Here is a 227,500-nt window from a genome sequence, read left to right as displayed (position 1 = left end):
TGGCTTTCCTCTCCAGTTGTCCAGGGGCCCGTGGGGTTGGTGCTCAGCCCTAAGACAGAAGGTGGGACAAATGTTTGCAGCACACGCATCCTCTGTATTTCCATGCTGAGTTTGATCTTCTTCTTCTTCTCCTCCTCCTCCTCCTCCTCCTCCTCCTCCTCCTTCTTCTTGGTGTGCTGCCCTAAGACACAAGGTGGGACAAATGCTTGCAGCACATGCATCCTGTGTATTTCGATGCTGAGTTTGAATTTCTCCTCCTCCTCCTCCTCCTCCTCTTTCTTTTCCTTCTCCTCCTCCTTCTTCCTCTTCCTATTTTTCTCCACCTTTTTTTTTTTTTTTAAATTGAGACAGGGTCTCTCTACCTAGCTCTGGTTGTACTAGAACTCACTATGTAGAATTCCACCTCGCAGAATTCTGATTTATAGAGATCCACCTGTCTCTGCCTCCCAAGTGCTGGGATTAAAGCTCTGTGCCTCCTAACCCAGCCCATAGCTGTCTTATTTTTTCTGTGTTTCTGCTTCTCTTCTATAACAGATAAAGCTAGTCTTTTCTTATGCTAAAGAAAAGGCTATAAAAATTTAATTTCTCTACAAAAACCTTTTGATGGTATTCTCTATAGTAGATCATTATGTGAAGTGAAATTAGCCAGACTTGATTTTCAGGTACTGAATCAGGTTTAAATGAATGTTTATGTGCGTGTGTAGGCCATGGACGTAGAGAGGGACTAGAAGGCAAAAAAGAGCTACAGGGGATGTAGAATAAGAGACAGTAAAGGAATGTTTGCCCCATGAAAGCGGGGATGGGGGGTGGGGAGGTGCTGGGAGGAAGGAGACTGGGAGGGGTGGGATGGAGGAGGCAGTGGGGGCCAAATAAGAACAGAGTACAATTATACATGGATGAAAATGTGGTAACAAATCACTTTTATTTGTATACAAACCAAAGAGTAATTTAAAAAATAATTTCAGGGCTGAAGACAGTAGCGCACTTGCTTAACTAATTCCTGGGTCCCATCATCAGCAATGAAATAAAAATGGGCATGGTGGCCCATGATGGCCCAGGCCAGCATTTGGGACAGAGAGGCAAGAGGAACAGATGTTCAAGGTCATCCTCAGCTACACAGTGAGTTCAAGACAAGCCTGGGCTACATGGACACGCCTAAAAACATTAATTTAGGAAATCAATGGTTTTTAAAAGAAGAAACGTTGTCGGGTGGAGGAGACTGCTGAGTCAGTGAACGTCTGCTGCATAAACATGAGGAGCTGAGTTCAGGTCCCTGGAACCCACACGAAAGCCCAGTGCAGTGTGTCACCTCGGCATAGACTGGGCATAGAGACGGGAGGATCCCTGGAGTTCACCGGCCAGCAGGTATAGCTGAATTAATCTCCAGATTCAGTGAGAGAGCCTGTTTCAAGAAAAGAAGATGGAGAGTGCTGGAAGGTGCCTGATGTTGACCTCTGCCTTTTGCACATACACACGAACACGTGTGTACTTGCACCCACACTCACATGTACACACACCCGCACAAACGTGTACATACACTACACATACACCGCCCCCTCCCACACTATATTTTGGTAGAAAGGAAAACCAGCGAATTTAGATGAGCTCTTGGGTTCTCTGCTACAGCTATGACCTTTGTTGTTTAGCTTCTGTGTATTGCAGTTCTCTCATCCATCCAGCACTGAAAATTATATCGGCTGCATGTAGTCCCTATCCCATAGCCATGTCCAATCCTGTAGTTTCTTAGTCTCAGAGATCCATATATTTTATTTCTCGTGTGTATGCCTTCTCGGCCCTTTTAAGTGTATTTTTTTTTTCTAGAAATTTCCTGTTTAGATTTAGAATGCGCTCTAAAGTGTTGCTGGCTATACAGAGGACAGATTCAGCCGTGACAGAGCATGTGTGGGGTGATTAATGCCTGACTGGAGTCATAGTCCTGCACGCAGGCCACGGTGCGTTGCCGCTCTCACTGATATGCCTTGAATTCTGGCTTTTTAGAATGGCAGACGAAATTACTTAGTCAGCGAGTGGAGGAACCCTTCCTGCTGGCACTGCCTCTGCCTCCCTTCCCCCACTCCTTACGTTTCCAGCTGCCTGTCACTGCTGACCTTAATAATAACCTCATATCCTCAACAGTTTGGCAACACATAAGAATGAATGTTTCCAGAAAAACATCGGTGCATTCTCAGTCCCCTGCCCTGCTCCCGGTCCAAGATACAATGTAAGAATAGTGCAGAATTATTGAGCTGTTGAGAGACAGCGCTCTAGAATAAGGGTAAGATCTATTGTAATCCTGGAGTTCTGCAGGACGAGAAAGGAAGGCCTTGGTGTCCAGCAAAGCCATAAGCACGCACAGGGAAAAAGTTGTAATTTGTAGCCAAGCGTGGGTAACGCTGGAGAACACAGGGATGCCTGCTGGAGCTAAAGTGCTGTTTAGAAGCCAGCTCGTTTGCTACAAATACTATGCACTGCATCCTGCCGGGATCAGTATAAACTTGGGTTACACATCCCAGGAGACCCACACATGAAAGCTTTTCGGTGTCCGGGGATTAATCAAGATCTCACCATCAGGCGAGCGGTGCTCGGTGTGTTGTGCGTGTTTTCTGGGTGATTTGCCTGCTTGGCTTGCTCGGGGCCTGCCTGTTTTCCCTCATTCTCTGCTGGGTCTTTAGACAGTGCCGTCTCTGACAGCAAGCTGGATAAATCATCAACTGCATGCTGATGAGCTGGCTCTGCCTCTGTTTAAGTCAGGGCAGCCATGGAGTCTGGGAATGGCGGGGTAGCGGATGCGTCACCTCATGCCTCCCCCCCCCCCTTGCTTTTATCTGGGACTTTCCCATTCGCAAACTCTCTTCCGCTGTGTTCTCAATTGAGGACAATTACTCTCCATCTTTTCTTCCAGCAAAATAACTGTTCTATTGTCCCGACATTTTTTTCTTTACTGATTTGAGTCCGTTCATTTTTCATAAGGAAGAAAGCAAAACTAAAAACAAACAAACAAACAAAAAACCAACAACGAAAAAAGTGTAGAAAGTCCACTTATTCTCATTCTCAGACAAGAAGCAATGTCCACAAATTCAGTTTTCATATAAGCTAATAATAAGGGAAAAACCCTTATTTTCCAAATGTGTTTGGAGAAACACATTCCCCAAGCTTCAGGATAATGTGCATTGCAGATCTCCAGAAGGACACTGCATGACCCCTTTGCCAAGTTTCAGATGGTGACTCCTTGGTTCCAAAAAGCTTTCAGGGCTGTGCTTTGATTCAGCCTCGGAAATGTTTCATTTTCTATTTCCCTGAAACTGAAGTGATAATTAAGCTTTATGGTCAACTTGGTAGATAGTTATAATGTCAGAGAACCGCAAACTTCACATCTTCTAAAACATGGCTTATTTATTTTTATCTTATGTGCACTGGTCTTTTGCCTGCATGCATGTCTGGGGGGTGTCGGATCCCCTGGAGCTGGAGTTACAGACAGTTGTGAGCTGCCACGTGAGTGCTGGGAATTGAATCAAGGTCCACTGGAAAAGCAGTCAGTGACCTTAACCCCTGAACCATCTCTCCAGCCTCTTCACATCTTTTTGTTTTGTTTATTTGTTTGAGACAGGCTTTCTCCATGTAACAACCCTGTCTGTCCTGGAACTCAGAGATCCCACTCACCTCGGCCTCCCGAGTGCTGGCTTTGAAGGTGTGCTCTACCACAGCCTGCTTCCCTGCACATCTTTTTAATAGTCAATATTGTGCAAAAGGTTGGCTGGATTTATTACAATTTGAACGTGCTATGAGCTGTGGAATTTTTTTAAACTGGAAACCGTCTTTCTTCAAATTTATCCTCACATTTGCTTTAAGAAAAAGTGCAAAGTAGATGTGTTACAGGAGGCTAGCGCCCTCCATCTTATTTCTTTACTATTTTATGTGTAATAGGAAGAAGTAGCTGAGCCATGGATACAAATACAGAATTTTACCTGCCAATATGAGTCTTGTGATTTGTCAATATTTCAGAACATTGCTCTTGGGGCCGAGCATGTCACATTAGTATACAATGAAGCGTCCTTTCTCTCCTCAAATATGTTCTGTATCATGACTGTGCCCCAGTCAAGGGCCCAGTCATCAACTTTAAACCCGCAAGGTCACCTGGTCATCTTGTGATTACAGCAGCAGCTTCGCTGCTGGTAATTGTCCTACAGCTGTGGCAGGTCAATGGAAAAATGTTCTTTAAACGCCATAAGCATCTGATTGTGCAATACCGGAATGAGACTCATTGATTATTCGCACTGCTGGCTGGCCAAAGCTGGGGAAGTAATTAGGGCTTTTTGTGTGGATTATCCACTGAGAAAAGGTCAAATAACTACAAACAGTGCCAGGAGAGAGGAGCCACCAAGGACCAGAGCATCCGTGATCAGTTAAGAAATGCTAAGGCAAGTCTTAATAATGACGCGCTGATGCCAGGCTCTGCAGAATGTGATCGTCTGTCAGAGAAATCCAATGAAGCATGAGTGATGGCTACTTTTTCCCTAGGAAGCTGGCTTCAGGTCCCTGATGCCCATCAAACAGGTTTGTCAGGGAAGCCAGGCTGAGAAGAATTTAAAAAGCAGGGCTTGCCACCTCCTCTTTCTTTAAGTCCAGAATAAAGGACTCGTGGCTAGCAACCATTTCCCCCCCATCTCCCCATCTCCAACACAGAGTATTGTTTTTCATGTTTGTGATGAGATATCTCATCAAGTGGGGATTTGAAGCTGTTCATTTGCGGACTCGGATTAAGAGTGTGGAAAAAGAATTGCCCTGAGCCACAACAGTTCTGTTCACAGAAACACAGTGTTGTGCATGGGCTTCAGTTTACTCAGGTATTTTTCATATTTTCCAAGTTTAGGATATTTCTTTTAAACCCGCCTCCAGTCCCACAGCTCAGTGATGCCTGAAATTCTGAAGGGAAGTCTTTTTTTTTTTTTGCATCCTCTTAACTGATGGGCTTTTATGAAACAAGCTTTTCTTTGGAAAGGCGGCAATTTGACCATTTTCATCCAAGTAGGAAACACTGAAAAGTTAGAGTTTGAGATGGTTTTAGGTAAACTCTATCTGGAAAGTAAAAGAACTGGTTGGAGGTACCCGAAGCAAACATTCCTGGGGTACTTCCTAACTTTGTCTGAGATAGAAGGTTGGGGAATACAGGCAGTAACAAGAACACCGACTTCATGTGTTCAGATCCGGGTCATGACCGTGGGACACTTGGCAAATCACTTGATTTTTCTCAGCCTTAGTAGAGGGTGAACAGTCTGAGAATGTCTTATCAGAAGTCATTGAAGAGGTTGGTAAGTAATGACCTAATGCAGAAAAACAGAGGCTCTGAAGACCACCTTGTCTTCATAGATTGTACCTTCCAAGGCCACTGGAGAGATGGCGCAGTGCCAAAATGCTTGTGCAAGCATAAGGACCTCATCCCAACGACCAGTGTAAAGAAGGCAGGTGTGGTAGTGCTTACCTGGGGAGGCAGAGGCAGACGACCCGCCGGGGCTTCCTGGCCAGCAAATCTAGCTACATTAGTGAGTTATGAGTTCAATGTTTGCACATGTATACATACGGGGGGGGGGGAGAGGGAGAGGGAGAGAGAGAGAGGAGAAAATAAAAAGAAACAGGTTGTAACCAATGACTTTCAGAGTATCTTAGGGACACACTGGCAGATTCAAAGTTGGGTCCTCTGGTCTCCATTATCTGTCATTACTATACATTTTTCCTTCTAGGGCTGAGCTCCAGAATCCATGAAGCTGTAGTCATAGTTGAATGGATCTTAAGGAACACCCATACAGAAGGACCTTCACACTTACTGGTGGAATTTTTGGCATTGTAACAAACCAAAAGAGGTATTTTAGAACAGGCACCCAAATTAATTGCCCAGCAGAGCATTGGCCTTTTTCAGCCTTTGGGACTGGAAGCTTCCAGGAAAGGCAGTGAGGACTGTGACGAAAGCAAAAGAAAATGAAATGTGCTCAGCAAACAAACACGTGGCACCAGGTAAGGCTCAACCACATGGACAAGTGTCCAAATCCTAGGCAAGCAAAACTTGACTTTGAATATTGCTGGACTTCTGTTTTGACAGCATTAGTTTTATGTTCTGCAGGCAGAGCTGTCGCTGTTCTTCAGGAATACTCCCCTCCCCCCCACCCCCCGAGTCCTCAGTCATTTAAATAGGAGGCTATCTTGTCCCCCACCCCCTTCAGACCCAGGATGCACTGTGGGAAGCAAAGCCGGAATACCCAGGAACTCTGAAAATTCCATTCTCCCAGACACCTTCTACATTGTTCCAGCACAAACCTTCATCACTCAGCTCCGGGAGGAGAAAATGGAAACAGTGAGAAGGCAAGGATTCATAATTGCCCTGACCCTTATTTTTAAGACTTGGAGTGTAAAGACGCATTAAATTATTTTTATTTTTTGTGTTCATTTATAGAGGAAAGAAAAGCTTTTGAATTTCTTATTTGCATTACTATGGTTTGTGGGGAAAGCGATGTCCTAGACAATCCAGCGGTTTGTCCCTGACACTATTGTGCCACAGCAGCTGGAGCTTTGGAGAGTGTTTTCCTGCAGCCGCCATACCTGTGTGGTCTCTGGGCTGATGGAGGAGGTGAGTGTCTGGGAGCAGCAGGGCCAGAGTGATTGAGAGGAGGAGGGAGACATTGAGAGAGCAACAGAAGATGCCTCATCTGGTCTTCCAGCCTCCAAACATTGTTTTTAAAACAGAATAATAATCTCGTTCAGATATAATTTACACACCACAAAATCCATGTTGTTAAGGTACACAATTAGAGTTTTAGTCTATCCACAGGATTATACAATTATTTTCACTTTAGAGTTTTGAAACATTTTTTTTTATATCACCAAAATAAACCTGAACCCATTACCAGTAAATCCTCATTTTTCTTACCCTGCCCCCATCCTCAAGCCCTGGCAACTAGTAATTTACATTCTGAATCTGTATATGTGCCTGCTGTCAGCATTTTACATAACTGAGATCACACAACACAAGCTGGTGTGTGTGTGTGTGTGTGTGTGTGTGTGTGTATGAGAGAGAGAGAGAGAGAGAGAGAGAGAGAGAGAGAGAGAGAGAGAGAGAGAGAGAGAGAGAGAGAATTTTTTTGGCTTGGCATAATGTTTCCCTATGCTGTAGTAAGTGTCTGTACTTCACTCTTATGATGTCAAATAATATTCTATTTATCTATATTCAAGTAAATCTTCCATTTGGTATAGCTAGCCCAATCAAAGCAGGAAGGTATGCAGCTTCCTATTGTTTATGTTCTAGTGTGGGATCATCCCAGCTTAGAACAGAAGTTTAGTCTATGGGCATTAGAGATTGGCAAAACCCAGGCAGTGAAACAGGCCGAGGGCATGAATAGAATCCGTCCTCCAAGAAGCAATTCCAGAAAGCTACACCAGAGGTCTGATTGGGCACTCGGGATGTGAGGCAGAGGACAAGGATGAAGGACCAGAGGGCTTTATGCAGGTTTTCCAGCCTTACTTTGCTATAGGCAGCAAGACGGTTCCTAATGGGGCGAAGTAGGGGCCATTGGTGCCTGGGACAGAGCAAGTCCTTGTGGGGAGGAGAAGGACACTTCTCTAAGATGAGGATTCGCTCCCTCAGAGTCCCAGCAGTGACTCTTATGAGGGTCACAGGCTGCTGAGTGGGAGCATTTTGAGTCTTCTGGAAGAGGATTGGGTTTGCTGTTAAATCTCCTCTACCAGCTTCTCCCCTGGCATCACTCAGGATGATGTGCATCTCTGCACATCTCTCCAGTGAACCTGGAAAGAACCTTTATTATTTCAAACAGCAAAGTCTCCTCTAGATGAGAAGATGCTGTGGAACTGGAGTTCAAGGAGGGGCCTAGTAGAGAGAAATTTGGGACAAGCATAAATTTGGAGATTTGAAGGGATTACGTGTGTGTGTGTGTGTGTGTGTGTGTGTGTGTGTTCATGCGTGTTCATGTGGAGGTCAGAGGTCAACCTCAGGCACTGTTACTCCGGATCCATGTCTCTTGTTCTCTGAGGCAGGATCTGTCATGGGGACGTGGGGCTCCCCAAGCAGGTAGGCCTCCCTGTCTGACCCCTGGTGTTAGGATTTCAAGCTCTTCCGACCATGCCCAGCTTTTCAGATGGATTCTGGGGATCACACTCACGTTCTCATGTTTGTACAGCAAGCAGTTTGTTGACTTAGCCATCTCCCCAGCACCCAGCCTCACCCCATCGTTTGCATTCTTTCCGTGTTCTGGAAATAAACAATCTAGAAGCCGACTTTAGTCACACGACTAGTAAGTGGGGAGTCCTAAATTCAAAGTCTGTGCTCTGAAGAGACGGGCTTAGAGACCTAGTCTCTCCAAATCGAAGGAGTAAATGAGAGAGGAGCACAGATCCAAACACCCAGCCAGGGACGTTGATCCTCTAGGGAGCGTGCAGATGTTTATCCGGCTCTCTGCAGACACCGCCCTCCAGTTTAATGCTAACAGGAGAGGTTGCACAGGGGGAGAATTTTGTGGGGCACAAGCAGGTTCTTGAGTCTCTCTCCAATAGGAGCTCCGAGGACAAAGCTCTCAGGAAAACGATGACACAGGAGATCGTTCACGGCCGACTTCTTTGTCTGAGGCCCTGGAACTCACCCTAGAAACAGCGCCTCGGCCTCCGCCTCCGCAGAGGAGTCAACACCTGGGAACCTCCCCTTGCGTTGAAAGTTCTGCCTCTTACAGGTGGTAGAAATGAAGCGTGCTTGTTTGAACATCCATTTTTACCCCCGTTTTGCTTTCTGTATATTTTTGTAGAGACCGAAAGGCTTTTATTCTGAGCAGTTAGTGACCTTGACAAAAGCTGGCGTTCCTCGGCAGAAGTTTTGAAGTCGGAGCGGTCAGATGGGCACACCTGATTAATATTTTCTTCACACCCAATTCTCGGCTGTTTATTTTGACTTGCATAACTTGCTTGCATTAGCTTGTACCGACTCTTGCTGCCAGCAAAGCATTCGGTAGTAATTTTTTTATGTTTTTTTTTTTTTTTTTTTTTTATATGGCAGCCTTCATACAAAAGTAATTCATGGTATGGAATGAGCCAAGTTAACACACTAAAAACTAAAAAGGACCCTTGTTTACTCAAGACTGAACTGCAGGAAGACTCCAAGGCAGTGTCCTTCCAGTGCCAAGCAGTGAACCATCTAAAGGCTATTTTTGACGTCTGAGCTCCAACAATGAGGATGTCTATAGACAACTGCCCAGAGAATGTGGAGGAATTCCTTTTCCCTTTCGCTTTGGAACAGAATCTGAAAGCACAGGAGGTCCCACTGGCTGAAGCGTGGCTTTTTTTTTTTTCCACAGGGTAATTGACTTGGGAGTGGAAGAATAACCTGTTTGTTGGGGTAAATTCTAGGCTTTTAAAATCTTGTTGAAATGCCATTCTTCTCCCGTCAAGGTCAAATACTGTGGCAGGTTCTTGGTACCTGGGGCCACCGGGATGGGGCAGGGTGGGAGCAGGACTAGGCGACATACTTGAGGGTCTGAGGGTGTGGATCTACGCCTTTCTGTGCAGTCGTAAATTAGCCCCTTGTTCCAAGATTCATTTCCTTTAGAGAGGAAGTACATGTGAATGTCCCACCTATATTTAAAGGACTTTTGTTCCATATGCAAAACACAGAGCAAACTTAGAATAAAAATTTCCATTTGTACGCTTATACATCAAGTATGCAAAGGCTGGATTCAATAGCTAACAGAACAAACAATAAGCACCCTGTCAAAGGGTGCTCACTGGCGCTTGGCTCTTGAAATAACCGAGTTTCACTGCCAAGAGGCTGCACTGGCCTGTGTGTGCCACGCTAGTTCTGAGTTACTTAGTCACGAGGACCTACGGCAGAAGCTTGTAATCGGAAATAAGCTTTAATTTAGGAACGTTTCCTTCCAATGATCCCCTATAATAAATTAGCCTACAGCACAACCAATCTTATAAAAAAGGTACCATAGATGAGAGGAGGCCCGTATATTCATTTGCAGGAAACTGGTCCTCGAAGAGTGAACTCTACTCATGTTGTAATCAGCCACTTGGGGATTGGTGGCTGGGGTGGTGACATCTGAGGGGATGCTTCAGACTATATCGGTACAAGAACAAAGACCCACTGAACCAGCGGCCTTCTGATGCTGGGTTAAGACCTCCTCAGTCTGTGAAAACAGTTATTGGATTGGGGTGATGGTTATACATCTCCCGTCCCCCGCATATGGAAGACGGATCACATAAGTCTCCCATCCCCCACATACAGAGGAAGGATCACATCAAAAATGTGAATGAAAAGTGGCAAACACAAAAACCCTTTCATGCAACATGTCTTCCCCGTCTCGTGTCTAATAGTTTCTTTGTGAGAATTCAAATGAAAGAAAAGAATGTGTTTCTCCCCCAGACTTACAGGTGGTAACTACTGGACCATTTTTAAATACTTGTAATTAGGATTTGGCAATAACGTTTTAGAAGTTGTTTAACAAAAGTGACCAACCCTCCCTTAGCAAAATGTAGTTTAGACATTGGAAAGGTCATCCCTTACCTACTGCTGGAAAAAGCACAAGATGTGTGGGTAGAGCATCCATTCTCTCTTCTAGAGGCGAGCTTGGCTGTCTTATCCAATAAAGCCACCGTCCAAATCCCACTACCCATCCCTACCAGTCAGTTCCCATGTTCTGCTCCCTCGTGCTCAAGATGCCAAACACGCTGGACTGCTTTCCACCTTGACTTGTCTCGGGGTAAAATTCCACAACACCTCATGACTGCCATTCTGACTATCATTATTATCAGAGACAGAGCCTCACTGGGACGTCCAGCTTGTCCGGCCTCAGGCTTTGGAGTGCTGGAATTACAGGCACGCAACTTCACACTGGCTCCCAGCATCGAAGGCTTTCTTTTTCTGAGAGAGCGGTTCAGGGTGGCCTGGAATTTGCAGTAACTCCTCTGCTTTGGCTTCCCCGGTTTTCTGATTAGAGTGTGACTCTACTCTGTGCAGACCCAGCTGCACGCTGCTCTTCAGGTCACTATCTACTGTGATGACTGGTCGTCTAGATGTTGAGGTGATGAGCTTTGCAGACCTCCTTCCTGCTTCTGTCCTATATATAACATCTTTTGAGCACGTATAAGAAACTACTTATCAAAACACTAGACAGTGGTTATGACTGCCATCTCTACCCTAGCCCTGGAGAAACTGAGATATACATTTGTATGTGACTTCCCCAAGGACGCACAAACTGAGAAGTAGCTAGGTTACAAGCCAAAAGATTCCACACAGAGCCCGCGCACTATGCTTTCACCCTACTACTTTCTCAGTAGTAACATTTATAGAGTTCTCGTGATGGGCCAGTATTATGGTAAGTAATTGGACACAGTATCTTATTGCTAAAACTGCCCTATAGAGCCGGGTGGTGGTGGTGGTGGTGGTGGCGGCGGCGGCGGCGGCGGCGGCGGCGGCCTTTAATCCCAGCACTCGGGAGGCAGAGCCAGGCAGATCTCTATGAGTTTGAGGCAAGCCTGGGCTACCAAGTGAGTTCCAGGACAGGCTCCAAAGCTACACAGAGAAACCCTGTCTCAACCCCCCCCCTCCGCCAAAAACAACAACAACAACAACAAAAAACTGCCCTATAGTGTTAATGCCTGTACTTTTAAAAAAGAATCAATTTTCCTTTTCTGTAAAATGAGCCTATGATGACAATAAGCTTGTACTGACTTAGTACCTCACCATGCCTGTAATAGGACATGTGAGGATGCTCTAACGGCTTACATCTCATTCCCATTTGGAAGTAAGCTGCTGAGAATTCGTGGTACTCACTTTTGTGTCTCCAGCGAGGAGTGTGGAGTCTGGCACCAAGGAGACATCCATAAATGAGTTGAGGAATGAATACTTAAGTCGTTCAGATGGTAGAGACAACAGTGTGACAGTGTCACGAAAACTTGTTTTGCAAATGCAAACCTGGTTAATGGCAGCCACCACTGGAGTCTGCTTTCTAGTGAGGAAGACGCTCCCTTTCCTGGGGATGATGAATATTTTCACGGTGGTCTTCTGCACCCTTGTCTTTGCCTGTGCTACTCAGCCAGAGGCACACTGTTTCTGATTATTTCCAGGGGAGGAGAAGGTCACTTTCTTTTGAAGATCTATGTCTCATTTAAAGGTTTTATCTAATCTACTTTTGGATTAAGTTTTCCAGTTGTAGATGCCAAGAGTGGCCAGTCTTTCTCTAAAGTGAGAATGATGAATAAAGCATGCGGATGCCTTGCAAGCGAGTCCGAATAAAGTGCTGTCAGTGACGACTTGAGATACTACTATATGATAACTTATAACTATTTTATGTGTATGGGTGTTTTGCCTGCACATATGTCTGTACATCACTTTCATTCTTGGTTCCTGCAGAGGCCAGAAAAAGGCATCAAATCCCCTGGGACTAGAGCTGCTATGTGGGTGTTGGGAATAAATCCCTGGTCCTTTAGAAAAGCAGCCAGTGCTCTTAACCACCGAGCAATCTCTCCAGCCCAGCTCAGGGTACTACTTCAAGTTTTGTGTGGAAGACTGGGAGACCAATAACTCTACAGGACATTAATCTTTTCGGAAGCGGCATCCTGTATTTTAATTATTGACAGGTACAATTGGGTTCTGTTTTTGAGAATCGGATGGACACAGTCTTACCCTCTTTCAGGAAAACATCCTCTCAGCTACACTAGCTGAGTTTTGTCTGCTAAGGCATTCCACCAACACGGACACTCTTAGATTTTCGTAAACTTTCTGGAAACCATGTGTCCACTTAGGCCTGAACTTGAAACAGTCGGAGAAAGAAATAAAAATTCACCAGGGTGTGCATCAAAGTCCTGGGGGTCTCACCCTCATAAAACCCCGGAGCAGAGTGACATGGCAAGTTCCAGGCGTTCCATCAATGCCCTTCAAATAAATGGATGAAAATCTGAAGTTGTGAAATAGATCGATGAAGATGTGATCACTGACGCTCCCCGAAGGCTTGTCTGCGCATGTGCCTATGATGCTGACATTAAGTATGGATTTTTTCCTTACTAGTATCAAGGAATAAGAATGGGTGGTTTTTCTTTTGAAGTTATTTAGCCATTCCCCTCTGCAGGATTGCACACACCACCTCGACAACTTGTCGCCTGCCCGTCACGTGTGTGTGGTGGAAGAGAGGGCTTCTCGTTCTTAGATGTTCGTAAGTGCCAACATCTCACTTTAAAATAAAATAAAATAAAAACCTGCCGGACCACCCCCGTACAGATTTAAAGTGTGCTGTAATGTGTTATGACTTAGCATATGTAGCTTTCCTCCAACATCTGTATCCCGATTTGCAGTCTAATAAACCTCCCTGCTGCAGATGGCATGTGCATGGGTTGTTCTGAGGTGCAATGCATCACCACAGCATTTCCAAACACAAAGCAATAATGTATTCAATTAGGGGAGGAAATAAAACATTGGGCTGTTTCTTATAATAAATCTTTTACTAAGTTCCCACATCATATGTTTGCTGAGGAAATAATACATGTCATTCAGACTAAGGGTTATTGTAGACTGCTGAGGGAAACATGAAATTCTGGAGGCTTCAGCAGTCCTGGGAACCCCTGAAACATGGAGAGTGTACAAATTAGAAAAGGATGTAATATGTGACTAATGATACCTCTTGGGATACCTTTGCAACCCATATTTACTGTTATGATCGCCAGGTTCATTTAAGCTCCAGGAGTTGAAAAGCAATACCCTTGTAAGTGAGAAACACCTCTGTGTTCATTAGATGTGGCTGTAATTTAAGCTCTGAAGGCTTTTCTCCTCGCTGTCATTCTTCATACTCCTGGAAATGTGGTACTTGAACTTCTAATAAAAGTGGTCCATATCATGACCATGTAATCTACAGTTCCTGGAAAGCACACTTACACCTCCACATCTGTCGCTGGCTCTGGGACTGAACAGAAACCTAATTCACCCCAGATGTTGCCCCAAAGAAAATTCTGGAGCAATGCTGCCAGTCTTAGGATTTTTTAAGCACCATGGCCCAGACAAGGGTATGGGTACTCAGTCCAGAGTTCCCAACTAATGTTGGGACTTTTTTTTTTATCTATTATGCTAAGAAAAAGAAAATTACTGGATTCTGTAAAGTAAACTCCGAAGCCCCCCTCCATTTATGAGGAAAACGGTGGGTATTGTGACATTATTTAGACACATGGTTCCAGGTCTTTCTGTCGTCAACATCTCAAAGAGAAATGTTGGTCTGCTGTCTTCGGAAAGCAGCATTCCCTTGTACTATAGGAAAGCTTACACAGCAGTTTCTTTTAGAAAATGATGTGTACATGCATGGCTTGGATTACTGGTCACCAGAATAGCCTTTAATAGAACAACACAATTAGGCAGCCTGTTTATTTCTGATAATACTGGTTTTTGTTTGGGTGCTTGCTTTTGTGTTTTGTTTCTGTTTTTTGGGTAGGGTCTCATGCAGCTGTGGCTGGTCTTGAACTTTCTATGTAGCTAAGGAAGATCTCAAACTCCTGATACTCCTACCTTTGCCTTCCAAGTGCTGGGGTCGCAGGTGTGATCCGCCTGGCTCAGCTGCTGATGACACTTTTGATACTGCAATCACACTCTTTGTTTCTCAGCTTTAGGTTTCAAAGGCCAATTCCTTGTTCTTCAGGGATGGACTCTTGCTATAGAATCAGTGTCCCTATCCCATGTAAATGCTTGATTTCAGGCTCTGGGAATGGAGAAAGTTCAACCATAGAACAGGACTGTCTACAGTATGCAGAAATCAAGAAGGCTAAGTTTCATGCTGACCTATTTGTAGGTCCTTCCCCCCACCTTTTTGCCATTTAGGCTCATGCATCTCTTGGGGACTTGCTAGTCATCTTCTTGCCCTGTGAGGTCCATCGGGTGTGTGAGGTGGCTCGTCTACACAGTGGAGGTCTGTCTGATGTTGCAGAACTAGAACAAGACGGGGCCTCTGCAGGCACATTGTCCTTAGGAATGGTGGTGGTCTCCCCAAAGGGAGACCATTTCCTATTATGTCAGGTCATGCACAAAAACCAGTATGTCTAGGCTCAGTTGGTATAACTGCTCATAAAAATCGCCACTTAATAAGAATATCTCCAATATTTATTAAGGGAACAGTGTGAAAATAGTCATATGAAAGATAGCTTTGACCTTTGCAAAACTACTGTTAAAGACATTGTTCACTGAATATTAAATAATTGATCAGAAACGCATCCATCCAACAGCCCTTTGAAAGGTGTCTCCTGACAGCCCAATGTGGCTCTCTGTTAAATGCTGGGATTTAACCATTTGTGGAATTCTCGCTCCTGGTTTGGCTACAAAGGAAATAACTAGGTTCCCTGCTTTGCAATTCTGTCAATCCCCTACCCCCAGTTTCCTGATCTGTATTCCTACCCCATCCTTCTGTGCTGGTCTGTGGAATGGTTGGTGACATATGAATTTCTGAGTTTGGATGCAAAGCTCAGTGTGCCCATGTACTCACGTGCATTTTCTGGGGAAGGAGTGGGCCTGAATACACTCTTCCTTCTGGAACTGTAAGATGAAACAGACCCTTCCCTCCACAACTGCTCTTGACCGGTGTTGGATCACAACAGAATCCTAACTACAACAATAGCCAATAGCAAAAAAAAAAAAAAAAAAAAAAAAAAAAAAAAAAAAAAGGACAACAAAAACCCAATGCAAACCAAACCAAAACAACGAAATTTCTCTGTTTAGTCTAGGGACAGCTTTGATGTAACATAGGTGCCTGGCATGCGTGTGTAAAGCAGCCCTGGGCTGGACCTATGCCCCGGAGAAAAAACATCACAAAGATAAATGCATCGACACATTGTGCTGTTAAGTACTCAGTCCATTATTAGAACTGACTTTGGGGCGGATGAGGTGGCTCAGTGGGTAAAGGCACTCGAGCCCAAGACTGACACCTAGAGCTTGGATCTCGGGACCTGTGTGGTGGAGGGAGATTGTCTGCTCCTATAAGTTGTCATATGAACTCTAATCCACACATCATGCACCCTCCATAAACAAATCTAATACCGTTTTAAAGTGATTCTATAGAGTGCTCCCCTCCCGCCCCCTGAACAGTGGTTCTCAACCCGTGGGTCGTAACCCCATTGGGAGTCAGATGACCTTTTCACAGGGGTCACATATCAGATATCCTGCATATCAGATATTGACATTACGATTCATAACAGTCGCAATGCAATAATGTTATGGTTGGGGTCACCACACCATGAGGACCTGTATTAAAGGTTGAGAAGCACTGCCCTAGAACTAAGGGCCTGATAGCAGTGACAGCGGAGGGCACACTTCTGTGTGAAAATAGAATCTGATGGCTTTCCCCTTCTTAGGTTTCTCTTAAGAAGGAACAATTTTGGCAAATCTGTCTGAGAGTACCCGATACAGCGTACTCTCTGAACACTGTAGGGAGAAGACAGCCGTGGACAATTCCTGGACCTCATGACACTGATACATATTGACCTCGGGGTTGAAGAGCTCCACTTTGGTGTACATATTAATGTGGGATTCTAAAGACAACCCCACAGGACTTGCTTCGCTAATTTGGGAACTAGATAAGTCCAATAAAATGAAAATGTATGCAGAGAAGCAGCCTTGATGAGAAAGGGTCTCTGGAGACTAAATACTAACACCAAGCTACAGGAGCAGCAGGTATAGTACGCCCAGGACACTGTATCTTCCATCTGATTTTTCCAAAATACCTTTTATGACCACGTCGTGAACTACATGAGACACCAAGCCCACTCTCTGGGGAGTAGAAAGACAGAGTTGACAGATGTAGTTATTTGCCAGGAACAACCATGTGAATTTATAAATATTTTACAAGTACAGCTTTCAGAAGAATGACTTTTACTGCCATATTAATGCAACCTTGCAAATTTATAGCTTGGGCATTTGTGGGTTATGAATGTCCACTATTCCAGGCTAATGCCAAGAACATGTTTTATGTTTTAAAATTCTTTTTCCTCCTCTGATCACAGACATCTTGGCTGTTCAGATTTGTGTAATAATTCAGCAGCACATGAGGTACAAGACTACATCAGTTTCCACTTGCAATGGCTAGACTCATAAATATACTCATTACAACATATTGCATGTGACAGAATCACCCACAAAGCATAAACATATTTCCAGGCAATAGGGGATTAGTAGTAGCTGAGGCACCACTGACATTCTTTGTTACTGGCCAGACCCATAATATGTGGCCAAAAATTACAATCGCATGCCACAATACAAAGAAAACTGAAGTGATGTGTTTAAGAAAAGGATATCTCAGTGTATACAGATCAGCATAGTTATGAGCAACGTCATACACATCCAAGGCTGTGCTACTGAGAGTATTTTTCAGCTCTCCTTTAAAAACTTATTACACCTATTTATTTTATGTGCATGTGTGCTCCTGCACATGTGGGCCCATGGGTGGAGGCTAGAGGACAATTTTCTGGCGTTGGCGCTCTTCTTCCACCATGCAGGTCCTGGGGGTGACACTCAGGTCATCAGCTTGGTGGGAAGCGTCCTTACTGGCTGACGCGCCTTGCCGGCCTCCCCGAAAGACTTGAGTTACTATATTCATCTTTCAGCAGAAGCTCCTGGAGGGAGAAACACACTGCGACTCCTTCCTTGTGTATTTGAGAGCTGCCTTTCGCACTGGTGGTGCCCAAGCTGTCTTTCTAGTGTCGCACAGTTTGGAAGAAACAGCAGGTTCCTGGGGCTTGATGAAACAGTGCCTCAGAGATCTGAGTGGCCGGCCTTCCTTCACACGCCAGAGGGCTCCTCTCTTTCAGCATGTTATGACCTGGGCAGAATCATCGACTGCAGGTCAAAGTCAGAGCCGCTGTTCATCTTTTTCTCTCTTCTAGGTAGTTCTGTTATCAACACATCATTTAACTTCTCTAGTTTTTATCTTTATTTCCTCTTTTGAAAAATGTACAAGTTGTACTGTGCAGTGCAAATTCCTTTCCCATTAGGATGATTTTTTTCCTAGTGTGTGTGTATGCCAACATATTTAGGTATAGATAACATTATATTTTATAATATTTGTTTTGTTTATTAGTAAGCATGGTTTTCTTTCCCTAAAAAAAAATCAGGGGGTGTGGTAGTTAGTGATGATTGTTAATTTGATAGTTCTGGAGTCACCTAGGAGACCAGCCTGCAGACACACTGTGAAGGATTGTCTTGACTAGGTTAATAGACGTGGAAAGATCCATCTTAACTGTGGGGGGATCATTCCCTGGGTGGGGATTCTGGGGGCTGTTTAAAGTGGGGGAAGCGGGGCCAGAACATGACTAAGCCGGGAGAAGCCTGACAACCTGAGTTCTTGGAGCTCATGTGAAAGGCTGGATGCAGTGGTGGGCATCTGTAAGCCTCGGGCTTCTCCAAAAGATGGGAGGCAGAGACAAAAGGATTGCCCAGAAGCTCAGAGGCCAGATGGCCTGGAATATATAACGTAGAAGGAAATGGCAATAAAGAACCTATTTCAAGCAGGTGGAAAGCAGGAACCAACTCCCTCCCTCCCTCCCTCTCTCTCCTCTCTTTCTCTCTCTCCTTTTTTTTCTCTCTCTCAAGGGTGTTGTCTCTTTTCCTCTCTCCATCTCACACAAGGTACACACACAAATGCACACACACACACACACACACACACACACACACACACACACGCACGCACACACGCACACACAAATAAGATTTTAAGAAGTGAGACAGTGAGCTGAGCATTAGCATTCCTTACATCGTGCGCTTCTTTTAAAGATTCATTATTTTTACTTACGTGTGTCTTTATGTGAGCGTATGCAACATGTGTGCAGGTGCCCACGGAAGCCAGAAGAGGGCGTTGGACCCCTGGGGCTGGAGTTATAGCCAGTTGTGAGCTGCCACAGTGGGGCAGGGATCAAACTGGTCCTCTAGAAGAACAGTCAGTGCTCCCAACGGCTGAGCCATCTCTCCAGACTCACTCTGTGCTTCTTGGCTGTGGATGCAGTGTGAACAGCAGCCTCAAGCTTCAGGGCTGTGGTCCCCCCGCCCCCCACCAGGAGCCAAAGGATACCCTTCCTGCCTTGGGTGCTGTTGTCAGAGTGTCTTATTACGGCAACAGGAAAGGAACTAAGCTGGGGCAACTCCTGCACCGCGTTACTCTGTGATACCCACCATTTCTCTCTTGGTGTTTGAAAGAATTCATGGGGCGTCTAACCTTATGTCATGGAGGCTTGTCTGTTCACACACCAAACTTGTTTTAGTGCAGCCAGGAAGGCTCTTCGGGATTACTGAAGCTAAACAGATAAATAAATAATCCTTGTTTATTCCAAGGCTTAATCCTACTGAGGCTCCCAAGCTGATTAATCACCCACCAGGCACCGAACAACCCATACTGACTGATCTTACACATTTTTAATGAAATGGACTACACGCTGAAAAATGGCACACGTGACACACACACACACACACACACACACACACACACACACACACACACACGCACGCGCACACACACACATCCCACATAGTAATTATGTGAGAGAATACTCTGTTAATAGCTCTAAAGACAGCCTTATTCCTAAGAATAAGATTCTGCCAAGAGTAAATCCTTCTGCATTCATTCGCTGCTAACCTGGAGGGCCGAAGTAGTCAAATGTTAGAGTTAGCCAGGAAAACCTCAGTTTTAAAGCTTATTGAATCAACTTCCTTTTTCTTATTATCTTAAACTGTAACAATTAAAAAAAGTCCCAACTAGCGTAATAGCCAGCCACAGTGCGGATGCTCTGAACATCTCTTGCTAGTTTACTTTCTTCCCTTCTTCTTTATGCTGAAATTTCTTTATCACCCTGTTAGTATAAAAGTAGAAATGGAAAATAACTAGCTGTTCGTATTCTAATGCAGCCACTAAAATGACATCCTCATTTGCGGGCTCCATTTGCTTAATTTCGTGTCTTCCAACTATTAAGCCAAGGGTCACTCATTCTTCAAATTAATGGCTGATAAAAATTTAAAATAAGAAAAAAGCACAAGGAAAATAGTTTGTATCCAATGTATGGCCAACTTGTGGACTTTCCTATGGGAAAGCACAGATTTGGTGAATGGAGGAAGTAGGAAGTGTGATTTTATGAGCAGTCTATGACTGTAGTAATAGTATGAAGATAATAGTAATGGAATCTCCTGCTTCAGGACACAGCTGGTTCTCTGGGGAGCTTTAAAGGAATTCTTTCATTCCTCACGCTTCTCTGAGTGAGTGGCTGGATTCACATTGAGATTTTACATTTCTGAAACTGTTGACTACTTTGAACAGGATGGTGTCCTTGGGTCACTCTTTTTTCTAGTGGGCAAGAATTTATTTGGGAGCATTTTGAAAAAGAGGTTCCCAGAATCATCAGGTTCTCCATCCAGTTGTGTACCATTCGATCCCAATATTCATGGTCTGGCAAGGACCAAGAGCAATGAATGAAGGACATGGTGTAATCCCGGCACTCAGGAAGTTGAAGCAGGAGGATTATCAGTACAAGGTCAGCCTGGGCCACTCAGTGAAAACTAGCAATTCAGGGTCCTGCACGGGTCCTGGCTATTTGCTTTCTCTGCTCATGCAGTGGCTTGTTCCCAGGCATGCTGTCCTCTGGAGGACAGGAGGACAGGCCTCTGACCACTGGCTCCAGGAAGATGCTGACTCCAATATGGCCTCTTGCTCTGTTTGACAGGCCCACTCACTGAGTATTTCTTCATCTTAGGGAGATGTGGCAAGGCAGGGGCTGCACCACGAAAGGTTGGGTGTCTTGGGAGAAGGGATAATTGACGTGATCAGGAGCAAGCTGCTCCATGTCTGGGAGACTCAGTTTCATCTTTCCAAGGTTCCAGACGCCCTTCCCCAGTCCTTCTCCTTGCCTAAATCACATTGCTTTTTATTTTCATTAAAAACAAAAATGAAAATCACAAGTGTCTGATAATATATTACAACAACCACCACACACAATGATGCAGGAATTTAATCTTCAATTTAAAGACTATCGAAAGTCTATCATTGTTCTTAGTCTTTGGGACACAACAATGAGAGCAAGACATCAAAAGTTCTTGCTTCCAGGACATTTTCCTCATTACTTTATGTATGCTAAAGTAATAGAATCTAGAGCAGGAGCCTGTGATTTGGAACTGGTTCAGGTGTGGATGATGCCCCTTAAATACAGCTTATCAGGCATAACTTCCCTGAACTCTCTGCCCTCGTACCCCAGGCTCCACATAGCATAGTGAGGTAAGGATACAATGACTGCAACACACTGTCATTCAGAGAAAGGAGACATGAAGCAGCTAGTGGCTGACAATCCTAAGGCCTTGTCCAGTATGATTGCCCGGCTTCCTCTACTCTCCAAGTGTGGCACATCTCTTAATGAGGTAGACCTGTCTAATGCAGGCTGACGGTCCTCTGAAGTTCTTCTAAGTGGAAAGGGGCTTTATTATTCTCTCTCCTCCACCCTCTGCAATACCTCCTGTTCAATCAAAAATAGCTTCTATGTAACTAAGTAGTTTAAAAATCCTGTGTTTGTGTGTGTCCATATATGTTTGAATGTGGTATATATGCATATGTGTTCATTTATAGGTATCCTTGGAGGCCAGAGGAGTGTTGAGTCTCATCCTGTATCATTCTTCACCTTATTCCTTCAAGGCAGGGTCTATATTTGAACCTGAAACTTGTATTTTCCAGCGAGGCTGGTAGCCAGTAATACTCCAAGAATCCTCCTGTCTCCATGCTTCCTATTATCAAGCCCAGAGAGGACTCCTTTCTCTGCGCTCTACATGCTGGCATTTTAAGTGCAGACCCCCAGCTTATGACGTAGTTGCTGGGATACCCACTGACTCATCTCACGAGTTGTAACTTGGGAGTGCTCAGCACTCATACTTGAATGAAAGAATTTGCCATTGCTGTAGGTCTGAGGCATTGGGGTCCATGTTAATAGCACACATTCACCCAGAGCATCATCTGCTCCCCACAAGGTAGCTTTTTTTTTTTTAAAGCTTACTTACAGCATGTAGAAAATTCAGGGCCCAAAGAAATCTTCTGATTTTGAACTCCTTTTGTTTTATGATAGTCTCATGTAGCCCAGGCTGGCCTTGAGCTCACTTAATATGTGGTGGAGGATGACCTTCTTTTTGTTTGTTTCATAGGTTTGTTTGTTACATAGGTCTCACAATGTAGCACTTGCTAGCCCAGAACTCAATTTAGACAAGACTGGCATCTGATAGCAATCCATCTGCCTTTTCCTCCTGAGTGTTAGGATTAAAAGTGTATGCTACCATGCCTCGTTTATCCTTGACCTTCTAATCCTCCTGTCTCAACCTTCCCGGGGCCAAGATTAGAGCCAAGCAACTGTCTGCTGGGTTTCTGCAGTGCTGGACTCCCAACCCTGAGTGTCGTGTGTGCTAAGTGCATGCTCAACCAGTCGAGCCAGGCTGGTCCTTTCTTCTTGCTCAGCCCCAGCCAGCAGGGATTTATCGGTAGAACTCTCAGAATAAAATGAATGGTAGGTGTTCCCTAAAACTGCTTTGCCCGCCTTTGTTGTGAAGACCACCTCACCCACTCCTTCTGAGAAGGCTCTCTCACTGTTGGGCCGGTGTCAGCTGCTGGGAAACATAGAGGGGTCTTTCTTCCAACCAACCCCATGATGTGGGTCTGCATTGTGAAGTCAGCTCCTTTTGAGACTGGCTTAATGGCCCAAGAGGCCAGAAAAAGGTTAAGTTTGCTTTCCCAGGTCTCAAAAGTCCTGGCTCCTTTTGAACGGTCTATGAATTCTGCAGGAAAATTACACGTTTGCCTTTAGCTCAATCCATTCTCTCTGTTGCTCCCTTCTTTATCTTCTACAAAGACAAAAACAAAAGCACCAACTTTTTCAAGATGTTGCTTGGAAATGCCCTTAGCTGATTTTATAAATTTATACTAAGTTTCCGTCTTTCAAATCATCACAGCCAACAGTCTGGGCACCGTTTCTCCATTTTTCTAGCTACTAAGGCAGTTTGTTACCAACTTCGAATGGTAACTTCTTAGTCTCCTTTCCAGTCTCTGTTTGTCATTTGTCTCCAAGCTGATGCTGTTAGTAGAATACCCTTTGTCTTAGTTACTTTTCTATTGCTGTGACAAGACACCATGATCAAGGCAACTGATAAAAGAAAGCATTTCATTGGGAACTTGCTTTCAGCTTTTGAGGGTGAATCCATGACCGTCACAGCAGGAGGATTAGTGGCAGGCAAGCCTGGCACTGGAGCAGTAGCTGAGAGCTTACATCTGATTCCTAGTAGAAAGCAGAGAGGGAGAGTGGGGGGGGGGAGGTAGGTAGGTAAGGAGGGAGGCAGGGAGAGAGAGAGAGAGAGAGAGAGAGAGAGAGAGAGAGAGAGAGAGAGAGAGAAGGATGGAGGGAAGGAGAGAGACAGGCAGAGAGAGAGAGGAAGGGAGGGAGGGAGGGAGGCAGAGAGAGAGAAAAGAAGAGGAGGAGGAGGAGGAGGGAGAGAAGGGAAGGAAGGAGACAGGCAGAGAGAGGGAGGGAGAGGGAATGGTCTGGTCTGGTCTGGTCTTTTTGAAACCTTGAAGCTCACCTCCAGTGACACACCTCCTTCAACTAAGTCACACCTCCTAATCCTTACTAAACGGTCCACCAAGCGGAACCAGACATTCAAGTATATGAGTTTATGGGGCTATTCTCACTCAAACCTTCACATTCCTGATCATGCCTTCTGTGTCAGGTAGTGCTTCCTGAATAACACACTGCCCCAAACCGTGCGGATTATGAAAATATTTCTTCTCGTGGGTTTTGGAGAACCTGTGACTTTTTTTTTTCTCCTAAAAATATGCTTGACTAAAGCTAGATTATCTAGGATGACTCCGCCCACATGCAGTGAGTGTTTTCTGGTTGATGGAACAATCGCTGTGTGTCTGCCCTCACCCTCAGCCAAGCCCAGGTCCATTCACATGTTACAAAGTCACAGTGTGCAGAGGGTGCTTCAGGACTCTGCGGGCCGCCCTCTGCAATCTACTGCCAACCTTTCCCCCTCACGTCCATTTATTGCATCCTCTTGACTGTACCACTGAGGGGAGCTGGCTTCATTAGCCATGTGATCGCTTCCCTCACCAGTTCTGACTGGATTTCTCATGATGCTACCTGATCAAGACTTTGAAGATTTACTAATACCGGGCATTTGGCCCAGGAGTTATTCAGGGTTTCATTAAACTTACTTTGTTAGCTCTTATGGGTAAGTTTAATTCTTCCTAGCTTGTATTTGAGAATTGTATACAAAAAAATGATTAGCAACTAATCCCATGCTGAGTTGAAGCTGTCATATTTTGGGGGAGAACCCCTTTGGGAAGCACCCTTTTAACACCCTTTGTTTACCATTAGGGCACTGACATTTTCCACAAGACTTACCTTGCTCATAAGGTGAATATTTAATATAATTATAAATTAAAAAATAGATGAACATAGAGAGCTAGCTCTTGGTGCTTCTACTGAGGACCTGAGTTTAGTTCTCAGGCCCCATATCAGGTGACTCACAACTACCTGTAACTCTAGATCCAGGGGGATGCCTTTAGTCTCTGTGGGTACCTCCACTCAACACATATATACATATACACATAATTAAAAATAATAAAGTAAAAATTTGTAAAGAAAAGATTTGAATATGGTAGTGGTAAGTCACACAAAAATTAAAAAAAAAAAATCTATTTTCTCTACATTGGGATTGGTGCATCCCAAAAAGGAGAGAGACTGGTTTGGAGAGTGGGAAATGGCATTATAGCTTAAGGAAATTAACTCTTGAAGCTTCTGCGTTCTTATATCCATCAAAGGAATCATTTATTTCTCTCATAAATCCGTAATGATGGCACAGTTGCACATAATGGTTTGTAATTTCCTTTGGTCAGCAAAGAGGAAAATGACAGAAGCAAACCTCTGCAGGAGCCCAGTAATGTCCCCCCAATATGTCTCCACAGCCCCCGAGATGACAAACCTAAATGATCCTGTTGCTGAAAGCCACGGCGCTATTGAGCAGATGAGCTTCTAGTCACAAATGGCATACAAATAATGAGGTGATTTCTTCTGTCCCGAAAAACTGAAATGCCAGCCACAGTTCCTTCCCTGCAGTGAGCGAGCCTGGTCTGTAATAGAACCATCACGAGACAGCTCTGTAGCAGGATCATCACCATCTCCTATTCTAATCACATTTAAAAACTTCCACTTAAGAGCTAAACTCTTAAATTCATATCTTACTACTTCAAGATGATTTCTTTTCCTCTTAAACTGCAGAGTTTCTGTTCAAATAAATAATCCTCCTTAAAAGGTTTTGTTTTAGCTCTGAAGTAGATGCCCTTGAGTGTGAATGCCTTTGAGTATTTTTGTTACATACTGACTTTATTTCATTTTTCTTCTTTATTAGGAGTTTTCTAAAGAAAAAGTGGTGCCCCTAAACCTTGGTATTAAAGACAATGGAGTTTTTATCAAAAGAAACAGCTTTCTGTTTTAAATTAAGATATATCCTTCTATTCATGTTACTAAGAATACATAAAACAAAAACAGAGAACAACTGAACTACTTATAGGGATTCCTTTGTGAAGTAGTCACCACAATGAATGTAAGGTAAGCACACTGTCACCCAAGGGCAGTTGCTTGCTTTCTACGAAGTTGAATGCGGTAAGAGGGTTGTTTTTGACTATGTATGACATCAGCACCGTTACTGAAGCATCTGAGGCCCCTGGTCTAGAACTTTTCCCCTGGTCTAGAACTTTTCCCCTGGTCTAGAACTTTTCATTGCTCCACTTTCCCTGCTTCACTCCCATCTGCCACCAGATTGTTTCAGGCACTGCCATCAAGATGATTTTCCTTAGTGCTCACGCCCAAGTTCAGAAACAGTAACCCTTTGCTTTCTCTCCCACAGAACGAATCTCAGGTTCAAGGCCATGAGCAGGAATCACATTTGTTCTCTACCTTCATCTTCATCTAATCATCTACGGAGCGAGGTTAACCCTGGCTCAGCTCCCCGTCCCGTTGTGTCTGGAGTCAGCTGAAGCCTTTCCCTGAAGAAGCCGAGTGGTTCACATGCCATCAGGACATGTGAACAGAAAAATGTGTATGTGGACAGAAAAATCAAGGCTTTTAACTTTTTTATTATTATTTTATGTGTATGGGTAATTTGTCTGCATGCTTGTCTATGTACCACATGTATGTCTGGTGCCCTCAGAGTCCAGAAGAGGGAATTCCAGAGTCCCTGGAACTAGAGTTACAGACAGTTGTGAGCCACCATATGGGTGCTGGAAATTGAACCAGGTCCTCTAGAAGAGCATCCATTCCTAACTGATGAATTGTCTCTCTAGCTCAGATGCCAAGGCTTTTTGTTGTTGTTGTTTTGTTTGGTTGTTTTGAGACAAGGTCTCTTATGTAGCTCTGGCTGTCCTGGAACTCACTATGTAGACCAGGCTGACCTTGAAGTCACAGAGATCTGCCTGCTTCTGCCTCATGAGTTCTGGGATTAAAGGCGTGCACCACCTTGCTGGCAGATCCCAAGGTTTTAATGGGTCTGCAGCATCTGTATCATTTTAATGTGGAAAGTCTATGTGATAATTAATATTTATTGTCTTCCTGACAGGACCCCAAATCACCTAGGAGTCAAGGCTCTGGGCATGCCCGTGGGGAATTAGTTTATTAATTTATTAATTGTGATATTTAATCACAATTAAGGGTCCAGCCACCTTAATTGTGATAAGCACCATCCCATGATCCGAGAATGGAAGGAAAAGGGAGCTTAACACTGCATTCATCTGAGACAATATGGTCAGCAGCCCGAAGCTCCTGCGGCCGTGACTTCCAGGCCATGGTGGGCTGTCCTCTGCAACTGGGAGCCCAAATAAGCCCTTCCTTCTTTAAGTGGCTTTTGTCAGAATGCTTTGTCACAGTAACAAAACATGTAGCTAATACGGCCAGACACTGGTCCAGACCCTCTGTGATTTAATCAACAAATATTTATTATGAACCCTTTATTTATGCAGCATGTTGCACAAAACCTTAGGGTGTGGTCTTCAAAACAGTATTGTTGGGTTTTACCACAGCCGGTTTCAGACAAGGAGGTTGAACTAAGAGACAAGAAGACATCTGCCTTGTGCTTTGTGAATGGTCAGAAAGGAGCCAGAACTTAACAACAATTGTCTGAATTCACGGCTTGGGTTCCATCACCTTTATTACCTCCCCATCATAAATTTGTTATAGTTCTGTTTGGGTCCATTCCAGAATCTTTCTGTGGTTTCCTTAGGTGATTGCTATGCCAGGATAATTTTGGAAGGCAACAGCCCAATACAAACTTTTTCAAATTACCCCATCCTTTTTGAAAGCTAAGTTATTCTGTGAGTTTTAAAAGGCGCTTGCAATGTAATCCCCATCAAAATTCCACAACAATTCTTCACAGACCTTGAAAGAACAACTATCAGTTTCAGATGGAAACACAAAAACCCAGGATAGCTAAAAGAATCCTGCGTAATAAAAGAATTGCTGGAGGTGTGACCATCCCCGATTTCTAGATATACTACAAAGCTTTAGTAATAAAAATAGCGTGTTATTGGCACAAAACCAGACACAGACACGCTGATCGATGGAATCAAATTGAAGACCAACCCAGACAAAAATCTACCAGACAGAACTTGCATCTGTGGTGGAGAGTATTACAGGAACCCTGAGTTTGGAGACCCCGAATCAATTGAAAGGGCTAGAGCACATGTTTGCTCCAGGAGACACCATTTCTATGTTCCTGGGCTAGTGTTAGCCTTCCCCTTGATCTAGAGCCAGATACTACCTGTATCTCCCATGGTTGTTTGTGACACATGCATCCTTCAAAAGACAGTCTGGAACAAAGATGGTCCGTGTTCTTCCTGGCAAGATGTGCCATAATGAGTGATCCATGGAGAGTTGTGTCCCAACACCCCATTTCTGTAATCTCAAAAACCGTAGAGCATGTTTTCAACTTGATACACTGAATAAAAATAAAGGAGCAGTTATAGGGTAGGCAGTGGTGGAACACACGTTTAATTCCAGCACTTTGGAGGCAGAGGCAAGTGAATATCTCTGAGTTCAAGGAGGCCAGCCTGGTCTACAGAATGAATTCCAGGACAGCCAGGGCAGTTACATAGAGAAACCCTGTCTTGAAAAACAAACAAACAAGCAAGCAAAACAAAACAAAACAAAAAACGGTAGTTATGCCCCTGGCTGTGAGGTCCTGTCCTGTGCTTTGGTTTCCAACACAATTCTTCAGCTCAAGCTTTAGATTACAAATGACCCCTTATCAGAGTGGGAACCCTGCTAGCATGAGTCTCATTTTAGCTTTCCCTACTTTATTACTGAGAGGCTGGTGCTGGAGGATGTCTTTCTGTGAATATATGTTGTTCCCATTGGCTAATAAACAAGCTGCTTTGGCCTATGGCAAGGCAGCTTAGAGGCAGGCAGGAAGTCCAAGGAGAGAGACAGGAAAGAGAAAGGGAGAGTCTGGAGAGATGCTAGCCTGCTGCCCAAGGAACAGCATGCCAGCAGATTGGTAAGCCTCCGAACACATGGCAAAATATAGATGAATAGAAATGGGTTAATTTAAGATATAAGAGCTAGCTAGCAAGAGGCCTGCTCTAGGCCATACAGTTTGTAAGTAATATAAGCCTCTGTGTGTTTACTTGGGTCTGAGCAGCTGTGGGACCAGGTGGGACACAGAAAAACTTCTGACTACAGGCTGGCGATGGTAGGAGAATAACATTTTGAGCTTGAGGTCTGATCCTGCCATTGACTACATTAGCCCTCAGTTTTCCTGTCTGCTAAATACTAAAAAATATAAAACAATGGAGAAATGCGACCAAGGTTCAGAGAGAAAACACCAAATTAAAATTCTATCTTGAGTATAGGTGATTTTGGATGTTATTGCTCCCCTCAATCATATGGGAGAGCTATGGTCTATTAAAATGAAGATGTGGGCAGGTGAGATGACTCATCTGCTACCCATTCTGAGGATCTGAGTTCAATTCCTGGGACCCACATGGCAGAGGGAGAGAACTAACTTCCACAAAATGTCCTTCAATGCATGTGTGCGTGTACACACACACACACACACACACACACACACACGCGCGCACACACACACACACAACACACACACACAATAAATAAATGTAATAATTTTTTTAAAAGCAAGTAGGGGCTGGGATGTGATGCAGAGGTAAAGGCTTTCTTAGCATGTGTACAGTCTCGGATTCCACCCCAACATATCACCAGAAAAAAAAAACAAAACAGTAAAATAAGAAAGAGGAAGTCATAACAGATAGACTAATAAAGATAAAGGGCCTAATGTGAGAGAGGCAAGAATCTCCCTGGATAATTATCCTTCATGAGTCAGGGATAGATGCTGGGGGAACTGTGGCTTTGGGGGCTGATTTTTGCCATATTTTATTTCTTAAACTACATACGTGTATTATAGTTAAAATAAAAATGAACTTTAAGACATAATGCATTAACTAGTTCATTGCCAGCAGACTGTTAGTAGAGACTGGAGGGAGCCCTGTGGAATAAGGAGCCCTGTGGAATAAGGCATCATATACACAGAGTGGGGGGTGGTACTATTAGGAGACTGCAATTTATATTTGCAGTTCTTGCACAAATTTTTTTTTCTAGTACCAGCCCTGGCTACATCTTTGATCACACACCACAGCCTGTGTTTGAGTGTTAATCACCTTGAGAAGCTGTACTAATTCAACTGGAGCATATATGGGAAGTCACATCTCAAACACCATCATCTCAGCACGAGATGAAGTTCATACGTCTTTGCTGAGTGCCTGATTCAGTGTCGAGGGGGGCTTTGACTCTCCAGAGGCATATTGCATTGTTTATGAAATACATGTGGAGGAGGAGAATGAGAAGGGCAGAGCAAGAACATTGCCTTTTCTCCTTACGTTTCTGTAGACCTGGAGAATTTAAATTACAATTCTCCCGGGTAAAGATGATGATTCCACACTCTCAAGCGCAGTTAGCAATTGTTATTGCTCAATAAATATTATGGTAGTAATTCTTGGAGGGCTGGGAAGCTTGCAGTTTAGACAAAGCTGTCACCAGTTGTGAGAAGCAGAGCTTAAAGTGCTGTCATATTTCTAGTTGAGTTTCAAGTGTTGAGCCTCGGTTAGCCTGCTCATCATGTGGTATTTCCCCAGCATCGCTTTTCAGGACTGAGCAGGGCCTCTGAGATCCGGGATGGCCACGGTTTGTTCTCTGTGGGTTCTATGTCGTCCGTAGTCTGTACCCATGAGTTGGGAAAGTGGCCGTTCGGAACGGAAACTATAATTAGGGTTAGCGGGCCTCTACAGCCTCTTCTATTTATCTGTTAGAGAATCTGAACAAGCAGCTATTATATACAAAACACAGCACTAGAGAGTGTGGGTGACAGCCCTTCAAAAGCGTACCCCTATGTCTCAGAGCTTAGATGGAGGCAGATTTGGACACTACTAGTGTCGGGCAGAATGTTTTCAAAGAGTATAATCTCCGCTGCCAGAAGACCTGAACTTTGGTTCCCCACTTCTTAGCTGCATACTTATAAACCCATGACTCTGTTCGTGGAGGGCTTTATACTAAGATGGAGTTATTATAATGACAATTGAATTAGTGCTTGCTCAGCAAAGTGTCTCACTCACAATAAAAGCTCTTTTTTTTTTTTTCCATTTTTCTCTTTCCTCCTTCTGTTGCTGGAGGGCTTCTCTCCAGGTTCCCCAAGCCCCGCAGTCCCACAATCCACTTATAAAATAATCACTCAGACGCTTATATCACTTATAAACTGTATGGCCGTGGCAGGCTTCTTGCTAACTGCTCTTTTATCTTAAATTAACCCATTTCTATAAATCTATACCTTGCCACGTGGCTGGTGGTTTACCAGAGTCTCTACATGCTGCTTGTCCTGGCGGTGGCTGCAGTCTCTCCCCCAGCCTTCCGCTTCCCAGAATTCTCCTCTCTCCTTGTCCCACCTACCTCCTGCCTGGTCATTGGCCATCAGTGTTTTATTTACATCCTTCATTTCCTTTTTTAAAATTTCATTTCTTAAATTAGAAAAAAGAGACTTATCAAAGCTCATTGGTGACGGTGCATGCTTTGAACCCTATCATTTGGGAGGCAGAAGCAGGTGGATCTCTGTGAGTTGGAAGCCAGACTGGTCTACAGAGCAAGCTTCATGACAGCCAGGGCTACACAGAGAAATCCTGTCTCAAAACAAAACAAAAAAACCAACCAAACAAATGACATCAATTTGTGTGTGTGTGTGTGTGTGTGTGTGTGTGTGTGTGTGTTTTGCTGGCATGTATGTAAGTGCACTGTATGCATGCAGTGCCTGGGGAGGCCAGAAGAGGGAGTCGGATCCTCTATAGGGTATGTATGGTTTGAGTCAGCATGGTGCTGGGAACTGAACCTGAATCCTCCACATGAGCAGTCAGTACTCTTAACTGCTGAGCCATCTCCCCAGCCCATCATTTCTTTTGAGACTATGTTTCACTATGTCGACCAGGATAGCATCAGTCTTGAGCTCTTCCTGACTCAGCCTCCTGGGTTTCTGGGATTACAGGGATGCACACAGCTTTAGAATCTACATAATATATTCTAATAAATTCATTATTACTAGAAGGGGTAGTGGGAAGAATCTCTCTAGATGGGATTGCCTGAGGTTAACTCTGGAAGCAGCAACTTCGCTGAGCACCAGACTGGATTTTCATGTCATTGGAACAGGACAGGCTGGCATCTCAGTGTCGAGGCTGGCATCTCAGTGTCAAGGCTGACATCTCAGTGTCGAGGCTGGCATCTCAGTGTTGAGACAGAAACAGTGCACAGGAAGGTGGCATGGATATTTTCACTTCTTTAGCAATCAGACATGTTTGCTGGAAGGATGAATCCAAATTAGAAAATACCTCACATGCCACAGGAATTCAAATTGTATGCTGTCAGCAGAGAGTTAGCGAGTCTTCACCAGCTGCTGGGAGGAGCGGAGCAGAATTCCTGTGAGCTGCTCCTGGGACACTGGAAATGTGATGTCACCAAGGGACAGAGTAGGGGTGAGGATGTTTGGTTGGGTGGGTTGTGGCTGTGCCTTTGACGAATACAGAACCCAAGAAGGTCAGATTTACAAGGAAAATAATGATTGGTGTTTTTTTTTGTAATTGGTGGCTATCTTAGTTCTCAAGATTATTAAAATTTTTCTTCCAAGAAATTTCTTAAATATTAAAATATTTCTTAAATAAATGGCCCTAAGAAAGCTAAAATTTTGAGTCATTCACATCATGAGTAATATGACTTTCAAATGGCTTCCTATGAGCAATGCCAGGAAGTCACATAATATGTAATGAATTATGTCATGTGCTTTTGGCATAAGGATACATTAGGCATATTAACATTCTAGGCACTCTCTCCAATCCCCCTGCATCCCTTCACACCTTAACAGCACCGGAGCATAGAGAGTGATGATTACTAATAATTTAGCAGGAAGAATAGATCTTCACATTTGTATTGATTTATCTTTGCACCCGCTTAAATGACCTCCAATAAATATTTAAAAGCTATGTATTCGCTTACCAATAAGGCATGCATCAAGAGTCATTACAGAGTATTCTCCCAATGCTAAATTTGGTTGAAATGTGAGCAAATTGAATTTCAAACAAGATGTCCCTTTTGAGTGGCAATGCTTTTATTTTCCTTACTGACAGATTCATACTGAGATGAATCCCTGAATTCAGTGGTTATTGTACATGCCTCAGCCAAATAAGCAAGGAGAATACTAATTCACTTTACAAATGTTGAAAATCCATTATTATAGTCCTGGTTAAGATGATTTCTGTTAGTAACATTAGATGCAGTCTTGAACTCTGAAGATCACAGAAACATGAGTTGGTCAGGAATTGAAAGTAATGGCGCTGAGTGAGAGGCAGCTGCCTACATATTGAAACTATCATCTCCAATTAAGTGAGTATAGATAACAAACGGATATACTGCAAACCATTCTACTCTTCTCCTACCACTTGACATCTATAAGGCCAATGAGAAAAAGTCATAGGCTTATACCAGGAAGCTGTCAAGTACCTTTCATTATGGAGTTTCCCTAGTGGACTCTCTAGAGTTATTTCAAACTCAGTCCTCCCTGTCTCCCTCCCTCCCTCCTTCCCTCCCTCCCTCCCTCCCTTCTTCCTCTCTTCCCCTGTGTGTCCGGCATTAGTTTTTGGGAGCAGAATGTGTTTGTCTCTTGTTCTTCTCCTTCCGGCTGGCTGGAATACAGACATTGTAGGAAAGCCATTTGGGAACACTAGAAGGGAGGCAGGATAAAAAGACTGGAGCTTGGGTACAGCAGAAGAAACCTGCCTTATCACCCCCGTGGGGTTTGTTTCTAGACTGCAATATCAGAGGGAAATCGTAATCTTATTTGACAGTATGCTGGATCTTATGCAGTTAAACCTATATATGGACCAATATAGGTTAAAACAATTCATGAGCTAGCAAAGTTGATTAAAATGAGTTTTGAGAAAGGAAAAAAATCACCTTGAATTCCACCAAGCTAATAACTATCTTCAAATTTGTTTATTATCTTCTGTGCCTCACCCACATGCATCTTTTACATAACCATAATAAATTTGTATACCATCAAACACTCTCTTCTAGATTTAACTGTATATATATATATACTGTATATGACTTTTTTATATATACAGTATATATAGTACACATATAATGTTCTTTTAAGATTTAATCTAATTCTTAATTTCCTTTTTCTGGGTTTATCTGATACACATATAAACAAATGTGAATGTAGATTCCTACTTTTCCTCCCTTTACACTTTTTAAGAAGCACCTGTTTCGTTGTTACCTAAGCTGAATTCAAATTCTTGGACTCAAGCAATCCTGCCTCAGCTTCCCCAAATACAGGGAATACCGGAAGGTACTACCAACTTTACCTCAAGAATCATCTTTTGAATAAATGGCTTTCAGTACTTTTTCAACATATAAAAATTAATAGATGATTGTTTTTGGTGAAATGGGGTGATTACTTTTTGTGTGTCGTATGTGTGTGAAGGTGTTTATGCATATTCATGTGTGAGCACACGTCTACATGCATGTGCTTTGTGTATATGGAGTCAAGAGACTGATGTCTTCCTCTGTCACTCTCTACTTTTTTATTTCTACGTTTTTAGTGTGTATGTATCTCTGTGTGTGTGTAGATAAAAGAATTAATATTTTGTACTGATTGACACACAGCTCGTGTCACCAATGCTTTTCTGGATTTATCTGTAATCAAGTATGTTATGTTCAGTTTGGTTTTGAGCTCATTGGAAGGAAGACTTCTTAGTGGGGATTCTTCACTTTTCAAGTTGGGGGTTGTGGAGTAGGGAGAGATCATCTAGGAATACTGAATACTCTAAAGGACCCATCCACACTGTGTGCTTGTGAGTTTCATAGTAAATGGACAGAAAGCAAAGAGAGCAAGCTTTTGTACTTAGAGACTAGTCTCAAGATCAGCCATTTCCGCTGAAGTTGCATAGTGTAGCCATTGGGAAGGTTAAAATACAAATACTTACACCAAAGTCAATATTCCAAAGCCAGTTATGGTGGTCATGACAATAATCCCAACACTCAAAAGGCTGAGGCAGGAGGATTGCTGTAAGTTTCATGTCAGCCTGGATTATATGGTGTGTTCCAGGCTAACCTGATCTATAGTGTGAGATCTATTTCAATCCTGCCTCCCCAAAACAACTATTGCAAATAAACCAACAAAATGAGAGACTAGAAATCATTTGTTTAGCTTTTGAATTTTTACAAATATTCCCCTAGGGGGTCCTAGCAAGCAGCCAGGATTGAAACCATCTTCTGGGAATGATAGTCATCTAGTACATTTATTTATCTATTTGTTTATTTACTTATTTTAGTGCTGAGGATTGAACCAGAGTTCTACATGTGCTCAGCAAAGCACTCTACCACTGAGCTTCCTTTACAGTAGTGAGTGGGAATTCACTAAAGATGGACCTTTCTTAAATGTCTCAGATCAGGAAGAACACAGCAGAGGAGTTACATGGAATTAACTTGTAGTTCCCAATGAGAAAATACTGGTCATCAAACATCTATTAAACATGTAAGTTGACCTAAATCTAAAAATGTCCTATATTCTAATAAAATAAAGGCAGGAATGGACAGAACATATGTTGTTATGGTAACAACAGATAGAAGGAGCTGCAAACACCTGTGCTGTTTTCTGCTCCATTCATTAGTAATTAACAACCCACTTGCTCATCTTGACATATTTAGGCTTCTCAACTATCAGATCTTCCTATCTTTTCTCTTCTGACTTTATTGCTGTAATCTTAGATTGACACACCACAATCTTCCACTTGTATTATTGTTTAGATATGAAGCATCCCCCACCAAGGTCACGTGTTAAAGGCTGGTCACCTCAATGCCATATTCAGAATGAATGGATCTGGGAGTCTTAAGTTCATCACTGGGTTGATTCATCAATGAATTTACACTGAATATGCTATTGGGCGGTTATGTTTGGTTGGAAGAAGTAGGTCACAAGGGTCATGTCTTTGAAGGGTGTACTATAGATGTTTCCTGTCCTGACCACTGGGTCCCAAACAACCGACTCAGAGACTGAGTATGAATTATAAATGCTAGGCCAATAACTCAGGCTTATTACTAACTAGCTCTTACATTTTAAGTTAACCCATATTCCATATTTACACTTTGCCATGTGGCGGTATGTTTATTAGCATGGCACATTCATCTCCTGTTGCCTCTGCATCTGGCCAGCGACTCCTGACTCTGCCCTTCTCCTTCCCATCATCCTTAGTTTGGTCGCCTTGCCTATACTTCCTGCTTGGCTACTGGTCAATCAGCATTTTATTAAACCAGTTTGAGTGACAAATCTTTACAGTGTACAAGAGGATTATTCTACAGCATGCATCTTTTCTCTGACCCCTTCTAGTCTTTCTTTCCAGCTGCCAAGAGTGATAGAAGTAGACAGCTTTCTCCTCCACACTTGTCCATCATGATGTGCTGCCTACTCAGGCCCAGAAATGATAGGATCAGCCTCCATATACTGAAATCTCTGCTTTCCTCTTGTTTTCTGGTGTTAGGAATTGAACCCAGAGTGTAGTAGAATATTATTATTATTATTTATATATATATGTATATATATATATTTATTTTAATATACCATTCAGTTCTACATATCAGTCATGGGTTCCCCTATTCTCCCCTCTCCCACCCCCTCCCCTTACCCCCAGCCCACCCTCCATTCCCACCTCCTCCAGGACAAGTCCTCCCCCGAGGACTGCGATCAACCTGGTAGACTCAGTCCAGGGAGGTCCGGTCCCTTCCTCCCAGACTGAGCCAAGTGTCCCTGCATAAGTTCCAGGTTTCAAACAGCCAACTCATGCAATGAGCACAGGACTTGGTCCCACTGCCTAGTTGCCTCCCAAACTGATCAAGCCAATCAACTGTCTCACCTATTCAGAGGGCCTGATCCAGCTGGGGGCCCCTCAGCCTTTGGTTCATAGTTCATGTGTTTCCATTCATTTGGCTAATTTTTTTCAATAATTGAGTAAAACTGAAATTTATTATATGCCACAGTTGTCCTAGGGACCACCATGCTATATATATAGCCTCTATGGTTCTATGGGTTGTGGTCTGATTGTTCTTTATTTTATATCTAGAATCCACCTATGAGTGAGTACATACCATAACTGTCTTTCTGGGTTTGGGTTACCTCACTCAGGATGATTTTTTTCTAGTTCCATCCATTTGCCTGCAAATTTCATGCTTTCATTGTTTTTCTCTGCTGAGTAGTACTCCATTGTGTATATGTACCACATTTTTTCATCCATTCTTCCGTTGATGGGCATCTATGTTCATAGCAGCACTATTTGTAGAATATTATTTTAAGGTGTGTTACTTTTGCTTATGTTGCATTTGTTTAACTCTGTGAAGCTGTGTTACTGCGCCTGTGTAAACCACCTGATGGTCTAATAAAGAAGGGCCAATAGCAAGGCAGGAGAAAGGATAGATGGGGCTGGCAGGCAGAGAGTATATATAGAAGAAGAACACTGGGAGGAGAAGAGCTAGGAGCCAGAGAAGGGGGAGGTCTCCAGGGGCCAGCCACCCAACTACACAGCAAGCCTCAGAGTAAGAGTAAGATTTACAGAAGTAAGAGAATGGGAAAAGCCTAGAGGCAAAAGGTTGTAGACAGGATAAGTTAAATTATGGAAAGCTGGCTAGAAACTAAGCCAAGCTAAGGCCAGGCATTCATAATTAAGAATAAGCCTCCGTGTGTGATTTATTTGGGAGCTTGGTGGCAGCCCCCCCCCCAAAAAAAAAGGCCAAAAATCAACCAACAACACCAGGGCTCCACACCTGCTTTTCTAGGCAAGCTTTTTATCCCTGCCTGCTTCTGTTGGCCGTGTCAGATGTTTTTCCACAGTGATGAAAGACGATGGACACAAGCTGTATCTGTGTGCCACCTCCTAATAGACTCAGTGTCTCGGCTCTGTCGTCTTTCCCCCACAAAACTTCAGGATAAATGTCTCTTAGTAAAAATAGTATCTTATTAATCGTATAATCTCACTGCTTAAAAATCACAAATTCCCGAGCCTGGCCTGCTACTCTCTCTAGGACCTGCACCAAGTCAGCCTTCTTGTTTCATCCCACTTTGCCCCTCATTCCCTCTGTGCTTTGGGGAAACTGAATTTGTCTTTGTATCATACATACACTCTGACCGCCTGCTTATTAACACTCTGCTTAAGCTCATCAGCTGAAAGAAATGTTCTCAACTTGAAGCTCCACAGGATTTTAACTGAATTTCTCTGTGACCCCTGTTCAGCTCTATATAGTAATGTGTAACTGGCCTTATCTCATGCTGTGACAGCTTTGCATCACTCTACTTAATGTCTGTTAAGTGACCAGTTGGAAGTTTCATAAGATGAACTGGTAGCAAAATGGCTTATGTTAACCTGGCAACTTGGTGATGTTTGTTCTAACTACTGGCATGTGCCAGACATACGAACTTAATTAAAAATCCAACAGCACTTTCATCTTTCAGAGAGTAAATGGATTATCACTCCTAGAGCATAAACAACTTACCCAAGTTCCTTTCTAAGTTCCAGTAACTGCTCTGTCAGATGTCAATGCCACACAGAACATGGCTAAAACTGAAGCTGAGATGAGTGCCAGGCCACCAGACTTCCCCTCCTCCAGGCTGTCTAGAGAAGGTCAGGTTAGCATCCACTCATTATACCTTCGTCTACTCCGTCTCTATTCTCAGTTCTACCAGTCAAGCCACTTTCTCATTCAAATGCACAAAACCAAGGGCTGAAATGGAAAGCTCAGTCCTTGCCTGGCCTTTTACATATTCACAGGACACAGAAACCCCACCCATCCCATCTCAAATTTCACTTTCAAAGAATTTTTCAGACTGTTATCTGGATATTCTCCAAATAACAAGATTTACTTTAAGCCTTTAAGACACTGACCTAACATTTTCCCTTTCATCCACTGACAACCTTGCAGAAAACTATGAACATCAGTTGAATAAATACTTTTCTGGTCTTGGAGGTTTAGGCCTAGAGAATTAGATGTAATGAGAATTTGACAGCCTCATTCTATAGCTGTTATAAGAACAGGGTTGTAATTTAGTTCGAGAGGAGAATAACCATTTTTCTTGCTCAGAGGTGCCCCTGGACTATAAATCCCCACCCTAAGGCAGCCTTGAAAAGGCCAAGTGTGAACAGAAGAGGCAGCAGCAGCAGGGAAGGAGCCTCTTAACGTGAGAAAGATGGGCAGGATTTGATAGCCTCGGGGATGTGGAGAGACGCTCTGTACTTTTATGGGGAGCAGGGGGTGACTTTAAGCCTTACATAGGCTTCATCTCCTTTCTGGATCTCTGCAGAGTGCCTGACATGGTTGAGGTCATGACTGAGTCTTCCAGAATCAGAACTCTCTCTAGCAGAGGATCGTTTTTGTCTCTTAAGTAATAACATACAAAACTGCCGCAAAATGGCTCCTTGTGTACCACAGGGGTTTTGGGGAGACTGAGGAAGAAGCGTCTCTCAGAATCTCTGAGGGAAGCACACTGTCCCCAGACTGCCACTCCTTCTGTTACTGGATTTTTTTTTTATTAGTCCCCATAACTGTTAGCTAATGAGTTCCACTTGAGAACGGATACCACAATAGTCATGAATATAACTTCTGTTCCAAGTCAGAGGACCAATTAGGTAACCAGAATAGTGGCTGATATTTATGCTCACCAATTTCACAGTATGCCAATCTTTCCTAACATTTTTCTGTAGGCTTCACTCTGGGAAAAAACAAAAACAAAAACAAAAACAAAAACTAACTACCCTTAGTGTCCACTTCAACAGCAAATACACTAACAGTTGCATAAGTTGACTTAAAATATAGGTCAGTGGTTAGATTACAATCCCACACAGTAGTAGGCTCAAATCCAATTCTAGCACACACAGAGTTACTACTGAGCACTTAGAGTTTATTTCTTGTTTCCAGGCTTATAAAACTGGAAGATTAAGATTCTGAAGGCTTCAAACCAAATTAGAATAATAACCAACAAATATGCAAAGTCTCTGGGCAGATTACTAACAAGTTATTCGGCATATTTATTTGTAACTATGTTTATGACTATTGGAATTCAAATTAGTACACCATTTTTAGAAGGCATTTTGGAAAGACTTATTAAAATTCATAGCAATATTAAGGAAATGGCACTTTTTACTTTATGTCAATTTTTTTTGTGTGTAAGAATGTTTTATGTTCACGTTTTAAATCAAATAAAAATAAAGATGTCTGTGTCTTTTTGTGTGCATGTGTGTACATGTATACTTAGGGTTGGAAATAGACACTGCGTAGCTTCTCTTCTCTCTTTTCACCTTATATTGAGACAGAGCCCTCACCGAACCATGAGCTTGCCGATCAGGTAGCGGGGCTGGCCAGGGAGCCCCGGAATCCTCCTGGCTCTGCGACACATCATCGTGTCTGGCCTTCACATAGATACCGATGAACTAAAGCCCGGCTTGTGCTTTACCCACGGAGCCGTCACCCCACCCTGTGATGCCGTTCTAAGAGCAGGAATGCGCTAAAGGATAACTTCAGATCCAGTGCTTACACAGTTAAACGTTTGTTTGTTTGTTTGTTTATTGTGTGCAGGCATATACTCACCCATGTCATGGTGTGTGTGTGTGGAAATGAGAGGAGAGCTTATGGGAAGGTTCTCTCCTTCCACCATGTGGTATGTGTTAGGATCCTGCCCTCACTCCTGCACATGCGCAGCTCGGGGTCTTGAATCTTATGTCATTTGGGGCGCTGGAGACTACGGAGCGTGGCGTGGTCATGCAATCTGTGCCTTAACACCCAGATGCAGACCCCACCCTCTCTCTCTGCTCCTTGCTCTGCTCTGCTTCCCTCTTCCCCCACCCTACCATCTCTCTCTCTCACCAGGCCTGGTCCCCTCTCCCCCGACCCCTCTTTTCTTCCTAATAAAGCTCTGAATACTGATACTGGGTTCTGTTGTGACTGTGACCTTTCCACGCCACAACCAGCACCACCAGCAGCGCCGATTATCATCCTTTCAGTATCTAGGGAGGGAACTCAGGTTGTCAGGCTAGCTACTAGCCATCTCAACAGCCATGGTTCGGGTTTAATTATTATTCTGGAATGGCAACATCGGGCTGGGAGTGCAGCTCAGTGGTGAGTACTTGTCTAGCATGTATGAAGCCCTGGGTTGGATGTCTCACACTATAGTAGGGACATATTGAAGGCTTTAGTGTACTAACACCTTCAACAGAGACACATATATTCTGTATTCTTCATACACGACAGTTTACATCAAAAGGCTCTAGGCCAGTTTAGAAGCACTTTCAAGAAAACCTTAAATGACTGTGTGAAGTTGCACTCTGCCTTGTAGTGCAGAAGGAGGGACAAGAAGAGCCAGAGAAAAGCCTGCTTCGAAGTCTGCATCCCAAAGGTGCCCAGTAACCTCCCTAGAGCTTCCACCACAGTCAGAGCCAGGGTGTCGGGAGGGAACAAGAAAATGAAAAGCAACTGAAAAGTGGTCCAGTGTCTAAAATATGGCACTAATAAAGTGTTTTAACTCTCTGCGTCAATTTTGTCCTCTGAAAATACTTTACATCACAAGACTCTTCTGTGAGTTTCCTGTAAGCCTAATCCACCCTTCACTAGTAGACATGGGTTTAGTTTTTTTATATAAAAACTTTGGGGCCAGCAGGTGGTTTAAGAGGAAAAGGTGCTTGCCACTAAGCTAGTCAGTTCCCAGAACCCACTAGGTGGAAGGAAAGAACCAACTCCCCTTAAGTTGTCCTTTGACCTCCACAAGCACGCCATGGCATGTACACCCCAATAAATAAACGAATATTCAAAAATTTATAATTTCTATTTAAACATTTTTTTTTTAAACAAAGATCGTCTTGGGGGTTGGGTCAATGGCTCAGTGGTTTAGAGCACTTGTTGCACTTACAGAGGACCTGGTTCAAAACCCACCACTTGGTGGTTCACAGGCATCTGTAAGTCCAGTTCCACGGGATCTAGCGCCAGGCATACACATGATGCACACATACACATGTAAGACGAATGCTCATTGATATAATAAATTAAATAACCTTTTTCCCAGACAGGGTTTCTGTGTAGCCCTGGCTGTCCTGGAACTCACTCTGTCAACCAGGCTGGCCTTGAACTCACAGAGATCCTCTTGCCTCTGCCTCCTTAGTGCTGGTATTAAAGATGTGCACCACCACTGTCTGGTTAATTTAAAAAAAATTTTAATTGAGAAATATTCATTAATAAAATAAATAAATCTAACAAACAAACAAATAGTATTTCACCCAATTATTTTGTACAATAAAGTCAAATACAAAGAGATTCTATTAAGACTGTGATGGCTTAGAGACCCACAGCTGGACAACATGCAGAATTTAAAAAGAGGCTTTGGAGTGCTCAGCCCTGAATGGACGTCTTTATCACACTCAGGGCTCAGGGAAGTGGGGCAGAAAGACTGTAAGAGCCACACATGGTGGATGACTGAAGGAAATAGCATTTCCTAGACACATCAGGACCAATGCACTGATGAACTCATAGACTGGCAGCATGCAGAAGTTAAAGCCGGACCAAACACCACCATGGGTGGGGGGAACTGGGTGCAAAGTCCCACCCTGGGCCAAGAAACTATTTGAAAATTGATAGCTTCTGGTAGATGGGCAAATCAGTGCTCTTCAGTGGAGTGACACTGTTATCAACCATCGCTCCTGGGCAGGCCCCATGCTCAGGAGTAGTTGACTAACACAAACCAAACTCCAACTATATTTTTTAGTTTCCTTTTTCTTTTGTTTTTCAGAGAGAGAAAGAGCATGAAGTTGAAAGGAGATCCGGGAGAAGATGGACAACAGGAAAATTATGATAAAATATACTGTATGAAATTCTCAAAAAAAATAAATAAAAATTTAAAAAACAAAAAAGGAGAGTGTGATAGCTCATTTCAAGCTTGGTTAAAATCAGATGAATTCACTTAAACAAGAGAGAGATTTATTTGATTTTTAACTATGTACATGTGCCCATAGAGGCCAGAAGCATCAAATCCTCTTGGATCTGGGGTTCTAGCCAGTTCTGAGCTGCCTGATGTGGGTGCTTTCTTCACAAGCCCAACTGTAGTGTTTTCTGAACCTGGAGCACTAACAATTGGTTTAAGCTCCAAATAAAGGAAAAATTAACTTATATCTATTTTTCTAGTATGCCAAGAGACTCAGAAATGGATTCTGCAAGAGCAGAATACCCAGTTAATGACTGAGCCATCTCTCCAGACCGTAGTTGAATATGCTTTCTTTGGGAAGTGAGTTGACATATTTTGTCTTAGCTAACAGAGTGGGTTCCACACCTAAAGCCTTCTGAGAGAGCGCAGTGGCAGTGGCAGGACTCAGGGATGCGGCATCAACAGCCTTCTGGCATTGAGGAAGCAGGGAGTCTGGCTGGCTCGCTTGCCTTGCTCCCCTAAAGCAGGCCGTGAAAGAGTTCTCTGACGGTCCGCTAACGTCCGTCTTGAGCTGGAGAGGTGGCTTAGTGGTAAGAGCACTGGCTGCTTTCCCAGAGGACTAGGCTCAATTCCCAGCACCCACATGGTGGCTCACAATTGTTCCAGGGAATCCAGCGCCCTCTTTTGGTCTCTATGGGCACTATGCACTCATGTGGTGCATAGACATACAGGTAGGCAAAATACCCACACACATCTAGTGAATAATTTTTTTTAAAGGTTGGTTTTGAGATGCTCATGCCAGGGATATCTTTTCTGTGTCTGGAGGGAACATATGAAGATGTAGAGAAAAATGTGAACAAATGGGTCTTGCTGAGTCCCCGGCCCCAAATTTATGAGTGTATTATAAAACCTTTGGTTTACCAGTCACACTTCTGCATGGCAGCCTAGAAAAACACAAAGATTTCCAAATTTCTGAAGACGTCTTATGTGACATAAAATTGACATTAAATAAATGTGTGTTTTAGTCTTGTTAGCCTTACAGAAAGAAGCCTTATCCTTCAGGCCTGCCACTGGGAAGGCAAATCCTGCTTTTTCTTTCCTACAGTTAGTATCGGGTTTCTTGAGTCCTGCAAATCCATTTCTGAGTCTCTTGGCATACTAGAAAAATAGATATAAGTTAATTTTCCCTTTATTTGGAGCTTAAACCAATTGTTAGTGCTCCAGGTTCAGAAAACACTACAGTTGGGCTTGTGAAGAAAGTTTTTTTTTTTTTTTTTTTTTTTCTTTTTTTTTAAATCAAATCCACACACAGAAACAAAGGAACAGACTCTGGAAAACACAAACCATTCTGTCAGAAGGGATGAGAGAAAGAGCTAGCAGGTGGCCAGTGGTGGCAGAGGCCGTCCATCAGGTTTCCTGTTTATACACGTTCTCTAGGATGTTGAGGCTGAGTGCTGGCATCAGCTCTGTTTAGAGTCTGCCGTTGCTCAGCGAGAAGAAAGGCACTCTGAGGCTGTGGCAGACAGCTAGCCAGCCTCTGATATCTACTCCTCCCCCTCCACTGGGATAGCACTTGGAGCTGTACGTGGGACCACCCTAAAAAAGCACTTTGCAGGATCTTTTGAGTTAGCATTGCCATATATCCCAGCTCTAACTTTTGAAATGTAAGTAGAACTGTTCTGTGGAAGCTTGGGAACTTTCCATAAGGTTCCAATTTTTGGAGAACGCTTGTGGTCTCTCTTCCTGGGCATTCTTCCATCTTCCTACTCAGAATATGGATCACCTTGGACAGTGAAACTGAAAGCTGGCATTATGAAAGAACCAAAGAGCTGGAGACTGCACAGGAATGTCCATACCAGTCCTGACTGCATACTTAAGACTCTAAAACATGAGTAAGAAGCTGGCTATGGTGGGACACTTCTGTGATTCCACCCCCAGAAAGCTGAGGCAGGAGGATTGAAAGTTCAAGACTATCCTAGGTACTTGATGAAACCCTGCTTTGGTCCACCCATCTTTAAAAACATTATCCTGTTTACATCACCGTATTTGGGGCTTTTGTCATTTACAGGCACAGCTAACTCTAACGACTATAGTAACTTGAAGATTAACTGATTCCAGGGCTTGCTGTTAAGAGTCTGTCCCCAGACAACATACTGCTCTTGTAGAGAAGCCCAGCACACATGCTGGGCAGCTTACAATCACCTGTAATCCAGCTCTAGGGGATCTGACTCTCCTCTAGCACCTACACTCACATGCACAGAAACATTGCTCCTTTTTACATGAGTTCGTGTGTGCGCGCACACACACACACACACACAGCAAAATAAACAAAAATGGACATAAATAGTAAGGCAGGCGAGATGTCTCATCAGGAGAGTGCTTGCCATGCAACCCTGACAACCTGCATTCAATCCCAGAACTTATGGCAAGAGGAGAGAACCTAAAAGTTGTCTCTGACATCTACAAGTGTCTCATGCTTGCACACACACACACACCTGAATTCACAACATATCACATACACTAATACATAAAAATAAAATTAAGGAAATACTGCAGTGAAAATGCAAAGTGAGGCCTCAGTTCCTATCCCAGTTGACATTTCTGTCATTCTTTAATGAAAAGATCAATATGTAAATTATAGCTGATGCAAATCAGTGCCTGATGTGTTCCCAAGAGCGTGTGAAAAGCTGTTTTGCTGTGCATGATATCAAAACAGCACACTTGCCTACTTGATGACAATGAGCACTCGACAAAGCTAGTGGGAGCGGAAAGTATTACTGCTACCAGCTAGCTAATGTTATTAAACATTAAAGCAAGCAAATCTTTATTCACTCTCTACATATTCAGTAGATGATCTCAGTATTCTTAGCAAAACTCAGAACTTCCAATGGCAAGCCCTTCTACTTTCTGGTATCAAATTTCCAGACCCATCCTGTCTATTCTCGTTTGGCTTCCTTTTCTGTGTTCCAAACCTGTGTCTCTCCCACCCCAGGGCAACTTCTCTATGTGCGCTTTGGATCTAGTACTTGTGTTTCAGGGAATCTGCAAGGTCGACTAGCCTGTCTCTTGTCTTCTCTACAGGATTATTCCTATTTGTTCCTAAACTACCTTATTTTTCCTGAAGGGTCCTGGCTACTAATCTCCTCTCCCTCTTCAGTCAGTGCGCCTCAGTACTTGCCTGAGTGATTCTCTTTTTGGTACTTTTACAGCTGACCACATGAGCAAGGCTACAGGCTCCATAATTAATCAGGCTGAAGCCAAGTTCATTCTCCTCCATGTCAGTTTCCTCATAGAAGACCTCAACGTATCAAAACACACCATAGCACTTTTGTAAAGTAAAAATCCTTATAATCAGGGTTTGTGGGTGCACACTTAGACATTAGCATATTTTTCAGAATTTTGTCTTCTGTATTTGTAGTTTTGAAATCATATATATATATATATATATATATATATATATATATAAAACTTAATGATGGCATTGTTGAACAGTTACACTAAAAAAATGTCATTCCTAACAGCCTTTGTTGAAACAACTTGTGTTTATATAAAGAGTTGACCAAGATTTCTTATGTTAGAAGTTAGTGTTTGGTTAGATAGAATCTATTGCGCTGGAAGTTAATAATACTATTTTAATAAAAGAGGAGGACATTGTAGAGAAACATTAAATGCTTCATATTGCAATTTATTTATCTATCTACCTATCTGTCTATTTATTTATTTATGTGTGCCATATTAGGGATTGACCTGGGGCCTTGAATGCCAGGCCATCGTTGTACCGCTTACATTCCAAGCTCTGCATATTGACTGTTGCATGATTATGGGCTTCAGCAAAAAGAAATTGAATTTATTTATCCCACATAAGAAAAGACTTGAAAGTAATGGGAGAAAAAGGTTATGCTTCTCACTCAAGCTCATCAGATGTATTTTAGGAGTAGACTTTCAATTACATGTCTTCAAATAACAATTTAACCCAGGCAGTGAGAAAGGCTGCTTCATCTGAATTTTGTGATGATTTCTTGGTTTGCTTTTGCTTAAAGCGATTACATAATGGCACTAAGTTCACAAAACAATGGAAAAATGTAGTACTGAAAACTTCCAGTGGTGAGTCTCTACAGATGGAGCTTCCAGGATAGAAATAATGCAGGGGCCTATACATGTGTGATGAGGCACAGGGGTCACTGGGATTAACCTAACAGCTTTCATTTACCTGATGCACAACCAACTCTGGTGCCTTCTTTTAGGGGCACGAGTGAGAGACCGTACTGTATTCAGAGGTTCTTACTACTGAAAGTCAACCACGGAAAAGAACATGCAATGAAAATCCAAAGCTCTCTGGCAGAGATGGACAATGAGCTCCACCAACAGCTGAGCCTTTTCACAGACGAAGCTTGGGTTGCTAGTAAGCATTTCACAGTACCACAGCATACTTCTTAGAGGCCTCCCAAATGGGCATTGCACAATTCAGTTTACATTTTTTTTCTTTTTTGGTTTGGGATATTTCTGAATTTCATCTAGAAAATTTTATTCTAAGTGCAAATAAGAAAAAAAATGGAGTTACTTTGGCAATTGCTTTAGAACTTTAGAAATTATCAGGGAAATTAATCAAGATTAGGGTGAAACAGTGTCTTAATAATTTTGATGTTGTCAAATAATATTCATTAGTGAAGCCAAAAGTTTATTGATGGTGGTGATAAAATATTAGTTTAATGCTTGAAATTTTTCAATGATTTACACACATGAGTAAGTAAACAAGAGTCAAAAGCATTAGTACATTGTCTATAGTCTTATTAGTTAAGATGGTGCGCGTGCGCGCGCGCACACACACACACACACACACACACACACACACACACACACACCACTAGCTAACTCCTTGCTAATTATAGGGTTATTGCAGTCTGGCCCTTTGCACATGCTAGGCAAGCACTCCACCATTGAGCTGCATCCCCAGTTCCCACTCTCTTTACTTTTTGAGGAAGGTTTTTGCTAGTAACAGAGACTGGCCTTATAGTTTTGATCTCTTGGCTCAGCCTCCTGAGTGGCCGGGATTATAGGCCTGGGCTAAAGTGTCATTTAGTCAGTATTGTGATTATATATGCTGGTTTATCAATGATTTAGATATGCTGTTCAGCGTATAGACTTTTGCAAATGTGTATATTAGTTTTCTATTGCTGCTATAACAAACTGCCACAAGCCAGGCTGTGGTGGTGCATGGCTTTAATCCCAGCCCCTGTGAGACAGAGACAGGTAGATCTACACTAAGAAACCCTGTCTTGAAAAAACAACCCCCCCAAAAAAAACCCCAATTACCAGGAGCCTAGTAGCTTTAAAAAACAAACAAACATACAGATTTCTTTTCTGGAAACAAAAATCTACAGTGACTTTCATTGTTGAGCTAGGCCAAAGCTGAGCATCAGTGACTGGATTCTGTCTAAAAGTTCCAGTGGAAAATTCTTTCCTTTGCCAGTTCTAGCTTCCAGGACCATCTGGAGTCCTTGGTTTGGTGTTCCTCCCTCCTATCTCAAAGCCATCCTTATAGCATCTTCAAGTTTCTGGGTCTCAGTTGTCCCATGTCTGACTCTGACCTTCTCCCACACTCCTGGTCCTGGGAGTCGAGCATGCTAGGGAAGTACTCCGTACTAAGCCATAGCACTTAGCCTCTGCTTGCCTCTGTTTCCTTAGTGGTCCACCAGAATAATCTTCCTAGCTCTTGTCTGCATTTTCATTTCGGCACTAGCCTGTAATCTGAGCCATCAGGAGGCTGAAGCAGGAGGATCACAAGTTCAAGACTTACTTGGGCTACAGAGTGAGTTCAAGGCCAGCTGGGGCAACTTAATGTGACTGTCTCAAAATAAAAGCTAAAAAGAGGGCTATGGATATATAGCTTGTCTAGCATGTATGAGGCCCTGGGTTCAATCCCCAGTGACCCCTGGAGACCACAAAGACAATTTAGTAGAAAAAAAAGGGTAAAACTTGAAATTTTTATAATTAGCTATTGGCTTTAGATTATACTAGTGTTTCTCAGGTTACCTTTGATGGACATTTTCTTTTCTTTTTGGTTAAACAGCTAAACTATCCTGACTGCTACATTTATAAAACACAGTATCAGATACCAAGGCAGCATCAAATGACTGCCAATATTTCTAAATACACTTGCTTTCACACTCACCTTCCCATGGAATGGTAACAGTCTGTGGACCCATCCCCGGCTACAGCCTCCACCTTGAGTAACACTGACACTACCTTCCACCACAAGCCAAAGATGTGAGAATTTGAAGACTCTTACCTATAAACTGTGTGTAAAAGTTCGTGTATTTTACACTAGTTCTTTCTTCTTAAAGTTACGAAACGATATAAAGATGTTAGTTATTTCATGCCTGCCTTCTATTTGCGATTCTGTTTGTTTGTTTTTAATGGAGGGAGGGTACTGGGGCTTGAACCCAGGGCCTCCTAAATGTTAGGCAAGCACTCTCACCGAGCTACCCCTTCGTTGTGACGTGTCAAGTTTTAGACTGACATACCCAAATGACGGAAACTTTCGGTGACTGAAACTAAATCATGAAAAAACAATTACTAAAAAAAGCAAGCACACGCACACACGCACGCACGCACGCACCTTCACACATACATACTCCAAAACAGCAGAAGACATTTTCTGTTATCTGCTACAGGGAATTATTTCAAATATTAGCTAAGATTTATTCTTTCATGAAAAGTTGCATGCTTTTCTACTTTTTGAAATAAAAAATTTCCTTGAAAATGTTCCATATGTCTATGAATTATTTTCCCCAGTGAGCACACAGTTATAGTTCATTAGTTTATAGTTTATTATAAAAATGAGGACTATCTTTATCTAATGTGTAGCAGTCAAGGACAGTGAGAGAATACATGTTATTTGTGAATGACGCAGAAAGTCCCCTTCTGTGTTCCAGCCAGTTAAAAGTTAAAAATAATGCATTTACCAACACTGCCTAAAAATATAAGACTAGTTTTTTTTAAATATCTCTGCAAAAATTAAGATATCTGTTTAAAAGGTAAAATTAAATGCTCGTATATGTAAAATGAGCTGGCAGAAGAGAAATCAGGCTTGGGAGTTCCTGTTCTTGTTGATGCCATCTGAGTGAGGGAGTCTGGAGCTAGGGCCGAGGCAGAGAACTCACACAGGAAGGTCCTTGGTTTTCAGTACACACTGTGGCCTTTAGACTGCCGCACAAATGGACCAAGGCCAGTGAAGCATGCCAGCGAGGACTGCGCAGCTCCAGATTTCCTTCTTGATAACACTGACGTGCCTGGCACAGTCCTCATGTTGTGGATGCTGGCTAGGTGTCACCAGTACTGACTCTGTTACTGAAACCCAGACAGCTGGAACATTGAAGCAGCCACCCAACAGGGAGAAGATAGAGGGGAAGAACGGAGATTCAAGTTACTAATGGAAGAGTGCCTTGCAAGCACGTTGATGGCAATGAAACTTGTATTCTGAAAGGGGATGATGGCAAAGATGTGATGGAAGGGATACAGGGGAGCGGGGTGGAGTTAAAAAATTAAATGGACATGGCCAGGTATGGTGGTGCATGCCTAAAATACCAGTATTGGCAAATCCAAGATAGGCCTGGATTATATGAGACCTTATCCTAAAAATAAACAAAGTTAGAGGGGTGTGAGAGGAAAATATGAAAGCGTTTCTGCGTGCAGTAACATCTGATGCAAATTATGGGCAAATACATAACGGGGTGCCTAAAGGCTGAGATAAACATGCCTCCATGTGTTTCTGTTTTCTCTGTAGTGAAACAGAGAACTTAGTTGAGACTTTTAAATAATATTTGAGTTTATTCTTATTGACCTTAGAGCAGTAATTTGTAAGGCCCTACTGTTTAATATTGACAACTTTGAAAGTCACTGAAAAAAATTAAATGGCAATTTAATGTTAACAGCTGCTTATGGTTATCAAATCCATCAAGACCCTTCATGAATATATTAACACAAACCCACTAAATTACTGTTGCTGTAGACAGCTTGGTATTTAAAAAATGCCTGGTAAGAATAAGGACACTGTAATAAGAGGAAGGGCCCTGGTCATGGCTCACGTTTTCTATTGACGTAGGGCAAGAAACTCCAGACCTGTTTCACTCACTTCATATTGCAGAATCTCTGCTGACTTAGCTATGAAGAGATCTCTGGAAATGTACTAGAAAATCCTGCTTGACCTAAATTCATGTTTTTACTTATCACAATAAAGAAACAAAAAATAAAATGCCCATAATAAAAAGAGCTCATCTGAGTAAAGGTTAGAGAAAATTCAGCAAATAATTCATACTGATCTGTATGCCTGAAGCCTGATTGTGAGCTTAATTAACAAGGTGGCTGTGTTCCTTGGCGTCTTTTCACCAAATGTTGACAGGAGCTTGTGGGGATCCGAACTACTAAAGAGAAAGCAGTGCTCGCTGTACAACACATGTCCACAGACACCTCGATGGCTTCACACTGGGAGGCTTGGAGCCATTCTTTGGAAGAATCATATATTTAAACTACAAAATAGTGTCTCAGTTATCTTTCGTCCAAAGTTCCTTTTTTAAAAAAAATTGGTGATATTGGGGACTGAACCTAGGACCTCACATTTACTGGGCAAGCACTCTATCACTGAGCTATATCCCCAACCTTCTTTTTTTTTGCTTCTTATTTTAGACAGCCAGAGCTGGTGTAAAACTCTGTAGCCCATGCTAGACAGTGTTACTAAGTGTCCAGTTTGGTGTTAAACTTTGTAGCCAACTAGGCCATGCATTTGCCATTCTTCTGTCCTGGTCTCTTTAAGTAGGTGGGATAATAGGCTGGGGGCTACCATGCCTGGCTTGTAGCACACTCATTGCAAGTATCATAAGACATGGCTTCACAGACCAGGGTTTCTCATCTTAACCCTTAGTCTCAACGGGTAGAATTTCAGGGAGTGATGATCAAGGCCACCTTGAGGATAGGAGGGCTGGGGGAAATTTAAGTTACACAAGCAGCCTTGAATCTTATCCTTTATTGAAGGATAACTTCCTAACTCTGCAATGAATCTGAATAAAATATAATTTTCAAGGTCACCCAGCATGCCTCTCAAGGTAAAAGCAGAGATTTGGATGAAAAGAATTAAAAGGGAGGGAAAAAAATGTCTTCTGTGTTTTATATACTTGCTCGTGGTTCAAACTAACCTCATGAGCCAGAGCAGGAGCAAGCAGTCTGTGTGGAGAGGACTGCTCATTAAAGTTTAGATCATAATGAGGAAGTATTTCCTCTGCATGTCCTTAGTGAGCTGCAGGGACTAAGACTGATGAGTGACAGAAAACAACACAGCTCTGGGTTCCTCTCTTCACAGCAGTTCCAGGGAGAAGAGAACCCCAGTGTGTAAGACTGGAGTGAACTGGTCACTTTGCTTATCCACTGATAAAATGTTTTAAAAAGCAACTTAAACTGATTTATTTTGGACCAGTTCGAGAGGGTTACAGTTTATCACCGTGGGGGAGTGTGGCGGCTGTAGCTGATTGACACACATGGGCAGCTGGTTCCATTGTGTTGGTTGGGAAGTGGAGAGCCTGGGTAAGGATTCAGGCAGGGCTATACCCTTCTAGCTCCTCCACTATGGTCCTGTATCTGCCAGTTAGATCCCATGTCCAAAAGGCTCCACACTTTACAAAACAGCACCACAGGTTGAAGGACCAAATGTTCAAACACGGGAATCTGTGGGGATCTATTTCACATTCAAATCATAACAGGGAATGAGACAGTCATCTTCCAGGAAGACTAGATGTAATCAAGACTAAACATGTTCCTTTACTGAATGTAGGCTTAATTAGGATTTGGTCTCAGAGCCAGTTAGAAGCAGGATAAAAGGTCAGAAGTAGATTGTCATCCAAACTGACCTCACAGCTAGGCTAGTAGAATGGCTCAGCTTTAGTGTTCAGCGTGCATGAGGCTTTGTGTTAATAGTTGGTGAGGTGTGTGAGGGCTGAGAGTCTGGAAAGAGAGAGGAGGGTTATGACTGGGTAAGAGCCAACCCTGGCAGGTCAAGAACTGGGGACAGGGCTCTCTCATCTTATTCCTAACTGACAGAATCCTAAAGACATAGAATGGAACTCAAATCCAATCAATGTAAAACTGTTTATTCTCCTTATATTAAAATGATTACTCTAGACAGAAGAGGATCTGGGTACACATATACGCAAATGAGAGGGGCAGCAAATTGAATGGATGTGTTTGTTGTCTTGCTGTTGTAATAAACTATACTGAAAAGAGTAATAATTATGGTGTGGGCTGGGACTGCAGCTCAGTGATAGAACATGTGCCTAGCAAGCACTGGCTGTGACTTCGATCTGGCACAGACAACCCAAGAGAAAGAAAGCATTAACAAAAAAGCTCAGTCATGAGCTACTTCTACCAGAACTTTCTGGTTCTCGAGTTCAATGTCACATCTTTTAAGGGGGATAAATTCATATGAATTCCAATGGGAATATAATTTTTTCTTGTTTATTGCTACACAATGATAAACTCACATTATATTTAGAAACTTCAAATGGAAACAAAGATAATCTAGGGAACAAAACAAATCTTTGTTTCTAAACACCCTTCAGAAGCCATTACTAGGTGACTTGAAAGACAGGTTTAAGAGTTTTTCATGGGTTAAACTTAGAACTAAACACCAGCTCAGTTGCTTCTTTTGTCTAAGAGTCTCAGCTTACATGAGCACAAGTCTGTCTTGGTTGCTCCAGCTCTTGGTTCTTGCTCTGGAAAAGCCAGTGGCTATATCAAAAGGGCATTCATCGCCCCCAAAGAGAAAGCCATGCTGTCAAGAACTAAGGCCTTTTTCCAGTGGCCGACGAGGAACCAAAGGTGCCAGCCGGCAGTCCAAGGATGAGCTATCATCAGTCAGATCCTCTCAGCTAAGGTCAAATCTGTGAATGACTGCCACTGAGCCTCATGAGAGATGCTGAGGCAGGATCATGTCAATCTGCTTGTGAATTCCTGGCCATCATAGCTGTGTAACAAAGTTGCTAACTTTTATTATGCAGAAATAAATAACAGACTCTATGTCTCAGGATAATCTTTCTTCTACATGAAAGCTAAACAAAAATAAAGATGAGAGACAAAGAAAACGGTGTCTTGGCCATTGTCAGCTTCTCTTGCGGGCACATCTAAATTCTTTGAGATAAAGGACTGTGGGCAGGTCATGGGTCAGCATTCCACATTTATTTTGAAAGTCATAGAGAAGGGGGTTAGTTTTAGTTCTAGGGATGTATACTATTTTCTTTGAACTGGAGTATCTACTTCTGAGAAAACAAATCAAGAGAGTTTGTAAGAGGCTAGGGTTTTTCTGTGGAACAGGATAGGGGCCTCAGCCTCTTTTGGGTTGAGATTTAAAGTTTCATTTATTATTATTATCCTAATACAACTAAAGTATGAAAAGTATTATTTGATTTCTCTACTAGTTCTTGTTATGAAAACATTTGAAGACAAGAGAAATAAGGATCCATTTCTTTCACCTTCTCTTTATTTCTCTTTCCATCTTACAACCAATGCAGTAACTTTAGCAAGAAACACTAAAAATAACGGCATACACAAAGCATCGCCTAAGTGCATCCATCATAGACACAGACAAAACCTGTGTCTGAAAATGGTTTTCTAAATAGGAAAAGTGTGTTTCATACAAAAAGTCCATTTTCTGTTATTGCCTTTTTGATTTGGACTACTAGATGCTATATATTTTAGGGTAATTTTAACAGTTTCTTGTCTCTTGCTAACAAGAATGACTTGTCATAATGAGCAGTGCAGACACTGTCCATTTGATCTACTCTAGAGAGCTGTCTACTTGAAACAGAGCAAACTGCCTCAATTCCTTTGTGGAATGAGCTGAGTACAAATAAATAAGACAGAAAACTAAAAAAATGTGGTCAGTCTCATCTGAAGGCAACAAAGGGCAGGGACATCCAGAGGCTCTTAATAAAACAGTGACAGGACAGAGAATCACATGTGGAGAGTAAAGAGGGGATACTTTTTCCTAACATAAACTGTCCACAGGATAGTTTCTTATTTAGTAAAGTGGATGATTTTGTAATTTAATAACAGTTCTTACTTCTTTCAAGTCGGAAGATCAAAATTCACTTTTAACTTCACAAAAAAGAATTTTAATTGTCAGTACTTTTTTAAAATAATTTATCACATTGCTCATCTGGGTAGGAATTTTGCATTCCATTTTGGTTAAATAGACACTTTGAAGGTGTCTTTTTTGTTATTATTTTGTATGTTTTACTTCAATGGTTAAGTTTTTGTCTTTGCTGTTTTGTAAGACATGGACACCTAAATATCCTAATTTTTCCTTTTAAAATTAGTGTTTAGTACTGCTTCTTTGAGAATTACATAAATGTCATAGCACATTTGAGTATTAATTTTTACGAGTAGTATCTGAAAAAATACAGATATTTATTCATTTGGTGCTGGGAATTGTACATGCTAAACACATGCTCTCAGCTATCCCCCAACACTGGTATTTTTTGATGAAATATTAATAGAGCTATTATTCTATGTTAGGCTTAGGAGTCCAGCTGGGGATGACATTTACTAAGAATTTTACTCTGTAGGAATTAGGAAATAGTAGTAAAATGGTTCTTAAAATCGAATCTCAGCACACCTTATATTTATTTATTGGAGACTGTTTTCCATTTAATCAGAATGTCTGGGGTAGAACTTAAGAATCCACACTTTAGTTGTTTCTTTCTGTGATTCTAAGGCAGATTGAAGTATAACGAACATTGGTCTAAAGAAAGCTGGAGGGGGAAAAAAAAAGCTGGGCACAGCACATGCTGTGCTATCCCAGCACTCATGAGGTAGAAGCAGGCAGATCTCTAGGAGTTCAAGGCCAGCCTGCCTGGTCTACCTAGTGTGTTCCTAGGACAGCTAGAACTACATAGTGAGATCCTGTCTTGAAAACAAAACAAAGCAAAATTTAAAGAAGAAGCTGGAGGGTACAAGAATAAGCAATTTACATTTTGATTGTAGCTTTGACACAATGTTCAGAGTACAACATTAGTACCTAGGAAAAATAAATGATAGTCACTGTCTCTACCAAGAGAAACAAGAGCAGTTAAGGTGATATTCACGTGTCATTTTGAAAACGATGTGCCAAAGGAAAGATGGGAGGTCAACTTGGGGCATTTCAGTAGCACTGTTCCAAGCATATATTTACCGAAGTGGACACTCCCAATGTTTTGCCTTGTCAGATCCTATCTGAAGAACTCCTATTAGCAGCCTCTTCTGTATTCTAGAGTGACTCTGGTAGTTTCATTTTCTTTGATGACAAATATGCCTATACAATAGGTTGTAAGTAATTGTAAAGATTAATGGCACTTGAATGTTATCATTTTAAACACACACACACACACACACACACACACACACACACACTTTAAAGACTCTAATGGAGCCAGAACTTGTCTTTTTGGGGTTTTAGAGTAAACCTGTATGATTTAAGGGCAGAAGGCTTAGTCTTTGCTGACTAAATGAAAAATAATAGATTTTATAAATTCTTCTAATCACTACTAGCAATAAAAAAATACTTATAGGTGGACAGCGGTTCCGATGGATTAGTACTAGTATCAACTTAGCTTTCTGGTGTCTGCCCCAAAAGGATAATGTCTAGAACTTCTTCCCTCAGAGCAAGAGAAATCATTCTCTCCAAGAATAGGTAGAAGAGTAATGTCAGGGCCAATCAGAACGCTCCGCCGTTTTAGAAGTGGGACGCTCAGGAAGGACTGGCGGAAAATGGGACTTGGTTACCTTCATTCAGACAAAGAAGGCCATGCTAGTGGCGGGGTGTGCGTGGAAACTTCCTGGTGGGTTACCAGACGAGGGGTTTAAACCTTGGTGTGAACGACAACTAATCAGATGGCCCCTTAACAGGGAAGCGTGAAGGCACTGCGGGGACGTTATTTTCCGGAATCCTGCAGAAAGAGTGAGGTGTGGCTGCGGTACCAGTACCAAAAATGGCGCGGACGCGCGTCAAGGCCCGGTCAGGTGACACGGCTCCAATCCGCTCCCTTCCCTCTGTGGCCCCGCCTCCAGCTCCCCACCCTGTGTGGGCGTGGCCTGCCCGGAGGTGATGTGGGCGTGGCCTGCCCGGAGGCGCTTTCTTTGGACATTGAGAAAGCATGGGCTACGCAAGCGCAGTCGGGTTCCAAGGCCCTTCTCCCCGCCCCCTCGCCCATGGTCCCGCCCCGTTCTCCCGGCCGGGGCAGGGCCAGGCGTCCAGCGACTGCTGGCTGGAGAGCCAGTGACTTCCTTGTTGTGAGTCCTCGGCCTCGTAGCTGTGCCCCGGCTCGCAGCCCCGCGGTGCTCTCCCGGACAGCGAGCGCGAGTCCAGGTCCCAGCCACAACCATGCCCAACCCCAGCAGCACCTCCTCTCACGGTCCGATCCCTGAGGAAATTAGGAACCTGTTGGCAGGTAAAGAGCGGGAAGGGGGCGGTGACACTGGGGGCGGGGGCGCGGGACGGCGAGCCGGCAGGGACAGAAGCGCTCAGCCTTCACCTTCTGCTGGCCGTGGGGGCGGGCCGAGTGAGGGGGATCAGGGGCCCGGGTGTCGGGACGAGAAGAGAGTGGGCGTGTATGCTGAAATGTGCTGATCCTCCCGGGAGAGACGGAGAGTTGAGAGTTTCCTAAAGACCTGAATGTGAGGGCGGAAGCTGGCCAGCAAATGTTGATGGATGCATGTGTGAGAAGTGCGAAGGTAGATGTCCAAGCACTAGTTCCTGGGTGGTCAGGCCAGTAGGGGTGCAGCTGTTAGCAAAGAGACTGTAGGGCCGCAGGTGTTGGGAGGTAGGAAGTGGCAAGGTGCTGTTTCCAATCCCCCCCCCCGCCCCCCGCCCATTTTCTTGAACAGTCAGGTCAAACATGTTTACATTTTTGAAGGGTGCCTGGTTTTCAAATGGCCACTGCCTTCAGCCTCAGTAACTATTAAAGGGCAAAAGGGAAGGATGTGTTAAAAGTCCTACTTCCTGTGTCATGTGATGAAAGAAGTTCATCATTGCACCCTCATCTTCCCCCTTATGGTTTTACGTTCCCATTTATAGGAACTTTGAGAAGTTGAAATGTGGTTCCTCAGTACTGTTACGAATCTGCTGTTAGGTCAGTAACGCATAGAGGTGTGTATTTCCACTTACGGATCAAGGGAAGCTCTATGGTTCTGCACAAAGTAGAAAACACATCTTTTTAGAGTAGCACAAGACTTGCCCATCCTGGTGGTCTTGGATACCATCATGTATTTTGTCTTGTAGATGTCAGAATTAGTTTGGTTGTCTTTAAAATATTTCTTTCAGTGCTGATTATGGATAATTGAATTAGAAAGTTTCTCCTAGATGCTTACTTATGTTGTAAGTTGTGTATTTTAATTGCTAAAAAACAAGGTCATCGAAAATGTAACAGTTGGAACAATAATTTACTGTTGCAATAGTGTGAAAACAAGCATCATAATACCTTGTTAAACTGTTGGATTGTGTGCATCATGAATAGATCAAAAAATGCAAATATGTGTATGGATGCAGACTTGTGTTTGTATGAACATGATGCAGGGTGATGACAAACTATGTCACTCTGAGAAATGCTTCTTGTCATTAATGAGTGTCACTAAGAGAAATGATGAAAGACCTGTAAATGATGATAGAAGGAAGCATTTATTTCATTATATGAGCACTTATAAGAGAATCAGTTTTGTTTCACTATAGTTAACTTTTTTTTTTGGGGGGGGGGTGTCCAATGCTGGAATTGCATGTCTAGAAAAGTATCTTAATAACTAGATCAAAGAAATGTTTTATTCCAGAAATGCCACTGTTTTCAGGTTATTCTAGGTCCATATGTTTTAATTTAAAAAAAAAAAAAATCTCTGTTTGGTTTTAAAGCTCCCTTAGTAGGCAAGTTATCATGTGGATCCACAGCTATACTTCTGACATAGTATGTATGATATGGGCTATGAGACCCATCATTCTCTGACCCTCATAGATTACAAGTATTTTCTGTGACTCTCTCTTGTATCATGTAAATCAAAGCTCAGAATTACACATTTATCTCCTAATGCTAACTTTCTGTATATGTCTGCCATCTTTTAAGTCAGAGGTTGTATTAGCACAGTTTTTGAAATCAGCTTTTTCTAAAATACACGAGGGATTAAAACAGTAAATATTTGCAGATTACAAGTTTGCATTACATTTTATTTTTAGAAGACATTTTAAACTCATGGATATGGTATATAGTAAAGGGATTAAACAAGTGAAATAGCCTTCTTCATAGCTTAAAACAACTTTTAAGTATTCAAAGATGGTTGTTAAGATTTTATGTTTAACATCTTTATACTAGATGTTCTCAATAATTATTTCACCCTTGAATCTTACTGAGATGCACGTGATGATTCCATCACTCAAATGTTTTGGGTGATAGTACATGATTAAATATAGAATTGTAAAATTAGAGTGAAGTGTTTTAATTGATTTGGATTTTAGAAACATTGTTCCCTTACTTAGTGCGTTCCTTTTTAAATATAAGAAGAGGCACTGATCCTGGTACTTGTAAGTAGTTAAGGCTCTTAAAATTCATGGCACAGTGTGAGTTAGATAGGGAACCAACCTTTACAAGAATTTAAAATCCTCTGCTATCAGAAGAAAGAAACATGACATTTAATTTTATGTTTCATCTGCTCATGAGCTAAGTCATCATATGTCACACGTTAAGTGTTTGCTTGATGGAGAGACAGGTGCTCAAATGTGTTTTTTGTAATCACGGTTTCTCTCTGTCATTGTTTTGCTTTTTGATAGTAGCTTTAGACTACCATTTCAATATTTGCCCCCTCCTCATTCCTTTCCTCTTTAAAAAGACTGTATGGAAATGCAAAACTAAAGTTACTATTCTTAACTCACAGTTAGTAATATCCTTGAAAAAAATGACAGCATAGTTTGAACAGTTATAGTTTCTATAGCATCAATATACCAAAAAATGAAGACTTTTATTTTTTGAAAATAAGAAATGTTAAATTATTCTTTTTAGAATAGTTTATATAACATTTTGTTGAATCAACCTTTGACCCCTTCCCTAACAATGGAAGAACAGGTTTATCTTGGATAATTAGAACCAAAGGATAGCCCTAAGTCTTGGCCATTTAATCTTACCCCATACCCAAATATTTTGACTGGGACTAATAGCAAGCATGGTCTTGATTTATGTGAGTTCTCCTGTGGCAGGCGAGAAGGTGAGCAGCTCTGGGGTGCTGCCCGCTGCTCTCGTTTGTGTGATTGCCCTTTAGATATGGGTGTGTCAGTAGTTTGCAATCAGATATCTGGGCTCCTTCTCTGTGCATATCATGACAACAATTTCAACAGGAAAGCTAGAAGAGTACGTTACCTTCTTCTTAATAAAGATTAGAAAATAAAACCAGTATTAGAAGAAAATAGCTATCAGCGCTCTGAAAAATTGAAATCAAATCGAACAAGCCATAACACAGTGACTATATGGTTTCAGCAAAGTGACCTTGAGATTTTGTTCAGATGGCAGTTTTGATTAGAAATATTGCCTTTCCCCCCTATTGGGGATTTCCAGAACAATTTTTTTTTTTTTTTTAAAACCTTCACACAGTGTAATCAATAATCCCTTTAGGGGCATTTGATTAAGAATGCAATTCATTCGAAACCAAGGTAGGATGTTTTCAATGTCAAGTACAGTATGGTTTGCTCCTCACCTTTTCAATTCCTATTTATAATTTGGTCAGCCTTTTGGTTTTATTTTCCATATGAGATTTATGGTGTATCTAGCGTTCCTTCTGGAGCGTTGGCTGAGTATGCAAAGGGAAGAGTGCCACCTACTGAGTCACCAATAGGCACCTACTTCTTAGTACCTGGATTAGCCCACAGAGCAAGAATGAGTCTGCCCCATTTTGGCAGCGGCAACCTATGAGTATAAAGTTGCTAAGAGAACATTTGATCAGAAAGTCAAATCGTCCTATGGTGTCTTTAAGATAAGTTTCTTCTACAAATAGGAATATGACTTTGCAAATCAAGGGACCAGAAGTTTATAGAGATTTTGTCTGGGTCAAATAGTATCTGTAAAGAAATATGTAGCATTAGGAAATTTATTTATCTATTTATCTTAAGAGTAAAATGCCGTCTCTTTTCTTGCTGGGGCCTATTTTGGCATGGCTTTCCATTGAAAGCATTTTTGCCTTGGATTACTAAGTAAGTCTCTTGATGTTATGCACATTTAAATAGTCAATCTAATCTTAATCCACATTAGTTTCTTTCAAACTTCTAAATGTACTAAAAAAATGAGCAGGCTGTAAGCATTCCAAGTATGTTTGTCTCTGCTGGTATCTGCCTTGAGGTACTTGTAGAAAGAAGGTAAGGATGTCAGAGGAAGGGAAGCCTCTGGTGGTTTGAAACACAGTTCAGTTGTCTCTCATAAATTGAACATTAAGTGTCGTATATGGGTGATAAAAGTGGCATAGGCTAGGTTTTATATACCCATTATTCATTTAGTTTGTCTTTTTCAATTAAAGCCAAGTCTGTCTTTTTCATTCCACTGAGTTTACATTTCTTTTTCAATCACATTCTGAACACATTACAATAGATGCTACCCACCAGTGGGCGGATATAGTGTAAATCTCAGACTAATGTGTTACTCACTGTGACTTCTTTGAAAATGTGTGGTGAAAAGATTTTGATTAGATAAATCTAAAGTGGTTGAAAGATGGCCAGGCTTATCTTTCAACAGCTCAGCTTTTTATCAAAATAAACCATTTAGCTTGTAAAGCCAGTTTTGAAAATTTCGTAGCTGATTGGATTATGAAACTCAGATACGCTTCAGCCGTTGCACTCGGTGATCTGTGTTCTTTCTTCATGTCTCTTTCCATGTTTAAGAAGCCCACAGTTCAGCTGTAACATGGGAAAGTGCAAGATAGTCCAGGGGAAGCCATTGACCAGAACAATCAATACCTTTTCAATTAGCCATTTTTCCAACTTTGGGTATTTGGTTCCATTGATCTGCCTGTGCCCAGTTTAATTGATTTTTTATGTTTTCTTCATTTCTTCATAACAGTTCATTTCCTGGTTTAACAGAAGAGAAAGTGTGCTTCTGTTCTGATGATAGCTGAAAGGGTAGGCTTTACGTTACCACATTAAGTTGGGGGACAAACAGCTCAAGGGACACAAAGTAAAATCTGGTTCACGCCATCAGGTAGGAAAACATAGGGAATTAAGTAGTAAAGCCATTTGGGGTGCCAGGGTTGGTTTTTACAGTTATTTCATTGATCTGGGACTTAGCAAATGGCGGTGGATTCATCCCAGTTCTTGCTTTTTCCCATCGGCAGATTCAGGCCATCCCAGAGGATGTGTGTATAGCTGGACAGAAGAGGTTACTAACCTTAGTGGCCTGTTCTCCACCTCCAGGCTGCAGGTCTTATTCTAGGCTGTTCTGTGGCGGGTGGGGGGTGAGAGCAGGTGCTGAGTCCTCACTGCCTCTTGGAGGAGTTTATCGTTGGAAGAATTTTGTTCTTGTACCTTTTTACTATTTGATCTCCATGGACATTGGTAGAAAGCATAGTGTGTGTGTGTGTGTGTGTGTGTGTGTGATACTCCCTCACTCTAGAGGAAGGAAGACAGGGTGGCAATTTTTCTAGGGGTTCATACGTACAAAGAAAAGGAAAAGAATGGAAGTACCATTCAGTGGGTGGGGTGTTAAGTGCTTGCCTCTAGGGGTCAGATATCTGCTGAGTGGCCTCTGAGTTAACGGCTTAAGGACTGTTGAGCCAGAACACGTCATCTTTTAATTTTGTTTTTAGACCTTAACATTTATGTACAAAGCAGTTGTAAATCTGATTTTTCAGCTGCCTTGCCCCAGATCTTTACAGCTGTTCCCACTGGAAGGCTTACTTACTCTTGACAAAGTTAAGGTGTAACAGGAGCAAGCCTTACCACCAAGTTTACTTTCGCTAGGATAACCTTTTCCCGTTGCTAACTTGCGGTTGGAGGCCCATGCAAGTGGGGGTGATTCTGCTCTTAGATGCAGGCTGTGCTGCCCTGCAGCCCTGGAGGCTGCGGGACGCTAAGAAGAGACAGGGACCATAGGATCTGTTGCGTTGGTGGCATCCTTTTCCCCAGGCTTTATTAAGCTACAGTAGCCAGTAGCTTCCCCCATCCTGCTTTTCCGTGGCTGACGCCGGTGGGTAAAATAAAGCCTCACCCTCAGAGAAAAAGGGAGTCTCAGTCCCGGGGCCCAGTGGCCAGTCTGCACAGGCTGACCTTTTCTTGTAGTCAAATTACCACGTTTCCCCGAATTACAGGCAGAAAGGAGTCAGCGAAATCTGCATATGAACAGAAGGACACGACCCCTGAAGGAAGGTAAAAGGGGCCACAGCGGCTTGCCAGCTCACCGCGGCAGGCTACTTTACCATTTGCAGGGCTATTTAGAGCACAATAAAAAGCTTCAAGTCTCTTTTCCAACCAGCCAGAGGAGCGCTTGATTTACCCAAGAGTTTTATTGCTGGCTTTTGAAATATTACTCTGGCTTTGAGGTACAAAGCCACAGATCCAGCCCCATTTGTCTGGCGTGGCTGCCCCAAGCTTAGCACTCTGCGCCCAGCTCTCCGCTCCCAGCTACATGGATAAGAACCCCGAGGTTTAAGGCTGGCTGGGTTTGGAGTGGTTTCTGGGGGCAAGGCTGGGGCACCCCAGGACAACCTGGTCCCTGCTCCGACGCTGGCAAAGGCGCCGGGGAGCCAAGTCGGCGGCGGCGAGCTGCGCAGCCCGGCTGCTGTCGCTGCCAGGACAGGCTAGCGTATTCCATCCGTTAGATCTGACACAGTGTGTATTTTAAGAAGCACCCTAGACTTCAAAAGCTTAAACACTAACCCAATCTGTGGGTATCCAACAAACCAGATTATGGCAGCCTTTCCCAGCTAAAGTTCTTGTTAAACACCACCAGCAGCAAAGTAATTTCTTCTCTGCATCTCTTTGGAGAATTATCAAAAAAGCCAGTGTTTGGAAAATCCTTCTCATTGCTTTTAAGCCTTTTTCTAGGAAAAAGCTTGGGAATAAATATATTAAAAAGACTATTCTAAGAGTATAGATGTTTTTCATACTCAGTCTTCCTTTTGAGAAATATGGATTTTCCCCTATACTCTTTGAACAAATGTGTTCTCAAAATAGAGGCATGGATTCTTCGAACATATTGGGAGGATTTTAGCAAAGAGCACATAGAGCATGCAGCCTTTTTGGTGTTTTCTGTGTTTTTAGAAAACTGAAAAGACCCTTTAAAGAAATAACTTGGGCAGTAATTCCTTCTGTTATTGCTTCCAGAGATAGAAAATAGATCCTGTTTGTTTAAACTGGGATTGCATAATGAAAATGTAAAATAGGCAATTAAATACGCATGGAAGAGGGAATTAAAGGCAAACATTGAGTGAAAATAACATTAAGCAGACTGTTCACCAGTCTACGTGCCCCTGAGTCTTGCAAGTGTAGGGCGAGCTTGGGAAAGCTAGCAGCAGTAGCCTGCTACTCCTTGGTCTACCTTTTGAAAACAGTTACTCCGTGGATACTAGGGAAGCCAGTGTCTTCTCTTCCAGCTAACGTATGCTTGTCTAAAGGAGGCTTTCTCCTGTGGGCAGAAACTGCTGCTTCAAGTTTGACTGTTTTGAACCTACTTGAGACCTTGTCCCACGTACACTGACCTCTGACGATGCCTCTTTTCTCCTTAATTTAGGGGCCACAGAAGGAAAGAGGAGCCAGGACATTTTGCTTTCATTTCATTTTGATACTTACTTTTAACATATATGTTGTTACTGGGCTTCAAACTAGAAGTTATTTAAGAGATTGTTTCGTGTTTTAATTTTATTTTTGCCCTTGTAATTATTGGTTTAGCAAAAAAAAAATGCACTTATTATGAATCTGTAGCAGCTTAATCTATATTCCTAATTGGAGCAAAAATACTTTTTGTAATCAAGAATTTAAAATTGATTGCATTCTATTCTATGTATTAGGTTTTAAATGGTTCATCACAAATTCAGTTGAGAGTATTGCACTTTCCATTACTTATGTGTAATATTATGTTTTGAATTTTTTTACCAATGTAAATTAAGAGACAAAGTAGTTAGATAAAAAGAAAGTAAAACACATCTTTCTAGTACAAAATGTGGGTGATTTGTAGACAGGTTTAAAACTTTAATATAATTCTCTATGATATTTTAAAGTGAGCCATGAAATTCTGAAAATAAAATATGTGTAAGCTATCCAGAATTTCATGAACAATAGGAACGGACGTCTAGGAATCAAACAACAAGGACTTTTTGAAATTTTATAGGAGAGAGAATTAGCCAACAAAATATTTTGAGTTTTAAAATTTTAGAAGAGACTATGAGAAATGTTATAGGATGCCATAGAAATCTACTTCTGAGACACTATGTTTTTAAATAATAGAAGAACTAATTTTTCACTTCTTTATTTAAATCGTGTTCCAGTGGCTAGAAGCAGGGTGGGAAGCAAGGGCTCACAGAACCACATAACTGGTTGTCTTTTGACTGTCAGGGAGTCAGCACATGGGGGGCAGGTAGCAAGGAGGAGGGTCTGATGTGGGAATCTTGGCTAGAAAGGAAGGGATTTCTTTTTTCCTTTAAGCATTAGATAGTATGTGTTCCTGAAAGTGGACTATACTGGGAAAAAGCAAACTCTTCTCAAAGATGTCAGCTCATTTTTAGAAAATACGGCAAATGAGTTGTTCTTATAGCAACTTAAAAATAACTATAAAACAATCGCAGCACATGTATATAAGCTTTCCACTTGTCTTATAGAAGAGACTTTGTTTTATGGGGCACCGTAGTTTATTAGAACTTGTGTGCTTCGTCCTAGTTTAATGATGCCAAACATCCAAATAGCATTTGCTGTGCTAAGCATCAGTAGAATATACAGATTTTATTAGCTAAGTGGTGAGCAGATTTGTTCAACTTAGTTTTTGGAACATACTTCAACTGTTATGCTTTGGATATAAATAACTACCACAGACTGCACAGATATTAACACTTAAGTGTAGAAATAATCATTGACATATTTGTCTTCACAAAAAAATGGCTCTTTTCTATAATTCGTATCCTGTTTTTATATTTCATGATTTAGATGTTGAAACATTTGTAGCAGACACACTGAAAGGGGAAAATTTATCCAAGAAAGCAAAGGAAAAGAGAGACTCTCTCATTAAGAAGATAAAAGATGTAAAGTCTATGTAAGTCACTTGCCTTTTTATTACTTATTTCTTACTCAGAAATAACTCTAATTAATGTTTATTATGGAGTTAAATTTTATGTGCTGATTTATTAATGTTAAGTATTTTTAAGGACAGAATATATCTCCACTGTAATAGTTTTAAACACAGATGTAATATTCTTTTTGTTTATAGTTATATATTTTTTTCTAAGTGTCTTAGAAAAATGCTGTGTTTATTTTGAGCATCTGAGGACATATTTGAGGATTTTACTACCCATCAGACCTTGAAAAAGAAAATCTTTTAAATTGTTACTGCATTAAATAAACAAATGTAATATATTATAGATATTAAAGATATATGTTCTACAATTAGATCTTTTTTTAAAATTATCTCTATTTAATACTTAAATCTTTAAAAATGCATGTATTATAAATTCCTAAGCCTCTTGGAATTGCCATTTCAGGACAGAAATAGTTTTTTATCTAGATGTATATTTATAATATAGATTTTGGATTTGAATTTGAATTATTGCCACTAATTAGACCTTGCTTTGATTTTCAACCACATTTAAATGTTTTATTTTCTTTATTTTGCAGCTATCTTCAGGAATTTCAAGACAAAGGTAAATTTCAAATCTGAAATGACTTTCTTTTGTGGAGATTTTCAATAGGGTAATCTAACATTCTGAAATTTTATAGTTGGAATCAAAAATTTAATGTCCATACTATGTGTGGACCTTCAAGATGAGGATGCTAGCTCCCCCTGCTGAGAGGAATATTAAGAAGCAGATCTAGACTGCTCCGCATTTCATAGTCTTAGGTGTTTGTTAGAGCAATCTAAGTACAGGCATGTACCTGCAGTTGTACACGGAGGAGTCAGGCATGTACCTGCAGTTGCACACGGAGGAGTCAGGCATGTACCCGCAGTTGCACACAGAGAAGTCAGGCATGTACCTGCAGTTGCACACGGAGGAGTCAGGCATGTACCCGCAGTTGCTGCACAGAGTCAGGTGTGTCCCTGCTGTTGCACAGAGTCAGGCGTGAACCTGAAGTTGCTGCACACAGAGTCAGGCGTGAACCTGCAGTTGCTGCACAGAGTCAGGTGTGTCCCTGCTGTTGCACAGAGTCAGGTGTGTCCCTGCAGTTGCACAGAGTCAGGTGTGTCCCTGCTGTTGCACAGAGTCAGGTGTGTCCCTGCTGTTGCACAGAGTCAGGTGTGTCCCTGCTGTTGCACAGAGTCAGGTGTGTCCCTGCTGTTGCACAGAGTCAGGCGTGAACCTGAAGTTGCTGCACAGAGTCAGGTGTGTCCCTGCAGTTGCACAGTCAGGTGTGTCCCTGCTGTTGCACAGAGTCAGGTGTGTCCCTGCTGTTGCACAGAGTCAGGTGTGTCCCTGCTGTTGCACAGAGTCAGGTGTGTCCCTGCTGTTGCACAGAGTCAGGTGTGTCCCTGCTGTTGCACAGAGTCAGGTGTGTCCCTGCAGTTGCACAGAGTCAGGTGTGTCCCTGCTGTTGCACAGAGTCAGGTGTGTCCCTGCAGTTGCACAGAGTCAGGTGTGTCCCTGCAGTTGCACAGAGTCAGGTGTGTCCCTGCTGTTGCACAGAGTCAGGTGTGTCCCTGCTGTTGCACAGTCAGGTGTGTCCCTGCAGTTGCACAGAGTCAGGTGTGTCCCTGCTGTTGCACAGAGTCAGGTGTGTCCCTGCAGTTGCACAGTCAGGTGTGTCCCTGCTGTTGCACAGAGTCAGGTGTGTCCCTGCTGTTGCACAGTCAGGTGTGTCCCTGCTGTTGCACAGAGTCAGGTGTGTCCCTGCTGTTGCACAGAGTCAGGTGTGTCCCTGCAGTTGCACAGAGTCAGGTGTGTCCCTGCTGTTGCACAGTCAGGTGTGTCCCTGCTGTTGCACAGTCAGGTGTGTCCCTGCTGTTGCACAGTCAGGTGTGTCCCTGCAGTTGCACAGAGTCAGGTGTGTCCCTGCTGTTGCACAGTCAGGTGTGTCCCTGCTGCTGCACAGAGTCCTTAGATGAAGCAGAGGTCACCTGTTGCTGTCTTACACCACAGAGGTGGTTTTATGGGGATGTAGGTGGACCTCAGCTGGGTGATCATGACTCATGCTTGTGTGGCACAGGAGTTGGGACATGCTAGGATTTACACAGGCTAGAAGGCTTTCCACCACTGAGCTATGTCCCTAGCCCTTAGGTCATGTTTTCAAAGAATGAGTAAAAATAGTTACAAATTTTATTTGATAGCATGAATAATATGTTTTCAAATGCTGATTTTTATTCTTAGTTCGGGTCTTTTGATTTGAATACATGTGTACTTTAGAAGTTTCTAGAGATGGGAATTTGGTTTCATTGTTTTTGAAATATATGGGAGTGTAGGTAAGGTGGCAGCTGAGAGGCTGTTGGCTGAAAGGCACTGGGAATCTCAGGTACTCCATATTTCCAGTTCTTTGAGAGGACCTGAGTACTGTCCTTATTCCCGGGGTGCTAGCTCACAGGTCATGACCTTCATCTTGTGGATGGTAGGATAAAGGTTACACTGTGAGGTCGGTTCATCGGTGGAACTAGTTTCTGAGTGTGGGTGAGAAGACAGTGTGGCACCTTCTTACTGGGTCTCAATCATAACTCCTATTTGAGATGACAGTAAGTAAGAGGACAGCCCCAGCCCCAGGACACCAAGCTCTTAGACCATACATCCAGTCAGTTACCAAGAAGTCACTATTTCTACGACATTGGCTTGTCGGGATCTGTGTAGCCAAGTGGACCAGAAGAGGATTTGCCGTACTGAGATGATAATAAACATGATAAAAGCTAAGAGCAGGAAAATGTCTCCTCCTCTTTTCTAGTACTTACAGTTCTGTGCTACAAGGAATCTTAAACCGTGGGCTTAATCCTGTTGCATTTACTTAGGTGGCTACAAAAATGAGTTTATTCGTTTTGATTATGATTTTTTAATATAATGCATTATTTGTGAGGAAATAACAGATACCAGATCTTAACTCTTCTTAAAAAGTGTGTTTTGCTGCACTGATTATTTATTGAGCTCTCATTGTGGCTTAATTATTTGTACATTAAAACATTTTCAGCTAAGAAGGCATGATAATGGGAAGCCATTGTATAACTGCGTGTCGTTCAGTAATAGTGTCGGGGCTTTCCCTTTGGGATTCTGTTTTAGAACTTGTTCAGGTGTGTGGATATTAAAATTACATTACTGAGACACATTCTTTGTCTCCAAAGAGAATGGAAGTTTATATAGTATTGGATAGAAATTGAAAAATGAGCTTAGAAGAAGAGTTCAAATAATGTGGAATTCAGAGATTTCCCCTAATCATTTCCTCTAAATAAGTCATTTGCAGCTCAGCCCTGCTGTATTGAGTTAACTAATCACCAAGACTGCCTGCACAAAGTAAGCCCGTGGATAAAGTAGATGTATACCTTGGAGAAATATGAGAAGCTGAGTAATTTTATGCCATCACACCCTTACAATATATTCAGCTTTGTTCTAAAAGGACTATTTTGTAGCTTATTAGGACTAGGAAAGGACTGAGAGAGACTTACTGGTTGCAAAGTGGTTACCCAGCAAGCATCTTCTTTGAAAGATCTCTGTGTTGAAGGAATTCAGTTCTAGGTTGTTTTGACGCTGCTGTCCTGCTTCCAGTCTCCCCTGGGCAGCTGGGCATTTTCCTGTTTTCACCCTCTCCCCCACCTTCCCCATCACTGCCTTGTTGCTGTGGGATCACCGTGAAGTGAGCGGAAATTCACCTCTGTACTCCTGCTTCTCATCCTTTGTTAGGTCAGTGCTAGGTTAATTTTAATATCATTATTGTGAGAAAGAGGTTCAGGTAGAGAGTTCTTAAACAAAATGAATAAATGGAGATTTACTCATTTATAACTGTAGTTATTAATTTCTGTAATGTTCACAGGTGTCCGTTTCCTCCTTATGGACCCTTTTCATTCCTTCCCCTACACCGTAGACAATCTCCCATCTTGGGATTTACCCAAGCAAAGTTTGCAGATTGAAGTGTTCAGTCTTTAAAATGAGTTAAATTGATATGATAGTTGCAATCTTAAACTGTATAGATCTTAGAAGAATTCCTTTGGCATTTCTGTGTTTTGTGGGAATAGCTTAGTTTGCTACAGTGGCTTTTCAGTGTTGAGGCTTACTGCTAAACTTTCCATGATTTATATTTATTTCCAAAGGAAGATATTGTTTTAAAACATCCCTTCCCATTTATTTGATTTTTTAAGGTTCTTATATAATTGAGCATAGATTCCCCATTGAATAGATCTGTCAAGTTGTTAACTTTAGAATAATTATCAGTTGTTTATCTAAATGCCTTAATTTTTATTAAGAACTATTTGGTCTAGGCAGAGCATAGTTTGCTTGGTAGAGTCCCCGTTATTCAGTAGAAACACTGCCAATTCATCTAAAATAAAAAAGTCCCTGTAACTGTGGAACTCTTGAGCAAGACAGATAACTGATGCAAGTTTCTTAGTTAAAATATGTCCTGATACTACTATCAAGCGTTCTGAACCCTAACCCTGTAGGTTCAAGGTCTCTACACATTGGAATTCTGCTGTATGATTAAAATTTTTTGTTGAGACAGGGTCTCTCATTTTCGCCCAGGCCAACCTCTAGCTCAGGATTACAGACGTACACCACCATACTCTTAACACATAATTATTTTTTAATTGTTCTCCATCACAGGCCTCTTAAAGTGACTTAAATTAGTTATTTTTGCAGTTTACATATTACTATTTTTGTAAAGAATGTTAGTTATTGAGCATTAGCTAGAATTTTTTAATACATATTAGGTCTATGACAAATAGTTACACTCTAGTTAAATCTTTGCCTTGTATTAGTCTCAGTAATGATTTAGGCATTACTTCCTTTATAGATTTATTGAAATAAGATAATGCATCCCATAGCAGATGTTCAGAAAGTACTGCCCAGTGTGTATTCTCCAGTGTGACTTTGTCAAGAGGATTGAAGTTAATCTCCGTTCTGAAGCTCAGTTTTGAAAGAAAATTTTACAAGTCTTTAAGTCATTAAAAGAAGTAGATTTTAAATGAGACACCATTCCAAGAGAATGTTTTTCAACCCTGCAATCACTAGTGTCTGGCTTTTTTCTTTCCCTGTGCTGGGCAGCTCAGGCGTGTACTCACCCCAGAGCCTCAGTGCTGGCCAGCCTCTAGTTCTGAAATGTGACTGTTTCAGATGCTGCAGCTCTGATGCTCTCGCTTCTTCCTTGAGAATTCCTTTTCCCTCTAATTGTGAAACAGTGTAATAGATTGTGCCCTTAAGACTCTATCGGTATTGTTAAATATGCACAGATTTATTTAGAAAGCAATTTTCTTCCACCTTCTCATTCGTATTATCTAAGCTTATTACTTGACCACTTTTTAAAAATAGCAAGACTGTTAGGTAAGAGGGATACATTTTAGTGTGTCCTGGTGGAGTCTTCAGAATAATGGAAGAGCCAGTCTTTGGGTTTAATTTCCTTTCCTTTAACCTCCTCAACTTAGTATATTTGCAATCGAAAGTTAACTCCATAATGAAATCGGAGCAAATTAAACTAAAGGAGTTCCATCCCGCCACCCCCTCCCTCCTCATGGTTGTACAAGTGTGTTAAAGCATGTTTGAGATAATGGAGCCTGTAATGGTAGAAGCCTATTTCCAAGGTAGTCCCGGAAAAATGATGGCCTTATTTCGAATCCCTGCCTCAGTTTGGTGTGAGTTATGTTTATTATTTGTTGGCTGTAAGTTGGCCATCTAAGAATGAGAGGAAAATCTTACTGTGTCATTTGGTGGCTTAAAAACTGAACTTGCCTTAAGAAATTACTAAGCAAATGCATAATTCTGTATGTTTAGCTGTGTATTATTACTTGAGAAATCAGATTGGTCCAATGAACTGATAGAGAATTAGAAATTAGTTTATTTTCACTTGGAGTTATCTCTCCAAATTTTGTCCTTGATGTTCTTTGTGAGGGAATGGTTATTCTAGAAGCTGTATTTTAGTTATAATTTTCTTTAACAGCTGTACATATTTATGTAGTACAAGTGATATTTCAATATGTATGTGAGACAGGCTCTAAATTTTAGGTATATTTGGCTAATTATCGAGTTATATTTAAAATAGGATTGTATTTGACAAAATAGGCGATAAATTGGGCAGAATGCCTTCAGTGATGGTAGAGATCGTGACTGTGCAGTCAGTCGCTGTTGGCTGCATCTGTAGGCATTTAAGAAAATGGTAATTGATTATAAGCCATGTGAAAAGGGATGGCTAGCAGTATTATAAATTTCAAAGTAGTTATCAGGGACCTATGCTGCTGTGGTACAATTAAGCCTTGAAGTTGCCACTAAAACGCAGGGAAGGGATGCCTTGGATCATTGTCTTTTAGATGGTTAACTTTGTATCGTTAATTAAACTTTTGAAAGTTGTGGGATAAATCAAATGCTTTTCTAGGGAAACAAGAAACAGTATTAATGAGCAACAACCCCATAATTATCCTTGTGAGTACATAACAGGGACACATTCATGTCTTTTCTTTGCGCAATAACTTTTACAAAGAAGTATTTTTAAACTGATCATTAATTTTATGACCACAGAAATGAGATGCAAAATTTATGCTGTTGTCATTGGCACAGGCTCAAGGCACCACGGACATTATGTGTGATTGTAATGGAATGGCTGCCAGCTAATGACTCTGCAGACATTACATTCGAGCACGCTTTTCTTTTAGATGTCTGATTAGTCGGTAATGCTTTCAATTATGTCTGTAAATTGTATTGGATACGTTTACCTGATGCCCATTGTTGATTGGAGTTCAGTATTTTATTACATAAATACACACTGAACATTTTCCTTTTAATTTATAGAAACCTTTGCAGGTATAGCTATAGATACTTAGCCCTGGGGAAGGAAGATGCCGTGTGTTACTCAACAGCGACCCCTGTGCTCAGTTACAGAGCCTCCCAAGAAAATGGCTTTCCCCCTTCCCCGGAGGGGGAAATGGCTGGAAAACAAAATCAGAGGGTAAAGAGATGGCTCCTCGGTGCAGTAAAGCCGTGCTGAGGGTCATACTCTCCCAGCTCCATGCAGCTTTAAAAAAGGAATGCTCCCCACAGAGGTGCTGTAGAGATTCCTGTACATTTGGAGCAGGTCCTGGGCAGAGAGAGGTGGTGGTAAGAGGAGGTGTGGGCCAGGGAAGTAAGCAGTCCCATAGCAGCAGTTAATTTAGCTTGTCTCTGATAAATACAAATATCCCACTGACTTAGAAAAACCAACTCCTTCAGTCAATCTCAGGTCTTACAATAAGTAAACTGAAGACAGTTTCATTTTCATATATAATCCAAAAAGTATTTAAAAAAACAAAACAAAACAAAACCAGAGAGGTCTTTCAACATCTTGGTGACAGATTTTTATAGAATAAATTTTCTTACATCAAATGTTATTGATGTTTTGGTTATTATAATCTTTGTTATATATAGCATTTATATACAATATAAGTTGGTATACGAACCCATGAGTGTATGGTCACATACGTATACATTAAAATAGATAATAGACATATCAAAAGTTAAACTATTGATCTCTAAAACTTTAAAAAAGTTTTCATTTATCTGGTTATTTCCATATAGAATGTGAGGATTAAGCCTGAGTGTCTTGAGTTCGTCTCAGTGGATTGCTTAGCTTTATTGTTACCTGTAGTTATAACATCTGATATCCTGAATGCTAAGTTCTGGTAATGTGTATGAAGTAACCTGACACCTTAAACATTCAGCAAGGAATTATTTATTTATTTATTTATTTATTTATTTATTTATTTATTTATTTATTTATTTATTTTTGTGTGTAATGTGAAGTGTCCTTAGAAAATTAATATACCAATTCTTACTTATTAAAAATAGGGCATAACAATGAAAAGTAACTGAGAATTCTGTGGTCTTTACTATAGATCTCATGTATTATCACAACTTCTTCAAAATATTTTAGTAGCATTTTCTGAGGCTCCTTTTTATGTTTGTAATAAGTACTCTCTTCATAAAAGAGATATTTTAATGTTCTGGAAAGTACTTTGAACATCCTGAGAAAGATGAGCTCTGAAGAGTTAGTAACATCGACATGCATATTTTGGAATTTTAGCTGGGGAAGAGATATTACCAGATTCAGTGTATCACTGAAAGAATTGAGATGAGATAGCCATCTTAATTCTGTTCTTCAGGAGGGATGTCACCATCTCTACAAAGTTTTTGAGGATAAGGATGATGGTTGCTCATGAAATAACAAAATCATAAGGAAATAGAAATTAACAATTAGTTCTTAAATTATGTAGACAATGTTGTCTGGAAAGAAGCAATCTCTATTTAAAATGTGCAGGAAAATAGGAGGCAACCATCAAATGTATGGCAGAGGACACACATCCCATTGGATGGATAGAGGACACACACACATCCCATTGGATGGATAGAGGACACACACACATCCCATTGGATGGATAGAGGACACACATACATCCCATTAGATGGATAGAGGATACACACACATCCCATTGGATGGATAGAGGACACACACACATCCCATTGGATGGATAGAGGATACACACACATCCCATTGGATGGATAGAGGACACACACACATCCCATTGGATGGATAGAGGACACACACACATCCCATTAGATGGATAGAGGACACACACACATCCCATTGGATGGATAGAGGACACACACACATCCCATTGGATGGATAGAGGACACACACACATCCCATTGGATGGATAGAGGACACACACACATCCCATTGGATGGATACAGAACGCACACATCCCCATCAGATGGATGTCAGAGGATGCACATAAAGACGCACACATCCTCTTGGCAAAATTTCCTTCAACTGATAACAGATAATTTCAGTGGTTAACAAATAGCACACTGTTAAAGATATGTTTTGCTGTGTTGTTGAATTCATAAGAAAAATGATTATGTATACCTGGGCTTAGCAAATAGCTTTTTTTAAGTATTCAGATACTTTTTAACCAAGTACATGGGAAACCCCCTCACCCACAAGCTTTTATCATAGGAATTAAATATTTAAAGCAAGCAGATAAACGGACTCCTACAAACCACCTAGGATTTGGAAATCAAATAGGAAACAGGCGACCACAAGAGAACAGTGGCTGGTAGGCCACTGTGTGACAGTGAATCGAGAGGGATTGTATGAGTCTTAAGGCATTTTCCCCTCAATGAATTCCTGCTCTTGAAAATGTAACTGTTTTTAATCTATTATAATCCTGTGGTGACTTTTAATGAAAACAGTGTTCATGTGGCTTTACATAGTCAATTTCTCATTACAATTTTTCGAAGTATTGAGGAGGTAAAGGGGATTACTTGAATTATTTTCTCTGTTATGCTTTCCGCTTTTCAGTTTCTGCTAGATTACTTTGTCTTGTTTAATCTTTGTTTGTTTGTTTTTTTGAATGTGTAGAAACCTTCTTGATCTTGGGATTGGGTCTTTTTGGGTCTCAAGCATTTGTCTGCTGACCTTTAAACATAATTGCTAAGTCATCTCTATTATGATGCATATAAATAAAGTCAGACCTGGTTTACATAGTTCAAAAATGGTTTGTTTTTTTTTTTCCCGTTTCAGTGACTAAATGTAATGGTCAAACTGACTTGCATTATTTTCAATGGGCAAATCGTCAAAGGCATTTCTCTGATTCATTCACAGGTGATGCTGAGGAGGGAGATGAATATGACGATCCTTTTGCTGGGCCTCCAGACACCATTTCCTTAGCCTCAGAACGCTATGAGAAAGATGACGACGGCCCCTCTGATGGTATGTGATGCTCCACACCTCTGGGCACTGTCCTACGAAACTGCTGCATGCAGAGGGAGTGGGCTTAGCAGAAAGTTCAGGCCTGGGGACCCTCACCTCTAACAGAACCTTTTCAGGACGGAAGAGCTCTCTCTAGTGGTCCTCGGGAGGCTGCTTAAGTGTGTGGTCGCTTCCTTCTTTTTTAGAGGAAATTCTCGGAACTAGAATTTTCGGGCAAGTACTGGTATTGTTACAGGAAGTTCTTAGCAACAGTTTGTTGGTTAATTTAATATTATCAGATTCTTACTTCATATTTAATTGTGCCCCTTAATGATTTTTGTATTATTTATTGTATAAACAATGAAAAAGATATTTGGTGTACTTTTTCTTAAAACTTCATACAAAATGAGTTCATAAAATATTAAATCAATTATTTCTACATTGCCTTCTCATATTGAGACAGGTTTTTTTTCTTATCAAATGCCTTTTTACTACACATTTTCAGTTTTCTGATTACTGCTTAAAGTTGCCCCGTATTACACATTAATAGTACAGTGTATTCTTTTAATTGAATTAGTAATAGAGTTGATTGTTTATATCTTAGTAATTTTTTTTTTAAATCTATAGACTGTTTCAGAGTTATGAATCTTATTTTTAGCATACAGCAAGTGTCTCCTTTTTGATAGCCAGACAAGTGAATCTGCACTCTGGAAACCTCGTAAGAGTGATCTATAGTTATAAATTAAGAATGCGTACCAGTGCATTAGCTATGCATATTAATTTGTGCCACTCATAGTTTCGCATAGACATAGAAATGAAGGATGTCTTTTGCCACATATGATGATCAAACTGTGCAGTTCCGTCTCTAAGTACAATTGCTGAATGAAAATGTGCTTCCTGCATCAGAACACTCCACATTCTGTGTTATCCAGATCATTCCCTTTGGAAACATAAATTGCTTTTATGAGGTATAAAATTATGTCTATTGCAGAACAGGGATAAGTCAAGTGCATGCATAAGTGATAAACATTCTAACCACTGACTCAGAACAAAACAATCTTTTTTTTTTATATCCAGAACTTTGTCCAATGTGTAGCAGTGATAATCGTATCCATTTTCTGTTAACTTTTACAGTGAATTTCTGCTTTAAAAGGAAGGAGTATTTTTTGTCTTCTGTCTTTTACAAAAATGCACGTTTCTTGTCACCCACGCTTACTGTCCATAACCAAACATCACCCTTTCTATCCTCATCTTTAGCATTTTATAATTGATGAAATAATATTTTCAGGCAAAGTAACAAATTATTATTTAAGTTGTACTGTTTTAAGACTCATTACAATTATTTGTTTTGCTTCTCTGTAAAATATATGTATGTGTGTGTGTGCATGTATATATGTGTCTGTACACATACAGAGACAGAACATTTATATTCAAAAGAATAAACATACATTGACTGTATTCATCAAGTACATTTATCAAGTTTTCAAAATGAGCACAAATATTTTAATGTATAGAGACCATTATGTTGAATATAAAAAACCCTGCAACTTAAAAAGATAATTCAACAGTTAAATGTTATATGATCCAGAAATAACCTAATGAATTTTAGAAAAATGAATTGTTATTAAATCATAGAAACTTTTATGATTATTGTATTTTTTCTTAAGAATAAATGATTTGGGGGGCTGGTAAGATGGCTCGCAGGCCTGAAAACCTGAGTTCTATCCCCAGGACTCACATGGTTGAAAGAGAAAACCAATTCCCACAGGTTCATCTCTGACCTCCTCATGAGTACTGTGGTACATGCGTGCACCACTCCCATCAATAAATAAATGTAAAACAAATTAAATTTTTTTTATGTGTTTTCAAAATCAAAATATAAAAGAAATAAGTTGTTATGAAAAACTTGTTAAAAGATATTTAATGGCATGTTTTTGTGTAGCACCAGTTTTTTTTTGTTAAATATCTGTGCTTATTCCTTAGTGCTTAAGCAGTTCTTAAGCAGATTAGACATTCTACTTGTACTATGATTCATTTTGATATATTAGTAGTAGGATTGTAGCAGCTTTGTATTTTCTTGGAACATGGTAGGTTAGTTTTCAGACAGTTACTGGACATTTACTCCAACATATCATCGCATTAGTTTGCTTTTCGCAGCTTAGATTTTTGTCTGTGTTCTCTTTGATTTGTGGCGTATAATTTCCTTCCCTATGATCAGTCTAATTACAGAAGTGCATTTAACAGTAACTGTCACTAGTCCAGCCTTTGTCAAGTCAGGTTGTTAGTCTGTCCTTTTGACTTTTACCTTATGGCAGGCACTAACAGTATCTGAATGTTGATGGATTAGAAACTCTAAGCATGATAATGTATTTTTCATAGAGTTAATATAATTTTCAAGGTATTGCAAAGGTCAAACCTGCACATCTCTGTGAATTCTAAGTCTGCCTTTCCCTTTAATATTTCTTCTTCTCTGTTCCTCTGGTTCAAAAGTTCACCCAGTTCCCAAATGGCCACCTAATTTTCCAGTTATTCCCTCAAGCCATATGTGTTTTGGTTTCTTTATGGTTTATTAGGTACTGTAGGAAAGTAGCATAAGTTATATCTTCTAATGAAATTCAAGCACACTTCAGTGATGCTTCGACTTGATTGCTGGTAGCAATTAAATCACAGCCACGGAGAATAACGCACAGTCTCACCAAGTCCAGACACCCTGTCGACACCGAATGGGGGAAACAGAAACAAAAACATCTTCAAGCCCCGCCAGACATGCCGTTTCCAGCCTGCCTGCTCTTATTTTGTTGTTGTTGTTTGGTTGGATTTTTTTTTAATTGGCCAGCTGCCTGATGGATAGCAAAATCATAACTTGCTGCGTGCTAACAGGCAGAGTTCACATGTGGGTTATTGAGAGCTGATAAAGGGCTAGATGGAGTTTTGATTTTCGCATTGGACCTTGGTACACCAGATTAATGGAATTTCAATGAGAGAGCAGAGAAGGCACAGCTCTGTCAGAGAAACAGATGGAGATTCTATAGTCACGTCTGCTCATTAATACTAGCTGCGTGAAAGGTGCTCTCTCCTCTATACAAACGAGTTGATATAATTGATTTTTGAGTGGTACATTGAAAAAAAAAACACCTTATTGATGACTAGACTTGTAACATAAATAGTGACAGATTTTTATATAGTTTGTAACACAAAAATGTACTTTGTGATTTTTTTCTTCTCTCTCTTTGGAAACACTTTTTATTTTTATTTTTTTTAAAAGAGAAATATATCTTGAGACCAGCAGCTAAAAAGGAGGAAATGCCATGCTGAAAAAGAATAGCAGGCTATGTTTTATTTCTAAATAATTGCAGGGCTGCTGTCAGAGCTGCATTTTGATATGGTAACATTCAAAAGAAAGCAGTTTCTTTTTATTAGCTTTGTGTCTTTCTTTTTCTGGAAGATCAAGGACACAAGTGTAGATAACTCTTACAAGTTTTATGCTAATCCTATGGCTGGAGATACACTGGGGTGCTAATATATCCATTCAGTGATCAGATACAATTGGAGACAATTAGACGGAAAGCTCAAAGATCCTCTTTATTGCACACACAGTGCAGTGTTTGGGCGCTGAAGTAGTACATGCACGGTAGTTGTTGGTCACTGTACAATGACTTGAGTTTCCATTTGCTACATCGAGGTCGTTTCTCATTTATTTTCGTTGTTTGTGAAGGACGCCTCTAACCTACGGCATCACAGCACATCTCTGAGGTGAGGTGAAAGAATTCACTAGGCTGGAAGACATATATTGGCTCTGCTTGTCAATGCTAGGTCGAAGGATCCCCATGGACATTTGTTACAAGTCCGAGTCAGGGCTAGACCATAATCACTTCATGGATAAGAGTCTGGAACCGCTGGGGTGAGAAGTAGGGGAGCTAAAGTGGAGCGGAAGTAGAGAAGAGGCATTGTGTGGCTCTTCCTAGTTAGACTTCCCAGGCAGATAGGTTATGGAGAACTCTGGGCATTGGCAGAGACACACACTCACATACACTGATATTTGTCTAGGAAGGGGTCCGTTCTATAAAGCTTGGCGATTAAGAAAAAGGCTAAGCTACTTTGATCATAATTTATGATAGCAAATAACATTTTTCTTCTTTTTTCATATATCTCCCCTTAAGAAACTCTAGTATATAAAAATTTGGATTTATAAAAATTTATACTACTTGTTCCAAAAGACTACTTAAAGAATGATGGTCTGGGCCAGCAAGATGGCTCAGTGGTTAAGGTGCTTGCTGCCAAGCCTGGTTTTCTGAGTTTGATCCTCAGGACCCACATGGTGGAAGGAGACAGTTCATTGCTGTAAGTTGTTCTCTGACCTCCTCACAGGTGCTGTGGCACATGCTAGTGTACACACACACACACACACACACACACACACACACACACACCACAAGTAATTAAAAAATTTTAAAGGATGCTGTAGCCAGAAATTTTCTTCAGTCCTGCCTGGCCCCATGGTCCTGCAGCCACTTATAAAATAATCACTCAGAGGCTTAATATTATTTACAGACTGTATGGCCTACGGCAGGCTTCTTACTTGCTAGCTCTGATAACTTAACCCATTTCTATTTATCTATAAGTTGCCACGTGGCTGTGGCTTACCAGTACTTTCACTTCTAGCTTTTCCTGGCGGCTGGCGTCTCTTCCACCTCCTCCTCTCTCTTTCCTGTCTTTCTCCTTGGATTTCCTGCCTACCTCTAAGCTGTCTTGCCATAGGCCAAAGCAGCTTATTTATTAACCAATGGGAACAACATATATTCACAGTGTACAGAAAGACATCCCATAACAAGATGTGTATAAATAATGAACTTCCACATCTATCTCACATGGGCTTAGATGTAAACCCATCTACATGCACACCATAAACTGTATGATGCTTTTGAGGAAGACTTTTTTTTCCCACGTAAAATGTTCTTGTAAAAGTCAAGCAATAGTTGCTTTACTTTATTCAGGGTGTCACTAGACTATGGAAGTGTTTATAACCAGAAAAAAAAAATTCAAGATAGCTATTTAGGTGCTTTTTTTTTTTTTTTTTTTAAACATAGTACATGTGCTTTTGATATCTAAAATTGTATTTTTCATTATTCTAAGAATTTATTGATCAATTGGGGATTGAACACAGGACTTTGAGTGTGGGACTAGCATTGTTTGTCTTCTAAGAGTTTAACTTTCAACTTGAACCTATCCTGGGTAGGTAATGCATATTAATATTTTATATGTTTAAATTTTTTGTTCTTTCAATATTCTAAATTACTAGCTTGTATTGTTAGCAATATAGGAACAATGATTATTTTAGTTATTTCTCTTATATGTATAGAACAAGTTTAAGTATTGGTAGAAGGGAAGAGACTATAGTTTGGATACATATTTTTACAGGACATAGTTAAATAGAGGACATAATTTTATTTAAAACATATTTAGTTGTGCCTCTTTAGGGGTGGGGTGTGTGCCATGCATAGTGTGGAGGCCAGAGGACAACTTGTGGGAATTGGCTTTCTCCCTCTGCTATGTGGGTCCCAGGGATTGAACTCTGGTCATCAGCATTGGAAGCAAGTATCCCTACCCACTGAGCCTTCCCTGCCCCAGAGGACATCTTTTTAACCCTAAAGATATAGATTGTGTAACTGGGGTTGAGAGCACACAGATGGGTAATATTTTTTGTTATAGAGTATGAGTGGATAAAAACAAATGGCAGTAAGAACCAGTTTTTTTCCAGCTTGGGGAGATGGCCAGTGGCTAAGCACTTGCCACACAAGCATGTGGACAGGAGTTTGGATCCCCACAATTCTTCTGAATGCCAGATGGGTGTGGTAGCCTGCCTGTACTTCCCACTTTGGAAGGAAGGAAGGCAGAGACGGGATCCTCAGAGCAAGCTCCTGACAAGACTAATCTCTAAGCACTGAGCTTTGGATTGCTTTAGAGATTCTGAATAAGGTAGAAGAGTGAAGAAAGGTGATTCCTGACATTACATTGAGGATGCGTACACGTATACACACACACACACACACACACACACACACACACACACACACACACACACACGATGGAAAAAGGAAAAAGTTTTTGTGCTATTTAATGGGAACACATTATCAAACTAAAACAAAGTGGGTGAATGATTATACCAAAATAAATTAAGTAAGAAAGATTGCAAAGTTAGAGAGCTCAGCATTACCAAAAAATCCATTTTTAATTCAACAAATAAGCAGTTATTTGCACTATACATGAAGAAAGGAACAATATATTTGGATAAGACAACGAAGGGGTCAAAGATGAAGAAAATGAAGTTCTTATTTAAAAAATATAATTGAGATGGGAAGAGATGATAATCACCTAAAATAATGCCATTGACAATCCAGATTAAGGAAGAATCCAAAGATAGTAAATACTATCTGTTAACAATTTTCCATTGATTTGATCTATACCAAGGCAAGTAATTGCTTCCATTGATTTCACCTTCTAATTTGTTGACTGGATTAGTCATACATTTCAGTGTAATGGCAGATAAACCCAAGTATAAACTTTATACAACCTGAGCTGTATACAGAGGCCTTCTATTTCCGTGAAGTGCTTGGGGTCTTGAAGTTTGCTGGTGACAGTGGGGAGAGACACTGACAAGAACATTTGTAGTGAAAGTTGGGAAACAGGTCTCGTACTCAGGATGATTCCATGGTCAGGCACACGCCACTTGGCTGATGGGGACTTTCTTTTCTGGTTGTATAGTGAAGTGCTTAGAGTCAGAGCTTGCCTTAGGAGTCTCTGGAGCACCAGATGCTTGTCTCCACATTGCAGAATTAGTAACTGGTGGTAGCAGTGGGATGATTTGCCTGCGGAAAATGGGCTATATGGGTGGTGAAGTGAGAGGAAGCAGTGGTGGAGATCTTAAGGTAGGCTATGGCTTACTGGAAGAGCTGAATGGCCAGTTAAAGACTTTGCCTTTGATTTGGTGGTCATCAAGATAACCCAGAAATAATCTGTTGATATGATGAGTGCAAATGCCAGCGATACTGTCTTGGCAATATCAAATACATGTTGAATTAAGTCAAAAAACTATCTAACAGCAAACTCACTTTGCTACATTATTTATTTTTAATATTAACAGCATCTTTATGGGATGGATATTACTATTACTATCTAGCAGTCAATGGAACAGGGAAAGGGAAGTTATGTGATTTGCCCAAAGCCTTGTGCTGAGTGGCAGACTAGAATTCGAATTCATGTCTGTATGACACAAAAGTCATGTATGTCTGCACAGTCATCCCACTTTCTTCTTCCCTGGCTTGGCTGCTGCTGCTCTTGTTTTAGGGGTAATGGTGGAGAGGCAGAGGAGAGGCGTGCACATTTGCTGAAGGAGAAGGGATTTTCCTGTCTGTACCTACTCAGTGTGTCTCCAGCAGCGTTCCTGTAGTAGCAGTATCACCTAGGAGTTTGGAAGAAATGCTCTCCCCACCCAGTCTACTGATTCTGGAGCAGCTCTTGAACTGTATCCCCGGTGTTTGTCTTAGTTAGGGTGTCTATTGCTGTAGAGAGAAACCATGACCATGGCAGCTCTTACAAAGGAGAGCATTTAATTGAGGCTGGCTTACAGTTCAGAAGTGTAGTCCATTATCACCATGGCAGGAAGCTTGGCAGTGTGCAGGCAGACATGGTGCTGGAGAGGTAGCTGAGAGTTCTACATCTGTATCTACAGGCAGCAGGAAGTGAAAGAGGCACTGGGCCTGGCTTGAGCATCTGAAACCTCAAAGCCCACCCCCAGTGACACACTTCCTCCCACAAGGCCACACCTTCTCCAACAAGGCCACGCCTCCTGAAATTGCCATCCCTATGAGCCTGTGGGGGCCATTTTCATTCAGACCACCAGGGTTGTACAGGTATTTATTATTCTGATCGTCATCATTGAAAAGAAGTGCAGTTGCACTTGGAGAGGCTTCATGTATGTGTGTGACCGGCATCTTTGTGGTAAAAACAGTTCTCTGTGCACCCACCTACCTCTGTTCCCAGCATTTTTCTGGTCACTTGAACCCTTAGAGAAAGCTGTGCTTCTTTAGCTGCATAAAGCAACTTCCCCAAGGCTGCTGGTTACTGCCTTTTCCCTCATTTTGAGATAATGTCTCACTATGTAGCTCAGGCTGGCCTTGAACTCATGATCCTCCTGCCTCTGTTTCCCAATTTGTGGGATTGCTGGGAAGTGCCACTGTGCCTGATGTAGTTGTACCATTTTTGAACCGCTGTTCCAGAGCCTCTTTTCTCTCTAGTGAACTTCTCTGCTAGAATGTGTGCTAGGTTCTGATCTGAAGCCCTAGGCATGTTTGCATGTTAACCGTACATGTTAACATGCTAAGGGAGGCCAGGTGCCACGCACCAGTCTCAGGTATCAGCAGAAGGGCAGTGGTGAAGAGGTTGTGACCAAACACTCTCAGGTGGCAGAGGCTTGGCTTTTTCACTGAGCACATGGTATTTGGGCCATTCTTTGCATTTGGAGAAGTTGTTAGGGCTTTCTACCTTCACTTGTGCCTGCTTTTCCAAACTGAGCCAAAAAGAGTCTTAAAAAGACTCTTTAGAGTCTTAAAAAGACAGAGCAAAGACCAGTTTGGTTTTAGAGGAAGCCTTATCCTGGCATAGGATCCCAAGGAAACTTCCTTTCTCTGAAAAGCTAACCTAGAGGTTGTGTGCTCAGGGCTGGGGGCATTTTCAAGATAGAAAAAGGACTGCATGATTTAAAGCAGATTGAGAAATAGGTCAGGTCTGTCTACCAGACTCTTTCATTGACATTTTTTCTTTAATCTGCTCAAACTGTCAAGAGACCTTCCCTTCTTTTTAACCTGACAAAAAACTGGGGAGTGTGGGGCATGGGGAGATAGATGATAGATAGATAGATAGATAGATAGATAGATAGATAGATAGATAGATAGATAGATAGATGAAAGTTAGATAGATAGATAGATAGATTCTGGTCTAGGTATCTTGACCTGGACTTCAGCACATGGTGGCAGACTTCTCTTTTGGTTTTTGGGTACCATGCTCCTCACAAAATTAAGTAAAAAACAAAGAGAAGGGTGTACCATACAAATCAGAGCTTTCCCTGCCTTAACCCTCCCTAAATTTATACCCCAGGGGTAGGGTTTTTCATGGAGCCTTCTATAGGCTGCCCTAATAGCTTCTTACATTTACAGTTCTGTTTGACTCCCACTATGAGGAATGATTCTTTAGGACTTTATCTTCTGCCTCCCATTTTTTTTTTGTTATTTTATTCATGATCCTTTTTTTTTGAGACCAATCTGTGTAGACCACACTAGCCATAAAATCATAGACATCCTTCTGCCTCTGCCTCTGAAGTGCTGATAAGTTAGATGGATGTTTTTAAGATTAGTCCACGTGAGTCTATCTAATGGGTAATAGGGATTTATTAAGATATAAATTGAGGAAATATACTCACGAATACAGACCCGAGTAAAGAGCTGAAGTTGTCTCTGTTCTGTCTGGGGGCAAAGGCACCTGACCCTCTGATCACAAGGAACACGTGACCCGTCTCCCTTCCCTTTTAAGAGGTCATGTGCAAAGGCAGGAAGCACCATCTCTTCATGCCATCACTTCCCTCGAAGTCTGAAAAGGTTTTGTTCTCAGCCCTGCTATGATGTAGCCCAGTAGAGTAGTAAGGCATCCTGGGTAGGAGTCTTGCATGTCTAATGCTGTGTTATTGCGTCACTCTAGATGACCTGATTGGGGTAGCAAGAGAATGAACTAAAACTAGACAGACAGATAGAGAAAGCTGGAAGTGAATGGTCTGGGCTCTATGGTGGAGAAACCAAAGTATCCTGGAAGCTCAGTGTGTTGATTATATAGTGTTGAACAGGGAGGGAGGCTTATTGTGTTTTGCTGAATGATAAGGTGGGGTTATTACATACGGATAAACAAGGAAGAAGAGTTTATGATTACAGCTGGATCGAGGAAATGTTGAGCTAATCTCAGTGGGAGCAGTCTCTGTAGGGGAACAGTCTTTCAGGCCATAACTGTCTGGGGAGAAGAACACTATGGTGGACATTTTCAGCACCCACATGGACCAGAGAAAGGCTTTACCATACCTCTGAACCCTCCTCCCCCCCCCCCCCGGGGGGGGGATGGGAAAGCTTTGCCAATTTCTCATGGGTCTAAGGCTATAACGTCCTTGACATGGCCATGGCCATGTGAAAACACACATTCACTCAGGACTTCACACACTCAGGGCCTTTTCCACTTTTCACAGTCTATTGCTTTAAAAGGTTTTCCTCTGAATGGAGAGAGTCTGACTGGGGTTGGGAGTAAAATGCTGAGTAAGCTGGCTTGGTAGCTTGTCCCTAAGGCACCATGGTCAGGCCCAGAGGTGGAACAATGCTTTTATAATTGCCACATTAAGTATGACATTCCTAGGGGAAGTACAGGTCTGTCATTCATTCCCAGTTTCAGGGCTTGGGCCCTGTCTCTTCTTTTCCAGTGTTTGGATGAGGCAGTCTGCAGCTGCCTGTCACCCTTGCTGTCTGGCGTCAGAGCTCTTACGGGGCATTCTCTTTAGGGACTTGAACTTCTGACAGAGAAGAGTTCAGGATTTCTTTCAGTGCCGCAGCAGCTTTGTTGCCAGCTACTTATGATGATGGACCCAAGAGTTCTCCCTGCACCGGTTGTAATTCTTCAGTGACTGGCCCATCTCATTGTCCTGGAAGTGTGTGGTCCTTCAGGACAGTGCAGGTCCACTTCCCTTCACACGCTCCTGCATTTGCTGACCTCTGTTGTCTCTTCATGTCATTCTTGTCTGTTTTCTAGTTGTTAGCAATTATTCATTAAAAAATGAACTCATGACTCCCTTTCTTCGTTATTGATGCTATTCTGGCTTTCTTCTTTAAAAACAAGCAGATAAGGGATTGAGTGTGTAGCTCAGTGGCAGTGTGCTTGCCTTACGTGAATAGGTCCTGTGTTCCATTTCCAGTACGGAACAAATAAATAGAAAAAGAATTTCAGGGGGACTTCAGAAGGCAAGGAGCCAGGGCTGGTAGAGAGTGCGACTGCTAGGAAGGTCTGTACTGTCATGTTTAGTGGTATGAGGGAGCTGCTCCACCCTACTCTTTATAAACGATGCATTAAAATAGTTTGTTGGGGAAGACATAAGCTCCCTGGTCACCAGTTGGAGGTCCACATAAGTTTGTCAATGTAGCCTTAGCTGTAGTCACTTCGAATGAACACAAGCTTTCCAGAAGTACTTAGATTCTGTAAGCACTAGTCAAGAACCATCCCTTCTAAAATAACTGCAGTCTGTCTTATTGTGGATATGATGGTAATGCAGTAGTTATTCTACCATTCAGAAAAGGAAGAGTATTGCAGATTGGCATTAGTAGGTACTTTATAGAAGCACCAGAGTGGTAGAATTTAGTAAGGCTGGGTAGGATTGTAACAAGTGGAAGAAGACTTATTTTCAGGGGGATGTGGGACAAGAAGAATCATGCTCAAAATGAGCAAGTTGAAGAACCAGTTGAAAGATGGACATGACGGAGAATGCTTGGAGAAGAATGGGCAATGAGGATTGAGCAGAGAGGCATGCGGAATGCATTGGCTCTGACTTCATGTCTTTCAGTTTTGAAACAGAGCCTCACTATTAGCCCTGTGTGGCCTGGAACTCTCTATGTGGACTAGGCTGACTTCAAACTCAAAGAGATCTACTTGCTTCTGCCTCTTGCATTCCTGGAGTAATGATGTGTGCCACCAAGTATGGTTGGCTTCAAGTATTGATCCAGCCACTAACTTACTTTGGAGAAGGTGCTGCTATTGTGTATTAGTTTGTACTTACAAAAAACGTATTCTGGGGCTGGAGAGATGGCTCAATGGTTAAGAGCACTGACTACTCTTCCAGAGGTCCTGAGTTCAATTGCCAGCACCCACATGGCAGCTCACAACTGTCTCTAATTCTTAATTCCAGGGAACCCAACACCTATGGCAAAACACCAATGAACATAAAATAAAAAAAAGTATCCTGTTATTCCAAGTCATGTAAAGAGTTGTTTCTTTAAGCCAAATAATATTTACATTTTTACCAAGAGAATGTGATTAAACAAAAATGGTGTTGTAGACAGATATAACTAGTTATAACTGCTTTATTGAAGTGTATTCAATGTAGCCATAGGATTTGGCCATTTGAAGTTTATAACCCAGCATTTTTTCATTTAGTTACAGAGTTGTAGAAATGTTTTTCCGGTAATGTTGGAACATCTTCACCACACAGAAGGAAACCCTGTGGCATGAGTGGACACTGCCCATTTTCTCCCAGCCCTGTCCCCTCCCTCTCCCTCCTGGACCTAGTCAGTCATGACCATGCTTTCTTGTTTCTGCGCAGTTTTCTAATGTGAATAATTCATAGGAGTGCATTTGTGTAACACGTGGCTTCCTTTTCTTATCGTAATGTTTTCAAGGTTCATCTCTATTGTAGCGTGGGTCAGTTATTCACTCCCTTTTTTGGCCCTGAAATACATCACTGTGTGTGTACACCCCTGTTGTTCATTCATCAGTTAGTGGATGTCTAAGTTGCTCTCTCTCTTCTGCTATTGTGAATAGCATTTCTGTGAATAGCTGAATGACATTTTGTGTGAATGTGTGCTTGCACTTCTGAGGATATACATAAAGTGACTCATACATGAAGATTTATGTTTTTTTTTTTTAAATTTCCAGACTTTTCCCAAATGACTGTCACTTTATGTGTCTCCCAGCAGTGTATGAGGCTCTGCTTTCTCTACGACTGTTCTGCCATTGTTAATATCTTTTTTTTGTTTGCTTGTGTTTTGAGACAGCTCTGGCTACATAGCCCTGGCTGTCCTACTCACTTGTAGACTAGGCTGACCTTGAACTCATAGCAGTCAGCCTCCCCCTGCCTCCAGAGCTCTGGGATTAAAGGCATGGGACACCACACCTGGCCCATGTGATTGTAGTGATCTCAGTAGAAGTAAAGTACTATTTTGTTATAGTTTTAGTTTGCTTTCTTTTCTGGTGACTGCTGGTATGGATCAGGCTTTCCTGTGTTTGTTGGCCATTTGTGTGTCTTTGGTGAATGCCTATCATATTATTTTTCCATTTTCAAAATTGGGTTGTTCTTTTATTGTCAAGTTCTGGGTTGTTTATATATTATAAATACCAGCCCTCTATACATATACGATCTGGAAATATTTTCTCCAAATCTTGGGCTAACAGTTCACTTTCTTGTTGATATACTTGGGACACAACAGATTTTTAATTATTTTTTTCAAGACAGAGTTTCTCTGTGTAGCTCTAGCTGTCTTGGATCTTGCTCTGTAGACCAGTCTGGCCTCGAACTCACAGAGAAAAGCCTGCCTCTTCCTCCCGAGTGATGGGATTAAAGGGATGCACCACCACTGCTTGGTGAATTTTTTAATTTTATATGAGGTTTAATTTATCTGTTTTTCCTTATTATTTGTGATTTTAGTGTCATATCTAAGAAATCTAATAGAAGGTTTTTAACATTTTTTAAAAATGAAGCCGGGCGGTGGTGGCGCACGCCTTTAATCCCAGCACTCGGGAGGCAGAGCCAGGCGGATCTCTGTGAGTTCGAGGCCAGCCTGGGCTACCAAGTGAGTCCCAGGAAAGGCGCAAAGCTACACAGAGAAACCCTGTCTCGAAAAACCAAAAAAAAAAAAAAAAAAAAAAAAAAAAAAATAAAAAAATGATTTTCTTTCCTTTCCTTTTTTTTTTTTCCCCTTTCAGACAGGGTTTCTCTGAGTAGCTTTGTGCCTTTTCTGGATCTCGCTCTGTAGACCAGGCTGGCCTCGAACTCACAGAGATCCACCTGCTCTGCCTCCCGAGTGCTGGGATTAAAGGCGTGCACCACTTCCGCCTGCCTGAAATGATTTTCTTAACTAGTTTAGTTAACTTATCAGACACTGAGTTCTGTTGTAAGAGACTGTGGGACTATGAACTATTGATAGGAACATACTGTAGTCTGCCTCTCATGTAATTGTGGCCCTGTGCATGTTTAGAAGTTGTGCAGCTGGCAAGAGGTAATTTGCTCGCTATCTCTTCGGTTCAGCAAACTCAAATTTTGTAGCCTTTAACACCACTTAAAAACAATTCATGCTTTCCCATGTGGTTTATCTCACTGCTCTCATTTCTAGCATTGTCATGCTTTTGACATGCCAAAGCAACTGTTTGGTACATTACAAATATAAACCCAAAGTTCCTCTACTTTAGTTTTGCAGAGAACATGTAGTCCATGTTTCATTACGGAAGCATGCTGGGATCATAATTTTGAAAATGTTGTTGCTGCCTTTAGCTTCAAAAAGAAAAGTGAGTTTGACTTTTTGCATTGATCTCCTCACCCTTGTCAGGATGTGGAGGTGTCTCCTCCAATCACCAGTTATCAAGCTGAACAATCTTGTCAGGTAAGGGACACAGAAGTGTCATGGAAGTGTCAGGGCATCCCTGTTCAGTGTGTGGTCTGCAGACTGGACCTGCTCTGTGAGCTGCAGGTGCTAGTCCTGATAGAACAATCCAGAGTGAGCGGTAGGAGCATTAACAGCAGCTTGACATTCCTGCTTCTTCCAAGTGCATAGTCACCCTCTCCCCTAGCAATTGATATTTGATTGTTTTACAAAAGTATTAGTTTGTGGTTTTAGGGAAGGAGGTGGGGAAATGAGGTTCAGAGAGAATTATCACAAGAATACTGAAATATTACCTTATTATTTCTTCTTTTTTGAGTCCTGTATCTTTTCTGTGTCTTCTTTCAGAATCATAATTATGTTTCAATTTAAATATGAAGTTTGTTTTCACTGTGGAGAAACTTTAGGAATTCTAATTTCACAATTATTGTCAAATATATATTCAGGTTCCAAAATTATAATTAGATATTTAATTATATTTTCATATGAAAGCCAAGAGATGGGGAGTCTCAAAGCTTTTCATTTGCAGCATCTAGAGAAAAAGATAATGTAATTTGAATGTCATCTAGTTCTTCTTCCTGCCTAAACAGAAGCATAAAGCATCATACTTAACGATGGTCCGAGAAGTAATTTCATCTCGGTGGCTGCTTCTGCTTCAGTTTGTGTGTGCAGAAGCACCGCCACTTTTAATACCACTTGTGAGTTGTTCTCTCTTGAACCTGTTCATCACTTTCTTTAACACTAACAGAGGTTAATAAAAATAATATTTTAATATCAAGAAGTAGTAAAATGTTTTCCCATGGGGAAAAGAAATACAAATACATTTCTTTCCTTGAATAGGACTTGTTTTGGTATTGGTACCCTGGGACCTATTTCCTGGAATATATGTATGCTGCAAGCATCTAATATGCTTAGAATAGGATTCCTTTTCTGTAAGAAAATATGCCTTAGAAGAGATAAGGTATTGATTTTTTAAGATATAGGTAGAAAGAAAAGGTAACAGTGTTGTTATGTTTTAGGCAGAATGTTATATGGAATAAAAGTTTAATTCAGTAGATTTTACTGTTAGGGTAGGATGAGAAGAATAAAATGATTAATAAGATACCCCACTGACTTTAAAGACCTTATAGATTAGTAGAGTATAGGGAAACAAATACTAACTGTAATTCAAGGTAGTTGGTCTAGTTACTTCCACAGAAAACAGAAGTAAGAAGATAAAAATTAGGATTGGACTGAGACAGACTCGACAGTGGAGATGGCGTCTGAGCCAGGTTTGGAGAATGAGGTTTCTGATGGATGGACCATAGCGATAATACATAGCCCGGTGAGGGATAAGTTGGTAGGACTGTTTGAACTCAGATCAGTTTAGGCAAAAAGCAGACATGATTATTTTATCCACAAGAGAAGGATACACTTGGCATTTTGTTTCATGCCTACGTAGATCCAAGTAAGAACTCAATTCTGTTGAGCATTCTGTTTCACATCCTGATTTTCTAGCCCTAACTTCCTATAAGAGTCTGTTTCCGTAAGGTGTTGTAGCAAAAATCATCTCGAATAGTCACCAACAGCTTCTTAGATATGTTCTTCTAGCCTACCAGTCCCAAGCAAAGAGGAATCTCTCAGCTGCTCTTTTTGAAGTCTGTGCCTTGGCATCTGTGTTTATTTTGAGTCAGCGTCTATGGTGTATGTGTATGTGTGATATGCACTAACAGGCCGGGACTCGGTCAGTGTCCCAGTCCAGCCCAGCTGGAACTGCATGAGGACTGGAGGAGTTGCCATTGTCTGAAGGAAAACTGAGACACTCTTAAGGGAAGAAGCACAAATTCAGAGCAGGCAGAACCAAAAAGCTGCTCCAAGGAAGCGATCTGAAAGTAGAGCTGAACAGAGAGGTTGTAAAAGCTGTGCAGGGAGAAGAGAACCCACAGTCCAGGTAGACAGTACACAGCTCTTGCATGCTTCGTCAACAGTGGGTATGTCAAGCTCTTTAGAGAATCCTGTTTCTAAAGCAATGACTTAATGTTACATGCGAAAATTCAGAATGATTTATACAGGGAGTAGCTGGAGGCAGACGAAAACACAGTAAGGCTAACTGTTTAGACTGTCTGATTTTGCTTCTGTTTGGGCACATATGTATGTATATCTGCATGTACTGCCCTGCTGCAGATTCAGTCAGGGCCTCAAAAGCATGCGACACGTGCTCGCCTGGCTCCTCTCTGGTCCTAGCTATTTATGAAACCTTCAGACCTTCCCTGAAGGCCAGCTTTCTGCTTAGTGATACTTGTTTGCTTTTCTCATTTGGTATCACAGCATTAGCCTGTAATACCAGCGCTAGGAGGCTGAAGCAGGAAGGTTGCCCAAAGTTCAAGGCCAGCCAAGGCTGTACGCGCTAGGCCCCATCTAAACGAAACAAAACAGGAAACAAACTGAACTGCTGTTTGGCTGTTTTTCTCCTTCTAGCAGTACATGGTGGGAAGCATCACTCTTAGCTTTTGGCACTGACACAAAATGCGGAATTGTAGTGATTAGAGAGAAATTAAAATTAGAATTGTAGACTATTTGAATTTAATTTATTATGATAGGATTGCTTTGTTGTTGTTGTTTCTTTAATGTGTGTGAGCGTTTCACCTGCTTTGTTCACCACATGAGTGCCTTGGCCTCTGTAGTGTAGAGGAAGACATCAGGTCTGGACCGGGAGCTTTGGATGGTTGGGAACGGTGTGGGTGCTGGGAACTGAACCCGCTTCTCTGCAAGAGCAGCGAGTGAGCACTCTTGACTGCTGAGACAGCTGTCCAGCCTCTAGGACTGCCTTTGATTTTATTTTTTCCAGTTTATGTTGTTTTCTAAAATCAGCTGCGGCATCCAAAGATACATACATTACACCAAGGTCAAAGTGAGTTAGATGAGGGGCAGGGAGGGGCAGGAGAACTTGGGAGATGAGGGTCAGTTTCTGCACCCCACAGGACTCCAGCTCTGCCAGGAGGGCGGCTGCTTGCCTGGCCTAGAGGTTTCTATGAGTCAGTGCAAAGATAGAAAACTGATCTAGCATTATTTCTAGTGTTCTGAAATAAAAATAAATCAATAATTCAAAAGAGACACAGCACTTAGTAGGTCCAGGATTGAGTGAAATTTCTTGTAAGGAGGCTTAAAAAATGATGCCATGTGTAGTCATGAAAGTTTTGTAGTAGATAAAATTCTCAGGTCAGGAACACTTGGAGTTCGGTCTTCAAAGGTCTATTGGCTCAAATATGAAGTGGAACAGTGTAGGACAGGTTGTTTTATGAGAGACAGAATATCAGGCACTTGACTTCTATAGGCCGTGGGACAATCTGGTCAGTTGCTGTTTATATATAGATGATTTTTAAAAAATGGAGCACAGCTATGGCATTTTTTAACATGTTATTTACGGTTGTCTTCATGTTACAACAGCAGCAGTAAGAATAGTTGTGCTTCTAGTAATAGTTTGGTAAATGATGGACCACATATACGATGGTGCTGTAGGGGATATTGCCTAGGACATGCTAGCTGTTTTAGTTTATGTAAGTGTTCCCTCTCACGTTTACAGAACAATGGAATGGCATAGTGACATTTCCCTGAGAATCCCTACTGTTAAGCCAGGCACAATGACAGTCGTAACCAACACCATATGTCCCACAATGCTTAGAGCATTTCTTGTCTGATCCTCTGCTGAAAAGATTTGTAAATTCTTGGCCTAGAAATACAGCTCTTTGATGGCTTGGTTTAGAGTTAAGACAGTATAAAGAGTGTGTGGAACAGAGGTCTCAAACTGGTTAAGCCATGTTACAATTTCAGTTTAAAGGCATAGCATATTTGGCCAAATCTTGATTTTGTGTTTTGGAAATTGTGTCGGTCCATTAAAAATTCTGCTTAGAAAGAAGAGCAAACTGGTGGCTGTGGGTTGGTATTGTTTTCTTTTTGGATGTGTCTTCAGCATTTGTCCTCAGTGCTCCGTTACCTCCCAACCCTCGTGTTGTGTTCTGGTCCTGAGTTGGGAGAACAGTTGTGTTGCCCATACTTCATCTTTGTTCATTCATACTGCTTTTCATAGCACCAGATAGCAGAGAAATTTGGGGTGTGCTTTCTGAGCACTGACTGGAATGTAGTTCTGGGTTGCTACTTAGAGGCAGATCATACATCTTATTTTAGGCAGAAGAGTTGGAGGAAGGGCTTTTAGGCTCCTGAGAGGCTGAGGGGGTTAACAAGGCTTGTGCCAGCATGGAGGACTAGCATACTTTCTGTGAGAGTAACTCGGGGGTTTGGCCTGGAGGCAGTCTCAGTTTTCCTCAGAAAATAATCCTAGTTCTTTCTCATTAGAGACAAATAGGTGGTTGCAGACCAAATGAAATCTATCTTATGCTTCTCAGTTTGGATCATCTGTTGTTCTGTTTAACAGAAGTCATAATTGGTTCTGAGGAATGAATCAAAAGAAATAATATTGGCCTGGGAATATAGCACAGTGGTAGAGTGCTTTTCTAACATTGTGAGCACCTAAGTTCAATGTCTAGCACTTTCAACAAATCAAGAAAAAGGGAGATGGGGGCTTGGTGCACTTTTCAGAGGCAAAGGCCTGAGAAAGACCCAGCTGAAGGTCGTTGTTCAATGTGATGGGTAGAGATGGGGCACTGAGAGCCTTGAGAGCCTAGAGAGGTATGGGTATGGAGAAAGACCGGTGATAGACTTTGTGCTGCTTGGGCTTTTTTGTTTCTTTGCTTGTTTTTTTGGTCAACTTTGACACTGACTAGAATCATCTTGGGAGAGAGAATGTCTCTTGGGGAAATGCCTCCATCGTATTATCTCTGAGAAGTTCTGTAGGGCATTTTCTTGATTAGTGATTGATATGGAAAAGCCCAGCCAAGTGGGGGTGGTGCTACCCCTGGGCAGGTCCTAAGTGGTTATAAAAAAAAAAAAAAGCAAGTTGAGCGAGCAAGCCATGGGGAGCCAGCCAGTGAGCCATGCTCCTCTGTGGTCTCTGCTTCATTTCCTGACTTCCCTTGATGATGGACTCCAACTTGCAAGTTGAAATAAACCCTTTCCTTACTGGTTGATTTTGGTCATGGCATTTTCTCACAGCAATAGAAGGCAAGCCAGGACATACTTCATGACTATGTGGGTGATCCTTAGATTCTTCTCTTGAGGAAATGATACCATCTGAAAAGAAAACAAAACAAAAAACCCAAAACAAATAAACGGGGAGGTAGAAAGAAAGATCTGGTCTGTTAAACTTGAAGGAATACTGGGAAAGTCAGTCCAAGTTCTTTGAGAGCAAGACTGAGATGTGGGATAGAGATATGGCAGGTCACTGGTTGATTTGCCTAAACATGTTGGCTGTCATGAGAAAGGTAAGACTTGCCAGAGACTCTAGAAGGAGATGGACTAAGATGTTGGAATAGAGGCATCTGCCCTGATTTTCCTCACAGGTGAACCAGGAGAACTGTGGCTTTTGTTTCTAAGCTTATGATCCCAATTTACAGAATTTTAGAAGTCATTCATCACCTTCAATTAATGTGATTATATAGTCATGGGGATACATTTTATTGTGGTAGCTTTGGCATTTATCTGAATGTTGGTCTGATCACAGGATTCTCTTTTTTCTTTGTTTTTATTGTCTGATTATTTTTCTCCTTTTAATTCAGGTATCATGTTACATTACATCACTGTGTTTTGTGCTGCAGCTTATATAACATTAAGCCATGTTTAAAGCAGACCAGATATATTCCTAGAATTTGCATGCTGTATTTTCAAGGGCTTTAAAGAGGCTAACCCTTGTATTTCATTAGTTCAAGTATAAATTATACTATAATATCTGTGTGAACAGATTATTATAATATAAACAGCTTGGCTTAGTCCTGGCTTGACACTGTGACTTTGGAAAAGTTATTTTCTCTCTATGTCTTATTTTCTTAATTTATGAAAATAATGGGCCGGGTGGCGGTGGCACACACCTTTAATCCCAGCACTCGGGAGGTAGAGGCAGGTGGATCTCTGTGAGTTCAAAGCCAGCCTGGGCCACAGAGTGAGTTCCAGAACAGGCTCCAAAGCCTCACAGAGAAACCCTGTCTCAAAAAACAAAAAAAAAAAAAAAAGGAATTATAGTATCTTGTAAGAGTGTAGTAAACATAAGTGCATGGTACATAGGACCTGTCCGGACCTGTCCTGTCCTGTACAGAATAGTTCTTGGCTATTATAATGTTGCAAGGTGACTAAGATAGTGAATGTTTGACTTGATTTGTGTACATTTTTTCCCTCTGGAATTTTTAATCCATGCTTGAACATAGACAGTTTAAGTTATGTTGGGCAATATTACATTTAATTATGATACATTATAATAGCTGAAAGGGGAGTTGATGATCTGCAATTGTTTTTATGACTTAGTATTCAACAGGCAGGTCTGCGTGACAGTTGACATGCTCCAGCCGTGACTCTTACTTGGATGAAATGCCTTTAGCTTTCTGTCTCTGTTGGACAGTAGGAGACGATAGGGCAGTGGCATATGAGTCTGATAAAAAAAAGCCTTAAACCATAGACTGCGCTTGTTTGTTATAAAGATGCTAAACATGTTAAAACGAGGCTGAGCTTGACATGCAGAAATGTCTTTTGATTGACTATTTGTAGACCAGAAAACTACAGTACACAATTACTGTAGAGTAACATGACAAATTTTTTTACGTTCTGTTACATTTATTTTAAGAGAACTTATTAGTGGATTCTGTTTTATAGATGGAAGATTTATTTTGTGACCATAACTCCTTATTTTAAAAATAAGTTTCTTTAATATCTGAGTTTTTAAGAAGAAAGAAATCTGTATCGTGACTATTTTATAATGAAAGAAAACTAAAGTCTTAATGTTGTGCCTTGAGTTGTATCTATTGGAATTATAATACTGTTATCTGTAGTTTCTCTCTGTATGATAACAGCCTGTAGAAGAGAAGCTTATTTTGTGTGTGAGTTGTGGTTGAACGTTACGTACGGTAGCTCCTCTACCATCTAACTATTCTGCAGGATATACTGTGCTTCATTTTGTTTCTCCTTGACCTTTAGTAAGGTGTACTGCTTCTCCTGTTTATATCACTTTCAACCTTCTCTTTTTTCTCCTGTAGCTGTAGGCTTTTATTAATCTTCATGCATATACAAAACTACATACCTATATGAATACAGTTACTTCTCGAATTGGCTGTATTCCCCTGAGACTGTAAAACATTACTAGTTAGTCCAGAAGCATGAAGGCTGAACAACTATTTGTCCCAAAGATACAGTGGAGGGGGACCTAAGAAGTTGATGCCTGCTTAAAATGTTGTGTGTTTCTGACAAACTACTTGAAGCGAATATGCACAGTTTGGTTAGGTGAGGAAGAGTGAGTGAGGTATTGCTTAGGTAAAGCATATACTCTGAGATTAAATTTCCATCACTGTGGTTATTCGTGCTTGTGTTAGGGATTCAGATAGCACATTGGGCCGGGCGGTGGTGGCGCACGCCTTTAATCCCAGCACTCGGGAGGCAGAGGCAGGCGGATCTCTGTGAGTTCGAGGCCAGCCTGGTCTCCAAAGCGAGTTCCAGGAAAGGCGCAAGCTACACAGAGAAACCCAGTCTCGAAAAACAAAAAAAAAAAAAAAAAAAAAAAAAAAAACACAGATAGCACATTGGTCAACATGTTGTGATGTGTTTCCTGTTCTACAACTTGTTAGGTCTTGGGAACACTGGGCGAATTAGCATATGCCTCTGATTCACGTATACTGTTCTAGAAGCTTTCTATATAAATTCACTTCTTGCTCTTAAAGACTAATTAACCAGAAAACTTTCCTGCCTTATCAAATTTACTTATTAATGAAATCTATTTTGATCTGTCGCTGATTGGTACTTGAGACAAAATTCAAAGGCTGTCTGTCAGGGTAATTGTTAATATATTAGATACATCAATGCATATTTACATTGTAAATTATATATTCTTGAAATTAAAAAAAAATCGAGTGAGTTTTCTGCCTTTAACTCTTTATAGTCTGTCTCAGTTTCTGAGTGATTCAAGGAGGAGTAGTGCCAAACAGCTGTGTGTGCATATGTGCGCTCACAAGTGATGGAAGACCTAAGAAGGTGGTGGTCCTCAGGCTTCAGTAGTCATCACTGAATGCCCGGTGTCCTACACTTCAAAGACGTGACTAAAACAGAGAAGACATTTCTCAGCATCATGCAGCATAACAATATGTCTTATTTTTACTGTAAAATGTGACTTGGAACATGTCTTGAGATACTGGTGTTTCTCCAGCAGTTCATAGATAGTACAGAATGGGAATTGCATTGTGAACAAAAACATAAAGTAATCTCTAAAAATAAAGCCTGCAAATCAGTTGTTTAATCTTGAGACCATCATATGGAGCCATTACCTAGGCAGAATTATCTCAGAAAATATACAGAATTTAACAAGTGCCATCATCAAATATAAAACAAAAGGGAAGGTAGAAAAAAAAAAAGATATATCCCCCTCATCAACAGCTATACAAAAATGCTTTAGTGTTTATTGCATATGGATTTTCTAGGGTTGGGTCAAGTTTTTAGTCATTGCTCCAGCAGTGATGAAAACGGAAATTATGTTCTACTTTTAATTTTTGATATCTTATCCTTCCCAGGTAGTGCTGGGCTGTTTAAGCCCTGAACAACTCACTGGCATGGTATTTAGAATCTGTCATTAGGGTTTCATAGGAAGGAGGTAGTGAGGTGCTAGTAATTGATTTATCCCCATCATACTGAACCTCCCGCTCTTCTTCCACTTTGTCCTCCCTTGGGCAATACTCACAGGGTCGAGCTGCCAATCTGTAGACTTAATTTTTTCCAGCAGTACCATCTGGCTCCTTGGCACCAGAAGTTATATTGGCTCTTTGTGGTTGCTATAAACAATATGAATATGTCATATTGTTAGACAGCTTATAGGCGGTTTATTGCTATTTGAGCCTGATTTTCTTTCAACTAATTATTGATTATTATTTAGAGAATCTTCTTTGGTATTTATGAGAGCACAGCAAGGCTTTCTTATGAAAAGAATGGAACACACTGAGACAGATTCTGTGTGTCGGCTGGGATTTTTTTTGCCTGTGTTGATTCTGTGGAGTTCTTCAGTAGCTCTTCCTTTCAAGAGAGATTAATTTCAAGTTAATGATAGAGGTTTTCTCTTTCAGTCAAAGCCTGTGCATTGGTTTTTAAAATTATTTGAGTGTGTGTTTAAAATCACATTTTCATTGCCATCATGACCCAAACATGAATATTTAGAAATCTCTGTCAGTGTGCAGATAGCTTTCTAACATCTGCATAACTGTCTTTCTTTCTTCATCTGTCATTTTTAAAATGAATATTTGGTTATATTTTTATTTTGTTTTATAGATGAGTGATTTTGCTTTCATGTCTAATAACATGCATAAACAAATCAAAAGAATGATTATGAAAAGTTCATCTGAGTTTCACTAATTGAAAAGATCTGTCCAGGCATGTGTTCGTACAAACTTAATCCATTTTTCATATTACATAATAAACCAGACATATTTGTTTTTAAAGTAAATATTGTAAAATTAATTTCTTAAACACTTAAGGATTTTTTGTATAAAGCAACTCATTTTGACAGGGATTTACTTGTTCACATTTACATTAATTCATCATGGAATAAGATACACATATTTTTAAGAAAGTTTTTCTAATTGTTCATACTTATGAAAATATTTCTCCTGAGTTTGAGTTTTTAATTTGTAATTTATGTTGCTTCATAATAATGAAAGGACACTGATATTAGAAATGTGTACTTTGGATCTTTTTAGTTGCTGGCATAAGGATACTTGAAACTCATATACTGATTTAGGGGGGATTATTTTCATATCACCATATTAGCAAGCAGTAATTACAAAGTTGACTTTGCAGAACAATTTCAGAATGTTAGGCAAAATGCACAGCAAAATTGATGTAATTTGGTTGTGATGTGATGTTAAAGTCCAGTTGTTAATAATTCTTTTGGTTCCAAGTATGTGAAGAAAAGGAGCAGTGGATATCATTCTCAAAGAAGAGCTAACTCAGATGTCACTGAAGTGATTCATGTGCTGCCTGGAATGGTTAACATGCATTTTATTCTACTGTCTAGCAGAAGGAGGTGGGCTATAGAAAAATGAATTCTTCACTGAATAATTCAGAACAATTATATCAAATTTTAATAACAAGCTAAGAAGGCATACATATGATTCATGTTCTCAGAATCACCCACATTAGAGAGTAATTGTGCTTTCTTTAAACAAAAATGCACTCATAAGTGTTTTTAATTGGTAAATCATGATCAGTTTTGTATTTATAGAGTAGCATCATTTTATCAGTTTTTAGATATAATTTACCATGAAGTTTAGATACCACAACTCATCTGTTGTCACAAATGCCAGCTCATTAGAATTTGCCTCTAATACCAAAAAAATGCCTTGAATTGTTTGTTGGCTTTATCTCAAATTCAGATATGTAAAGGGGACAGTAGAGCATTTTTCTTTGAAATCACAGAGAGTTCAGTGACCTTTCAGTGGCAAATTATGTAGAAAGAAAATATTTATATTCATTTAAAATAACCTCGGTGAAGAAATAGTCTCATTACCCTGTTTGATCAATTTCTTGTAGCCTGCGCTGTAGCACGCTGCTCTTGCCATTGGTTGATGGAGTACACTGAGTAGTGGCTAATGGTGATGGCGCTCATCAGGAAGGGTTCAGCCAGCGGTCAGCAACAAATAATTCAAGGCTGTTTCTAAGTTTGTGGCTGGTGGAATTCGCTTCTTGCCCCAAGCCAGCGGCATTGCTGAGCTGGGCTATTTGATTAGAAGAGAGGCATATTTGCTTCTTAGCAACTGCACATTCGCACAGCCCATAGTCCTCTGCGGCCTCTCAAGGTTTCCCTTTTGTGATGGCAGAATAATACTTTATTGTTGATTGACGGACAAAAGAGGTCCTGATGCAAGGCAAGCTTACAAACATTTTTTTTTTTTGTAGTTTTTATTGGCATTCGAAATTGTAGCTTCATATTCTGATTTTTTTTTAAAGAAAATATAGACCAAATGTACGCCTAGTGTAAATAAGCATTGAAATCCCAGTGTATTAGAATTTTAATATGCATATCAGGAAGGTTTGCAATGCATAAATATGATTGAGTACTGTTACATTTTTGCCTACCATGTCAGTGATAGAAAATAAATTTTGATGAGTGTGTGTGTGTGTGTGTGTTCTAGACGTGTATACTTTCAAACTAGGATTAATACTAGTTAAAACTTAACTAGTACTGCTGAGAGAAGACTGGATGTTAGTAGTTTATATATGGCCTTTTCACATTTAAAAACTATTTTTTATATGAAATTACGTTAGATTTTGAATTCTGAATAGATTGTGGGTACAAGATTTAGAACATAGTTCTCACAGGAATGAATCTCTGGAACAAAATATGTATCCCCAGTAGTGGACAAAATGTTTATAACTCAGCAGCTAAACAAGTGAGAAGAGAGAAATATGGGAAACACAGTCTGGGGGTTTGTTTGTATTCCTGGGAAACCAGGATGAAAAGAAAATTAGTGTTTTTTTTTTTTTTTTTTTAATCTGGTTTTATGGCCTTTTTATCATTCAGATTATATGGCTTGGTTTTAAGATTTTTAAGGAACTGATATGACCAGAGGTGATGTTAATTGTATCTTGCATTTTTTGATGCTTTTTTTGATTGTTTGTTTGTTTTCAAAAGGAAAACATTCATTTATAATAACTTAAGGGAATAGTGCAAAAACTAGTTGAGTCAATGTATCAATTTAAAGTCATTATTTTGTATAAATAGTTTGTATAGTTCATGGTAATATGAAAATTGTACATATAAAATGAGTAAAAAGTTGTCTTAAATATTGTGTGCTGTTGTATTTAGAACACAGAGTACTTTAAAATGTATTTTTTGTCTCTGAAGATTTGGGACAGATATGAAGACTTTCCATAATCTAAAAGGATCAAGAAAAAAGTGCACTGGTGTGAGTCTTCCTGTTCTCAAATCTTGAAATGTGTTCTGGGACTTAGGGGAAGTTAAAGCAAGTGCAGACATTAATGTAGACATAAAGTGTATATGGGCAAATACTCTCATTCCCAATAAAGGGACCTTAGGGCATATCAGTATGCATAATAGGACCATCACTGTGTTTGCTCACTAATAAATAGCTGCTTTAGTGACAAGCTAGAGTCCAGAACAGGGAAGAGGAATGAGGTGGAGTGATGCAGTACAGCAAGGCGGTAATATGCCCGGCGTATCAAGCAGCTGTCCTGTGCAGTTGCAGCTAACATATGTGAAGTGTCCTTTAAAAACAAATGGGTGCACTAGGAGAACGGGAAAACACTTGGAAGGATGGTTTTAACTCATCAGAAAATTAACATGCCTGCATCTAAACTGCCCAAGTTAGGATGTGCATTTGATGCTATAGAAATTAGAATTCGAGTTTTTGCTAACGTTTTATTTATAAGGTAAATTATGAGAATTTGGTGTAATAAGGAAAATGATCTTTAAATGACTAAACTTGTGCAGATAGCTCAAAAATGGCACTTAAAACCCTAATCTGCATTGAAGTTATGTGCATTTGTCTGTTTTTATTACATGGCGTTTGTTGTAATGTAATGTAAAGGAAATGTCCTTCCCTCCTTTGTAGACAGCCTCGAAGTTTCTTGTTTGGGGGTGGAGCCCACAGTAGTTTTCTTAGTGGACTCTATAGCAGTTGTCACCTCAGGTTGAGGGTCTGTTTCATTGTTGAGGTGCCTCACTCTGTCTGTCATGCTAAACTTACAGTGATGTTTTTGATGTAATTCCTTATGTGTGAGTCCATTTTGCCATTCAGATGAGCCAAACAGAGGTTTCTAGTGCTTTCCTTCTAGGTAAGGAAGACACAGGATCAGGCAAGGAGTAAAGCTGTGGGATTGGGGTGGGGCCAGATTTTGCCATCTGTTTACCAGAAATTTCAGTGTTTAGGGTTTAAGGTCAAATTAGTGATAAATCAGAATTGCTGTTTTCTTACTGCAGAAGCTGTGGCCCAGCAATACTAGATGATTGGCTCAAAGCCACACAGTGGTGGTGATGGGGGGAGAGGAATGGTTGGGTCTGCTTTTTCTCTGCAGTCGGGTTTTTCTCCTATAGAGCACTCACGACTGCTTTACCTCCTTGAGGCTCCCAGGAACGTTTTCTTCAGAAGCTGACAGCAAGGACAGAAAGCCTCTGTGCCAGCTTTGTGACTAGCTCAACTCCTTGGCTTCCTATTTTTTTTTTCTTAGAGACTTTTAACTGACAATTAAAATTTTATGTGTGTGTCATGGGATATGTGATGTTTTGACCTATGCGTACATTTTGGAATGGCCAAATCAAGCTATTTAATGTATGTATTGCCTCGTTGATTTGTGTTGTAAGAATACTTAAGGTTTATTCTCTTGGCAGTTTCAAGCAGATGTTGTAGAACCTTGTTGCCCAAACGTGCAATAGTTGTTCTCTTGAACTTACGCCTCCCGGCTAGCTGAAACTCTGTGTCATTTGGCCAACTTTCCCCGGTCCTCCTGTCTCTCAGATTCTGGCAAGCCACCATTTCACTCTCGTTCTGTGAGTGGGACTTCTGACACTCCATGTCAGCGGGACAGTGCCGTTCAGTGGCTAAGTATTTAACCTAATGCTCTCTAGGTTGCTATGAGGATTTTTTTTGTTTTTAAGGCCAATTATTAGCCCTTGTTTTTGTTCCTCTGCTAATGGACACTGAAGTTGATCCCACATCTTGGCTGTTTTGAATAGTCTTGCAGTGAACATGGGTAGAGATGTCGGCAGGACATTTGGATTTCATAGCCGAGGCATATACACCTGATAGACCATTATGCCTAATGGATAGGCTGTTAGGGGTTCTTGGGTCTTATAGCAGTTTATATGTTTTTGCGGAAAACTCTTTGCTGTTCTCCTTACATTCCCCTCAGCACTGTGCAGGAAACCCTTCTCCTCATCTTCGCCAGCATTAGTTCTTTCATCTTTTTTACCATAGCCATTCCATGAAGTGTGAGAAATCCCTCCTGTGATTTAACTCGGATTCCTCTGATGATGGGGAATGTTGAACACTTTTTTTTCATGTACTTACTGTCTAGATGTGTGTCTTCTTTTGGAATATATCAATTTAGATCCTTTGCCAATTTTTTAAAAATGCCCTTATTGGCTCTTTTTTTTTTTTTTTTTAAACTTTATTTTATGTGCATTGCTGTGAAGATGTCAGATCCCCTGGAAGTTGTGAACTGCCATGTGGGTGCTGGGAACTAAACCGTCCTCTGGAAGAACAGCCAGTGCTCTTAACTGCTGGACCATCTCTCCAGTCCCCTTTGCTAATTTTTAGAAGAATTATTTGTATTATATTGAGCGATGTTCCTTAAATCTTCTGTGTGTCAGCTCCTATCTCTGCGACATTTGCAGGCATACTCTCCTCCATCTCTTCTTTTCCCTGTTCCCTTTGCTGTTGGAAACCTTTTAGTTTGATGAGACCTCCTTTATTTATTCTGGCTTTTGTTTCCTAGGATTTTGGGCTCCTACCCAAGTCGTCTGCCTACACAGTGCCGTGAAGATTTTCCCTTCTGTTTTCTTCTAGTACTTTTATAGTTTTGGTTCTTGTGTCTTTAGCCTATTTTTCGTTGATTTTTGTGTATGATGTGAGATGTGGGTCTTCTCTTCATCCCTTTGCATATTGATATTCCATAGCCACAGCATAATTTATAGAAAAGATTATCCTTTCCCCATTGTTTGTTCTTAGCAACTTTGTAAAAATGATAGCAAATGTGTAGACTTATTTCTGGAGTCTTTATTCTGTTAGTTTGTGTGCCTGTTTTTGGGCTAGTGCCATGCTGTGTTTCACTGTTCCACCGCCTCCTACCTCCTGTCTTCCCTGACTACCTTTCCTTCCCTGCTCTTCCTTTTCTTCTTCTGAGAGAAGACCTTATTATATAACCCAGGCTGGCCTTGGATTTTAATCCTGGCGCAGCCCCTGAGTGCTAAGATGACTCTTTTTATTTTTTTGCATCATTATACCCAGCTTATTCATTGTTTGTATGTATGTATGTATGTATGTATGTATGTATGTATGTATGTGTCTATATATATACACACACAATACACACATATGTGTATATACTTACATATATAAATACATACAGTGTACACACATATATATATATTTTGGTAGCTCTTGTGAATAGTATTATTTGATTCTTCTTGGGAGGTGGATAGGAGATTTCATTGTGTATAGAAATGCTGTGACTTCTCTGTGTTGAGTTTGTATATTGCAGCTTTCCTGAGTTAATCTGTTTGTTTTAATAAGGCTTTTTTTGTGGGAAGGGGGAAAGTATATTATAGTCCTTAGGGTTTTCTATAATGAGACCTTGTCATTTAGAAAAATACAGTTTAAGCCCCCCCCCCCACTTGTATTCCTTCTCTTCTGTTGTCTAGTTACACCAGCTAGAACCTTCCACCAGTAGGTCAAGTACATGTGATGGGCACGACTTCTAGGGACATTAAACTTTTCACCATTGCGACGTTAGCTCTGGCTTTGTTCAGTTAAGTCCTTTACTGTGTGAGGGTGCATTTCTCCTGTGTGTCATTTGTTGAATTACTCGGCACCTTTAAGTTCATGTTCTCACTAGAATAATATAATGATAATATATCCACACTGTGGATTGAAGTCCACATGAGCTAATCTGTGCAAATTTTATTTGTGAATCTGAAAGTAGTTTACAATAATAAATTGTCCCCCAATTTAGTAAATGGTCGATCTGGATAATTTGAAGGGGTTGAAGTCCTGTTTCTCGATTTCTAGCCATAGGAAGGAAATTGGAAAGTAATTTGTTTTGCTACTTTCTCGTCTATCTTATTGGTGAACACTTAGTCATAGAATACGTAAGTGGCTTTTCTAGTCGAGTATCCAATTGATGTTACCACTGTTTCTACCTGCAGCTACCACTTTTGGACTGTAATTGACTAGGCACTGTGCTAGACAGTCTGTCTAATCCAGAGCATTGTGATACGGGACGTATTACATCGTTTGCTGGTAAACTCAGATTTAGACTAGTCACACAGCTAGGAAGTGAGAAGCCAGATTCACACTCCTCACTCTAGTGTCTGTGCTCCTAGGCCAGTGTAATCTGATCCTGGATCCTAAGCATTGGCCTTCTGATTCCAGTTTGTGAAATACAGTCTCCTCACAACATACCTATATTTTCTTTAAAGGACTTAACCTTAGCAGATGTGAAGTTTAAATTATATAAGTATCTTACTCATCTGCTTAAAAACTGATTTTTTTGTAATATGAGAGACTCCTGAGGTGACTGGAATCTTATGTTGGTTTCTATGGTGGTTTGAATGAAAATGACTCCATAGACTCAAATATGGGTTTGCTTGGTTCCAGTTGGTGGAACTGTTAGGGAAGGATTAGGAGGTGTGGCCTTGTGGAGTTGCTGTGTCACTGGTGGGCTTTAAGCTTTCAGAAGCACAGGCCATTCTCACTTAGCTCTCTCTCTCTCTCTGCTTTGCGGTTGTTCTCTCAGTGTGTATGTAATCTCTTAGCTACTGCTCCAGCACCATGCCGGTCTGCTGCCATGCTTCCCAGCATAATGTCATGGACTGTAGCCCTCTGGAACTGTGAGCCCCAGCTAAATGCTTTCTTTTATAAATTGCCTTGGTTATGGTGTTCTGTCATGACGATAGAAAATTAACTAAAATGTTTTCCTGATGGGATCTTTTTGTGCAGATAGATATGAAAATGTGTTTATTCAAGTAGAGATTAGTAAAGCTAGACATCATTGTAATACTGCAGTCTCGTAGTTATTATTTTCCTTAAAGAGGGGAACTATACCACCTATACTACCTACTATTCCAAAACTAGTAGTGTGGATTTAAAGTAGATAATTGTCCTTTTTCTTATACAAGATTTCTTATTATAATTTCACCTGGATTAACAGAGAAATTTTAATTTCTTTCCAAAAGTACAAGACATTTGTAATTCAGGCAACTTGATGTTGTTCATTTGTTGAGTATAAAATAAAACAAGAATGAGTAGGACAGTAAGTACTTATATAATATTAATAATAATAAATGTGGACTGCTCTTTATTTGAGCCCTCAAAAGCAGTGCAGTGTAATCTTAGGTCAGTGAGTCTTCAAGGCCTATTCATTGGGGTGGCCTTATTTGTGAGATCACTTTTAGAAGAATGTTCTTTCGTCAGTTTAGTAGTTAATTCTTTTTCTGATGTTCACCTTCCATTGAATGAAGTGAACTATATAACTCGTATATAAAATGATACTTTTATAAATCGACATCTAAATTTTTTATGCTATAATTTTTAAGTAATGAAGGGAGAGAGGGAGAGGCATTCAGAAGCAACAGGTCACTGTGTCTGAGAAGTGGAAACAGCAAGGCCTGACAAGGAAGACGTTGTCACTGATCCTAATGCAGTTTAAATTGGCTTGATACATTATTAACTGAAGTCCATGCTTAATTCGGATTTCCGTGGTTCTCCCCTAATGTTCCTTTTCTATTACAGGATTTCATCCAGAATCCACACATTCGTCATTTTGTCACAGGCTTTGGATTTTCTTTGTTCTTTGTGACCCTATCAGTTGTGAGGAGTAGTACTTAGGTTGTACTGTGTCCCTCAGTTGGGATTTGTCTGTTGTTTTTCTCATGATTAAGTTAGGATCATGAGTTTAGGGTAGGTAGTGTCTTAAAGTGAAGTATCACTTCCATGGTGTACATATCTAATGCACACATGAGTATAACATCACTTTTGTGTTAACCTGGATCCCATGTCTGAGGTAGTGCTGTTAAGTTTATCCACTGTGAAGTTAGTATTTCCCTCCCTGCAGTTTTTAGCTTTTACTTTGATTAAATTTGTGTTTATAGGAAAGTTGCGATAGTACATTCCTTTTATGCAGATTCACTAGGTGTTCATCTCTTTGTCAACACACATTCTCTCTCTCCCTCCCTCCCTCCCTCCCTTTCCCTTTTGGTCTGAGCTATTAGGAGCAAGTTAGAGTCAGAATGGCCCGTTGAAAACAGACTGGTTGTCCTTTCATGGTGGGACTTTTATAGAAGTGGCATTGTCTTCTTTTCCGTGTATCATAGAAGGAGGCACAGGATGTTTTCTTGTCCAGTATTACTGATGTTAACTTCGACCATGTGGCTAAGCTGATGATTTTCAGGTTTCTCTCCTGTGAAGTTACTACTGTTCCCTTTCCTTTTTAATTAAGGGTAAGTTATGTATATAACCCATTTCTGATCGAGTTTTTATATATTAGTTTCAGTATCCATTCATTTTTAATGACATATTTCTTAGTTGATATCCCATATAAGAAAAACATTTCCCTTTTGCTTATGTATATTAATGTAGACTTAAAATATTATAATTTTATTCACTGTGTTATAGTATTCAGCCATAGTTTAATGTCACCATTTTGATACTGTAATTGTTCTAGAGAGGACTTCTGGGTTCTCATAATGTATCCCCACCATTTTTTGAGTTCTTCATGTAAGATGTTCTGGGCTCACCTTGTACTTTCCTTGTTCTGGTCTGTGTTCAGCCCTTTCTTTTAGAAGCACAGATTCCTTTCAGTAGAGGAATCTACCGAAATATTGCTTCTGAATGATGCTGAGAGACGAAGATCTCAGTGCTTAATGTGTTCATGCTGCTGGTGTAACTTGCTCTTGAATGTCCAGAGTGGGAAATCAGTGACTATTTATGTCCACATCTTTAGAAATGGTGCGATGTAACTGCTGAGGCTAGGTCATTAGAAGCTTTGCAGCTTTGCTCTGGGTCTTTCTGAATGCTCACAAGTGGGATGTTTTCTCCTGGACACCAATTGGTTGCTATACATGGGAAAATTAAACCACACGAAGAAGCCATGTTCATGGACCCTGCCTGGCATTCCCAGATGAGCCCTGTCCTATACTTAACATCAACTGCTAGCCATGGTAGGAAGCCATCTTGGATGTCTTAGCCTAGTTAAGTCAACAATGACAGCAGCTTGGCCGGCGGCATGGGATGGAGAGGTAATAACCACCCAGCTAGTGATCCTCAGCCTTTGTTTGACTGATCGGTAGATTTTATTATTCAGATCCGGGACAACTGCAATGGCCAAGATGTTTCATTACTTAAAGTTCCCCAAAGGAGAAGCTACAACACACCACCCGGAGCTGTGTGGGGAGACCCTAGGGTTGATCAAGAGGCAGAAGGAGTAAGGGGGAAAACCTGGATAAAAGGCTTTTTTGAGGGGGAAAGCAAGGCAAAGCAGAGGGAGCAGACATAGAATTGGCTACCTTGATGCATTTTGACAGACTCCTGGATACAGTGGCAATTGCTAGCGGGCTGATAGCTGGTCCTGGGGTAATTAGTGCAGGTGGCTTGTGGTCCAGGGCGTGAGACCTGGATACAGGAGGTGGCTGGGCTCTGGAGCAGTGGCTTCCTGTGAAAAGCACTATGCAGCAGAATCCTTTCTAAGTCTGTGCATTGAGTGGCCGTGGGAGGATCACTGTCTTGATGATCAGCAAGCCCTTCCTCCCCCAGATGTTAAAATACCAGAAAATAAAGACATAAAGAGACATGACTAACACAATGAGAATAATGAAATGGCTTCACATGTACCCCACACACTACTCTCAGCCCTGCCTAAGTTTTGGATTGGTAACTAAGTAACCCAAGACATCCGTTTATATAGCCCACCTACCTCTCTACCTGCCTGCCTGTTTAGCCCTCCACTTACTTACTAACTTAGAACTAACTATTAATCCATTCTGGTAAACCTGGTTCCAGTCTAGTACCACAGATTACAGACTAGCTTTCTTCCTCTCAGGGTTTGGGAGACCTGGCCTCCACTGTTCTCAGCATATTTACTATATATAATTCAAATTCAGATTAAGTAGTTTTAGTAGTAGAACTTATGCCACTATGAAACAGATTTATACCCAGTATTGAATGTTCATTTACTTTTTAAAGATAAATCCACATACAGCAAAAGTCCCGAAGTCTAAGTATGTAGTTCAGTGAGTTTTAAAAATGTATGGACCCTGGCTGCCTACACCGCTGTCAAATGGAGAATTTCCTCACACTTATCCCAGTGCCCAGCTTACTCACATGGCTTCTGATTGGTGCTAAATGTTGTCAGGAGGTCACAATTTCTCTTCATAGGACCCTTTTTACTGGGTACCCGACAGTCCCTAAGAGATGGTTACTGGCTGCTTCTGCCATGAGTGGTGATCCAAGAAAGAGCCATGTGGAATTTATATCCTTTTAGCACGTAGTCTCAGATGCCATATAACACCATGTCAGCCTTATTCAGGAAGTCACTAAGTTGACCCACATACAAGGAGAAAGCTATCAGATTCTATCTTTTAAAGGAAAGAATGTCAAGGAGTTGAGGAATGTATTTTAAAGGTGTCAACAACTGAGATGCTTACAGAAGTTAAAATACGTCTGTAGTAACAGGATAACAGAAATAACTTCTGCTGAAAGTATCTTATATTTCTGTATATATGATCTCATAGTTGATATGCTGCCTTATAATTTGATTTTTAAAAATAACCCGAGATAAAATTATGATCTGTTTACTGATGTTTGTGCATATCTGACCTGATAATCTAGTCACTATTATTTCTAACTTAATGTTTTATAGGAATATATTTTCATGATATTAAATGTTTTTCTCCCAATAATGGTTGTTAATTTTCTAGTATTTTATTATTTTTTTAAATTACATTTATTTTAATACAGAAAGATGCTATATTTTCTGATATTTTAATTCATTAGTTGTATTTTTATAAATTAACTTTTAAACATTGTATTTATTTTATTTTATGTGTATGAGTATTTTGCTTGGATGTATATCTTTGCACTCCACATGCATGCCTGGTGCCAGGGTCAGAAGAGGGTATCGAATCCCTTAGAACTGGAGTTATGGACAGTTGTGAGCTGCTCTGTGGGTGCTGGGAATTGAACCTGGATCCTCTGCAAGAAGAAGTGCCATCTCTCCATCCCCACCTTTTAAATATAGCTCACTTAAACATTGGCATATTCTTTATTAAACATCCACTTTGTGTCAAGGATTCTAAAATATTACCAAATAATTTATAAATAGTTCTTCCTTGTTTAAAAGTTATACTACAATTCAAAAAGTAAATTGTATAGGAGCTGAGAAGATGTCTTGTTGATAAAGTGCCCACTACACAGGCATGAAGACTTTTGATCAGATAGATATCCAGAACCCACAGAAAATGGCATGATAGTATGCTCCTGTCACCCTGGGGCTGGTGTGTATGTGGAGTGTGGGGACAGGAGGACCCCAGAGTTCCTTTCGCTAGGCAGCCTGGACAGATCATAGAGCTTCAGAGACCTGGTTTCAAAAAAAAAAAACCTCAATGTGCAGAGCAGTTGAAGAAAACTGTGTGTGGCCTCCATGTTCGGGTATACTGGCACTCAGACATGCACACACAACACAACCTAATGCACAACACATACACACAAAACTAGAATTGTTGTACTTAGGAAGTAACAGAAGGAATCTAGTATACTGATGATTCATCATTAAGACGCCCAGTTTTCCCATTCCTGCAGGCTTCTCTTGTGCTTTTCTCCTTCTGGTCCTGCTTGTTAGAGCCATTTGCCCAGGAATCCTGTGTTCTGCTAATGGAAAAGAAGCAAAGAACATGTTGGTGTCTCTACTTGCATTTAACAAAGAGCCCTTCATTAGCAGCCTCAGTTAACCACTGATGATGCTTCGGTATGAGCACTAGGGAGGCGGAAAGATTTTAAGTTAGGCAAGATCCTGGGTTTCACACTCGGGACCCTGCCCGCTGATTTTCTGTCCTTTTACAAGAATGATTCTTGGCCTTGTCCAGCTCCAAACGTAGGGGCTTAAATAGCATGTATTGTTTATACTTTGTCTCTGGTGTTTCACTAACAGGGCTCAAAATTGTACCTTGATAACAGATACTGATTAAACTGAATTCATTTCTTCTAAAGCTATGAAGATGAAATACTAAGAAGCAAACTCAAAATCCACTTACAGATTTATCCATCTTTTGATCCAAGATAAAAATATGTAATACTTGTATAATTTAATTTTATTAAAAAGCTTGAAGCTTGAAGGTGATATGATTTAGTATTAGTATATTAATTCATTAAAAAGAAAAATTATTTGCAGGAAATGTCTGGATCTCTCACATTTTTCATCTTGGTTGCATGTAACTCCTGCTTTGTACCTGTCACAACTGATAAGGAACTTGTTTTGAGGTCCAGAGATGGAGGGACTGGTTGTATAAACTGAAGAACGTACTAGGTAGCAAGAATATTACTGATTTTCTGTGCTTCTTCTTATGAAGACCATCAGGACTTTTTCTGTTTATGTGCTAAAACTCTTTCATTGTTACACAAACATGTTCTCTTATGGTAAACTTTATTTTGTCTCATCTTTTATCCACTTTTTTCTATGTCTAGGATTTCTGAAAAATTATTGGTGAAATAGATTAACTTTATTGTTTTGATAGACAAAATTCAAATTTTATCTATATCCAATGTTAAAAGTATGAGACCATGAATATTATCATTTCTAAAATGAGCAAACAAAAAGCCCCACCCCAAACAGTCACCTTTTAAAAATTTGACTTCTACTGGGGTTGGTGGCTTAATCAGTCATAGAGCCAGGTGGCTTTCAAGGTTTTCATGTCATCATTTCCAAGTAGGAGGATTGGAGGAAGCACCTTCGTCTAATACATGCAGTTCTTCATAAACACTTAACCAGTCTCTTATTTTGTTCTTGGTTTTCTTTTTTCCTGTGTGTGTGTGTGTGTGTGTGTGTGTGTGTGTGTCTCTGTCCGTCCTCCTTTACCATCCTCTCCTTGTAGTAATGGAGATGTACTTACTGGGATGTACTTTCCAGCATCCTCCCTTGAAGTAAGATCTGTTCATTGACTTGGTCTTACTATTTTTCTGCCAGGAGGGAAACTGGCAATCCTCAATGATCCTCTTGTCTCCAACTGCTGAGTTCTGGGGTCATGTGGACCCGGGATTGAACTCCAGCCTCCTGGTTTTCTAAGACAAATACACTTCCTGACAGCCATGGTAATCATTGGGTGTTGGGTTTTTTTTTAGTTTTTCAAGGCAGGGTTTTTCTTCATAGCCTTGGCTGTCCTGGAACTCACTCTGTGGACCAGGCTGGCCTCAAACTCATAGAGATCCACCTGCCTCTGCCCCCCGAGTGCTGGGATTAAAGGTGTGCACCATCACCGCCTGGCTAATTAATTGTTTTTAAAGCTTCCATTGTTGCTTTACAGACTCTGTCAATATTAACAAGTGTAAAACTGGACTCATTTAATAGTTGCTTTGTATTTCATGCATTTTGTTGTTAAATTCTTTCATAAAATATACTTGGATCATTTTCTTTTCCCTCCCTCAGATTCTCCTAGATCCTTTCTACCACCTGACTCACCCAACTTCATGTTCTTTTTCTCTCAAAAACAGAAGTAGAAACAAACAAAAACACAGTAAGACCAACCTCCCTCCCCCCCAAAACCCCAAACAAACAAACAAACAAACAAAAAACCAAAAAACCAAAATGAAACAAAAGTGCACAAAACACCATGGAACCTGTTCTGTGCTGGCCAGCTCCTCTTAGACATGAGGCCTACCTAGAGTGCCTCCAGTGGTACTCCATTGGAGAAAGCTGATTTTTTCTTTTCCAGCAAGTATCAGTTGCAAGTAGCTTCTTGGTTAGGGGTGGGACTTTGTGTCTACTTCTCCTTCTCCATGCTGGGATTTTGTCTGGGTTGAACCTGGGCAGTTCTAGTGTGTACTGTCACAGTCTCTGAGTTCATGTGTTCATCAGTCCTGCTGTGTATGGAAGACATTGTTTCCTTGGAGTTGTCCATCACCTCTGGTCTTTCTCCTCTCTCTTCTGCATTGATCCCTGGGCCTTGAGTGGAGGATTTTGATAAAGATCACCCCTTTAGGACTGAGTACTGTAAAGCCTCCCACTGTCTGCACACTGTCCAGCTGTGGTCTCTGTGTTAATTGTTATCTACTCCAAGAAGCTTCTCTGATGAGAGTTGGGTGATGCATTGATTTATGGGTATAGCAGTATGTCAATAGCAATCATTTTATTGCTATGTTCTTCTAAAAGAATAATAGCAGTAATTTTCCCCTAGGCGCATGACCTATCTCAACTCAGTTCTTGGCTACTTGAGCAGTGCCAGGTATGGGCTCCATCTTATGGAGTGGGCCTTAAGTCCGGTAAAGTGGTTGGTTACTCCCATAACATGTGTGCCACTATTTCACCAGATATCTTGCAGGGAGGCCACTGTTATTGGTCACAGGGTTTGCAGCTGGATGATACTGATGATTACTTTTCTTTTCTAGTAGCATGCAGAATACCTTCCAGCACCATGAATGCTAGTCAGTAGAGGTGAAGCTTCTAGTTGGGCACCAGTTTAATATTCCATGTTCAGCGACCCAAGTAAGTGCTGTCTTCAGCAATAGGACTTTACCCTCAGGTTGTAGAGAGTCAGTAGATGGCCTTGGCATAGACTGGGATGTTTGGGGCAGGAAGTATCCATGAAACCCCTTTGATCAACAAGATGTAGCCCATTCCTGTCACTGGAGGTTTTACTTTATGGCATAAGATATCTGGTTGGAGCATTGTGTCCCCCATTATATGATGATGCCATTTAAATTCCTTTCACATATAGATATTTTAGGAAGCCTTTATAGTAGTAGGTTTCCATGTGGCTTTTCTAAAGGCCTTCAGTGTTAGTTATCCTTGCTCACATTTCTTATTCTCTCTTCCCCTCCTCATCCCCTCTAATCCTCCTATTCTAGTATCCTCTTTATCTCTTTCTAACACTGTATTCTATTTTCCCTTCCTTGGAAGATCCCCTCCCCACTCCAGTCCCTTATGAGCTACCGAACCTCTGTGGTTATTCAGATTGAAACATCGAATTGGCTTCAGAGCTTATTTCAGAGAAGAAGAAACTAAAGTACTGATGGGTTAAGTGATCCATCCAAGATTGTATAGCCTGCTAATGGCAGGAATCCTCCTCTGACTTAGATTATGTGCCTCCTAGATAGGGTTGGTATTCCTGTTTTCTGATGTTACTGTTCTAACTTTCTTCAGTCCACACAAAGTAATGGCCAGTCTCTATGTGTATACTTTTACTAGAAAAAAAATTTTTTGAACTTGGAAGTATGAAAAGGAAATCATTTGAGAGAATTTGATGTGTTTAGTTTATTAATTGGTTTGCATCTTCACTCTTTCTGTACAGCTGTGGTGGCACAGTGCTCTCTCTCCCTGGTGGACATTTAGTGGTGGGTTTCTTAGGAAAGGAGAGCCCACTGTACGTAGGTGGTGAATTAAAAGGCTTTTAATTTTGCATTGTAGGTCACAGGGTTAAGGCAAGAGCCCTCTGGAGGTCTCCCAAAACTTTCTTACCTAGAGAATTAGCAGTTTAATTTCTGGTCAAGCTCGTTCAGTTAAAGGTAGTTGCAAATGTACCTGTTTACTTCCTCATGCAAGCAGCTCACAGTGATACAAGCAAGCCTCCTAGACCCAGGGAAGGTTAGTTTGGAAACAGCAGGTAGGAAAGAAGCTTAGCTTTTCAGAAATAAGATCCTAATTTCTCACAGGGTCTGTGTCCCTGCTAGTCTGGCATCGCCTAATTGCCATTGGGAAAGGATTGCTTTCTTAAAAGGGGAAAATGGGGGAAATGTGCTTTTTCAGGAAATTATTTTTGGAATGTATTGATTAATATCTAACCTTAAGAATTTTATGTATGCATTTCACCGTTACAATTTTGAAATATGGAAAGTCCTTGCAAACATTCTTAGATCGCCTTCTGTCTGTCTGCCTTGTAAAAGATGCTTTTAGTTAAATGGACCATCCTCCTTAAATGATGTCATTAGCTCAGATTGAAAAGACATTGCCTGCAGGGAAATCATTTAATTGAACCAAAGTGCCTTATTTCTGTAGATCTTGGAGCAGTTCACTCACTTTTTTCTTCAGATTGGATAATTTATATTAGATAACTTTTTCAGCTTTACAAATGATAAAATGTTAAGAAAAGTAATCTCTTGTAAAAGTATTTTGGTGTTTTGTAGCTTGCCATTTCTGAGTTAGACTCACTGGTTCTTAAACTGTATGGTCAAGTCTTATTTTTTCAGTTCAGTATTTTAGTTTATTGGAGTAAGTTGTAATGCATTTGAGTTATTTGAGTCACTGGCTACAAAATAAATGTTTGTGACTTAATATAGAAATAAGCCAGTTACTTTTGCTCTTGGGATATTTTCCTACTACCTTTTTTGCTTTTAGATCACAATTATGTGTGTGTGTGTGTGTGTGTGTGTGTGTCCAAAGTTTGGTATGCTCTGATAGGTGTACGTAGGTGGTGATAACTGTACAGTCACAAGATACAGAACATCGCTAGCACTTTGGAAAGTTTTGTCCTGCTCCTTTGTAGTCAGGTACCTGCTGTTGTTCCCATCTCTTGGCAATTAGTAATGTTTTATGCTTTGTAGTTCTGCCTTTTCTAGAAGACTATATAAACAGAATGTAGTATGTAGCCAGAAAGACCTGGATACTTACACATAGCATGACACTTTTACAATTTATATAAATTATTTCATATACTGATAGTTTCTTCCTTTTTATTGTTGAGAAATATTCCAGCATGTGGAGGTACTACAACTTGGTATTTCATTTACTCATGATGGATATTTTTGTTCCTTGTAATTTTGACCAATATAAATAAAGCTACTATAAATATTTCCATGCAGTTTTGTATTCATGAGTGTATGCGTGTGCGTGTGCGTGTGCGTGTGCGTGTGTGTGTGTGTGTGTGTGTGTGTGTGTGTGTGTGTGTGTTGCACTGCTGGGAATTGAACTTAAGGCCTCATATACTCTAAGTAAGCATTTTACCACTGAACTGCATTCCCAGCCCCACATACACATTTTTGAGGCTTATGTTTATATTTTCCCTGGGAATGGAATCTGCATGAGAAAGTAATAAACTATTCCCACAGTGGCTGCTCACTTTGTGTTTTCTCCAGCTGCTTTGCATGCTCACCAGCATTTGGTATTGTCCATATCTTCACTTTATTCCTTTTGGTAGGTGTATTAACCTTAATTCTACTACCTATTTATTTAATCTTTAAAACTTAAGCTTTAAAAATAAGAACAAGCAAACTATAGCATCTACCTGATTATAAGGTGAGGCTGTTTTGTGTACACTAGATTGTTTATTTCATGGTTCTAAACTGATTATAATTATACAACTTTAAAAGATTGTATTGAATCTAGTGCATTCTACTCAGTCTTGGTATTATAAATAATGAAGCCATTATAAAATAATTGGTCGTGTTCCTAAATATGCTACCCGATAATGTTGGTTGAAGCAGTAAACAACTTTTCACTGCTCATAGTGAAGAAATAATGTCATTGCCTTCTTTGGCAACTGTGTATATGCTAACATTTAGAAGAATTAAGATAACTTGTAATTATCTTAATGTGATATATATTCTTGCTATTTGCATTTCTTTAAGGAAGATATTTGACTATTACAGTTTTGATAATTCTCTAGTGTGAGGTTTTCCATTGTCTTAGCACAATAGAAAGTGTTGATGTATTTGGGGCTTTATTTATAGAGTATGGTAGTCAGTAATAATTTTAAAGCCCTACCGATGTGTAGTTTTTTTTTCTGCTTAGATTAGCACAGTTTTAAAAATGGGAAAAGTTATTTTACATAAAAATTGAGGCTGAGCTATGCTGTCCAGAGATTTCTTTAAAATCTCAGAATCCTTAGTTAACTGTTTTATTCTGGATATGTTAAAAAAAACAACCCTTAAATATGTAAATATATTAATTTTAAAAGTGGATATGAAATATAAAAATTTCTTCTTAAAACAACCACTATGAACCATCTTACTGAGGTAGAAAGTGCTACCAAGTGGAACATATATTAAACTACATCAGAAATTGATTAGAACCGAAAACCTTTTCACACTCTTTCTTCTAAAACTAGTTTGCACTTAAATAACCACCTTATAGTTCCATGGCTCAGACTGTGAAATTCAGATGTAAGGATTCTAAACTTTCACCGTAATAAGTTGCGATGATTCCAAGGGGATATAGGTCTTCTATCATTTCTATCATTCATTCGATTTAAACCTCACCAAAATCAGTCGCAACAACATCCAATTTTCTGCAAGTCTCTAGCTCACTGCTGTGTCAGCAAACTTTTATGGAGAAGAGGCTGAAGGAGTAGACGGGTCTAGCACAGGTAATAGGCAACTTTCGTCTGTCCAGGTGAGAAGGTTCCTTGCTTCTGGACCTAAGTAATTAGGAGGGTAAGAATCCTCCGATAATTCAGCCAATAAAGGTGTTTAATGATAGAACGAACAGTTAGAGGTGATGATTAATTAGCCTGGGCACTTTGGTCTGGCCAGTGTGCATGCAGCAGTACATACTGGCCATCAGCTGGTAGGCATGCAGTCTTGTAAAGGGCTTTCTGCACTGACACTGGCCATATATCATTGCAGCTGTGCCCTTTGATTACTGGGAGGGCTTGCAGAGTGATTAATAGCCAGGATCAATGTTTCTGCCCAGCACATGACATTTGGTCACAGAGCAACCATATACTTATTCCCCTTTGGCACAACGCTTAGGAGGAATGAAGGATGAGACCTGCCAATTTATAGCTGAAGAGCTTCCAGTTTATAAAATGAGTCAACTTTGACTGTACAAAATTATTCCCCATTGAAATAATTAGTGCAGCATTAAACACAATTAGAACTAAAACTACAGGAGCATGCTCGCTGAATTCAAGCCAGTTGACAGATGGTTAAGGCCTGATATTTGGCCGCCTGTGATGACCAAGAGTTATTATTTTGCTGAGAAAATAAAAAAGGTTGGAAGTAAACAGTGACTACTTAGAAAAAGTAATATGATACAAAATACATACTTTGTCCATTACAATGTCCAGTGTCAAAACTCCATATCTGTAACACAAGAGAAATTAGTGTATATTCTTATGAGTATACTATGTAGCCATTAAAGCAGGCACTATTAACACAATGCTGATTCTATGAGGGCCAGTTTAATGTGACAAGGTCTTGTTTAATGACAAGTATTGGGCCTCAACTTAGTTTTTGCAACACTTACAAAACTTTCTAGAATAAAAGTTTTATGGACAGCAGATATCAAGACCTTAACTACCTAATAAAAATGTTTGGTCAAAATATTTTAGACCTACAACCTTTACTTTGAAATTTCTATATATGTAAATTATTTCCCTAAGCATAGATCATTGTAATGGAAAGAGTTAGTTTTTAAACTTTCAAATTAAAAGCCTATATATTCTAATAGTGTAGTGTATATATCTGTGTATGTGTGTGTGTGTGTGTGTGTATACTAATAGCAGTATATTACCACAGTATTATATATACCAATTAGATAATATATGAAATATTATATATAAATATTATATTATACAAACACTATGCTATATGCTATATAAATATCAAACAATACATAACACATAAATATTATATAATGTGTAATTATTTATAATTATTGTTATTGTGCTGCTCGTAATTAATAATTGGTAACACTGTTTAACTGACTCAGCTCATATTGACTATGATGTGCTAGCCGTCTCTCTGTGGCATTAGTTAACAGAGTATTTTACTGTTTTTCCACTGACACTAGATAGGCTTCTTGGTGCTGAGTCATCCCCCATTCTCTTCTTAAGTACTCAAAAGAGGCTGTATAGAAAAACTGCCATGTCTGTTGAGTGTGCTATAGCTCTTCAAAACTGTTTTCAGTCCGTGTGCCTGTGTGTGTGTGTGTGTGTGTGTGTGTGTGTGTGTGTGTGTATTATATGTTGTATTAAGCATGGACTTTGAAGGACATGAGAATTTAAGATTTAGAAGAAACCATAATAAATTTATGTGAATAGAGTTCCGTTTTCCAACTTATTCATGTTTAAAATTAGATCTACATTTCTGTTGTAGTTTACAATAAGTCAGTTTTTTTTTCTGTAATTTTTCTACTGAATTATTAAAAAGAGGTACAGACTAATGTGCTGTTTGGTGTTTATCTACCCTTTGTTGAGTTAGCAGTAGGTCACTTTACATCTTAGTAGTTTGGGTTAATCACTTATTTTTGGCATGTTTCCATTTCTTAATCTGTGTTGTAAGAAAATATGCTAATATTACTGGATTTATATATTGCCCCTTTTCTTAAGGATTCTGTGTGCTAAATTGTCCTGCCGACCCCTTTCCTTTCCTAGTAGACACTGGTAAGATGAGGCATGGAAAGGCTCGGTGCTTTGTTTTCTTAGGAGTCTGGCCTGCTGATGTTCTGACCATGTGACTGTAACAGACACGGGCACACTCGGCTTATTCAGAGTCTGAGACATCTTTAAAGCATTTTACAGAATGCAGATCTTCAGACTGGTTTCTTTTGTTCCTAGCAACCATGGTGAGATTTTTCATTCCCATATTTCTAATACCTCTTCTTTACCAAGAGCATACGTGGTGAGCTGGCGTGTTTGAAAAGAGGTTAGCCGTCATTTGGGGGTTGTGAATGAGAACAAGATTGTGAGGTCCAACAGCGAAGGAACTTGGTTTCATCCTTGCCCATGCAGACGAGATAGCTGGACATTGTGTGCCTGAAAACTAAAACTGAGCCTAATCGATTACTTCCAGGCTGTGCATTCTTCCACTTACTTCATTTCCTGTCCCAAGTGAATATATAAATGTTCAAATGATTAAAATTTAATTAGTGATGAGGAAGGGATGCTGTGTGTTGAGTTAATCACTTATTAGATAATTGCTCTCAAAAATAGAATATTGAAGAGAGCTTTTCCTTAAAAAAGTCCTGGACAACTCAATAGTTGGACAAAGTCAAAGAACTATCTTCAGAGATATTTTAGAATAGTCACTTCATGGAGGAAGTATTTGTTTAGCTACAGATATACTGAAATACCAGCAGCCATGGCCTTGCTGAAAGGAGGGCACATTATTGAACATTTAAGAACCTTTTGGCCTGATACTGAGTGTTTCTCCCTGGCCACCCCCCCACTCCCCCCACCCCGCTCCCCACATCTTGACATGACTCATTCTTTAGTCCTTAGTTCAGTCCCTTGACCTTCACAGACCACCCACCCTTTCCAAGGTCATTTTCTGCTGTCCTTCTTCAACTTTAGCCTCTCTTACATTCTCTATTATTGCAAAGTGTTTTGTATGGCTTTTACATTTATTTCTCTTTTCTAGAATGGGGTTTCTGTTAGTTCTCTTTGTCTTAGTCAACACTGGTCCCTTGTTCTAGAATGGTGGGCCTTTGATGAGTTTTAGTTGAACGGAGGATTTCACTCTTCTACATTACATACATTTTTGTCTTGGTATAAAAGTTTTCTCCCCACCCCTGTGACTTGTTTTCTGCCATGATTCAGTGTGTATACAGTATGGCTGGTATGGCCCTTAGGCCCAGGTGGAGGGGCCCTTGTATTGGTCAGGTTTAGTATGGCTGGTATGGCCCTTAGGCCTAGGTGGAGGGGCCCTTGTATTGGTCAGGTTTACAGAGCCTTGACTGGACGTCTCCATTTGTGCTCTTCTTCACAGGATCTAGTCTGTGGAGCTGAGGCTAATGCCTCACCTTACTTCACTGTACCTTACTTTACCTGACTTTCATGCCAGACCGTGTTCTCAGGACTGAGTATCTTATGGTAACTATAAAGTTTCTCCCACAGCCATGTGGAACTCCTCCATGGCTTTGTTTGCTGGGATGAGCCATGTAACTGACCTATATATTCATAAGTAGAGACTGTAGGTTGCATATAGGTGGTTGGCTGAGGATATGGACAGGGTTCCTTGGGGTCTGGGTTAGAGGCCCTGGTAGGGAGAAAAGAGATGTTGATAGCTTAGGTGTCTAAGATCCTGAAGTTGAGTTTAGTATTCTGCATTATTATGATGGTGTGTATTGCCAAACTCTAGAGGCTAAATCATGTTTTAGTTAGTAATCTTGTTAGCTTGATGACTAACTTCATAATATTTAGATACTTATTATGTGGGTCTCCATTTGTTCCAGGGCACGGATGCCTTGGGGAGCTTCATGTCAACATTGTGTTTGAGACCTAGATTCCTTAAAACTCAAAAAGACTAGTTCTTGTTCTGGAACTTGGCCATATTGGAAGGGATTAGCAGATTGTTATTGAAAGTGACTGTCAGCACACCTCATGTGCAAGAAAAAAACAAAAACAAAACAAAACAAAACAATGCTAATTCAATTCTGTCCCAATATTTTACTGTGAAAAATTTCAAACATACTGTAAAGAAATGGGAGAATTTTACTATGAGTATTTACATATGCAGCACTTAGATTTTTATCATTAAAATTTTCCTGTCCTTGCTTTATCACAGACTAGATTCTACTTCAATTCATTTTATTTATTTATTTTTGCTTGTCAAAATAAATTGCTGATACTAGTATATTTGTCTTAAATATATAAGTGTGAGAATTCACTTTTAATAAGGATAAACCTATGTTTAAATTACTAATGTTTTAAAAGCAAACAAATTTCCCTACAATTACTGTCTTCACTGTTCTCCGGTGAGTTTACATATTCACCCTGTGCCAGTACATGGTGATCATATCCAATTTTGCTCAGGTAAATAGGGCACTGTGACTATGAAGATGAGTTTGAATGATTCATTTCCTTCAGAAACAGATTCCAACTTGGAACTACAAGCCACACACATGGAGAGTTGGAACTCCAGGTGATAAGCAGCAGCCTCTGCTCAATGCTCCCTCTTAGCAGCAACTCCACTTTGCAGCGTTTGCTGATTTCCATTGGTACACGTTCCTAAGAATTTTGCAATAGCCTTCTGCTGTTCTGCTGGTGAATATCCCCCACTCACCCAGCTCCTCTCCTGCCCATGCTCCTGGCCTGGAACATTTAATAATTCTTTCTTAGATGGAAAGTTTTAGACTCCTGAGAGTTTCCTATCTCTTTTCTTTCCACCCTTGGCTGTGTCCCAATCTACAGTGAAAGAAAACCTTTTCCTCTACTAACTTAATTGATAGAAATCAACAGGAGAAATATAAGAGATCATGAAATAGCAAGTAATTCCACGATAGCCAGGAGGAACTTAAAGGGTTGGTGGTATTTAAGGCTTCAAAGGATGAACGGTTCTGACCAGTCTTATTTATGCATTTACGTTTAGACTGTTTTACTGGAGTGGGCTTGGGGCTGGAATCCTGGCAGCTGACTCTGTCTTTGGTCAGATAACAGTAATTCAGATAAAATTTCTTTCTGTCCCTGCTTCTGGATTTCTGGTTCTTTTAGCAACCCACGTGGTATCTCTGTGGAGTTGGGCAGAGATGCTCACGGTTGGTTGGTGGTCTAGCTCCTAGAGGCCCCAGCACCCCACTGGAAATGTTACAATGGAGTTGAGTCTGTAGAAGAAAGAGACCTCCTGACAGAGATGGTGCTTAAGCTGATGTTTGAAGGATCAGTCTGAACTGAGTAACAGTGGATTATTTAAATATGATGGGTTGTTGCACCTGTGTTCAGGTCTTCGTAGTTCTATACTTTGCTAAGAAGTCCAGAGCTGATCAGAGAAGAAGTGGTAGGGAACTAGGTAGGGTAGTAAAATACTTATCTCCACCCATCAGCCCAGTACTGGTATGGATTGAAAGAAGACTAGAAGAAGGCAGGAGAGAAAACATACGTGATAGTTAACCATCACATGTCTGTCTCAGGCAAGTGACTTGGGTAGCGTGAGAAAGAGGAGTGCTTTAGGGACAATATAAAAATATGAATTTAGAACTGCAGGGGCGACATGCAGATGGCAATGTTGGCGGTTAGGTATGGGCCAGCAACTAAAGAGAATGATTTGGGTAATAATACACATTTTAAGAAAGTAGAAAGAGTTTTATACATTCTGGTGTGCTTTTTGTGCATCTGATTTAGTTTGTTTGGGTTGCTATAACAAAACACGGCAGGCTGTATAATTTATAAACCGGGGAAATGCATTACTCACAGTTCGGAAGCTATTAAGTCCAGGACCAAGGTCCTAGCAGCTATGGTGTTTGTGAGAACACATTCCTCATAGATGGAGCAGTTCAGTAGCAAAAAGACAACAAAGGATATGAATAGTCATTTGTCGAAAGAAAATATGCAAATAAGTAGGGTCCATGTAACTTTGTTCAGAATCACTTGCCATTTGGACATGCCAGTCAGAATCACAGTAAGATACCAGATAGAACCCAGTAAGATCTTTTAAAAAAATACATTTTAATTAAAATATATCACTTTCCCCTTTTCTTTTTCTCCTTCTAGTCCCTCCCATGTCTCCTCCCTCCCATCCTTTCCCTCAAATTGATAGAAAGAGGCAAACTTTTTTTATCATTTACAAAATAATATTTTTATTAATTCTTTGAGAATTTCAATATATCTTGATTATATTCATCCCCCTAAGCTCACCCAGATCCACCCCCACCCACCTAGTGGCCAAACTTCATGTTTTTTCTTCCTCTCTTTCCCTTCCTCCATCCCCCATCTTTTTTTTAGGGGTTGAGTGTGGTCAAAACTCATAGTATGAAATTTTCTTTCTTTCCCTTTATTGAAAATAAATAAATATCATATAGCCCAATTATGGTTTTCCCTCCCTCTGCTCCTTCCCAGTTCCTCCTCATTTCCCATCCTTTCTGAATCCACTCCCTTTCTGTCTCTCATTAGAAAACAGACAGGCTTCCAAGGGATAATATATAATGTGATGTAATAATATAATATGATATATGATAAAACAAAAACTAACACACCAGCGTTGGACAAGACAAACAGAAGGAAAAGAGGCCAAGAGAAGGCACAAGGGTCAGAGACCCACTCATTCTCACTCTCAGGAATCCCATCAAAACACTAAACTGGAAGCCATAATATGTACGCAGAGGACCTGGCTGCAGACTCATGCAGACCCTGGGCATGCTGCCTCAGTCTCTGAGTTCATATGTGCATTGGTCCATGTTGATTTAGAGGGCCTTATTTTCTTGGTGTCCTCCATTCCGTCTGGCTCTTACACTCTTTCTGCTTCCTCTTCTGTGGGGTTCCCTGAGCCCTTCCCCTCTCTTTCTTTTTCTTTAGAATTTTTAATTGAAAGTAAATTTTCATGCAATATTTTCTGATCACACTTTCCACTCACTCATCTCCTCCCAGATCCTCTCCACCATCCAGTTCCATTCTTTCTTTCTCAATCATTCTGTAGAAAACAAACAGGCAAATAAACAAGCAAGAATAAACCCAAACAAACAACTACAAAAAAGAAAAGCATGAGAAACACATATGTACCTGCACATGCGCGTACACACACACACACACACACACACACACACACACACACACACACACAAACCATAAAATTGGACATCATATAAGCAAAAGACCTGCAAGGTAAAAAATGCCCAGATAGAGGATTATGAGACAAAAAAAAAATCCTCTAAAATATCACTGAGTTTGTTTTGAGTTGACCATCTACTGCTGAGATGGGGCCTGCCCTTTAGTATGGTTTGTATACCAAGTGAGACTCCATTGGAGAAGACGTAAGTCTTCCTTTATGAGCAGTTGACAACCAGAGATAGCTTTTTGGTTGGGAATGGAAGTTCATGTCAACTTCTCCTCTCAGTGCTGAGGCCCCATGTGCTTGGATCTGTGTGGGCCCTGTGCATGCTGCCACATTCTTTTTGAGTTCATATGTGTGTCAGCCTGTTGTGTCTGGAGGCACTGTTCCCTTGGTATCTTCCAGACTCGCTGGCTCTCACACTCTTTCTGACTCCTCTTCTGCATAGCTCCCTGAACCCTGAGGGGAGGACTGAATGTTTCAAGGTCTCTCACTCTTTGTACATTGTCCAGTTGTGGGTCTCTGTATTTGTTCCCATCTGCTGCAGGAGGAAGCATCTCTGATGATGGCTGAGCAAGGCACTGATCTATGGGTGTAGCAGAATGGAGTTAGGAGTCATTTTATTGCTATGTTCTTTTAGCAGAACAATAGTATTTCGTTCTCCCTTAGGTCCATGGCCTATTTAGTCTGAGGTTCTTGGTCACCTGAGCAGTGTTAGGCATAGGTTCCATCTCATGGAGTGGACCTTAAATCCAACCAGATAGTGGTTGGTTACACCCACAACTTTTGTGCCGTGATTGTACCAGCATTTTATGCAGGCAGGTCACTAGTGTAGACCGAAGTGTTTGTAGCTGGGTTGGTGTTTACCTTTCTCTTCTGGTGGCACACAGTGTACCTTCCAGTCCCATGGACAATAGTTAGGAGAGGTGAAGGGTCTAGGTAGGCAGCAGCAGAGCTTCTCTGTGTTCAGTGAGATGTGTGGGTGTTGTTAATAAGGCCTTACTTACCATCACTTCGTAGAGAGCAACCGATAGCCTCGGCAGTCACTTGTTTGGGAATTCCCATAGGGCCCCTTTGGCCAACAACTCAATTATATGTAACCCGTTTCTGGTGCTAGAGGTTCCACTTGGTGGCAGGCTGTGTCTTGGTGGGGCTTTGTCTCTCCTGTTATTTGGGGAGTCCATTTAGATTTCCTTCAAGTATGTATATATTTTAGGAAGCCTTTGCTGTAGTAGGTTTCCATAGGATCCCTCAAATGTTCCTTAGTGTTAGCTGTCCCTTCCTTCTCCTCTCTCATCGCCCTCTGCATTATCTTCTCATCTGAGTTTCTCTCCCTTAACCTCTCTTAAATCAATAGAAAAGGACTATCTTTTTAAAAATCTCCTCTCGAGAATTTATCAGATAGTATTTATTTATTATAACTTGAAGTGACTTACTTCTGAGTTTGTTTCAGTAAAGCAGCTTTATGGGTAATTGAGATTTGTCACCATCTTAATTCCCAGGTGATTCTTCAGTGACAAGACAGTTCTTCCGCATGCACATCAATGATATTTCAGTGTCTTCTGAGAGCGTCTGTAGGAGTCAGTGATGTAATCAGATTCCTGCAGCATGCTGGGGTGGGTGAGGTATTGAGACTTTGCCAGCCCTAGAGTTGGAGTCCAGAGTGGAGAGTAGACAGACATTAATCACATAACATGGGAACAAATAATACCGGTGTAATTTGCAAGTCTAAATAAGCAGGAACCATAAAGGTAATGCAGATGATGCTGAGAGGGGGTGTGGCCTGGTGGTCAGGGAGGCTTGCCCAAGGAGGACAGTTGGAGTGAGCAAACAGTGTGAGTAAGAGATGGGACTCATGGTCTAGAGCAGTGTAGAGGCACTAACGAAGGGCGGGGGTCTTAGGCAGCTAAACCGAAGACCTTTGAGGATGTGTTAGCAGAGGGAGACAAGTTACCCCAAATTGATGTTTAATTTTTAGCTTCATGTCACCAGCTTTGTTCAGGAGTTATCACAGGTTCAGTGCTGAAAGGAAATATAAATGCCAGCTTTACAAAACCTGTCGGTAATGCTTAGCTTTCTTTTAAGAGTTTCCCATCAACAAGTTTCCTTTGGAACTAAAATTTATTGCCAAGTGGTCTATTGTCTCTCTAGTAGTGGATAGATATGCAGATATCTTTATTAGGGACACCCAGGCTGACTTTCATGCTTCTACCTCCTTTTGGCAGATACATGAAAGTTTGGCTAATAAAAAATGGAAACTCTTGCAGTGTAAGCAAATAAAAAAAAATATTTTTCAGAAAAACTTCATTTTTTTTTTTAAATAGGGGGGCAAAACCTACAAGCATTTTGATTGTTTTTTCCAGATAGGGTTTCACTGTGTAGTGCTGGCTGTCCTGGAACTCATTCTGTAGGCCAGGCTGGCCTTGAACTCACAGAGATCCGCCTGCCTCTGCCTCACAGGTGCTGGAATTAAAGGCATGCACCACCATCCTCCAGCTCCACAAGCATTGTTTTTAACAGTGAGTTTTACATGTACTGTGCTTTGTTCAAAGGCTAAATATGCACTGCTTTATACAGCCTGAGATAATTACATTTGTATTGATTGTATTCTGCTGAGGGATAGGCTGCTGTCTTGGTCTTTTATTGTCAGTCTCTTGGCAAGGGTTTAGTGAGCCTTAGTCAACTGTCTTTTGTTGTCCTAATGACAAATGGGCAGTAACTCTAATTATCCTGTAAAATAAGCAATGGTAAATAAAACTGATATAATAATAGAAATTTTAATGTTACAGTAGTCTCTGTGAGCACATTCTTAGTACTCCAGCCTCAGATACCAGCAGGGTTTGTGCTGTGTCTTAGCCAGGACTTGATGCAATTGCATTAGACCAGGGCGAGCTAGGGGAAAATGGAGTGCATGCTATTTCTCAGGTAAAAATAAATTTTGACCATATGAACATTTACAAATTAGGAAAGTTGTTAGATTTATTTTGACTTTACTGATGGTAAAATTATAAATTTTCTTCATATTTGTGTCTAGATCAGCAAACTGATTGGTTACCTGTTTTTGTCAGCCTGTAAGCAAAAAGCAGTTTCCACATAAAATAATTATAAAAGAATAATCTTTCACAGCGTGTGAGCATAATATGACATTACATTTTCTCTGGCCATGAATAAGGTTTTATTGGGGTGCTGTCAAGCCTATTCATTTAGGTAGTGTCTGTGCGGCTTTCAAGTGAGAGGTAAGATTGAACAGTGTGACAGAGTCTGTCTGGCCAATGAAAACCAGGGCTGCTTACACTGCAGCCCCATCTAGCTAGCTCTTCTGCAAGAATGGGAAGTATTTAGGTCATTCAGATACCAGCAGTGACTTTAAGAGAGGAACAGCACAAGCATGGCTTGAACTGAGCAGAAGAAAACATCTGGCAGAGTAAGAACACTGACGTTTGCTCCATCCACTCATTTGCTTCCCAGGATTCCATCAGCACTGATTCAGGCTGTTTTACAGGAACCAGTACAGAGAGGTTCAATGACTTGCCTCAAGTTAGGACTGAAAACAAGCTGGTTGAGTTGATTTTCACAAGTCACACTGTATGTAGCTTCCATTGAATGTATTCTGTTCTTGAGTAAGAGGCAAGGATATGGGTGAAAATCCCTGATTTGAAAATCTGAAGTTGAAAATGACATGCCACTACAAATGGAAAATTTCACACCATGAAACTTGCACAAAATTATTAAACTATTACATAAAATTACCTTTTGACTACGCATACCAAATGTATTTGAAACATAAATGAATTTCATGTTTAGACCTGGATTCTGTCCCGCAAGTAATCTCATCTTGTTTATGTATCTATTCCCATACCAGAACTCAAGTGATTCTGTTCCTAAGCATTTTAGATAAGGCTGTTCAATGTGTCTTCTCCTTTGGAGGGACCCTGATTGCTGCTTCTCCCTTAAGGAATTCTAAGGTACAATATGGTTGTACTTGTAAGAGCTTAACTTGAAGTTGAAATTATTTTAGTGACTATTTTAGTTTTTTATATTTTTGATATCATACAATAGGTTCTCCACTCATAAAGCACAAACTACTTGCTATTTTAAACTATATATATATATATACACACATACATACATATACAAATAAACATATTAATATGTATTTGAGTGTTTCATTTGCATGTATGTATGTATGTATGTATGTATGTATGTATGTATGTATGTGCACCATGTGCACGGAGTGCCTGAGGAAGACACAAGAGGGCATTGATTCTGGAACTGGAGTTACAGACAGTTATAAGCTGCCATGAGGGTTCTGGGAACTGAACCCCAGAGCCTCTGCAAGAGCAGCCAGTACTCTTAACCACTGAGCCATCTCTTCAATTCTGTTTTGAAGTTTGGAAATTGTTGAGTATGCAGCTCTAATGGGCCTGGAGCTCACTACATTGTAGACCAGGCTGGCCTTTTAACTCTTGGCCATTAATACTCCTGTTTCTCGTTCCCAAGAACTGGGATCACAGTTTGTATCACCATGTACAGCAAGTATCTGAAATTTTAAAAGCAGACCTTAAATGTGGTTTCTGTTGTTTATATTTAGTTTATGACTGATCCAATAATTTTTCCTTGTGGTTGTTTTTATTATATTTTGCCACATTCAGAGTCAATATCCTCGAGTAGCTTCCTATAGCCTTAGCATCAAATCCTAAGGCTGCTTAAAGTCCTGCCTGATCCAGGCCACTGCCCTGTCAGTGTCACCCAATTCTGTGCTTTCCCTCACTGACCCAGTGCACTTCCTCTCCAGTGCTGTGAGCTCCTCCCTCACTGATCCGGTGCACTTCCTCTCCAGTGCTGTGAGTTCCTCCCTCACTGACCCAGTGCACTTCCTCTCCAGTGCTGTGAGTTCCTCCCTCACTGATGCAGTGCACTTCCTCTCCAGTCTCTCCAGTGCTGTGAGTTCCTCCCTCACTGACCCAGTGCACTTCCTCTCCAGTGCTGTGAGTTCCTCCCTCACTGATGCAGTGCACTTCCTCCCCAGTGCTGTGAGTTCCTCCCTCACTGACCCAGTGCACTTCTTCTCCAGTGCTGTGAGTTCCTCCCTCACTGACCCAGTGCACTTCCTCTCCAGTGCTGTGAGTTCCTCCCTCACTGATGCAGTGCACTTCCTCCCCAGTGCTGTGAGTTCCTCCCTCACTGACCCAGTGCACTTCTTCTCCAGTGCTGTGAGTTCCTCCCTCACTGACCCAGTGCACTTCCTCTCCAGTGCTGTGAGCTCCTCCCTCTCTGATCCAGTGCACTTCCTCCCCAGTGCTGTGAGTTCCTCCCTCACTGACCCAGTGCACTTCTTCTCCAGTGCTGTGAGTTCCTCCCTCACTGACCCAGTGCACTTCCTCCCCAGTGCTGTGAGCTCCTTCCTCACTGATGCAGTGCACTTCCTCTCCAGTGCTGTGAGTTCCTCCCTCACTGATGCAGTGCACTTCCTCTCCAGTGCTGTGAGCTCCTCCCTCACTGATGCAGTGCACTTCCTCTCCAGTGCTGTGAGTTCCTCCCTCACTGATGCAGTGCACTTCCTCTCCAGTGCTGTGAGCTCCTCCCTCTCTGATCCAGTGCACTTCCTCCCCAGTGCTGTGAGTTCCTCCCTCACTGACCCAGTGCACTTCTTCTCCAGTGCTGTGAGTTCCTCCCTCACTGACCCAGTGCACTTCCTCTCCAGTCTCTCCAGTGCTGTGAGCTCCTCCCTCACTGATGCAGTGCACTTCCTCTCCAGTGCTGTGAGCTCCTCCCTCACTGATCCAGTGCACTTCCTCTCCAGTGCTGTGAGCTCCTCCCTCACTGACCCAGTGCACTTCCTCTCCAGTGCTGTGAGCTCCTCCCTCACTGACCCAGTGCACTTCCTCTCCAGTGCTGTGAGTTCCTCCCTCACTGATGCAGTGCACTTCCTCCCAGTGCTGTGAGTTCCTCCCTCACTGACCCAGTGCACTTCTTCTCCAGTGCTGTGAGTTCCTCCCTCACTGACCCAGTGCACTTCCTCTCCAGTGCTGTGAGCTCCTCCCTCTCTGATCCAGTGCACTTCCTCCCCAGTGCTGTGAGTTCCTCCCTCACTGACCCAGTGCACTTCTTCTCCAGTGCTGTGAGTTCCTCCCTCACTGATCCAGTGCACTTCCTCCCCAGTGCTGTGAGCTCCTTCCTCACTGATGCAGTGCACTTCCTCTCCAGTGCTGTGAGTTCCTCCCTCACTGATGCAGTGTACTTCCTCTCCAGTGCTGTGAGCTCCTCCCTCACTGATGCAGTGCACTTCCTCTCCAGTGCTGTGAGTTCCTCCCTCACTGATGCAGTGCACTTCCTCTCCAGTGCTGTGAGCTCCTCCCTCTCTGATCCAGTGCACTTCCTCCCCAGTGCTGTGAGTTCCTCCCTCACTGACCCAGTGCACTTCTTCTCCAGTGCTGTGAGTTCCTCCCTCACTGACCCAGTGCACTTCCTCTCCAGTCTCTCCAGTGCTGTGAGCTCCTCCCTCACTGATGCAGTGCACTTCCTCTCCAGTGCTGTGAGCTCCTCCCTCACTGATCCAGTGCACTTCCTCTCCAGTGCTGTGAGCTCCTCCCTCACTGATCCAGTGCACTTCCTCTCCAGTGCTGTGAGTTCCTCCCTCACTGATGCAGTGCACTTCCTCTCCAGTGCTGTGAGCTCCTCCCTCACTGATGCAGTGCACTTCCTCTCCAGTGCTGTGAGTTCCTCCCTCACTGATGCAGTGCACTTCCTCTCCAGTGCTGTGAGCTCCTCCCTCTCTGATCCAGTGCACTTCCTCTCCAGTGCTGTGAGCTCCTCCCTCACTGATGCAGTGCACTTCCTCCCCAGTGCTGTGAGCTCCTCCCTCACTGACCCAGTGCACTTCTTCTCCAGTGCTGTGAGCTCCTCCCTCACTGATGCAGTGCACTTCCTCTCCAGTGCTGTGAGCTCCTCCCTCACTGATCCAGTGCACTTCCTCTCCAGTGCTGTGAGCTCCTCCCTCACTGATGCAGTGCACTTCCTCTCCAGTGCTGTGAGTTCCTCCCTCACTGATGCAGTGCACTTCCTCCCCAGTGCTGTGAGTTCCTCCCTCACTGACCCAGTGCACTTCCTCTCCAGTCTCTCCAGTGCTGTGAGCTCCTCCCTCACTGATGCAGTGCACTTCCTCTCCAGTGCTGTGAGCTCCTCCCTCACTGACCCAGTGCACTTCCTCTCCAGTGCTGTGAGCTCCTCCCTCTCTGATGCAGTGCACTTCTCTCCAGTCTCTCCAGTGCTGTGAGTGAGTTCCTCCCTCATTAATCGGCTTAACTTGTTTTTAAGTTTTCCCAATGAACCAAAGCTTTCTTCTGCTTTTATCCATACTACTATTTATGCCAAAAGCATTCTTCTGACGCCATTGTTCTAGCTCATGTTGATTTTAGCCTCAGTACCTGTCATTTCTCCACAGACCTCCTTCCCGAGTTGAGGCTTCTTTTCTTCCCCTACATGACCTCTTATCTCTGTTTATTTTCTATCACTTATCACAATTCATAATATTTGCAAGAGGTTTGTTACTTTTCTGCCTACCTATCTCACTATATTATTGTTTAGTTCCTCAAGAGAAGGGGCCATGAGACTTGTTTCTCTTTTTGGTCTTCATACAGGGCATAGTGCCCACCATGTACCAGTCCTTCAGTAAATTTCTGTGTAATGAATGAATGAAAGCAATCTACCTTCAGTGCTCCTGTTTAGTCTGAGACCTCATCACAGTGAAATACTGTAGCTGCCTCCTAAACTAAAAGCCCTCTCAAATTTCTTTTATGCTCCTAATTCCATCCTGCCAGATTGATTTTATGAAATACTACATCGATAGACTCATTTGCTTCCTCAAGATCCTACAACAGTGGCAGATTGCCCACTGAACCAAGTCCAAACTCCTCGGCTTGTTTTTAAAGCTCTCCCAGTCATAATCTTTTACTTCATTTCACATAACTCTTTACTTTTATAGGCTAGCCTCATTCATAAGCCATCAATATTTATTCTAAATGCTCGCTATCTTCCAGCATTCATAAGAAGGCCTGCAGCTTCCCTGCCTCCTTCAATAAATCCAACCCTTCAGTGCTTGATTTCCCACGCAGCTGCTGCTCGCTCTACATTAGAACTTAGATTTGGACCGTGTACTTGAATAGATTCTTCAGTGTAAATCTTGCTTTTACAACAAAAAGCCATTGTGAAAGTTTTGCCTCAGAAGAACAATAAGAAGCAGAGCTCAATTTAACAGAGTATTTTCTAGAATTGTATGAAGTGCTGCCATAGGATTATCTGTTTGAGGGGTAGAGATAGTTGGAAATGTAGACCACTTCTGTCTTAGGTATTAATTGGGACATTTGATAACAGTGAAAAAAGTCAGATTTTATCTTTATTAAATTTCATTGAGCCTCAGATTTTTGTGACCTATGACTTGGAGAACTACTTATAAAATTAAAGGTATGGATTCTATTAATTCAGAATTTGTGATAATACTAAGGCTGTATTCTTTCTGTAAGAAACACATTGGATAAAAAAATTATTGTAGAAACATTCTTATAGTTCATAAGAAGACATTTAGTATTCAGTTGATTATAATTCTTAATATTTTAAAAATAGAACATTTACTAGACCTTAATTTTTTCCCCAGTCCTAGAGATGGACTCCTGGCCTTGGTAAGCACTCTGCCACAAGCTCCACCCATAAGCTCTATCCACTGTCTTTGAGTCAGTGACACTGAATTCGTGTTTTTATTCATAACAAAGCTCACCACCTCTGTTTTATAGACTATTTTAAAGCAGGTCAATCTTAGCATCCATTCAAATGTATGGCTTACTAGGTCATTTTAATTAATTAGTGAATTTAACTTCTTGAGTCCTCTGAAACTCTGGACAAGTTTAGAATTCCTTGGTTACCAAGGCAGACATTACATCGTCTCAAAAGAAAAGTCTTTTTAAACTACTTTTGACAGTGCACACCACTACAATTCATTAATTTACTTTGATTTTTTTTATTATATCAAATACTTGAGGTAAAGTAAATTTATTTTGCTTTAAATTTATGTTACAGATTATATGGGGGCATATATTATGTGTTTTGTAATCTATTTTATACATTCAATTCCTTTGTTAACTTTGTTCACAAAATGTATTCCTCTTAGTTGTATGAGATACATTGTTTCATGTAATGAACTTGCCTGAAGTTACCTGCTAGTGAGTGGCAGAACAGGAACCGGAAAGCCACACCCGACTCTTGAGACCATGGCTCTGACCAGTGTGCTTTCCTCTTTACAGCTGCAATGTAGAATAATGAATGAGTGCAGTGATAAAGTCTGTCCATGGATGAATGGACAGTTTTTTGTTGTCCTTGATAGTCTTGAGCATGCAATGCTGACTGATAGCAGAATCATGAATGGGCATGATGGAGCATAGAATTGTAAGTACCCAGAAGACTGCCAAATATTGTTCTAAGCTTTAGATAAATCATCTCAATCTCCAAAGCAACCACAGAAAGTTAGTAAGTAGTCTTATTCCTCACTTCTGAAGGACAGGAACGGAGGCTCCGCGCAGGTTTACTGTCTTATTTTTCCCAGGGAGCCTGGGCTAACCTTATCCCTGTTCTTTCAGATATTAAAAGTCATTTCTTCTCGCTTTAAAAGGATTTAAGGGATGCCTTATTTGCCTGTGATGATTTTCTTGTAGCAAACAACTTTTAGACTTGTCATTACAGGTCTTACAGTGTGGCTGCGTTCTGATTCCAGTCTTAGTAGTCATATACTGGCTCAGGGTCTTTATGAGGATTCTGGTTCTCACTTCTGTAGTAGAACTTAACACAAATGGATCACTGTGTTGAAGCATGCATGTCCTAGAGTTATATATTCCAGGGTTTTATTAAACATGTGTCAGTTCATTTATAGATGCTGGGTTATAAAATGCATACATGAGAACTTAGGCTATTTTACAGGTTTTTTTCTTCATAATTCCTTTTATGTCTCATGTTAACCTACACTCTTCATACACACACACACACACACACACACACACACAAAGAGATTTTATTTATTTATGCATGTGTATGTTTGTGTGCCTGTGTGGAGATCAGAGGACAACTCACGAGAATTGGTTCTCCCTTTACCACGTGGGCCCCAGGGATAGAACTCTGTAGGGCTTAGTGGTAAACATCCTTAGCCACAGAGCCTTCTTGCTGGCCCTTAGTTGTGTTCTTACCTTGTGGGTCAGCAGAAGAATACCGTGCCTGTCTGTAGCTGTGGTTTGATCACCCTGTTATCAGCCTCTAAAGGCAGAGCAGGAGAATGAAGACGGCTTTAAAAGCCCAATCCTTGCCCACCTGAGGAATCATATCCAGTTTCCAATGAACTATTAATACCTATTATTTATATTTAGCAAATTTTATTTTATTTTTTTTCCATTGTTTTACCCTGTTTCATTATTTAGTGTCTTCAGGGACAAAATGTCTCACAATATCTTTGACAGTTCATAATTTAGACTTTATTCAAGTGCCTGGAAAGATTATATTAACCACCCCATTTCACGTTCCTATCAGTTTAGGTGTGTGTTTGAATTTTATATCCTGGTGTGAAAGAACCAGATATTGCTGTCTCCAGAAAAGATAGACTTACATTCAATGTTTAAAGTATTTGTTAATTCTAAAATTAGAGTATTTTTATTTATTTAAACATTTATTGCTTTACTCCTGAATATCAACCAGTGATTTAAACTCATTGGACCTCCTGAAAGTGTCCCGTACCATGTTGGTTCCCTCAGAACTCTCCAGACTCTGTATTTGGAGACCTGTTTCCCTGGCTTAGGAGGCCGGGTAATCAGGAATCACAAGGTAGTGTGGGAAGTGTGTATATAGAATGTGAATGTGTGAAGAGTGTGAGAAGTGGAGAAGTGGGCGAAGGGCAGGTCTTAAAGGGTCTAATGTGTGGTGTGCTAAACATTGAGACATTATCTGTTGCAGGATATTTGCTCGCACTGTGACTATCCGAGACTGTGAATTAAGGTAACCCTGAATCAGGGTGGAGCCACTGACTAGCTGACCAGAATTAGCCATAGAGAAGCCAGGAATTGGATAGAGAAGACAAAAAGGAAGGAAAGGCTGGGAGTAGAGTTTGGCGCTCCTTTTGGTTTTGGGATGAGTGAGGAGACTTGTCTCTTGCTGGATCACCAGCCAAAAAGCCAGGTCAACTGTTTGATTCTTGGCTTCTCTGATCTAGCAGATTTTTCACCCCCACATCTGACTTCCGAGTCTTTGTTGGTAAATAGAACAATAGCGGGCGGCTTCATTTAAACTTAATATTGTGCCCACAGCAGAGCCAGGGCCGCTGGACTGGAAGGTCCTCCAGGCCATGGCCTCAGTGGCTGGTGGGGCGCTGACCGGGGGCTGCGGGGCTGCAGATGGTAATTAAAATACTAGTAGATCCATGTGCAGCTGCTAAGCCGACAGAAAAACATCAATTATCCATTGGTCAGTGGAGTTACTACATGTTTTTAATTCAGATATAGCAGGCTTGTGGCTAGGTAAGAGCTTCTTGAAGAAATCTGGAGAATATTGTGGGAAGACCAGATATATGGATAAGCAATTTTGATGACCCAAGAAAAAGGAGACATGATAAGACCTTAAACTAAAGAAGTAGTGGTAAGGAGATAGGAGGAAGGAATATACTCCAGAAGTATTTTAGAGATAGAGTTGGCCAGATCTAGTGGCTGCTCTGATGTGGCCAGTGGATACAGAGGTGGAGAGGCGTGTGGTGTTTTAAAATGACTGTACAGCCATGGCACCGTTCCTAGAGACACCACAGGATGAAGGGAGTGGTTGGAGTTAGCCCAGGTAAAGTGAGGGGAGAGCAGTGAGTTCAGTTTTAGAAAAGAGTTATCGGAAAATACGGATTTGAAGTTGAGGAGCAGGATTTTTGCCTGACCCCTTCAGTGTAGAGCAAGGACGGTGGGGATAATTGAGAATTTACACTGGGAAGGGCAGGGGCTGTCTGGAGAAATGAAAACACTGAGGCTAAGATCCTCAGAGAGGATGTCATCATTAACTGGGATGAGGAGACAGAAACAGACTGCTTAGGAATTAAGACCAAGAGGCACTAGTTTGGCTGGATGCCAGAGGAGGGGAGCATTTTAGGTAAGCGAGGTGGATAGTAGACACAGGTGCTCCAGATAGCAGCGGCAGATAAACACTAGGGATGGTTCACTGAATGGGGGATTCATGGCTGTACTGGGGGATTTATGGCTGTTCTGATTTTATGAGGTGTCTGGAGTGGCCTGGGCGAAGTCAAACTGTAGTGGATTGGGGAGTGAGTGGTGAGAAGCATGCTAGCTTTAGCAATAAGCACAAGTGAACTGTTAGTGCACACGACAGCTGGATGACTCGCAGGCAGTTACACTTAGTGGGGAAAAAAAAAAGCCAGACTCTAAAGGTTTCTTACTGTGTAATTCCAAGTATATCCTTGGAATGGAAAAATTGTAGAAATGGAGAACAGAGGGAGGTTGCCAGTATTTACAGAAAGGAGGGAGAGGTGGGAGAAATGTGGGTGGAATTATAAAAGTGGGACAGAAAGGATCTTTGTACCTAATTCAGTGTCTTCACAGTGGTATACATATTAACCTGTGCAGGTGGCGAAATTCTATAGAACTCATTGTGCGTGTGTGTGTGTGTGTGTGTGTGTGTGCACGCACACACACAGAGTGGTGGCAGGTGGGGTTAAGATGGGGACATCTGAGTAAGACAGGTAAATTGCACCACTGTCAGAATGTCCCCACCCGTGCTGTTGTACTGTCGCTCTATAAAAGGTTACCACTGGCCAAAGCGTGCAGGGTATTCTGTGTAACTTCCTTCCCATCCTTCCTTTTGTATTCTTTTTATTTTTAATGTTTATGGGTGTTCTGCCTGCATATATATCTGCCTGTGCACCATGTGAGTGTGCTTGGTGTCCATGGAGGCCAGAGGAGGGTATCATATTGCCCAGGACTAGAATTACAGACAATTGTGAGCTGCTAGGAATTGAACTTTGGTCCTCTGGAAGAGCTGCCAGGTTTTGTTTGTTTGTTTGTTTTTGAGACTGGGTTTCTCTGTGTAATAGCTCTGGCTGTCCTAGAACTCGCTTTGTAGACCAGGCTGGCCTCAAACTCACAGAGATCTGCCTGCCTCTGCCTCCCGAGTGCTGGGATTAAAGACGTGTGCCACCACCGCCTGGCTACAGCCTGTGTTCTTAACCTCTGAGCATCTCTCCAGTCACAAGTTTTCTATCAGTGTGATTTTATTTTTTAGAAATCACTGTCATGTAAAGTTGTACCATAACACAGCCCCTCCACTGTACCGGCCTCCTGCAGCCCTGTCTGCTAACTTGGATTCTGTACTATTTCTTACAACTTCAAGAGTCTATAATTATCTAAATAAAAATCTCATGGTCCAGCAAGGTTCTTGACATATTCTGAGTTTATAGTAAATGTTCATTAAAGAATGACAGTCATGCCTTATTGACATGGAATAGACAAAAAAAAGTTACAGTTTGTTTTGAAACCAAGTTCTGAGGAATCGAAGGTAGTAAGTTTAGATTCCAATTGTGGAATTTCTTTATTAAAGCTGCATTTGTTGGCACTCCTCTTGAGATACTTTGACTAAAAGCTGCTTAACAGTTTAACTGAGAAAGCCTGCAGTGTGCCAGGATGTACCTACCGAGAGTGCTAACTAATTACAAATTACTGTACATCCCCAAGAGGGCAACCAGTCTCAATGCAGATCACCCAAAATGGGAAACAAAGAGTTTTCACAGTTATATCCTCAGTGAAGAGCCAGCAAGAGAAGGCAGTAAACTGGCATTTCATTCCCTTTTGGAGTCTCCCACCCATCTGCGATAGCTGTAGTAGGCGCAGGAGGTGGCACTGTGACTCGTAATGTGGACCTACAGAACACATGGCCAGCTGGCGGCACACTTGAATGTAGTGCATCTAGACTGTAGTTATCCAGAATGCTCTTATTTAGAGAATGCTACCTTTGTCACATGTGGGATGTATTGACTGCCAGGGGTGAATACATCATGTTATCACTGCACCCAGTATTAATGTAATGTAAAATTCTCAGCACTATTGAAAGTTTATTGAGTAAATATTGTAGACTGCACAGCTGCATGCACACAAAGTTTAACTATATAGTTATTTTTATCTGCCACAAATTGAGATTACAAGCCATAAAAACACTTGGCTCCCAGAAAACAAGCACACATGGGTTAAGTTTCTCTTGGAATGTCCCCTGGCCAGCTGTTTAAGTGCTTGCCAAGTTCTTTGTAAAGTACTGCAGTAGCCTTGGTTTTTCTGATATGTTCCTATGGGTTATTGACTTTACTGGATTTTGTTTTGTTTCTTTTTGCTCTGTGACCCACCATGGTAAATATAATTTCATATAAAGTAAAACTAGGACTGCCAAGATTGCTCAGCAGATCAAGACAGGGCCTGCTAAGCCCGACCTGAGTTCAGTTCCCGGGACCCACGTGATGGGAGGAGAGAAGCACCTGCTGAAGGCTGTCCTCTGACACGCACAAGTGCACCTCAGCCCACGTGTCACACACCCGCAGCCCAGAAAGAAATGCAGACAGATGTTTAGCAAAGGAAAACCAAGCTCTGGTACAAAGAAGGTTGTCCTCCTTTTGTATCTTTATCTAATAGCCTTCATTTTAAAAAATAAGTACTTACTGAATAATACATTCTAGGCATAATTATGGTTCAGCCTTTTCTCTGATAATTTTAATTATTTTCTATAAAATAACTGATTTTTCTTTTTGCTTAATGTGTTATCATTATCTTCAAAATCCAATTTGTGGTACTTTTGTCAGTTTGTAACTTACTGACAAACAGCTTGTCAATTTCTGTTTTGTTGATGAAGAAAGTAAATATTAAGTAGCAAACAAGATGATTATATAAATGTATTGAATTTTGGCACATATGTGGATACTGTAGTTATTTTACATCCTTTTCTACCCATTCACATAGGCGCGTGTTCCTCTGTGCTTTATGCAGATGTAGGCGTGCTCAGCCGACTGTCTAGGGTTTATTCCTGTCCACTGGTGTTGCACATCCCCATATTTAGTATCAGTTCTATCATCTCCTTATCATTAGATGTCATGTAGGTATGTTTTCTTCTTAAATTCCAACAGTCCATTTTCTCCTACCCATTAAGCCCTCAAGGCTGAATTTGGACAAGTGCTCAGACTTGTTTTCTCTGTGGAGTCCAGAGAACTTCATAAGCCAGGCACTGATTGGAAAGCACTGATGTGCCATTTGCTTTCATTCCTCTGGGCCCCGACTGAGAATCATTTAAAGCCCCCCTGATCACTAGCTGTGCTTGGGCAAGCTGCTGTATGTATTCCCTCATTCTAACACTTGTCTCACAGAAACAATACTGTTTGGGCTTTTATTGATGAAATTTATACCATCTAATATAAACAACAGAATAAAATGGCTGCTGTGTTATAAGTCATAACCAGGAGGGTTTTTTTTAGAGGAACTATGATTTTATTTTCTTTGAAATATTATTGGTAAATTTTACCAAAACAATTGTTACACATGCCTCAAGGGGTGCATAAAGTATCTGTAGTAAAAATAAGACAAAAAAAACAATCTTTGCGCCTGGGCGGTGGTGTTGCACACCTTTAATCCCAGCACTGGGGAGGCAGAGGCAGGTGGATCTCTGTGAGTTCGAGGCCAGCCTGGTCTACAAATCAAGTTCCAGGACAGTCCGGGCTATTACACAGAGAAAACCTATCTCAAAATACCCAAACCAAACCAAACCAACAAACGAAAGTTTTGCATAAATGGCACGATGTTGATGATTTTAGAGTGTGGAATGCTCGTTAGAAAGAAGCTTACAGCTGTCTTGCCTTTACTGTTCATTTTGTCACTGAAGTCTAGAGGTAGTGAGTCATCTTGTCACCAGGATGGAGATTAGGGGGTAAAAGGGGGCACCTTCTTATTTGAGCTGTTTGTTCCATAAAGGGTGACTATACTGTGGCTAGTTTTTATTCCATACTATTTTAAATATACATATCATAAGGTATATAAATATATCATATATATCTCATAAATATACATATCAACCATATCTGGTTGCTGACTAGTTATAAATATTAACACACACAGATCAAATCATGTTTTTATAGTCTACCAAGGCAAGAACCAATTTTACTCTCTCTGCCTTATTTAATTTTCAAATTTCAAGGTTTTGTCTAGATTTCAGCTTTGCCACATAAAGAGTATCTGCCATATTCATGTATTCTGTAAAAAGTCTGGAAACATCACTATTTGTGATCTAAGTGAAAAGAAGAACCAGTGAGTTCTGAGTCTAGCAAGTGCTAACATTAGTGTGTGCAAGTTTGAGGGAGAACAGGATGCTTACATCATCTCAAAGGATCTCCCCATAAGAAACCTGTTATTTATAAAGTGAAAAACCAATAATATGACAATAGAGAAATGTGGCCAGCACTGCCCCAGATGGGTCTTAAAAATGATCAGTGGCAGGACAAATGAGCAATGTGCCTCTGTGATGGCCTGAGTCATGACAAAGGGGTGAGTTCTGAAAGGATGCTCTTTGATCCCTGTAATTTTGAAATAATTTTGAATAAGCAGTTAGACTGTATCTTTTTATGTTAGTATCTACGCTGAAATTAAAATAACTTCTAGGCTTATTTGAGCGTGTTTGTTAGTGTGCCTGCCATGGCAGACATGGAGCTCAGAGCACAATCAAGTTCTCTCTGCTTACACATTGAGTTCCAGGGATCACACTCAGGCCGTCAGCCTTGGTTGCAAGTACTTCTGTCTGCTAAGCCATAGCTTCTGTTCCCACAAGGAATTTTTTAATGGTGTTTGGTCACTATTATTTAATATGACCACGCTTTCCTTTCCTACTTTTTCTTGGTTTGTGAGATTTCCTTACACCAAAAAGCCTTGATAGTACTGTTCTTTTAATTTATTTTTAAATTTGGTAATATTGATATAATTAGCATAATTAAAAATACAAAAAGCCTATGTTGACAGTTCAGTAAGAAAATATTTGTTACTAAAACATCAGTGAAAAAGTACCTGTAAGCCTGAGAACTCAGACTTAAGATAACTCTGAGAATATGTGAAACTTCAGTCGATGAGACTCATCTAAAGAGGAGCTGGTGCTTGAGTTCTAGCAAGGTAACTCAGTTAAAATATACCATGAGGCCAGTGTTGCTTATTCTCTGTCCATTATCACTGGCAAAATGTATTGCAAGTTTATGATTTGGTTACTCGGGTGTCTGAACATGAAAGCTTGTATGCATGGGAGAGAGAGAGAGAGAGAGAGAGAGAGAGAGAGAGAGAGAGAGAGAGAGAGAGAGAGAGAGAGAGGTGTTTGTATGTGGGTGGTCTGTGTGTTGTGTGTGTACAGATATGGATGCCTATTTGCACTGAGCAGATGATAGACGAGAGCATCGTTGCCCTCTGTCATCTTATTTCTTTGAGGCAGAGTCTCTCCTTCAGCCTGAAGCTTCACTTTTCAGATCGGCTAATGGCCTGCAAGTCCCACTGTTAGTGCCCCCAACAGCACTGGGGTTACAGGCATGCTTGAGACCAGGCTTTCCTTGTTATGTAGGTCATGAGGATTTGAACTCAGGTCCTCATGATGTGTACTGAGCACTCTTAACTATTGAGCCATCTCTCCAGCCCCACATGAAGGGCTTTTGAAAGAAGTTATAAATTACATTTTTGCGAAAAATTTATTTACCTTCATTTTAAAAATATTTATTGTCTGAAATTACTTTAATTGTATCTAAAACATCAACTATTTATAGGCATCACTGTTGCTTTAAATAGGGCTTTATCTTCTCTGAGATCTTTTAGTTCTCCCTGTTTATTATATACATATTTTACACATCTGTTTGAGAGAAAATACCATCTAGAGTCTAGATTTTTAAGGAGTTTCATTAGGAGATTCAAAGAAAGCTAAAATATTTCACTGTGCATAAATACATGGTTTATACGACATATTTTTAAAAAGTCCTACATAATTCGACCTTGGCATTTTTTTTTTTTTTTTTGACATGAGTACTTGCTGAGTTACTCAGACTGGCCTTGAACTCACGATCCTCTAGCCTTAGATTGAGCAGCACTTAGATTGAGGCCCAGCTCCCAATATCATAATTGTACTAGGGACTACCAGTATTTCAAGATGACATGAAATTGCATTGTTTGCTGGAGCCTATAAGTGGTTTTTAATGTTCAAAAGAATTTTGAAATGTATTCTTCTCAGCTGCTGGCACATTTCACTGCTTGGGTATTTTCCACATATTCTTGACATGGACACACCACCTATAATATTGAACTAGTAGTATTGCTGTCTTTTTGTTCAGCTTTCTTCAACAAGGCTAACTAGAGCTGGCTATCTTGTAGGACTTAGTGATGTCTAGAATTCTTTTTATAGCAAGTTCAACTGAGTAACGTTATTTTGCCTAATATCTAAAAAGCGGTTAGATTTTAGTGTTGCCCTCTTAAAATGCTCAATATACCATCTAAGACATGCAGTACGTCAGAGGTCTTGCCTTAAAATTTTAAATTCTAGTTCTTATTTTAACTTATTATTTATTATTTAACATCACACATGAATCTGTTGTTACTAAATAAGATTAAAGTTAGTAGATTTCTAAATTACAGTGTTGGTGTTTAGTTATTTTGTAAGCTAAGTGTTGAACTAAAGCATAGTTAAGAAATGGAATGTTGCTGCAGATGAGATGAGTTAGAAAGTACACAGGAAGTTCCTTCCTGACTGTGGTTCCCTCTCTCCCAGTCACCGGAAGTGTTTTCCTTCCTGACTCAGGTTCCTTCTCCTCTCCCCTTCACTGCTAACCTTTTCCTGTTGGGTGGTAGGAATGTAACCCAGGGCCTTGTGCACGTTCGGCCAAGCCCTCTGTCATGGAGCTGTATTCTCTGCCCTGCATCTTTATTTTGTTTTTTAAAGGCCAGGTATGGTTCCCTGGCTCCTCCTCCCTCCACTTCATCCTTAACTACAGGCTTTGCCCATGTTCCGTCTTCCCCAATGAGGGCAAATTGCCACAGCCTCCTTATTTTCATGTTTTGTAATAACTTCTAGTACCTTGTCTTTATTTCTGAAGCAAATGATAGTGTCGACCACTTGGCATCTCTCCGAAGGTCCCTGTGCTTTTGGCTTCCTGCCGCACACATCTCTCCTTCCTGAGGTGTCTGCAGCCTGTCAGGAGGAGTACAAATGTAGGACTTTAGTAATAGCTTGGTGGCTATCCCACCTAAATTGGATATGACAAGCAGTTTATATAAAGGAGCTGCTTATGTTGTCTTAAAAAATTGATTTCATTCCTTATCTTGGCTTCGAAGATAATTTTTTCTCTATGCTCTTAATTTGACGTGAATTTGCATTTTGTTTGATGTAGCTTCAATTAAGGTTGCATAGAGTCTCTCAGTCGAAATAACTGTTACAGAAATTTATGTTGGGACTTTAAATAACGTTTAATATTTTCCTTAAGAGTGATTGGATTAGAAATCAGTAAATTTTGCTTTATGGGTTTATATCTGTTTCTGTTACCACAGATGTTTTATTATATTGGTAATCAGTTCTTGGTGTGAAAATGCCTGTTTTTCCATCAAAAGCTTTGTATTAACCACCAAGGTCCTTTCTTTGTGAGAGTTTCTTCCAGTGGAACATTTGGAAGAGCTGGGATCAGTCACTCTGACTTCACACCTGAGAATTTTCCCAGTAGTTCTCGCCATGTGAGTGTCTCTCCTTTAAAGGCTGGAACAGTACAGGCTTGATGAGAAACTAGTTTATCCTAGAGCCAGCTAGAAGACTTGCTTACACCAAAATTGGGCTCACACCATTGGGGCTCAATAAGCCAGGCACTGGAGTTGGGGAGGCAGTGGTAAGCCTGTTTGTAAACTTCGGGTTTCTGACCGTTAATTTGAGTTTCCTTTCTTCCTGAAAGGCCGGTGTTTGTAGAGCTTAGCCTGTCAGCACTACCCGGTGTCAATTGTCAGGTCATGTTTAGCGTGTGGAGATATATTAATCTGCTGCAGCCAGCACAGTAAGAGGCTGGGATGAATAGAAGGCTCAAGCAGATGAAGAGGGATTAACTGTGTGTTTTGAGCAAACTCTTCAATCACAGAAGCAGTGATTTTACAAAGGATTAGCTGCTGCTTTTACCAATATTGATTACTGATTTGCTACTCAGAATGGAGATGGCATAACTTGAGCAGTTGCTGTGGAGTGCGCTGTGTGAAGTGGACATCATTCATATTAATGGATTTGTCACAGGCATAATAGAAACAGACAGATTTATTACCACAGCAGTTGCTAGAACTGTTATGCTTAAGATTGTGTCAGCATATCTATTAAAACTTCAGGACTTTAGAAGTTTATGGCCTGGCTATAAAATTCATTTCCCAGATGGAATTTGGAATACCAGTTAAAGCCTGGCACAATTTTTAATGCATATTCACATGAGTTTGAAGACATTTAAGTTGAGACAGAGTGAAAAACCATAGATCATTTTGTTATTTGTGTAAAATGAGTTGAATACCTTTTCTCCAAAATGCTTGAGACTAAGAAATGTTTCCACCTTGTTTTCTTTTCTTTTAGATTTTGCAATATTTGTCCATAAGTAATGAGCTGTTTTGGGCCTTGGACTCAGGTCCAAACACGAAATGGTTTCAGTTTCATATATACCTTATACATACAACCCAAGGGCAATTGTGTGTAGTGTCTGCCACAGCTGTGTTTTGATGGCAGGGTGGAACTTCCCACATGTGGTACCGTAGCACCCAAAAGTTTGGAATTAGTAGCATTTTAGAACTCAGATTTTCAGATTAGGAATGTTCAACCTATGTCAACAAATTTAAATTCACTTTATTTTCAGAAAAAAAAATTAAAAACACTAAAACGTATCATGGCAGGTTTGTATGGAAATGCCAGAATGAAGCCCATTACTTTCATGTCACTTAAAAAAATTAATAAAGATAAAATAAAAACTTAAAAATAGATAAAATAACTCTAAAATTCACTAGTAAGAATTATCTTTCCTAAAAGAATATATTCTTTAGTCTTTTAAAGAGAACAGGTATTTTGTTTTGCCTCAGATATTTTCATTGTTACAGTTGGAAAAGTTTTAGAGAGTTGAGATTTGTCTTCAGGGGCAAGCTGGACAATTTCTACTAATTGTGGTAGGAAGGGGTGTGCTCCTCAGGGATGGTAAAGAAGTCTCACCTCCCGGGCAGAGTGCAAACTTGTGTGGATGTGTGAGATGTGGATTACTAAAGACAGCTGGCTCTGTGGAGGTTCTCCCAGAGCAGGCTGATTGTTTTCATGCTGTGTTATGGTCCTGTGAAGCTGCACCTGTATTGTCAAATCTCCTATGTTTATTGGTGTAGTTGTCTGGCTATGGTTTTAATAATTAAAATTACTTAAGATACTGATTTTATTTTCTATTTAAAAATGTGTTATGTAGAAATATATAATTCATGATTCTAATAAAGAGGATGTTTTTACCTTTCCCCAACAGCCTACTTCCTAGATTTAAGAACTGTGAACAGTTCTGGGTGTGCTTTTCCTGCATTGTATGAATACATAAAATACAGAACCCGTATTTCAAATTGAAAAGTGTGTATCAGTTTGTGTATTCTGTTGCTGTGTTTATCTCTCAAGCATTAGGGATATCCCTGTATAGTGTAGATCTTTCTATATTATATTTCTCTAGTTCTGCTTTATTTTAAATGCCTATACATTTAAAATAAATACTACTTTCTCTAGACAGACATTTTCATTTATTTTTCCTGCTACAGATAGTGTTTCTCTTGTGTCACATATTAGGTACTGTGGTTTATTTTGTAGGATGGTTTTTAGTTGAGTTCTTAGGATTCTTGTCTACAGGACCTCATGAAGGCACAGTCTCCTCTCGCTCTGTCCACTGTTGATAGTGCTTGCCAGTCCCATAAGTTAAATGGTGGAATTCCATGGTAGTGTTTAGTTGGAGAGATGCTTGATTGCCTATTGAGTGGTATCTAGCAAACCCTGCCCCAGATGCTAATCTGAAGGCAGTTGTGATTTCTGAACTTCTGGAGTAAACTCAGCAGTAAAGGTGGGAGTCCTGAGGCAGGATAGCAAGTCATTACATCGGCTGTGTTCTCATTCTGAATTGCTTCAGATTTTTAACCTATTTTTCTGTTGATCTGTTTATCTTTTTCTTAAGTATCTGCAGGAATTCATGTGGCATCTATGCAAATATTTTCCCCCATAAACATTATCTGAAAGAGTCATCATTTGATAAACTAATGCTTTTACCAGTTACTCATGTGTGGAATTATAATATCATACCCGTTTTCTTAGATTGGTAACAGATAAGCAAACCAAATATTAAATTGTAATAGCAGCATCTGCTGAAGAATTTGTGAGGTTCTTTTTTAAAACTTTTTTACATTTTCAATGTTCATTAGAACTTGGTTGTGTGAAATATTTTTAAAAATTCATTTTATGTGCATTGGTGTGAAGGTGTCAGATCTCCTGGAACTGGAGTTACAGACAGTTGTGAGCTGCCAAGAGGGTTCTGGGAATTGAGCCCGGGTCCTCTGGAAGAACAGCCAATGCTCTTAACTGCTGAGCTATCTCTCCCGCCCCAGTTGTGTGAAATTTAAGATTGCCTAGGTGAAAACTTAATTCAACTAATTGGTTTAATTAATTAATGACTTATCTTAATATTAAGAAAGTGGAGAATGTATTATTTATATAAATTTATATAACTTCTATTTTCATTGAGAATATGCATCGTGGTCCATACAGATATGATTTAATTACAGCCAAATTCTTGGAAAAATATATAATAGAGTATTGTATCTATCACCGTTCTTAGTTGATTTGGAATAAGTCACGGTCCATATTTGCTCAGGGGATTTGAGTGAGTGCATATTCTTTGGCTTTTTGAGAGATTTGTGAGTGGTGAGTAGTCAGAGTTGACTCTGCCCCTCCTCCAGTGTTTTCCCAGAGGAGCCCCAGAGCTTTCCCTGGGCATGGCTTTCAAGTGAGGCTGACCACCACTGTTTACATGAAGCCACATTGTTGTCACCTGGCACATTAGCAGATACTGCCACTTTCCTAGGTGTTAGCTCTGGCATCGTTGTTTGAGCTAAAAAGTTAACCCTTTGTGCTGAAGTTGTTCTGGTCTGAGAGCTCTTAACCAGGGCCCTAAGGGAAGATAGTCCACACAGTAGACACATCATCATTGCTTTCTAATGTCTTCCTTGGGATAAATACCAGTGTCTGCACTGGGCATTTGATAAGCATATCATGAATATTCAGTTTCAAGAAAAACGACAAAATTAGTTGACTAAAAACGGGCACTTTTCAGGCTGTCTTCTGTTTCAGTTTCTTTTTCTTGTAGTTCTTGCTTCACGTTGGTGACTGAAAAGTTTAAACGTGATTGGAGCTGGGCGTGGTGGTACACACCTATAATCCCAGGACTTAGCAGGTTGAGGCAGGAGGATCTGGACTTTGAGGCCTCAAACTTGAGCTTGGGTCAGGGTGGAGTACGTTGTCGGATCCAGTCGGAAACTAGAGCAAAGTGCACAGCTGCGTTGGAGTGTTTCTCACTTTAAAGTCCTTAAGGTGGCAGAAAAGTGTCACCATGGCTCTTGGCTTGTCCATCTGCCTGTCCTCCAGCTGTTTCATTCTGGTCCCTTCTGAATTTCATGACTTCACCAGTTCAATAGCAGCTAATCGCGAACAGCTCAAAGAAAGAATGGGAACTGCATCCCTTATCCCATCTCCGTGTCTGGTGCATTTCGGGTGTTCAAAAGGGTTTGATTAGTGAATTGGTATTTATTTGTATCTGTACATATATTACATGTATATATGTATAATTTTTTATTATGTCAGTCTCTCAGACCATTGTTGAAAGCTGTACTAAAGACTTTTAAAATTATTCTTCTTACTCAAAGCTAATCTGTAAAATTTATCTCTTGCATCATCAATTCAATGTTCTTTCAATTTTGTGTTGAAAATGTTTATAGAACATTTTCTACAAATTCCATAAACAAGTTTTTAAAAGATGTTTTTTCATTATGTCAGTGCTTCAGTGAAAGGGTATGTGCGTGTGGGTGCAGGTGTTCTCACAGACTAAAGGTGTCCGATGTCTGGAGCTGGAGCTGCCCCAAGCAGGGTGCAGGGGACTGGATTAGGATCCTCTGCAAGAGCAGTACATGTTTTTAATTCCTGACCAGGTATTCCACAGTCAGTCCCATGTGTGGCTGCTTACAGGTATTCTACAGTTAGTCCCACACGTGGCTGCTAACAGGTATTCCTTTTAAAGGCAAGGCTAGAATGAGAAGTAAGCTTCTGCTGGGCTTTTATTTCCAGGTTCTAGAAAAGCACACTGAAAGCATCTGCTGTAACAGTGAAGGTTTAGTTGGTATTCTCTGGTAATACACTATTCCGTGGCTAGTAATACTTTATACTTCCAGTTACATAATGCCACGGAAAGGATTTGGCATTAGATCAGTCTCAGGAAAATGTGCTATGCATCTGTTCAGATGAAACAGACATAGAGTTCAGAGTTGTACAGGCTAACTAAATATGCTTGCTCATGCTTGTAGTTCTAGTGCTAAGGAGGCTGAGACAGGAGGATTCGCATGATTTCAAGGACAGTCACTACTTCCAGGCCAGCCTAGGCCACCAAATGAGGCCCTGTCTCAAAAACCAAAACAGGTTGTTGGTGGCTTATGCCTTTAATTCCAGCACTCATAAGGCAAAGGCGAGTTCCAGGCTAGTGAGACCTTGTCTCAGAACAGAACAAAAATCACTCACAAATTTTATGAGCTGAGATTGACATGGTTGTTAAAGGGTTTTGACCAATTGCTGATTTGTTTTGTATTAAGATAATATCCATCCAAGCTTATGTCCCTGTGAGGGCATTAAAAATTATAAATGTAATGTAAATGTGAATTTATAAGTGAAAATGCATCCACTGTATCCCTGCATTGAGATAGTTAGAGAATATGGCTTTTGACTTAAGCAGCAATATTAGAGGATTGTCTGGCTTCTTGCAGGGAACATGCAAGCTTCTGCTTGGGATGTAATGCTTACTGAAAGTTAGACAAGGCAAATGGTGTTTGGAAGCATGGTCTGGACAAAGTGCAAGGCGTCAGCCATGATCTGCTGTAGTCTTACTCTTGAGTTTAATAAAGCTGTTTGGGAGGAGCTACATGCCTGGGCTGCCTGGGGTTTCTACTCCACAGAGATTTTTTTTTTTTTAACTGAATTTTGCTTTGGTATTAGTTGTTGGTCGGATATGAATGATGTTATATAAAACAGTCCTTTGAAGTATTTGTTTTATATACTGTGAAAATGCTGCTGAGGACATTGAAAACACATGGAGAAATTCCTTTCTCATTTTAGTACCAGGAACCAGTTGTGTATCCTTAGGAGATGGTTACCTTATGGGCAGAGGCTCAGAAAATTTGTATTTCCTGCTTCGTGTTGATGACTAAAGCTTAGGGCTGAATTTTGGCCTTTTTCTGATAAATATAGATGACATTTGTAGTTCCAGTTCATTTTGATCTGGTGTTTAATAATTAAGACAATTAAACCAGAAAATTGCAAGAAGAATATGTACACTTCCCACTACTATTCACCCGGATTCCGTAACTTCAACATTTCTCTATGTAGTGATTCGCTCCCTGCCCCACCTCTTCCACATCAGTTCGCCCTCCTAAATGTGTCATGTACTGATGGCTACAAGTACTTTGTTTGTGTATGATGTAAAATATTACTGAACTAATAGTAAAAATAACTAAGGATGCATGAATTTCATACCCATGTTGGTCAAAGAGAATTATGTGAGGTCCTTTTGTTACGTGAAAAGACTACATTATGTGTGTGAAAAAAGGGAGGGCAGGAAAAACACACATAAACCCCTGGTGGGGTTTTTATTTGTTTTTTTGTTTTTTGTTTTTTTTTTAATTTTTTTTTTTTCCAAGACAGTGTTTCTCTGTGTAACAGCCCTGGCTGTCCTGGAACTCACTGTGTAGACTAAGCTAGCCTCAAACTCACAGAGATCCACCTGCATTGGCCTTCCGAGTGCAGAGATTAAAGGCATGCACCACCCAGCCCGGCTTTATTATTATTATTTTAAGGAAGATGCTTCAAGCCAACAGAACTGCTTTGAAAAGCAAAAGAGGGGAAATGCCACAGAGGGGTTGCCTTCTTAGGGGAGCAGGTCGTGAGTAGCTGAGCATGACAATAATCAGGACTGGTTTGCTCTAATAATCAAGTCCACTTTCCAAGTGATCAGAGTAGAGCTGTGAATAGACTCCTAACTGAGCCCTGTTTTACTTTTTATAAAATAATTTCATGCTTGATTATTTTCAAACTACATATTTATTTTTACTTTAAAAAAAAAAAAAAACCAAGCTAACAAACTTACTGTAACCACCTCTTACTCCTGAGATTGATTTGGAAATTGCAAATAGGATGACAGCTGTTTTTTTTTTTTTTTTAACCAGTTCTCTTTCTTTAAAGCAAATCCAAAACCATAAACTAACTGTACTATGCTTGATTGGTATAACTCTGTACTTTGCTCTCTCTGGTCCTACCAACCCAAACCTGTGTGTGTATATAACAGGAAAAATAAATGAATAAAACAAATGCTTAAAATGTTAGAAATTATAAAAGTTACTAATTTTCTTAGATTTTAAAGTTTTGTAACTTAAAACACAAACATGAAATAGTTGTAAAAATAAACAAATCATCCCATGACCTGTATGAAAATAAAGCATGGGCAAATAGGACGAGGAATTAAGTCCAAATTGTGTATAATTTCTTCTAATCAGTTGGCCGGAGGGATCTGCATACAGAAAAACCTCCTTTCCATCCAAAAATACAAGTTTTCCCTTTACTGATTTGCTTATGTTTATCTATTTCTAAACTAACATGGAAGTTTTTAAAAAGCTATGCATCTTAGTTACTTTTCTATTGCTGTGATAAGACACCATGACCAAGGCAACATATAGAAGAGTTTATTTGAGACTTACAGTTTCAGAGGGTTAGAGTCCATGACCATCATAGCAGGGAGCATGGCAGCATGCAGGCATGGTGCCGGAGCATAGCGGAGAACTCGTATCTCGAGACACAACCATAAGGTAGAGATAGCTAATTGGGGATGGATGGGCCTTTCAAACCTCCAGGCCCACTCCCAGTAAGTCACCTTCTCTACAAGGCCATACCTCCAAATCCTTCCCAAACAGTTTCACCAACTGTGGAACAAATATTCAAATATATGAGCCTATGGGGACCATTCTCGTTCATATGCTTGGGGAGCAAAACTGCCCTACTGTCTTAAAGAAGATGGAACAGATACTCTAGGATCTTATGTGCATGACAAATTGCAAGTATCCTACTGTTAAGGCATTGATGTTAGATAGTCATGATTCCTTTAGTGTCACAGAGTAATAACACCTTCTATAGATGACATTCTTTTATTACACCAATGGTAGAACATAGCATTTCAGAAAATAGGTTTTATAAGCTTTGCAAGATAGACTTGACATCCTGGCTATACTTACTGTGACCTTGATTTCCTGTTGGTAACAGAACTAATGTTGAGGTTGTGGTTGAATGAAATGAGATGATGACAATATTGTGCTTAATTTGTGGTCAAGCCTCAATAAATGTTAGCTGTAGTTACTGCTTCAGTGAACTGTGCTGCTATTTGTCACCATGCTATGGATAGTGGGATGTTGTTTTTAATGAGTGAATTTTGTAATGTGGAGATGTGGAGAAGGTTGTGTTTGATGTAGAATAGCATGTTGTGCTCTGACTTTTATACATGAACAGCTGGCCTTTAAAATAGCTTTGACAGTTTTTCAGTGAAGGTCAATTTTATTTTCATACTGTCTACTTTAGGTAATATTCAGGAGAAGATACATAATGCACACTAATAAATAATTGGCTAATAAGTTAATTGAGATATGGTTTCATTTCTCCTAATCAGTATAATAAGGGACTTGTTTTTTCATGTAGCAGTTGTTCCTCTTACTGATATCTGTAGATGGAATGGAAATAAAAGTGCTTAGCTTTCCACCCGGCACGGTGATTGTAGCGTTGGTTCTAGCCTCTTCTACATAACCTATTCCAAGCCAGCCTGGGTTAGACTCCATCTCAAAAACAGTGTTTAATTTTTAAGGTTTTATTCTAAGTGGTTTATGGCTTCAATTTTTGCTGTAGTTCTTTTTTTTTTAAGTGAAGAACAATGGATTTATTGTAAATAAGCTATTTACAAATAATGATAATACCCAGCCCTTTAAAGGGATTATCTTATGTGTTATCTTTTTACATCCCTGTAATAATTCTCTGTAGTTTGCCCTAAAGATTTGAGAACAAAAGGAAGTGAGATCTACTACCTCGCTTCCTTACCAACTGTTAACTAAGGCTCATGAACAGAGGCCTGATGTGTTGACCAGGGTTCTCAGAGCACTCTCAGATCTGTGCCACCTTCAGTGTGGCAAAGAAGACGGGTATTAACATTCCCACAATAATGGTATAAACGGAATTGTGTAACATTTAGAGTGCTTGTGGAAATTTTTAGGATGTGGAGATATAGTTGTAACTTAGGAAAAGTGTCTTCCATTTTAAACTTCTATATTTATTTGTTTGTTTGTTTATTTATTTATATTGGTTTTTCAAGACAGGATTTCTTTGTATAGGCTTTGCTGTCATGGTACTCTCTGTAGACCAAGGTGGCCTTGAACTCACAGAGATCTGCCTGCCTCTGCCTCCCGAGTACTAGGTTTAAAGGCATGCTCCACCATTGCCCAACTTTCGTTGGTGTCTTATACAGTGTTGGCTTTTGAAAGGCTATTGTTTTCTGAATTCAGGGTTGTTTTTTTTTTTATTTGTTTGTTTGTTTTTTGTTTTTGTTTTTGTTTTTTCCCCACAGAGCAAATGGTTAAGATACAGGCGTGTAATGGGGCTGGAGAGATGACTCAGTGGTTAAGAGCACTGACTGCTCTTCCAGAGGACCTGGGTTCAATTTCCAGCACCCACATGGCAGCTCACAGTTGTCTGTAACTCCAGTTCCAGGGGACCTGATACCCTCACACAGACATACATGCAGGCAAAACAATAATGCACATAAAATAAAAATAAATTATTAAAAGAAAAATATATTAAAAGAAAAAATACAGGCATATAAAAGTTGCTCAGAATTTAGTCCATGTAGAAGGTGAAATTTTATTTAGATACTTTCTGTAAAATGTAAAGCTCTGTTACTAAAATGTAGCTTTTAGTTGACCAAAATAAAAGAACATAGGGGTTCCCTGATACCATGAACATACAAAATAGTAGTTTTTGTCTCTGAAGTGAACCTGCTATTTATCTTTAAGTGTTTGATTCTGTGTCATCATCCCTGAGAACAAATGAAAGATTTTTTTTGCAGAATTTACATAAATTACTAATTAGATTTTAAGATAAAAGTCATATTTTAACTTCTGTAAGAAACAAGTTTCATCTATTACAAATATCTTATATTTAATGGTCTATTTTTAGGCCAAAAAAAAAAATCAGAAATCTTACAGCAATCTTTAACATCTAAGTAAAAAGTTAATTTTTATGAGAGCGGGACAGCAATCCTATCTTGCATGTTTGCTGAAACAGCACTCTTCGGTTGAGGTTCTGGTTAGACGCTTGAGCATCCTCTTAATTAAGAGAAGCGGTTCTAAGTGGGTAGAGACAGGCAGTGGAACCCAGTGGGCAGTGTGATTTGGCCTGTGACTTTTTGACAGCTGCTTTCATGGTTACTGATGAACATACTTTATTTCAGATTTTTCTTAATTATTCTGGACTCTTGCCATTTGAATTTTATATATTTTGGTAGGTATCCATGAAAATTAATAGTAGCTACAAACAACTATGTAGCGTAAGATAGACTCTTTTGACTGGCCCTTGAGCAAATGCTTAATCACTTGGCTCATATTCATGAGCATTTCTGCATACATCAGCTATAGCATGGATGACTGTTGTCTTCTTTGGTCACACACAGGCTGATTGAGGGCATAGTAGAATTCTCCTGAGGCTATTGGAATTTTCATTTCATGAGGTAGTGTTAATAAAGGCAAACTGGAATTACCCCAATGGCAGTCAGTTTTTGCTTTGTGACTTTCACAGTGCTTTGCTACTTTACATAGTGTCCACTAACAGATGGCAGTCATTCTACCTGGGAATTCTGTGGTTCTAAGAACTGAAAAGGGACCATCTTTGTGTCTAAGCTGGGTTGTGAGCTGCTCCTGCACCCTTTCCCGTTGTTCAGTTCAGGAAGTTAGCACAGTAGCCTCTCCAGTCGCCATCACTGGTGTACGAACAGCTCATCCCTCCCAAAGAAGAAACAGTGTTAAGAAAGTGTGCTCTGGGGAGGGATCGTGCGAAACCTTTCAGTCACCAGGTAGTCTCCTAGAGGCTGCTGTTTGATACGTCCATTGAGTATGTGATCGCTTTCTTTTTGCTACCCAAAACATGGTCAGATGATTTCAGAGTCCAAATTACCCATGTAGAATATAAAAATTAATTTATGTGCTTACTTTATTTTACAGACATTTCAGGCTAAGATTTGATATAGAAATTAAGCCTTTGCAATGATATAAGGCAGTTCTTTCTGTGTTAGCTATAAGAGAAATCACTGATTGCTCTACCTAGAAGAAGATGTGGGAAGAAGAGGTTGCACGTTCGACATTTTGGACTAGTCCTCGTTAAAGCACAAGAACAACATGGGTATGGGTATATTCTTGAGTCTTAGAATTGAGACGGCTTTAGAGTTGATTTGACCTGAGTCTTTTCATGCTTTAGATGAGGAAACTTGAGTCTCAGAGAGGCTAAGCGGCTCGTGTCGGTCATAGATTTGCAGGAACAGGGTGTCTTTTTAGGATTTCTTTATTTTATTGTGTGTCTGTTTGCCTGTGTGTATGTCCATGCATTGTGTGCATGCCTGCTGCCCACAGAGGTCAGAAGAGGACGTTGGATCCTCTGCAACTGGAGTTGCCTAGGGTTGTGAGCACTTCTGAGGCCATTTCTTAAGAAAAGTTAGACAAGTATTCGTGAATGGATGAGTAGAAAAGTGTTCTCAACGTGGAATGAGGTGGTAGTCTCCAAAAAGTGAAGCCTTATATGATGTGCATCAAATATCAAACAAGCATTAAGTGAATTTTTTTTAAATGAGTTTATTTACCAAACGACCAGGCCTGTTTCCCGACTCATCATGGGAATGTAGAAGAGATAAGGGAAGCACTCTCTCCCTCAATTTGTGGACTGTGTGAAAGCGAAGAATTTAAAAGGATTTGGATAAGATCTTATTGTACAAGTCTTTCACTTAGATTTATTTCAAGCTTTTTTGTTGGTTTGTTTTAGTTTTTGTTTGTTTGTTTTTGCTATTCAGAATGACACTGTTTCCCTGACTTCTTTCCCAGTGTGCCTGCTGTTGGTATATAGGAAGGTTACTGATTTTTGTGTGTTAATTTTGTATCCCGCTACTTTGCTGAATATGTTTATCAGCTGTAGGGGTGTTCTGGTGGAGTATTTTATGTGTAGCACTATATCTCCTATAAATACAGACCCTTTGACTTCTTCCTTTCCTATTTGTGCCCCGTTATCTCGCTCTGCTGTTCTTCTGCTCTAACTAGGACTTCAAGCACCGTACCGAACAGGAGAGGAAAGAGGGAACCTCTTTGTCTTGTTCCCGATTTTAGTGGAAATACTTTGGGGTTTTTCTCTGTTTGGCAAGATACTGGCTGTGGGTTCTTATTGTGTATTGTCCTTATTATGTTGAGATATGTCCCCTGGTTCCCTAGATTCTTGGTACTTTTATCATGAAGAGATGTTGGATTTTGTCAGAAGCCTTTTCTGAATCTAATGAGATGATCATGTGGTTTCTGTCCTTGAATCTATGTGGTGGATTACATTCATTGATTTACATATATTAAACGGTCCCTGCATCTCTGGGATAAAGCTTACTTGATCGTGGTGAATAATCTTTGTGATGTGCTCTTGAATTAGGTTTAAGAGAATTTTTTCATCTATATTCAACAGAGAGATTGACCTATAATTTTCTTTTTTTTTCTTTTCATTTTTACTACAATGAAATGGTGTTTTCCAGACATGACAGGACAGTGCTTATATGAACTCACCAGTGGCTGTGACAGTATGCCAAGACCTGCCTGAGCTCATGCCAGACAGAATTCTCCATGGGAGATTGGGTGGGGTAGTGGACACAAACCCCCACTCCTGGCTGAGGAGCTGTTGACAGTGGATGGCTGCTGGGATAGGGAGAGTCAGCTTTTTAAGGGTGTGGCTCCTGGTTGGTCAGCCATGCTCCAGGGCAGACCCCACACCCAGGAGTATTTGGGCAGCACAAATTTGTTAAAAAAACAAAACACAAAGGAGGTGTGTGTTGATGTGGAAGGAGATAGGAAGGTGGTGAATATGATCATATGTAGTGTATGAAATTCTCAAGCATTAATAAAAATAGTATTTTAATAGAAGGTTTGGATTAGCCCATAGGTACTTTGTTAGTGTTGGTGGGGGCAGTTGATTAATGAGGAGTTTATCCTTAACTTTTTGCATTTCAAGGAAAACAGTCTCATCCTGCGGTGACAGTATTTGACTAGACCAAGGTTTGACTCAGTGAAAGAGCACATGGGCAAAGAACAGTCTAAAAACCTCCCTTCTTCCTTTCCAATCTAAACGGGAAGTTTTAATGGTATGAAGGCGGTGGGAAGATTATGCTAGCTGAAAGGTTTAGTGTTCATGTCGGAGACTATATAAATGCCAAGCAATAAAACGAAAATTGTAGTCAGCAAAGGAGACGCTCAGAAACTTAGCAGGGATTGCATGAAGTCAAGGTTGAACAACTATAAAAATGTGAACGATGAGGCCCACAATAGCATAATGACTTGTTAATGGTAAAAATGTGAAAGGGGTTTTAGGTTCCTCACAAGTCTAGTATTTAAATTGGCCACCAACCTTCTCATAAAAATATGAGAAGGAAATGAATCCGAGATGTCTGTTGTGAAAGGTCTTTGAATCCCTCTGATCCCTTGATACCTGTTCGTACAAGAGAAGAAACTGAGTGAGAAGCTAATGTAGAACGAAGAAGTCAGAACTTGTGTTGATTTTTAAGTCATATTTCAAGCTTTTTAAAAATTGCTGTGATCCAGGATATTCTCTTGATCCTGTTGGCGGTAAGCTGTGCTGAAGGATGAGGACACAAAGTGACCTGTTTGCTCTGCAGCGTGCTGGAGGCAGCCTTATTACCGTCAGCTGTACACCACCTGCATGGGGGCTTACGTCATTTGTAATCCAGTTCAGGGGGTCCCACACCGTCTTCTGTCCATCAGTGTTATTGTGCACATAGTGCACAGACATACATGGAGGCAGAAGACTCTTACACATACAATATTAAAAATTATAAAGTATTTCCCTTCAGAATAACTTGTTGTCCTCTTGAAATTTGGAGGACATTTAAATTTTTATTGTGTTTATTTGTGCATGTGTCCACACACCCTGTGGAGGTCAGAGAACAACCCACAAGAGCTGGTTCTTTCCTCCCACTTTGTGTCTCCTGAGAATCAAGCTCAGGTCATCAGGCTTGGTAACAAGCACCCTTACCTGCTGAGCCATCTCAGTGGCCCCAGAGAACATTTGTGTTATGGTAATATATTTGCCCAATGAAAGTACAAAGACTTTGGTCCTGCTACTCAGTGAGATGCAGGTGTTCCACCATACCTTAGTTAACTTAATGGTTGACCCAACTTGTCCCCTTAGATATAATTTCTGTATGATGTTTTAAAAATTATTTATTTATTTATTATCTGTCGACTGACTGTCTGTCTATCTAGTTATCACTCTTGTAAAGAGCTGGGGAACTTTCTAAGACACCTGTGAAGTTACTGAATGACTTGTCACATATTCCCATGAGTTTCTGACTTTAACTTACAGCTTAATCTTTAAGTTTTTCATAGAAGTCTACTGTTTGTTTATGCTACTTCTATCTGATGATCTAGTCTTAGACTCGTAAATGCCTTATATAAAATCCTAAAGCATAAAGCAGACTCATACCCTCTTGATTTAAGGTTGCTCTGTAAATTCAGATGGGAGAGAGAGAATTTGATGTGGACTCAGAAACAAATACTGTATTTCATTTTGGGGAAAAAATCACTTTCTCAGTTTATGGTAGTAAGAATAGACAGGTAAAAGTTGATGGCATTTAAATTCTTGAAGAGCCAACCCAATAGAAATGTAAAGCTGCATCTGTGGTTCATTTGAAATTCCTCACCTCTCTAGCTGGGATTTGTTGTGTTTATTTGTTATAGTTCTGTGTTTATTGAATATAGATTGAAAGTATCACCCTTTTGAGATAACTCAGCTGCAGCATATACTGCATCTGTATTTAGGATCAAGAATTTTTTTTTTTTAACCCAGGATTTACAAGAGGAGAGAAGGGAGCCTATGGGATGGATTTGAAGCAAGGCTGCCCGATCTGATTGAGTAATTGCAGCAATTAAAGGTACACTGAAATAATGAGATGAGGTCAGCATGCTTTGCCGAAGTGAATTACCACCGGTTTGTCTTTCTCTCGCTTCCTCCAGGAAACCAGTTTCCTCCAATTGCAGCTCAGGACCTTCCTTTTGTCCTAAAGGCCGGCTACCTGGAAAAACGCAGAAAAGGTAAGCCATAGGGCTAATGACAACATGAAAGCTGGCTTTTTTTCCATCCTAAAATAAAATGTATTTGTGGCATACTCATGGAAGCAGTGTTCTCTCTAGGCAGCTAAAGGATGAAGAAAGTGTGGGTGACCTTATCCAAACATGAAAGGCCACTTTCGTTTTGCCTAGTGTTTACTAGCAAAGCATTAGGTCTGGCTTTCAGTACAACCTGGAGTATTTGTAAGTGATTCAAGAGCAATGTCCTACATCTTCTGGGAAAGCTTCAGGCCACGGCTGTGTTCTCAAGGCTGGAGTTTCTCACCATTAGCACACACTGGCCTGCTATGGTTCAGAACAGCCTGGCATCTCATCTGCTGTTACTCATTTCAGCGTTCCCTCTCCATTGGCCTTGGTAACTGTGCCTTGGCCAGGTGGTCTCCTTTCAGCACCAAAATAAAACGAAATCTGGGGGTGGTGCTATGATTTGGGGAGTGGAAAGCAGAAGGACTCTTTATGACCATGCAGCTTTCCTTGCTGTCACTGCAGACCTTCTGATTATATTCCACTTGTACTTTTTTCTTTTTAATCTTTTAAAGCCGAAAGAGGCAGTAGAAATGATCCAAGTCACCCCTCCCCTCCCCCTTTCCCTTTCATGACAAATTGGAGAAAATCAGACCTCATGGGTCAGCTATTATATCAGATACCTTTGGAGACTGGCTGTGTAGGGAAAGTTCGGTGGCCAGGCAGTTGAAACAGTCGTAAGTGTGGTGGCCCCATCTCTACTGGACTTTATCCATTGCTACTGCTTGTCTGTTGGGATGGGAAGTATGGATTAACGTCAGAGGTAAAAGGAAGCTCAGAAAGTGTATTAGCTGACCTTCCCTGTGTGGTAAGGAAATGGCATCATGTAAGTCATGTCTAGTATCTCACCCGCGCTTCTCCTGCTTTTTTGCAGATCACAGCTTCCTGGGGTTTGAATGGCAGAAACGGTGGTGTGCCCTCAGCAAAACAGTGTTCTATTATTACGGGAGTGATAAAGGTAGTGTTGGTATTTACTTACATCAGTTTCCTTTGCGCGAGCTTGCAACCGTTCCTGCAGAGTGAACGGAAGACAAAATAGAAAAAGAACTGAGAAGTTTTGAGAATTATAACCTAAGATTAATTTATAATTATCTTTCATTATTTGACAAATGCTGTGGATTCTGGACTGCCCTAAAACTTAACACACTTGTGTTTTTATGAATTATAAAAGAAAGTAAAATCATTTTTGCTCATATGGCTTTTCACCTTAGTAAATACTTATCATCTGGGCTACAGTTGTAGAACTTGAGAAAAATGAGGACCGTGATGATATGAGATAAAAATTTTTGAAGACAGGAAAAGTAGTATATATTTTTCATATAAAATTTAATGGATACAGTACTTCCTAGCCTGACTTTACAGATGCCAACAGCAAAAGCAGACGTGCATTGAGTTTGCTATATTCCAGCCCCTGTCTAAGCAGTTTATCTATCTACCTAAGCAAGCCAACTAGCATAACTTGTTTCACACACGACACTTCTGTGAAGTAGGCTCATTATAGCCTATTTGTTTACTGACAATGTTTTTATTAACGTATATCAATTGTACATAATTGCCACAACCCATGTGGCTTAAGTCACAGTTTTGTCAATTTCCCGTGCGTCTGAGGTCTTGGTCCTTGGCATGGCTGTGCGCATGTCAACAGTTCACATTTATTCAGGACTTCACTCAGGGGTCCTCCATTCCCTGCACAATACAGCTTTCACCACAACATTTTCATTTGTGTATATGACGCGTGGGATCACACTCCCTTCTCTTCCCCCCTCCCCTCCCCTCCCCTTCCCTCTACTCCCCTTCCCTCTACTTACCTCCCCTCCCCTTTCTTTTCCTTCCTCTTCTTCTTCCCTTACTTCCCTCTCCTTCTTTCTCCTCTTCTTTCTTCCTCCTCTTCTTCCTCTTCTTCCTTTCCCTCCTCCTCCTCTTCTTCCTCCTCCTTCCCCTTCCTTCTAACCCTCTTTTTCCTCCTCTTCCTCCTCCTCTTCTTCTTCCTCCTCTTCATCTTCTTCTCCTTCCTTCTTCCTTCTTCCCTCTTCCTCTTTCTTTTCTTCCCCTCCTTTCCTTCCTTCCCCTCCTCCTCATCCTCCTCCCTCTCCCCCCTTCTTCCCTTCTTGTTCCCCCTCTTCCCCTTCTTCCCCTCCCCAAGTTTCATTAGGGTTACAGCAGCAAGGGCACCTTACCAATGGCTACACCACTGAAGGAAGTGTCCCTCCCTCTCCCATCAACCATTAACTGCATACGAGTCTTCAGGAAGCAGGGCGCTGGGGGCCCCTCATCAGCTCTGGGCATATCCATGGGCCCAGACTTGTGCAGTTATCCCATTTATTTTAATGTTAGGAAAACAAAGGACAATGTCCATTCTTAGAGTGGTAAAAGGCAGACCTGGAATTTGTTTACAGTTCAGCTTGTGACCACTGTAGACCTGTGTTAACTTTCATACTCTACAACTTCATACTTCATTAGTATTAGTTAATAAACTTCATTTATTAACTAATGCACAATTTTAGTAATAGTTCACATAATTTTAGCTTTCTTATTTGAATAGGTGAAGCTGCAAAATAATGAAATTTTATATATATATATATATATATTACACACACACACACACACACACACACACACACACACACTTCTAGTTTTCCTTTTTTCCAAGGGAAAGCAGATCAGAAGATGGATATTCTAAAGTAGAAGCCATTGCTTATAGAGATAAGCAATAGCCTAGATGGTAGATTTGATTAAAATGTATTATGAAATCATTGTTTTATACAACGAATATGCACTAATAAATTTTTTTATAAATAGTGTATACACATATATATGCAAATTTGTATGTATTTTACACAAAACAAAAAAAAAAGTGAAATTTTTCTGAAATACTCTGTCCTTAGAGAAAATTAGAAAGAAATAGGTAATGTTTATTAGAACAATATGCAGATGAAATTATTCTATTTAAGATAAATTTGACGTTTTATGTAATACCAGAAGTTGGTCTCACCTTTTGCTGATTGGATTAATGACTTTGGAATGTAGTGGCCAGTCTGGATTCTGTCATTAGCATGTTGTCTGTAATGATGGCACCTGTGAAGTAGTCACAGTTTACAGCACTCAGACTTCTTCCTCCTGCTGTGAGCAAGTAGCTGAGGGTGTCACTTATAATCATCACAGGTCCCAGTGTGGATTACCATTATAGAAACGTAGTTTTCTATACTATTACGAGTTTAGATAAAAGTCTTACCATTTCTCAAAAAGCAAAAGTCCTTTTTCCATCAGACTCAGAGGAAGAAGTTTCAAATACTGTGGCTTTGGTTCAGTCAGGCTTCTCATTGTATGTCCTGAGGGTCAGTGATTACTAATGGCAATGTTAGGTCAAAGCCAGCAAATCTTCCTAAACCCTAAGGAGTGTTTGTATTGATATTTCTCTCCAAAGGCCAATGTTCCATGAAGAAATTCCGGCTAGAATCGTTGAGATAGTAAATTTCCATTTCTGTTCTTATTGCTAGACCTTATGGTGCTACCATTCTTAGCATTTTGCATTTTAAGTGCTTTGTGATCCATTTAGTTGTACAGCCACTTGTGTTTCAGAAGTTAGTGCTGTCACATCCCTTCCTTGTTGGCCCAAAGACCCAGTCTGAGTAGTACACCCTCGGTGCTGTGTCTTCCCAGTGTCCCAGGTCTGTGTGCAGCAGCTCGCTCCTCCCTGGAATCCCTGTCCCTTCTCTTTAGGGACTCTGAAAAAATTCTGCCTTTAGACATTTCTTAATTGCTTGTTTGGCATGATCCTGATTTCCTGCCACTTTATCTTTTTCCGGGAAAACATTATCAAATAGCATTTTAATTTTCTTTTGTGTAATCAAGTAGCTGAGTTGTACAGCTTTATTGTGCACGTGAACCATCACCTAAACTTTGGAAAGAGCTATTTTGATATATGAAAACCGTAAGCCTCTAAGCAAGTAGGATTGAGATAAATGGTTCGTAGAGGCCCAAGGCGCAGTTGGTTGATACCACTCACTAGGTTAAGCCATACTTCGTTATTGTTTGACACGTACATAGCTCACATTTTCTACCTTATTGTGCGTGCCAAAAACCATATTGACCTATCAAAGTAGTAATGGCTTAGAAGGAGTGCGGCCATCCTCTAGGGTATGTAATGCACTTACCTCTATACCCATAAATATCTCTGTATTTATTATTCATAGCCATTCAGGTCCTTAAGTAACAAATATATATAGTACATGTTTTATCACTTTGTGAAATACATCCATCCTCCCATCTCCTTCCTTTTCCCGTGATTGTCATGAGCCTCATTCATCAAGTGACCTACGTCCTAGATATTCAGATTCCCATCGAGGCATTCATTCATTCACTTACTCATTTATTCACATTTTATTTGGTAAACATTTGCTAGATACTTGGTATAATAAACAGTGGGAATCCAAAGATCCTTTGAGGTGCTCACTGCTTGAATTGTGTGACTATCAGTGAGAAGATAAGAGGCTATGAAATCGGAGGCAGCGAGTAGGCAGATAGACATAAATTCAATGAGGTATAATAAGTAATTTAAATGAAATACCTTTGGATCACAAAGGAGTGGAACTAACTGCTAGGGGCCTTTGGGGAAACCTGTGATAAGGACATTTTATTGGGCCATAAAGATTGAATAGAAGTTTACTGGATAAAAGCCATAGTTTTAATTATGTGTCTATCCAAAATTTGTATTTTGGAGCTACTTTCAAGAAGGTAGTGTTAGGATGTAGAGCATTTAGAAGGACCACGAGGGCTTTATCCTCATGACTGACCCAATGAAAATGTTCAAGTGAGCTCTGAAGCCCTCCTTCGTACTGCTGCCTCAAAGGGCCACAGTGTCTCTCCCTCCGGAGGATGCTGCGGCAGAGGGAAGACCCCGCCAGATGTTTAACCTGCTGGCACCTTGGTCTTGGACTTCTAATCCGCCAGAATGTTGAGAAGTAAACCCTGTTGTTCATAAATTACTCAGGATTGAGTGTGAGAGCGGTGGGCGTGGACTAACAGAGACCAAAGGGTGAAGTGGACGGTTCAGGAGGGGAAGAGCGGGAAGTCAGCACTGGGAAAGCCCATGGCTAGGATCAGAATGGGGAGCAAAGCTGGAGCACAGGGAAGAAGGAAGGAGCTGCGTTCGATTCAAGATGCAGACCGGTCCTGATTCCCTGCAAATTTCACTGGACCACCTAAGTATCTCACCTCATAGTATTTCATTTTTTTTTTTGTAGTGGGGGTTTAATTCCTCTCGCAGTGTAAGTGGGTCGTTGACTGGTATTTGGGGATTACCTACATTTGTAATGCATGTGTGTTTATTTCACTGAGGAAGATCTGATAAAGTGTGCTATTAACAACTTTGTCTTAACTACTGGGCATGTTTAAAGTGTTTAATATAAATTTGTTGAATGAATGAATGGTTTAGTTTTCTTGGAGAATGGTAGAAGCATCAAATGTGTTTAAGCACTTACTGGTTTTCACTCTTCCTTCAGTATTTTTCCAGTTAGGTATTTCACGAACTATGTCTGGGGAGCACCAGATATATAAAGTGTTCTCTGGATAAAAGAATTTCATAGATGAGTCATGTTTGCACATGCTGCATATTACATTTTTCTCTTAGAAATTCAATTGGTGTGTAAATACGCTAAAGGCCTTAAGAAATGCATGACTGTATAATCTAGACTCATGAAACTTTTTAACTTTTTGGGTTTTGTCAGTACTGAGGATATCTTGTGCCTAGTAGGTGATGCTTTACCACTGAACTACATCCTCAATTCTGTTAATGTAGTTTAATTCAGCAAAAAGCATCTTAAACATATACACTCACAGAATCCCCTGATATCTGAAGGAACACATATTGGACAGTGCTGTAGATCCTGTCTTTCTCCTTTTTTGGTTTTGACGCAGGCTCTCCCACTGGAGTCTAAGCTGGCCTCTGCAGGGTCTTCTTGTCTGAGGTCCCTTGCTCGTTTACAGGCACACACCTGGCCTGTAATTTTTAAAGTATAGTTTTGTAAAACTTAGAGTTAAGTATGGAATGTTTCAACCAAGTGAACTTCAAAAATTTTAACTGGAATTTTTTACTCACCCAGATTATATATAAATTATGACTAAATAGATTGTTTTGGCTGAGGTCATGCCTGTCTAACTCATATTTTTTTTCCCATTTGACATTTTGGGCAACATATGATCTCCATGGCCTTTAAAAAATGATGTTACTTCAGGTGCTAAATTAATGTATTTAAGAAAAGAAGACATGCATTTTATTGTTGCCCTTGCATTACAAAAGCATTTCTGTACTTAACCCTGAGCTCAGTAAAAGAGACAGTTTGTCCCTACTTCTGATTGCTCTGTAGCCTTTTCTATCAAAATGGCAAAATCTAATGAAGAAAGCTAATGTTCTTAGTTTTGAAGTATTAAACCTTTTGTTTCTGTTCTATTTTGTTTATCTTTAAAATAATATAATACCTGACCAAACTGAAGCCATCTTTCCTTTTGACTGCACTGTATTAGATTCAATCTGCTCTCAGCAGTTTCCTGTCCACTGACTGGCTCAGAAACCCCGTTAGTAACCCTGTTAATTTACCTGCCTGCCTTTTCACTCCCCGCCAGCCGTCTACTTGGCTCTTACTTCACACTTAGTTTCCTTTTTTTCTTTTAAGATTAAAAAAGAAAAGAAAACTCTTCTTTCAAGGGCCACTCCAACTTGGTGGTGGTGCTGAGGGAGGGGTAGGACAGTAAATAAGAAGGTCCAGCAAGCTTCAAGTAGAGCAGTTATACCGTTGGCTCCTTGAAACTCAAATTTCTAGCAAATTTTAAGTTCTAGTGCTTAGATATTTCCCTGTGGATTTCCTCGCCTCCTTCTGAACACCACCACCATCCCCAGACCTCTTCTGGTTCCTGAATACTTTCACAGTGTAGAACTGCTAAAGTGGCTGACGAAAATTTCTCCCAAGACTTGACATAGAAAACCTCAATAAGAGATAATCAGGCATTTATATTCACTGTAGTGAATGAAACTCTAACTTGGCCTTTATCTTCTGTAGACAAACAACAGAAAGGTGAATTTGCAATAGAGGGCTACGATGTCAGAATGAATAACACCCTCAGAAAGGATGCAAAGAAAGATTGCTGTTTTGAAATCTGTGCTCCTGATAAACGTATCTATCAGGTTGGAATTTTTATGTTGCCTTAAAATTAACTTGATAAGATGTTCTGATTTCATTTATAGAGACATTAGTGTTTTATTAAAACAGCTTTCCTTGACAAAGTAATAATAAAAATAGTATTTTGTACGTTGAACATTCATATAAAGAGGAAATACATTTAAAAATTTTTGATCAGTTCAAGTGATATATCCTTGCAAAAGAGCAAATGAATTTGTAATTTATCAATTACATCACATGTAACATTTTATATCTACTTTAATAGAACTGTGTGATTTCCTAAAAGAATTACATAGCAGAAAGAATAAAATCATCAAAGGAAAAATATTAGAGTATTAGTGCATATTGTATTGCTTAGGGGTGTGGGAGAAAATGAAGATAAAGACGCATTATCAGCTTGACAATTCAAGAGCCATCAGCTAGGCATCAATATGGAATGTATGTTTAATAAGTTTTAAATATCTGAGATTGCAGTTGAAAGCCAGTTAATTAAGTTGTCAGGTAGTGTGTTGGAATCTGACAAGAACATTTTTAAGAAAACTGTACCCAGCAGTCTAAAGAAATTCATGGATGTCTTCTAATTGTCAAGGGCAAATTTTGTTCATCAGTTCAGCCTTTGACATTGATGAAGAGAAGCAGCATCTTTCCCTGTGCAGCTGCCAGCTGCTGATCAGAGTTTCAAATCCATCATCCTCTGCTTCAATTACATAAATTTGTCAAAATTAACTGTACATTATAAGAAGCATCCTTGCAAGAACAGTACCCCTAGACATGAAAAGAATCACTAATGTTCTTAAGAAATGATAAGAATGCAGCACACCTTTTCATTGCTCTTACGATTTCAGTTCTTATTGTTGGAATGTTTTCATTAGTTTACAGCAGCTTCTCCCAAAGATGCTGAGGAATGGGTCCAGCAGCTGAAATTTATATTACAAGGTAAGAGCATCAGTTGAACACGTTTTCATTTTCCTTCAATATTAATTTAGGAATGGGTTGAACCAGGTTTTCACATATAAAGCCTTAGTGACTTCTGTGAGAATGATCAAGAGAATGCTGACATACTTTCTTGGTATAATATATGGTTCATTCACTTGTGTTTATTAAAGCAAGCTTCCCTTGAATACAGTTGGTAACTTAAGACTCATGCACTTACAAAACCATTTAATCATGTTTTGATTTAAAAGTATAGTAGAAGGTGTGGGTATTAGTTGGTAGAATTGTGTTCGTTTAAGAAGCACAGTCTTAAGTCTCTTTTGCATTCTTTTAAAATTGCTTCACAAAATGTGCTTTGAAGACATGGGATCCGATGTGATTCCAGAGGATGATGACGAAAGAGGAGAATTATATGATGACGTCGATCATCCTGTTCCAGTCAGCCCATCAAGGAACCAACCAATAGATGATGAAATTTATGAAGAACTTCCAGGTACCTTTATTGTGGTGATGTACTGAAAAAGGCCATGGGTCTTCTGATCCTTATTTGTGTTTATGCCTCTGCATGCATGCCTGTGTGTGTGTGTGTGTGTGTGTGTGTGTGTGTGTGTATGTGTTTGTAATTTGTCATCAGATAGACAACTTGAGTAGGAAGTGGTGAGCTAGTAAGAACAAAGACAAAGAAAACCTTCAAAACTCTGTTTTATGAAGAAGTTTCTGTTTGAGGCAATTCAAGTGCAGGGTGTACACTTATGAGAAGTGAAAGGGACCTTAAAATGAAGCAGATAGAATCCTCATCTCTTGGGACTTTTGGCTCATTAGCATTGTTTATGCTACATAATTTTTTAATTAAAAAATTGACTTGCCTTACAGTTTTTTCCATCAACTCACACATCATTTTCTTTTTTTTACTTCTTGGAACTTCCATTTACCAGAAGTACCGTGCACACCCCATATGTCACCAGCTTCTGCTCTCTACTCCTCCCTGCTGGAGGACATTGCAATGTCTTGGAGGAATGTTGCTGAACTGTAAACAAAGGTCTTGGAAGCTTGAGGAAAGTTTCTAATTGGTATTTTATCAAACAGGAAATCAAAAGATTTTCTTACTTTAAAAGTTCAGGCCTGCTGGAGTATTGATACACTTCAGTAGTTGTTATACAGCAGAACTAATTACCTGTTGGATCCTTCACGGTGTGAATTCTAAAACAGGAAACTAGTCATCTGAAATTTAGAATTCTTGGACTGTAACAACACTGAAAATTGTGTGGCTGACACTCCAGGTTGATATTGCTCTTTTCCTGCCTATTAAAAATCAGTAGAGTAGAAAAGGAGGTCATAAACAATGTAGATAAAGGGGCTATTTTTCTCTGACTAGGCAATGTAGTACCATAATATAAATCCCTAAAATTGATTTTTAAAATACTTAACATGTTCCAAATTAATGTTCAGATGTCATTTTCATCACAGTCGGTAAAACATAAGATCTAGAGCATAGATGTAGAGTAGAACATTTAAATTCTGACTGTATTATTTATTAGTTCAATGATATTATAACGATTTCTTCATCTATAAAATGGGCATACTATTACTGGGAGAAACAACTGAGGTAATTCAACATAATGCTTTCCTCGTCCAAGTTCACAATAAATATAACATCATTATTTTTTTCATTGTCATACCTGGTAAATTCTTGTAAATGCTTCTGTGATGTTCCGACCAAGTAATAGTAATAATCATAGCTACTGCAAAAAGTACACATGTATCTATGAATTCCATCATCCCTCCCTGCAGGAGGATGCTGAGCACAAAAGTGTATCTGATGGAAACAGTGGCCTGCCAGCTTCTGTTATGTGGTAGACTTGTGTGTTTGTAGCCTCACTTCCTGGTTATCCTAAGGATGTGGTGGTGGCTGCCACAGCATCACTTACCCTCAGGTAGAGAGCATCTTTGGCTGCTTGGTTTTAGCCACTGCATCATTAATACAGTTTCTTTAGGCTTTAAAAAGGACGTGTGACAGGACTGAGTATGTATACTGCTGTAAAACTGAAGCATGGAGCCTTTAAACATGGCTCCATTTCATACACATTTCAGCCCTTTAAGACTTTACAGTCAATGTATTGTGTTACAATTGCTGAGTTAACTGTTAAGTTCTGTGTTTCTTCAACTGCACTATTCTCTCCCTACCACCCCCAGCACCCCCCAAAAAAACTTGACTGAGTACAAAGATCAAATATTCAGTTGTTCAAGGAAGATCTCCTGTAAGTAGCTTGAAACTTTAGAACTATGAAACATCTTACGTTTTCTCTCACTACAGATGTTCTTCCTCACCGTCCCTCCTCCCCCACATACATATATTTTCTGGCCCAAGGCCATGTAATGTTGGAAATAACTGCTTATTCTTTAAGTAGTGATTCTTGCTGTGGTGCTCGGAGAAATCTAAGCTGCCGTGAGGTTTCTCTGCCTCGGCCTGGGATTCCCCGGTTGCTGTACAAAGTGATTGAGCTTGATAGAGCCTGCAACTGTGCCCCTGGGAAAGGAGCTGCCATGAGCAGCTGTGGAATGTCTCCTGCTCCCTTCTCCCCTGGGTATCCCAGAGCCGTTTCAACATCTGCACAGCTCAGCAGCTTTGTCAGGCTGAAGCCCGCGCCACAGAGGGGATTTTTTTAAGGGAGGCCCTGAAGTGATCTCGGAGTTAGAAGTTGAGTTCATTTAAATATTTGAAACTGGAAAGCTAACTTTAATTTTCACAAGCCTCTCCCAGGGTTAAGACTCAAGTTTGCTGTTCTCACGGCTTCTGTGAGATTTGAGTGTCTTTTGAGGCGTGTGTGAGGAGGAGCATGGGACATAGCTGTAGACTGTTGGTCTGTATCCAGTGCTGTATAGGCAATGTTTGTCTCGGAAGTCCAGTTGGTTATGCTCCCAGAATTAAATAATAATACTGTTTCCACACAATTTTCTATCGATTACATAGTGTTGAAAACTAACCCTCTTAGTTGAAAGGTGCAGCACATGGATTGTTCTGAAGAAAAAGTCTAAGCATTGATATGCTACTTTAAACTGGAAAAACTTTTCTGAAAAAGGCGAGATCTGTTCTAATAAGTGTATTTTTAATGTGAAATAAATGTTCATTGTTTAAGTCTCAATGGTAAGAAGAAAACATTGCTTAAAAATTATGTTGAAAAATGTTTATAATTCTGTGGGACTGTAAATAGTTTCACAGGAGTGTTTTCAGCTAGAATATTCCAACTTTATTGTAGTGCTTTCTCTTTAATTTTTTGTTCATGAATTTTTAACTAACTTCATAAAAGAACAAGAATAAATGTCTAGATTTCTTTGTGTTTAGGGGTTTATACATATGCGTGAAAGAGATGAGAGAATGTTATTGTGGGCAGTCTGAAAGTTTTTGCTTTTCTTCAAGTACCCCAATGTTTTGCCATCTTTTTTTTTTTCTGTTTCATTACTGCTTATTAGCATAGGCCAGTTAGATTTACATACATTGTGATGTTACTATAACATACTTTTGTCTGTACAACTAATACATTGGCCAAAGTATGTTGAACTGATTGATGACACAGTAATGGGGTCATTTGGCACAACTTCAGAACGTATGGTCAGTTTGTTATTAGAACTCCAGAAGAGCACTTTTGTCTCACTGTGAATCTCGAAGGCAAGAAATAATATTTGGAAAATAGTCTAAGAAGGCAACCCCGCTTGCTCCTCCTCAGCTTAGTGAGTTGTCTGACCTTTTCCTTTTAGTGGCAGGAAATTGTGTATTAACAACAACACGATTTTCCTAGGCATAGACTGTATCGAATCAGCTGGGTAACAAGAATGGTAACGCCCATTAGCCTATTAAATGTGCCACTTTCTGGGGAATTGCACTGGAAATGTCTCCTGGCAAGTGACTAGAAGAGAGAGGGCAACTGGAAGAGAGCAGGAAGACAAATCTCTATTCCATTAACCTGTTTTCTTCTGTGTGTGAATTCTTTTTTTTTTTTTTAATAACTATAATGACAGATTGAACTATTTGGACCCAGCAAAGGGTGATTTTATCCTTTGGTCATTCAATTACATTTTAAATTTATTCAGTCCAACTATCTGCATCTAAAATGGAATGTAAAGTAAAATGCAGCTATAAATTTTTCAATGAAACTATTAGGTATACATAAAAAAGAGCAGTGTTTGAGTACTTAAATTTGAAGTAGTTTCCAGCAAGTGAACACAAATGCAAATTCAATCAATAAATAGTTGCAAACCCTCCAATACGTTTTAACTTTATTTCCCTTTCATTACTCATATTACCAGCTAATATCAAGGTTATAGGGACCTTGCAGTCTCTAGCGCCAACATTGTTATAAGTGACCATAGGTCCTGACTTAGTTTTTCCCATTCTTTCTTTGGAATGAAATAGAAAGATGTCAGTTAACTTTCACAGAACCATGGTGTATTTAACATCTCAGTATTGTTAATGCAGGAAGCCTGCTAGTATTCTTGGATATTTTTGTTTTGTTTTTGTTTGGTTTGGTTTTTGTTTTTTGTTTTGTTTTTCCAAGAGAGAGTGTCTCTGTGTAGCCTCAGCTGTCCTAAAACTCACTCTGTAGGCCAGGCTGGCCTCAAACTCAGAGATCCTTCTGCCTCCCGAGTATGGGGATTAAAGGCATGTACCACCACCGCCCGGTGTATTCTTGTTTCTTAAGAAAGTTTCTGAATTTAGTAAATATGGCGATACCGTCTCCTAATATATAGGATGATAGATAAATATGTTTTCCCAAGTAGATAACTAGAGTTAAATTTTTAGATGCTTTCAGCCTCATACTCTGCTGAGAGAATTAGCTGAAGTTATTTAAAAAAAAAGGAAAAATTATAAATCATGATCACTTATATACATAGTGCTTATTCATATATCTACTCATACATGCATGTATATTTATATGCACACAGATACACAAACAAACACCTAATACATGTTTTAAATTTTGCTGAAAGTTGAATCTAGAGCTTTGTTTTGTGCACACTAACAAGGGCTCTGCCACTGGGATAGATAGACCCTGTTTGTATTTTTATTTTGCGTGACTTGACTGCAAATGTATTTTGATCGTCTTTGTATTGTTTATTTTATAATAATGATATGACATTTTGGAATACAATTTTGCTTGTCATGGGTTTTTTTCTACGTTGCTTTTGACATTGCAAACAAATTTCTTCATTTTAAAAAATGTGTATTAACCCAAATGCATATAACACATATAAACCCAAATATTTATGAACATGTAAAACACAGATTTCTGTTGGTGGAGATAAATAACCCATTTCTGTGAGTTAAAAACATGTCACCTGATAACAACCAGGTGAGACTTTTGCTCCTGGGTACTTTTGGTGGCACTGTGTGTGTGTGTGTGTGTGTGTGTGTATGTGTCTATACAGAGATGTCGCTAATCATCTACAATACACAAAACAGGCTCCATAACAAATAATTATGTGGCCCAGAATGTCAGCAGTGCTGACGTTGTGAAACCTTGGCCACAGGGATGTAATAGGCGGTGTTTCCTTTCTCTCCATTCACCTTTATCTCTTGTGCTATGAAGAGTCATAGCCTGATTTACTCATGTTTGTGGGCATAACATAGATCTTCTTAAATATACAAACCCAAGGTTTCACAGGTCGGCTTAATTTTCCTGTCCCCATTTTGTTCTGGGACAGTATTGAAGTTCTGTTTTAGGGAAATGAGAAAGACCAAGATGAACCAAGTCAAGTGACAGGTATGGGAGACACTGTCCCTCTTCTCTGAAGCTACTGCCTGGGGAGGAAGAGGCTTTCTGAGGTGGACCCTTGTTCTAGTCTGTTTTGATAGGGTTGTTGTCCCGACTCTGAAGGGAGAAACCAGACCTGTGTGTTAGGGATTGCCCTTCTCCAGGCGGCCAGGCATCCTTGAGGTGTAGGCTGAACAGACCCAGGGCTGTCTTCAGTGGGACAGGTGGAGGAGGAGGAGAGCTCCTTGTGGGACTTTTTCAGGAAGGTAGCTAGCAGACTGAGCTGGTCTTGGTCACTGGACACAGACAGGGAATTGTGGGACAGTCTCCAAAGAGTAGTCTTAGCTGAGTGTACTCTACAAACCACAGTGGTACCTACTGCTGTCGGTTCAGTCCCTATGTGTCATTGTAAGTCTTCATTTTTAAACCTTTACTTACCACTAGAAGAAACCAGATCATGCTGATGTGCATAATAGAATAGAAGCTGTGCCTACCCTCGTACTTTATGAACAGCGTGATAGGAATTTTTATCCCTTCCCCCACTTAAAAGCATGTAGTTTCATTTTTGAAAACAAAAATGTAATGTGTTGTTGTTAACTGAGAAACTGTCCCTTGTTCCCTTCCTTCCTTGGTTTTCTTTTTACCTGCTTCCCACTTGCTTCTCTTTCATTTTTTTATTACCCTCAATCTCATCCCTCTTCCCCTTTTTGTCTTCTTGCCTGCTTTCATTGCCTTTAGTTCATTAATTCTCCTGTGTACCTCTTCGAGGCCAAGCCTGTACCTACCTTGCTGTAGGCCTGGAAGGCACAGCCCCCTCGCCTCTTTTGGTCCAGCCATGACTTACAACCTTTAGTTTCCGTGTTTGATTGCATGTATATGTAATATACTCCTGTGTGTTACGTGAGTTAGCTGTTTTGTTTTCCTGACGTAGAAATCCTGTCGAAACTAGCTTGTGTAGTTCCATCATGACACTTCTTTCTAAGCCATCCTCCTCTTCATTCTTCCTCCCCAGCCGCTGTTGCCTCTTATCCCTTGTGCCCCTGCCTCATGCATCCAGAATGCCTGCTATTTCGTCTGTGAAAAGCAGATTGTTGTGATCTAGACAGGGGACTTCGGAGGGAAAAACACACCACTTTGAATTCCAGCTTTGCCCCTTAACCGTGTGGGCACACAGGCAAGCTGGAGAAATCAAGGGCACAGTAAACCCAGAAGCAGGAAGTTGGTGCTTTTCAAATAAGCCTTACATTTTTAATGTACAACAGAGGTGAAGCTGGTTGAGAAGGTAGCTGGGGTAAGCTGGGGCTGTGGATGACTGCAAGCACGCAATAGACGGGGAAAGACAACGTGGCTCTCAAGAGGTGCTGAGCCAGAAACACCAGGCAAGAAAGGAGAAGAAAGAAGGAAAAAAAGAATGTGGTAAAAGTAAGATTATAAAAATAAACATAAAAGGAACTTAATCTGTTAAAGAAGATATCACATTGGATTTTTTTAATTGAGTAGCATCATTAGAGGACATATATCTGAAACAAAGCCACGTGGCGAGTTCCAAAGTAAGAAAGTGGAAAAAATGTTCTAGTCAGCCCTCCTCAAGGAAAGCTTCTCTGGTGATTATAATATCAGGCAATGTAGAATTTAAGATATAAAGCAAGAAAGGACCACAGTAGAATAAAAATTAATGACAATAATAGAGCTTACCTGACCACTTATACTTTAAATTGGTAATAATGCAAAACTTAAAAAACAAACAAGTAAGTTAAAATCTTAAATCTCAACAAATTCCAAGACTCCATTCTTTACAGGGGCTAGGAGTTAGCTCAAGGGCTGAGCACTGGCCTAGCAAGGCCCTGGGTTCTGTCTCCAGACTACAAGTAATAATGATGATACAGAAGAGTGAAGTTTCATTGTCCAATATTTATAGGAAGGTAGTTAAAGGCAGCCTAGTGTTCCTACATTTCAAGATTGGAAAATGGATTTCTGAATAGGTATGATTTAGGAAATCTTCACGGGAATGTGTGGTGAGAATGGAAGTGGTCCAGATGAACACTGTGGGCACTATGCTTTAAACTGTGTTAGAGGGGCGTGGTGATGAACGAGCAAACAGAAGAACTAATCCCTTCAGAGCTGGAGCGAAGAGCAGCCCAGAGAAGACTAGAGTCAAGCGCACCTGACTGAAGGAGGCAGAAGAAGGAACAGAACTTTGACAAGAAAGAAGGACCCTATGAAAGGGTTCGTTTTTTAAAGACCCTACTAGATCACAAGAAATTATTGTGTAGTTTACTTAGCCTCTGAATTCTAATTCTTAGGTACATGTATTTATTTATATTTGCATAGCTAAAGGAGCCAATAGCGTACATATTAAAAATTTGGAACTGGAAAGTAAGCAAACATCAGCCACACTAATCCGACAAAAATGCTGACATTTACAAAGCAGAAAGACAGATAACAGTAGTGGAGTTGACCTGTGGGGATGCTTCTGTGACCCTTAGCTGAAGAATCCGAACGCTGTGCTAGAGACTCGGGTGGTCACACTGCGGGGTTTGTGTCTGCGTATAACCCAGCTCCTCAGAAACACCACCAGCTAACGGCACAACTCCCAACTACCTTCATAGCAAGCTTTTAAACTGGAGCCTTCCTAGTCAGATAAGAGAATATAAACATATCGTGGGCAGCGTTTGCTTTTGATTCTCCGTGTTTTCAGAAGACAGAATATGATAAAGTTCCTGGTTGCTGAACAAAACCTTCTTGCTTCTTTAGGTCTCAGAAACACACACATGTACACACATGTGCACACAGCTTCACAAACACATGTGTCTGTGGAGACATTGTGCAGCAGGAGAGTATCAAGCTTCTCTATTTTTGCAGATAGGTCAGCTGGGAATATCAGCTTCCTAAGAGTATCTCGGCTGCTTACTTTAAAGCTGTGATTAATAAGAACGGACAAGTTCAACAAAGTGTCAGTGATAAATATAAGCACTCTGTATTTCTGGCCTCAGCAAGTACTGTAGTTGAATAGTGCAAAGCTTTCATCAGAGTGGGAAAAAGTCCAAGCTAACTTAATTAAGCTTAAGTGAGGCTTTACCTTGATTTTGTTTCAAAGAAAACATTCATTTATAGATGTGTTCCTTGTTATTAGAACTTCATTAGAGGTCTTACAAAGAAATAATTTCATACCACTTCATATCCACTGGCCCCTTTGTTCCTCCTTACAGAAACTGAGATGGGTCAGAAAGTTTTTCCACAGAACAGGAGACTTGGTGGCTGAGGTGAGGGGCATTTTTGAGCTCTTTTTGGAGCTGGATCCCAAATCTCCTTGTCTGGCCCTCTTTCCACATCCCTGGTCCTCTGTTCATGGGCTAGCCCCTCTGCTTCTGGTCCTCTGTTCATGGGCTAGCCCCTCTGCTTCTGGTTCAGTGTGCTTGTGCTTTCAAGAGCTCACTTTGGTCTCTGTCTTCATGCTTTTTTACTTGTTCACCCTCAGTTCCTGAAATTTGGTTTTCTGTCCTTACCTATAGCTGGAAGGTTTCTCTGGTCCCGCCGTCCCTATGGTCCCTCAACTGCTTATAAAATAATCATTCAGAGACTTAATATTATTTACAAACTGTATGGCCTATGTCAGGCTTCTTGCTAGCGAGCTCTTATAACTTAACCTATTTCTATTAATCTATAAGTTGCCATGTAGCCGTGGCTTTACCAGTCTGCTGGCATCTTGCTGCTCCTTTGGCAGTAGCTGGCATCTCCCTCCTCTCCTTTCTTCTCTCCATATATCTGCTTGAATTTCCCACCTACCTCTAAGCTGCCTTGCTATAGGCCAATGCAGCTTTATTTATCAACCAATCAGAGCAACACATTCACAGCATACAGAAAGATATCCCACAGCACTTACCCATAACAAATATGGCTTCTTCAAAGTCATCTGTCCTTACCCATAATAAAAATGGCTTCTTCCAAGTAATTGGTCATCTCTCACAACCATCCATTTTTACCAGCTAGGTCTCATATCTCAAAGGTACCACGGTCTCCCAACACAGTACCACCAACTGGAGACAGGTCTTTCAAATAAAGGAGCCTGTAGGGACATCTCAGACTCCAAGTGTAACCCTGAGCATAACATACAACACTCCAGTGAGCATTGATGCTCAGTGACTGCTTATTTCAAATCAATGTTTCCAGGCTAAACTTTTATTTCTTTAATAATGACACTTTTGTGTCTTACCTTCTCTTCATACATTCTGTTGTTAGGTGCCTCAGTCATTCTCCATAGATTTATTGAAAGTCCACTGAGTGCCAGAGTCTCATGTGAGTACGGGGAATTTAGGCATAGAAATGATGGACTTGTATTAAGATAACTATATGCTGGGCAGTGGTGGCTCCTGCCTTTAATCCCAGCACTCAGAAGGCAGAGGCAGTAGATCTCTGAGTTCAAGGCCAGCCTGGTCTATAGAGAGAGTTCCAGGACTGCCAGGGCTACACAGACAGGCTACCCCTGTCTCGAAAATAAACAGAACAAAATCAAAAAAAGTAATTATAGAGCTAAGCATGTAGTACTTACAATCCTAGTACTCTGGAAGCTAAGGCAGGAGGAAGACAGTGAGTTCAAGGCCAGCTTGGGCTACAGAAAGACATCCTGGGTCAAACTCATTACAGATTGTAGTAAGAATGCCAAGAAGGAAAATAAGAGGATGCCCCGAGAAGGAATAACTATTTTATTCTGTAGTCAAGGAAAAGATGGCATTTAAATGGAAACCTCTTAGGTAAAACTGGAGAAAGTTCTTCCCAGCATAGAGAGCACCCAGCATGGAGGCTCTGGGTCTGAGGTACTGTGCAATTGGAAACCAGAGAGTAGGACCCCAGGGAGCCAGGCAGGGAGACTGGGCACAAGGACCAGCTCAAGCCGGACCTTTATAGGACAGAGTCATAACTCCTATGCCTCAGTGTCGTTTGAAAGACATTTGCTGAATTTCTAACATGAGGCTCATGTGTCCAGTGGTATGAGGTGCCCAGTCCATCAGATGCACAGCATGATGTGCTAATGAAGTGAAATCTGGGGATTTAAAAAGTTTCTTCCTTTACATATTCTCTGGGCAACCCAGCCCCAGCCCCGCCTCCCACCTCCAATGCTATTTCTGTTACCAGTACCTTTGGTCACTCAAATTTAATCAAGTGTAAAATACCTCAGACTCATCCCTGACTCCTGGCTTGATCATCATGTCTCCCCATCAGCCCACTTGCCAGTTATACACATTCTTCCTCTGGAGCATCATCTATCCTGGCTCTCCGTACTCAGGCTTTCATAATTTCTCTCCTGGATCATCACGAGGGCTCCTGAGTGTTCTCCTATCAACCTGATAAGCCATTCTATGTGCTGGTAATAGACTGACTCTAAAATATATCATAGTCCATCAATCTGTTCCTCAGTAACCTTTTTTGGGGTTCCCAATGCCAAGAATTTACCAAGCCGGGACTCACTGGCCAGGCCCTGCGCCCTTTCCACAGTCCAGCTTCAACCTATCATTCTCCCTTGTTCATGCTGCCTAGACCCTTCGACTGCAGCTGGACTAAACTCTCCACTAGCTTTCCTGCTGCTCTGTGTGTCATCTTGTTGCCTTGAACTAAATCATTGTGCTGCATTAATGATCAAGTTCGTGGATGAAAATCCAGTGAAATAGCAAATAGATACAACTTTGGTTGATTTGGCTTTTTGTTTTTCCATCCACACAGCACATGATCTTTATTTTCTAATATATATTATTTTAGATATGGAGTAGATTCTAAGGTTGTAGATTACTAACCTAGATTGTCAAATACACCATATAGACACAAATATATGAAATCTAAGTACTTAAGAAGTAAACACTCGCCGGGCGTTGGTGGCGCACACCTTTAATCCCAGCACTCGGGAGGCAGAGCCAGGCGGATCTCTGTGAGTTCGAGGCCAGCCTGGGCTACCAAGTGAGCTCCAGGAAAGGCGCAAAGCTACACAGAGAAACCCTGTCTCCAAAAACCAAAAAAAAAAAAAAAAAAAAAAAAGAAGTAAACACTCATCATTCTTTCCAGTTTCCAAGTCTAATGTGGAATATGCCTTACCATATTTTCTCTGTCCACACCTGTTCAAGTCTTCACAGTCTCCGCACCAGAAACAATGAAAAGTGTTCTTCAGGGTCGGTAGACTTACCATGCCATTCTGTTTGAACAGTATAAAAACCGCAGTTTTGTCAGACCCACTTGGGTAGAGATTTGTGGTCATTCCATTATGAATAATTAAGATGATGTTACAGTTCTGTTTATTTTTTGGGTACAATGCAGTATTTTTATAAGTATAAGTTAGCACAGTACTCACACTGGCATATATAATGACAGATACAGTATTAGCAGACCCACTGATGTTCCGGGTGTATCCAGAACATCTGATCTAAGTGTGGAGATAATGCACGTGAAGTTCAAAACTCCTTCAGAAATCACTTACTGAGGGAAACCCTTTCAAGAAGAGGGGAATTTGGCTATTTCTTACATGATAGATTCCTGCTCCTCTAAAGTGCGGAGAAGGGCTGTCTGTCAACCGTAGGTTAGAGCACACATTCCTTCCCTTTGCCCTCAGAGGTCTTCTGCAGCCCGACTGAAGTCTCACATTCTGGCCGGTCTCCGGAGATGGAGTGCCTCTCCGGTTCCAGCAGGCTGACTTAGTTTCCCTCAGGCATCCCATCCTTTCCCAGCTTGGAGTTTTTGTTCACCTCCCATCTGCATGGCATGATGGTTGCTTTTTCTTTGCTGTGATCCCTTTTGCACTGGGTCCTCCCCACTTTATCTAGGCCAAGGTCAAACTGCACCCATCCAGAAAGCCTCTTCTGTCCATCCAGCTTGTGCTGGCCCTACTTCTCCAAACCTCCATGGCACCCTAGCTTTGGAATGGATCACATATATAGCTGTTTGGCAAACATAGAAATGGATGTTTTAGGTGCCTCAAGGCAAGAAACAAACCTGGTGTTGCTTGGCACATCCCTTAGGTATTACCTTCTTCCTTAGAATTCCAGAACCCGTGTCTTCAGCAGGACAGAGCCTGTGGCTAGTGGACTCACTAGTTAAATAAAGAGAAACCAGGAAGGAATCTTGAAGACAATTCTTGCCCCAAAAGAATGGCTGCACATGGTATGCTGTCAAGGTTGACGCCTACCTGATCGCCCCTGTACAGCTCCATTGAACTTTGACATTGCCATCCCAGGGAGCACAGCCTCAGATGGATTTATGTAATAGAAGACAGGAGTGATGAAAAGCTCTATGTCACCAGTCCAGTGCACTACTAAAGATAGATCATCTACTCTTAGCGACGGGACCAACTTGGATTACCAGTCGTCCCTTTGGTGTACTAGTCATCTCAAATGAGGCATTCCCCAGGAAATGACATTCTGCTCTGTGCCCACTCAGTCATTAAAGGCAATAGGAAGAGAAGATGTGATGAGCACAGGACTGTAACTGAGTTTTGAATGCTACCATCTGGGAATCTGGCGTAACCAGTGTGCAGATGAGGAGTTTCCTGTGTACAAATGAACTGAGAGATGGGAGCCACACAGCAGCTTGAGTGCTAGTGAAAGGCACTTACTAGTGACTAGAGAGATGCTTAGTGCTTTTTCCTGGGCGTTCTTGGAGGACTAAGAGGAGGAAGGCCTAGGACCAGCCATGGCCTGCTTGAGTCCAGTTCCCCAGTCTCCGCCTCCCTGCTCTTCCATAGCTAACTTCCTCTCATAGCCCACAAATCCTGCACGGTGGTGGTGGCTCCTGTTTTTAATCCCAGCACTCGAGGCAGAAATAAGTGGATCTGCAAGTTCAAGGCCAACCTGGCTTACAGAGTGAGTTCCAGGACAGCCAGGACTTCGCAGAGAAACTCTGTCTTGAAGAACAAAAACAAAACAAAACCCACAAATAAATATTTATAAACCAGTAAATATTTCCTATTCCTATATCATGTAAGACTTAGGTGTAAATGACAGCACCCCCAAAGCATGTGGAGATACACGAGACTTGTCGGCAGTTGTTTGTGTACTCCTTCATGACAGCTTAGCATTCATTTAAAGGCATTTGGAAAAGGTTATCTGTTCTGTCAGTGAGCAAGGGAAAGCTGGGAAGTGAAATACGAGATGAGAAAAGTAGAGAGAAAACAACTTTTTTTTTTTAAGAATTCAGTTAAGTTGGTCATGTGGGGCACTCGCGCGCGCGCGCGCGCACACACACACACACATGTGCGCGCACAACAATTTTTAGTCAAGCAGGCACTGTGCTAGTGTATAGTGTTGACAGTGTTAGTGAGGGTGGGTTAACCGAGGATGATCTAACAAAAGACCAGTGAGAAGCTGCTAAGGAGCAGAGTTCTAAGCCAGCCTGCGGGCACAGGTGAGGTAGCTAAAGGGCCTGTCTGAACGCCCTATGCGGTTGTAAACACTGCCTTTCGAGCATGATGATGAAAGTGTGATGAGGGACAGGGACTTAATAAGACAAAGATGCCTTAAACACACTGAGATGTGGGCAACCGGTGTTCTCTTTGGAGGAGGCCAGGTTATTGCATATTCACTGTTAGAGCCAAAGTGGGGTGTCCACTCATGGAAGCATTCAAGAAAGGGTTCATAAATAAGAATACTTGAAAAATAACTACCAAATCACCTTAACATTTATAGCTATTTTGTTTTTTGTCCCCCTTAAACAAAAAAAAAAAAAAAAAAAAAAAAAAAAAAAAAAAAAAAAAGAGACTTTCCAAAGGAAGTGATGGAAGAAACTTCCATTGCTGGAGACATTAAAAAACAGATGGCCCAAAGCCCCAGAAGATATTCACATGGGATCCATCCTTCCTAGGGGAAGGCAAAGAGGCCAACCTAATAATGTAGGTTTGCCTCTCTAGCTTGGCAAAGGATTGAACATGAAAATTTACATTTGATGGCCTCCTCCCTAATTTTGTGTCTAAGCATTCTGTGTTAACTTCTAGTAGAGCTGGCCACACAGGAATTGCATGTTTAGTTGGCTGCTCTTCCAGCTCCATGTACTGTCAACTTGTCAGGTTTTCACCCTCCTCTGGGGAGTTGTGTGTACCTTGGTTCTGGAGGCTTTCCTCCATGATTCTGCTTTTGCTACTGCCAGAGCCTCAAGGGTTTCACAATGATGTCAGGTTTCTTGACTTGGGAACACCATACTTGAGGTTGTAGAAGTTTGGATCACATATTGTACAAACTTGAGGTTTTGATTCCTCAGAAACCCCAACACTTTCCAGAGACCTGGAAGGCAAAAGCATTCCTGGAGTGGTGGAGGTCTTACTTGAATCCCTCTGTTCATCTCAGGCCCAAAGTTTTGTCTCAGATGTTTAGACTGCAGCCTCCGACGTACCCTGCACAGTCAGTCTGTCCTTTTGGACAAGAAGAGAAAGACAGGTTTGTTTCAGTGAGGCCATTGACCATATTGCTGCTAAAGGTTACATTCTTCACCATGAGTAATTGATTGATTACTGCAAAGACCCTGCAGTCGAGATTTAATTATAATCATGTGATTTATAAACTTTAATTCAAGTTAGATAAACAAAATTTTGCATGTTTACTGTAGGCAAGACTCCTTTCTAGGTGTATCCTTTCTGAGTACCAATTATCTTTATTGTCTTAATAGTATTTCTTGACAAAAGGAAATACTTGTTGGATTTATGATGGAAGAGATCTTAATAAGTCTGTTGGCTTTATGAAGTAAGTTATCCTAAGTGGCATCTTGATACAGTTTAGAGCACAAATAATGTTTGTGTTATACAAAAAAAAAATTATAGTAAGGTAGAGACATCCATATCGATATGCAGGCTTTAGTTTTAAATGCTAAAGAGTAGATATGTGCATTTGAAGTCTTATTAAGTCAGACCAATGTGTTGGTTTTGGAATGTGTTGTAAAAATGGAGTTGGCATTGCAATCAACTGAAGTCCAAATTTAAATAACATTTTATTTCTTGTGCCAATCAATCTTTTTCTCCTAGATAATCAAACCCATTTTTTTGTTTTGTTTTACTATTTATTTGTAAAACTCACATGACATAAACATTATGTGACAGTTGTTTGGGATCAAAAGAGAGAGTATCATCTCTGAGAAATGTATCATCTGGGAATAGTGGGGGAGAATCACACAAAGTAATTTTATTTATATCATGCCTCCTTCACTGTTGGCTAAATCTGTGACAGTTTTATATTAAATAGTAACAATATTTGTTTATGCTTGAATGTATACTAGAGTAAATGCAGACTTTACTCAGTGTATTCTTGTTTGTAAAGACTCTTGAGTTCATGATACACTTAATGGCCAGTTATAAAGGAACATTGACATTTCATGTCTAAGAATGTTCATCTGCCACTTGCTGTCAAAATTCTCTGTCAGAATTTTTATTTGAACCTCAAATCTTACAAAAGGGCAATTTGGGGACGTCAAAAATAGCCAAATACAATTTCATTTGATTCAAACTAGCGCATGTTAGCCACAGGCTCAGACTCTAGGAGGTCGTGGATATTATATAATAGTAGTATAATGAGTGAGCTGTGGAGACAATTGTCTGTTTGCTGCAGTTATTTCATGGTCACATTCTCATTTTCAAGGACTAATACAATAAAAATAATAAGATGTTTGTTTTGTTGAGGCGATATGTCTTATGTAGATCTTAGTTAATTTGGTGGCATCTGCTTACTGTAAAGAAGGCTATTGTGCATGTCGAATCTTTGGGTAAGTGAAATGTGTAGTGTGTGCCTATGACTTTTTGGTTTTGATTCTAGTTTTCAGTATGTGAAGACGCTCATGGGACAGGCTCCTGCAGAGTTCTGGCCCCTGTGTCGTCAGTGCTATGAGTGTACATTGTCAGTTGTTTAAACATTACTGAATCCGCTGTGGGTCGGCAAGAAGCATCTGGGAGCCAGACTTTTCCTGTGGACACATGCCAAGTCCTATATTGTATTTCCTCACTGCACTGGACTATATTGAGATAATTTTTCTTCTTGACTTTTTTTAATCCAGAAGTTGTTTTCCAAAGCTAAGTCATATGATAAAGCCATTTTTAACAAAGCTACCTGAATTCTGTAACCACTGGCTGATAACTTCTGTAGGCAGAATGGGAGTAACTAAGTCCTATAATTAGGCAGCATTTGGAGTCAGCATTACTCCTGTAGGTGGGCTGAGTAGTTCAGGAGAGTTTATATTGTTATTTTATAATTGTCTTTAATTTGATGTTAAACTCTGAGCAAGGACAATAAACACTGAATGGTCCTTAAAGATGGTAGTGGGCAGGCCATTAAATTTACATATTTGAATACATTATTTAATTAGATGAAAATAAAGCCTTGAATTGTACTTTAATAAAGTGTACATAATTATAGCATAACATTTTATCAACTAAAAGTGCCAGGATAAGTTTATTAATTGTCATACTTAAACTGAAAAATAGTCTAAACAGTTATGGTCTGAGAATAGGGAAGCAAGAGCACTTTCTCATACTGGAAAGTAGGGGAAGGGTTAGCTTTGCAGTTCTAACACTGTGCAGCCCTTGGTCCCCAAAGTGGCAGGGATTTGTCCTTGCAGGATGGGAAGTTGAAGTTTACTCAATTTCCTACTCTGAAATGCTGTGTGTGACCTTGAAAAAAAAATCAGCTACAGCATGCCTGTCATGTACATTAAAAATGCCTTGGCTCTTTTACATAAAACATTTTGTTTATGTTGGCTTCATTTCTGGAATCCAAGGACGAGAAACTTCCAAATGAGAGTTCAGCCTGTCCCTTCAGGGAGCCAGACCTGAACAAGGGTTTTATTTTTTAAGCTCAGACTTTTATTCTGTGTTCTTGGAAGAATATCAACTCCTGCTTTGCAGGAGTCCTCCATCAGATGAGCTTTGTGTGCTCCCCTTCCCGTCCTCCCTACAGTTCTTCCTTGCTTCTTTGGGGAGCCCCATTCTACAGAAATACTGTGCTTCCAGAACATCTTTCCTTTCTTGGCCATTACAAAATGCTTTGTAACAAATTCCTCTCCGTGTCAGGAAAATAATCTTCTGCGGGAGAGTTGGAGGCTCCTTAACTGTCGTTCTGAATATTTCTGCACAGTCCCTCATAGGTCCGTGGAAATCTGTGTTTTGAGAGCGCTGTTCTTTGTGTTATGTAAAGTGCTTTAATTTGCTGCCTTTTGTATGTCTTACTGCAGTCAGCTCTAGTGAGGAACCATCGCTTCTGTCTTCTTCGGGATTGATCAGTCTCCCTGGGCTCCTGCCAGGGTGGAAGCTTCTTTCGGCTGGGCCTGCTTCAAGGCTCGGCCTTCCTCTGTCTTTCATCATATTCAGTCTCTGGGAGGGAGGTGATGGACGTGATTTTTCCATTTGCAAGCTGCTTTCCAACAGAAAGAAAAATGTAAGGGGCAAATGCCACGCTTTCCATTTTCTGTGGCCATTACAAAATTGACTCTTCTGTTTTTTAGCAGTGGACACTATTTTCAGGGAGGATATGTTATTGTCAGTCACGATACTTTGTCACTGAGGAAGGAGTGTTAAAAACAAGAATATATGTCAGTATGACACCCGTGAGATTATCCTTCTCATAAGTTCCGTTTTACGTCAAAAGGTTAAAGTGCTGGTGAGTTAACTAACGGCTTTATGAGCAAGTGATATGCAGAGAGTCTATCCTGACAGGACGAGCTTGGGCTCTGGAAGCAGACTGCCCAGGTTCATATCCTGCCCCTCCTTCATCCAGCTGTGTTCACTGCACTGGTTACTGAAATGCTTCCATCATGCCTCTATTTCTTCATCTGGAAAATGGGAATAATAGTGTACATTCCTCAAAGGGTTTTGAGGATTGAGTGAGATTTAAGTATGAAGTACCCAGTAGTCTTTGCACACAGCAAGTCCTCAGATTATTATTCTAATGACTACCAATATAAATCTGCTATGCAGTGTGCAGTGTGTTGGGCACTTTACCGCATTTTGCCCTCACAGGAATTCTCTAGGGTACACTTTGTAATTTTGTTTTCCTGATGAGAAAATTGAAATTGAGCAAGTGTGATTTGGCAGAATCCGTAAAGCCAGTGAAAGAAGGTGATGACTCCTGGAGTACAACTTTTGTTTGCATTTATGTCCTTTCATTGACCTTCTTGAGCATAAAAGTGGGATAAATTCCTGCCTTAGTCATTTCACTATAATTATTCACTTTGCTGCTGTTTGGTGAGGCAGACCATGTTTTCAAATTTAAAAGGTAAATGATATTTGAAGATACAAAATTCTGATTAACTTACATCCAAATGATAATAAAACACTGAACTTTTTTTTTTTTGAGATAGAGTCAGAGCCAAAGATGATCTTGAATTTGTCATCCTCCTGCCTCCACCTCCTAAGTGCTGAGCATAGAGTCATGCACCTTTAAGTCATGTCTGCTTTATGAAGTGTTAGGACTCGAATATAAGGCTTCCTGCATGCTAGGCGAGCACTCTGTCAGATAAGCTGCAGTCCTGGTCCTAGAACACTCAACGTTGTGAAGTCATATGTGAGGGGCTCAGGCTGCAGATAACAGACTCTCAGAGTCTGTCCCTGGACCAGCAGCACGGACTGGCAACTTGACATTCAAAGATTCCCCCAAATCTAGTGAAACAGAACCTATTTCTGATACCTGTTGAAGTCTTCAGAGCACTGTCCTGGGCGAACAACACATGTAGGTGATCAGCAGGGATGTTGATGTGGCTCATCCTGAAGTCTCAAACTGGAAGTTATACATAGTGGTGAAAGCATACAATAGCAATAGAAAAGTCTAGGTGGGGCTGTTAATTGATAAGTGCTTCACAAATATTAAACATTCACTGTTGTGTGCTTGGTCCTTTCTATTCCTTGGACTGAGGCCTTCTAGGCACCGGTAGCTATTGTAGTTGGACACAGCCAACTAAGCCCAAAGAACTGAGGGACTTAGAGTGACTCTCCAGCTCCAATTAGGATGGTTGATTTTTCTGCTATCAGCAACTTGGGACCTTCAATCAAGAGGGGCTGATGCAAAGTGTATGTAGGGGTCAGAGCAGCAGGAGATGGCTTACTGGGTAAAGCACTTTGAGGATCAAAGTTTGGGTCCCAAGAACCCATGCAATGTCACATGTGGTAGCGTGTGTCTGTAACCCCAGTGCTCCTTTTTGTAAGAGAGGCAGTGGAGACAGGAGAATTCCTGGGAGATCGCGTGGCTTACACAGCAGCAAACAAGAGACTGTATTTCAAACAAGGTGGAAGGCGAGAACCAAGACGCAAAATTGTCCTTTGACCTCTGTGCACTAACACCTGTGAATATGTACACACATACACACACACACACACACAGATAAAAAATTCAGAGAGGATAATAAGGGAATAAAATAGTTATACTATCACACCTTTCTGCTTCAGATAGAGGCTACGCATGACAGAAACATTGAAAAGGAGTGGGGCTGAAGGATATAGGAAATAAATCGGGAAGCTGTTCAACTCTACCCAGTTGAGCTGTGGAGGGGAAATGGACAAAAGTAGTTGTCGTCATAATCTATGATAAGCAGTGGGGAGCTGAGCCATCATCTGGATATATTTGATAGACTTGAAGTCAGACTCCAAAACTACAAAGAAAGAATAGACACAAATGAATGCTATTAAAACCCATAAGCATTTAAAATTTCTGTTTGGATTTTAATTGTACACAAACTCAGTGAGAGAGAAAGGTCAGGGGGATGAAAATATATCAGTTTCTTTGTGTATTTAATTTAATGCTAGAATGTATTTAATGAATGTAGCTTTTGAAGAGACCTCTGAAAATACCTGAAATTTATAGATTATGATCAGTATAATAAAAACTATATAATAGCATTTCTTTGTTTCTGGACGTAGTAAGGAGAGTAGCTCAGAGAAAACGACTCAGTCTCAGTGTTATTTACTCCTTCTCTGTCAGAATTATTCTCCAACTGCTGATCTTAGTAAGCGCTACCAGAAGCCCAAGTGGAATGCCTGGCTAGTCAAATCCATGTAACTTTGATTGGACAAACATTCTTCGAAACCGTTTCATCCCACCCCCTGTGCTGGTCTGTGGTAATATAAAGAAGCTCTCGGGGAGCTCACGCCTGGAGGAAGGTAGATTAGGAAACAAATGTGTGCAGCGGGCAGGACACGAATGGAGGGCTTTATGCATGCACGAACACACAGGAAACAGAGGCTAGTTGCCTGCTGGGCGTGGGGAAAGCCTCCTGGTTGTGAGATTGATTGAGCCCTGTCTTCAAGAGCAGTAGGACTTATATTTGGCTTCTGGCCCAGGTGAAACTACATCACAAGAGGACTTGAAAATGAAGTCGCTGAGCTGCCTATTTGGAGTCAACTATGAAGAGTGGGGGAGGTGTTAGAAGTAGGCGGAGTCTTGCCATAAAATTTGAACTTCTGTAGAGACGAGACTAGGAGTTTGTAGTGTCTGAAGTTGGGCTAACTGATGTAGACTTGGAGAGGGTTGCTATTCGACGGCTCATTGGTAAGTGAGCTTGGGTAGAAAGGAGGACTAAGCTGTGGCGGCTTCCCAGGGCTGTTCTGAAGAGGGCACCTAGTGTTCACCTCAGGCAGACTCTGTAAATTAATTCTAGGTCATCTGAGACTTTGAAGCTACACTACTCTGTAAGTGTCCCAGAGTCCTTCTCCCACCTGGAAGATGGAACCCTGATTATTTGGACTCAGTACGAGTCACAGGAGTGATAGGCAGTAGCAGGATTTTTGTAGAACTGGTGACCAGGACTCTCATTGGATAACAGTCTACAGCTGTGCCCACTGGTACTAATTAATTGATTTTGTGGGTGTCTTTGGGCATTCCTGTGGTCATTGCCTTGGAGGATGAGATACAGGCCTGCTCTCAAATTGGCTGAAGCCATGGGTCAAATCTAATCAGGCAAAATATTATAGGATGTCCCCTTGCTCCAAAAGTCTAGTTGCAAAATGTAAGAAAAGTAAGACTTTGCTTTATAGGAAAAAAAAAAAAAAAACCACAAAGAGATTTTAGTTACCAACTCAGTATGAGTCAACAGTATAACACAATTCAATCCTGAGATTTCGTGCTTGGGAAACATAAAATGATGGTTAGTGTTCTGGGCTAGCAAGATAATATTTTTTTTTTTCATATGGTGGATAAACACTGTTTAGATATTTAACTAAACCTACTCTGGAAAATACAGGGCAGCATTCTTTAAAAAAAAGAAAGAAAGAAAAGTGTGTTAAGGATCCCTCGGTAGTTTTAAGAATGATTGAGACTTCTGGAAGCTTTTGTTTGTGAAGGTTACACTGCTCAGTGTCTGTGTATCAGAATTAAAACTGAGACTTTTTTAAATGTTTTTTTCTTTTCTGTTTTTGTTTTTGCTTTTGATTTTTGAGACACAGTTTCTCTGTGTAGCTCTAGCTGTCTTGGAACTAGATCTGTAGACCAGGCTGGCCCCAAACTCACAGAGATCCACCTGCCTCTGCCTGCTAAGTGCTGGGATTAAAGGCACGCACTACCACTGTCCAGCTAAAAATGTTGATTTTTAAATGAACTTTAAAATCACAATGATAAACTTAATACATATGTACAACTTATTTCTAGAGAAAAACACCTTAGGCTTTTTTCCCCTTAGAACTAGTGAGAGGAAGCGTCTATGATTTGCATATGTTCAGCTCTCTGCAAGTCTCTCTAATGGAAGACGTTTGGACTCTCCTATCTGCTTCCACATTTAGTATGCTGTGAGGTTGATTCAAATCAAGTCCAGTCAACCATAGAAGGGCAAGAGAGGTCCTGCGATGGCCCTTGCAGGTCATTCTGCACATTCCTATTGCTGATCCCAGACTCCACAGGCAACAGTGGAAGCCTGGGTATAGGTGGGTCTGAAAGAACATCAGTGAATTGTCCATGCTTTTAAAGTTCAAAAGTCTGTCTTGCACTTGAACAGATCTTTACCCTTGTGTGAGTTGATGGCACCAGACAGACATTTGTCATTTGGAAAATGTTGGTTCCCTACATTATTCAGAATCCAAATGTGGACACAATTTTTGAAGCGTACTTTGTTACTATCATCTCTCCCTAGGAAAGTCTCTCGTGCTAGAGACTGTTGGTGGCTTACAGTGGGGGTTGTAGGTTTCTAAAATTGTAGTGTTTGCTTGAATTCTGTCATTGGAAGTAAACGTTGTCATTTGTGTCCCCAAACAACACATTCACTTTATTTCTAAGACAGCCTCTGCCAGATTCTCAAATTGAGATAACTGTAGTCTGTCGGTCATTCAAGTAAGAATGGTGTCCATGAAGTGGAGGAAGCAGCCAGAGCTGTGTCGTGTGAGCCTGTATTAATAAGACTGTTTTTAATGGAGATTATTGTAGGCACTTACAGAGCAAGTGAGATAGTCACATTATAGTTAAATAATCTAATCACTAACTTCATTTTGATTAGGTAGTATTTTTTTTGCTTAATGAAATTTGAACAACCTACTTTGACAAAATTTATTTTCTAAAAAAGGATTAAAAGTAATTTATAAATAACATACACATTTAGGGAAAAATGTATGGGGATAATAAAATACATATACATTTGAGATTTTTGTGTGTGTGTGCATTGGTGTTTTTCCTGCATGTATATATGTGTGAGGGTGTTGGATCCCTAGAACTGGAGTTACAAACAGTTGTGAACTGCCATGTGGGTGCTGGGAATTGATCCTGGGTCCTCTGGGACAGGAGTCGGTTCTCTTAACTGTTGAGCCATCTCTCCAGTCCCGAGATATTCTTAATAAAAAAATTTTTAAAAGAGAAAACCTTACTAAATAAACATGGCCTACAAGATATCAATAGTAGTTGTGTTTAAATCAGTATAATTTTTAAAAATTAATTTTTCTTCTCACTGCTATTTTTCTATTTTCTAGCCATGTGTAGATCATGCTTTTATAATTAGAATAATAAGGAAAAGTTAATTTACATTAAAAAGGAACTGTAATTATATCAGAAATGCACAACCAAAAAGAACTGTTTATAACAGAAATTATTTAATTTGACTTTGTTAGGTTAAGAAAATTTTTAGCATTAAATTTTTAACAAATTTAGAAGGCAGCAAAGAGTCTTCTATTACACCAGGATCTATGTTAGTTTTATTCTATTTTGTTTGCCTTTTTTTTTATTTATTGAGAATTTCATATGAGTGCTATGTTTATATCATTTCCTTCCTCCATTTCCTCCCTCTACCTTCTCTGGTTACTTCTCAAATTCACAGCCTCTTATTCTTTAATTACTATTGCTACACACACACACACACACACACACACACACACAAATTTATAAATATAACCTGCTGAGTTCATTTAGGGTTGCTCATTTGTATATATTTAGGGCTGACTGCTTAAGATCGGATCTCCTATGAGTGGGCTCATTCCTGGAGAAGACTGCCTCTCCCTTTCTCAGTAGCCATCGTTTGCCTGGAGCTCTTGATCTACAAGTAGAGCCCTGTGAGATCCCCCATCCATTTTGGCAGTAATGTGTAACGTTATTGCCTTAATGTATGCTGTCCAACAAAAAAGAAAAATCTTCTTGAAGTATCATATATACATAACCAAATGTTTTGGATTTATAAGCCTTTCTGGACCTCACTCTTCCTCATTGTCAAACTTTTCTATCTCTTGCCTGTATGTGTCCTTTTGACTTTCCTTCTTTTTTACAAACTTTCCTCCAGCCTGCATAGCTTACCACCGACTTGGAGAAGGAGTACAGGGTACTGGGCTGTGTGTGGAGCCCCCTCCCCAGTACTGTGCCCATCTTTTACGTCTTAACACAAGGACTGGCATTTTGTGTTTTCTGTCCCCACATGCCACACGTTCGTCTACTCAGGGATGGACATTTTGCTTACAGTGCCCTAGAGCCTGAGCCCTTGATGAGCTGTGCAGGTTGGCTCATGGCTCCAACGTGGAGGTGAGGTCTTTCAAGTCTTGTGTATAGGAAGACCGCGTCATGTCATCTTCTCCATTTCCATGTAAGCCTGCTTCCTTACTGAGTGGAAGGCAGAGAGGAAGCTTGCTGACTTGGACACAAATCTGCTTTCAGTTATGACTTAGTTAAAAACTAGTGAATTTTGGGTCCTGTGTTGGTGTTAGGGACGTTTGAGGGTGTGAAAATCCTGAGCTAAAGACAGAGCTAGGAAAACAGCAAAGGCGAAACTGTATGATTTCAGCATCACAAATTATTATTCTATTTCCAGAACTACACTAAAATAAATGAATGAATGAATTATTCTATTTCCAGAACTACACTAAAATGAATGAATGAATGAATGAAAAATAAGTAAATAAATAAATAAATAAATAAATAAATAAATAAATTAAATAAATGGTTTCAGATACACTTTGTGGTGGTGTCTAGCCTGCCCACCTATGTGAAAATGTCTTCCATGTCCATAAACAGCAGATACTTAAGAAAACAATCGACCATACAGTGAAGGGTGTGTGTGTGTGTGTGTCTTTGAAAATATTTGTACTTGAAATTACTGACAAATGCTCTCAATAAGTTGCAATTTTAGTGAAAGTCAAAGAAGAGACACTGTGCCTTTCTTGTGTGTGCCTGGAGTTTAACCCTCTCTTATAAATGTCCTAACTGGATGTCACTTGAGCAAGTTATTCAGGCTCCACAAATTTCATTATTTGCATTCACAAAATAATGAAGATGCAAGTGCTTAGCATTGCCTCATAGAATTATTGGAGTATTTAGTTACATAATGGATTTAAACATGAATAATATGGTTATTTAAGCAATAAATACTAACTATTCTTGAGAGAAAAACCCACACATGATTACATAATCAAGTGAAGTCTGGGTAAGTGTGATCTAAACTGAAACCCTGTTTCAGAGAATAGTTTTTTCTTTTAAAATACATTGTAGGAGTTTACTCTACCAGTTGAGCTTAAATCCGTTGTAATTCAGTAACCAAGAGCACTGTTTTCTGAAGGCAGTCCATGGGGAACCTAATCATTGTGTGAGTCAAGTCAGTGACTGGACGGGACTGGAAAGTCAGCCATTGGCTGCTGACTCACTCACCTTGCCTCGGCGCTGGCCAAGTGTCGGTAGCCTTTCTCCAGCATGCTCTGTTAGCCTTCTTCTCTTTGTTTATTTTTCCTAAAAGTAAGGACGTTAGTAAGCTAGAAACAGCAGTATCACAAGTGTCACACAGCTGCACAGACTGGTGACCCTTGCTAGGATACTAATCTATCTGCTAGGAAACGGTCATTTTTCAAATTAAATAGATTAATGTAAAGCGAGGGGAAGTCCCGCTTCTTCACAGTAAAGCATTTCTTAACATGGATTTTCCTAAAAAGATTTGGAAGGACTTGGCTCTGTTCTTCCTCCTGTCCTGGCTCAACCTAGGACCGAGGTCAAGAACCCTTTATAAAGAAGTGGCTGCAGCTGGGCTCCGGGACGGTGTGGGTTGAAGGCTTCTGAAGCCCCCCTTTCTGACAGGTGTAGAGGAGCCTTTTCTGACCACCAGACATTTCTAGAACACACCGACTAGCAGGTGCTGACTGCGTTTGATTGTCTTTGGCACTTAGCTTGCTTTATTTTCATCTTGTCTGATCACAAAACAACCTCCGATGATTCTTCTAACACCGTGTGATTGGAATAATAACTCCGTGTGTTGGAGAGCTTGTGTTGCAGCTGAGAGGCATGTAAATACAAGCTGCTTATTTGCAACAAGCTTCCAGATTTGCAATATGATTGCTATGGAAACCACATAATGAAAACCTTCTAACCATCTGTGTGGCTTGATGGATTTTACTGCATAGCTGAGCTGTTTTTGTTTACTGTTATTAAAATGTTGAATGGAATATATTAACACACAAACATGGACTATTTGAGATATTAATTAGTATTATATAATGGCATTGTGCCTCAGCATGAAAATAAAATATATTTAATAATAAATCTAAGTAAAATAACATGTGAACGTATGTATTTCTAATATGGAGTGAAGGTAATTATTGCCTGGAATTTTGGTTCTCCTTCTGCAGCTTTTAGTGGCATGGGGAGGTTTTCTCCGTTAAGAAATAAACTTTACGACTTCCATGATTTTCGGATCCACTTGTTCCCAGTATTTAGTCAGCAGCTTCCTTTGTGCCAGGCTCTAGTCAATAGTCATTGTGAATATTCTCCTCTCAGATTAAAAACATAAAATTTGAGTTTGTCTTTTATGTGGAAGCTATTTGTATTGTTAGGCCAAGATGAATGAGTTGTTGACTCTTCCTTAGAAAACTTGACGGATGGATTGCACAAGGCTTTCACCTAAAATGTCAGTACAGTTTGGAAATGCAAGCAGGCATCGTCGTTGTAGAAGCATCGCATGCTCCACAACACTGCCTACAAGGGTGACCTCACAGAGACTTTTCTGCAAATACTGGTGCTCACATATTTTAATGTCATTGTTCTGATGATTTAATACTACATTGCATAGAGACAAAGTTTTCCCATACCAGTACAATCCTTAGCATATATTATAGATACATTTTAATAAAGTAAAGATACATTTGTGATAATAAATTCTTCAGATTTTATTGTTAACTTTGCCAAGAACACTTTCCATTTAGTTCTTACAGTTATTTTTATGGCATATTGATGCTAATGTTGAATGGTGAGTCCAAATCCTAGTTTCTTCTTAAAAGCCCAAAATAGTGCCTCCTACCCAGCTGTGGCTTTGTTTGACTAAGTGCCCTTATGGTCTTTACCCCTTAACACTGGATTTGTGGCCGGGCTGGAGAGAGTGGATACAAATTAGAAAGAAAGGCAAGGCAAGGCCTGTCTTTGGCCTTTAAAAACAAATGTACCATCTGTAAAAAGAGCAGGTGGGATTAACTGTGAAGTTCTGCCTTCGGAGCTGATGGGAGAACACCCTATAAACAGCCCGCTGGTGATAAGTAGTCCTTGAGATTTGGCCAGAGTGAGGTGACGGTTGTTAAAAGAAGTGTCCTGTATTAAATTACCGAGGTTAACTCAGCAGTGTGCATAAAGACAAACAGTTCCAGCTGCTCCTTATTTTGGAGCTTTTATTATTTTGTCTGAGTTGAATTATATAAACTCAAACCACTTATATTTGACTTCTAAGCACAGTAAGTCTGAAGGCTGCTTCAAATCCTGGTGTTGATTAATCACTAGTTAAAATGTACAGGAGACTTTCCTAACACTTTATAGTTGCCCTTTTCTCTGGTATTAGCCCTATCCAGTTGCAAAAACAACCCCGTGTTCATCCCCCAACACAGATTATCCAGGCTAGCCTCTCAGTGACGGTATGGCCGTTTGTCCCCTCTAGTCTCTAAACCTGAGCCTGAAAACATTTAGGCAGACAGGCACAATGCTTATCGATTCTGGTTCCTCCACCTCTCACAACATCTCCTTCCCGTTTCCTCTGCCCCTTCAGTTCAGGACTTCCTTCCTCTTTATCTAGACACTCCACGCCCCTCATCCAGGCTGGCTGAGACAATGGGATCTGAGGATCACTTTTAAAGCAATTGTAGTCCTGCTCTGTCTGCTTAGACACCTTCTAGGATTCTCCCCGCCCACTAGACTGTCTGAAGGCTATAGCAAGATGTTCATGGATTCTAAAGTGGCCCCCATTTCTCACATTCTCGCTTATCTTGCTCTTCCCCCAGAATACCCTGTTCCTTTGTCCAGTGACTGTGACTGTGCCTTGTTAGTTCCTTCCCCTTGGGTCTCATCTCTTCCCCAGCAGGCTGTCAGCATCCTCAGGGTGGAAGCTCTTCCTCCCTTTGCCCTCCTGGCAAATGCTCCCTCCCACACATGGCTCTTCCTCAATGAAAACTGCTTGACCAGTTGATTGATTTCAGATTCATTCTGGCTACCAATGGATATCTTACATATATGTTGTGGATTATTCTTGAGTTAAGATATTTTTTAATTTAGTTTTTCTTTGGTGTGCCATTTGTTTGTATATCCTACATTAAATGTTTTTCAGTTTTTTAAAATAAGTCCTTAAGTAGGGAAAGTAATAAAAATGACAGTTTGATTGTTTTAAAAATTAAAAAAAATTCTTGCATGATTTTGTTACTTTGTTCCGTATCTTGAGAAGGGAATGTACTTGGAGTGTGTGGGAGAGCAAAGCCTTGACTACAGGGAGGATAAAGAGCATGGTCTATAACCATAGACTCAAGTTTGAATCCTGTGCTTTGGAAGAGTTCCACCTTCTGCATCTTAATTTACTGTCTGTGGAATGATGATTTGAACCATTCATCTATAAAGCCGTCTCTCCCATATATGTGACACCTAGTAGACCCACAGTATAATTTGGGGGGATTACCTTGAAGTGTTAGGACCCATCTTGTAAGAGGATTAAGTGAAGAAACCAGTGACCATGTCTTGCAATTGATGACTTAGAGGTTAGCTGTATTTTATATCACACATTTTCCCGTGCTGTCTTGATGTTTTAGGAACTGTGGTTTTATTGTAGTATTTCTATTACTCAGTATAATATAGCATATTTGTATAATGCTGGCTGCTGTTCTACTAGATTTAAGGGCTGGACTGGATTTAAAGTGGCTCCGGACAAGTTTCTCTAAGTATTTAAAACAAATATACAGCACATTAGTCCATATCTCACTTTGTATCAGGTCAGCTTAAGCCTTGCTGAGGTTGCTGCCTGGTTATTAACACAGGAATGAGGATCTTGAGTATCTCGTGCTCTTAAAGGTAATTATTTAAGTGCGATAGACTTGTCCGGCTCTGTAGTCTGGGTGGGTGCTGTGATGGACATGGACCTGTTAGTGTACCACTGATGCTGTTTGTTTGCAGAAGAGGAAGAAGACACTGCTTCAGTGAAGATGGACGAGCAAGGGAAGGGGAGTCGGGACAGCTTGCATTACCCGTCAGGTAGGCCTGGCCAAGCTTACTTTGGTTTGGTTCTAGTCACTTTCTGACTCTGAAGATGTTTGCACAGCTCCCCAGAGAAGTTGACTTGTTTGGTCTGTATGTCTTATGGCTGATGAGCTGCTTAGTCCCATTTAGGATGCATGAAAACCACTTGAGAAGGATTTATAAAGTAAGCCAATTTATACAAGGTATTCCTTCCTGAATTACTTTGTAATGACTCAATTAGCTTTCATTTCTGCACAAAGGAGATTTAGTTGCATAAATTAGCTTATCATCATTGAGGAAGTGTCACTGCTAAAGGACAGTTTATAGATACAACATGCAGTTGCTGTCAAACCTATAAGAATGTAATATAGACATCTGTGTATACTTTGTGCTTGAGCAGAACAGACTTCTGCCATTCAGAGACTAACAGGGGACAACAAGTTGCCCAGGGGACTGGCAATGTAGACATCTCTGAAAAGGTCAACTTGACACAGGCTCTGACAATCGACCCACAGCTCTGTCTTCTTTGATAAAAATCAGATAAACTTAAGACCGCTAATTGATCTGCAGCCTGTTTAAATGTTGGCCATGCATATCTTCATTGCATATGATTAACACACAAAGCAAATGAATTGGGGAAGAAATGCCAGAGTCCAGTGACAGCAGCTTAAAAATGAGAAGACTGGGACGGATATTCTGCATTATCCATTTCCACCTGGCACATGGCCCCAAGTCCTAATTATGACCGAGACTGGAAAATAACTGCGGACATGATGTACAAAGTCACACGATACAGACAACTTTTCTTGCTTGTTGTTATTTCCAAGTAGCACAAGATAAACTATCTGTAGCGCAAACATGAGGTTAGTTTGGATAAACCAGCAATTATTTTACAGGGAGAGAAGAGATGGCTGCCTTCTTATCAGGACTTTACACCTCTTCATAATCACATGTCAGATGGGGCAAGGTCTGCCCTGTCACCCCCGGGTCCTGTACAGAGCTGGAGCTCGGGTCACCTTCCCCTCGCTGATACGTCCATACATCACTCTTTTGAGCTGTCAGAAGCAGGGTGGACAGGCAGTGTGTGTTCAGGAAGTAGCTTTCCCGAGGCCTTCCTACCGTGACATATGGAAAGGAAACAGAGGCCTGATTCTGGACCTGGACAGGAAGGCGGGAGCAGGTTGCTGCAGAAGGCTTGGCTTGGCTTTTTTTTTTTTTTCTTCAGAAAGGAAACAAGGACAAAGTCATTAGGTGTTAGCACTCCTGCCCTGTACAAAACAGCTATGAAACATGGGGGCCAGCGAAGCCCCAGGCCCAATGCCTGATAGTAAAGTAGGTATAGATAGTTTAAGTTATGTATCACGGAACTTCTGCCAGAAGCATGCAGGGTTCTTTTTAAAATGTCTGTGCAAGGCATTGTCAGGCAAGGCCCTGCATTTGGTCCACATCACCACAAAGCAAAGCAAAAACATCTCACATGGTCATCTTCCAGGGCATAGGCTCACGCCTTTAATCCCAGCATTCGGGAGGCAGAGCCAGGTGGATCTCTGTGAGTTCAAAGTCAGCCTGGTCTGCAGAGCAAGATCCAGACAGGCTCCAAAACTACACAGAGAAACCTTGGCCTGGTTAAAAAAGAAAAAGAAAAAAGAAGAAGTTGTCCTCGCTTTTGTGAGCCTTCTGTGCTTTCCGAGCTGTATTTCTACATGACTTCCGTCTGTGTGTGTTTAGACACACTTAGATTTTAGAGATGAACTCGAGGGGCTTCCTACTTTCCACAAACAAGATTGCTCCTCGTTTTCTAGGCCCTGCATCCTTTCCCAAGGAGATGGGCTAATAGGCAGGCTGCTGACTCCTCCCTCGTTGTTAAGGCCTCCTCTTGACACCTAGACCCTCAGTCAAGTGTAGGTACAGCTGCTCAGCGCACACAGTTCTTCAGCAGCGCCCGCGTGTGGGACACGGAATTGAGGTAGGCTTGTGGATACTGTCAGCATCGAGATTCTCGAAGGCACAGTGGAAAATGCATCCCTCCCCAGCATCGCACATCACTGGCTCCGTGGCTTCCTTGCAGCAGTGAGGTTTAATGAAATGCTCCCGATGCACGTCTGGGGAGAGATGCATCTTGCACACGGTGGGGGTCTCTCCCCTCGCCCGCTTCTGTACCTCCCATTAGTGTTAATGGGAGTTTCTCCAAGTGTATCCAGGGAAGAGAAACCCCCAAGTGATAAGAGTGTGTATTAGAAATCACCATATACTCTTCTTTTTGTCCTTTCTTCCCCGCCCCGACTTTTAAAAAAAGTCCATTAAATGAAAAGTATTGTGAGGGGATCTGAAAAAGGAGGAAGTGTCTGGACCACTGGGGACCCACTGGGATCCTACAGTTTGGCCAAAAACCTCGACTTTAGTTTTTTGTTTTTTTTTTCTTCCATGTCTTTGAACCACGCCTAAGGCTGAGCAGCATGGGAACATGTCCGGGCCCCTACTGGGGAAACTTGTTCTTTCGACCTTCTGCCTCTTGGCTGGAACCGTGTGGAGGGCCTGGCATGTGAAATGATGTCATCCCCTCTGCTCTAGTTCCTTGACTCTCAAGCTGACACTGACAGACTGCGTGGGGTGCAGCATTTGACCCATTTAGTAGTTGATTTAATCTGACAAGAATGTTTCAACTTCTAAATCTCTATTTGTCTAAATAAGTGGTTTTTAAAAGAAATCAGTCACTTTATTATTAAGTGATTTTTTTTTTTTTTTCTAAAAAAAGAAAGAAATTGACGATGTTTGGAGCTATCTGGCCAGCTGGAGTGCCCTCTAGTGTCCATTTACAGAATTTATTTACTACAGGCTTGGGGGTGGGGGTGGGGTGGGGGGTTGGGGGGTGGCCACAAGCTTTGTTAGCTCTTGGTTGGATTCCCAGCTTGCACATGTCCCTGCTGGTGTCCTTGCTAGTTTTAGTGCTTCCAGCCTGAGTGCTGAAGTAGAGGAGCCGACATGATGTCTGTCTCTCTCAGCCTCCTCCTCCCCATCCTGTCCTTCTGCCCCCCCCCTTCAATCTTAAAAAATGAAAAATTAACAGGGGATTCTGTTAGGTTGTATTTTCTAGTCCTTGTTTATTTTCTCACAAATATAATTGAAAGGGCGCATCCTATAAATACTTAGATTTGATGTTATTTAGATTCTCTTTTAAAAAAAATGTTAAAGACCTTAAGGAGAGTTTTTAATCTTCTAATAAATTCATACTTTGTGAAAACCAGCACTGTGCTAACTGTGCTAATGTGACCAGTGGCTGAGATTGCCAAGAAGCCTGCTGTTTGAAAGCCACCTAACCAAACTAAGATGACAGCCTGATCTAGCATCCATCGCCACATTATCCCCTCAGATTCCAAGATGACATTCCCAAGATGGAAGTTGTCAGCACATATGTGTTCCGCCTGGCTAGTGAACACACGGACATCTTATGTCTTACTGATATTACTTGCATTCTTTTTTCCTGAACTCACCAAAACTCAATTATCATGAAATTAAAAACAGGAAACAGTTCTCGGTGTAACAAAAGCGTCCAGTGTACTGAAGTGCGTGCTGTGTTTGGGGAGGCCCGCCCACCCGCACTGTGAGTGACAAAGCATTTGTTACCCAGTTACTGTGGTGTTACAGGGCGGAGAGCACTAAATAATCAATCAGTTAATGGTGTGTATGGCAGTTTGAACACACCACATCCATTGTGCTTATGCCAGGAGAGGGATGAGCCGGCAACTCCGGTGGATGTTGCATGTTTATTCAGAACCCAGTGTCCTAGATCTGGCTGATCAAAATCTGTAATGGCCATTTCAAAGTTGCAAAAATATTTTAGAGACAGCTTTGAGGGACTTTGGGTACAAACGCTTTCTATTTGTGTATTAAAGTCTACTGTTATCATCACGGTTATCAAGTATTCCAAACTCTGTGAGATGGTCACTTCCCTTGTGTCTGTCCCATCTTGTAGACATTGCTGACTATTCGGTAAGGCCCGTTGTTCTTGGGAACACGTGGGAGTGGGCTTAGTAGGACTTGATAAAACCAGCAGAAAGCATTGTGCTGTTCCAATGCAAGTGCCATCACCGAGGGGTTTGCATTCAGAGTGGGAATGGAGGGACATGAAAAACCAAACCTTTTTGAAACGATCTTCATGAACATGCTTAGAGGAAGGCCTCTTGTGGATTCACTAGGATGTTCTGTGATTCACCAGAGCTGTTTAGACTTTCTGGCGGTCTGGGGTGATCCTTTCATTTCTGTTGGTTCAAGCCGTAACTCCAACTTTCTTTCTTTTTCTAGGAGATAGAAGCACTGATTATGCTAATTTCTACCAGGGCCTGTGGGACTGCACTGGAGCTCTTTCTGATGAGTTGTCCTTTAAGCGCGGTGATGTGATTTACATTCTTAGCAAGGTAAGAAGGTACCCCCAAAATGATAGCCAACAAGGGAAATGCATAGTTCACTTCTGCATTTGAATTTACAACACGAGGGAAAAATGCCAATCGGAATTCTTCTAGGTCCGTGTTAACAATTGGAAGTTGGAAATAATTAATTATTTTGTCAAGTGAAATATAATCAGAATTGAAACACAATCAGATAACAGGATTCAACTTACCAGTGTGTTTACCCATCACTCCAGCCCTTGGCAGGAATCCACCTGCTGCCTTCTCCAGAAACAATATACTTATGTGAAAGTTAGCATTGTAAGGTATTGGGTTATTAATTATGTTGTTCTTGCTTCTTCCTTCTCATTCTTCTGTGTGCTTATTCTGAGTTGCCTGCCATTCTCCACTGGAAGCATTGTGTTTATAGAAGAGGCTTTTCATCTTTGTGTAAACACATTGGTGTTCCGACAATTTAAAGGCAATGCTTTTCTATTCAGACAGGTTGGGGTAATTTTTTAAAGTTTAACACACTATATTTGCAAGTGTGGTGGCAGAGTATGTTGCCCCAAACTCATCTTTATATTCATAAGAATCATTTCTGCTGTTTGAGACATTGGACTGTAGAACCTGTCAGCTCTAAATATCAGGGTATACTCCTGCTACTGTGTATGAGTTCTCTTCATTTTCATTGAAAAATTTTCCTTCTGTACCATTAGGGATTTTAAAAAGTGTCTACTTTTTGAGACTATCTTAGCACCAAATGATGAATGGAAATGATTTGAATATAAGCAGGGAAATGTTAAGTAGGTCGTAAGTCTAACACTTTAATGTAATTGATCTGAGAATTTTTTGGATAGTTCAGAGGGATAAGATATATTAGATACAACTGGAATTTGAAAATAAGATCACATATTGGATTTTAACATTGGATGGCTGGTACAGAAAATCTTGACCCAGCTGGTCATAGCATCTTAGAGTGGGCATCTTAATGAAGATGGGCTGTTCTTGTTCTCCCAGGGACATGAGTCACGAGAGTGCAGACAGTACTTGAGCTGTAAGTCGTGACTCAGACTAGTTTTGACTAGTTTTTTCCTTCCCTCCTGCTTAATTCCACACCATAGTTAGGCATCCATAATACCAGGACACATTCGAGGCACCAAGAATTCCATAGGATTAGTCCTAAGCATTTGTAAATTGGTGGATTAAGGAATACTTAGAATAACTTAATACAGGGAGCTGCGATCTTGGCTTATTAAGATGTCCAAAACCAAGGCCCCTCACAGTTTCCCTGCTCATTAGTGTGTTGTTATTTCTTGTTGCTCCTGGAAAGACACTTTCGTTTCTTGGAAGCCACAGGTAAGTAACCAGCCCTACTACAACTCATTGCCAGTACCAGGAATTGAACCCACAGCCTTTCTCATGTTTATCAAGTGCTGTGCAGCTGAACTAGTGCCTCAGCCTCACTCCCACCCCTCAGCTCCCTAACTGGCTCAGACTGGTCTTGAACTCCAGTCCACGTCCCAATAGTGTGCTCTTGGGCACTGCCATGTGGTGTCGTATTCCACATGACAGCTTTTGGTTAAGTCTGTTATTAAACATTTAATTATCCTGATTTAAATCAGCAGCTTTTAAAAACTAATTATTTAACAGAATTAACCCTGTTTGGCCCAGTTCTTATCGGGAAACTTTCCTGAAGTCTTTTCCAAAATTTACCAAGTTCACTGTTTCTTTGACCAATGTGGCTGCAAGTATATAAAATTAAAGAGTTGACTAACTTCTACTTGAAATTTCCGATTCTCGGGGTAAACGGCACAGCCACTGTACTCCTTTTGCACATATGGAGGTTGTACAGCCCACATGGATCAGTTCTTAAGGCCTTCTTCATGAGTCAGCTTAGCTGCTGTAAAGCCCACACAGAACACCCATCCCCAGGACGGACAAAGTGGCGTGGGCTTGGCTCAGGTCCACCATTTTCTGTTCATGTGAAATTCAAAGTGTAGGCCTAGTGTGCTGGGCTTCCAGGATGCTGAGGATAGAAGTTTAGTTCTCAGAAACCAGTTTTGTAAAGACTGTAGTTTTATGTATAAAGCTTGATTTAGGAACTTGGGTTAGAGATGGCCCAGCTCATAGGCGGCATTCACTTCGATCTAAACATTTTAAAAGCTGTTATCAGGGAGAGAACCGTCCTCCTCATTCAGACCTTTGCAAGGCTTGATGTCCTGACATCAGTCAGCCCTTTGGGTTCCTTCTAGAGATGGGCATTTTAGCTCAGGCTAATTTGGGTTTTTGAAAGAAGAGCCAAGAAGGATTACTTGTTAGCCACCGAATCTTCCCCCATAGGCTGAATGATTTAGTGCTCACAGTCAGCAGCTGTGAACCTCAGAGAATGAAGTGGGGTGGGGGGAGGTATGGTTAGGATAAAGAGAACAGCCGTCCAGCTCTCCTGACAAGCCCCACATCCGCAGACTTGGCTGGGGCTGTTGACAGTCTGCTTGCCTTGGAGTGAGTGTGCTTGTGAAGACCCCCTTCTCTTCACTGGGTAGGCTCAGGAACTCTGGAGAATCTCTTGCAATTCTTTTTATTACTGTAACCTCACAGTTTTGTCCAAACTTTGGCAAACATAGACCTTATGTTAATATCATAACTGTGCTTAATTTCCAAATGCTTCAAATAATACATTGAGAACTCAAGATTTCCAGAACAAAGTTATGAATTTCTGAATCAAGGTAGGACCAGTATTGTATATTTTTAGAAGGATAAGCAGTTGAGTCAGTAAGATGCTCAGCAGGTAAAAGTGCCTACATTTGCTCCTACAACCTGAATTCAACCCGAGGCCCACACTGTGAAGGAGAGAGCTGACTTCTGTAAGTTGTACACACACTAAATAAACAATGAATTTGATTTTTTAAAGTATAAGCAGTATAAAAATCACTGCTTTTTTATATGCCTAATAATTGTTTAATCTTAGAGTATTATCTAGAGTTTTGTGACGATGGTATGCAATTTTGACCATTTTAATTTATTTGTTTACACCACCTAGTGGCTCAGAGCGAGCGGTGCAGGTGACTGCAGCCAGTGTGCACAGTCAAAATGGTGTCATTAATTCAACTTTAAATCTAGCTATGGGCTATTACTTTCCCATCGCATGTCAATAAAGTATTAGCATTAATCATGAAGAATTTTGTTCATCACTTTGAATTGTGTGGAAATTGTATACACAGGAAGAATATATTTTAAGGAATCTAGCATAATATTTGTGGAGACAGAAAATGAATACTTTGTGAGAAATCGATGTCGTGACTTTGTTAAATAAATAAAACCATTTAAAAGGTTTTAAAGATATGCTACTTAATCTTAGAAATTTAGTGACTTTTAATTTGAACTAGTACCACTGACTTACTGCCCACAAATTTGTCAGTTTTGAATGCCCTTTTAAAAAAGGCAACACAAAACAGTTTAAGAAAAAATAAATTATTCCTTTCATATAAATATTTAGACAAATCAAAAAATAAAATGTCATACTTTATAATGAAGAGTGTTTTAATTTTGTAAATGTAATGATAGAAAACATTTCGCTAATTTGTCGATTAGACTATTTTCATTATACAGCTCTATGGAAATACAGCTTTATTTTTAAATTTCTCTCTCTCTCTCTGTCTCTCTCTCTCTCTGTCTCTCTCTCTCTCTCTCTCTCTCTCTCTCTCTCTCTCTCTCTCTCTCTCTCCCATGGAACCCTCCTTGATGGTGTGTCAGCTGCGCTCCGTTAGCCTCAGGGTGACTTACTTATTTTAGCCTCTTTCGAGAGTTACACAAATCTTAACCACCCCCGCCCCCACCCCTTTTTTTTCTTCAGTGAAAATCAAATGCTGCAATAAAGGAGAGCAGACAGACACCTGCCCTTCCCCCTCCCTTTTTAACATTTTCCAATTAGCGGCTGTCATGTGACCCTCTGGTTGAGCTAGCCCCTCCTTCAAAGTGTCCGGCATTTTCTTAGTTTCAACCTTTGAACCTCACTAATAATAAATCTAAATTCTGTTTGCCTTAAATGGAGACAGTATCTTTTTTGCTTTATCGCTCTTTTCTTTTAGGCTTGATGCTGTTTTGTTTTAATCTGTTAAAATAATTCAGTATTTCAATGGAGATTTAGAAGTCTTTTTTCATCCTACCAAAAAAAAAAGACAGCATATTTTCAGGGACAGGTGAAAGTATAATTTGTGGTTTTTATGATAACTGTTTTGTTGGTGAATTAACTGTGAAACACACAGCATGATCTCAGATTTATTTTTTTTTTAAAGAGAGGAAAAGCCATAGTAGAGAGATAGAAATCTTTTAATTTTTAATTTCAGTTGTTGGCTGGAATCCAGTTGTTTAGACGATCATGCTAAATATTTTACTATTTTGCATCTCCATTTTGCTTTTCCCAAACCGTGGACATAATTTGGTAGCTGATGGTGTCTTCCTGGAGTCACGTTTGTGCAGTACTCTAATTCCATCAGTAGGTCCCAGGTCACACACAGCCGGCCCTCTCTTCCGCCGAGCTCCTGCCGGTCCTGCGGGTCTGCCTGGCTGCTTTGGATTGACATCTCTGGCAGTTTATTTTCCCATCTGTACTTGTTGGTTCATTGCTAACCACATTCTCATCTTACTTTTCCAGCAATAGTTTTTTTTTAGAGTTTAGAAACAGGCAAGCTCCACTTCAGCAGCAAAGAGGCGTGCTACTTAAGACTCTCGAATATTTTCTTCCATCAGAGGCCTGCATGACTTTAGCTTGGCAACCTTTAAAAAGTATTTTCTTAAGACCAAAACAGGAAGTGTAGATAAGACAGTAGTTATGAGTGTACACTAAAAGGCATTTGAGGTTGTGCTGGTTGGAGTTGTAAGCAATACTTCATGTGTGTTTGGTTGGTATTCCCAGTGCTTGGTGAATTGTGACTCACTGAACATTTACTTCTCGTTAGAATACTAAGATTTACTTAGTATGGCTTTGGGGGCTTCAGACCTATAAAATAAATGAATCAAAAGTCTCACTGGTAAGAAAAAGGCAAAGTTGGTTTTTTTGTTTTGTTTTAATATATAGTTATTCCAGTTTTTCATTTGTGATCATATGACCCAGGGTACCACGAATAGCACGGCTAACCACTGAAGAGTGACCAGGACAGATCATGGGGACAACCCATGACACTGATGACTAGATGACACTGATCTGGTCCCCCGAGTGCCATCAGATTCGGTGGCCTTTTGAGAAGGAGGAGGTTTTTTTTCTCGCAGTTGTGTTTGTTTGGACCGGACAGGGTTTTGTTTCTGTGCTGCCCTGTGGGTGCGGGGCTCAAAGCATCATGGACGCCCCCCTCCTCCGTGGCCGTCTGTCTCTCCAGCCGTGGAAGCGCTGTTGACACGCTCCCGTCCCACTCTCAGAACCGCAAACAGTATTTCCCTGTTTCCTCCTCTGCAGAATGGAGGCCGCCTTCCCTTCTGGACCAGGGCTGATAGGTGGAAGGGGGCTGCTGTGGAGGCCTGCTGTGGCCCAGCACTTGTAGGGACTTGAAAGAGGGTGAGCAAGAAGACAGTGTCAGAGGTTCCTGTGACCCGCTCGCTGTACCACGGGAGGGGCTGCCATGGGAAGTAGCCAGGTGGCAGGGTCTATAGGGGTTTAATTCTGCGTTGAATAACCAAGTGTACCAGAAGCAAACCAGAGCCATAAAGAAAAGCGTCACATTGTGTTTGTTGTTGTTGGTTTATATTGAACAGTCTGTGACCTTCTGTGTCCTTTCCCCCAACACCTACCTCGAAACTCAACTCACTGGCACAGTGCATGCCATCGTATGTGTGCCTTTACTCAGTGTGATGTCTCTCTGACCTCTGAAACTGGGAACTCCCGAGTGGGTCTTAGGTGGGAGAGAGTAGAGGCAGATTGTTGGTTAAGAGACCTGGGGACTCGGCCATTAAGAGATGAATAGCAGGTACTGCTCTTGCAGAACCTGAGTGGTTCCCAGCTCCAAGTGGCTCACAATAGCCTGTAACTCCAGCTCCAGTAGACCCAGCAGACCCCTGCACACGTGAATATACCCCCACATACACAAAATTTAAATAATTTTTAAAAACTTTTATAGAGTAGGTGTTTAATAAAGTAACAGGTGATACATGTTCATAGTTGAATTGTTAGCAAAAAAACAAAACAAAACAAAACAAAAAAAACTAGACTGTGGGTCAGTCTTACAGATTAGGGCGATGCTCATGGAATGAATCTGTGGGTCAGTCTTACAGGTTAGGACGGTGCTCATGGAATGAATCTGTGGGTCAGTCTTACAGATTAGGGCGATGCTCATGGAATGAATCTGTGGGTCAGTCTTACAGGTTAGGACGGTGCTCATGGAGTGAATCTGTGGGTCAGTCTTACAGGTTAGGACGGTGCTCATGGAATGAATCTGTGGGTCAGTCTTACAGATTAGGACGGTGCTCATGGAGTGAATCTGTGGGTCAATCTTACAGATTAGGGCGGTGCTCATGAGGTGAATCTGTGAGTCAGTCTTACAGATTAGGGCGGTGCTCATGGAGTGAATCTGTGGGTCAGTCTTACAGATTAGGGTGGTGCTCATGAGGTGAATCTGTGGGTCAGTCTTACAGATTAGGGTGGTGCTCATGAGGTGAATCTGTGGGTCAGTCTTACAGATTAGGGCAGTGCTCATGGGGTGAATCTGTGGGTCAGTCTTACAGGTTAGGACGGTGCTCTTGGAGTGAATCTTTGGGTCAGTCTTACAGATTAGGAAACCCATGCCAGTAAGGCTTTTTATATAACAACTACCCTCGGACACTGCTAATCAATGCTTTCTCCAGGAATCAACACTGATTCCACCCTAAATCCTTTCCTTTTCTAATACTGGCACTATGTGGACCTCAGGTAGGAGGTGCCTTTTTGACCTTTTGTATCAGAAGGTTAATTGCGAGCATCCATCCCAGTTCTAAACAACATAGATGGCTGAAGTTATTCTTTTTTTTTCCTCATCAGCCATTTGTTGACATTTCCTGTGTAGAGTACTCGTCTGGGCCGAACCCAGGGACGTCTTGAGTGGCTTCCCTTCCAGGGTCCTGAGCTGGGTGGCAGAGGCAGCAGTCTGAGAAGAGCGTGTGCTAATAAAGCATCCCTGTGGGCTGTGGGTGTGCAGGGGAAGGCAGGGGAGTGAGCATGCACTGGAGTGATTGAGAAAGGGTTTAGGAAACTGGAACTCAAACTAGAACTTCACTTTCTTCATTCAGCAAGTATCTGAGTGTTTGCTTATTTGTGTCTGTTAGACCTAAACTCTGCACCCGATAGGCAGGCAGAGGGACGCCTTTCCAGCCCAGCTTCCCTCATCTTATGCTGCCGGCCATTGCTGTTGGCCTCCTGTGCCTTGGGTATTAGCCACACCTGCTCTTCCCTGAAAACAGACGTTTTTCTTTTAATCTCTTCGCACAGGCCCTGCATTACTCTTTTCATTCCATTTGGAGTCTCCACCCACCTGTTTTTTCTACATAAAATTGCAAAACCTCTCCGTAGAATTATGTGCTTCTCTGTGAGTTCTCTCTCACACTCCATAGTCCATGTTAGGATTACCAGCTTCTCTCCCCACCCCCTCTTCCCTGCCTCCTCCCCCATCCCATTTCCTATTCCCCTCCCTCCCCTTCTCTTTTCTTCATTCTGAACTTCCTGATGTCAACACCCTGTCTTAAAGTATTTTCGTATTTAGCTAGTACCTAATACAATGGCGGTGTTTAAAATGCATTTACTAAGTTACAGTTAAAAATAGGAAAGACCCTGACTTTTGAAGAAAATGATGGACGCACAGAATTAGGGGAGCATTAGTGCAAGCCTTTACAAGTATGGGAGGCCAGCTCCCACATTTTCCCATTTTTTCCCCAGGGTACTCTTGAGGAGAGAGGGATAAGAACTATTTAGATAGAAAGATAGTGTGGAGAAGAGACAGACAAAAACACAGGATAGCTTCAGGAGGACCTGGATCAATATCCACTGGCCCCTTCTGTCTCTTCAAAAGGGCTTTTTATAGCAATGCCAAGGGGCGAGGCAAAAGACCTCCCCTAGCACATCCAAGTGCAGACCTTTCCAATCACCTGGTAAGCCATGCTTAATTCAGCCCTGCTGGGTAAAGCAAGCTCAGATCTCACTAGGAAGCATTTGTGGGCCCCTGCATACAAGTGAAGAAATTAAAGCTCAGCATAATTGGGGGAAACCAAATAAAGACCAAGGATAGGAAGAGCTATATCCGTGGAGGTCTTCAAAGATGCTGGGTTTCTGCAGTGGAACTTGTACCTTGAGCCTGAGCTGCCTAGCAACCAAACCCCAAACAGAAGAGCTAGGGAGCTGAAATTCCTTTCAGCCAGAAAGGAGAGTCTTGACTTTGTCCAGCATTGGCTGCTTTGAAAAGCTACATTCTCACAGGAATCTCTAGACTCTGCATGGATAAGATTGAGTCTCAACAACTACAAAAAAAAAAAAAGAAAGGAAGGGAAGGAAAGGAAGGAAGGAAGGAAGGAAGGAAGGAAGGAAGGAAGGAAGGAAGGAAGGAAGAAGAAAAATAGCAAAGGGCAGGGCAGGTAATGATCTCAACAATAACAATAATTTATAAAAATATAACTAAAGATTTCATTAAGGGCATTCTGCAAGAACCCAAGTATATAATAATTAGACTTGCAGATCTGTAGGAAGTTGGACTGTTGTAGTTCCAGTGAGAAACAGAAGTAGAAAAAGGAGCTTGGAGAGTGCCCAGAGCTACCTGCTTCATTTACAGCAAGCTGGGAAGGCAGGAGACAGCTCAAGGTGGGGAGGAGATGCTGGGCCCCCAGACGCCTCCCCCAGGTGTCCACTGCCCCTGAGCGGATTCTGCCCTGACCTTGTCTGTGCTCAGTCCAAATCAGTCTACTTCCTCAGAGAAATGGATTAGGAGTCCTGGTTCCAATGGAGACAGAGACTGACCTTTCTCAAGATGGCATGGAAGCTCTTCAGACAGAGCATCGCATTGGGTGTTCTGGAAAACACTAGCTGGCAGCCTGCCGCAAGGCAGGCAGGAGCCTCATGCTTCAGATTACACAAGCTCCCTGTGCATGGATCAGAACAGATGCTTGGAAATGATTCTTAGATAAATATATATGAAGAAACATGTACTCCTATTAGAAATTAAATTTCTTTTAAAAATTAGACACTTGGTACACCATACAGTGTGAACATTGGTCTGGGCTATTATCCAGTGTCTAACTTACCGAGCATCTATTACATTCCAGTATCATGGGGCATAGAGAAGAGAGCAAGGTCTTAACTCTGACCTCAGCAAGTTTGTCCTTTGCTATTTGAAGGAATAAAGCTGAGGTGTGTGAAATCCACTGAGGAATAAAAGCTCCGCTTGAAGTAACAGGTGTTAGAATGTGTCCGATAATTCAGCACAGAAATCCCCACAGCTGAGTGACTGAGTTGGCTCTTGGGCGCTGGACAGGATTTGGCTGAGGGAAGGGACTCCCTGGGAAGGGAGCTCCATGAACACAGGCAGGCTTGGGTGTAGTAGCAGTGGGGACCAAGCTGATGGAGAAGTGACAGGAAGTGGTGCTACAGAAGGAGGGCTACCAGAGGACTCCGTAGTTCCTGTCGTGAGGAGATGGTGGCAGTCCTTGAGCAGGAGAGTGAACAGAGGCAGACGGTTTCTTGGATGATCGAAGGGCAGAGGTGACAGTGAGGTGGTGAAGGCCTGCCCTGAGCAGAGACAGCTGGGCCCCCGGGGTGGTGAACCCAGGAGCAGTCGTGGAGATGGGGACTGGCTGGTGACAAACCCTGACTTCCCAGCCCTCTGCTGAGCTTCAGTTGGAGTCTCTTCTTGTTGAGCGTGTCTGTGAAGCATGGGGCAGAATGGCCATGCTTACCTCACAGCACTGTAGCTGCTGACTGTAAAAACTTAAAGTCGGTATGTCGGGTCTCTGAGATGTAAACTGAAATCTGCTAGGAGAATTAAATTCTTACTCGTCCATGTTTCTCCTGCTATTAAATGGAGTGAACGATGCAAAAAGAATTCTGTGAATCAGAGGAACTCAGTCACGTCTGAGCAGTAAATGATAAACCAGGGAACTGGATTCCACAGCCATGTGAACTCAGCAGAGCTTTGGGAAAAACATCTCCCAGTGGTGGGATTCGGGTATCATGGAGAACCATGGGAGGGGCTTAGGAGGGGACAGGAGAGCATCATGGGTACCAAGGCCCTGTGTTGCTAAGGAAACCATCGGCATGATGAGAAAAGGATTCATACAAGTTCCTAAACACATGCGCGCGCGCGCACACACACACACACACACACACAATGATAAACTTGAAGAAAGACTTTATATATTTAAAACATTAACTTTGTTTTCACATTGCTACTCTTAGGAATAATTGCCATAGTGAATATGTGGGAAATAAAGGTTAAACCCATTGATTCTTAAAGTCACCATGCTTAGTATTTTGTGGATGAAGTCACTTTCACAAAGGGCTAGCACGTTCTGAAGCATGGATGTGTGTTCAGACAAAGGACACAGCGGCTGCCCAGAATTTGAAGCACCTGTTGCCTTCGGACATAGCAGTAAGTGACTGAGAAGGTGGCCTGTCCCTAGACCCTGGCGGAGCTTCAGGGTTCTATGAAACAGCACCTGTTCACTGTCTGATGTGCGGAAAGTGGATTAACATACTCAAGAAAGGAGGGTCTGGCACTGAGAAGGAGTGAAGTGAATTTTGGAGTCTTCTAAGTATAAAATAATGCTCCGGCAGAGAGGAAAGACGGAGTCAGTAGGCCGGTGTGAGCGTGTGTGCACTGTTGTGTTAGGCAAAGTCTGTCTCTCTTCATCAAAGTCGGGGCTTTCCCCCGACCTTACTGCACAGTCTCGTTAATTTATCGCCCAGTAAATATTAACTATAAACAAATGAGATGACTTTATGGTTTGGCAGTTGTGACGTGGGAGTCAGACTGGGAGCGTTCATTGCCATCTCACTGTTATTTCCTGGATTACTGGCGGAGTTGACTTTGGTGTTTTGCCTCTGACTGCCACGCTACGTTTTGCCTGGAAGCCATCTATTTCGCTGATAGCGAATTCCTTTTGAGTGCTATTTTTATACAGTAAGCATCACTACACCTCTGGATCTTGATAGCATTACTGCAGGAGCAGAAAGCAGCTTTGTGTTAGTAATTACCTAACATTGTCAGAAGCTGACTGCAGGCCTCTTCCTAGTGATAACAGAATAACCGCATAATGTAGCTTTATAGCACATGATTAATAGAAAATAATTACACGTCCTACAAAGGGATGCAATATTTCTTATAAATTGACTAAAATGGTTTCCTGTAGATTAAAGGACTCTTCATTATTTTATCGGTCCTCCTGAGGTACAGTCACTTGCCTGTGTTAGCATTTCAGTTGATGGCAAGAGCCGAACAGGGTGAAGGGTACCAGATGGCAGACCTCGGACCTGAGATCTCGAGTGCAGTCAGGTGATACCATGTTTCCTAGCCTGTCACGATTTAGATGGCAGTTTGGTGTGGGCCTCCCCTCCTCTCCCCTCCCCCTTCTCTTTTTGTCCTTTTTCCTTTACTAATAATGTTTGAGAGGTGTCTTTTATATGATCCACCTGTGACTTTCTGGAACAATGCTATAATTAGTATGTGGATTTTAAGACAACATGGTACTTATTGATGGCATTGTTCCCCACCATTAACTGATCTGTCATTCGTAATCACGAATGTTTGGGTCAAAGAGGCTGATTTCCTTCTTTGCAAGGAAACGTTGCATGGTGTTGAATCTTGAGGCTGAAGTTTAGAAAACAGTTACAGTCAAGGAGCATTTTCATCCCAATTTATGGGCTGCAGATGGTTTAATTGGCATTCCTGTTGCTGGGGGAGGGGGGGCTCATGCCGAGGGTGGTGGGGATGAGCAGTCTTATGACCTACTCTGTAGCTTCAGTGCACAGCTGTAAATCTGCCTCCTAGATTTTTGTCCCTCTATTTTCTCTCTTCTCTTATTTCACACAGGAGTGTTATATGGAATTATTCATAAATATAAAGTAATATTCTGTTTTTTATTGTTACCATTTTCTGAATGAGATCTGATGTTTTACAGCGTTTTCGTGAGGTGTGTATTTCATAAATGTTTCGGTTATTTTAAATGAAGTGAAGCATTTCGGATTACTGTAATGTAACACTTTCCTTGGTCCCTGGCCTGTTACATGTAAGGGATCAGTTTACAGCGAGGAGGCCCCTCTGCCCCCCGCCACTGTGCTTTCTAGCTGGTTACCCTATTGCTCTGCCGTCGATAGCAGCAGACTTTCCCAGGCGTCTCTTGTCTGCCGTTGGTCGATGAGATCTTAATTTGAGGGTTTCTGCTCTTCTCAGGAGTGATGGTAGGTCTCAGGTGACAGTGCAGCTTGTAACCAAAGGGAAGATTATAAAGGTCTCTGAACTTTCTGCTGTGCGTTTTGAGTCTGCCCTCCCACTGGTTGCCTTCTGGGTCTCCTATTGGCAGGCTAGACCCCTTGCTCTTCTGATGTAATCAGTTTGAAAACACCCGAAGGCTGGTATTGGGTAAGAGCTTTCATACTCAGACTTACCGTTAGTCCCTTTTGATGTCTTACAATGTAGCCCTTTGATCTGTAGAAGCTTACATGCGTTTGTTTTGTTAAGCATTAGGTTCCAGTTGTATTCACGGCCTTAAAAACTGAGTAAGGGTGGTTTTATTAGGTGCCTACTAGGGTATAGTGATTGCTAGTCCAGCTTTCAGTCAGTTGATATTTCCTTTTGATGAATGTGCCTTGTATAGATTATCTACGTCATCGTTGAGTTCTGGACTCGGTGTTCTTACTGCTTGGACAGTTTTGTCCACTGAAATCACACTGTTAGCACACTTTCAAACTTAGCGCCTTTAGTCCACTGCCTCCAGAGCCAGTGCTGTCTCCTCATCAGAACAAGAAATCCAGGGCGAGCCTTTGGGCTCCTTTCTTCCCCTTTGTTCTCCAGGAAGCCTAACCCTGCTGTTGCCCACCACTTTAAAGGACCCATGGATTTTATCCTGTAATTTATAGGTAGACTGTCTGTCAATACATACATGCTAATGTTGCTACATTTGTATTGAAGAATAGCATAATTTTCCTTGTGATGGTCAATAGCATACAAATCAATATGAATGTTAAGTCTGCATGCCTATCACCCCTCCCTCCTCACATATAACTCAATGTGCATATGCACATTTATCTATGACTCAGAGGTTGGAAAATCAGAACCTATTGAATTACTTTGGGGATTGATTTTAAAAATTTATCTTATATGAAAAATTAAATTTGGGCCGTAATGCTTATGCAGAGTATTGCTTTTGGAAGATATTATTCTTGAAACTTGTAATTCATTTTACTTGTTTGTATCTCACTAAACATAAATAAGTTTGAGATAAAAATACATTAGTCAATCTGGCAGACATATGAGGCCGGTTAAGGAGGGTTCGCAATGCCTAAAGCAATGGTGTGTCTGTCAGTGGAGAATAAAGAAGAGAAGAGGAGGGCTAGGTTTGTTTATCTCACATTGTAAAGTGCAGAACACCTCATCAGTCACTCTGTTCACAGATTAATATTTTGCCTTTCAAACTAGAGAGACTTTGGTTTCCTATTTTTTTTTTCCCATTCTGCAAGCAAACCTAACATCACCTTTATGTTCCTCCCAAGCTTAGGCAGTCCAGAATCAAGAGAAACAGTAAAAGCTTTGGAATATTATTTTCAAGAAGTCCACTTGTGAATTATTTTGTATTGGTACTCGTGAACTTTTAATTTCAGTATTTTTCTTATTCTCTACTTTATCAGCTTAAAATGTATTAGGTTTTCTTAAGAAGGGGTATATCTCTGAATTCTAAACCATCTAAGTTTCATTAGGAATTATGAGTTTGTTGTCATGCCCCTTCCCACCCCCCTCCCATAGTGATTTTCATCCTTGATAGACAGATAAGCTGCTTGAAGGTTCTGTAGCTCCTCCAGCTCTTGGCTTTAGCCTTACAGCTAAGAGCCCGTACCCAGGGCTGCTCTGTGTGGAGAGACCGGGAGCCCCAGAAGCTAGCTACTGCTGCTCTGGTTCTCCACAGCCTTACACGGGCGGCTGCTTCTGCATTCTGCCAGAATGATGAACAAGATTGTGTTGTACAGTAATTTCAATACTTGCCAATAGCATGGCTGTTGTGTGTGTGTGTGTGTGTGTGTGTGTGTGTGTGTGTGTGTGTGTGTGTGTGTGTTTTGGTGGGGGGGTGTTTGTTTATTTTTGTTTTTGTTTTGTTTTGTTTGTCCAGAAACAAAAAAGATGAAAATGTTTCCATTTGCAGCTCCAGCACCTTTGACTTTATAAAAAGAAACATTTCTAAGAAGTTGCATATAAACAACATTGTGCTTACACCAACCTAAAGGTTAATACTGCGTATTGTTTTCAATTAGGAATACAATAGATATGGCTGGTGGGTAGGAGAAATGAAGGGAGCCATTGGCTTGGTGCCTAAAGCCTACGTAATGGAGATGTATGATATTTGAGAGTCCGGGTAAGTACATTTTAATCCAATATTCTGTAATAGCTCTTATGTTCTCTTGGTCTCTTTCTTCTGAGGCTTTGCCTTTTCAAGTCTTTGTAGTTTTCTGATAACCTAAGTATGGTGCCCCAAATCTGTTTTTGTTTTATTTTGTTTTGCTTCGTCTTTAATTTTTAAAGATAACTTTAGAGAATTTACTTTGGAAGTGAATAGATTATTTAGGGAAACATTCCTTTCATAATAACCAGCTGTGGTCTCAGACCTCCTCCTCTCTAGTGAAATGCCACTTTTAGGGCCTTTCTGAGCAAATGAATTGAGAAACGTTGAGCAAACATTCATTTTTGTTTGGCTAAAAATGTTATTTTTTTTTCTAAGTAGGAAAAATAAATCAACATTTCTATTGAAGGAAAAAATAAAATAAAAATGCAACTTTCCCTTTGTGCCTACAGGGAAGTCTTCTGGGTGTCTGCAGGTGCTCTGGATTTGGAAACCCCCGCGAGCCTGAATGGCCCAGAGCTGCCTTCGTTTGCCTGATTGTCCCTGTCTCAGCAGCTCTTCTATATAGTCACTCATTAAAACATTCTAGATGTCAGATGAAGCCAGCAGTAATGGATTAAGTTAGATACAAGCAGTAGAGATAAGGCCTGTTGCTGTTTTTCAAATAATAATTAGTATCACTTTGCCCTTTTGGTTTGTGTGGGAAAATTCATGATTGTATATGACTCTTAGTCCCTGAAGCTGCCAGTGAGGGTGCTGTGTCTTAGTCATTAGGCACCTGTTATTGTTAGTGTTGCATATAATTTCATAGACTGTAAGTTTTGTGTTGATACTAAAGACTTCTTTAAAGCTGTGTGGATGACTTAACTTAGTCTTTTTTTTCATAGATTAATATGTTTTCTTGGGGAAGAAAAGTTGTGCAATTGGTCACGTTTACCTACTGTTAAGTAAGAAAGAAAAAAGGCGCTAGCCTTACAGGTAGAGGGAAGTGACAGTATGCTGTCACTTGGTTCACAAGTGTAAACCGGAGCTAGGTTTGTGCAGAGGGCTTCAGTGTCGTAATTTGGTGATGGGCTTGCCAGTGTCTTCTACTGTAGTTCTACTTCAATTTAAGAAAATCCAAGATTCATAAGAGAGCCCATCTTACCACTAATACTATGGTATAAACAACTTCAGTGTTTTCAAAGTATGAGGGCGAGCCGGGCACGCTCTTAGCTTACTGCGACATCATTGCTGCGCTGTCCCAATCCCGCCATCAAATGGTCCTGGCCGAGCCTCAGTGTGCCCCTCCAGACCAAACAGAAAGACAGACTCAGGACGGCAGCAGTTGCGGGCAGTCAGTCACCGGAAGGGTAGGTTTGCAGAGTCCTGTCCGTCCCCTTTCATACAGAGTTGAGAGCGTGGTATTTTAACTGTCTCTGGAGATGCTAGAAGAGCCTTCCTCTGGAGAGTGACTGGATGCTTTGCCGTAGATGTCATCTACTGTTGAATCGTTCTTCAGCAGGTCCCAGCTTTTGCTTAACTGTTCAGATAGAAATGCAAATGAGCTGATACTATTTTTAAATCTCCACTATTTATGTACAACTATATTTACAAGGAATAGTAAAGAGTTTATTTTACTGTTATAGTATAAAGGTTGTGATCACTCAGTTTTAAAAGTAAAAGAAAAAAATCTTTGTGAATAACATAGTCCAAGTTTCCAGAAATTACATTTGTAAAATTACCCTTTTTCTATGAGAGTGTCATTTAAATGGGTTCAAGTCATCTTTGCAGAAGTTAGGCAGGTAGAAATGAACTCTGTGGACTGGCTTTCAGAGCCAGTGTGGGTTGAAAAGCAAAGCCTAGCCTGAGGTTACAGGTTTTGTGCCTTTAACTGAAGTGGCCAGCAGATGGCAGCAGCTTGTCGTTTGCACATGGAATCACTGGGGAACCCCTCCCCCACTCGGGCCGACTTCGAAGCCCTTAGATTTCCGCCTCCTTTTCCAGTTAATCCAGGAGAGGGAGTCCTTTGCCAACTGATGGCCAGCATTTCCAGTACAGAAGCATGGTGCTGCTTCTGTCCAGACCGCATCTGGCCTTTGTTCTTTTTTAACTTGAATATACATGGCAGATAGAAGGTTGGAACCAAAAGCCTTTAAAATTGGGAGAGAGGAGAAAAATTGCTGTCCCTTGCGATTCGTGGGTGCTTTCTGTTCAGTTGATGAACTCATTTTTGTGCTGTGAGGAAGTTGCTCTCCACCCCTGACAGTACATCACATTCTCTTCAAGATCATAATAACATCATTAATGTGAATTTAAACAACGCGGCTTGTTAGAAAAGATGCTAATTGTTATGTTCTCATTATGTTTGCTTAGCTTTTATTTGTTTTTCTATGAACAGTTAGAGAGCTAATTTTTTTGAAAGGTGATTGTAAGTCATATTTTATATAGCATTTTGCTTGATCGCCTGCTCTGTTCTGAATTTGTACTCTGTTACCATTAGATCTTACAATAATGTTCCACTCTGCAAATTTTTAAGGTTCAAATAAAGTTTAATTGTTTGCAAACTGTTATGATGCTAATAATTCAACAGCCTGCTGTGTTACTAATGAAATTACTTTGTTATGATTAATTTGGAAAATAGTGTGTTGATTGTAGTAATTAAGCACAACAAGGTGAAGTAAATGATTCTAATGCCATCTGGCCTCCACACTGAATGAAGAAATGAAATCGGGCTGTCATCTGAATTTATTCAAAGAAGTAAGCATCAGACAGATGACTTTCATTGCTATAGGGTTTACGCTTAACCACAGCTCACCCGCTCTGGTTTCACCACTTTGTGGCATACAGCATGGTTTTTTGGTTTGGTTTTGTTGTGTTTTTTATGAAAACAGTTTGGGCTCTTCCGTTGTTCTGAATACTTGGTTTTAAACTGATTATTTTAATCATAACTTAATTACAGATAATTACACACAGTATATGGGATCATAGGGGGAAAAATCACTTTTCAACCATCTGTAGGTAAACTAGATACACGTGGGTCTTTTTATTTTCTGTCAGTGGATGAATACGTTGGATCCAGCCCTTCCCAGAAACACAGCCCCCTTTCAGTTGTTGCCGGAGTGTCTGTAGGCAAGCAAGGCTCTATTACCATTTCTCTCCTGATTTTCATCTCACTGACTCTCACACCATCTAGGGTCATGATTAGAACTCTGTGACGCTAGAGATTCAGATTTAGAGTTCAGTCACTGGACAGAACCTGACCTAAATCTACGTGTACTTTAAAAGCTTGCCCTTGACCGGTGTGCTGAGGACAAATTATGAGAGTGTGGATCAGACACAGAGCCTCCAGGCCCCAGGCCAAAAGGCAGCTGCTGGTTCAGGGTTTCGGGCCAGCCGTACAGAGTGGCTTTGACTTCTCTTGAGTTCAGCATATCCAAGAATGCTAGAAAGCAGACCACATGGCAAAGCAGGAATAATGAGATAAAGCATGGTCAAGCCTTGGAAAGCCCAGCTGCACACAGAGGATAGAGGGGTATATATGTCCATTCTGTCAAAATGGTTTATCACACATAGCTTAGTCAGTCACTAGAATCCTGAGTATTTAAAATACAGAAAACAGATCATGTCTTGTTTTTCTCTTACATTTTAACCTATATTCAAACACATGGCAGCCTGTCCACTAGCTGGGAAAGCTCATGTTACCAGGAACCCACAGCCAGGCTATCTGTCAGAATCCCTCTGATGCCAGACTTTCCTGAGATGAGGTAAATACTTACCAAGTGGTGTGATGACAGTCACGTGAAATGCCATGGCATTCATGCTGTGTTTAAGGGGCTCTCCCATGTTTTCACTAGTGGATCTACTCTTGTTGCCTAGATACAACCATGAGATGTGGCGCAGCATGGTGCAGGGCATATGCTGTGCTTCCAGTAAATACCTGTGGACTGGTTTGACTCCATACAATAGGTTAGAACCTTAGATTTCAGAAGTTGGGGGATTTGACCTCTGTACCCAGAAAGAAAACACACACACACACACACACACACACACACAACTTTTCTGCAGTTGGTACATCTGCTTTCCAAGGATGCTCTTTTAGCAAATAAGCAGCCCTTTTCCCTGAGGTTTTAGCAGCTGGTCCCCTAACTACGTCAGCCTGAGCCCCGGGTTTGTCAGTAACTGAGCATAATGGGAGTGTAGATGACTTCCAAGTTGAGCTATGGCACCGCACTAGCCATTTGCTCAAAGTTGGTGTGACTTTCAGATGAGAGACACAGGTGGCCCAAGTTGCTGGCAGACGTCTAGCTCCTCTTTCCAGAGCATCCCAAGTCACCAGCGCCTTCATTCCCCTTAGAGAGTGTCAGAAGAGCCCCTCTTCTTACCTGTATCCTGGAAGCAAGCTTGGTAGATTGTCACCTTGCGTGGATCTGACAGGAATTTCTGAGTCAAGTGTGGTGGCACATGCCTGTGGTAGAGGCAAGCATATCTAAAGTTCTAGGCCAGCCTGGGCTACAGAGCATCATCCTATGTCAAAAAGAATCAATAATGAAAAAATCCTGAGAGGAAAAGTTTCACAGGTCCAACGATAATTTTTGTCCTGAAAAAACAGAACAAAAAGCCTCTACCCTCTGTTTTCTCAAAAGTCCTACGATTATGTTAACTTGGGTGTTTGGGGCCCCGGATGAAAGGATCCTCTGTTGTAGACAGCCCTGGTCCTACCCCTGTTTAGCTTTAATCCATGGCGTTTACGAGGCCGAGCACACGGAACATTTGTGCATGTGGTAAAGCTGTGGAGACAGGCCTCTCCCCCAAAGCCCTTCTCTCAAGTGTTTTCTTAACATCCCGACTTTGGATGCTATTTCCCTGTGTTTCTCTCCCCTCGTTTCCAGAGTTTTCTTTTTTTTATTATCCATTACTCACAATGGTAATATAGCGCTGCACTTGTCTGTTTCCTGTTTATTGGCCTCAACTTCGTAATATAAAAATATCACTCCTGTTAGAGTAAAAGCAGGTGCCACGTGAAGCTTGAACAGCAATTTACCTCTCGTTTGAGAAAAATGTCACACAGGTCCTCTCAGAGGAGGATATTAATGGCACCAAAGCCTGCCAATTACAAGCGCGTGCCTCAGACTAGGACAGGGGTCCCACAAATAAGCTGCTCCCCACACTCTGCCCCATGCTCAGTCCTTCCCTGTCAAGTTCAGTGTGCTCATAACAATTTAATAGTAATAGCAGACTTCACTGGATGTTTCACTGTTTGTTATGCTGTGTACTTTTTCAATTCTCAAAAGAGCCTGAGTGGCAAGTTCTGTTGGTCGCCTGTTTTCCTGATTAGGAAATTTGGCCTCAAGGTCCTAGGAAAGAACTTACTAGGCTGATCCAACTCCTTACTCCCCTTCCCCTGAATCCGGCAGAGTTGACCTGAGAAGTGTTTGAGGGATTCAAACGGTGCACACAGTAGGAGCTTGGAACTGCTTGTTGTCAGTGATGGTGACCGCAGTCTTACATGTGAAGGTACCACTCTAAGCTTGGACAACCAGACCGTTGAATTCAGCTCTTTTCCTGGTCAAAGCTAACTGTGGTGAGCAGAGCAAATCTAAAGCAGCTAACACACCTTGTTGTGGGAACCCTTCTTCCCATGAGCCTCCAGCCCAGCCAAAGGTGAGTCAGCCATGGTTGCAGGGTAGAGACTGGCCAGTGAGACTCTTTCCCAATAAGCCTTTCCCCTTCTCTGCTTCTCGTACACCGAGCCCAAGAACCCTGACCGAAGCCCAGAGAGGCCGTAAAGCTGGCTGTGTCAGGTACTTGTTTGGGGGGAATAGGTTTTAATAGGCAGAGCTGTTTGTTTTATTTATTTATTTATTTTAGTCAATTTAAATGTTACTTATGAACTGTTCCATCCTTGAAGTCACCATACGAACATTATAAAATGCGTGCAATCTTGTAACCGAGTGACAGCAATGTTTGTCATATGAAATTTTACTGGACTCTGTGGAACTCAGATGCTGGACATTTTGCACATGAAGTCTCATTCTGTGAGTACCCACATACCCACATAGTACCTCGTACAGGGCTCCACAAATGAAGTATTCTGATGTGATTTTTTTTTTTTTTAACAAAAAAATTATCTGGTTGGGGATTTAGCTCAGTGGTAGAGCACTCGCCTAGCAAGTGCAAGGCCCTGGGTTCGGTCCTCAGCTCCAAGGAAAGGAAAGGAAAAAATGATCTGTTCTCTTGTGATCGAGGTTCGGTGGAGTGGGGACACAAAGGTTAGTCGTGGAAGAGCCAGCATGCACTGTAGCACTCGGGAATGTAGCCAGGGGATGGAGTAAAGTGAAGTCCTTCGTGGGTGAAAGTATAGCTGTGCTTTTCTTCTGGTGAGTTCTTTGAAATATTTTCATGCCTGGCACCCAACAGTGCTCTCCTTTCCAAGGTAGAGGGAATAGCTTTGCCTCGTCCTGGTAGCCGGGGGACAGCCAGATAGCCAAACAGGTCTGGTTGGTGTAAAGCAAGCTACCTCCACAGGTGAGTACTGTTCCCTCCTAGTTCCCACATCGGTGCCTGTGGCCTGTGACGACGTCTGTCACTCTGTTCTTTCCTTGTCCCTCGTTCTTCCGGCTTTCCCAAAGTTGAGTCACGTGAGGCGTGACCACCATCCTCACTTTGTCCTTTCCACTAAATCTGTTCATAGCTGTCGAGCCCGTCCCCCGAGTCCCGAACCGCAGGCCTGGCACCGTGTCGTGAGTGGGGACCTCTGTCTTCCCCGCAGCTCCGCTTTGCTGCCCGGCATAGCCAATTCATTCTTTATCATCGTCTCCGGGCTTGCTATTTCTCTTCCTATCTAATTAAATGGTTCCACTTTGAATAATTACATTTAAGTGCTAGCAGCAGAAGAGGGGCATTGAAAACACAGGGTTCAACAGCCTTCCCAAGGAGATTCGCAGTCAGAAGAGACAGGACGAGACACAGGGAAGAGCAGCCCCAGGGAGCCTTACCTGGGGGCAGCTCCTAGCAGGTGAAGCCGCAGGCCGTGTCCTGTGACTAAGAGACAAGCGTCTCTTGATTTCGTTGTGTCTGCCCTTGGGTGCTGTCTGGCAAACGAACTGGGAATTTTTTTTTCTTGTGTATTAATACAGAAGGGGAGGGACGTGTAAGGGTTTCAGTAGTGGCTCAGACAGGAAGGTTGATTTTGATGTTCTTTTTAATAAAAAGATTCTGAACTGCTTGGAGCTACTGGGTGAAGTGAGGGGAGTAGAGGGCCGTGTGGATAACCTTCTACACAGTCACCGCCGTCGATGGTGAAGCAGATTCTAGAAGCTGAGAGTGCCCTGTACCCTTTTAGGAATAACCACTCTTCCTGGGGTGGGGTAGTCCTCTGCTAACAGTGAGGAGCAAAGGACCGCCCAGGACCTGGAGTCCCCTGAACCACAGTCCCCTCCCTGCTGACTGCCGGGGGCCCCTGTTCGTTCCTCCTCACACTTGAGTTAAAGCTTGAGATTGGGCTCAAGGGAGAAAATGTCTCCAGGGATCTGAGAATCCAGAACAGTGTCAGGCCTGCTTCTCCTGCCTCGGGAGATCTGAGGACCAAAATGAAACGGGGCAAAACAGCAACTTCTCCTTCACTCCAAAAGCAAGGAGGGAGAAGCAGGCAGGCCCAGGCCAGGCCGAGCGAGGCGCTTGCAGCAAACAGTGTCTGTGCGTGCAGCCTTGGCTTTGCTGTTTTGTAAGTGTTGATGTCAGTCCTGGGGAAGTTTGGAGTTCTCCTCTCTGTTTTTAAATCAAGCTTCTGAGCAACAGTCAGTTTGTATGAATGGAGATTTCAAAACTACAGGTGGCCTCTGTCTCTAAAGTTTCTAAATACACTTCTGATACTTAAAGCCGGGAACGTGGCCCCCAATCTTTTCATGCATATTGCCTGTGGTCGGCCAAATCTATTAGAACATTCTGGGATGTTCTGAAACAGATGCCCCGAGGAGAAGGTTTGTGCAGCTTCCCTTTGCCTGGGGCCTGTTGGGGAGCTGTGTGTGTGTGTGTGTGTGTGTGAGTGTGTGTGTGTGTGTGTTAGTTTCCAAGGCACACGTTTGCTTCAGCTGGATGGCGGTGCACGAGCCAGCCTGGGAGTGGAGCGCCAGCCTTTCGTGTGGAGTTTGTGAACGCCTACGACTAGAAATAAGGGCCAACCAGAACCTCATCACATGGACCCTTAGTGCTTTAATGTTATAACTTTAGGCAAAGCTAATAAAAAATGCAAAGGACTACTAAATAATTTAAATTATCTAAAAAATTGAGCATATTCCTTCAAATAATAATGGCTTTCATGATCTGATTTTTTTTTTTAAAATTCATTTCTCATGTCTTGAGTTACTTAAAAGTATAATCTCAAAGTCCATCCAAGTTTATTTAAGATTATTAAATATGTTTGTTATGATCATGCAGAGTCCCCGTAGATTCCATTCTTTTAGTCTTACAGTTCTGATCCGTAGTATTGTTACACAAGACATAATTCTGGGGGCATGACTGATAATATCATTGTAGGATGGAGTTAATTTTTAAATTTCTCCTTAAAAATCTCACTTTGCAATCAGATTTCTCTACTACCTTAAGCCGTTAGCCAGTCCCATCAACTGAACAACAAACAAGAAAAGGTCCTGTTCTTACCTGTTATTTTTTGATTTCTAAAAGTAACATCCTCTAATTGCAGCGTTGCTGACTTCGGCTGGGAAGCCCCCCCATTGTCATGTATTTTCTTGACTATCTTACTGATCCTTTGGTAAAGTAAAAGCATGGGACCATGGCATGAACTATATAGTGAGAGACTAGAGGTCAGACTGCCTGAAGAACTTTTCTTCCTCTTCTGGAATGATCACAGAAGAAGGTTTGTGTTCTAAGCACACATCTTTTGCTTCCCCTGGTGCTGTAATTTATAGCAATAAATACTCTGTATTGATTATTACTTAATTCTATTGGGAATATGCTGAAGCTGGAAATGTATTCAGCACCTTAATTTTAAGACACTTTCTAAATTTTAAATATTGATATAATTGCCCCAACTGTGCCTCTGTTTCTAGAGCCATTTCACACTATGAAATTATCTCCATGTTATGTATTTTGTAGAGATACCTTTGCTCATAGGATCCCCACCCCCACCCCCGCCCCGGTGTCCCATACTACTTTTGCATAACTGAGAAATCCGCCACTTCTTTTAGCTCCATTTGCAAATACAGAAACCGTATCAGAACAACGCATTCAGGATTAGTATAGAAATTCACAAAGGAAAAAAGAAAAAGAAGTGAGTGGACAGGAGGCGTGGAGAGATTGAAATGTCAGATTCTTCAAGTGCACAATTTTAGTCCAGTCATCTGCTTGGAGGCTCCTTGAGGGAAGCCTGTCTACCCAGACGAGGCTTTTCTGGCTGAAAACATGGTGAGGCAAATACTGCAGGAGTTTTCTTTTTTGTTTTGTTTTTGTATTTTTAAGAAAAGGATGAAGCAAGAAATGCCCCCAACACACAGCTCTAATTTATTCTTAGTCAAAACCAGGCCGCCATTTATACACTAGGTATTAAAAGCTACTTGAGTCATTAGAAGTGGTCTTTCAAATGCTCTGTATTATTCAACACAAGATTTATTTTCAAGCTATTTTAAGGCCACGGGGGGAGTTGTTTCCCTTATGAAGGAAACACTGTATTTTGCTGCATTATTTGTAGTTTGTAAATATATGTATAACGCAGAAAGGGGGAGAATGGGAGCTTCTGGTTTTTCGAATCCTAATACAGTACGTCTTCCTAATGAACCTGCCGCAGTGCCCAGAAAACAGCTCCCTGCAAATAAACATGCTCCAAGTGATTTAGCCACAATGTCCAGACTGTGTAAACATCTAATTATTACAATAAAATTGTCAATAAATTTACATTACTGCTCCCTTTTCAAATGTTAACCAACTTTTCCTTTGCTTGATAAAAGGGCATAAATTGTGTTTTTATGTGTTGGTGTTTTTGTTTCCATTACACTTCTCGAAGCACTCTAGACAGAAGACCCGGAGCCTTAATGCTCTGAGTGATTCCTAGATGAGGAAAACTCGTACAGTTGTTTATTACCGCAATGCTCCGCATTTCCTTTCACAGTGAGATGGACGCAGCCTTTACAATCTGATCTTTAGTCACGGCGTTTTTTTGCAGAAAGCCATAAAGCTGGTATTGTAGTCGCTGTAGCTTTAAGAGAGACACAAAGAATTAAGGCCCCTATAATCCACTATTAGAATGGAAATTTAAGTTACATTAGAAGCAAAAGATAAAATGGCAAAATGCAATAATTTCCTTTAACAAAGATTATGTCCAGTTTTTGGAATTATGATATCATGTTGGGCATAATGGTGGAACCCCCCCCAACGTATTTCTTATATAACTGGTACATTAACATTAGAAAAGCGGAGCGATATTGAATTCTAATGAGGTCTGGCCTATAT

The 227,500-nt window shown here is 41.0% G+C and overlaps 1 protein-coding gene across 2 annotated transcripts; it reads left to right on the top strand.

The window, feature by feature from the left end:
• Positions 1-56,808: 56,808 nt before the first annotated feature.
• On the top strand, positions 56,809-219,606 carry Skap2 (src kinase associated phosphoprotein 2). Of its 2 annotated transcripts, none has more exons than XM_028864148.2 (13): positions 56,809-57,048; positions 65,748-65,853; positions 66,432-66,457; positions 75,561-75,668; positions 160,257-160,334; positions 161,269-161,352; positions 167,450-167,574; positions 168,442-168,505; positions 168,864-168,995; positions 198,051-198,128; positions 202,416-202,528; positions 216,969-217,069; positions 217,507-219,606. In XM_028864148.2, the coding sequence occupies exons 1-12, from the start codon at positions 56,982-56,984 to the stop codon at positions 217,059-217,061; spliced, it is 1,074 nt and encodes a 357-aa protein (XP_028719981.1). In that variant the 5' UTR covers positions 56,809-56,981; the 3' UTR covers positions 217,062-217,069; positions 217,507-219,606. The 2 variants fall into 2 exon arrangements, with proteins under 2 accessions (XP_028719981.1, XP_037059649.1); XM_037203754.1 differs by lacking the exon at positions 56,809-57,048 and adding an exon at positions 57,172-57,331.
• Positions 219,607-227,500: the final 7,894 nt, after the last annotated feature.

The sequence above is a fragment of the Peromyscus leucopus genome, chromosome 3, assembly GCF_004664715.2.
Source record: "Peromyscus leucopus breed LL Stock chromosome 3, UCI_PerLeu_2.1, whole genome shotgun sequence".
In the NCBI taxonomy this organism is placed as follows: Eukaryota; Metazoa; Chordata; class Mammalia; order Rodentia; family Cricetidae; genus Peromyscus; species Peromyscus leucopus.
Note: the sequence above shows the minus strand (reverse complement) of the source record. Positions and strands in the feature narration are given on the sequence as shown.

Excerpts from the sequence above, each read along its gene's own strand:
- Skap2 (XM_028864148.2), top strand. The coding sequence starts at position 56,982 with ATGCCCAACCCCAGCAGCACCTCCTCTCACGGTCCGATCCCTGAGGAA. Across the intron at positions 57,049-65,747 it reads AATTAGGAACCTGTTGGCAG|ATGTTGAAACATTTGTAGCA; the intron begins GTAAAGAGCGGG and ends TTCATGATTTAG. Across the intron at positions 66,458-75,560 it reads TCAGGAATTTCAAGACAAAG|GTGATGCTGAGGAGGGAGAT; the intron begins GTAAATTTCAAA and ends ATTCATTCACAG.